This window comes from Hirundo rustica, chromosome 2, assembly GCF_015227805.2.
Source record: "Hirundo rustica isolate bHirRus1 chromosome 2, bHirRus1.pri.v3, whole genome shotgun sequence".
NCBI lineage: Eukaryota > Metazoa > Chordata > Aves > Passeriformes > Hirundinidae > Hirundo > Hirundo rustica.
Genome location: NC_053451.1, coordinates 15893979 through 16182336, shown reverse-complemented (window position 1 = coordinate 16182336; position 288358 = coordinate 15893979). Strand labels below are relative to the sequence as shown.

The 288358-nt window shown below is 43.0% G+C and overlaps 2 protein-coding genes across 5 annotated transcripts in view; one reads left to right on the top strand and one right to left on the bottom strand.

Annotated features, from left to right (window-relative positions):
• Nucleotides 1–6361, top strand: part of WNT11 (Wnt family member 11) — a 26300-nt gene extending 19939 nt beyond the window's left edge. For all 3 annotated transcript variants that reach the window (XM_058419343.1, XM_040055665.2, XM_040055664.2), the window contains one exon: nt 5606–6361. In XM_058419343.1, the coding sequence (XP_058275326.1) occupies nt 5606–5780 (175 nt within the window). In that variant the 3' untranslated portion in view covers nt 5781–6361. The remainder of the gene's footprint in view (nt 1–5605) is intronic.
• A 169638-nt stretch (nt 6362–175999) lies between these two features.
• Nucleotides 176000–285971, bottom strand: UVRAG (UV radiation resistance associated). 2 transcript variants are annotated; one of them, XM_058419428.1, is made up of 16 exons: nt 285774–285950; nt 268047–268164; nt 266590–266624; nt 264594–264755; nt 263709–263783; nt 258785–258870; nt 234981–235086; nt 232959–233085; nt 231962–232046; nt 231399–231486; nt 230774–230834; nt 230150–230191; nt 228593–228758; nt 209262–209340; nt 191475–191566; nt 176000–179624 (listed from the first exon to the last, which is right to left on the bottom strand). In XM_058419428.1, the coding sequence occupies exons 1-16, from the start codon at nt 285846–285848 to the stop codon at nt 178922–178924; spliced, it is 2100 nt and encodes a 699-aa protein (XP_058275411.1). In that variant the 5' UTR covers nt 285849–285950; the 3' UTR covers nt 176000–178921. The 2 variants fall into 2 exon arrangements, with proteins under 2 accessions (XP_058275411.1, XP_039912164.1); XM_040056230.2 differs by lacking the exon at nt 230150–230191 and having other exon boundaries at nt 285774–285971.
• Between the last annotated feature and the right edge of the window lie 2387 nt (nt 285972–288358).

Below are 288358 nucleotides of genomic sequence, written 5' to 3'. Positions count from 1 at the left end.
AATATAAGTCCTATGAGGAGTGGCTGAGAGTACTGGCATTGTTGAGTCTGGAGAAAATGATGTTCAGGGGAGACCTTATCACACTCGACAACTCCCTGAAAGGAGATCATAATCAGGCTGTGGTTGGTCTCTTCTCCCAGGAAACCAGCAACAGGAAAAAGGAAATAACTTCAACTTGTGCTGAGGGAGATTCAGGTTCGAGATTAAAAATATTTTCTTCAGTGATAGATGTGTTAAGCATTGAAACAGGCTCCCCAGGGAAGTCATCAGCCCTGGAAGTGTTTAAAAAATGAGTGAATGTGTCACTTCATGATACGGTTTAGTGGGCTTGGTGATACTGAGTCCAGGGTAGGACTTTATGACCTTGGAGGTTATTCCTGACCTTGAAGATTCTATTCTATGATCTCCAAGGTTCCCTCCCAACCCAACCCACTCTGTGATTCTTTGTTTATGTAGGCAATGAAATTTTTTAGCAGAAGCACTCATATGTAGCTGGGGAAGAGTAGTAGTTATGGGTAGACAAGAGCATTTGTTGTTTGTTTTTTGTTACAGCTTCTTTTGTTTTCTGTTAGTGATGGCACAGGATGAGTTTTGAGTAACTTATAATGTGTTCTCAATTTTTGGAACAGTTATCGGAGGTGCTACCCTTTATTTGATGGGATCCGACAAATTCTGAATAAGAAATAGCAAATAATGCTTTTGTGAGTGTCCCAGAAGAACTGGAGGAAACCTCCTCTAACTAAAGGTGTCCTTGTACATAGCAGGAGGGCAGGTGTACCAGATGGCCCTTCATGACGTTCGTTCCAACATCTTGATGTTCCTTCCAACCTGTTCTACGATTTTATGAAAGTCAGAAAAACATTAGCTTTCTGTTCCTCCCACCTTATTTGGGTGTTATTCCTTCTTTCCCAGGGCAACATGCTTGCATCTGGTGCCCATTTCAGTAATTAGGCCAGCTGTGGTTTTTTTTTTTTTTTTTTTTTTTTTTTTTTTTTTTTTGTTATCTTAGTTAATATGTGGGGAAAATTGAATTCTTTCTACTTTGAGAGACCTGAATTTGATCATAAAGTTTTCTGAACAGGTTTGTGATTAATAAATTTAATTGGGAAAAGAATAATTTCACACAGTAAAATTGCAATGGATAACAAAACTAGCTCCCTTAAACATATCTAGTCCCTCTGCAACCAAATGGCATTTGAGTTAGAGAAAATTGGGTCTGGGAATGATTTTCCATAGATCTTGATCTTTTCAGGAGTAATATTGAACTGACACCACTGGGATGTTACTGAAGACATTTCTCTACTCTGCTCTTAAAAGCAGTTTCCTTAAACAACCTCTTCCAGGGTTTTACTACCCTCAGTGTTAGGCTTTTTTAAATTGAAATTTAAACTAAACATAATCTAAAATAAAATTAATATTTTTTGTCCTCTTTCCTTGGCATATAAAGAAGATTTTTTTCTCTCTGCTTGTTGCAATAATCTTTTATAGAGGTTAAAAGATACCTCTTTTAACATACTTCTCTAAATCAGTTCCTTCATAGTTTTCTACTTTCTGAACTGCACCTCTGGCTCCCCTGGGAACATTTCCACATTTAGCTGGATCTTTCCCAAAGTCTGTTGCTTACTTTGCACCTTAATCCACTGTTACAAAATGTCCTCAACTCCTTCCCTAGCATTATCCCCAATTTTTTAAACTTACTCTCAACTCCTCATTACTAAATATAGAGGCTAGTTCCAGGATCTCTCTTGACATCTCACTGACATATGCTATTGATAATTCTTTCTCATACAGTTGTTTTAGTGTCAGTCTCCAGTCATTCTTTGTGCATGAGAATGCAATTTGAAAGTAGGTAAGATTCCTCCCTCGAAATCTTATATGGACCTTGATGTATTTTTAAGAATGTCCATTGTGTTATAATATATCCTGAGGGATTTGAGTTATTTTTCTCTTTCTTTCTTTTATATACTGCTGCATTACTTGACATTACTAGAGCAAGGGGCACCAAAGAAATAAAAAGGAATTTGATTTAAAAGAGAAAAAACATTACACCGTGGTACTGGGATTTGGGACTGCTGGAGTTCATGAAGGCTGATGGTTTCCCTCAGGTCAGAAAAGGCTGAGGGAATCACACAGCCAAGGGGATGAGGCGTCAAGGAAGGAACATCCCTTCTATCCATCCCTAAAGCAACAGCCCAGGTGCTAGCAGTGTATGAGAAAAAGGACTACAGAGAATGTTCAGATTCGTGTGTTACTCCTGTAACAGCATCTCCCTCATCTACTGGGAGATGCACTGGGCCAGGAAGGCAGTGGTTTGTGCCCCAGAATGACTTTTTCATGTTCTCATTTAAAAGTCCTTATCGATAGGATTGATGGAGTGAGGTTCCAGTGGGTAAGTCATCCCTGTCATCATATGTCATAATCATGGAATCAATTTGGATCCCAGGTGCCAGCTGTGCAACCAAAAAAGTTTGTATACTTCTATCTGCTGATGGGACAGAGTAAATAGGGATTCACAATGAAGTTGTGTGACATTGCTAAGTTGGACTTGATCAATCATAGAGGTTTTTTCCAACCAAAATAATTCTGTGATCTCCCCCTAGCTTTTAAAAGTAAAATCCCCACTCTCCATCTGAGGGAAGACTCTTAGACGTTCTGGGGCGTCCTTCACAACCTCTGCTGAGGAGCCACCCCCATGATGTATGGTATATTGCAGTGCTGCTGCAAATGAGGGCTGGAAAGGGGAGATTTTGGACAGCCATATGGAGCGGGATTTGTCCAGCCAGCACTGCTGACCTTCTCCCTTCATAAAGAAGAAAAAAGCACTGTGACAATGTGAAAGCCTGTTCTCGAGTCAGAACTTTGGCTGGGATTATGGCCAAAGCATAATTTCTCAGCAGTCTTCCAAGTGCTTCTAGAGGTTACAGTGTTGTGTTACGATGCAATCACCTGCCTTAGTGTTTTCTCTCCAAGGCTCAGGAGAAGGGCATTTCTCTGAGTTTCTGGAATGGTGCTGGACCAGGCCCAAAACAAATCAGATTGAACTTAACCCATCAGTGGGGAGCCTGGTGAGATCACAGATGTAGACTCTGAAACCCGATGTTCAGGGCAGCTTCTGAGGGTAAACTCTGGTCTTTGGAGTTCTTTGTCTTCCCCCACTGGCTGAGAAACTGCCTGCTTCATCTTGTTTAATGAAAAATTAATCTAATTCATATTCAGGCCTATGCTTTAAGACAGAAAACAAAATCACTGCCTAGTGGCATTGTCAGGAAAGTTTTCTAGCAGCCCATATATGTTTATGATGGGATCAAAACATTGTTTTGGCTATTCAACCCACCCATTCTGAACATCCCCATTTCCTGATATCAAACTGAGAAAAACTTGAGGATTTATTTAATAGGATTTTTCTTTTTTCCTTTCTTTGTTTCAGGCTGTGGGCAATGGGGAAGGTATATAGGAAGGCATATCTCCTACTAGATCCACTTTTTTTTTGTTTGTTTTGTTTTGTTGGGTGGGCTCTTTTTTTGCAAACCACAGAAGTGGATGGAGGGAAAGAGAGAATCCCAGGTCCCAATACAGCAGGTAGAAGAGTTTTGCTTCCTATTTGAATGGGGTAAATGTCACTGTTGTGTGCTTTGTATGTCTGGGGAGTGAATGTCCTCAGTGGTGAGCTGGAGTCAGAGTGGACCCCTATTCCTTTTCTTGGCCATTTTAGTGAGCTCCCAGCATGAAGTGACACAGATGAACTGTGCATCCCTTGCCACACTTCTGCAGATTCCCCATCCTCCCGAGGTGTACCTCCAGGAAACAACATTTCCATCCACTAGCAAAGCTGAGTAAGGTTGACAAATACCCTCCCCTCTTCTAATGTCAGCACACCTCTATTTGAACCTTTGCTCTGAATACTTAATGCATTTATTAATGCATTTATGAGGAGTCATTGGAGGTTTCTTGGGGAGGGGCCCCAGCTCCCAGGGGCACTAACAAGGCCTTTGGTTCAGCGTTAGGCAAACACATTCAGTGTGGCTGCACACTTCAGCTTTGGTAGAGGCTTTCAAGGGTGTGTAAATATTTACACGCACTCCTGAATGACAGTGAGTTGAGGGGGCCTTTAAACACTGAACCTGGAGAGGAATGCGAATCAGAATAACAAACGGGAGGCAGAAAAACTTAAAGAAGAGCAAGAACAAAATCTCAACGCTCCAGTAATCCCATAATTTTTCCTAAAGCATTACCACATGAACAATTCCTATAATTCTCAAGGATTTGTTTCCATCTGTTAACAGTTGCTTAGCTCAAGGCTCCGACTTATGCTCCTCTCTCCTCTTCCTGCCCCAAAGCAGCCTTAGAGTGTTTCCGTCCAAAACAGACACAAAATAGCCACACAGAATAAGATTTAGGAGAGATGTCAGCAATTACTCTACTCAGCAACCCACCTTTCTTACAGTAGTTTCAGAACTCCATCAAGTTCACAGCCCCATGGTGTTGGGTACATACCAAAAAAGTGCAAGCATCTGACCAAACATGAACACTTCCATCCTGGGCTGTCTTTACAGTCTGTGGAGAAATGCTGTCTCTAGGACATAGTTCATCTCATCCAAAATTCAGTGCCTGGTGCGTTTTCATGTCCAGTGAATATTGGACTATTTTAGGAAAAGGGAGAGATGGTTTTTGAGGACAGGTAATCATTGGTAATGGTAATCATTGGATCATTGAAAGAGATTCCTCAATTCAGGAGTTGCTTCTGAAAAGCTTGAGCCATTCACCGGCAAGCAGACAAAATGAGAGAACCCAACACAATAGTTGATTTATCCCACTGAGTCTGGATTTAATTAAAAGCAGAAGCAAAACAAGCAGCGAGAGTCTGTGTGATATTTGGTGACTTATCATCCTACCCTGTTCTCCTGCCACCCTTCCTGTTCCTGGGTCAGGACTCAGGGTGCTTTGGGGCCAACTGCCAAGCTGTTCATGCCATGTTGGGAGAGAATCAAAGGGAAAAAGGTGCATTGTCCAGCCCTGCTAGTATTGATGGTGATTTCCCTGATAGGATCAGTGGCTGCATAGTGGCTGTAACAGCCTGGTCAAGATTTTTCCCAGCCTGGAGATCCTTGGCATGGAACCTTTTCAAATACTCTCTGGCTGTAGGGTTCCTGCTTCACCCTTTTCAGGTTAGGTAGTGGTAGACAAATACCCGTGTTTGTTCTTTAGGGTGTCATCTTCTTCTAGCCCCTTTCAGACAGTTTTGGAGCTTGCCTGGGAACACAGATTGTTTGGAATGATTAGTTCTTGTTGTGGAGGTATCCCAACAGCTTTGCTTGTCTGCTCATGTGGGAGCAGCCTGGCCGAGCTGACAGCCTGGATGCTGCCAGGTTGGGAGAGTCACAACAGGAGTTTAATGTTATTTTGGGTGTCATAGCAGGTCCTGTGTTATCAGCCCAGGGCTTCCCCTGCCACCCTTGCAGGTGTAGGGGGCTGTTGGCTGGGTGCTCGCTGTGCTGGCTTCACCCAGTGCCTTGCAGCGCTGTCAGGTCCAGCAACACCACACGACAGTGGTTTGGGAATCCCTGCAGGAATTTTTCACTTGCTCACAGCATTTTCCTTCTTCCAGACAATGCAACAAGACTTCCAATGGGAGTGACAGCTGCGACTTGATGTGCTGTGGCAGAGGCTACAACCCCTACATGGACAAAGTGGTGGAGCGTTGCCACTGCAAATATCACTGGTGCTGCTACGTAACCTGTAAAAAGTGCGAGAGGACTGTCGAGAGATATGTGTGCAAATGAAAACTCTCCTCTGCCCATCTGGGAGCTGAGACAGCAGTGGCACCCCAGCACTATTCAGAGAAAACATTTTCTTGACTCAACATCATTTATCTTGTAAAGACACAGACTTGAGATGTTAGGAGGAAAAACAACAATCATACCAGTAAAAAATAAGAACGAAAAAAACCTCCCAAAAAGCAACAAACCCACAAATGTTTCCCCCCAACCAATAAAATGCTCTCTGAGAAGACAAAACCTCATTGGGGTTGGTATCTTCTTCCAAAATGTTTCCTATGGTTGCCAATGATGTCCATCCATCCAGTGCCTTAGTATTCTGAGAAATAAATATCGAAACTTTCCCTGGGGGGAAAAAGAGGAACATTTGTTTGACAGTAACTAAGGCTCATACCTGCCTATGCCTTCTAGCACAGGTAATGAGTCTCCATTAGGATCATCCCAGAAGGGAAAATGCTACAAGTTTTCAGCAATAACTGCCTTTGTTGCCAAAGACTTAATTTTTAGCAGGGAACCATCCACTCTGATGATAAAAGTGGAAAGACTTCAGGTCAATTCCCTGAAATGATCAACTAATTTTAATCTTTCTTTTACACAGGTCTGCGACTTTGAACTTATTGCTGAAGGCAAATATGTCCTTGATTTGTCCAGGCTGGACAAAAATCAGCCATGAAAAAAATCTCCTGGAATCCTGGAGGCAGGGAGAGTAGGGTAGGCTGAGATGGACTTTATGGGTTCGCAAGACAGTAGCAGAGCCATTAGGATAAAATGACAAAGTGAAGTCCAAGTCCACTGGGAAAGTAAAGAAAAAAAGCAAGCTCCTGCTCTCTCTTTGCCCTTTTGGTGTGATACTCTTAGTCACTGACATTCTTCCACATTGACCCATCAAGTTCTTGGGGTAATATGGCACTGGCTTTTTCCCCCACAAAATTATTGGTCCAACCTCAGGAAACTGCAGAGAGTGGAGTGGTCTCAGCTGTAAGCAGCACAGCCATGGAAGTCAGCAGCTATTCCCAGCAAGAAGGAATGGGAACACGTCAGTCCTTCACGTGGCCCTGCCCTGACACAGCAGAGAACCATTATCTGTGGCTGTACATATTTTCTTCTATATGCAGATATACAGAAGTATTTATATCTTATGCTTTCATCTACTTTACTTCCTACATAAATATATCCTTATATTATAAACAAGCATTTACAATAGTATGAAATAAATGCTGAAGTTACTGGCGCAACAGCAAAATCTTAGGTCATTGTTTCACTCTTCTACTTGTAAAGCAACTCTGATTTTCCTCCCAAGGATGGGAAAAGAGCATGGTTTGAGGCACTCACTGGTGTAGGAAAGACAAGTTTCTTTATTTCCTGCCTCCCCAGCCTCTTCATTTTGAGCAGAATTAGCCAAGGTACAGTCAAGACAATGAAACAGAACACTTGGAGAAAGGAACAGTCACCATTGCTGCTTTGGTTTTCTTTATCAGCGATCGCCCTCACTGGTAAAATTTCCTAGTGCCCCCGAGGAGCTTAATAACAGACATGACTCATACCTCTCATGTCATGAGTGGTTGGCTTCTGGCTCCTAGAGGGGAACTGCTGTGCAGGGGAGGTTTTAACACAGCCCAGGCTCCCTTATTTGCCTGTTTGTTTGTTTGTTTGTTTGTTTGTTTTGTTTTTTGTTTTGTTTGTTTGTCTGCTGGTTTGTTTGTTTGGTGTTTTTGTTTTGTTGGGTTTTGGTTTTTTGTGGGTTTTGTGGATTTTTTCCCCTGTGTGTGGTTTTTTTTGTTTTGTTTTATTTTTTTTTGTTTGGGGGTTTTGAGGGGGATTTTTTTTTTTTTTTTTTTTTTTTTTTTTTTTTTTTTTTACTGGCCATCCAACCCTGTGCACAGATTATCAAAAGTGATGCTGGAGAAGAATGCTGATCCAGGAACAGGAGACAGCAGAGATTCTGATATCTTTCAGGTCATTCTTGGGCACCCCAACCCCATGCAAAATGCTGTAGACAGCCAAAATTCACTCCTATGCAAATGCAGATGGACTTTGTCACTTTCCTAGGGGGAAATATGTCAGTAACACTGCAGTCTTTCTCCAAATCCTCTTTTTTTCCCCACTCAGCCACTCCCCAAGGGGCAATTGCTTCTGTCATGTCTGTGAGCAACCCTGGGGAGTTGGAGGAGAAAAAGCATCATGTGCTATAAGAACAAAATTAGAGGTATTTTGTTCTCTTCAGCTACTTTGCTTTGTTGTAATGGGTTTGGTCTCCTTGCCTCCTTCCCTCCCCCAGTCATGAGCAGGCAAAAAAAGACCTCTCATAGTTTGTCACTGGTTTGTGTTATTGTCACCCCATAAAAGCTGATGGACTAAAATGTTTCTGCAGCGCAGCGTGATGAGTGGTGGGTGTCTTTAGGCTGACATGCAGACAGGCTGGTGGCACAAATCCCACTGCTCTCCAATGCCAGATTTTGGCTTCATTGGATAAGTAAAGAAACGGTCTACTCTCGTTCTTTTAAGGAATTTTATTTTTATTTCTGTTTTCTGATGAAGCCAACAAGGCATGGATGTTCTGACTGAAGAAAATTCGAGCATTTCTATGCCATTCTGTAATGACTCTTTTTCTTGCTCCCTTGCTGATGTCATGAGTCTTTCTGCTTGGTGAAAAAATAGTAAAAAGGAAGAAATGATCTATACATACACTGTTTTCAGCTGCATTTCACTCCTCCCATGTCAGGCCTGTGACCCTTGACTGGCTTTCTCCTGTCAGAAGAAATCATCCCCTGGAATTAAAAGAAGTGAGTAAACTAATTAGGCACCTGCAGGTCCATCAGCTGGGAAATGAACCCACAGCAGAACTTGAGCCACAGTGGTAACTCACACTTTGTCATCTCATGCCACAGATGTCCATTACTGAAATGGCTGAATTCTTTGGAGTTTTGCAGTTTGGGGCATCCGTGTTCAAAATCCCTGTTGGCTTCTCTAGATAATCCATCATGGGCCTCATCTGAACTTCGCTTCTTTGAGAAAAGAGTCTGTGTGGCCCCAGCCCATGTCTTAGGCTGTTAGTGTATGAAATAACAGTGTTACACTGCTTTTGCCGTAAGATTTCAGGGCTCTTTTCTTCTCTGGAGCAGCTGCACACTGTATTAGGAGTGTGCCCAGGGTGATGTGCCTTCCTAAGGTGAGCCATGCACAGGACAAGGGCTGATAAACTGCAGCCTCCCTTGTTGCACAGGCTTGCTTTGTCCAGCAAACTCGGGTCATCTCATCAGTTTGATGGCTTTAAGCTGCAATAAGGTAGGTTTAGATTAGATGTTGGGAAGAAATTTCTCCCTGTGAGGGTGATGAGGCCCTGGCACAGACTGGCCGGAGAAGCTGTGGCGGCCCCATCCCTGGAAGTGTCCAAGCTCAGGTTGGGTGGGGCTTGGAGCAACGTGGTCTACTGGAAAGTGTCCCTGCCCGTGGCAGGGGGGTGGAACAAGATGAGCTTCTAAGGTCCCTTCCACCCCAAACCATCCTGTGATTCTATGATCTCCCTCTGGATGCTCTGGCATTTCCAAATTTTTTCAGAAAATGTCTTTCTATGAGCAGTAGACAGTGCTTTCAGCTTTCCTTTCCTTTTAATAAGAACAAGGAATAAAGAGAGTACCTATACACAGGGCCGTACTGGTGGAACTACTCATAGTGCATCTTTCTCCTTGCAACCTGTCTCTGATGCTTCACTCCTTGCATCAGCGGCAAAGCACAGAGAGGCCAGAAGAGAAACGTGTCACATCTCTCAATTTTAATTACTGCTACAACAGGGATCCAAAACAGAATGTCCAAGTTATTTTTGCAGTCTAGAGGAAGGTGTCCCTGCCCATGGCAGGGGGTTGGAACCGGATGATCTTCAATGTCCATTCCAACCCAAATCATTCTATGATTTTATAATTTTTTGTGCATGTGCTGTGTGAAAGATATGTGAGAGAACATTTGTCACAAAGCAGCTTTGCAAGGAAGATACATCCCCCTTCCCCTTCTCAGGCCTTCAGCAAACAGTTTTCAAGTCTTTGCTCTGAAACACTGAGATCCTTCAACTGCTGCAGAAAATGACTTTAATTACTGTGAATGTCTTTGTTGGGTGTTCTGTATTTCTCTTCTTTTAACATCTTACCACATTGCAACAGCTGATAAAATTTGGCCCAGCTCCATGTTGTACTACTGTTGATTTACACTAGCTGGCAAAATACATTTGATTTATTCCCACAAAAACTATTATTTCACAGCTTTACTCTTATACCCCTGATGGAAACAGCCAAAGTATCCTGATGAGTATTATGCTGGGTGCCTGGTAGTATTTATTAATTTAAAAAAAAAAAAAAAAAAAATCTGTGATTTAATAAAACAGTTTGGACTTAATGCTATTTTCAAATCTAATGTTTTAGAACCTGTATACATCTGGCTGGCTTTGTATTTTTTGATTAGTTCCCCCATCCTTACCTCTTCCAGTTTTAGGTTTCTCCCTATGGTAGGAAAATACCATTCATTATAAAAAACTCCCATCTGATTATGTATTTTATTCTACAAAAGTAGAAAGTATCTTATTTATACTAAAGCAGGCAGTCCATGATATTTCACATGCAGCTAGAAAAGCCCTTGGTGAGGGGAAGGGGAGTGAGAGAAGAAGAAAAGAATCTGAATACAATTAGCAGTGTCTCTGCCAGGAAAGTGATAAAGGAGTCCCTGAGGGACCATCCCTCTTCCTGCTAGAAAACAGATCCCTGTAATCAACCATTATCATCCTCCAAGTGAGATAGACTTGTGCTGCCCAGCTCTGGGCTGCCTACTTTGGCGAAGGTGCTGGGAGGAGGCTCTGAAGGTACTTGGGAATATGGGGAACAAGAGGAAAATCCAGGCCTGGGATCGGTTGTTGTTAGACCTCCACCCTGTGACAAAGGATTTGCCTTTCCCTGCATCAGACAGGGAGTTGTGAAACACCATTGTTTTGCTCCCAAGAGCAGATAGGCGCTGTTACAGGCATGACTTTCTCCTCTGCAAGGGAGATGGAAAACAAGATTTGGGAGAAGGGGAGAAAGAACAGGAAACTTAAAATCCACCTGGGATTAATGACTTTAACATGTACAACATGTTTTGTTTTCCTCTCAGGAGCAGTTTCATCAGTCAGACAGAGTTTGATTAAATATCTCAGCAGACCTATGGTTTATTCATCTAAAGCACAAATTACCCCCTGTTCATGGAAGCAGCATTAGCTGTGTTTTCTAATTGTGAAAGCAACAATAATAATAAAAATAGTAACAATAGAATATATTGTGGATTGTTTTCACTTCCTCTTTTGTTAAGGATAGGTGGACAGTATTTTGTCTATATTGTAAATTAAATGAGTTTTAAATTTTAAAGATCCTTTATGGGCTGTGTGGAAAGTTTTCTCTTTTTTTTTTTTTTTTTTTCTTTTAAGTGGAATTTTTCAAGGTATTTACCAGCACCACATTGGTTTGAAATTTCTTTTAAGGCAGAAGAGGGTATCATGTAACTGCACAACTGCAGGAGCTGGGTTATAAAGGGACGTGCTGCCAGGACTACAGAGCTTAGGAGAAAGCCCTCCAGATCCATAACATTGTGCCAGGACTCTTGTGCTGCTGTCGGTGTAAGGAAAAGCTTCAGACCTAAAAATTTTCATTGGTTGACTTACTCTATTAAGTCTACCCACTCACATGACACAGCAACATCTCGAACAGGGATGGCTCACACACTTATGGCTAAAGGTGTGAATAAGTGTTCTCTTGAATTAGGGCCAAAGCACTGAAAAACTTGGATGATCAAATCTTATAACTGTCAGCTATCAATAGATCTCTATAAGTAGTAACTGCTGACAAATGGGCTTTTAAAAATAGAGACCCATGTTTCTTTCAGATTTTCTAATTTCCTCAGTCTGGGATAAGGCCTGGAGTGCTTCTCAGTGGTGATGAATGATGAACAGTAGTGAAGGTGGAAGTATAAAAATTAATCCAGGTAAAGTTGGATAATCACAATCCTGTGTTTGTCTGAAGCTCTAGGGTGTATGACAGCATAATTTCAACATCCTTGAGGATTGGCTGCCTTCTCAAAATTCATGCTGTGTTTCAGAGGATTTAAGATCCATTATTCTAAGAGGCATCCTTCCCTCTCCATTGTTTCTCAGCCTAAAAATCAAGTTTTAAATTATCCTAAAATAGTTTGAAATTTAAGATAAGATTCTGTAATCTGTGTCATTACGAAAACCATTAATAACAGCAACTGTGTCGTCATCAAAGAAAACCAGCTGGTAGGCATATTTGAAATCATGGAATGGTTTGGGTTGAAAGGGACCTTAAAGCTCATCCCATTCCAAACCCCTGCTATGGGCAGTAACACCTTCCACTAGAACAGGTTGCTTCTAGCCCATCCAACATGGCCTTTAACACTTCCAGGGGTGGGGCAGCCAAAGCTTCTCTGTGCTGTCCTTTGCCAGTGCCAGTCAAATACCCCCAGGCCAGTGAGGTCCATGGTCCACAGGGGGATCCCAAGCATTCTCTGCTGCCTGCAGACACTGAAAACACACCCCACCTGCAGCTACTTTCCACTCAAGATGCAATTAATTTTACAAAGTGCTGCACATGTTGACCAGGGTCAGGCTTGGGCAGGAAAACTGTTTTCTTTTCTAAACTTCTGCTCTGCCCAGGGCTGCTCTCCTCATATGGCTCAGACAGATTAAAGCCTCACCTCAGTGCTCACCTCTGCAGGTGTTTCCTTCCTTGCTGCCAGCAGCATGTGAGCTGTGGGGGGGTGGGGTGTGAGCTGGAAGTACCTTTGCTTTTGGGGGAAGTGGGAGACGACAGCAATCAACTCCCTGTGCATCCACACTTGAGAAGGAGCTCTTTGGTATGACATAAAATTGTTGAGATGACACCTGCAAAGAATGGCCTGATTTAGGACGGCAATACCTCCCTAGCTCACCCTGACTCCCACACACAGCTTTTCCTTCCCTGGATAGAAGACTCCTCTCAGGAGTTTGCAGTGAAGTATCTGATGCCATTTGAGACACTTCAGAGTAACCTTGCCCTCATGAGAATTCTCTGCCCACCAGGGCTGGAACTAGAACATCCAAGGGACACCCATGGGCATTGCAAGTAGTACTGATGTTTAGGTAATTCAATTGCACCCCTGCACCTGGTGATGCAAGGACTTGGGGACAGTTTCTTCCTTTCACAGCACTGGTCCCAAAGGCTCTTCCTGGTCTACCATGGAACAACAAACTGGATGACACTCAAAAATTAGCTGTGCAAAGCCATCAGGCTCATTCTGCTTCATACGTGCCATTGGCACTCATGGTCTGGACCTGATCTCCAACTCACCAAGAGGGGCTTCTGAGTCAAACAGGACCTTAGCATAGAGTCACAAGTTGTTGAATGAACTGCTCCAGCAGGAATTCATTGGGCAGGTTTTGGAGCAAGCTGATCTCAGCTCTCTTCAATGAAGATGTTTTCAGAGTGTAGAAATCTGGAATGCCTCCAAAGAGGGGATTGGGATAAGATGGATTACGTCTATTGTGAATTAGTGTGACCCTTTTCATGCAGGTATCCATTGGGCGGATGTTGGAAGTCAGGTGGGGCTTATCCTTAGCCTCATGCTTGTCATAAGGGGCCCTTCTGTTTTGATGTTTGGTTTTCTTATAAACCAAGCTAATTAGTTATTACGTGTAGCTGGACTATTAGCATCAAAGAATGAGCCTATATAACTCCCATGCCCAAAATTATTACAGCTGGTATCTATTATGTTACACGAATTGCTCAAAGACACTTCCAAATGAAACAATGAAACTTAATTAATAAAATCAAACATTATAAACATGTGAATTTAGCTGGTTAGACTTACTTTTTCCTTTTCTCTCCATTAGAGGGAACATTTTCATTTTGGGATTTCTAATTGTGAAAGCAACAATAATAATAAAAATAGTAACAATAGAATATATTCCAAGGAAACTAAAAAAATTACTTTTCATGGAGTTTGTAAAGAAAATCAAACATTCAAGCACACTGTCCACAGTTGCAATCAAATGTCAGACTTAAGGCCCCTGAACTTCACTCATATTGAAAATTGCACTGGTACAAACTAACTTTTTTTCCCCCAACCATTAAGAAGGATAGTTCAGATAATAAAGCATAAACAAAGAAACTTCAAAGAACAAAATGAATGCCATACAGTGACTGTGTTTTACATGAACACTGAATTGCTGGCAGAGGATTTCTCCTTGCAAAATATTTTCCATTACTCTACACCATCTGGTTAATAGCCTAAGTGCCCAAGCTTACCTTCAGGAGATTTAGATAAACTGAGAGATCTTCCTGCATTAGAAAGACACTGACCATTCTTTCAACATCATGCTTTTTCTCCTCAAAATGATCTTAGCCAGTGTAATGAGACTGATCTTCTTTCCTTTCGGTATCTTGCTGGTGTTTCTGAACATTTTGGTCAGTGGTGTGTGTACTGGATGAAATACACGAGAATAAAGGAATCATAAAGAATCATTATATACTCCAAAGGCAACCCTCCCCCCAACAGCTGTCAGGGGCTGATATACTCCAAAGTGCCTTTCAGACACCTAAATTCAGTCGTGAGAACTGCATCCCATGATTTATATTTTGGCTTGGTTTAATTCAGAACACGTGTTCTTTCCCAGTTTTATAAAACTAATACAGATGTATAAATAGGCTAGATATAAAGAAATTTGGTATGGGAATTCACCAACATTTTTATTAAATAATACTCACACCCTCTTTTAGCACAACCAAATATTACTCCACAGATCTTGAATCCCATCCATTTTCTCCTTCTGCATCATATCCCACATATTTTCAGGACCTCTCAGGCAGAGAGGCACCTACAGTGACAATCGTCTCATCTTGGAGACCCCACACGAGAGCTAACCCAGCACTGTCTCCATGAGGGATGGGTGTAAGGAAGGGATGAACCAGCTGTGCTTCCTCTGCCATTCTACATTTTAGCCCAGGCTGGAGTAGGAACATATGACTTATGTTTTAGCTGCTTTGCCTCTGAGATCTTGCCAACCTCACCCAGTTCTGGGTGATAATTGAACCCGGGACTGGTTCTGCTGTGTTTTATGTTAAGGGATTTTGCTCTGTTCTGGCTGAGGGTAGGTAATGGAGTTATGTTAGAAATACAGTGGAGGTGGGTATATATTTATCATCACCCTGTAACTATGACTGACACAAAAAAGATTAAAGCAATAAAGCCCAAAATAGAACATCTTGGAGTTTTCAGGGTTTTTTTAAGGCCCAAGTTTTCAACTAGGATTTGCCTTGACAGGATAAAGTACATTTTCAAGCTCAGCTTCTTAATGGGCTACATCTGCTTAATGTAATTTTGCATCTGAACTGTGTGTCTTGTCAGAGACAGGCACAGTCAGAGCTCCATTCAGCAGTACTCACTTCCCCTGGAATCAGATAAACTCAGCCCAATAAATTAGTTTTACTTCTCTCAGTATCACCCTGTTATCATTGTGAGTTATTTAGTCTGGGCTTCCCAAATTTTCCCATTCTTTCACAATGAAAGGAACCGAACTCTCAAAATATACAAATGAGTTTCTCTCAGTTTTTCTTTCCCTCTTTCTTTATTTTCTTCCCTTTTCTTTTTTTTCCCTTTGCATTCTCTGTCTTCCCATCAAATGGCTATATAAAGTAATTCACAGTTATACTTCTATAAAGTCTAGCTTTCTGCTCAAAGAGAAGCTATTTAATTAGGCAGTTGTGACCTGCCTCTCAGTGTAAATCAGAAGCAATGATTTACACCAGCTGAACATAGGAATTCTGGTACTTGGTAGCAGATTTTGAGGGCTTGTCTTGTAAAGTGCATTGGACTGTGTATTATATTAGCTACAATAACAATTTGTAAAAATACAGCTGTATTTTATGCCCTGATTCTTTTTTCTTTTCCCCTGCCCTTTATATTCCCACACTGTTTGCATGATTTAAAAAGTGAGAAGATGGATCTGTCTTTGCAGAACAGACGGGAGCTGGGTGATAATGGCCTGAGATCCCTCCTACATCATGGCCAAGCTGAGGTGCTGAATATCCCAAACAAGGCATTGACAGCTGGAAGGCCCACTGGAGCCCACAGTGCTTTACAGGGATCTAAGGAGCCTCCTGAGGCATCTGGAACTGTGATGGATGCAGACTACAGGATGGATACTCAGGTGGTAAGAAGGTGGAAATAGGTGTCCAACCAGCACAAGAAAGGATGGAAAGGACAGTACAGTATGAAGGAAAATAGGATGTGGCATTTGGGGTATTTGATTTTCTCACAAAACTGATGGAATGGTCCATGGGACAAATGAATTCAAGGAGTGAGAATCAATATATGTACCTGTGATTAGGAGCATCTGAGAACCCATGAGAACTTTCTGCTCCTCTCATACAGTAAGCTTAGGCTTGGCAGAGAGTTAGGGGAGGAATGAACTCTTGGTATGGCAATATCCTAAATCTTCCAGCAAACTTGGTCAGAGTTTGCCTCTCAAAGCCGGGAGCTGTAGGAGAGGTGGCAAGTTCTAGTAATGTAGCAGAACTGCATTTTGAATCCTAATTTGCTAGGGATATGAGTATTTTTTAACATTCCCCTTCCATCTTCCTGAATGTGGAATGTTTGTCCAACCTCCATCCATTCAGATGCTGCCTTTTCTCTATGTCCAGTTGCAGCAAACTTTGGAAAGTGAGTTGAGGTTTCAGGAACATCCAAGGTGGACAATATCCTATCTGTCTAGATATGCTAGCTCTGTCATTGAGTTAGTTCGTCCCGGATTCTCTTCAGAAACTGGCATCAGGGACAACTTTAATCCTTGTGTGAAATAGCCCAGATCTTCTCTGATTAAGGTAGCACACTGCCAGAGAAGTTCCACATTAGTCTACTAAATGATCAATTCTATTTGGGATACTTAGAAGAAAAAAACCCAAAGTAATTGTAATCTCTGAGGAGCTAGGTGAATTAACTTCATTATTTGAATTAATTTAGTGATAATAATCCCAAACTCTTGAACCTGATAAACTCAGAAATTTCTGGCTAAGTCACCTTTGAAACCTACTAAATGTATGGGCATAGAAAGTCAAAGAAACACATTTCTCTGAAACACCAATTAATTTTCCTGCTGTCCTTTGAGCTTGGTTACAACCAGGACTTCAAAAGAGTGTGCTTGAGAGTGAAAAATCACAATATCCTTTAAATATGGTGTCCTAGTTACAGCTGAACTTTCTGTTTGGACTTTGACCAAGCTGCTGGGCTTAAATCCCAGCTCTGGAGCTACCAGATGGACCACATTACTCTCACTTGCAGAAACCCCATCAGACAAAACTGTTTCTAGTAAAACAGGTGTGGTCATGGAAGGTGTAAGGTAATAACGGGACACTGTGTTCCTGTCACGAGTGCCATGTTCACTTGGGTACCCACTCCAGCTTCTGTCGTACTTGTTTTTAAAACTCCCTGGATCAGAGAAAGAGAGAAAGGTCTACTGGAGGCACAGCCCTGTGAGCAGATGTAGCAAGGGCAGATGGGCATGCCTAAATGAGGACCACTGGCATCTCAGCATCACAGCAGCCTGAAGTGTTTCACAGGGGAATGTCTCAGTCCAGTCAACAGGCGCTGCCAAAAAGAGTGACGCATGTTGGAAATCACATTTGTTTTTTAAACATTTTTGCATCTTTGGCTGCCTTTGACTAGTAAATAAACCAGGCTGGATCCTGTTCACTGGCTGCCCATGGCAAGTGGTACAGCAGAACCTGTAACCAGATGGGTTTTACCACCTAAACAGATTACTTAACCCCTGCTGACTTTTGTCAGTCATCCTTGGCCTTTGCTAGTATGGCCATGCCTGGATGTTGTCTGGGACTCACGAATGCTCAGCCATGATGGGGAGTAAGCTAAGATTTCAGCAGTCTGTGTGGTCATGGAACAGAGCTGGGGACATTGCTCTGGCTCTAGCTGACTTTTTAATACAGACATAGCTTAGAAGCTTAAAGCATTTTGTAACCCTTTGGTTTCCCTTTCCTGAAACTGTACATTCTCCCCTTGGGCTTCTGCCAACTTCTTATATCCCAATAGGTGCTGGCTAAAGACCTAACTACTTTGTGTGTCCTGAACCTGTCTCTCAACAGCTTTATGTGTTGTTCCTCAGTCCTCCTTCTACAAGAGAAGGTTCTTGTACTGAAACAGATCCTTCTTCATCCCTCCTAGATGTCCTTCCCAGACATCCTCTCATTTTCACGTAGCTATTACCCTTAAAATCCTCAAGGATGCGTAACAGAGGCAGAAAAGGGATATCTTGGTATAGCTGTCACCTGAAGTCAAGCAACACACAGGTTGCAGGTCTTTCCTTTTATCCCTCCTCAGGGGACATCTGCACCTCTATTGTGCTTGTTCCTCCTTTATGAAATCCCTTTATATGCTGTTCAGAGAGAGGAGAACTCAATGAGGACCAGGGATTGATCACAAAATGCTTCAGAAGTGGTTGGTTTCCTTGCCTCAGCAGCTCAGCTAGCTTTGGGAGCTGTGGTTTCAAGAAGAAACTTCTGAGTGTTTCACAGTATAAGGATTACCTGGGCCACAGAGGTCTGTGCTTCAGGGGGAGGTCTTAGCCCCACCCCTGAGTGCCTGGAGAAGTTCAGGTTTCACAAGAAGTCTTCAGGGGAAGTAGAGACCTATCTGTCTTGAGAAACTAAGCTGGAGGCTGGTGAATCAGTCTGCAAGACCTTCATGGCACCACAAAACCTCACCAGTTTCTAGCACCCATTCCTGCTGCATGGATAGGTGAGTGAGGAGTTGGGCTCCTCAAGCGTCTGGGGAAATGAAAATACAACTGGCTTTTCTGGCTTCACGTCAAAACAGAAAATAGATGGGATCTTTGCACAGTGGGTTTTTTTTCCCTCACTGGGCAAGCAGATGTTGTAACCATTTCTAGAGTGGGTTGGAGAGATGGAAATTTCCTCCCAAATTTGCCCTAAACCAGGACAGCCCTCTTCTCTAAGATCTGGCCAAGCTCCACACAGGAGAAGGAATATTAAAAGTTACAGACATCTTCTTAGCCTAGTTCACAGCCTGCAGACTATCTGGCCTGCAAAGAGGGTACAAGAGAGTATGTGTGGGGGCACTGACACCACTTCATCACTGCTTTGCAGCCCTGGGAAAGGATCTGCAGAGGGAATCAAGAGGGTCAGTTGGCTCAAGGCAGAGTTACTTGCACAGCCTCTGTGGCGTTTTGCTGAGCACATGTAGCTGACTGTGACCTAGTTGTAGAAATGAGTGGGAAGTCTGGGTCCTTTGTCTGCACAAAAAGGTAGGTAGTAAGTTTAAGGGTGGTCTGGAGGGCAGAGGATTGGAAACGGTGGAGAAAACTAAGTGGAACAATCAAGGAAAAGAAAGGAATAAAGTCACTGGTTGCTTCTCAAGGCTGTATTTTAAAATGCCATATGATTGGTTTTAAAGCCAGAAAGGTTTCAGGTCCAGTGGGTTTCCAGTAATGATGGTAAAATAAGGAGGAGCATTGAAAGGAACTCGTAAACTTTGTACTTCTTTCCCAGTTTTTAAATTTTCATGACAAGGACTTTTGTCTTTCCTGGCTTAAAATCAAACTTGGGAGTGAAAACTCGTCTATCTTCACCAAAAGAAAAGAAAGATTTCCTTTACTCAGAAAGATTTCCAATACTAGATTTGTGACATTGGAGACTTTTATTAAGAAAGAAACATTTCTATGTTTTTAACGGTGTGACACATGGTATGTTTCTTGGGGTGGTGTCCTGATGTAGAGCAAATTTGGGAGGAAACCTCTGAATGGGGTTCCTCTGGAAAGCAAACCCAAACACCAACTGGTCTGGGAAAAGAACTTCCTCAGAGAAAAGTGGAAAAAACTATTTATTTAACAAACGAAGTGCCCACAAGCATAAAGAATGAATAATATGAAACAATAAAATCTTTCACTTTTCTGAAGTGAGATGGCAAATTTAGAAAGTCCTTTCTGTGGGTTGTAGCTCGGCTCTCTCAGTCTCTTATCAGTTCCTCAGGTGCTGGTAAATGCTGAGGTCCAGGTCCCAGTGGGCTGCAGATGTGAGCTTCCAGTGCTCTTCTGGGTTTTTTCAGTCCAGAGAAGGTTTAAACAGTCCTAAGAAAAAGAAAAAGAAAAAGGAAAAAAAAGAAAATCCAGGGATCTTCTCTGCTTCCGTTAGCCAAGGCTAATTAAAAGCAAAGGAGATCTCTGTCTCACTGCTGGTCTGTACTTCAGACAAATCACAGTCCTGGAGTGGAATGCAGAGAAGTGAACAGTTTCTCCAAAACTGCCTGCTTCTTCTTCTCCCTGCTTCACTCTCAGAACCAGTCTTAAAGGTACAGAACTCAATATACAGCACAAACAGAACAGACGATTATGATACAAGCATCATAAATCACCCTAGGACAGATGGTCTTGTGCAGGGTCAGGAGTTGGACTTCAATCATCCTAATGGATCCCTTCCAGCCCAGGATATTCTATGATTGTATGTTTTGCAAAAATTCATATTGTCTTCACTGATCTATATTATATATCTTACCTCATGTGTGCGAACATCCTTTTCACAGGGAAAGTCCCCAAAGTGACATGTTTTGAGCCTCAGGAACAGACTGAGACATTTACAAGGAAAATATGACCCTGCAACCTTGACTATTTGAAAAACAGCATTGCAAAATGCATGAACATCTTCCAGCTGAGCTGTGCTAAATCAGCTGGAGCAGTTGGGTCAGTCACACTGCAGGGGTTGTTCTGGGTCTGCTCTCTTCCAGCCACGGCTGCTGCCAGAGCAGTCCACAAAGGAGTGTATTGGTGAGGTTCTGGAGTCACCATTAGGCCATATCAATGTATTGGATCATGGGCAATCCATTGCAGCTTTTTTACCACACTACAGAGTGAAGGCAACTAGAAAACAAGAAGAGGAATTAGCGGGCATCTCATCTCATGAATAAGAGGGCAAGTTTAGATTAGACAATGAGAAGAAATTCTTCTCTGTGAGGGTGGTGAGGCCCTGGCATAAGTTGCCCAGAGAAGCTGTGGCTGCTCCATGTCTGGTGGTGTTCAAGGACAAGCTGGACAGGGCTTGGAGCAATCTGGTCTAGTAGAAGGTGTTCCTGCCCATGGCAGGGGTGTTGGAAGGTGATCTTTAAGGTTCCTTCTAACTCAAACCATTCTGTGATTTTGTGATAACTGGAGAGCATCAAGTCCTTATTAGCACTAAAACAAACACCAGAACAGTGTCTTGACCTAAATCATTCATTTAATAAGTCACAGACTGCCCTGGTGTTTCTTCCTTTCTAGAGAAGAAAATATGACTTCATCATGCTAGCAAGTACCAGAGAAGGAATTGTGCACTGGGGTCCCAGGGGCATTCAATGAATTCAAAATGTGCAGAGCCAGACTCAGGGACAGAATTGCTGGAATAAGGAAAATTGCATAACTCTAGCCTGGTAGCTTGATCCAACTCCTGGAGACTCACATGCAAACAAAGTGGAGCACCACCACTTGTGAAGAGGGAAACAGAGGGAATTCCCTGAAACAGAGGGAATCAGCTCTTATGTGCTTAGTATGGAGTGGTTTGCAAGGGATTGGGTGAATCCAACTGTTGTGTTGTGCTCTGTATTATTTGTTTTCATATTGTGTTTTATGTTACTTATTTTCATTATAATGGTTTGTTCTGCACTCCCCTGTTCTCCTGCAAAATGTTCTGAGGTTTATCCCTGCCTCCCTTCCCTGTCAATCCTCCCATATTCCTCCCAGTCCCCTCCTACGGGCCCTGCCTATCATTCGATTGTTCCTCCCGGCTTCTAGAGAGTTCAGGTAAGGACATCGAGTGATAGGGCAGGAGCCGAGGAGGTTCCTCCCTTTATGTTCTCATTGGTTTCTTTAAATGCCCCTCCAACCCTGTTCCACTCCCACCTTGTCCCTCACTGGAAGTTGGTTTGTCTCCTCCCTTAGTCCCTCCCCTGTATTTAATCCCGGAGCTCAGCTGGAGAGATTCCCTGAGGTTGAGATGTCCCTTGAGTGGGACTGAATAAACACCTTGGACTTTTCCCTCCAGCTGAGTCTGACTCCTCCCTCTGTCTTCGGCAAGGTATCTCCCGTGATAAGGGGAAAAACCTCTTTTGCCGACCCTCTGGTTCCCAAAATCCAGAGGAGTGTTCCCCATCTGATCGCAGTGTCAGAGCTAGCTTGGGTGGACAGAGCAGCTGCTCCGGGAAGGACACAGTGACACCCAGCTTAATTTCCAAGTGTCGTCTGATGAAATCTGAATTGAAGCCATTAGGATAACACAGACTTTTCCAGGTGTGACAGTAAATGTCTGCAGGCATACATTTTAACAGTCTGCAGGACTGGGAAGACATTTTATGATCTAGCTGGATGAAACTGTTTTATATCTGAGCAAAAAAAAATTAATGGCGAAGAGCTGCCTAACAAGCCTTTTTCTGAGTGATAGCTAGCCAGGCCAATGTGTATTTGATCATAAAACATCTGGAACATTTGGGATGTATTAGCTGACTTTTGCATAGCATAGGAAGGAAGATGCTGAGAAATAATTGGTATGTTATGCTGTTGTTTAAAACTGTTGAGTTCTATGGTACAAAATTTGAGTTTCTTCAACAACGTGACCTTTGTCAGTGGTGTGGATAGGATTTACCTGAAAGGCACAGATTATTGATGTGACTTTTTTTATGATATTTCATGTGTATTTCCCTTTTATCCTCTGCCTTCAAGACAATATTTTTGCTTTCCTATCTGCCTGAGGATCGTTCAGATATAAAAGGAATGAGAAGCAAACACCTCCAAGAATGTGGGTCCACTTTGTGGACAGGAGATCTGTGGCAGGAGATCAGTGAATGTTTTCTCATTGTCTGAGAAGTTCTGAGTCTAATGCTCCTATGTGAAATCACAATTTTAAATTATAGTCTTGTTTAGTAATGGTATGGTCTGTGTGAATGGCCTGTGGAAAGGGCTATCAGAAGTGATGATATGTCGCAGTGAGGGTGGCTGCGACAAACCTTTTAGGTTCCCGATATTCAGGGCAAACGTGGCGCTGAAGAGGGAGCGGGTGAAATGGTGTGTCCGAAAAAGAAAACTCACTTCAATAGGAAAATAAAATAGGGACAGTGCCCAGAAACCGCACTCTCTAAGGACGAAACACCAAAGACCAGAAATGAGGGAAGAGTGGCTTGGGGGTAGAAGTTTCTCAAAACATGACCAAATATGGAACAGAGGTAACCAATAGGGGAGCAAAACGTGGGTTCATTAACATAATAACAGTAAAGTCACCTGGGAGGAGACCTCTGTCTCACCTTAAGTTAAACAAATGCCTCCCAGGGCTTGAAGCCGAGGTCTGGCTTGCCAGGGGCGAGATCTGGCTGGCGCTGTGTCTCTGCCAGGTTGATGCCCACAATGATCTTCTCTTCTGGAGTGTCCTTGTACTTGAACATGAGCATTGCTGCTGTGCTTGTGTTTGATGAAGGAGAGCTAGGCAATCGCTAAGTTTCAGATCAAATTTTATAACACAATCTGAAGTCCTTAGCAGCCCCATAAGAAGGTCCTTGCTGCTTCTAAGTCATAGAGGAGTTGGCTTAAATATCCCTGAACTCATTCCTGGCATTTAGAGAGTATCTTTACTGCTAAGTAAGAGAGATTCCAGGGTATAGGCTCAAGTCTTGCAGCACCAGCTGTCCAAGTGGCTTTGCTGTTAGCTCATTCCCAAGCCCTGAGAAGAGCCGAGGTGTTTGGACACAAGGTACACTGTGACCCTAGGCCTCAGGGCCAGTGAATCACCCCCCATCAGCTTCATTTAGCAGAGTAGGTGTTGCGGATGAGACCATACCAATTTCAGCTCCCACTTGGCCTGCACAGTCCTTTGATACTGTCCCGGCAAGCTCTGCATCTGCAAATATCCCCACAAGTCCTTATGCCACATCTCAGAGCTCATAACACGTATCCTCAATTTCTTGTTATAAAAACACAGCTCTGGCAGGCTGCAGCACAGACCACTTACTAGTTCAGACACTTTGAACCAAACCTCCCTCCACTCCTCCTTCAATAATTACTATGAACTAGGGCCATGAGGCATCACACAGGATTTGGAGGAGGCCAAATGCCATATGCTGTAGACCAGGCAGTCTGCTGGCAACCCTGAGATAAGCGTGATGATAAAAACTAGGCTGTGCAACTCGACTTCAAGGCAAATGGAAGCAGAACCCTTTTTGCTTTAGCACTACAGAAGAAAATATTGTGGACTTAGGGGAACCATGTCCTTAGAAGGCAAGAAAGACTTTTGCCAGTAAAGACACTGGAAATAGCTTGTGAGATGTATATTCATCCAGCTTCCCAGTTCCCTTTTATGTGATGAAAATTGTGACTCCAAGAAATCTTCCTTTAGTTATATAATAGGGTTATCAAATGCAGAGTAAACCATGGCAGCCAAATGTGCGGTCATTCACAGCAATCCAGCTTACTGTGCAGAAGTGCCCAGCTTCTGCTTGCCTTGTGTGGAGAGTATTCATTGGGATAGTTCCTAGACCTCAGGCAACATCTGGCAATGTCATATAGGCTCCCGTAATTGAATGGTGACTTTGAGCCCCAGCATCAAACTATTCACAAACTGCGAGTTTCGCCTCCACAAAGGGGCAGTAGATGTGGACTGCTCTTCAAGAAAGAAAACCCAGCTTGTCTTTAAACCAGAATGCATGAGTTTCACATTCTAGGTGTATCCTGACATTGCTGCAGGTCTTATAGCAAACCTCTGGGCCCCATGCAGCATTAGCACAGATTAGCTATTCTATATGTGAATGGACCTTCTGCCATAGTGCTTGTTATCTAATCAGTTCAACAGCCTGGATGTGGTCTACAGGAAGATGAGTGACTTGACTATGAAGGAAGACGCAGGTAGGAGCCTCAGACTGTGGACTGGTATAAAAACATGGACACACTTTGGGCTCTGTTCGTTTAATGAGAAAACGACTGAAAACTCACAACTGGAAAATCAGTCCAGGCTGTGACTTGATGAATTTGCATCTTTTGCACAATGTTCTTGCCTGGAAGAGCCAGCCTGTGCAGGTGTGAAAGCCAACAACTCATCTCCCAGTCAGTCTGTTTCATGAGGCTTTTCTTTTCAAGATTACAAGGATACTGCTGTCCTATTTCTGCAAGTGTTGGTGCAAGACTCCTAAAACTTGGATGGCCCACCTCAGAGAAGACAGCTGTGCCCTTATTCTATCTTCAGGCATCCTTGTGAGAAGTGTCTCTGGAGATCCCTGGTCAGGTGGGGCAAACACAGCTGCTTCCCAGCTGAGATCATCTGCAAGGGTAAGAGCGGTGTAACTCAGTCAAACAGTATGAAAGGGTTTACATGTCTTCAGAAATAATATGAAAGAGGAAAAGCCTCTCTTGCCTGAAGGGGCCTGAAGAAAGCAGTTCCTTCAGCACCCATCTCCCTGCTGACAAGGAGATTGTACAGGGTAACTCTGGCTTTTACAAAATGGACATATGACTCCTGACTGACTCTAGGTAATGAGGGGATGGCAGGTTTTCACCGCTAACAGACCAGATTGGATTTGAACTAGCATCCAAAACATATGCCAGCAGGCTTACAAGCCCCTGAATGTCTGCTTTCCTCCCGTGCTCTCCTCTCGGAGGCCATGTGTTATTACTATAATAAACATTGAAGCTCATGCTCTATCTGCCAGGTATGTTGCACTTCAGAAATGCCACATGTATTCCCAGTCTTTAGGAATTTCCCCAAATCCTACCTGTTCAAAACAGATCCCACAGCTGTTTCCCCTACAGAAATCCAGCTGCATCTTCTATTGTGCCTTTACAGTGATTATCAGATTTTCCTCCGTTTTAGCAAAGCTGCAGCTAATACAGACTTGACCTCAGAAGCACAAGGAGAAAGGTGCAAATAACAGGGCACAGTGTTTCTTTAGGCTATTATTCCACCAAGGCCAACCAGGCCACTGAAATGGAAATCCCTGCACAAATTAAGGAAATTCAGATATTTCTTTCATATTAGGAGGCATTGTTTCCAAAGGAAACAATGGACTTGTTTCCAAAGACATGACTACATTCTAGCATCAAAATAACTTTATTATGCTAATATTGACCAGCATTGAAGGAAACAGCAATAAAAAGCTGTCAAAAGTGACAAAAGCTTTTGAGTTTAAGCTGCAACATTTGAAGCCAAATTTTGAATGCACAGAATCTTGTTGTTGTCCAGGGCTTAGTCACACAACAATCCAGATAATGATCTCACTCGCAGACCAAAAGTAATAAAGGCCTACCTGGCAGGAGCATGAAGAGGAATGTTATGCATTATGGACTGGTCCCAGGAATTACAGAGCTGGGTGGAAGAAGCTTCCAGTGAAGCTGATGGAAAAGTCCAAAGGGGGCCCAGGAATGATGGGACAGGAACTCAGTAATGATATACAAGTTGTAAGGTTTGAGGCAAAAGTCAGGGGTCACACAAATGAGGGTTTAAGTTACACATCAGTGAAGGAGAGCCAAGAAGTCTAAATATTGACAACTTATGTGCAGAGGGGCTGAAGAAGACGTGAGCATATGGCACAGCCCCGCAGGCTGTGTAGGTGTGAGCTGGGGAAACATCTTGTGCTTAAACTGACTTAATCTGCCTCCACAGGAGAACGGTATTAAATCTTCACAAGCCAGGGAGAGACACTAAAAAATCATCTCTACTCAGAGCCTTGTCCTTACAAAAGTAATGATCAAATATGACTAAATTAGACCCTGTACACACAGTTAAGTCCTACGCAACTATTGTCAGAAAAAAAAAATGTTTGAAAAAGTATTTTAAAAACCAAATAATGACTCTTGCTTTTGCAATACCATCCTGGCTACTGACACAAGCAAGTCTAGGGTACAGTTCTATTGTATTCAAATGCAAAAGTACCAAACCTACATTTCAGCCTCTGGAACTCCTGCTGAAGCTGAAGGAGCTTTTAGCCTTAAGATAAGAGCTATTTTAACAAATTTTCTTTTCTTTTCTTTTCTTTTCTCTTCTTTTCTTTTCTTTTCTTTTCTTTTCTTTTCTTTTCTTTTCTTTTCTTTTCTTTCCTTTTCTTTCCTTTTCTTTTCTTTTTTCTTTTCTTTTTCTCTTCTCTTCTCTTCTCTTCTCTTCTCTTCTCTTCTCTTCTCTTCTCTTCTCTTCTCTTCTCTTCTCTTCTCTTCTCTTCTCTTCTCGTTCTGCTTATCTCCCTCTGTTAAACATGTACTTTGTTATGGCTCTGTAGGATATCCTCATTTATTTATAAAGACATCTCTTCCTTTTTCCTTCAAGTTCCACTCATCATATATATTATACAGCATGGACAGTGTGAAAATCGTTTATATCATATCCCTGAGCTGGCATGTAAGTGAGAAGCCAAGGAGAGGTATTGCTTCTCAGCACTGGAATATAGACAAACGTTCTCCACATTCATGTAATATCTCATCTTCACCATTGGTCTGTGATGAATAAACTGCCCTCTTGCAGTTGCCCTCTCCTTCCATTGACTGTAGAGCAAGTGTAGTTGGTGCTGCACCATATGCTAGTTTGTCATGACAATAAGCAAATTGTTCCAAGAATTCACAGAGGGCATGAGTTTTCCATGACTTCTGTACTCTCTGGGCATGCAAGGGTCCCATTTTGGTCAACACAAGATATTTCTCTTTTGGTTTTGACATCTGGGAGTGGTATCTTTACAAAATGTTAAATGGAGCCTTTGGGAGTGTCACAGACCCTTCAAAGTTCATGGAGTCTGGCTCCAAAACTTGTGTTGTGGCTTAATGTCACTCAGCAAGCTAGCACCACACAGCCAGTAGGACAGGAGAATGAATTGGAAAGGTGAAAGTGAGGAAACTGTTGGATTGAGTTAATATCCCTTCTAACCCTGCCCTCTGTTAGTGGGAAGCCATTCCCCTTTGTCCTGTCACTCCGGGCGTTTATCTGAAGTCCCTCTCCAGCTCACTTCGAGCCCTTCTAGGCACTGGAAGAGGCTCTCAGGTGTCCCTGGAGTTGCCTTGCCTTGCTCTGCCTTCCCTCTCCTTCCCTCTCCTTCCCTCTCCTCTACCCTCTACCCTCCCTCAGCCTGTCTCCACATGAGAGTTTTTTCACCCCTCTGGTAATTTTTGTGGCCCTTCTGCTCCTGCCATTTCCTTCTTCTTCCCCCAGCTTTATATGCTGAGGATGATGCCATATAGTCCAGGATATCTCTTGGGTCAGCTGGTGTCATCTGCCCAGGCTGTGTCCCCTCCCAGCTCCCCATGCACCCCCAGTTTTCTCACTGGTGGACTGGGGAGAAGAAAAGGCCTTGATTCTGTCTAAGCTCTTCTTAGCAATAATGAAAACATCCCTGTGCTATCAGGACTGTTTGCAGGACAAATCCAAAGCATAGCTGTGCTACTGTGATGAGAATTAACTCAACCCCAGCCAAACTCAGCACATTATGACCCAGGTGTCCCTGCCCAAAAAATCTGAATCAAGAGTTCACCCCTGGAAAAACCTTATCTTTGACTGTGCAGTCACTCTGTATTCAATTTGCATATTAAAGAAAGCTTTGTTCTGTCTGGACTGATGCACAAGTGAGATCTATGACTTGCAGCACTGATTATCTCACGATTCAGGAAAATGTGGTGAAAAGTTGAACAAGTGCAGTAAAAACAAACAAACAAAAAATACATGTTGGTCCTTCTTTTGCGACTTCCAATATTTCTCAGTGCTGCACCGTCCAAGCTGGCGAGTGGAGACCACATGACAACCCACTTCCTCACAGCTCTCCCTCCCTCATTTTGTTTATTGAGGTGTAGAGAGCTGATGTGGCTCTGAGAATTCTGTCTAACCCATTGTGGTCTCAGATAGGCAAAATATTTAACTTTACACTTGATGGGAGGCAGACACTGAACCAAACCCACTGGATGAAACCTTGTCCAAATGGTCTGTAATGACAGCAGGCAGGCACCAAATCAGCAAGCATATCCCTAGGACAATGCAGTTTGGAGGGCAAAAGGCTGTAGTGTGATTATTGCTTCTTCCTGTGTACCAGGCACAAAGTGGTCTAGGGAGATTTAGCAGTAAGAATAGTGCACACAAACACACACACAAGATCCAGTGAAATCTAGACTTGTTAAAGCTTTTTCCTTGCTGTGTCTGTCTGGAAGAGCCTGAGTTTTAAAATGCCAGTGCCTTTTCTTGTCACTCTCAGCTTTAATTTATTATTTTTTAAAATCAATAAATATCCTTCCAGTCCTCCATCTGGAGGATTCCATCTTCATCCCACCACTGCAAAGCTGATCAGAGCCACCTATGCAATGCCATTTGATCCAGAACATATTTAAGTCTTGGCCCATTCTCAGCCTCATAAATTCCTGACATGATTCAGGAGGCGTTTCTGTTGGAAAGAGCTCTCTGCTCCGCTGTCATATTTATAGAGATTGCTGCTGCCTCTGATCTGAGGCCAAACATTAGGAGTAATTACAGCAGGAAGCAGGACATGTTGTTTGCCTGGATTGTTTTAATTTTAAGAGTGTAGAAGTAACCCCACGTACTGATGTTAAAAGAAAAACTAAAAAATTGCAATAAAATAAAATGTAGGAATTTTCTACTTTAATTTTTAATTTAATTATTGCTTTTGTTAGAGGCAATTAAGGAATCATTATGCTTGCTGCTGAGGACAGGGAGGTGAATTAAATATTGAAGACTTATTAATTCAGGACTCCTATCCCTGCAGATTAGACCAGAGGTTCCCACTTTTTATTTTCTGCTTGTTGAAACAAAGCCAGGAAATGCATATGGCTCTGCATACACATATGTGTTTCTACGTCTGTATGACAGGAGAGAAGGGAGTGAAGAGCTGCAGGCTGGCCCCCCAGAAAACTTGCCCACATTGCAGCTTCAGTCCTATCAGCACAGCCGCATCGCTGCACTGACCAGGATTAAAGTTGCATATGGACAAGGTGCTGATGCTGGGCAGTTTGGATGGAGACACCCTTTCAGCCAGATGATGACTTGTGCTCAGGATATGAAGTCCTTGGCTACATGGCTCAGAGATGAACAGCTTTCACTGCAGGACATGGGTGCCAGGAGCTTTCAGACACACTGTCTTTAAACTGGGGGAGCAGTGTTTGGAAGTGAGAGACACATATACTGGAAGCCTGAGCTGAAGCCCGCTGAAATTGATGATAAGACATGTTTCACTAGGCTTTGGACAACACTGGAGGTTCATCTGAGAGGGAAGATCGTTAAAAGGACAGCAGAAGCATCCCCACTACAAGGATGCCAGGCAATAGGTGAGGTAGAACCATGGGGCTCCTGGTGCTCAGAAACCCAGTTGCAAACATCTCCCACCCCTGTCTGACCACTGACAAAACTGCCAGGTTATCTGGAATGCCACTGAAGCACAGAGTGAGGAGATGAATTGAGACCCAAAGGGGGGCTACAAGAGAGTTGGAGAGGGACTTTTTACAAGGACACGTAGTGACACGACAAGGGGGCAAACTGATAGAGGGCAGGGTTAGATAGGATATTGGGAAGAAATTCTTCCCTATCACGGTGGTGAGCCCCTGGCACAGGTTACCCAGAGAAGCTGTGGATGCCCCACCCCTGGAAATGTTCAAGGCCAGGTTGGATAGGGCTTGGAGCAACCAGGTCTAGTGGAAGATGTCGCTGGCAGGGGGGGCTGGAAGGTGATTTTTAAGGTCTCTTCCAACCCGTATCATTCAATGATTCTATGACCCCACAGCAGAGAAGCAATAGGCTTGTTTTCTCTCACTGTATTTTCTGGGTAGCATTAGTCTGATACAGCAGGGATTTAACCTTGCCTCAGTCTTACTGCCTTCAGAAGAGAGTACTTGACAACTTGATTAAGTACCCACTGTTCTGGGTAAGTAAAATACTTAAGAGTCTTCCTTAGGTACATGTTGAAATATATTCATGAGTAGAAATCCTGAATTTGTACTATTGACTCCTGAGAAAGAAAACTGACTTTGAGTTCATTGCTGGGTAAGAGCTTTGGGAAAAAAAGGACATCTTTTCTGCCAAACTCTGGGCTGTGCTGGTTCAAACCTACCCCATTTTCCTAATTATGGAACTCTTAATCGAGCATGATATGGGGTAAGAGCTGTCGTAAGTTCGGAGGAGAAAACTGCTTCCACACTTCCAGCAAGAGCGGCAATCATATTAGCCCAACACAAGGGGATAATAAGGGGCTTTACTCATTAAAGAAAAAAAAGAAAAAAGAGCAAGAGCCAACAGCTAGGAAATGAAGCCAAAAATCCAATGGTTACAAGCAAGTGAGCCTTGTAAATTGAAGGGGGAGGTTGACAGCCTAGGGCGATTGTTGGGGTTTAGGTTTGTTCCTTTTTTTTTTCCTTATAGAATTTTTCCCCATGAGTTGTTAGGCGACTAAGTACTGCTGCTTAGATGGTGCTTGACCAACACAAAGGAGGTGGCTGAAAGTCATGAGGGGGGAAATCATGCAAGTCTTGGGGCAGGAAAAGGACAGAGCTGGGGGCAGCTTGGCTCTTCTTGCTCTGGGCATCAGAGAGAGGACGGCCAGGCTGTTGCTTGCTGCGGGAGAAGTCCACTGTCAACAGAAAGTCCGGTCCTGGGAAATCTACCATCATCTGCTCGTGTGCCCAGGAATTCTGAGCTCCTTCGCCTGCCCTGATGCAGCTGGGCCAGCCCCGTCCGGCCGTTGCAGCTTCTTCAGCACTGCTTTTTTTTTGCTATGCTGTAGCCCTGAACCCCTCTGCCTGCCAGGACATTCCCCGCTGCCTGCTGGGGACCCTCACCGTTCCATCCACCAGCCCCGGAGTTTCCATCATTCCAGCTTGGTGCTCTCAGGGTCCCAAGGGATCAGACTGCCCCGGGCTTTGTGAAACAAAGCCCCTCAAGGTTCCTGCTTCTGTTTATTATTATTGCTGTAGTTGTTGTTTGTTTGCCTTGTTATATTTACTAGTAAAGAACTGTTATTCCTTTCCCCATAGTTCTGGCTGAAAGCCCCTTTAATTTTTAAATTATAATAATTTGGAGGGAGGGGATTTTAATTCTCCACTCCTAGAGAGGCCCTGCCCCTCCCTAGCAGATACCTGTCTTTCAAACCAAGACAGCGATCTATCAAGGAATGGTTAAAGTGTTGGCCAATCATTAGGGGTGCCTTCAAGAAAAGGTACTTTAAGCAAATCCACATTACTGGATGTAATGTAATGTCCAGTTCTGAGGTGAAAGTATCTGTTCTGTGGTGGGCTTGAGTTCAAATTAGGAGTTCCATAGTTTCTGCCAATCTTAACATCTCTGAATAAAGAAATCCCAGAAGCAGTCATGCACTTCTTAAGCTGATAGATAAAATGGAAATCAAGTCATATCACATTGTTTCTGGGATTGTCGGAGATATTGTGCATTTGTATTTTGCCTCCATGAAATAGTTCAGACACAGTTTTGGAAAATATTCCAGTGGTGGAAGAGATCTGGAACCAGCTATGCTGTATGTCTGGCTTGAGAGGAGGTGAAAGCAACTGGCCCATCTGGCTGCTGATGTGAAGGTACCTTTGGGATTCTCCATTACATTTCTTACAGCAGCACCCAGTATACATTCATAGAATCTCCCTGAACTGAAAGGAACCCACAAGGATCATTGAAGTAAAATCCTGACTCTGCAAGGGTAACCCAAAAGTCACACTGTGACCACCATTTCCTCAGATGCTGAGTCTACTGCCTCAATAAAAAATGCCAGCAATAGAAGGAGGATGGTAAATTAATGTCTTTTAAGGTCCTGGAACAAAACAAGGGCAACATGAAATAGTTTTTGTTATATTCCTGCTTGATCATTCTTGCCATGAGTTTCTACCTCTCCTCAGAGATAGGAAAGAAAGGATAACCCAGTGCAGCCTTTCCTACACTTTTATTTAGGGAAAAACTCATAGGTATGCAGTAAGAAGTGCAGATTAAGGGGTGGAAAAAGGTTGCATTCATTCTGGTTTTCATCCGGGGAGCTGAGACAGTAGAAGCTATAAAGGCAAGCTACAGCAAAAGTGGGAATTAAGCAATTATTTTGAGGCTAACCATATCTCTGTGATTCCAGTAGCACCTTCCCATGGAACTGGCCACCTCAACCCAAAGCTGTCACTGGCAGCGACGTCACCCTGGAGTCTTTGCCACAGTTAAGTCACAATAACCTCCCACTGAGAAAAGAAGTAGCCCTGAAAAAGTTAACAAACTCAGAATTGCCTTGAAAAATTTAAGTTACTCCTGACATGCTCAATGTCCCTCAAATCTGATGCTGCTAAAAATATTCCTTTTGTTTGAAAAAACTTAAGGATAATGGGAAAATGGAATTGTAGAAAGGAAGAATGGGACAGGTGCCAGAAGGTCTGATTGCAATCTAATCCAGATAATGCCCAAGTCCAGGATCACCTTCCCAGGGGGTGATACCCAGGACACAGTGCCAGGAGAATGTCAGTGCTGAAAATCCCGCGCTTGCCTGCACCATCAGGGAAAGGGATTCTGCTAATATTTACTCTGCCAGAAAGGCTATTCCAATTAGTGGATATCAGATCAAGGCTTGAATGATTCCAAAACATGTAGAGGTTTGGACAAGGCTTACCCAAGTCACACAAGGGTCATCACTTACTTAAAATTATTAGTATGTGACAAGCATGTACATTTCCAGGCACTTAAACGAGAAACTGTTAAATTTACACTAACAGTTGTGGAATGGATCCCACTTAGCATGAATTTCTGTGTCCCCAAAGAGCTGAGCCTGAGTTGATCTCACCACTTCTTGTCCTCTGGGAACTTGCTTATTCATAAATAAAAGCCCCACAATTGTTAACCCGAAATGAGGGAAGGAGACTTTGTCACAGAGGACAGGGAGCCCTTGTCACTCAGCTGTGTCAATGCTGGCTTCAGTCAGACCCCTGTCCTAATATGATTACAGTTAATTCTTTCACCAGCAGCTGTGGACCAGCCAGGACTTCTTTGGAAATGAAGGGAGAGGAGCCACAGAGCCCAACATGAACATTCAAGCAAAGAGAGTCATCAGCAGATGCAGCAATGCTGGCATCACATTTGTTCTGGGAAGGATGCTCCTCCTTCGTACTTTTTCCACACTCCAGTTATTTCTTTTCCTTCAAGTAAGGGCAAGAAAACCTTTCAGATCAAGGAAATGACCAAAAAAGAGACCAAGAGCAGGGTAGAACTTAGGTCTCAACCTTAAGTACAGACATGTGTTTAATCTCTGTCCCAGCTCCAGAAACAGCCAGAATGTCATCAGCCATTACCCATTGTCCTGTCCCTCCAGGCCCTTGTCCAAAGTCCCTCTCTGTCATTGTAGGACACGAAAGAAAGATGAAAAATTCCAAATATTTCAGAAGGCAAATATTATAGAAAAGGCTTTATTGTTTAATTCTTACTAGCTTTAATAAGGTGTTCTGATACAGACAACCTGATTGGTGAATAGGAACGACACCTCTCTAATCTTATTGGTTAAACTAGAGAAACAGCAACACACCACCTGGAGAGAGATTGTTTGGGGAAAGGATGGTTGTTTGCCAAGATTGTTTTGAGAAGAAGCTTTCTTGAGAATTTTTCCCTTGGGAAAAGTTAGCAGCTGCTAGCAGGCTAAAGTCTGTTCAGAGCCAGAAAATATCCGGCCCAGACCTCTCCAGCTCTCCTGGAGCCCCTTTAGGCACTTGCTGGGGCTCTAAGGCTCTCCAGAGCCTTCTTTTCTCCAGGTTGAGCACCCCTAGCTCTCCTAGCCTGTCTCCAGAGCAGAAAGGCTCCAGCTCTCTGGCCATTTTTTTGGCCCCCTTTGAATTCACTCCAGCAGATCCACGTCTGAGATACTCACTCAAGATGCTGAATACTGTGTGACATCAGCTCCTGATTTTACTATTATTGTCCCAGGAAAAGAATGAAGATGAAGCACTTTGGCCAGCCAAGGTCACCCTTGAAGTGACTGACAAAGTGAGACGTTGAGCCCAAATCTTTGAAACACCAAGCTGGTCTTCACACCATCCTAGATGCAGAAGGAGAGCACTGGGGAGATGGAAACAACCCTGTTTTAGTGGTGACGTTGTGTCCAGACTACAGACAATTACAGTGTGTGCTGAACTTGCTTTCCAGTGACTGCCTTTCAGGCAGCTCCTAGCCATGGTATTTAAAAATGGAAGTTTTAAACAGGCTTACACAAAATGGCTGTTATGAAATATGCTTTTTATGTCTGAGATGGGAAGAAAACCATCCAAAGGTGATAGCAGAAACTGTTCAAACAGAACTAGAGCAGAGTGCAGCTCCATAGGCAGCCATGCAACCTCCCTGCTTCATATCAGCTGGGAATATGGACACACAGACCTCTGCACATGCCCACCACCAACTTCTCCCAGCTAGGAGCTCCTAGAGATATTGTCTTAAACATTACAGGAGCAGAAATGGACAACAAAGGAGTAACTTAATTTTTGCCCAAGTCAGCATTGTGTGTAAGTCAATGTTGGGTATTCTGTGCATTTCTCATGTCCTCTTGGAGGACCTCTGGCTTTGGAAAACATGAAATTGATGGGCGAAAGCTCATCAGTTATATAAAAACCAGAACGGAATTGAACTTTATACCAGATAATGTTTCAGAATATTTCACTCAATGGAGTTGCATGAAGTAAGTATTGAAATGTTACATCTTTGTTGTTCAAGATGATTTGGGGACTACTGGATGCACAGGACTGGCAGGCACAGTCCCTTATACTTGGCAAGCATGAGCAATGCCTAAAAAGCATCACAGGAAGCCCTGCTTTCTGAAGTCCAGCTGGACAAAAACAACAAGGCAAGGAGGATGACTGAGGAACACAGGTTTGCCTGAAATAAGTAAATTAAGAGCAGGCAGGAAACAGTTTAATTCCTTCCTCACTGAAGCCAAAACAGGTCTTGCAACTATCTGCTGTATGACCAGTGGTGCTGCCCTTTGGCATATATTGCCTGTCTGAAATAAGGTTATTTTCAGGAGACTGGTTTTAAGTTCAAGATGTCTGCATTATGCGGACTTAATTGAATGGAATGAGTAGAGCCAAACTAGAGAGACTGATTGAAGGTGCATCAGGTTTCAGAGGTTGAAACTTCCACTTTGTACCCTCTGAAAATCAAAGCATCTTAAATGAGCCTGAAAAATCATCATTCATGGGTTTGCAGACCTTTGCTTCTTCACTTTCCTGGTAGAGTATACACAGTTTTATAGAGGAGGATTTTCTGAACACAATGTTTATTAATGGAGCCAAATCCTAGCTGTGCCATCCTCACATCAAGTAACAGCAGAGCTCCTTCAGGTCCCCTCACCACACAGAGTTTTAATGTTTGTGAAAATGAGACATCCTGAAGGGAAACTTTCATCTAAATTTCCCAACAGATGGGACCCAAATGTGTTTCATGTTCCATTACCACTAAACACACACAGCCAGGTTGATGGATTTAATATCCTTTCTGGTCCATCAATCTAACAGATTGGAAGGGAAAGGGATTTTTTTCAATGCCACGCAACTTTCAGTGCCTTGAAGATGATCACTTTCCTGTGCTCCCCATCCTCCAACTGAATAAGAAAATGATGTTTAGATCTAAAGACCATGACTGACAGTCAGGCAGATAGATGTGTATACAAAAACCAGACAGAGAGTTGGATTATTTTTCTACATCAGTCTCCAAAAACCTGTACTTGGAACAAGGAACTTCAGGGAAGAAATCTGTCAAATCTCCTTAATCTTAAAATGCAAGCAATAAATTACTCCCAGCCTGTACATTTTCCCTCTTCTTTTGTACCGTAACCCTCTTCCCTTACCCTCCAGCAAATCTGATATACCAGATGTCAGAGTTCAAGCACAAACAGGGAATTTCAATAGTCAGACCTAATCCTTTCTTTTTCCATTGGCGCCCTTCCCTGTTTGACCACTTCTGACAAATAGAGGTCCCTCCATTCCCAAACTGCTTGAAGCATGCTATCGTGTTACATTTCCCTGGGCAGATGCTACCTTTGGTAAAGTCCCCTTCTCCGTGTGGTTTTGGGTTTTGTATTGTTTTGTTTTTATCAAGAGGAAATTTGAAAATACAAATAGGTGATAGTAATAAATCTCATCCATCACATTTCACCATCCTCCCTTTAGTATGTTTTTCTATGTTATGCATTGTTTATAGCAACAGCTTTTGGAGGAAGATCGGCCAAACACTTAATACTTTTCAAGTATTACATGACTAAATGTCAAGTTCAGAGAGGTTTCTCTGTCTCTACCTAGTCTGTAGTTTAGCTATCGAATGTATGCATAATGTAGGGCCCGTGGATTGCTCACGTAAAAGTAAGAAAAGAGAGGTAAGGTCTAGCAGTGGACCAGAGATTTCACCCTTTGATGCAAAGACCTTGACTATTTTCATGAATTTCTTAAAGTGAGCTGGGACTGACTTTTGCTTTTAGAGCAGGAAACTCTCCAGAATGTGCTTCTTGTGGGGGTATTTTGCATATATTTTCCACTGCTAGCTCATGGCCCATCTTTCCTTCTCTGCCCCTCTGGTCAAGTCTCAGCAGGTCTGTAATGTCTTATATCTGCATCTGAAACTTGTATGTGCAACATGCAAATAAACTTGAGGCTTCAAAGAAGTGTTTTCTTATATGCCTTTTACAGGTCAGTATATAAAAGTCTGTTACACATTCATGTTTTGTCTCAAGAAAATAGTCTGGACCTGGAAAAGATCCCAAAAAGATATTCTACAAGTTCTCTGGCTTGTGAGAAAGGTAAACTCTGGGTTTTGGCTCTCTTCCTTCCCATCTTGTACTTTCTTTCACTCTCTTTGGTTCCTTCAAGCTGTGCAAGTGTTTGGACTCTGATGCTTGGATTGGAGAGTCATGCTGCCCTTCAATAAGACTACTTCTCCCCTAGAGAATGACTCACCATGTGCTGCCTTTTGTGACAGCTGCAGCTGATCTGAAGCTGCGCAGATAGAATTTTCCATAACTGAATCCAACTCGTCTAGCCTAGCTCATTAAAGACTAGAAGTAAACAAGTTCCCAAGTACGACAATGACAGGCTGGATTCAAACTCAAAGAGGTGACCCCAGCCAATCCCATTCAATCCTGAATGCAGACATCTAATTGGCCAGTGAGCTGGACGGTGCTGAAACCTCGACCAATCAGGTGTTCAAGCACTGGAAACTTTAACCCCCTATAAAAAGGGGGCATCCATCAATAAATGTTGGCTGCTGTCGCATGCTCTTGGCGTGTGCAGTTGTGTGCCTGTCTCCAAAACTGCTACCAAATGTAACAGTCTTTGCCTCCTTCAGCACAAACGTAGCAAATAAAACCGCTGGTTCAGCTTTGCTGTTTGGTCATGCTTGGAGGGATAGGCTGGCACAGGATTTATCTTCTTGGGTAAGTCATGCAAAGTTACTTCAAGTCAAACAAGGTGCCTGCTGAAATGCTCCTTTGCTTTCTTGTGTTTCATCTGACAGTTCACCTACCGCTTCATGGTCTGAACACCTGTCTGTAGCGTTGAGGTAGTTTGTGTGGCTTGTGATGAAAATGTCCTTTCCTGGTTGTCTTGGTTTAGAAAGACAGTTGTCTGCCAGGGAAAGCTAGAGCCTCCCTTGGAATGGAGAATGCAAACCCCCTTCCCTCCAAATTATTATAATTTTGAAATTAGGGGCTTTCAGGCAAAGATGTGGGAATAGGAGTAACAGTTCTTTACTAGGAATATTTAAAAAAATAAAATACAAAACAGTTCTTTACTAGGAATATTTAAAAAAATAAAATACAAATATAGTAATACAGAAAAAAAACCCAAGCAAGCAAACAAAAATCCTGGAAAAACCCTGACAGAGTCAGGGATATGACCTGGCGCCCTGTTGGTCAGGGTGTTGGAAGAAGTCCAAATAAGTCCCCCTGGAGTAACAGATGTGGTTCTGTGGAGTAGAGATGGTCCTGTAGAAAGTCCAGTGTGATGAGATGGGTCCAGTCTTCCTCCGGGCATTCAGTGGAAAAACCGGATAATTGGTAGTCTTCAGTCCCAGTTTTTATGTAGCTAGGAACAGCTGGCTCCTCCCCCATTGTGTGGAGCATCTCACCATGGGATGATGGAATGTGTCATGCCATTGGTGGGCCCTAATGGCCCATTATCAGAAGATGTCCCCCTGGAGGATGGAGGGGTGGTGAAAGAGATAAGAAACACTGCCCCACCTGGTTTTAATGGCTGGGCCATTATCAGAGGCATCCGCCCCCCTCCCCCCTGGAATCACAAGAGATAAGGAAAGAACATCTCCCCAATAGCTTTCAACAGATGAAATAGAATATGCATTTTTTGGTTACATAACCCAAGACACTGGTTCCTTCAAAAATCTCCTGGGGATGCTGTATATTTTGGTTGTCTCTGTTGCCTGTCCAGCATTTCCTGGCCTGTATAGCAACATCTGCTCACCAGACCTCAAATATCCTTGATTACATTTGGCCAGCATGAGACACCTCTTAGCTTTCTGGTGTGTTCTTGAGAGTACATCTGATCCCAAATATCTGGGTGCTTGGATTCAGCTGCATTTCCGTCTTAGCCCTCTGTCCCACAGAATTCTGGGGATACAGATTCTAATTTCTGTATTTCCAGCTAGTAGCATCTAGCATCTCTCTGTCGGGTTGGGGTGATTTTTTTTCCCCCCCCATGGCTTTTGTGGCATTCTGTTGGTATCTGGTAAATTTTCTCTCTGTTCTTCACTTTCACATAGGTGGGAATTCACTTTTCCTACTCTCACAGCTCTTGGCAGAGTTCTCATGGAAGCATAAGGGCTCACAGTTAAGAGATTCGGAGAGCTGGGGATGGCTGTGAAGAATTGTTCCCCTTTTTATCCAGGAATTCACTAAAAGAGCTTTGTCTCCTGTCTCCTTCACTCCTCAGCCCCATTATCGTCCTGCCTTGACTTCTGTTGTATCATTCCACTTAGGACTCCTCCTCCAGCCAGTCAGTGACCATTTCCACCTCCTCTGATCTACCTCGACTTCTCCTTTAGTCTCTCAATTTAGGTTTGTGGATTTTAGATTTCATTTTACACAAGATGAAGTAGCTAACTTAAATCAAGAGTGCCCTTGACCCAACAAAGACAACATCAGAGGGCATTTCAGCCCACTCCTTCTGAAAGCAGCTCTTTCTTTCCATGAACCACAATAGACTCTCCAGGGATGTGCTCCTATGTATAAGCTTTGCTTCTGTGCTGAGCATCACACAGGACAAGCCCAAGCTTCATTGTGTGTCAGACAGCCTGACCCTTGATGCAGTGGGCAGAGTAATTTCTTTCAGTGTCTCTGGGGCACCATCCTCAGCTTCTTCACCTGTTTTTCATAATTCAGAATCTCTCCTCTTTACAAATATTACCTGCTGGGGAGCAATACTAAAATCTGACCCAACTGGAGGAAAACCTGATTGTTGGTATGTAACCTGAGCCTTTTTTTTTCAGACTTCTACATCTTTCATTCCTATTTAAAATATTGTGTCATTTGGCAGTGGTTTGACCCATTGTTTCTCCAGATTTTTGACCTGGGTTGCAAATATTTTATGCACAACACTTTCTGTGTGCTGACAGTGATTTTGGAGTACAATAAACTTTTGTTTGGGTCCTCTAGTGAGTCGTGGATGAGTCCAGATGAGGGCTGAGCATGTGACAGCCATTGCCTACTAGGGGTAGTATTGCAGCAGTTTGTATTGAGCTGTATTTTTTAACCATTGCAATGCCAGGGCAAAGAACATCAAGGGGCTTGTTGGGGGCCAGGGCTATAATTCAGTGCCAGGGATATGATCTCTCTCTCCTTTTCCCAATTTGAATTTTCTAGATCTGCTCTTAGGAACACAGTCATAATTTGAGTAGAGAAGCAGCAAGCCCAAACACTGATACAATCTTATTCTATTCCTCCTACCTCAAATACAGGCCCATCTCATGAAATACTTCCCCCAGGCAGTGCTGTCTGCATATCAGATGTTGATGACCTCACAGGGAAAAACACACATCAGTACCCCTCCAGAAGTGATTATTTTCTTGCCTGGCCTTCCTACATCCTGATATCACTACTCCCCTGTGCACAGCAGGGACTGTAGTGTCTCTTGAGGGTTAAGAGTGTGTTGGAGAGGCTGGAAATAATCCACAAGAGATTTTCCAGGGAAGAGATCTAGACTCTGGCTGCAAAGTCAGTCTATAGATCAGCTTGTAGCTCTTCAGAGGTGATGAGGAAATGCAATTGCAACCCTCTGTCTAGCCCTCTACGAGGAAGTAGAGGCCATGAGATTGAGTAGGTCACTGAACTGGACCCAGAAAACTCAACTTACTGCTTGATGTAAGGCAGTAACCAAATATGAGAGCAAGAAAACCTCTTCCTCCCCACCTCCTCCCCCGCCCCCCTCACTTATAGTATCTTTTCCATTTAGAGATTATCTCTCACTATGTGTGTGCAGTGCATGAGGAGTCCATGTTCTCTACTTCCAAATGATGCTTAAGTACAAAGGAAATAGGAGAAATCTTTACCCAGTGCCTGGGACTGTGTGCGCCTCATCGTCTTCAAAGCTCTGATCAACAGCTTGAATTGGGCTTGAATCCCTTTCTCCTTTGCAGTGTTTCTTTCTCTGGGATCATACTTCATTAGTTTTTTTTCCCAAGTGTCTCGTTACGAAATTCGTTAGTGAACCACTAAGGATAGCCGAACATGTTTGGTTTTATGCAGGGCCTTAAGAAGGGATCTTGGGGCAAATTCACTGCAAACAGCCTCAGCTTGCTTGAAAATGAGGAAGCCTGACCAATCCTTCCTCCTGTCTCAATAGAAGAACACTCAAGACAGATTACCTCCCTGAACTCAGGAGATAACTGGGGAGACATGGAAAGACATCAAATGCTCCACAGCTGAGAACTTGGTGCAGCAACCTGACTCCATCTGGACTCAGCACACATCCAGCAAGATAAATAAATTATGCTTGCCACACAGCTGTCACACACCTCAGCACTATTGGGGCTACAAAACATGCACTGAAGAATACTGGGAATGAGAAACCTCTCCCTTTGGTATACGTGAAAATGTTGGAAAATGCATTGCAGAAACTATTGATGTGACCATCTCTCACAACAGCTTTCCCTCTTGTGAGGTGCTGTTGTGGCTTCACTCCAACCAGCAGCGAAGCGCCAGGCAGCCACTCACTCACTCCTCCATCAGCAGGATCAGGTAGAGAACTGAAAGGGTAGAGAACTTACGGGTTGAAATAAAGACTGTTCATTAGGGAAAGCAAAGACCACGCACACAAGCAAAGTAAAGAATTAAGTCACAACTTCCACTTGCTGGGCAGGCAGGTGCTCAGCAATCTCCAGGAGAGCAGGGCCCCATCACACATAACAGTTGGGAAGATAAACACAATCACTCCAAATGTTCCCCCCCACCCCGCTTCTTCTTCTTCACTCCACTTTATATTCTGAGCATGATGCCATGTGGTCTGGAATACCATTTTGGCCAGTTTGGGTCACCTGTTCCAGCTGTGTCTCCTCCCACCCTCCCACACATCCTCAACCTCCTCTCCAGTGTTGCACCAAAAAGCAGAAAAGGTCTTGGCTCTGTGTAAGCTCTGCTCAGCAATAATAAAAAATATGTCTATATTATCATCTCTGCGTTCGGCACAAATGCAAAGCACAGATCCATATCAGCTACTGGGAAAATTAACTCTACTCCAGCTGAAATCAGCAGAGATGGTAACAGGAGGAATAGACTTAATTTTGAATAGAGCTCTGTCTTCCACCTTTACCGTGGTTTGGGCTCTGCTCCGTGTGCTGCTTCTGTGGAGTCATTAACTGCTGTTAATGACAGAGTGCAGAGAAGGCTTCAGGGAGACCTTATTGGAGCCTTTAAGTACTTAAAGGGGGCATATAACAAAGATGGGAGCAGACTCTTTAGTAGGCCCTGTTGTGACAAGAGAAGGTGTTGTGGTTTTAAAGTAAAAGAGTGGAGGTTCAGACTAGATATAAGGAGGAAATTTGTTACAATGAGAGTGGTAAAATACTGGCACAAGGTTGTCCAGAGTGGTAGTAGATGCCCCATTCCCAGAAAGAGACCAGACTGGATGGGGTTCTGATCTAGTCTGATCTAGTGGAAGGTGCCCTGCCATGGCAGGGTTTTTGGACTAGATGACCTTTAAAGGTCCCTTCCAACCCAAGCGGTTCTATGATTTTAAGACCAGCGCCAGACCAGCATCAATATCCATCCAAGGCTCTGAAGGAAGTGTCTACCTAAACTATGCAATCCCCTACAAGAACCGGCCTCCAAAATAGTAATTTGATGGTTTGATAATGCTGTGTCTGGTTACTTAGGATATTTTGCAAATTCTGCGTGAGTCACGGTTGAACACAGCCAAAGTTGTTTCCCTGGACAGATTTAAAGGCACGACACACTGTACACTAAAAAGTTTAACTCAAGACCATACATAGAACACACACTTCATGCTTGTATGTGTGTTATTTCCTCCAGAAACCTAGGCTGCTAATCAGCCCAGCAAGGGAACAGCCCTCCTTGATTTTGCTGACCAATGGTAACAAGAGTAGTACAGTTTGCCTTTATGAATCCTTGTCATTTACCTCTTAACACCCTCCTCTGCTCTAAGGTCCTGGATATGCAAGATGTGGTTTGCATATGGGTCTAAATTCAAACCCCTCCAAGCTGTGTGAGATTTCAGATTGCACCTATCTTGAACATGAATCCTTTTCAATAAACCAGAAATCTCCAGTTGCACACTAACAAACACACCAGTAAGCTCTTTTGGAGGAACCTCTATGCCCCTCCTAAATTGTCACCTCACTGGTCTCCATTTTGCCATCTGTTAATCCCATTAGATCATTGCTTTGTATCTTGCTCATGCCCTTCACTTGGCACAGCCCACTGCTGCTTTTCAATAAAGGTAGAAACACAGAGGATGTGCACTAATTATGTTTCCAACCCATCCCATCCTTGGGGCCCCATGCAAACCATGCTATCAACCTGCCAGTCTCTGATGATGGAGCCCACATGGGAGCCTTAAATAATGGATTACATGGAGAACATGTATTTTTAAATGTGTTTAAGATGTCTGGCAGGTTCTCAGGAAACAAGAGAAGAATAATAAAGTCAAATTAAGGGGAGAGAAATGTACCCCAAATCTATGATAGCTTTTCAGAAAGAGAACAAGAAAAGTTTTCTGTTATGTACTTCTTCAGTCATCCCAACACTGGAGGTGAATGGTGAAAGCATTCTTAAAGCAGAATTCCCACAGATAAAGGCAAGGAGACAAACATGATAAGCTTTGCACATGGTTTAAATTATCATTGGTAATAAAACCATTCATCATCAACCCCCATGCTGAAGATCGGGATAGCTATTGCTCCTGAGGCTTCAGTGACTGAAAGAATGGAACATTGGCTGCGCTCTTGCTCTCTTATTTTCTCTGGCCTCCATGGCTCTGGCTCAAGGTCTTGCTGCAGAAGGACAGGACAGCTGCTCTGAGCTCGGTATCCAAACATGATAGCCTAGGACTCAAAGGTACTCATCATCGCTGCTGTGTCTTTCTACTCAATGAAATAGGGCCTCCTCTAGCATGAGGACTGAATTAGGTCTCTGCAGCAAAGACTAATCACTCAGCATCACAGCCGAGAGAGAGATGGATATGTCTTATATGTGACTTCCCTGAGGTCTGGTGGTGATGGCAAGTCCCAAACAGATCTCAAAAGGTTGAGGTTTCCTCAGCTGACCATGAAAGTTCTGCTTTATGTGGTGTCTTTGTGTTATCACGTGCAACATGAAGGTTGCAGTTTCTGGGAAGCAGAGTGAGATTACCTCTGGAGATGGACACAAACAGCTTCTGCTCACCCTGCATGGTCTCTCAGAAGCTCAGAAAACAGGGCAGAGTCTGGGTTGTCCATTGCTTAAGATCATAACTGAAAAACTAGCCATTAAAACCTTCCCAGCAGTGTCCACCTCCTTTTCTCCCTGACATTCCCTCTATCACTTCTCTTCCAAACGAATTGTCTCCACCCATAAATCCACGTATTCACTTCTCCTTTCCAGCTTGGTGAATTTGTACTTCATGTCGGTTTGCCCAAAGCAAAATCCTTCTGGTTCAACATGGAGCACATGCAGGGCTCTCCCCAGTCATCAACCCAAAGACGGACTGGGAGGATCACTGTCAATTCTGTCAAGGCTGGGGACGGAATTAAATGCTTGCCCTACTTGGGCTGGCTGGAACCATTTCAGTTTTCTTGCTTCAACACAGAGCTTTCTTTAGGTAGTATGGAACTGTTTGAATAGTATCAATAGCAGGTTGCTGTGCTGTACTCCTTTCTGCAGCCAGCAATGCTCTTTGGGTATCCTTTTACCTCCTTGTCCACAGAAGAAGAATACATCCTATGCCATGTCATAGAAAGAAAAGTGAAAAATATAGTATCTGGTTGCACCATGTGAGGGTTTGGGTGCTGTATAGCAAAAGCATTTAGTAAAACTGCCTAAAAAGAGGTGCAGTCCTACAGGTATCACTAGCTTTAAGCCATTTTTGTACACACTGACTTTTGTATTACAGAGTATTTTATTGCAGATGAGGACACCATACATCTCAAATGCTTTTCACACAGGTTTGGAGGGTTTTTTTTTGTTTTGTATTTTACAAATAGCTTCATTTACTTTTTTCTTTGCATCTCTTTTACACTGCTGCATCTTTGCAATTGAATATTGTTTAAATCAGCGATGATCACAAACTCTTCTGCTTCTGGGAGAGCCACAGCCATTTGGAGGTCAAGGCTGTGCCCATTTGTCCCAGCTTAGAGCTTGGCCTAAGGCCATTACAAAGCTGTGATGCTGGGACGAGTGAGGCTTGTGGTCAACCAGGGGTTTACTCTGATGTGCAGCTCAGATATAGTAGAGGTGAGCTCAGACCCACAGCAACATCTGGAGTTCTGCAGGTGTATGGTCACTGTGAACCTGGAAGGAGAGGCATATAGACAGCCAGACACCAGGAGCACCACATCATGAAGTGCAAGCTTCCCCTTGCAATGTTATATTAACAGCTCTGGCTTCAAGTGGATGCAACAGTGCATGGACCACATCACATCGCTGGAGAAAGAGGACAGGAGGAGAGTGGAGTCTGATGTGGTGTCCTCTGTCAGCACAATCCTTCTTTACCCATATCTGCCTGCTGATTTGTTCTGTCCTTATCATTCCAGCACTGCAGCAGGTAGGGAAATTAACAATAAAACAATGGTCATAAAGAGCCACAGAGTTGCAGTGCGGTGGTTGGTCTCTGCCCAGCTTGTTAGTTTCACTATAAAACCCCTCACTGCTCCGCTGCAGACAGCATGTCCCAGATGTAGAGATGTCAATGCAGAGCTTTTGTTTCAGTGCTTTATTTGGTATTGAAATGAGTAAGAAATAAGGTGCCTAAACAAGAAGTCAGGCACAGAAGCACCTTTGTGGCCATGCAAGTCTGGGCAATAAATACCTGGAATGCCCCATCCCCTGTTGAGAGTCTCCTCACACTTCAGCTCTCTGAGCCCTTGGTAATGCTGCTATCTGCAACAGCAGGGTCTGGGTACCAGGACAAAGAGCACTTCACATAAATCTGCTGCTTAAAAAAATAGAGATTATGCGGCCCATCTTTATGGTTTTTGGATTTGTTGTTATTTAACACATTGTCAATCCTGTAACAAACTCTACACAGCACAGTAAAATTTCCAGTGAATTTTATCTAGCAAGTGAAAAGCAAGCGGTGCGGGGATAGCTGCTTGTTGTCTGTAGCAGTGAGGTTTTTTGATGGTTTATCTTTAGCTGATGATTCCTACTCTGCTGTCAGAAGGGTGAACTGAAGCTCCATTGGGCTTGTTTGGATGTCAAAAAGTTACAAAAGGTGTTGCAATAGGGAGAGTTTTTTCCTTGAACAATTACGACTGAAGTGATGACATCAGCTCCCAGGGAGGACTGCTACTGCCTTAGCAGTGTTATTTTTTTGAGCAGATATAAAGCTGAGGTCTTGTTCTTTGAGATTTTACAAAGACAGTATCCCTGTTATTTTCTGACTTTCAGTGCCCCAAATGCTCTGGCAAAACTCCAGCTCCAGTAGGTACAGTGGACATGAACAGATAACCTAAAACAGCTGCGACAGATAAAAGATGCTCCTAGTCTCAGCTTTTCCTTTGCACCTGTCCTTCTCACCGTACATATTTGTAATCCGTGACAGTGCAATGCCAAACCTCTGTGCAGGAATGTGCAGGAATGATCTTGCCCCGGAAACCCTCCTGCTTCATGAAGGGTATTTCACTGCAGCCATATAACTCTTGCACCTGTAGTTTTGCAATAGCTTAGGTCCAAAATCCCTCCACTAACCAGAAGAGATTATCCCTGCATTTGTCCTGGTGGTTTCTCTGAGCCTACACTGAAAGCAGAGAACCCAGGGACACTTCCCTCTCATTACTCATCTTCCTCAAAAGCTTCAAAACACAATTCCTGAAAAAAAAGTTTCAAGCTTAAATTTTCATTAAGGAATTTAAGCTCCCCTGTGGCCATCCAGATGCATTCCTGAGATTTAATTATTCTCCTCTTACTTACCTTCCTTTTGTACCACGTGTGATTTGCCAGAGGGTAAGGCAATGGCAGCTTATCGCTGTATGCTACCTCTCAACATTCTCTACTCGGGCCTTAGGAAAGAGCTCCCCTCCGATGGCCAGCCATGATCTTACTTGTCCTGTGTGGGTATGGCTGCCAATCCTCCAACAGAGCACAGACATGCCAGGGGTTGTTGCAATTGAGAGACATTCTGCTCCAAAGCCCCTTTTTATTGTTGTGATGATTAAATTAAAAACTACTGAAATTTATGGGTTTGGAGTCTGGCAGGTCAGCCTGCTCCTCAACTTTAGCCCACTCTGCTGTGATAAGTTTTTGTTGTTGTTGTTTAAAAATGAGGGCTTGGTTACAGGAGAAAGAGTGCCGATATGGGTATAACTGAACTATTTACTCCTGGCAGACTGTTAATGGTGGGTCGTTTGCAACAGCCACCCAGTGTGCACCCAAACCCTGCAAGGCAGTGTTTCCTCATCTTCAGAATGATGCAGCTGTGATACCAACAGTCACACCCATTCTGAAAGGGGTCGTCCCTGCTAACGGGCCGTCATGAACTCACAGCTTCAAGGACTCCATAAATATTCCATTACTCATGGAGTTACATCGTTCCACGGTGTAAATCCCTGCCCTGGAGGAGGCACCACCTGAACCTAGCCACATATAATCTCGAGGTTTGGGGACTTGGGACACCCTCACAACCAGACATCAATATGGGAACCTGAATTTCCACGGGACCATTGCTTTCAACAAGACCACAACCACCATTTCAACAGCACGGCAACCATTGCTTAATCGGATTGCGACCATCGTCCCTGACCAACAGCTTAAGACGGTGTTTCGGTACTACCACCTTTATTGTAATTTTCCTATTAAATTGTAACTCCAACTTGAAATCTCTCACAAGGTATTTGTGTGGGGTTAACTTCTCCTGCTGGTTTACCTTCAAACCAGCACACATTTGCAGAAGGAAAAAGAAAAAAAAGAACTAAGCAAACTAATTCTCAGCTTGTAGAATGACAGGTCTGAAAGTGTTTCCCTTAGAGTCAGAAGCAAAAATCCTATAAACTCCAGAGGAGAAGACTATCTCTGAAGAAATTGATATTTTGGAGGAAAAAAAACAAACCAGAAAACAAACTCTACAGAATTTAGATCATCCTCTTAAGCCCTAACTCCCTGCTTTAAAAGGATCTCTCCTCTTGTTCTAGCTTCATTTTTGATGCACCCAAGATGATGCCAGACCTGGAGGGGTGTTTCTTTACACCCTCACCACCCTATGTGACCTTCTCCTCCCAGCCTCCACAGGGAGTTTGCATCCAGTGTATTAAGCCATGTGTCTCCGAGGAAGAGGTTCTCAGTTTTGACAGAGATGCAGCAGTTTTGGAAGGACTGGTAAGAAGGTAAAGGTTCCCACCAGTGTGACAATACTACTGCTGTTCAATTAATAAGGAATTAGAGTTCAAATATTGCCATGTGCAGCCTTTGCTGTGGCATAAATCATTATTAAGCAAGTTTTAATTACTTAGGGTAAAGGTTTTTGAGCTCCAGTTTTCATTTCACTGATCAGCATCCTATTAAACAGGAACCTCAGGGAAATGGAGGACAATGGACGACAGAGCAAGACAGCACTAGCAGATTCTTGCGGATCTATCAGTAAACATCTAGTTGGCACCTGGAAAGTCTTGGAAGACTCTCCCAATGCATGTTGTCATTAAAAAAACAAACAAACAAACAAAACCAAATGCCTGAAATCTGCGGAGTTCAGAATATCTGGAAAGATATTTTGGGTAGTGTCAGAGACAGGGACAGAACATGGGATCTCCAGAAATCCTCTGTCTCTTTGGAAAAATTGCTTGTAAGGAGCCACTTTGGATGAAGGTTTGCACTTCATTGGGGATGAATCCCACAACAGTGGCCCAACCTCTTTTCCCTCCAACACCGCACTGACTTCCACAGCCCTGCTCTTTCTTGCAGTTATTAAGCCAAGTGAGGTATTTCAGCAAAAACTGCTGTCTTGTTTGACACTGGCACAACGCCAGGCACCCATGAAAGTCACTCACTCACCCTCCGCTGCCACAGATGGGCAGAAGAGAGAAAGAAAAATTGATGAAGGCTTCATGAGTTGAGACAAGGACCAGGAAACAACACTCCAAGGAAAAAACAGGCTCAACTTAGAAGGACAAAGTGAATTTATTACTAACAAAATCAGAGGAGGATAATGAGAAGTAAAATAAGCCTTAAAACACCTTTTCTTCCCCCAACCTCTCCCTCCTTCCCACTAGCACCATGGGGAGACAGAGCATGGGGGTTTTGGTCAGTTATCAGCTGAGTTCTTATTCCATTGCTCCAGGAGAGGAGTCCTTCCCCTGTGAGATTGTGCAGTACCTCTCATGGGAGACAGCTCTTTGTGAACTTCTCCAGTGTGGTTCTAACCTCACAAGCAGCAGTCCTTCCAAAACCGCTGCAACCCAAGCTCCCCCCATGGGCAAAGAGTCCTCCCAAAACTAATGCGGCATGGGTCCAGCCTGGAAGCAGGGGCCCCCTCTCTCCACAGGGTCTCCCCCTGGATCTCCCCCTGGACCACAGCCTCCTCCAGGCATCCACCTGTTCCAGCATGGACACCTCCCCACAGGCTGTGGGTGGATCCCTCCATCCCCCAAGGATCCCCATGGCCTTCAGGGGCACAGTTGCTTCACCACGGTGATCACCATGGCCTGCAGAGGAATCTTGGCTCTGGCACCCGGAGCATCTCCTTTCCCTCCTTCCCCACTGACCTTGGTGTCTCCATGTTGTTTCCCCTCACATATTCTCACCTCTTCCTCTTTTCTGACTAGAAGAAAAAACTGCATGTGCTCCCCTTTGTTTTGATTTTCTTCTTAAGTATGTTATCACAGAGGTATTACCAACATCTCTAATTGGCCCAGGCTTGGCCAGCAGCATGTCCATCTTCAGAGCCATCAGGGATCGGCTCTGCCAGACATGGTGGAAGCTTCTAGCAGCTTCTCACAGAAGCCACCTCTGTGGCCTCCCCTGCTACCAAAAACCAGGCCGTGCCAAATCAATAGAACTGCTCATCAGAAATGCAACATAAAGTGGAAGTAACCCCTGACACTAATTTAAAATTAGACTCGATGAGCCTTCAATCAAGATGTTCCCTCAGCCCCCTTTAAAATCCAACAAATGAAATACATTTGGTCGCTATTACCAGTGATTATGATAAGCTATGTTAAAATATGAGGTGGGGGAATTTATCTTTATTTCCTGTGATAACATTGATGAAAAATATGCTGGTCCATCTTGATTTTCAATCACTCGAATGAACTTTGTCATGAATTTATTTGGCTTCATGTGCCTAACTGCTCTGGGGAGGGAGTGAGGGCAGGGAGCAAGTAGAGGACAGGTTTGGCAATTTAATCTGATGCAGATAAGTTTATTAGCTGTCCTCAGATCTGTTCCTAACTGAACATGATGAACAAGCCTGTGTGTTGGATATTTCATCATACTCCTTTGGGGAGAAGGCACAGGCTCCATCATGGTGTAACCGTCAGCAAACAGTTTACAACAGTTTTCATTACACTTAAGCCTTCTAATAATTTTCTGCTGGAGTCTGGGGGCTGGGTGGGTCCTTCTGCCCACAGGGACTTCTCTGCAGAGCGAAAGTAAAAACTTGGACAAAAAACAAGGTCAAAGCTAACATGCCTCCCTGCTTCCCGCTTTCCAGTAGGTGAGATTCAAGTATTATCTACCAGATTTCTTGTGCCTAAAGCAGTATTAAGAGGGTTTCAGTTCTGGCAAGATGAGGTGGAAGAGGTTTCTTCAGAGTTTTTTTTTTTTGTACTAAGTTTTTACTATGTTTTTTGTAGCACAAACTGGTCACTGAACTGCAGTGCTGCTGTTAGATGCACTATAGGGAACCCAGGAAAGACCTGATGGAGATTTACTTATGAAAAAATACAAAGCAATTTTCTGGGAATAGAATTAAAGCAGGGGTAGCAAGTTCACACTGCTGTATTGCCCATGGAATCAGTAGCTTTGCTATTGACTGCTATGGGCCTCGACTGCAAAAAGATAACTATATATGTGCATGTACATCTGATTCAGAATTGCTCTTTTTAAGCATCCAGGGGTGAGCAGTTTTTCATCTGGTGCAAAATTTGTGCTGCAATCCTGAGAGCATTCTTGAGTTTCACCAGCCAAGAATCTGAGAGCTGAGGGGATTTTGTGGCTGAAAAACCCAGAACCATGGGAAGAATATTACACCTCTGAGCAATTAGCACTCACTGACCTGTCCGGAAAAACATATTTTTCCTAAAAACTCCTGTTGTCTTGTATTGTAAAGAGCTGAACTGAAATGAAGATGATTCCCCTGGAGCAACACCACAACTCATTAGAAGAGATCAGTTCAGCCTTTTTCCCCCTCGCTTTCTGTTTCAGACACTTAACTGAAGTGTGTTGCAAACTGTAAATCTGTGTGCTGGGTTTGGCTGAGATAGAGATAATTTTCTTCATAGTGGCAGGCATATGACTACATTTTGGATTTGTGCTGGAAACAGTGCTGGTAACACAAGGATGCTTTCATTATTGCTGAGCAGGACTTGGAGCCAAGGTCCTTCCTGCTCTTCACCCCACCAGCAATGGGGTTGGGGGTGCACAAGGAGCTGGGATGGGACATGGCTGGGACCGCTGACCCCAGCTGACCTAAGATTATACGGCATCATCCTCAGCATATAAAGATGAGGGGAGAAGGAGGAATGGAGAAGCCTTCAGAGTGATGGCATCACTGACACACATGATGGAGCCCTACTGTCCTGGGGATGCCTGAACACCCACCTGCCCATGGAAAGTGGTGAATGAACTCCTGGTTTTGCTTTACTTATTAAACTGTCTCTCTCCCAAGACACAAGTTTTGTCTCTGTGACCCTCTGTATTCTCTCATGTCATCGGCGGGGAGTGAATGAGGGTCTGTGTGGGACTGGGTTGTCAGCTGGGGCTAAACCACAACAATAACCCAATTCCTTGCCTTTGCCTGAGTATTCTTCTGCTGCTCACACACTTCTCCTGCTGATCACACACTCAATTCTTCTTTTGGTGGTTTTTCCCTTTAAAAGAAAAAAAACCCCAAACCACGACCAGTTGTCAGAGACTATGACTCATGAAGTACAGTTCAATTTAACAGATGTTTGTTCATTTATGACAAACTCCAGGTTAGGGGAAAGCTTGATGGGTTCTTGCACAAAAGCAACTATATTACCTTGATGCAAAACCCTGCCTCATCTTGGGAAGAGGAAACATTAGAAATAACAACAGGTGAGAGCAGACAAGAATGTCTCATTTTGCAAAATGTGCCCAAATTTATTCAATATTTATGACCACCTCTCTCAGCAGAAAGGAAGCTTCAGGAATGATTTCTCTTACTTGTTCTCTTGCTTCATACATTTATACAAGGTTTTTGTGCTCCTACCATTGGATGTTTGCCCTGTTTGTGCTGTGTAGGAATATTTCTTCTCTGAGGTATGCTTCATCCTATATCTTTGCAGATGCCTCTGCACATGGAAAACAGAAGAAATAACAGGTCAGAAGAAATTCCATGGTCAGACCTAAAAGTACCACAAGAAGGAATTCACTCCATCAAGCAAAGAGGCATTGATGCAGGAAGAGATGGACTTGAAGTCACCCTGAAGCTGAGCACCTAAACTGTGCAGCCTTTGGGAATGATGTTTTTAGTAGCACCTGAAGGGACACTACAAGGAGTAATGGTTTTAAACTAAAAGAAGGTAGATTTAGACTAGATACCAGGACAAAGGTTGTTTTATAATGAGCATGGTGGCACATTGACACGAGTTGCCCAGAGAGGTGATAGATGCCCCATGCCTGGAAAGCTTTCTACCTCAACTGCTCTTCCTGTACCTCTTGAATGTAGGGACAGCAGGATGGGGACTGGGGGAACAAAGCCCCCCACACTGTAAGTTCAGGTTCATGACCACCCATGAAACTTGAATGTGCACAAATCAACAAGATGCCTCACAGAGTCTTGAGGGAACTGTTTGATTTAGTTGCTGAGCCACTTTGCATGATATTGGACACATCATGGCTGTGGGGTGAAGTCCCAGGTGATTGGAAAAGGGGAAGCATAGTACCAATCCTTAAAAAGGCCAGAAAGGGGGACCCTGGGAGCTATCACCCTGTCATTCTCACCTCTGTGCCTGGGAAGATTACAGAATAGATCCTCTGAGAAGCTGTGCTAAGGCACATGGAAGACAGGGAGGTGATTCAACTGCTACCACAGTTTCACCAAAGCAAAGTCCTGCCTGATCAACCCAATGGCCTTCTGTGATGGGGTGACTACATCAGTGGACAAGGGAAGAGTTACAGCTACAGAAGAGTTACAGACTACATTACAGATGTAATTTGTTTGGACTTTGGTAAAGCCTTTGACATGATCCCCCACAACATCCTTCTCTCCAAACTGGAGTAAAGGATTCAACAAGTGGACTGTGAGATGGGTAAGGAATCAGTTGGATGGTCATACCCAGACCACAGCAGTCAATGCCTCAGTCCTGATGGACATCAGTGACCAGTAATGTCCCTCAGGGGTCTGTACTGGGACCAGTGGCACCTAATGTCCTCATTAATGACACAGACAAAGGGATTGAGTGCAGTCTCAGCAAATTTACTGATGACATCAAACCGGGTGGTGCAGGTGACACTCCTGGAGGATGGGGCCATCCAGAGGGACCTGAACAGGCTTGAGAACTTGGACCACGGGAATCTCATGAGGCTTAACAAGACCAAGTGGAAGGTGCTGCACATCAGGTAGGGCAACCCCTGGCATCAATCCAAGGGGTTATGAACAGATCCAGAGCAAGGATCTGTCCTGGGAAAAGGACTTTGGGATGCTTTGGGATGGGTAAGAGGCCAGACATGCCCCAGCCACATGCACTTGAAAAGCAATGTGGGCAGAAGGGGAGGGAGGGGACTCTGGCCCTTCTGTCCTGCTCAGGTAATACCCACCTGTAGACCCACATCCATCTCTGAGGTCCCATGGTAGGAAGCACACGTAAGTGTTGGATTCATCCAAAGGAGGCCCTCAAATTGGTTAGAGGGTTGCAGCACCTCTCCTATGAGGAAAGGCTAAGAGACTTTGATTGCTTAGCTTAGAAAAGAGAAGGCTTTGGCGTGACTTAATTGCTGCCTTCCAGTACCTGAAGAGAACTATGTTGGTTTTGCTTGGCCTGGTTTTGGGGAGTTTGGAGGGGAGTCCATGGAGGTGGCTTCTGTGAGAAGCTGCTAGAAGCTTCCACCATGTCTGGCAGAGCCAATCCCTGATGGCTCTGAAGATGGACATCCTGCTGGCCAAGCCTGAGCCAACTGGAGATGATTGGTAATGCTTCTGTGATAACATATTTAAGACGAAAATTAGAACAAAGGGGAGCACATGCAGTTTTTTCTTCTAGTCAGAAAAGAGGAAGAGGTGAGAAGATGTGAGGGGAAACAACATGGAGACACCAAGGTCAGTGGGGAAGGAGGGAGAGGAGATGCTCTGGGTGCCAGAGCCAAGATTCCTCTGCAGGCCATGGTGATCACCGTGGTGAAGCAGCTGTGCCCCTGCAGGCCATGGGGTTCCACGGGGGATGCAGGGATCCACACCCACAGCCTGTGGGGAGGTGTCCATGCTGGAGCAGGTGGATGCCTGGAGGGGCTCTGATCCAGGGGGAGACCCTGTGGAGAGAGGGGGGCCCTGCTTCCAGGCTGGACCCATGCCACATTAGTTTTGGGAGGGCTCTTTGCCCATGGGGGGAACTTCTGATGCAGCGGTTTTGGAAGGACTGCTGCTTGTGAGGTTAGAACCACACTGAAGAAGTTCACAAAGAGCTGTTTCCTATGAGAGGTACTGCACAATCTCACAGGGGAAGGACTCCTCTCCTGGAGCAATGGAATAAGAACTCAGCTGATCAACTGACCAAAACCCCCATGCTCTGTCTCCCCATGGTGCTAGTGGGAAGGAGGGAGGGGTTGGGGGAAGAAAAGGTGTTTTAAGGGCTTATTTTACTTCTCATTATCCTCCTCTGATTTTGTTAGTAATAAATTCACTTTGTCCTTCTAAGTTGAGCCTGTTTTGTCCTTGGAGTGTTGTTTCCTGGTCCTTGTCTCAACTCATGAAGCCTTCATCAATTTTTCTTTCTGTCTTCTGCCCATCTGTGGCAGTGGAGGGTGAGTGAGTGACTTTCATGGGTGCCTGGCGTTGTGCCAGTGTCAAAACACAACAGGAACTTACAGGAAAGACAGGGTAAAACTATTTACAAGAGCCTGATTGTCAGAACAAGGGGGAATGGGTTCAAATTGAAAGAATAGATTTAGACTAGATATTAGAAAAAAATCTTTAGTGTAAAGGTAGTGAGGTCCTGGCACAGGTTGCCCAGGGAAATTGTGGATACCCCATTGCTGGAGGTGTTCAAGGCCAGAATGAATGGGGCTTGGAGCAACCCGGTTATCCCTGCCCACGAATGGGGGTGTTCCATCCTGCTGTAAAAGGGGAGGCAGGGAGGATTCTTTTTGATAACTTTCTCTGACGAAAATAAAGCTCAAGTGCGACAATGCTACATCTGAGGACTGTTTATTGATAAAGAAAGGTAAATATTCCTTCTAAAGGGGGAGAGAAAAGGGAGCAAAGAGGGGAAAAGAGACAGAGAGAGAAATAGAAAGCTAGGAGAGACCTTTACTGCGTACCCTGGGCACCCTGTTAGCACCAGCTCAGCAGGTGGATGCTGCGCTCCTGCGATGTGATGGCAGCTGCAAGCTGCCATGGGTCTGCGTGGCTCCCATGGTGGGCTGGGCATGATTTCCAAACAGCAGTAGGCTGCGTGTCTCTCCCAGTGCCAAGGAAAGGGTGCTGTGGCTACATGTGCACTCATGGGGCAGTGGCAGGCGGCCACAGCTGCGCTGTCAGGGAAACAGTGGAGCACTGGGTGCCATGGTGTCAAGCTGCCTCGGAGAAGCAGTGAAACAGGGCAGGCAGAGAGATGTGGACAGGGAAGCAGGACTGCAGGGAGGAAAAGGTGAAGGCAGGCCAAGCTGACCCTCCAGATGAGCCCCCACTCCCTCCAAGAAACCCAAAGAAAAATGGCCAGGGGTTGTGGCGAAGTTAATTGGTTAATTGCTTTTATGTGCTAAGGCTCCTCCCATCGCCTGGTTTCCCAGGCATTTTTTCCTGGGCATCCAAGGATATGTCCCAACCACTAAGAAGGTGGGATGGGGAGAGGGGGTCACTTGCAGAACGATCATGGACACTTTCTTTCCCCTGATTGGCAGCCAGGCAAAGTGTCGCCAGGGTCAGGGCTCCCAGCACGTGTACAGCCCCTATAATAATTTCTCACCTCACGTATAACACATGTTGAGGCATAAATAAAAAGCAAATTGGTTTCTCTCAGGCAGGTGTGACTAGATGGCCCTTAAATGCCCCTACCAATCCAAAGTATTCTGTGATCTATGATTCTCATGTTGTAGATGAGTAATGGGATGATTTGCTCTCACAAATCAAAGATGAATATTGCGTGTGTGTTAAGAGAAGCTTTACTGATGTATAATTATGTTATTGTGGTTTGTTGTTTAGAATTTCTCTGTTCTCTCCATAGACCCCTTCTCCCTATCTCTATTGTTGCCACTGGATAGCCTGGGCTGTTCAAGACATGTGCAGGGAAAGTGTGTACATGAGCCCCTTGCATGGGGCAGTTGGGAATGGGGACGGGCTGTTGCTGTGGGGGCGCAGCATGACAGCACCTGACCTCCAATCAAGTTGAAAGAAAGTAGTCTCCACCAATAGATGGCAAAGAAGAGTTGAATGGCAGATTTTGGGAGGGGCCAGGGTTGGCTGATGCAACACCAGGAGCAGCTGTTTTGTAGACGAGCACATGACAGCTGGTCATGCACTCCAAATGACGCTGTCCTTCCTTTTTCAGTCCTTTGTTGTATTTGTTAAGGTTTAATAAATCTTGACTTTTTTAAAAGTGAGGGTCATTTTTCACGCTCGTGAGAGGGAAGATGTGTGCTAATATCTTTACTGTCACCGAGACACACAAAGCAGTCACAGGCAGACGAGATTTTGCAAGGCAGAGGTCCTTCCGAACCAGCTCCCAGCTAAGAGAGCGGAGAGAAGAGAGCCCCTTTGTTTATTTCTTACTTTTTATACATTTGTGGGTCTAGCAGAAGATTGGCTTTTTGGGGTTTCCACCCCTCAGCCTCAGTGGCCAGACCAATTGTCAGTTACAATTGTTTTCTGGTTAGAAATATGCAAACAAAGGACAGAGAATGAAAACCAAAGGATTTTTTTATGTTACATCTGTGGGAAAGGTAGAAAACTGCTCTTAATATTGTACAGTAACTAAAAAGATCTGACTCCATTTAAGAAAATCAAAAGGCTCAGAAAAAACAGGGTAACACTTTACAAACATTTCCATGGGTGCGAGTATGGGTGTTAGTGTCTTTGAAATGGGTTTTACAAACTTTAAGCTGCAGGTTTGTTGCAGAGCCCAGACAGCTTGACTCCTGAAGCTGACAAGGGGATCTGCACAAGCTTGAGTTTCTGAACTTTGTGGAAGGCGGTTTGGGAAGTCTGTACCTTCTTAGTACCTCAGCCAATGGGGAAAGGAAGAGGGTAACGTGCAGCCAGGAGTTTAGGATAAAAGGAGGCTGTGCCCTCTGAAACCTCAAGAGAGAAACCCCCTTGGGCGTGTGCCCAGTAGACACTCTCCCTTTATTCGAATAAAGTTGCAGGACTCCTCTGTTTTCTTTATGGACGCTGGCTTTTCATGGCGTGATTCTCTGTACACTCGTGGAGAAGGACAGCCTTCCCAACTGCAGCGTGACATGCCTGCCTCCGCGCCACAAGTTCTCTTCAAGTCAAATTAACGGCAATGGATACTGAGCCTGGCAGGCATCAGCCGGTTTCTGTGGCATTGTGCGTGTGCAGTTGAGACGCTTTCAGCCCTTTCTGCACTGATAGAGGAATTTTGATGGCAATGAATGGTCCCACAGTGAGGACAAATGCACCCACTGTAGATTAGCAGTGAGAGGATAAAAAAGCAGTGTCCTACTCAGTATCAAGAGCACTTCTCTTGTTAGGGTTAAATGTCTAGCTCAGACAGAAAGGGCCTGCAAACAGTCAGGCTCCTCTGTGAGGGATTTAGCAGGTTTAGTTTCCAGGTAGATCCCAGTGTCTCTCTATGGGGGCTTGAGTGCCCAGGGAGGAGAAGCAGAGTCTGGGGGAATAACGGAGAGCATCACTGCACAGCAATCTTGCAACAGCCTCTCTGATGATATTATCTTCTTCTGTGATGGTTAACCCACAGCAGATTAATTAACCTGCTGCATGTTTACTTATGCTGCTTTTTAACTTTTCCTCATTGAATAGACACAGGCACATTTGCTGCTCCTCTAACTAAACCCCATCAAACTCAGAGCACAGATTTTCCCATTACTCTTTAAATTGCAATTTTCTTTTTGTTTTTTCCCCTACTTATCAGTATTTATAAGTGGTTGCATGTGTCCATAGTGTTTATAAAAGGTTGCATGTGTCCCAAGTGCTTATCAGCAAAAATGACTTCCTGGAGTCTTAACTGCAGGGATGTGATCCATGTACACATGAACTGAGATCTAGATCAGGATGTCATGGGCTCAGAAGACACCACTTCTGGAGACACCAATTTGGCACCTGCTTTGTAGCTCAGTGGCCAGAGCTGAAACCCTGATGCAGGTAGGACAATGGCAAGATTATTTCTCCTCCCCATGACCAAATTCCCAGTGCTGGAGAGCTAGAAAAGTCCCTCTCTGCACCCATAAGCCATGCTTGGGATTGTGCTTCAGGGCAGGCAGGACTTGAGTGCCCCAACTTGCAGTGCATGGAAGACAGAGGTGGAGGAAATCCCTCAGTGCTTCTCCTTGACACAGTTTATGCACCACAGCTCTGTGCAGTGAAGAACAGACAATCTGAGAGGTGTCGCCAAGCCCCAACAATCAGCCTGGATTTTAAGAGCCAGTGTCAAGTGTCAAGTAATGCAATTTCTGTAAAACAAGAGTATTGCAGAGCTCATGCCCACATGAAGCACTGCGTTGTTAATTAAAATAAAGGGACTGATGCTTTGGCAACTCCTGCTGCTGAGCTTTGGCCTGCCAGGACCACAGGTCCCCTTCTGAAATTAACTGTTTTCAAACCAACTTTAACCCAGCCTGTCCCACTGCAGGACTTCATAGCTCTCTTGTCCAACCATGGGCTGGGTTGCACATTTTAGGCACAATTCTGGCTTCCACTCAGGCTGGATAAGGTTTCAGTGCAAAGAAGGACCCAAAATCACTTATTCTATGTTTTCTCTGTGTTCAGTGAATTATAAGAACCAGCAAGCATCTTTGTGTCCTCATCAGGTTTCAGTGGAGATTGCTATAACTGGAAACAGAGACCAGATAAGTCAAGAAGGGTGATAAGACATGTTTATCTTCTCACAAGAAGCATGAAGAACTCTTTGTGTGGCTTATCTATAGATGTGTTGAGTCCTAAATCAAGACTAAATACCTTTCTAAAAATATTTATTAAACAGATGAGTGCTATGATCCCTAGTAAGCATCTGATTTTGGAATATCTAGATGTAGCTAGAGGAAAAGAAATATGAATTCTAAAAGGACTAAATTCCTTTTTTGTGGTATCTATGGTTGAGGATCTTTTGGTAAAAACCACAAACTCTCTATTGTTTAGGGTTTTCATTTAGTGGGAATTTGAGGATGAGACACACATTTGTACATCTTGCTTTCTCCAAGTAGTTTTTCTTTTTCATCCTTGCAGTTTAATGAACTCCAGAGCAAGGACCTGTAACCAGGCTGCCAACATAACACCAAAGCACGTTGCACTGCTAATTGCTTGGAGGGACTGGGATAGATACAGGCATCTCCTCCAGGAGGCACAGTCCACAAGAACTACAGAGATGCACAGGCAGGTGTTCCTCCCAAAGCCAGGGGATGAAGGTTGCACAAGGGTCTGGCTGCAGCCCAGAAACTGCTGCATGGAAAGTATGTATTGGCCAGACTGGATTTTGCTTTAGAAGATTATAGGAGAGTTTGAGACTGGCTCTGAAACAGCCAGTGCAGCCAGGACATGCAACAGACAGGTCAGTGCAATTCCATTACTATGATATGAGCACCTGAAAACTTTAAGCCTGGTAATGGAAGTACTGAGCAAACTTCCAGAATTAAATAACTCAGGGTTTTTTGCTGCAGATAGCAGGGGCTTGTCACACAAGTACACACCCACCACAGAAACTATGGCACCTGTTTTTGAGACCAGACGCTGAGAGGACAGTGGGTAGACAGATGAAAAAACTCATGGCACGCTGCAAGATTACAAGTGCAAATCAGTGTGCCCTTTCTTCATACTTATAAACAGGCCCTCTTTCTGCTCACTGAAGTCACCCCCTTCCCTTTAGCAATTAGCTGTTTGATGGGTCTGCTCAGTGTTTTGTACAGGTAGAGAATGCATCCTGCTTTTAAAAGCCCCTTTCAAACTAGGACATGTGAAAAAGGGGATAGAAAAGCAGTTGCATAGAAGTGGAGCTGCCCCTAGGTCATCTGAGATAATGAAGAATCCCTTTATTTTTCTATCCCTACACTTGAGGTTTTGGGCATTTAATTACTTTTGGCTGGTGGTGTCCTGTGGCCCTCTCCACTTATCTATCTCCAAGACCTGCAGGTGTCCACAGTGGTTAGTCACCCCCTAGAAGAGCTCTTCTGCCTTCAATGGACACAAACAGCACAGCCAAGCCCTCAAACAAAAATCTCAGCCTCACTTCAAGGCAACACGGAGACCAAAGAGAAAGCTGAGGGAGCTCTTGAAGACTTTTCTAGGGTTATCTGAATTATTTGATTTGGCATCATTGAGGATGGAGGTGCCAGGTCTCCCAAAGGTCAAACATCTGCCTGATACACTGATGCAATTTGCTGTTGGAAAAAGTTTTAATATTGAGTCACCTGTAAAATTGCACACTGAAGTAGCATAACATCTAAGCCAGCATCAAAACCAGAAAATGCTCTGGCCATGGCACAGCCTCATTTTCTAAAGCAGTGAATGCACCTACATCTTCCAGTGTAAAGTCCTCCAAAATCCTGGGGAGACTTTTCAGGTGAGCGTGGTACTTGAAGCAGACAGTCCTTTTGATGTCTCTTATATTGACAGCTCTGAGCTTCAGTAACAAGCAGTCACAATGATGGCTTGTGTGGTGCTGCCAGCGGCGGGGCCAGGTGCTCAAGCCATCTCCAGAGGAACAGGGATGTGTTTGTATGGTCACTGATCCCAGAAAGCACTGGGCAAGCTGGTTCATCTCTCCTTGGGTCACTGCACAGGGGGATGAATGGTGGATTCCTCTGACATAAAAGAGAAAGGAGGGGAAGCTGAGGGAGATGACCCTTGCAAGTCTGCTTCACAATGCAGATGAGATGAGGAGAGGTTCCCTGTTACTTGGACTCATCCAGAGCACTTCCTCCATGAGCAGGAGCCATAGGAATAGTTGCCTGCAGCTGGGAGTCTGAGATATTGACACAATGCAAGGGGCAGGTCTAGAGTCCCCACAAGCAGATAAGAGAGATACAAAGAGCTGATGGGACAGAGAGGCACCAAGAGAGATGTACACAGGCAAATTAGGAATATGTAAAAATTTCCTAAGTTATCTGGCCATACCCCAAGATGCAACTGGAGCACCTAGCAGACCATAATGAGCCACCTTCATAAACATGAGGAGAGCTCAGCCCCTCCATGATGGACATCAGTTGAGATCTCTCAATCTCTGCCTCATCACTAACTTATTCCAAAAATACTCCCAACAGACAGATTCCCCCAGCCCAACTTGCCCAGCCCTAGGGCGAGTTGTGAAAGACAAGAAGCCACCACAGGCAACAGAAACATGATTACTTTTCAGTTCACAGACCTATGACGTAACATCACACTGATATAACCACTCACTGAGGAGGGTTCAGCTGGATGACTTCCCCATGTGAGCAATTTACACATTACAGCCCTGACCCCACGGCTGCCTTAGAAACTTACTTGACTGCAGTTAATTCTTTACTAGTCATTAATGCTGTTACTTGTCTTTCCTGTAGCATATGAACTGACTGACCTTTCATGGGATATGGAGATTTTAGTATGAAAGTCTGCTTAATATTAGCACATTTTTCAAGCCCTCCACAGGCCTTGACATGATTATTTTGAACAAATGACACACAGCTATTTGAAAAGAAGATAAATGGTTTCTTGGCTGCACAAACCAGAGAGGAAATATCTCATTTGGGGTGATGGAGGGGAGCAAAAGTAAAGAAAAGGCTGCTTGGGAAAGGCAATCTGGGAAATTAGCTGACACCTTAATTAGACATTTCTGTCGCCCATGTCCTAATTGTAGCAGCAGGGGAGCTGTGTGGAAGTCTGGGGTCTGGCTGAGTCAGCTCATAGAATCATAAAATCATAGAATGGTTTGGGTGGGAAAGAACCTTAAAAAGCATCTTGTTCCAACCCTGTGCCATGGTCAGGCACACCTTCCACTAGACTGGGTTGCTCAGAAGTCCATCCAGCCTGCTGTTGAACACTTCCAGGGAGTCATAGGAAGAATTACTTCCCTATATCCAATTTAAACTTATCCTCCTCGATCTTAATGCCATTCCCACTAGTCTCACCATCACATGATGTTGTGAGAAGTCTCTCTCCAGCCACCTGTAAGCCTCCTTTAGGCACTGGCAGGGGTTCTAACAGTCTCCCTGCAGCCTTCTTTCCTCCAGACTGAAAAGTTCCAACTCTCCCAGCCTGTCTTCATAGGAGAGGTGCTCCAGTTTTGTGATCACTTAATGACTCCTCTCTGCACTTGTTTCAAACAGGTTCACATTTTTCTTATGCTGGGGACCCCAAACTGCACACAGTGTTCCAGGTGGGGTGTCCAAAGAGCAGAGTCGGAGGGCAAATACACCTTCCTTGACCCACTGGTCACACCTCTTTTGATGCAGCTGAGGATGTGGTTTGCTTTCTGAGCTGCAAGTGTGCTTTGCTGAGTCATATTGAGCTTTTCATACACAAACACTCCCAAGTCTTCCTCCACAGGGCTATTGTTTATCCATTCTCTGTTCAGCCTACACTTGTGCTTGGGATCGCCCCAGCCAATGTGCAGGACCTTTCACTTGGCCTTTTTGAGCATCATGAGGTTCTCACAGGCTTACCTCTCCAGCCTGTCAAAGCCCCTCTGGAAGGCATCCCTTCCTTCCAACGTGCCAGCCACACCATGCGTCATCACTATTGATTTCTTCAGTAGCGTCAATGAGTATTCAGCTAATGCTTATGGATTTAAACTCGGCTTATTGCCATTACATTCCATGTGAAAACATCTTTTTTTTTTTTTTTTTTTTTTTGGTGAGTCACTCAGGAACGAGGGGTGGGGCTTCCTCAGTTGCTGAGTGACTGATTATAAGAGCCCTCTAGGGATCGCGGACCTGGAGCACGGTGAACAGGAGCGGGCAAACAGGGGCGTGGCACATCTCTGGGGCGTGTCCACGGCAGTTTGCACAGCAGTTTGTGCAGACAGGGCTGCAAGTTCTCTTGTGTGTTGTCTGAGGTGTTTCTGTGTGTTGTCTGAGGTGTTTCTGCTGGCTGGTTGGTCTTGGGGTTTCTGTTAGCAATGGTTTCAACACGGTCGAAAACTGGTTGGTACAAGTGGATGTGACCAAGTGGAGCCCTCCAAAAGGGATGTGTCTGTACAGACCCATTCCTGCCCGGAGTGTTTGAGCTTCTCGGTTGTTTCAGGGGTGTTGTGGAGGAGGCGTGCCTGCGGTGTGAACAGGTGAAGGGTCTCCTTTCACTGGTGGCCGAACTTAGGAAGTTGAAAGATTAAGAAGTATCAGGGAAAGTGAAAGGGAAATAGACAGGGGGAGTTCAGCCCTTCCATCCTTCAGGGAGGCCCATCAAGATTCAGAGGACACTCATGCCTCCCCCTCCCAGGCAGCAGAATGGCACCTGGTAGATGAAGGGGAGTGGAAATGGGTCCCTGCTCGGGGAGGCAATAACCAAAACTCCTCCCGACCTCCATCCCCGAGCCAGGTGCCACTTCAGAATAGGTATGAGGCTCTGGATCTACAGAGCTAGCCAGATTATTTAGATGATTTAGAGGGAAATTCTTCGCCCAATGAGACTCCCAATTATGATTCATCTGTAAGATGAATTTCCACCTCTAACATCAAGAGGAAAAGAAGGGTAATCGTCGTAGGTGACTCCATTCTGAGAGGAACAGAAGGCCCCATAAGCTGCCTGGAATCATCCCACAGGGAAGTCTGCTGCCTCCCTGGGGCCTGGGTATGAAATATCACCAAGAGACTTCCTGGGCTGATTCAGCCCTCTGATTATTACCCACTGCTCATACTCCAGGCTGGCAGTGATGAGATGGAAAAGAGGAGTGTCAAGGCAATTAAAAGAGACTTTAGAGCACTGGGTCAAGTGGTTGATAAGACAGGGGCCCAGGTATTGTTCTGCTCAGTCCCTTTTGTGGCAGAGAAAAATGATGAAATAAATAGGAGAACTCACATCATTAACAAGTGGCTTAAGGGTTGGTGTTATCAACAAAATTTCAGATTCTTTCATCATGGGGCAACTTTTACAGCACCTGCTCTGCTGGAACCAGATGGGATACATCGCTCTGTTAAGGGTAGAAGGTTCTTAGCTCATGAACTGGCAGACCTCTTTGAGAAGGCTTTAAACTAGGTTTGAAGGGAGAAGGGGATGCAGCTGGGCTCTCTGGAAGAAGACCCAAGGGTGGAAAGCCTGAGTCAGGGGTGAAATCAGCAGCCCAGCATGTGCATGTATACCAATGCACACAGCTTGGGTAACAAACAGGAAGAGCTGGAGGCCATGGTGCAGCAGCAGAGCTGTGATGGAGTTGCCATCACGGAAATGTGGTGGGATGAGTCACATGGCTGGAGCACTGCACTGGATGGCTACAAGCTCTTCAGAAGAGACAGGAAAGGGAGAAGAGGTGGAGGGGTGGCCCTTTGTATTAAGAAGGCTTTTGGCACCATAGGTATTGAAACTAATGGAGATGGAGTTGAATGCCTATGGGTAAGAATTCAGGGGAAAGCCAACAAGGCTGACATCCTGCTGGGAGTCTGTTATCATCCACCCATCCAGGAGGAAGAGGTGGACAACTTATTCTATAAGCAGCTGGAGAATGTTTCAGGATCATCAGCCCTTGTTCTTGTAGGTGACTTCAACCTGCCAGACACCTGCTGGGAACTTAATACAGCAGGAAGGAGGCAGTCCAGGAAATTCTTAGAGTGCATGGAGGACAACTTTGTGCTGCAGGTGGTGGGTGAGCCCAGCAGGGGAAGGACTATGTTAGATCTACTGTTTGCAAATAGAGATGGGCTGGTGGGAGATGTGGTGGTTGGAGGCCGATTGGGGCAGAGTGATCATGAAATTACAGAGTTCTCGATATTTGGGGAAATCAGGAGGAGCACCAATAAGATGCTTACATTGGATTTCCGGGGGGCAGACTTTGGCCTATTTAGGAGACTTATTCAGAGAGTTCCTTGGGAAGCAGCCCTTAAAAACAAAGGAGTTCAGGAAAGCTGGTCATGCTTCAAAACAGAGATTTTTGAGGGCACGGGAACAGACTGTCCCTGTGTGCCAAAAGATGAGTCAATGAGGTAAATGTCCAGCCTGGATGGGCAAGGAGGTTTTGAAGGAACTTAGGAATAAAAGGAGGATGTATCAGCTTTGGAAGGAGGGTCAGGTCTCCCAGGAAGTATTTAAGAGGGCTGCTAGAGCATGTAAGGAAAAAATTAGGGAGGCCAAAGCTCGGTTTGAACTTAAAATGGCGATTTCTGTAAAGGATAATAAAAAATGTTTCTACAAATATATTAATGGTAAAAGGAAAGGTAAGGTCAACCTTTCTTCTCTGTTGGATGAGGGAGGGAACATAGTAACTGCAGATGAAGAGAAGGCAGAAGTGCTTAATGCTTTCTTTTCCTCAGTTTTCTGCAGGAAGACCACTTGCCTTCAAGAAAACTGTTCTCTTGGGTTGGTTGATGGTGCTAATAAACAGAATGGTCCCCCCATTATCCAAGAGGAGGCAGTCAGAGAACTGCTGAGATGCTTGGTTCTCATCTATGGGCCCAGATGGGATCCATCCCAGGGTGATGAGGGAGCTGGCAGATGAGCTTGTGAAGCCACTCTCCATCATTTACCAACAGTCCTGGCTCACTGGAGAGGTTCCAGATGACTGGAAACTGGCCAGTGTGACACCCATTCACAAAAAGGGTGGGAGGGAGGATCCCAGTAATTATAGACCACTCAGCCTGACCTCAGTACCTGGCAAGATAATGGAACAGTTTATACTGAGTGTCATCACACAGAATTTGCAGGATGGCCAGGGTATCAGACACAGCCAGCAGGGGTTTAGGAGGGGTAGGTCATGTTTGACCAACCTGATCTCCTTTTATGACCAGGTGACCTGCCTGGTGGATGCAGGAAGGGCTGTGGATGTTGTCTATTTGGATTTCAGCAAGGCCTTTGACACTGTCTCCCACAGCATACTCCTGGATAAGCTGGCAGCCCGTGGCTTGGACAGGAGCACTCTTTGCTGGGTTAGGAACTGGCTGGATGGCCAGACCCAGAGAATGGCACTGCATCCAGCTGGGGCCAGGCACCAGTGGTGTCCCTCAGGGATCTGTGCTGGGGCCAGTTTGGTTCAATATTTTTATTGATGACATGGATGAGGGCATTGAGTCTTTGATTAGTAAATTTCAGATGACACTAAGCTGGGAGCGTGTGTCGATCTGTTGGAATGTAGGATGGCTCTGCAGAGAGACCTGGAGCTGTTGGACAGATGGGCAGAGTCTAACAAGATGAAGTTTAATAAGTCCAAGTGCTGACTCCTGCACTTTGGCCACAATAACCCCCTGCAGCGTTATAGGCTGGGGACAGTGTGACTGGACAGTGCCCAGGAGGAAAGGGACCTGGGGTACTGGTGCCAGCAGCTGAACATGAGCCAGCAGTGTGCCCAGGTGGCCAAGAGGGCCAATGGCATCCTGGCCTGGATCAGGAATGGTGTGGCCAGAGGAGCAGGGAGGTCATTCTTCCCCTGTACTTGGCCCTGGTGAGGCCACACCTTGAGTGCTGTGTCCAGTTCTGGGCCCCTCAGTTTAGGAAGGACACAGAGACACTTGAGCGTGTCCAGAGGAGGCAACGAGGCTGGTGAGGGGCTTGGAGCACAAACCCTGTGAGGAACGACTGAGGGAGCTGGGGCTGTTTAGTCTGGAGAAGAGGAGACTCAGAGGTGACCTTATCACTCTCTACAACTCCTGAAGGGTGGCTGTAGACAGCTGGGGGTTGGTCGCTTTCTCCAGGCAGCAACTGACAGAACGAGAGGACACAGTCTCAGGCTTCATCAAGGGAAATATAGCTTGGACATTAGGAAAAAGTTTTTCACAGAAAGAATGAACAGGTACTGAACAGTCTGCTTGGGGAGGTGGTGGAGTCACCATCCCTGGATGTGATTATAAAAAGACTGGATGTGGCACTCGATGCCATGATCTAGCTGAGGTGTTAGGGCATGGGTTGGACTTGTTGATCTTGAAGGTCTCTTCCAACCTACACATTCTGTGATTCTGTGATTCAGTAACAAGGAAAATACACTTCTCTCGTTGCTCCTAATCATCCTTACAATTCCAATGTAGCATACAAAAGCCTACAACAAAGAAAATATATCTCTTACTACATGGTAAGCGAACGCTGAAGGTACAAAGAAAGCAGGGACAAGTTACCAAAGCAGATGCCAACAATCTGAAGCTCTCATGGCTTATCAAAACTACAGCAAGTTGATTAACCTCCATCAGAGCCCTTCTGCACCTCCTGTAAGAGGGGGACAAAGAAACAAATTGCAGGTAGTGCTCCAAAATCAAAGCTCTGACATAAAACTGGGTGTCTGACTTCCACACAAACAGACCTAAAAGACAAAATTCATCCCACCTAACACAGGTATCTATGTGAAACAGGCCTCCATGTGAGCTAGTCACCCAAGGCTGTCTTTATAGTCAGTGAAGGGAAACAGAGCATGGTTCTGACCTAACAGAAATGTCTAAATGATGCTGAAATGAATTTCACCTCAGAAGTGCCTGTTTTCCCCTCCTGACTCCAATTCCTGGGGAGTGTGGGGACTGTGGCTCAGATGGAGATGTCTCCAGGCACAGGGCTGGAAAGCCAAGTAAGACGGATTTCACCATGATAAATTCCCCCTGAGTGACACTGAAGGTGCTTGCCACTGAAGCTCACCGTATCTTAGATCTAATATTTTAGGAGTTAAAGTGCATTCTTTGCACTGAAAGGAAATAACATTGAGCAGAGTGGGAACAGCACACAAAAAACCAAACTCAGAGGCAAAGGAAGAAAACTTCTATCCTAGAGCTTAGAAACAGAAAAGACTTTGTGTTAACCAAGTCTGATCTTCTGGGGACAGTGGCTGGAGAAATACCAGTATATTAAACCTGGAACAGACAATGAATTGGAGGGAAAGAGATGCCTCAGTGAAATATTCTGGTCATGCAATGCCTTGTGATTATTCACTAACTCGGTGCATGTTAGAAGAATAAAACTCTTCCCACTTGCTGCTTCCCCTTTGGACATTTTTAATCAGCTAATTTCTCCCAAGGCTACCCAGGCAGGCCAGAGTTCAATCCAAATTCCCATTAGAAAGAGGAAAGACCTGTCTGATCACTGAGTTTATCCAGCTGCATAGTTTGCAGTGAATAATGACTACTGGGGCTTTAGCAAACTGTGGGGGAAATGGGGTAAGGGAGGGAAGTGACAGCTATGAATTATCACAGGCTTGCTGGGGTATAGGAGACTTCCTACTGACGTGTATTTTCTGTAAATGTTTACGCAAATATCGACATGATTATGGTGTCTTTCTGCTAGATTTCCCTGGTATGTTTTTCTCTTCATGTGACAAACCCATAGGAAGAGATTTTGGTTTTTTGGGGGACAGGACCAGGACAGGTGCAACCCTTTTTAGGATAATTGCGCTGTAACTGGGAAAGAATCAGCTTTGTTTCTCCTTTGCATGCAGCATGGGAGCTCTTGGCCAGTCATCCCAACCAAGACCCTCTGGAAGAGTCTGTCTTCCCAGAAACTCCAGAAGAATCCTTGGGCAGCTGCCTCAAACAACCCAGTGGAACAGAATGAATCCCATAAAAGAAGTTTTGGTTCGCATGAAAGGTGTTTCGCAGGGCTGCACAGTGAACTTTTGCTGAAGTTGTGCAACTACCACCTGATCCTTCCTCTGTGTTGTCCTGCAGGATCAGGATGATAGAGTCCTTCATAGGTCTTCAAGGTCTTGAGGCCACATTTCAGTGAAGAAGATGAGCTGTTACAAGCTGTCACCACCATGGGCAGAAGGAACATCTGCAACTTCAGAGCTTATATTTGTGGCCTCATTAAATCAGCCTATGTGGAACTGTAGAAAAGAATGTGGAAATTGAAAATAATGACATTGAAGGCACTGGAAACTGGTCAGCATAAAACTGATGGTGACCAGACTGCATTCCCCTTGGGAGCTGAAAAATGGGAAACAAGCAAGACAAACAGCAGGAATATTCCCCTTCAAACTTTTTTTTTTTTTTTTTTTTTTTTTTCTGTGCTATACTTGATAGTCTAGGAAGTGTCAATTTTAAAAAAACATTCTTGTCATGACATTGGCCCTATTAAAAGTTTCAAAATGAGGCTAAATTAAAGTCTCAGAATTGCAAATACAAGAGCACTCCAGGTGCAAAGAGGAGCTGGCAAAGCTGAGTACAGAAACAAAGTCAATCACATCAGAAAAAATGCATCTGGTAGATGACAACAGGATTCTAAAATCAAATAATAGGTTTATGTCATTTTTTCTGTCATGTTGCAATTAAAGAATGAGGTATTGTGTGCAGGGTGGGTGTTTTGTCCCTTTTAATAATCTGTGAGTACGCATGGCTGGTTCTCATATGTCATATATTCCGTATTGCAGGGCACAGCTAAAGCTGCTTAGTGTAAACCAGTGATCCTGGCTTGTTGCTTGCAGTTAATCCCCTGGTGTCCTTTGGTTCTCAGGGTACCTGTGTGGTCTGTTCACATATCGTTTCAAAGAAAAATAACACAACATTAAGGGGACAGACCTGGGGCCTGTCTCTGCTGACCTTGCTTTGCCCTTGTTCCAACTAAGCTATGTATTAGGATCAATGCAAATTTAATTGTTATCTTTTTGAGCTTTTTTTTTTTTTTTTTTTTTTTTTTTTTTTTTTTTTTTTGGTAAGATTCTGAAGTAAGAACAAAATTAAATAATTTGGGTTCATCAATTACACGTCAAATGGGTTTTGTTTGTTTGTTAATTGATTGGTTTACTAGTCTTTTCCTGCAAAAGAAAATATTAAAGGAACAGAAGAACATGTAAAAGGAAGAAATTTCTATTGGATTTGAATGGGGCTGGAAGAGTGGCTGATATTTCAAGCAAAGATAGAAAAAGAAAATCATCCTTGAAGACCAAGCCCAACTTTCAGGGAATTTATTGGATTTCCCCTCTAAACAGAAGGATTGACTTCAATGACATTCCTTCAGCCCTGATTTCTATCAGCACAATCATTTACGAAGTGCATTTGACAGAGGGTATTTTGAAGGGAAACTTGCCCCTCCACCCTCACCTCCCTCTATTGCGTTACACTCCAAGAAAGTAGGGACATAAAAAAGACCCCAGGATGAATTCTCCAAGAGCAGCTTAATGTAGCTGTGGAGGAAAGACTCAGCTATGGGAGAGCAAGTATTTGGGGAGACTGCACCTTTAGTGACTAAAATAAGAGAAAAAAAAAAAAAAAAAAAAAGAGGAAACTTGGAAGAATTCTTCTGGGAGCCTTTCAGTTTTCACCAGTCAGCCTCTTCTGCCCATTCTAATTCCTGGAGGACAAGTCTGTTTCTGATGGAAGCAGGCTCAAGGCCATACATATCCATGCCAAACTTGATTCCACCTCTTACTCTTGTCATTTGGAGCAACAGGAAATTGTTAGCAAACCAATCTCTAAAATTGTTGTCAATTTTTATCTATTATCAACTATTGCAAGCTGTCAATAGTTTTGGAGAGTGTAGAGGTCTGATAGCTGAAGTTTGAGGACAAGCCTGAGCAAGACAATGTGAGCTGCAGATAACCTGCTGGCACCCCTCTCTTGTTGCATCTCTTCAATCAAACGCCTCTGGCCATCGTGTGTAAGATGTGACACCCATTGCAGCAATCCTGTTACTTTATGTCCCATTGGCAGATCCTGAATTTGCAGATAAGGCAAAGGAAAGTCTGAAGTCAAGTGGGATATGATCAGCATTCAATAAATTAATCAGCTTTTGTTACTGGCAGAAGTTGGTGAACCCTTCCCCTCACACAGAGATATTGTGGGTCTCAGTTTCCCTGCAGGAGCTTCTAGATGGAAAATACACCTTCCACTCCCTAGAAATTGGTTACTGACTAACAGCTCCATCTGAAATGAAGATTTTCAGCCCTTGTTTTTAACCCAGGTCTCTCTCATCACCCTGCAAAAACAAGCTGGTAAACTGCAGTGGCCATGAGCACTGAGATATCCTCTGCTCTGCAAATAATACAGATGTTTCCCATTTGCATCTTAAGCTGGTCCAGAAAGCTAATTCTCTGAAGTACAGGACTGGTCCTAGTGAGCCTCATCTTCTTCACTATGCCATACCTCCCCTGCAGAGTTGCATGGGGAGAACGCTGCCTGGCAGAATACATTGTCTTTGGCCAGAAGAACTCCAGAACTAACCATTTCCAACTCACAAAGATCTCATGGAATCCCTGTTTGGGATGGTGAGAGAAAAGAGATTTTCCTCCCTTTGTAACTTAGAATGACCATTTCAGGTTTAGACCAGAGAATAGTACCACAGCTTTTTAAAGATCTGCCTTGAAAGCATTCAGGCAAAGCACAGATTTTGAGAAGGCTGGAGGCACCATGGAATCATAGTATAGTTTGGGTGGGAAGGGACATCAAGGAACAGCCTCCTACCGTGGGCAGGGACACCTTCCACTAGACCAGGCTGGTCCAAGCCCTGTCCAGCCTGGTCTTGAACACTTCCAGGGATGGGGCAGCCACAGGTTCTTTGGCCAATCTATGCCAGGGCCTCACCATCCTCACAGGGAAAAATTTCTTCTCAATATAAAATCTAACCCTGCCCTCCCCATTTGTTTTGTCCTCTTTGCAATGAAATATCAGGAACTGAGTTCCAAAGAGCATTTCTAAGATTTTTTTTTTAGTTTTCTTTAGCTGTGTGAAGCCATTCCCCCATGTCCTCTTCCTCCAGACCTTGGAAAAAGTCCCTCTCCATTTCTCTTGGAGCCCCTTTGGAGCCCTTGGAGGCACTAGAAGGGGCTCTAAGGTCTCCCCAGAGCCTTCTCTTCTCCAGGATGAGCACCCCCAGCTCTCAGCCTGTCTCCAGAGCAGAGGTGCTCTGGACCTCTGATCAATTCAGTTGCCTCCTCTCGACTTGCTCCAACAGAAGCTTAAGTCTTTCTTATGTTGGCATTACAAACATAAGAAGGACCCAGGTAATGGGTTGCCATCAAATTTCAGCTAAGAATCTCCTGGTATAACAGCAGCTACTGCCAAGGGACCATAATGTAGCTGGGTAAGATAATAAGGTGGTCAGATGGGTTACTTTTGAGATGGTGTATCTGGTGCACTTCATTAAGTGTTATCCTGATCTCTGCTTTGGTCTGCACAGAAACCTGATGGCATGAATATGCCTGCAGAAATCGAGGTGTGAGGTCACATGTGTCTTCCAGATGTTTTGCTTTATGAAAAGAAACCTTGCAGTGGTGTGAGATGTTTATGAAGTGATATCTATACCTGAGAGACATGAAGAGAGAAAGAAAGCTGAAGTTCAAGTACACTGCTAAGTAGCCTTAAAAAACTTGCCAAATGCATATTAAAGACATCAAGTCATTGATACAACACTCCAAATTTTCATCGTATTTACTACATGAGTTTCTAAAGTTCAGCACTACCATCCTTCTGACATGGTTAATTTTTTTTCACGGTGGTTGTGTCACTGTTGCCGTAGCGGTGTAAAGGAGATCAGAAAATGCAGTAGCCAAACTGCTGGAGGATCACTACAAGCAAAAAGCAGGAAAGAAAAGAGGAGAGGGTGGAAATAAATGTTTTGTGCCTGCAGTCAGGAAACTGGCTTCCTTCTAAGAGAAAACAGGGACAGGAGGCATGGATACAGATCTACAGGGAAAAGGAAGGGAGAGGAACATCAGAGCATCACCAAGATAAAAAAGCTACTAACTGTGAGATTAGATAATACTGTCTGGGGAAATTCAGTTATGATCAGCATCTGCTTTGTACTGAGTTTCACTTTCACCAGTATCTTCACTGGAGATGGATAGAAAAGTTGTAGAATGTGTGTGGAATTCAGTGCTCCAGTCTGATGGGTGTCAGCCAGGTGGGTGAGGCCAGATGCAGGGCTCAGATTTACAAGCCATTCCTGTTGCCTTGCAAAGGATGGACAGTTGGGAGGAAGGTGGGAATGTGCTGTTTTGGCAGGAGAGTAGATTCAGGATGCTCTGATCTGTACATAATTGTGCGGGGAGTCAGGAACTCCTACTAGCTCTGACAGTTCCTTGTTCAGCCATGGATGTGTCAATAGAACAAAAATGTTCAAAGATGGAAGCTTAAGATGTAGGGTCCCACAATGACGTACACAGAACTTCAAAGGAGCTAAATAACCAGACAGTTTCATTTGTTTTGGCCTCTGCAATGAAATAGTAGAAACCAAGTGCCTGAGAGCATCCCCAAGAATTTGTTTAGTTTTGTCTACCTTTTGTGCCTCAGTTTAGTCCAAGTAAAAGAGGATTCTGTTTGCCTTTCCCATAGGATCACAGTGAGGAACTACATGTATGATCTTCAGAAAGGGACAAGTGACATCCTTTACTTGGATTTATGGAGAAAAGGGAAATTTCTAGTTCAGGTAGTGTGGCGGGATGTTCCCCTCTGCCACAGAAGAGCTTATCTGTTCTATCAGCTGGTGCGGTAAGTCAGGGCATCCTTCCCCTCACACGAATTTGCTGATTGGTGAGATCGCGCAGGCCAGACATCTGTCTGGTAGTGAGTTATCTTTGGCGCCATGGAGGTGGCGTTTCCAGCTGACAATAAACATCTTTCCTTGAGAGCAGACTGAAGGGAGATGAGCCTTGAATTTCTGACTGACAGGCACTTCACTTTACAAAGTGAAAGTTAGACAAACTTTCACAAAGCAGAAATCTGCACATTCACTAGAAATGTGTAGGGATCTGTCATCAAGGTTTGGGATGCTGGGCTTTGAGTTACTCTCTTGGGAGGTGCGTGAAAGGACTCCATGCGTACTCCATCATCAGTTTGGTGGTAAATTACATTGACTCCTAATCTATACTGTTTCTTTGCTAGCTATAATGTAGGTACCTTTATGTTGTGCACTGTTTTATGTAATCTACTTGTAGTTCTTTGTTTTAACCTGTGTAGTAATTAACTCTGTTTAAGGCCTTTTGTTTGTTAATCTCCTGTCTATTCAATAGATCCAATCAGCCATTTTTAAGAACTTGTGAGCCAGGGTGGTTTAGACGCGGGTTGCCTGAATTTAAGATGCTGCCAAAAATCTGAACCTGAGACGGGGCTTCGCTAACACTTTCACTCGATCCATAACAGGCAGTGATGAGTTAAACCTCATGGCTGCAAAGAGAAGCAGCCTGGTCTCGAGTGATGCAACTTGTGGTGAGAAAGAGCTTCCTTAGGGGTGGCCCGTGTGGCACAGTGGCAGCGGAGGTGTTGAATTACCGCAGCACCCATTTGTGGCTTAAAACACATTATCTGAGTTACCACACTTGTCTTTACAGCTTGGACAGGTGAAAAGTGACGTGGGCACTTCAGAAAGATAACCAGGTTTGCTATTGTAAACTCAGGGTGAAGTTTAGTAGAGGGGGACCAATAACGAGACAGGCATGGCCACTATCAGCTGACAATATGATCTGTGGCCCATTTGGACAATTCACCTGATGACAGAGCCTGTGGAATTCATCAAACCAGAAAAGCTTCTTCAAACACAAGGTGATTTTCTCCTGGTTGGGCAGAAAACAGTGATATACGGGCCACAAAATAACAAAGTTTTAAGGAAGATGAGGTCTAAAGCTGAGTCAAAAATGAAATGACTGTGCTATACCTCTTAAAAAGCCACATCAAACTCTTCAATCTGGACACAATAGGCTTCTGGAAGTGTTTAACAATTTTTAAGGCTAACCTATGGCTTTTGCTCTATTAAGAGACTTTTCCAACATTTGAAGAACCAGCACTTTTACTGTCTGTCAGCTTGAGTGTTTCATCTGCCTTTGACCATAGGGAAAAAAAATGAGGGCATAGCAAGACAGTAGCTGTGTTCTATCTACTGGGGCTGCTGAGCTCCAGCTAGCGTGACAAAATGCTGTAGGAGGTTTCTCCCTTGCTAATGTCTGGCTTTTCTTACTGAGCAGTGTAGAAGAATGGTTTTTTTTCTCTGACTTTTGCCCCTCCATTAAGTAATTTTCAAACACTTCAGTGGGTAAAACATGACAAATAATCACTCTGGCCCCAGAATCAGCCACCAGGTTAGGGATTAATGAGAAATCCCCTTGCAGATGGATGGCTGAGGAATAACCCAGTTAACAAAAGTTCACTCTTCAGTTTGAGGACTGAGTTGTTTGGTGTTTGATTACGTTAAAATCTTTCTCTGCTTGCTTGTAAATCTTTATGGGATTGTATTTGATGGAAAGGTGCAAGGTGATGCCCACAAAAATGCATTCACCGTATGTGCAACAGAAGCTTTAGCTGACAGAGGTGCCCCCTGAGCAGAACTGTCTTAAAACGATGCAAGAATGAAGACTATTGAAGTGAAAGTCATCACTGCCTCTGGTCTGCTCTGTCCCAACAGCAAATTGTTCCCCAAAGCTTTCCCTTGACGTGAAGGAGCTCTTCCCACATTAGAAGGCGTAGTTGCCTGAAGTGGGAGAGAGGCTCTGCCATGTCCTCTTTGGTCCCACGGTGTGTAACATGGACTGTTGTGATGAGGGCCTGATTGCCTTCTCCCTCTCCCTTCCCCTCTTGAGGACAAGTTCCCTTCTGCCTTGTGTCCCTGTATTGTGGAATTCCTTGGTAAGTCCATGTCCAGCATGTGAGACAAAAATGTCTCAGGCTGTAGGTCAGGAGACATGATGGGCCCAGATCTCCCTCTTGGCCGCAGGTGGGGATATCCTCTAGGCAGCACACCACTGTCACCATTCCTCATGTCACCTGCATCTGCAGTGCTCTGTACAAGAGCTGGATGCCTCTTGGCTCTGCTTTTCTGTGATTTCAGCCTCAATCAAATGGCACAGTGTTGAGCATTTGGATACCTTTGGGGGAAGGGAGAACAGGAACTTGTCTGAATGTCTGCTGTTACTTTCATTCCCCAGAGAAAGCTCTGGGTTATCATGGGGAGAAGATCAAATCTTGTTCAGCTCACAAGAGGAAGAATTTGCCAGCCTTTTCTCTTACTCTTCCCTTACTTCCTCTTCCTCCTTCCTGTCTGATGACAGATACTTGTCATCATCACAAAGACACTGCCTTGGTCTGGCAGCCCCTCTCAGGGAAATCCTTGTGGGTCTGGGAAAAATGGGGCTGAAGGAGGTGAAGTAGTAGAGGAAAAGGGTCAAAGAGGCTTGAGTGGAAGTGGTTTGGGTCAGAAAAGCACTGAAGCATCCTGCATATTTATGTGAACATTCCTGCCTTGAGGAATGAGTATGAGGCTTCTGGAGTACACCAGCTGCATGGCTCACTTGGACTGGCCTTTTGTAAGTTTTTGGATAAACAGGCAAAGGCACAAGAGCAACCTCGGCTTGTCCAAACCAGCCTGGCACACTGCTCACCCTGCTGCCAGTGGATTCCAAACACCACAGGATGGGGCAGATGTGACTACATCCTTATCAATGAGACTTGATGGGCTCAGTCCTGGTAAAAAGGGGGCACGGGATAGGTGCAAGCAAATCCAACTCTGCAACCTTATATAGAGACATCTCTGTGTCCAACAAGGAGATGGTCAGCAGATGGAATAGTGGGCTAGGGGCTGAATTTGGGTGAGAAACACTGATGCAAGGCTCCTCATTTTTGAGAACTGTAATGGTGAAAATCCTATCACAAGGAATGGGGCAGTTTTAATTTCTTTCTTTCCTTCTTTTTTGTTTTTGGAGATCCATTTGGACTGCACGCTCATCTGACCTCACTCCCATACAGGGACTGTATGTATCACACCCCAGTTACACCTGGCTCAAAATAGGTCACAAGAATTTGGGCCATAGAAAACATTTAGCAGAGGACTTCTAGCAGCCTTCCAGTACATAAAAGAGCTCTAAGAGAGACAGAGAGGAACTTTGGTCATTCAGGGACCAGACAAGAGGAAATGGCTTCTCACTGACAGAGGGCAAGGTTGGATGGGATAATGGAAAGAAATTCTTGACTGTGAGAGTGGTCAGGCCCTGGCACAGGTTGCCCAGAGAAACTGTGGCTGCCCCATTCCTGGAAGTGTTAAAGGCCAGGTTGGATAGGATTTGGAGCAACCTTGTCTGGTGGAAGGTGTCCCTGCCCATGGCATGGGAGTGGAACAGGAACCATTATTCTGTGATTCAAGGCTCTGGTCCTTCCCTGGTCTAAGGTGTGCTCAAAGAATAGGTATATGTACATTTCTGTCTTGAATTGATGCATTATGTCTTTTGGTAGACATGAGTGGGGAGCACAGCTGATGTACCTTCCTTCTTGTTTCCTTTGCAACACTTCCCTCTCTTTCCAATCCAAGGTGCTCTTTGCAATCACATCCACCCAGGTCAGGAAATGTCAACCAGCAAGATGACAGCAGATGAAATCATGCATCCTGTCAGTCTAGCCTAAACCTACAAGCATCAGCTATGATGAAGCCACTCCAGGCCATTGTGGAAATTTACTTATAAAATGAGAAGAAGGGATGAAATCACCCTCTTAGTCTTCAGGTTTCCCAAATACATAGCAAGAGGAGAGATGGGATTTTGAGATGTGTGTCTGTGTGTTAGGTGGCATTTTGAAAATAATTTTTCCCCTTACTGTAACTGTGGATGAGCCTCCCAAGCCTTTGCCCTGGAGGGATGTCCCTTGAATGGAATGTGATAAGCTCATCTCAACCCCTCCCTTGGAGAGAGGACCTGGACGAGGCAGTCCTCTCTCAGGTCAGAACAAGGCACCCATAATGCTTTGATATACCTTTCCAAACCCATTGCTTCTTCCCTTTTGGTACCACCCTTGCTTTCCCCCATAAATACCCCAGAGTTTACCCTGCTTGGGAGGGAGCTGCGGTCCTTGGCCACCCCATCACAGGATAATAAAAGCTACCCTGTGGAAGTGCTACACAGCGCTGCTGTCTCTCTGTCCCTGAGTCAGCCTGGGATAACCTCACAAGGCAGAGCTGAAATCACTGCTAAGAGCTGAAACCACTGCTAAGAGCTGAAACCACTGCTAGGAGCTGAATCTCTTGCAGCCACTGGCTGTGCCTTGCCAAGGCTGCCCAGTGGCTGGAGACTGCCCAAGACCCCTGGAAAGCTGTCTCTAGAAAGACTTCCCTCTCTGGGAAGATTGCAGCTATCTGGGTCAGGCTACAGACTCTTATGGCCATTCATATGTAATAATTTAAAAAGCCAGAAGAAAGATTTCAAAAAGAAAAATGAGCAAACCAAGCCCCAAAACAACTAAACTCACTGGTTTCAAGGTGGGTTAACAACGTGAAAAGCTCATGCCAGAACACGTGTTATTAGCAATAAAAAAGTTCTTTATTTGTCTGTCTGGGGAATTTCTTTCACACTCACTTAAAAAAAAAAAAAAAATCTTTATTTGTTTCCCTTCTATCACACACACAACCAGATCAGTTAAATAAAACAGAGTTTTATATTCACTCCAGGCAGGGATACTTGCCAAAATCTGTGCCTCCTTTTTCTCCCCCCACTCATTTTCTTACATACAGACCAGTGATGAAAATACAAAAAATCTGAAGCCTATGAGGTGACAGATGAACAAGATGTAGAGTAAAATTATCCAAATGGTGCTGCGAAGGAATGGCTTTTACTGGCAAAAGGGAACATATTTCTGCAAAGGTTAGAGGAATTTTTCTGTTTCTGTTGGATTTTTCCAAGTCTGGAAATTTTAATTTCATGAGGAGACTATGATCCTGCATTTTAGATGTTCCAGACAATTCTTTCCCTTGATTTGTTGATTTGTTTGTTTAGCTTTTTATCAACAGTGAGGATTTGTGGTTCAGCTTTTTTTATGTGCAGGAATCTCCTTTGTGTGAATGTGATTGCCCGACATGTGATGGACATTGACACGACTCAGAGCAGAGTGAGGAGAATGTTGGCCGCAAATTGTACCTGGAGCTTGGCTTCCAAGGAGGACCAACTGGATTTAGTCCCATTCCCCACCACCCTCTGGGCCCAACCATCCAGCCAGCTTTTACTCAGCAAACAGTGTACCTATCAAAGCCATGAGCAGACAATTTCTCCAGGAGAATGCTGTAGGAGACAATGCTTTACTAGAGTCTGTGTAGACAACACTCACAGCCTTTCCCTCATCTACCAAGCAGGTCTTGTGGCCAAGATAGCCATCAGGTTGGTTAAACAAGACCTGCCTTTCACAAACCCATGCTGGCTGAGCCTGTTTCCCTGGTTGTTCATGTGCACTCAGGTGATGGCACTCAAGGTGATTTGATCAATCACCTCCTGGCACAAAAGTCAGGCTGACAGTCCTGCAGCTCCCTGGAGAAAGACGGGCTAGTTTACATGTATATTTATCAATGTATATGTCGCAGTGACCTCTGCGCCGGGCAGGCGCTGGCCACAGGCTAGCTCAGATCCACACACTGCGGCTAACGCGCTTGGGTCGGGGTTGCAGGCTGGGCAACCAACCTCCTCCCTGTGGGGTCTTGGTTCCCCCACACCAGCCACAGGACCAGATGGAGCTGCAACCATGGCGGCGGCGAAGGAGTCGGCTCTCTCAGGCAGGGTTGAAAGGTGGCTTGTTAAGGGGAGTCCGACAGGGAGCTCCGCCTCAGACGACAGCTGGCCGAGGAGAGCCCTGAACAAAGCTTTGCACCAACTTATAAACAGGGGAGGATCAAGGGGTGGCCGCAATGGGTCAGCCAATAAGGGAAGACGTGGGTGTAACAGGGGGTGTCAACTCTTAAACAACGATCCAATAGCAAGACGGGGGTGGGGGATTTCCCAGGCACCCGCCTATCACTCGACGCCATCCCTGGATCTTTCCAGAAACCAGGGAAGGGCCCCGAAGTGACAGACAGGGCGCCCAAGAGGAGGGAGAGGGGATTGACAGGGGTAGGTGGAGGAGTGGGATGATTGACAGAAAATGATCACTTACATAACAAACTCTTAGGGGGAGAAACCATTACATAAAACGGGGGTACAATGGAACAAACCATTACATACAACTGCTTACAAAAATTCTACAGAAATTGCTTAAAGATATAACAAAACAACCTTTTGCACCACCACATGTATATATCTCTACTGTGTATATGTGCACATGCTGGATGTGGGTACATGAAATTGCAACAGTCTCACTCTATCAGGCTATCAGGTTCAGCAGCTCTTACCCTCATCTGATGTTGCAATGCTATGGCTAACCCAAGACTTAAAACAGGTGAGTTGCAAGAGCAAAGTACCATGATGGATGAGATATCTGCCAAATATTCTTACTTTTGTGTAAACAAGAGTTAGGGGCCAATCAAAGAAAAGGCACCTAAACCAGTGCATCCCACCCTGGATCTGATATTGTGCTTTATAACATCTGTGGAACTGGCATTGAGTCACTGGAAGACATTGAGTTCAACAGGCTTCAGATCAACCCAGGACTGCAAGATGTCCTCGTGGATGTGTCGTAAGAGGGGCTTCTGGCCAATGCAGCAGTAGGAACAACACAGATAGTTTCACAGAATCACAGAATTAACTAGATTTGAAAAGACCTTTGAGATCATCAAGTCTAACCTATGACCTAACACCACCTCATCAACTAAACCACGGCACTAAATGCCATATCCAATCTTTTTTTAAACACCTCCAGGGATGATGAGTCCCGTACTCCTGTTAGCAGCTTATTCCATTGCCCAGTCAGTCTCTTTGTGAAGAATTTTTTTTCCTAATGTCCAGCCTAAACCTCCCCATTGTGCAGCTTGAGACTGTCCTCTTGTCCTGTCATTGGTGGCCTGTGAGACTGGCCCCCATGTGTCTCCTTTCAGGGAATTGTAGAGACTGATAAGGGCTTCCCTGAGCCTCCTTTTCTTCAGTCTGAGCTCCCTCAGGTTCCTCAGCTGCTCCTCATAGTGCTTGTGTTCTAGATCCCTCACCAGCCTTGTTGCTCTCCTCTGGATGCATCTGAGCACCTCAATGCCCTTCCTAAACTGAGGGTTTAGGACACAGTACTCAAGGTGGGGTCTAAGGAGTGCTTGAGTACAGGGGAAGAATCCCCCTGCTCCTGCTGGCCACAGTATTCCTGATCCAGGCCAGGATGCCATTGGCCTTCTTGGCCACCAGAGCACACTGCTGGCTCATGTTCAGCCTGCCATCGATCAGCACCCCAAGGTCCCTTTCTGCCTGACCACCGTCCAGACCCTGTCCCCAGCCTGTAGTGCTGCAGGGGGTTGATGTGACCAAAGTGCTGGACTCAGCACTTGATCTTGTTAAACCTCATACTGTTGGATTCAGCTGATCTATGCAGTCTGTTCAGGTCCCTCTGCAGAGTCCTCCTACCCTCCGTCAGATCCACACTCATCCCCATCTTGGTGTCATCTGCGAATTTGCTAATGGTGGACTCAATCCCCTCCTCCAGATCATCAATAAAGATGTTAAACGGGACTGGCCCCAGTGCTGACCCCTGGGGACACCACTGGTGACTGGCCCCAGCTGGATGCAGCACCGTTCACCACCACTCTCTGGGCCTGGACATCCAGCCAGTTCCTAACCCAGCACAGAGTGCTCCTGTCCAAGCCACGGGGAATGCTGTCAACGGCTTTGTTGAAGTCCAGGTAGACAACATCCAGAGCCTTCCCCTTATCCACCATGTGGGTCAGCTGGTCATAAAAGGAGATCAGGTGGTCAGACAGGACCTGTCCCTCCTAATTTGATGATGGCTGGGTCTGATCCCTTGACCATCCTGTGTGATACCTGTTCCATAATCTTGTTGGGCACCGAGATCAGGCTGACAAGCCTGCAGTTTTACCAGATCCTCCTTCTGGCCCTTCTTGTGGACAGGCATCCAGCTTCCAGTTATCTGGGGCATCCCAGTCAGCCAGGACTGATGATGTGATGGAGAGGGGCTTTCTGAGCTAATCTGCTAGCTCCCTCATCATCCTGTGATGGATCTCACATGGTCCCATAGACCTGTGAGTATCTAGGTGGTTCACCTGGTCTCTGACTGCTTCTTCCTGAATAACAGCGGGGCTGTTCTGCTCCCTGTACCCATCTACCAGCTCAGCAGGCTAGTTGTCCTGAGGATAACCTGTCTTAATATTGAAAGCTGAGGCAAAGAAGGAGTTAAGTACCTCTGCCTTCTCCTTCTCTTTAGTTACTATATTCCCCCTACATCCAATAAAGAATGGAGGTTGTTCTTGCCCCCTCCTTTTGCCATTTATGTATTTATATTTTTTTATTATTATTATTATCCTTCACAGAGTAGGCCAGATTAGGTTCTAATTGGGCTTTTGCCTCTCTCTTTTTTTTCCCTACATGACATAGCAACATCCTTAACAATTCCTGAGTTACCTGCTCCACTTTCCAAAGGTACACCCTCTTTCTGTTCCTTCAGAATCTCCTTGCCCATCCAGGCCAGTTGTCTTCCCTGCCAGCTCATCTTTCAGCAGATAAAGACAGTCTACTCCTATGTCTTCAAGATTTCTTTATTAAAATATATCCATCCTTCCTGGACACCTTTATTTTAAGGGGTGTTTCCCAAGATACTCTCTGAGTCAGTCTTTTGAATAGACCAACGTCTGCCCTCCAGAAGTCCAGAGTTGAAGTTCTGTTGATGCCTCTCCTTGCTTCACTGAATATTGAGAACTCTATTATTTCATGGTCACAGGCATGCCAGCTCTTGTCATAGCACATGGGGCTGACATATCCACAGCAGAAAAGTCAGCTCATGTTGCAGCAAACTCAGCTTTACTAAAGTGGACAGGACATGCTGAAGCTTAAATTAACAGGTGCCAAGTACTTGGACTAAAGAAAGGAATGATCACAGTTCCAAAATTGATGCTTTGAGGCCTATTTCTAGTCTCCTTTTGAGACTGTAGTCACAAAAGAAAATTACACTAAGATGGCAGGAAGTATAAAAAGAGACTGGAAGTTGAATGACTTTAGTCAAAACTCAGGGGAGAGCAAAAGGGGGATTGCTGATTGCAAGCAAGGGTTTGGAGGAGAAGCATTTGAGCATTGTGCCACTTGGGTAACACCCAAGCTCTGTCCCAAAGCTGTAGGTAAGAGAAAAATGAAAGATCTGAGGACAGACCATCTCAGACAAAGAAGATCACAACGCTGCTGTATTTGCAAGGCATGGGAGGAATGAAATGTTGGAAGAGGCAACACTAAACTTCTTGACCTCTGCTCAGCTGAGTCAGAGGGAATGTAAAACACTCAGAGGAATTGTGATTGTGATCTTAGAATGCACAGAGACTTTTACTGCAGAAAACTGGAAAAAAGTTGGAAGAGCGTGCAGTTTAAATTCATCTTTGTTAAGGCCCAGTGGAATTACAGGGCAGCACAGGCCAGCGTGGGGCCTGAAAGGAAGGTAAAGATTAGCAAAGGAAGAATAATTTTGAGGTCTCTGAAAAGAAGCAGAAGCAATTTCAAAGGACAATTCAATAAACAAATAAAGAGGTTCACCAGAGAAAGCACAGAAATACACAAAGAAGAAAATAATACTGTGCTACACAGACCGCAAAGGAAAACCCATTGTTTAAGAATATTTTAAGACTAGTGAAGGCAGATGAATAGTACCTCTCAATGTAGAGGAAACCTAAGCTGGCTTTGGGGATCTCCTTGCAAATCTCTGAGATTGCAAAGGAAAGACTGAGGAATGATACTCCTAGAGAGTCATGTGCTGGTGATACCCCAGAAAGTTTGTTTTTCAGGATCTTAAATTTGGAAAGCCCCATGTACAGGCTTTTGTACAGGCAGTTAGATATCAGCAGGTGATTTTTGGTGATGCCCCAAAATCTTTGGGTATCTCTCAGCATGTGAGGTTTGGACCCTAATTCCTGAAGTTGTGGCACTCCAGTGTTTCTTTTCACAAAGCCCTTCCAGGCCAAGAGGACACCCATTTATTTATACCAACACAATTCCTCAAACATGTCCTCATTTCAAAGCTTATTTGTCAGGAAGGGACTGCCTAGGCCATAGTGAGACACTTCTGGACCTGTGGGGCTTGTGATCCCAGATATATTTGGTTTGGGACATATTTTGATTGTCTGAAGAACTCCAGTGGTTTCAACAGAAGTAGAATGAGCCCTTGTGGTACTTTCTTTCAAATCTGTCATTTGTCAAGAAAATTAGAAAATGAGGAGAAAGAGGACTGAAGAATAGTAAGAAAGGAGAAATTATTTCCTTCAAAAAGGTATTAATCAGGTATTCACTTTTGAGAGGTATTCACTGCTCTGGGATGTGACTCAAAGGGGAAAAGAAAGGCTGCTTATCTCTGGTTCAGCTTTGCTCCTTTCTGTCTGAGAAAGGGGAAAGCTGCTGGAGAGCAAGAATGGAGAGATGACTTTAAGCTTTGAAGATTTTTTTATCTTGAACATTAAATTTTTAGGATCATAACTAGAATTAGTGTTAGGTAGTTGAGCAGATTGATGATTTAAATCTTACACTACAAAGTAATTTCCTCATAAACTGGTTTTGATTTTTTTCCAGCACTATGGAGTATTTCTCCAAGCCTCAAGAGTCGAACTTCTCCCAGCAGATTTTTTTGCTGTGTATTATTTGGGTTTATATTGTATTTCATTTTTATATTGGGTTTTGTAATGGTTTCTTCTGTACTCCCCTGTTCCCCTGGAATATATATCATCCCGATGTTTGTCCCTGCCCCTTTTCCCTGCCCATTCTCCCACACTGCTCCCTTCCTGGAATGTAATCCAACCCTGTTCCACTCCCACCTTATCCCTGATTGGGTAGTGGCTTGTCCCCAGGTTTAGCTCCTTCCCCTGGATATAAGCCAGAAAAGCACATGGAAATCTCTCTTGGCTGGGGGACAGGGACCGGGCTCCTGACCCAGGCAGGGGCAGGGCCACAGGAGAAAGAGTGAATAAAGCCCTGATTTCTCCCTGGATCAAGTGCAGACCTTCCTTTGCCATCGACAGGGACCTGCTCTCTCTAAGGGAAAAGGTTCACAGCTGCTTCTGGGATCTTTGGGGCCCTGAGGAAAAATCCTTCCAACTGTGGTTTGTCTCTCAAGCTAGCCGAGGCAAAAATGGAGCCGGGGCTCTGAGACCAGCCACAAGATTTCATTCACATGGTAGGCAAACCCACAACAGATAAAAATAATCCCAATGCAGATGCATTGTCCTTTTTGGACCTGGATAATTCAGGTGATGCTGATACCTGACTTCTAGAGGTGGTTCAAGTTAGTGGAGAATTTAATGCTTGTGATGCTGGAAAAGTAAGAGAAAAGGGAAATATCTTACAACAAGAAATTTAAATACTCATTCTGTTTAGCCATCAAGTGACAAAATTACTTGATTAGTATATAAAGTATCTTGTAGAACAGAATACAAATTACCAGGGGCTCTCATGCAAGAAAGAGCAAACCTAATGTAAATAGATGTCTCATAATGAAGGCACAATAAATTCAGGTTATAAAAGCATGGAAGTGTGGAAGTGTGTACAGTTACTGCTGGGAACAGAAACAAAAGGAAGTGGAGGATACCTCTTGAGGCTTTGAAAATGGGCAGGTTTCTTTATTCAGGAAGAGCTGCAGCCAAACACAGATTACTCAGTTTAATATACAGGTAACTGGGTAACATTAAGCGGCCTGCAAGATTAGCTAACAATCACTCCTGGAGTTACACCATGATCTAAAACTCTATTAATCTGAAACTGGTCTGTCTTCAGTCTTTTTTGCACGATTCTGGTTGCAGATACTAGTCCAAAGCATGTGGGTTTCATTACGATTGCTGAAAGGGTGTCCAGAACCAGAGATAAGCGGCTTCAAACTGCATCATACAACAGAAAGGGGTTTTTTTCCCCGCCAAATCCACAAAGCACAGTACTCAGTCTGGGAAATTATTTTACCTGTTCTTGGCAAATCTTTTATGTGTGAATGTAATGATGTTTGACAGTGTTTCTGAAGCACAGGATAAACAAAGGGAGAGATGTCCTGAAATTCCATCCTGCATTTAAGGAGAAAACATGCCTTGGTTTCTGGGGAAAAGAGCCTTAAATGCGAAGCAAGGAGTGATTTACAAGATTTTCTGCCAATAAAAGTGTCTTCTGGAGTGTCATCAATGAAATTTACTGTGGGAATCACTTATCACTCAAACAGAAATGGATGTTCAAGCAGTCAAAATGCCAGAGGTGCAAAATCACAGTCTGTACTTGGTTGATGTTCTGTAGAAACCAGAAGACAAATGAAAGGCAAGATGTGTCTTGTCCCAGAAACACCTCCTGAATCTTGTGTTGATTTCATATCTTAGGGTGGGATCACGATTTTTTGGATTGCTGTGCTGTATAGTACTGGCAGGTGATGACACAAGCACCTTGAAATACAGGAGGAAGGAGAAGTGGAAGGAAAATACATGCTGTCCTTGGATACAAAACATAGACTTTTGATTCAAATCTCAGAAAGCTGTAAGATGTTGGTCCTTAATGTACAGGAATTATACAGCAGTTAGTTCTTGATGTTAAGAGAATATATAATTTGTAAAGATGGTGTGGACTAGGAGTGGAGAAAGAGGGGCATTTTTGCAAATGTTAAGAAATGTGGAGATCCTCAGTGCTTTGGATTTCACTGCTTCCTGTCACTTCAGAGACACAGATGAAATAACAATGCTTGGCTGTATGTGATATTTTGCTTGACAAAAACAGAGGCAAAGGGCTGCAAACTTAATTTTTCCTGCTTTGCTTGAAGGAGAGGGAAGAAAATGGGGGACGTGATTCCAAGATGGGTTATTCAACACCTTATGAAAACAAAGTTGCCAGAAGGTCTTCTGATATACATATGCAGAATCATCTCAAGGTTTTGGAAATCCGAGACCTGCAGGATAAAATTCAGTCTCCACCTCCGTCTATTGTCATGATGTTGCTTTAATATTTTAATGAACACTCAAAGGACACCAAATACAGATGGACTGAGGAAGACTTAGTCTTAGTAATTTTCCTCAAAATCCAGCCAGCTGACCCCATCCTTTGAAGTGAAAGGAAGCGCTTTTACTCTGTCAGGCTAGCAACAGGAAAACAAGGTAGCAAAATAGAATAGCTCCATCTATCCTTTGGCAGAATCAGTAGTTTAAGCCACTTGGAAAGCTACTTTGATATGGCCTTTTCCACTCAGAATTTTCCATTTAGGGAGGCTTCAACCTCAACCATTTCCAATAGAGCATTACAGATCTATTTGAAAGGGCTTTGTAGATATTTTTTTAGTTAAAGCTTCATAAAATATCTGGGGCTTCTGAGGTAGTCATTTTTGGTCATTAAAACTATTGAGCACCCCTAACCTCAAGAGAAAGCAAGAGGAAAACACTGTTCAGAACTTTGCAAAACCCCACATTTAAAGTAATATTCCTGTGTTGGAGCTATAAATACACACACACACACACACATACATGCACATGTTCCTATCCCGAGGCCCTGCAAGATAGTCTTTCCCCTGCTGGGAAACTCCTGTAGGTGTTGAACAGTTTTGGCAGAGCCTGGGTTAATTTAGCTGGGTCAGTAGATAGCTGGCTCTCAACCAGAAAATACAAAATGGATGCAAATGGTAATTTCTGTAGCCAAAGCAATTTTCAGATGAGGTGAAGAAAAAGGAGTGAATACCAGAGTGAGGTATAGCCTTGGCTGAAATGGAGTATAAGGTCACATAACTTACACTTAACTTAAAACTCACCTTCCTTTGCCAGTGATTTCCCGTGATCTTTTCAAGACACCCCTCTTATACTGGAAGCTTTTAAAGGGGTTTCTTAACACACAGAACTTTCTGCTTCCCTTTCATCCTAAAAAGCCAGCCACTGTTCCAGTGAAATTTCTTAACTAATTAGCGTTCAGCTCTGTGAATGAAAGTCGACCAGGGGCTGGGGATCAGGTCCACCACTCTGCAGTGGTCACAGTGGTTTCGGTTTTGTGCCATCTGCTTTCCTAGCTTAAGAGCTTGCGTTTTGACATACTGCTTCAATACATTTATGACACCTTTGCTGGAGGGCCAAAGGCCGCATTCCATCCATCTATCTTGCATGCAATTATCATTCCCTTGTCTTCAATGCATTATAGAAACCCTCCTTCCTTCCTTCCTTCTCTTTTTTTCTGTCTTCACCCGTCCACCCACCTGCCCCCATCACCCCCCCCTCCCCCACCAAGATATTGTGGGTTATTACCTCAATCCTTTTCAGCTGAGAAAGGTTTGAGGTAATGACCTGAAACTTCCTGGAAAAGATCCCAAAAAGCCCCAGATGAAAACCACATGCAACATATTAGGGATCCTCATGGCATAAAGAAACATTACTTCAAGTAACAAGAAGTACTGATCAGCTACTTACGTACCAGCTGGTAAGAGGCATGTATGATCAGCCATGAATATGAACCAGGTGGGTGAATTAGCTGATTGGCTAAGTTATGGCAAGAAAGGTGAAGAAATTATAGTCTTTTAGGAAACTGTTTCATTAATCACTGTTCCTGATGCTGTGTTAGGGATCTGACTCTTCGCAGTAGCAAAAACCTGGAAGAGATCCACAGAATCTGCATGATGCCAAATGCTATTGGGTTATGAACCCATGGAGCCCCACTGATGTTTGCTTGATGATGTAGTATCAAGGCGAAAAACCTGGAGAACTTTTTATTGTTACCACAGGGAGAAAAGAGTTCTCTTTTTCTCTATGCCCAGTTAAAATAATGTCCTTTTTTTATCAGTAACATGAAAATGCATCACCTCCCCCTCCAGCCTTCACCAATCCTACAGTTCTACAGAGACAAGCAAACAAGAGGGGATAAAACAGTCATTTTGGCCCACCTCCAGGAAGATATTTCAGCTTTTATTTTCCACTGAAGTTGAATGCACTTATGGAAGTGAAGGTGAGTTAATATTGACTCGCTCTGGGCCTTTCATGTCGCAGAGCAACATCATCATCTAAGTTTCACCATGCAGTAACATGGGAACATGACTTGTGCTTTTTTGGAGTATTGTTTTATTAAATCCAGATGATGCAATTCAGCCCAGAGCCCAGTGCTATTCATTCTTGCAAACTAAGGACAATATCCTGCCACAGAAAGGTGCAAAGTATCAAGAGTACTGAGCATTTTAACAGGCTGCCCAGGTGTCATGGTTTGACACTGGCCAAACGCCAGGCACTCACGAAAGTCATTTACTTACCCTCTCCTGCTACAGTTGGGTAAAAGAGAGGGAAAAGAATTAACAAAGGGCTTGTGAGTTGGTACAAGGATTAGGAGAAAAACACTCTAAGGGCAAAACAGGTTTAAATTTAAAGGTATAAAGTAAATTTATTATTAACAGAGTCAGAGGAGGATAATGAGAAGTAAAAGATGCCCTTAAAACACCGTTTTTTCCCCCTAGCCCCTCCCTCCTTCCCACTGACAGCACAGGGAGACAGGGAATGGGAGTTCTGGCCAGTTAGCCGCTCGAGATAATTTTCTGTTCGCTCAGGTAGAGGAGTCTTTTCTCTGCTATGCTGTGGGGTCTCTCCCATGGGCAAACAGTCTTCCCAAAACTGTTGTGGCATGGGTCACTCGTCCACCAGGGGTGGAGGTGAGGGGTGGAGTGTATTGGCTTGGCATGGCCTGGTTTTTGGCAGCGGGGGGTCACAAAGATGGCTCCTGTGACAAGCTGCTGGAAGCTTCCCACCACGTCTGGCAGAGACAGTGGCTGATGGCCAAAACTGGGCCAATGAGGGAGGCTGGTAATGCCTCTGTGATGACATATTTAAGAAGAAAATCAAAACAAAGTAAGGGGGTTTGCATCAAGTCAGAGAAGAGGAGGAGGAGAGACTATGTGAGGGAAACAGCATGGAGACACCAAGGTCAGTGGGGAAGGAGGGGGGAGGAGGTGCTCCAGGTGCCAGAGCCAAGATTCCTCTGCAGGCCATGGTGATCACCATGATGAAACAGGTTGTCCCCCTGCAGCCCATGGCTCCATGTGGGATGCAGAGATCCACCCGCAGCCTGTGGAGGAAGTGCCCATGCTGGAACAGGTGGATGCCTGGAGGGGCTCTGATGCAGGGGGAGACCCAGTGGAGAAGAGAGAGGGCCCTTGCTTCCAGGCTGGAGCAGCCTGTCTTTGGAGGACTGCACTCTGTGGGAAGAGAGCCGTGTCATAGCAGTTTTGGGAGGAATGTCTGCCCATGGGAGGGACTCACATTTGCAGCAGATGCAGTATGGCTGCTGCTTGTGGGAGTGGACCCATGCCAGGTAAGGTCACGGAGAACTGTCTCCCGTGGGAGGGACCACATAGCCTTACAGGGGAAGGACTCCACTTCCGGAGCAATGGAATAAAATCTTGTGATGAACTGAACAAAATCCCCATGCCCTGTCTCCCTGTGCTGTCGGTGGAAAGGAGGGAGGGGCTGTGGGGAAGAAGGCGTTTTAAAGGCTTATTTTACTTCTCATGATCCTCCTCTGATTCTGTTAGTAAAGAATTTCACTTTGCAACTAAAGCTGAGCCTATTTTGCCTTTGAAGTGTTTTCCCCTGGTCCTTACCTAACTCATGAAGTCTTCATTAACTTTTTTGCTTTTCCCTCCTTTGCCCAGCTGTGTCAGCAGAGGATGAGCAAGTAACTCTTGTGGGTACCTGGCATTGTGCCAGTGCCAAACCACAACAGAGGAGCAATCTTCAAAGGATAGACTACTCCAGTTTGGAAGCAAGGGCCCTCTTTATCTCTGGAAGCAGGGCCCTTTCTCTCTCTTTCTCTCTCTTTTTGGGATTCCCACTAGACCACAGCTTTCTCTAGCATCCACCTGCTCTGGCACGAGCACTTTCCCCATGGGCTGCAGGTGGATCTCTGCATCCCCTGTGGACTTCATGCATTATAAGGGGCCAGTTTGTTTTACCACTGTCCTCACCATGGCTTGCAGAGGAATATCAGCTCTGATGTCTGAAGCACCTCCTCCCCCCACTTTTTTCCCACTGACCTCGGTGCCACCCTGTTGTTTTTCTTCACTTCTTTCTCTGACTAGAAGAAAAACTGCTGCTTGTCAGTACCACTGTCAACAAGTTCCACTAATTCAAAGATTTCTGCAAGATCCCGCAGCCCCAAAAAGTTTATCTTGTCTGCGTTTCACATTGGGAATCGCTTCCGCTGCCCGCCATGCAGCCCCACCTCCACTGCATGGGCAGTGGCGGCTGCCGTGGTGCTGGCGCTATTTATCACCTCTCTTCATGTGGGGTGCTAGGAAGGGGAAGCTGCCACCATCTGTGCAGCTGCTCGGGCATTTGATGACTCCTCGACTCCTCCCGGACTGGGCTGTTGCTATCTTTTATACTAATTGCAATGTGTTCTTTATTTATCATTATTTGCCAATACCTATCACTTATAGTAAACAGGTCATCTCTGCTTTGACCCAATCTCTTTAAACTACTTTCTGCCACTGTCACTGCAGAAAATGGAGTGAGGGAAGAAGAAAGAAGAAGCAGGAGACAACGCCCCAAATTCTCCATCTTGCCCCCATTCACTTCAATACTAAAAACCCAAACCTACTGTTTCCTCACCCTGTGATAAGCTAAATTACTATCTTTCACACTCTTGTGGCTTGCAATCCTTCCCGCAGTGCAGGAAGCCTTTCCCATGGACTGGGATCAAAGCCAATGTCCCTCTGGGCTCTGTTCCAGGGTCCCAGACCCCCCTGTCCAGGTCTCTGACCCTCCAGGGCAGCCAAAGGAATGCCCTGGACTCCAACACCTCTCCTATGGTCTTCCCCCACTCCCAAAAAATCAGGCCCTGCCCAACCAACACACCACGGCTGTGGTGGAGTCCCTATCCCTAGAGGGATTTAGTAGACATGTGGATGTGGCACTCGGGGAGATAGGTTATTGGTGGGCTTGGAGGTGCTGGAAGACCACTCATTGATCTTAGAGGGCTTTTCCAACCTAAATTGTTCTAAGAGATCTGAAGGAGTAACAGCAGCTTGGGTGCTCCAATACAGTTTTACCCGTCACACCCAAGTAGAGACATAACCTATTGCAAGCAACACTATTCCAGAGCCCAAGCCAAGGCAGAAGAAGGAGCTATCAGCAGAACAGCCTGTCCAGGAGCATTGCAATAGCATGCTTATGGTGGGGGAAGGAACCCCCATATTTAGTTTCTCTTCCCCTTTTTCCTTTCCAATTAAACCCCACTGGATATTTTAAATGCAAAATAATGACTCCTGAAAAATTAAGTCCAGACAGCTGGTAACTCTTGTAATTTCACTGTGCAAGTCATAATGTCTGTGTTTTTTCTTAAAGCCCCAGTTCTGGGAGCTGAGTATGTAGGCTTTCATTTCCCCTCCCCTTGGGGGGGAGAGGAAAAAAAAAAAAAAGAAAAAAAGAAAAAAAAAGAAAAAAAAAGTTTATTTTTGCTCTCATAGATGTTGAAAAAGCTAGAATATATGTCCCAAGTGTGCCTAAATGTACCAAACCCAAAGAGTCAGAGAAAAAGAATCCAGAGTACATTAATCTCCATGATTTCTAAGCCAGCCTTAGAATTTATGATCCTGTTGCTTCAGATACATAATTTTGGCATGGTTGACAGAGATTAAATGGAATAGAAGAAACAGCTGAGAGGAAGAAAAGGAAAAGGTGGCTTGTTTGACCTGGTTCTCCATGCTGGGGTGCACTGGACAATTATTTACAGTAATTCTTCTGTGCCTCAGTACATTCTCCAAAATTGCCTTGCCTGTCACTTTTGCAAAAGTATAAATGCCAGGCTAGAACTGGAAAGAGTTTGATAACATATTCAGAAAATCTTTGAATAATATTCCACTTCTATTTTATTAGACCTGTGATTTCCATCTCTTTTTTGTTCCTTTTTTTCCCTTCTGTGCAGTAGAGATTTTGTAACAAGCCTTTGACCCGGGCATGGCCTTTTTGCACATTAAGGAGCACAAAAGGAGTAGAGAATAAAAGGCAGCCTCATTTTTTGTTTTCATAGGTTTTCTAAGAGAAAAGGTTTGCCATCTGGGTGGAAATCTGACAAAACAACACAGGAGGGGTAGGACCCATCAGCCAAGCTGAACAGCTGCAGGGAAGCTACGTGAAAACTGAATCACTCTACTGGAATAATTTATTATAGCTGTTTTGCATGGATAGTAAAAATAAATTCAGCTCTTTTATCTCCTCTTGCAGCGTGAGGACCCATGCCAGACATTTGCAAAGCACTTTTCCTAGTCAGAGTTTCACCTGGAGTGTTGTGCAAGAGTCAGCTAGGAAGGAAAACGACCCAAAGTACCACTTTGAATCTGTAATATGGCACCTCAGGGCTTCACAGTCCATTCCTTCAGCATGTCCTGCTTGTGAAACTTCTGTTTATCATCCCATGTGAGTCCCAGTTTGGTAATTCCCAACTTGAGGCATTTTTGGCTGCTCCTTGATTTGTGGTAGTTGGGTCACTGGCTTGCTGTACTGCCATCTGGGTCTGGGACAGGGGACATCTCAGACCATGTCACCTTCTCCCTACCAGGGAATGTAGCCCATAGGGCTAGGAGGACTTTAATCACTTGGGTCCTTCTGAATCTGAATGCCTTTAGGTTCCCATCTAGGCCCCAGACCTCCTCCACCTGAAAATACCCTGCCAGACCATGACCTCCTTGTCTTTGGTTCTCAAGGACGCAGTAGTTCCTGCCTTCTCTCTTGGCTAGATACATGCTCAGATAATTATGCTGGCTTTGCTATTCATCAGTGTTAATTTATATCTCTAGGACTAAATCCTGGCAATTAACAGTGAAAGTTCTTCAACTGAATTGACTGAAGAAATAAATAGAAAAATACAGAGAAATAGTGGCTGCTGGGAAACCACTTCCAGTTTGACAGAGTAGTTCTCAAGCACTGATGAGGCCACACTTTGAATCTTGTCTTCACTTTTGGGTCCCTCACAACAAGAAAGACACTGCGTGCTGGAGGGTGTCCAAGGAAGGGAATGGAGCTGTGGAAGGGTGTTGTGGAGCACAAATCTGATGAGGAGTAGCTGGGAGCTCTCAGCCTGGGGAAGAGGACACTCAAGGGGAACCTTCTCACTCTCTAGAACTCCCTGACAGGAGGATGCAGCCAGGTGGGTATTGGTCTGTTCTCCCAGGTAACAAGTGTTTCAAAAAGAAGAAATGGGTTCCAGTTGTGCCAGAAGACATTTGAATTGAATATTAGGAAATATTTCTTCACTGAAAGGGTTGTCACAGCCCTGGCACAGTCTGCCCAGAGCGGTGGATTCCCCATCCCTGGCAAGACTTAAAAGCAGTGTAGATGTGGCACCTGAGGATATGGGTTCATGGTGGCCTTGGCAGTGCTGGCAGAATGTCTGGACCCAATGATCTTAGAGGGCTTTTCCAAACTAAAATATTCTGATTCTATGAGAAAAATTCATTTAACTTTCAAAACGAAACAAAATTAGTCCAAAATTTTTCACAGTCCAAGATATGCTGGTAGAAAGGGATTTCTGGAGTTCTCTCATCCATACAAACATAAAACCAACATAATCTATTGCCTGTTTTATTTGTCACTACAGAAAATTGTTAGGCTTCACCCATCCATCTAGCTATTCCTTTGGAAGCTGGAAGCTGCTTTTAAATCTTCCCCTTAAAGAAGCACAATTCCCTTAGGCTCATCTTGTAGGTCTTGCAAGTGCCTGACCACCTTGATAGCTTCACAGAGCTTAGTGGTTTTTAATCTCATCTGGAAGGATGGTGGGCCAAGAAAGGGGCAATGCAAGGAAACCAGGAAGAGCCTTCCCTCAGAGGAGTGCTAGTCCAGCTTTGGGGCCTCAAGGAATTTGCATCTCTCTGAATATATGGTGGTAAGTGCAAGAGGAGATTTACTGGGTAGACTGAGAAAAATCCATCATCTTTTCCCTCTTAACACTGCTCCAGCTATCACACATACAATGCTATATGATCAGGAGCCACACTGCTGACCTTTTTTATATTACAGCTCCCCAAAGCCCTGAAACACTTGAGTCCAAACTTGGAGGTCTCTCAGGCTGTTCTTTGGCAATGGAGCATAACACACACCATGCAGTTTGTTCTACCTTTCCATTACAAACCTCTTGTAAGTTGCAAGTGACTTAGCCACACTTCAGCAGTTCAACTTGACATTGCCTATGCCTTGGGATGACTTTGTGGTGTGAAATTTTCACAAAACCTTGGCCCATGAACCTTAAGTGTCTGGTTCTTTGGTTATTTTTTTAATTCACATGGTCAGATTCTCGGCTGATATCTGCAGTTCACAACCGCTATGTGCCCAGCCAGCTGCTGCTGCTATGTAGGCAAATTGCAAACTCTGCAAAAGAATTACCTTTTCATGATACTGCTAATTCTCATACAGTCATAAGCCCTTTTTTTCCTTTCTGAGTTAAGTTTTGCCTGGCCATGGGTGCAGGAAGCTCGGGTTCTTGTAGTGTGATGTAAAGCCTGAGAGCCAAGAAGCATGATTGTACCAGTGTCTGACCCAGGTCTGACAGAAATAGTGCCAAGATATGGCTGACTCTTGGAGGTTTCTGCCTGATGCTCCATAGATGTTTCAGTGGTGGTGAGGTATTTCATCTAAATGACTTCTTCACAAGGGCACCTTTATTTTTAGTGCTTTGATTTGCAAATTTCATTTATACTGTCTTCCTTTTTCTGCATAAATTTGGTAACATCTTTACCTAGACCTAGTTTCTCAGTTGAGGTGCCATGAATTCCCTCGCCCATTGGAAGGAAAGATCTGACAACAGATCCCAATTGCATGATCACAGAATCACAGAATCACAGAATGTGTAGGTTGGAAGAGACTTTCAAGATCACTGAGTGCAACCCATGCCCTAACATCTCAACGAGATCATGGCATCGAGTGCCACATCCCGTCTTTTTTTAAACACATCCAGTGATTGTGACTCTACCACCTCCCCAAGCAGACTGTTCAGTACCTGTTCATTCTTTCTGTGAAAAACTTTTTCCTAATGTCTAACCTATATTTCCCTTGATGCAGCCTGAGACTGTGTCCTCTCGTTCTGTCCGTTGCTGCCTGGGGAAAGAGACCAACCCCCAGCTGTCTGCAACCACCCTTCAGGAAGTTGTAGAGAGTGATAAGGTCACCTCTGAGTCTCCTTTTCTCCAGGCTAAATGCCCCCAGCTCCCTCAGTCGTTCCTCATATGGCTTGTGTTCCAAGTCTCTCACCAGCCTTGTTGCCTCCTCAGGACACACTCGAGCATCTCAACATCCTTCCTAAACTGAGTGGCCCAGAACTGGACACAGCACTCGAGGTGTGGCCTCACCAGTGCCGAGTGCACGGGAAGAATGACCTCCCTACTCCTGCTGGTCACATCATTCCTGATCCAGGCCAGGATGCCATTGGCCCTCTTGGCCACCTGGGCACACTGCTGGCTCATGCTGAGCTGCTGTCACCAGTACCCCCAGGTCCCTTTCCTCCTGGGCACTGTCCAGATACATCGTCCCCAGCCTATAACGCTGCAGGGGGTTATTGTGGCCAAAGTGCAGGAGTCAGCACTTGGACTTATTAAACCGCATCTTGTTCGACTCTGCCCATCTGTCCAACAGCTCCAGGTCTCTCTGCAGAGCCATCCTACATTCCAACAGATCGACACACGCTCCCAGCTTAGTGTCATCTGAAATTTACTAATCAAAGATTCAATACCCACATCCATATCATCAATAAAAATACTGAACAAAACTGGCCCCAGCACAGACCCCTGAGGGACAACACTGGTGACTGGCTGAATTGCTCCAGAATTCTGGGTTGTGAAAGCTGCAGGAGCCCCTGGTAGATGAAAATCTTTCCAAACCACCTGAGGACAAGGCACAGTGATGTTTGGGTATTATTTCTTCTAGTCTCTTCAGGATTATTATACCCAAAAATAAAAGGCTCAGTATGATCAGATTTTCCACCAACTTTATTTCTCATGGTATGACAACACAGTCTATCTGGAAACTGTTGTCTCGTGCCTGGTGATAAGTCACTTTGTGGAGGCACACCACAACCCCCGGGGTCCGGGAGTCCTAAGCGGTCGCTGCTGGTCAGTGTGAAAAGGAGCGAAGTGGGCTTCACACGCAGTCTGAGATTCCTTTATTAACATCACACAACTCAAATACAGTGCAGAGGTGAAGACAGGGAACAAAGGCTGGACCTTGGGTTTTAAGGGACAGAATCAAGGTGGAGTTTGGGGGTCAAGGGACCAATAGGGAGAGGACCAGGGAGGGACACAAGGGGAAGTTTACAAAACATAAACCCAATGGAAAGGCCAATGTGATGAGATTTATATAAGCAGACCAACGGAGCCTCAAGGAATAGGGGATTCCCCAAGGGGCAGTTTAGACAGGGGCTGGCACCAGGAAGGATTGGCAGGGAACATTCCGAAATAGGGGTAGGTATCAGAGAAGAGAGACAAGCCAGGCTAAACTACCACCCCGGGGGGAGAAATGGAATAAACCATAGGGTATTAAACCACAAAATTACACACAGCAACAGGAAACTTTGCATCTCTCATTTCCTGGGTCACCTTTAATTTTATTTTGTATTCACCACATGGAGACACAAGTGAGAATCTGTGATGTTCATTTACTGGAATTTGGACAACACAGAAAGACTTGATGCATCTACCTCACCTTGAGAAGACTGCCTTCATATTTGGCTGCCCCAGCAGTGGAACAAGACCAGTGCTAAGTGAACACACTATTGCCAGAACATATGACTGCTGACAAGCCCATAGGACTGAAGGTTTCAGAGGCCTGGGCCTGAACCAAGACACTGTGCTGACAGTGTACATTTCTGGCTAGAGAGATGGAGAGGCAGTAAATGGGTATCATGGTATAAGACACCATCTCTAAAAGGTCACTGAAATAATGTTCCATCCCTAGGAACATTATTTCTGCTTCATATTTTAGGTAGCAAGTCCCTACTTCAGGAGCTTTTTAGAAGCAGGTAGCTTATTATGCATTCCTGCAATCTCAGTGGTCAGACTGATAGACTTCCCATGCTGGGGAAAGACTGGGGAGTGCAGAAATCTCGTTTACACTCACCTGGCACATTCGCTGTTTGCAGCTCTTTCTGCACTCTCCAGTCTGCAGTGTTGGGCTTTCAAAAAAGAGTACCCAACAAGGATTTGGGAGAGTGGTGGTGTGCACTGGAGAAGGGAAGATAGGGAAGCATGAAGTAAAGGCCCTGAATCTGAAAGGCAGTAATAGGGCTAAGGAGGGGACAGAAGAGAACTGGAGGTAAAACGATCAGATAGGTCTCTGAAAAGGCCTTTCAGGAGGGAAAACTTCAAAATAAAATGAAGAGATCTGCTTCTAAACAGTGATTGAGGAATGTCTCAACCCAAAGAGCTGGTCATGGGACAGATGCTTCCTAGAAGCATCCCATTTCCACATACTGCAGGGTTTATGACTCTACACTGAACAATCCAATAGCTACAGACGTTTGGCTCCGACAGATGTAGGAAATAAACTAGGTACAATTTCCCTGAGCACAACTGGCACAACGTGTTTTATGTCCATATAGCTGAACTTGCTTACCTTCTATTTCAGGTAGCTTGGCGCTGTGTCCCAACTTGCTGGGCCAGTCTACCCTGAGCCTGAAACTTACTGGCTTGACAGTCATGGTCAGGCTTTCTTCAATCTCCTTGCAAACCTGCTAATTAATTAGATTGCCATGGAGCTCAAAATGTTTTCTCCCTCAAGGACACGGCCCTTCTGGAATGCAGCTGAACTCTTCAGGGATTCATGGTAGATTACAGCACGTGAGATACTGGCCAAGACAGCTTTTGCAAAGGGTCCCTGAAAACACCATTACTCTGGCTGCCTCCCCATTGACCTATAGCACTTTCCTCACTGCCACAGGGCAGACAGCAGCTCCCATAAGCCAGGAAGATGGGTCACTCACCAACTTTTGCACTGTGCATTGAACATCTGGTTGCAGAGAGGGGAATGAATAGGCTAGAGGACTGATGTGAACCAAATTGTTTGCACTCTGAAAAATTCCTCTGCAAGCTTCCAATGTCAACTTTTTGCTTATCTTTCACACATAGCCTCTCAGGGTACCTTCTGGAAAATCAGAAGTATGGGTTTGCATTATCAGAGAAAAAGGATTTGTCATGCTCATCATGCTCTACTTTCATCCAAGCAGGTAAGTTTGGGCTTGATTAAGAAAACACTCATCCCTGTTGTCAGAGCAAGGAAAGGCACACTAACAAAGCAAATGGAGCAAGAAGGGGCATAAAGGAAGAGACTGTGAAAGAGACCCTGCTTCCCACAGGGTATCAGGAAGGAGTGTGTTGGAGGGAGAAGAAACTGGAGTTTGGCTCAAGAACTGTGTTCAAAGCTCGAGCACATTCTGGCTTTTGTGCTTCATCCACTGTGGCCAAGGGCTGACCCAGTGTTTGCATCTTCCCTGTTCTCATTTTCCTAGACTCTGAATTATTGCAGAGCACAGCCTGGCCAGAGGCTGTTATTGAATGCTGATCCCTCTCTGAAGGTGAGATTTGGGGTTTTATTGGTTTTTTTTGTTTGTTTGTTTGGTTTTTTTGGGTTTTTTGTTTGTTTGTTTGTTTTGTTTTGTTTTGTTTTGTTTTGTTTTCCTTAGCCCTCTTCCTCAACAGTAAGTGAAGAAAAAAAGTCCTAGAGCATCGGGAGGGAACCCCAGGTAAGCCACTCAGTCTCCCTCTCATTCATTAAGAAGATGGGCCATAATTTCTGCACAAGACCCACTGCAAAGCAACCACATTTTCCTGCCCATAATGTTTCTTTTACATATTCAAATGATAAATTTGAGAACTGATACATTGTGAGGTTTTTTTTAAAAAATTAAAATTTACTTAATCCCTGGCTACGTGATATTCAACATTAAGAAACAGCTCCAACTAGGAAAGGTGGGGTGTCTCTTTCTTGAACTAGCCATTATTGGCAAGAAATAGCAGGACCTCTGGAATGACCACTGTGCAAATGGGCTTTCAAAATTGACTGCCCAGCATCCTTTTAACTAAGGAAAAAAGGCAAGCAATTCCAGGGAAAAAAATCTATCAGGGGCTGCTGAGATTATCCACAACATATCTGTGTCACCTGTGGAGGATAAGAGGCAGAGCCCATCCATAGAGTTAAGGCCACTACAGTCTGATCTTTAATGTCCAGAGGCCTTAATGGTGGGCTTAAGGGCCACAGTGCTCAAGATCTCAGTGCTCCAGTAGTTGCACTGCATGGCCAAAGCACCTTTTTCTGCCTTCCAGTGCTGAGGAAATGCTAAGGGTCTACAAATTCAGATTCCAGCATGGGAAAAGAATAAAAGCCCCAGTATTATATATTACAGAGTCCATTTTGGAATTGCTAATGATGAGACAGGAGGAAAGGGAAATGCTATAATTCAGTGTGTGAAAGAAGACTACGCAGGACCTCTTGAGACATCTGATCAAAATGTTGCTGTCACAGGTACTCTGCCATATGTTCCCATTCACGCCTTTAATGCCACGAACAGACTTTCCCAGAACTGCAAGGACTTTAGTCTTCATACTATTTGAGAAACTCAGATTTGGTGCCTAAAACTTAAAAAAAGAAAAAAACATTAAGTTTTAACTACAAGTCATTGTCGACAAAACTGTCAGTAATTCTTAACATCATGCTATATAAAACAAGTTAATTTTCTTTTTAGTATAAGAATTCTGTTTCCTTCCTTTGTGTTCATTGCCCTTCTCTAAGCTGAAACCAAAGACTTCTACAATTATTACTGTCAAACCCAAAAAAACTAAAAAAAAAAAAAAACTAAAAAAAAACTAAAAAAAAAAAAAAAAAAAATCAAATCTGTCATGCAGAACATCTTCACCTACCATGTCTTTCAATAGCTTATTAAATATTTCATGTACAAACACTCACACACACATACACACACACTTGCACAGGAATGCCTATTGTTAACTTTGTTTTATGAATTCCCCTCAATGCCAAAGAATGAGTAAAGGAAGCTGACAAATTCTTTTGCATCATGAGGTCAAGGAGATGTAATCCTAGAAATGTCGATGTTGAAAGTCAAAAAGATCTGTCAAGTCAACTGAGGAGGTTCCTGGAGATGCTGTCTAATAACTTAAATTCATGCTCCATTATATATGCTGAGGTACTTCAACCCTCGGACTGTGGCCGCTGATTTTCTTTGGTAATTCAGCTAGGGAAGAGGGCAGTAGTCAAGCCATGCCAGTAGTACAGTCGTTTTCAGGGAGAAATGCAAGTATATAATGAAATTTAGTAAAAAACTTGAAGAGATTGTGTGGAATTCGTCTCACCTGTGTTTGGGTGTCTACAGTGTAGAAGGCACCATCCCATCTGGATGCCCTGACCTCTAATTTCAGTCAAAGGAGAGAATCGGACACATGTAGCACAGAGACCATTTAGTCTGTTTGAAATATCTACTTGAGATAAGATGAATCGTATCCTCCAAATCCCTGCTTCTCTCCATTGACTTGCAACATGAACATATAGGGTGGGATTTAAAAAATGTATCTTATGTTTACAAAGTGCACGCTTTACTGACAGAAATCTAAGTTCCATTCAGGGCAGTGGTGCAAAATCCATATAACCAATGGTGTTTTAGGGGGCAACTCAGCCAAGTTACAGATTTTTATTATCATTTTTCTTTTTTACCTTACTTAATTTAGTATTGCTCTTTATTCCCAGTACTGGCTCGATCTCAATTTACTGTCATAAAAGTTTGAATTCAAGAAGAATGAAGAATTCAAGTTGAATTCTTCAACTGAAGGAAGAGTATGCTGGAAACATTTGCATTTATCTGAAATTAATCCCATTGTTAAAGCCAGGTAGGATGAATTCCCACAAGAAGATGGTTATTTTTCCCTTAGGACACATTAACATTTAGTACATTTTATACCATGTTTTAATCAGGGGAGGGGAGGGGAGCAGCCCAAACATTTGCTGCATATAAGCAGAAAAAGTTGCTTTGTTTTATACCCTGCAAGGGCTGTTGAAGTTTAGAGAAGACAGACAGAAAACGTAAGTGAATCATCACGTAGATCATATTTATATTGTCTAGTGCTCAGGTTGGTTTGTTTGGCATTAGCAACAACTCATGGCTTCCTTTCCTATAATGCTGGTTTGTTTTTAAATAAATGGCTGAGATGAGAAATAACATAAGAAAGAACAACTTCTCCCTTCTCTGTGGTGACAGTGTTTGAAGAAGTGCATGGGACAACTTAAAGAAAATGTGGAAAAGTACACAGAAGAAGACAGGGGGCTTCAGCGACTTTGAGGAGACTGGACCCAAATATGTTTGTAGTCATTTGTGGCACATCACATGAGGATGGTTCTTCTCACTTGTCAGTCAAAGCTAAACCTTTGGTGATAGCAGAAGTTCCTCAGCTGCAAATATAAGCCTGACAAGGGGGCTACATGCACTTACAGCTACAAGTAAGGAGCCAGGTGAAGAAAAAGGCAGGGTCTCCTGTATCACAGACCTCATGCTGCAGGAATACACTAAAAGGCATTAGCCACCAAAGTGTAGCAGAGCAGAGATGGCTGAACATCAGGACACAAAACAGTCATCATTCACAGTCTGATAATATGGATATGATGGCCTTAGCAGTTACCTGCAGATCCTCCCTTTGTATTCCTGGCACTGGGTTTGGCTGCAGAATGCAAAAACCTGTTGGGAGCTGTGCTGTTACAGAGCTTTCACCAAGAGACTGCTGGAACCAGAGTGTTGAGGCTCTAATTACACAGAGGTGAGCGGCTAAGTCCCAGCATCTTGGTTAGTATTTAAGGTAAGTCATGCAACATCTTTGGAGGGACATTTTGAGCCCATTCTAAAAAACCAGGCTCATCATGTTTACAAATTTGAAGTAACTCCTGAAAAACTCAAAACATGCTGGACTTCCAGCCTCAGAAGGTGAAATGCCCACGGAGTGTGAAAGGAAAACCCTTGGCACCCTTTCAAGGTGTCTTAGGCTGCTCTGAAAGGCCTAATCTTGAAAATGTTCTGTCTTCAGATATGTTTGCACTAACATAAAAGATGGGAATGGGAAAACATCAGGTTTTGCCTCCTGTACATCCTACTGTACTGAGACAGGACCAAGTCTTCCTCATGCCCAACTACTGATAAATTAATATCAATGACCTGGGAATTGCAACCTTTCTCTGAGGGTGATAAGGAGTGATTTTCCATGCGTTATTGGAGGAGATGGAGGTACATGGAAATTAAGAGATCTTTCTGAGAGATGTTCACCTTGACAATGATGGGGATTCCGCGTCCCAGCATTCAGTGTCACTCTCTTCCTCTCTCAAGTCAGGCTTCAGCATGTTTTTCCTACTTTTCGTAATTTGCCCAACAGAAACTGTGGAATCAGATTGTCTCGTATAGCAAGACCTGGTCCATCACCATCTTTCTCAGAGACATGGGAAACAAATGCAACTACCATCAACCTCAAAAGCTGAATCAATCCCCATTGCTTCTGCTCCATTACACAGATGTCAAACCAGCTGTGGCAGGAACAGAAAATGGGCTTTACATTATGTCCATCTGTTAGGTGTAGAAATAGCACATTTGGGATCTTTTTCTCTTTTCAGTGCTGCCAGTCAAATAAAACGACAGGTCCCTAAAACAGTTATGAATAACCATTACTAGGACAAGACTTTGAAAATGTTCCTTGTTTATACATTTGCTACAGGGTTTAAATCCTGGTACAGCTTAGAAAAATCCACCATTTTCATTAAGCTTTCAACTCAGCTTGGGCAAGGGCTCCATAGCACAGGATAATAAATAAATGTCATGCCACATGTATACACATTTTCTTCCAAGGCTGTTTTCAATTTCTCTTTTCAGGCATGTTTTGCGCTGATGGTTCCCTGTATTAGAACAGCTTCAGCACATCTTTGAAAGCTTTCCCAAACAGAAAGCTCTTGTGTACCTTCCCACATTTTTCATGGAAATCACAGTCTGGAGAAACAAGGGGTTTGAAAGCAATGCCAGAAGGGCCCTGGAGAGCCTGAATTTAGCAGCATCGGCTGGATCTGTTATTTCTGCTACCACTTCACTTCCCATATCACAAATTAAATCTAATGTTGTATTCAGGACTGCTACATGGATTTCACTAGCAGGACTGGGCTCTCTCAAAGAGAGGGTAGTTACAGCAGCTGAACACGTGGTGGAACTGCTCACCTCACCCATTATGTCCTTGCTGGTAGGACAGCTCTCAGACACACTGCATGACCTTCAAAAGCTTCCTACACAGGCTGCTGCCAGCAGATGTCCTCTAGCTGGGGTTTGGTCTTTGGTCTAGGGCAGAAAGCACCTTAACAAAGAACCGTAACTCAGAATGGTTTGAGTCGGAAGGGACTTTTAAAGACTATCTATGGCGAAGTCTCCTCCAATGAGTAGGGATATCTTCAACCAGATCAGGTCTGAGTGTTGCCTATGCCCTTGCCTCAGCAGAGTCTGAGACTTCTCAATATCTTGCAGCAGATTAGTCCTAAAACAACAAATTCAAAGCCCTTGAAAATAGTTCCCTGCTGTTATAGAGGATATGTAGCCAATTTAATATAAAGTAATTTTATTTTGCCATTTAAAAGCAATCTGGGACAGCCACAATAAAAGAAACAACTTTGATCTCAGGTTATCAAAGTTGGGTGAACGCAGGGACGGCCACAAATGAACCAATCCCTCCCCGTTCACGATCTCCTAGGTTCAGAGAGCAGGTTTTATACAGTTTTTCTTCCTTGAGGCAATTCTATTGTTAGTTTGTGTCTGCTGTGCATACTCTCTTTCTCCTGCTGCTTGGTTTTGAATGCCTTTCCCGGCAAAATCGAGGACCTGAATTGGGTTCTGAGAACTTGGCATTGGGATGCTGATACGCAACATCTCCGGGTTTCCCACTTCTAGATTTCTATGTGTTGTTCATCGGAGAAGGCAGTGGACCCTCCCTTGATGGATGAGACATCTCCTGTCCGGCCAGTCCTTTTCTGCTGTAAATTTGGACTTCGCCCTGCAATTGTCTGGAATCCTTGCAGTTGCAAATTAGTTTCGGCAGCCAGAAATGTCTCCACAGTTTTTGGAAACCCCAGCTTGTAACACAGTTTTTGTGTTATAACATATAACACACTTGAAACATCAATTTATTTCAAAACATATATCACACCTGCCACGGTCCATGTCAGAGAGAAGTGGAACTCAGAGATGATGCAAGACCAAAGAATAAGAGACATCGAGCATACCATTGATGCTGATGATTTTTGGATATATATAGCCTGTGCAAGCAGAGACAGCCATACCGATGCCTTGCAGACAGCTCATGCTGCCAGGCATGGTGGCTACCCCAAAGTGGCAGGCTTGGTATTTCTTCTGTGTCTTAGAGGAGTCACCTGAGAGAAGTTTAATTGTCAAGTTGGTTTTGTCTTCTCATCTCTGGAGATGGTCTTTCCCTTAGAACAATACACTGCTATTGCTTTCCCCCTTTTGAAAATTCTATCATAGCAATAAAGCACAACAGAGAGAATTTTATCGGACCATCAATGCATAGCATGGGTGGGTGTCTTAGGGATGGTTTATTATTCCATATCATTTTGGGTGGAGTTGTTCTGTTTTGTCTTGTTTCCGGAGTGGCCGCTTCCCACACCCCCGCCCCCATCCTCTTTGGCTCCAGGAGTATCGAGATGAATGGGAGCCAGGCCGGGGGTTCCAGGGAGAACCGGGGGCGGGCTGAGGGGCAGCCTCAGTGGCGGGCTGTTCAGCTGACTACGCGGATGGCATGTCTGACTAAGGATACTGCTGCTTTCTGTGGGTTTATCTGTTTTTTGCTTCGGCACTGTGACTGGGCTTGCCGGCTTGCTTTTTCTGCTGCTCTGCTGCTGGGAAGCCTAAAGCCGGTACGTGCCACATTAGCACCCTCGTTTCCTGCCGGGTGCACAGCCTGGGCCCAGGGAACCAGCACACGCCGCCGAGAAATCCTGGGGAACGTCTCCCTGCTGCGTTCGGGAGCCAGGCTGCCGCTGCCCAGCCCCCGCCGTGCCTCTCTCACTGCTCCGGGTTTTTCTTTTGTGCTACGCTGCAGCCCTTCACCCCCTGCCTGCTGGCAGGTTCCAGCTACAGCTGCGGCGTTTCTGCTGCCTCCTGCTTGCTGCCCCGGGTGATCCCGCCCTGCCATTCCCGCTTGCTGCTCCCCGGGTTCCCGCTACAGCTCCCTTCGCTACCCTGAGGGGGCAGCGGGTCGGCTGCCCCTGCGGGTCTGTAAAGGAAACCCCGTCTCCATCCCTCGGCCGAGCCCGTCCGCCATTGCCCACGTGTGTCACAGCGCCCCCTGCAGCCCAGGGGGAGTCACCGCAGCCGCCCGGCCCGGCAGAAGCGCCGGCAGCCAAGGGAAGGGGGTTACCGGGTTTCTTCGGGGGGACGGGGGGCAGCGAGGTCCCACAGTTTCAGCGTCTAGCATTTATTCGATCTTTTTTTTTCCTTAATAAACGGGATTTTTCACTTTCACCCGCTGGTATTCATTTGTCTCATTGGCAAAAAGGAATTACTGGAGCCCTTCTCTTTAGAGGAAGCACTAATTTCAGAGCGTTTTCTCCTAAATTTGCCTCCAAACTGAGACAATGGGTGAAGGCAGAGGCCACAATGCAGTACGCTCTCTTGGACAGCCTCTTGTCTATATATAGACATATACTAACTGATTCAAAGCCCCTAAAGATATTCTTTTGGAGGATCAATGTTCATTAGGTAGCATCAAAAGCAACGGCAAACTGTGGGAAATGTAGCAAACGGGAGCTGCCATTTCAAAGTCACTGAGACAATGTTCATGTTTCATGCTAAATGTTTTCCTACATATTGCTGCAGTCAGTTAAGGAAAAAAACAAACAAACAAACAAACAAACCAACAACAAAAAAAAAAAACCCCAAAACAACCAAACAAAAAGAGATAGAGAGAAATGGGGGGGGGAAATCACCTAGCAGACAGAAACAGAATGCACAAAGAATTAAAAATAATGTTCTTTCCCCCCACTGGAGATCTGCTGATGCTCTGATGGCCCTGCCTTGCTCTTTCCCACTCGCTGAATTATGTGTGAGAAAGCACAAAGAAAACTAGATATTGGGGATTAAAAAGCACTGGCCACTCTTTGTCAGAATGCAGAGCAATTTTGGGTACCTTGAAGTTTCATGTGACCATTCTGAGGCTTCTTGAAATTGTTTGAATCTCCATTAACTCCTTCACTTTGCCACGTATCAGGCTGAGCACTCAGAGATCCTACAGATACTGGCTCCATTTCACTTTCTTTCAAGCTCTCTCTCTCTCTCTCTCTCTCTCTCTCTTTTTTTTTTCTTTTTTTTCTTTTTTTTTTTTTTTTTAAAAATTTTTTAAAATAGATACCACAGCAGGGTGGTTTGGTCATTATCTTCAGATGTATCCTTTTTTCAGCATTGCCTACTTTATAGCTTCTTGTAGCTATTTTCATGGCATCTGGTACTGATCTTGAGCAGAGACACAACAGATTTGCTGGAGCATAGCTCTGTTGTGGGGTGGTCTAGTATTAGAGATCTTCTACTTAAGTGTCCTTCGGTGCTGATGCTGTTCCTGAAAACACCCAGGTCTTCCTAGTTCCTAGCTCAGGAAGTTTCACAAGGAAAGGAAGGAATAATTAAAAAAAACCAAAACCAAACCAAACCAACCAAACAAAAACACCAAACAAACAACAACAACAACAACAAAAACAGGGGGGAGTTTCTTCCTTGGTGGGTTTGGGATAGCTGGGAACCACCTCTACTTGCTTCTGTGCATGACCTTCAGGATAACCACAAATCTCCCATTTGTAGAAGCCATCACATATAAAATGAATGACAGTTACAATTTTTTCACACTCCATCTTCACGCCTATTTTCCCCTCAGATTTTAGACCCCAGGCACACCTATATAAGCAATATAAACATTTTCAGGCATTCCTCAGTTTGGGGAAATAGAAACTAGGGGAAAATAATTTATGCATTAATAGTATATACAGTCTCTCTACATTTGTAGCTGACCTGTGGAGGTCCATGGTCACAGATAGGTACTTCAAGACTATCTATGTCATTTTTAGGTAGGGGAATAAAACAATCTACTCTCAGTTTGCTAATGTAAGTGTATGAAAACAGTCAGATGACTTGTACTCTGGAATTGCCTCTTTGTCTCTATGAACAGTGAAGGGGGATTTCTCTGAGTACTTCAGACTGTAAACTATCCTCTACACAGTGAAACTTCAGTGTCACTAATGCTACCTGCAGTCCCTGCCCAAGTTCTTCCTGAGATGCACTGCAATTCCAACAGAAGGTCAAGTAACAGGAAACACACTGTGAGTAAGAGCCCCCTTTGTAAAGCAAGGCTGGTAATGCTTTCCTTCTTCACTCCCCTGCCTCCCATATCTAGACATGCTAGAGATTCCCTTTCTTTTTTTTTTCAGGATGTAGTTCTTAAAACACCATGACTTCAACCCTCATTGAGGTTGCCAGCTGTTTTTCTAAGACCACTCCTTTGCACAAACAGTAATGGTGGAAGACACATCTTGTAATTCCTGTTGACTCTTGGCCTGACTTTATTCACGTTCAAATCACAAAGGTGGTTTGAACTAACAGTGACTAGAAACTGATTTTAGTGTCTTTCAAGCTCAGGATGTTCAACGAGAAGCATTTAGGAATTAACTGTTTCTGTTAAGGAAGATGTGATCTTGTTACCAAAACCAATACTACCAATATAGTATTAAGAAGCAGGCATTATTTATTCGGCTTGATGCACAAGAGGATAGCTCCTCCCAAAAGCTGTGCATGCTGAGTACAGGAAAGTTTCTGTTTATATACAAATTTTTCATATATATTCATTGATTGTCCCAGACTAAACATACATGCAATAATAATTTCCCCCAAATCATTAACATATTTCCCCTCCTCTTTATGTTCTTCTGTCCTGGGGGTCTCACTGGTGGTCCCTGGTGGTCATGCACTTCAGTTTTCCAGGTGACCTGGCTAAGTTGGCAGGACATTGAGGCTGGTGAACTTCCAATTCTCCTTATGCAATGGGAACTGTGTAGTTTCCACAAGCCAGTAGTTTTGGAGAACAAGCATTGTTAGCTCACCAGGTGTAGGCCGTTTATCATCTGGTAATAATCTCATAAAGTTGGAAAGAAGTGGAACAGTTTGGGCTATATTCATGTCATCATAAAGGGACGCTGATAGCACAGCACTACACAACTGGTTTTATTGAAACATCATGGCAGCAGTGCCATAGTATCAATACCTTCCTTTTAAAGAATATTGCAAAGAACATGTAAGTGTGGAAGAGACTTCTGCAGAAGGATTTTGCTGAATAGGTTTGCTGCCCACCTGTGTTAAGACACACATTGCTTCAGTCCTGAGAGAGTGTGCACTTGAGTATCATCAGAAGGATGCAGCAGCATGGAATGGAAGGTGAGATGCTGCTACCACCCCCGAAAAATATCTTCTCAGGAAGATGTCGGGTGGGCACACAAACAGTCTCTTAATCCACACACACACACACATCACAGATAAGTCAGTGAAGGAATGACAGGAAGGGTCTCCTGCATAGAGTTCCAGTGGGGTTTATTTCAGCCTCATGCCAAAGGAGTCCAGTGACAAAAGACAAGAAATCAATGCAGTGTCCAGGGTTATGTATGGGGTCAGGGGCCAATGGTCTGAGGGCACAGGGGTGGTATGAGGGCAGGGCAAAGAGCAAGGAGCATGAGGGCGGACCATCAGTGATACTACAACCAATGGGGAAACAGGGAAAGGAGAAACCTCTAGAACTAGGGACATTTATGAACAACAGGTGGGCAAGACCAACGGGCCAATGGGAAAACCAAAACTGAGGTAGATTAACATAGTGCTGCAGAGCACCCTGGGGGAAACCTTTTTGCTCACCCTAAGCTATGAGGCATTCTCAAAGCCTATGGTAGATTCCTCTGGGGCACTGTCCTAGAAGTTCCCCTTATAGACTCAAGGGCTTCCACAGGAGGAAAGTCAAGTCAGAGTTATAAAAAAGAAGGCTGGAAGGATGAGCAGAGGTGATCAAGATCTTTGTTCTGCCTCAAGGAAGGATCAATTTTTCCTAAGCCATTTCTGACAGTTGTTTGTTTTATCACTTTTTAAAGACGACAATTGGTTCCAAAATGACAGCTTCCCAGGTAATCAGTGCCAGTGCTTAACTGGATTTACTGTTAGAAATTGCCTCTCAAGCTTAACAGAGCTCTCCCAGGGCTCCACTTACAACCATGACTTCATGCCTGGTTCCCTGGAGATAGGGAGAAGAGCCTATTCCCTTTGTATTTATGGTCCATTTTATACAGTCAGACTGCTGATGGCAACCCTGGATGATCCCCTCTTGCTGCATATTTGATGTTCACTCTGTCGATTCACCTCAGCTATTGTGAGGAGCTCCCATACATTCCTGTGGGGTTTATGCTCACTTACGGAATGGTTAAACTCAGTTCTTTCACTGTCTTACTTCTGGCCAGCCTAAAACAGCCCTATCCCCACAGTAGCCCCAGTGGGTTTTGCGATTCCTGATCCTTGAAAATTTATTCTCACTTCTGAACTGACTCCCCATAAAAACTGTCATTGCCAGCTGCAACCACCACATGAACTTTAGATTGAAAGATCAAACTTTATCATTTCCTTTGTGATTCCTGTCCAACACTTCTGCCCATGATCCCATGCTGCTGCTCTGGCTCTTAGCAACGTCCACTGAGGAACTGAATGGCCCAATGAGTTTTGTAGCCTCATCCATGTAAGATATTTGTATCTTGCAAACGCCTGTTATCTTCCGGGTAGGTTACTAAACCTGCTCAAAGTCTGCTCCGTTTGGGAACTCGGCTAAGCTGAGGTGGTCCAAAGACCCGAGGGTTTGCCGAATAACTGGTGGGCACATCAAGCAAGCGTAGATAATCTCAGTGTGCTCTCTTTCTCTTTCTACCTTCAAGGCTGCCTGAAGTGGCCATAATTTGACCCTCATAAGTCAGTATATTTTAGCTATCATTTTATCTCTTGTTCTGTCTCCCTGAACACTTCTGAATTCCTTAGACAAAATTCCAGCTTGTTTGTCCACAGCCACATCTCCTTCTACAATGGAAGACTGAGTTAGCAAAACTGTGAAGAATCTCATTACATTTTATGCTGGAAAAAGCAGCTGAGCCTTGCTAGCAGGTCCCAAAGACAGTAATATATGATCTGGGTTGAAGCCAACAGCTGCTCCTGCTCCTCCTCTCTGCAAGGGTTCTCAGATGGAGACATTTCCAACAAATTATAAATTACTTGTTGTAGCTGTCATCTTTCAGAGCAGCCATAGAGTATTGTCTCACAGAAACTGTAATTCCTTTTTTCCTCCACTCCTATCAAGAGTTGGTAGCCTTCTGGTGTCAGCCCACACTGCCGGGCAGGAGGCTTTCCTCCAGCACCCAGGCTGCTTATTTACTTCAAAAGCCAGCAGGGAGTGGGAAGCACAGCAGAGACCTCATTCCTGCAATTTATTTGCCTTGCAGCCTGGTTGCTGCACTCAGTTTTCCCTGTCAGAGGTACAGGCAGCCCCCTCAAATACCTCATCTCACAACTGGGCATATAAAATGGTTCCAGAAGAGAAAACAAGAATATGTTGTACTCTGGGGAGGTCGCCATCATCTCCTGGGTGATGTAGATTTTAGCCTGCATCTCTTTAGCTGGACTTAAAGGCCTGTCCCATCTGCACTCCAACTCATCAATGGATAATGGGGCAATCTGAGAACAAAGGCCAATGATTCTATAAAGTGCTGTGAATGGGAAAATCACATGTTCCTGGTATGAGAAAAGTCATGAGACCTCAAAGTAAACCTGGGACAAAAAGACACCACTCAGACAATCCTCAGTTTCTGAGGCTCCCCCAGTAAGGTTCCATTTAATTGCAACTCAATGCATGGAGGTGAAACTACTAGTCACTCTGGTCCTGAAAGAAGACATAATACATTGAGGGGCTTCTGGAGTAAATACTGATTTCTTCCTTCCTGAAAAGTCTCAGGGAACTTTTTTTGGGCATGGAGACATATTCACATGTGGTTTGGGATCTAACAAAGGCCAAAAACCATTCCCAATGAGGAGTTCACATAAAGTTACTCAGATTTAGAGGCGTGTGTGGCTTGTCTCTCTCATGCAGCTCCCAGCTCCTTTCTTGCTGCGACTAGCTCGAGAAACAAACCGCAGTTAGAAGGAGTTTCCTCAGGGTCCCAAAAGCCAGGAGGCAGCCGAGAACCTTTCCCTTAGCACGAGAGAGCAAGACCCCACTGACAGCAAAGGAAGGAGGTCTGCACTTGATCTGAGAGTAAAACCGGGGCTTTATTCAGCCTTTCTTCTGTGTTGCTGCCCTAGACCTAGCCTGGGTCACCGAGCCCCGAGTCCAGACCCCAGATCAAGATGCCCGACTACATGTGGCTTCGGCTTATATCCAGGGAAGGAACTCTGGGAGGGGACAAACCAAAAACCAATCAGGGATAAGGTGGGAGTGGAACAGGGTTGGATTACATTCAAGGAAGGGGACTGGGAAGAATGTGTGAGATGGGCTGGGGGAAGGGCAGGGACAAACTTCGGGATATTACATTTTCCAGGGGAACAGGGGGGTACAGACCAAACCATTATAAAACTTAATATTAAAATGAAATACAATATGAAACCAAATAACATACAGCAACAGGTGTGGATGCAAGCTCTTCCATACAAGATGACCTCAGAGTCACAATCTTGTGCACATTGAATTTATTAGCATAGACACAAACACTGAGTTAAGTGCTTGCTATTTCAGGTGACATGTCATACAATTCTTCTCAGAAACAGATAGAGCTCAAGTGCCCAAGTTTTCCATGAAACAAGTGGTTAACTGGTAAGGACATCTGTAAGTTTCTCAACAGACCTTTCAGTCTTTTTGCCAGAAATAAATTAGTGTAAGTTATTTCAAGAAACAAAACAAAACAAAAAGGAAGACTTATAGAAGGAAAATACCGCAAAATCCTGATTCAGATCTTCTTACTTTTGACTCTTCTATTTAGCTTAGTATCAGCACACAAGTTTATGCTCTTCATCTTTGCTTTGAATGCATTATAGTAAAACTAGTGTATTCCTTCTCATTTGTATTAATGCATCTGTCTAGTAGTGAGTAGGGGATTAAGAATACCACCAAGGCCCTAAAACATTGCTCTTCTGACACTGACCTTCTTGCCATTTTGCTCTGGTTAGTGGTCTCTCTCCCAAAGAACACGAACCACATCAATGGCTGGGATTTTCTAGCTTATCCCTACCTTTTCATAGGACTATTGATCAAATCCCAGCAATCCCAGCATGATATAAATGTCCCAGACTTGACTAAATGCTTGACACCATGCTTGACAAGGCACAGGCACATAATAAAGTGACAGCCTTTACCCTTAAGGGGTTTTACAAAGCAGCATTGAAGTTAACAGAGAGTACATGGAAGAGACTAACTGCATAACACCTTTGTTACTTGTGTTGTCAGTTCATTGCAAGTCTTCTGAGGACATCTGCCATGGGAGATGGTGTGAGTGTTCATGCGTGAGGATGCATGCCAACTGTTTTATAACTATATGCTCGGAGGTGAGATTCATGTCTTCCAAGCTCACCTGGACACTTGAGCCTCACCAGGCTTCTGCTGTCACTCAGTCTCTTTCTCTCCACTCATCTTCCCTGCCAAAATCTGGGCACTTCATGGTTGCCAAGCATGTGATAAAATATCTGCCTGCCAGAAATGCATGTGCATGGAATCTACTGCTGCCGCAGCTTCTCCATGGAAGGTGGCATACTTCAGAGCTTGGAAGGGGTTCCCAGCTCCTCGCTGCCCTTCAACTGTTAACTACTTCCTCTGCACCCAAATTTTGCACTGCCTTCCATGGCCATAGCACTTTCTCACCACTTTCAGATTCCTGTTTAACCTCAGACAGGGCCCCCTTCTCCACACCCCATAAAAAGCACTTCTGGAGCTCCTCTATCTGTGTCCCTTTCCCTTGCTCATTTTCATGGCTCCACAGAAGTCTCCATGCACTGCAGTGAAAAAACACATTGAGCTACAGTAATACAAGGGATTAGGGAAACTCACAATTACTAAGAAATCATTTCAGGACACTGAGAACCAGAGGGAGGCACTGGGAAGATGGCACTGCTCAAATCTAATCAAATCAAAGCTTTTATTCAAGAAGTCCAGTTTCTCCAAGCCTTTTTTTCTCATGGTTATATTTTCTTTTCCTACTCTTGCTATCTGTCAAGGTAACAATCTTGGTCAAGATAACAAGCATGTAGGTCTCAGCCTACATGCCTTGTGTTTAACACCATGACATTCTGACCTTGTAGGCTTCATTGCAGCAAAAATAATGTCACTCTTGTCAGACAGAAGCATCTTTACAGAAATCCCCTTGGTATGGACTTCTCCTCACATCTCTACCAGAATGTAGAGATGAGTCAGAGTATTGGGATACAATAGCACAAGGCAAATGAGCGGAGCGACAAATACTCCTTCTCCTCTAGGAAAATGAAGGTGTTCAGCAGCAGTTAGTGTGTCTGTTTTGTGACAAATTTAGGAGGAGACACTCTGCAATAAGTAATTTCCTCTAAAGGGTTTCAGCAATTCCCCTCCACCAACAGAAGAGGAATATTAATAGAGGAAGATGAAAAAAAGCCAAAGCAAGCAGTTTATTAACAACAGAATGCTCACAGAACTCACCTCCTGCCCCACACACACAGAGGAACAAAGACCCAAAAATGCCTGGAGAATGGGGCAAATGCTGAAGAGATACCTCTTCCTGGCATGTGGCGTGAGATGGCACCAGCTTTCATGCTGAGGAAAGTGGAGCTATCATAGAAGTGTCCCAGCAGGATGCAAAAAAACTTTGCTGCTCTCTGGAATCGACCTCCTCTCCACAGAAGACAAAGCAGCTGGACTGGAGCCTTTTTGTGTGCTTTCTCACCCTGGCTCAGCTTCCTGAGGTTTGGGGGTGGAATGGGGCTGCCCCACTCCTCTGGCCATGGACCAGCAGCTGTTCAGTTCACCCTGAGGCGGGTGAAAGATTGCTGCTGCAGCTTCTCCAAGGCCAGGGAAGCAAAAAGCTTTTTGCCTGGGACAACAAAACCAAGCTAGCTAAGCAAAACCAAACTGCACAGCACAATGGGACACCTGGGTAGGGAGGCCTTGGAAAAGCCTGACAATGAGCCCAAAGCTCCCCGTCCCCAGCCCCACACACACCCAGTCCCGGGCCTTAAGGATACAGCAACCATTTTTGGGCATAAAGCAGAGGATCATGGAATAGACTGTCATCATAAATCACTCCAAGACAGTCAAGAGGAAATTCCCTTTCCTTTCAGTGGCCAAGAGTCCTGGACAGGAGGAGTGAAGTTGCAATTCCTGAGCACGACTCACCTGCTGCATGCCAAATCCTGCTCAGTATCCCTCCACAGCACTAGCATAATCACACCCTCCCCTGAAGTTTTGGGGCTTGGCCTTTTTTCACTGGTTCCAAGTCAAAAAGTGCTGAAAACCAGTTCCTGCAATGGTTTTTAAGGAGCAGGAGTGAGATACGTTTTGCAGTAGGACATCTTAGACCAATTCATAATCGTCCACCCACCCTGCTGGGCCCTGGCAGCAAGTGGAGGCCTCAGATCCATTTTCTCTCTAGAAGTGATCAAATGGTGAAATTGGGAACAGCGTAAATTTTTCTGGATGGGATTACAGCCCAGCCAGAACAAGTGACACTGGGAGATCCTCCTTTTCATCCCTCTCTGGGTTAGGTTTATTCTAATTCTTCTCCTGCTGTGCCCAGCATCCAAAGTTCATGAGAGGCACAGTAGGGAAGATTTGGGAGGAGTACACAGTGTGCTTATAGCCCAAAAGCCTGCAGTAAACCGGTGGTGTGTAGGACTCACCCTCTGCAGCAGCCGTCCTTACACAGAAACAAATTTATGTCAAATTATATGTTTAGATCCTGAACTCTAAATAAAGTTTAAAGGTGAGGTGACACCAAAAAACATTCAAAACACTACAGCAGAATAATTCTGCTAAGACAGATGAACAGGCGCACACACTGCTTCTGTCTCATGGTATCTCATTTGTGTTGGGTTGTCCTGGGTGCCAGGCAAGAGGATATCAGGTACTGGTCCTCTGTGGCTGCCCTTAGAGAGTTACTGGGTGGAAAGGAATGACTTCCTGGGCTGGGTTTAGGGCTCCTGAGTCTACAGTTTGGATTTCCTTGGCAGAAAAAACTACTTTGTATAGGTCCCTTCCTCTTGAAAGCTGAAGACTATGTGTCTGGGCCTTAATAAGTTTTCTTGGTGTTGTGCAGGCTACAGTAAGGGCTGGGCTAAAGGTTAGTGACCGAAACGTAGAAAAACAACGCATCAGCTGAGACACAACTTTCAAGAAGAAAAGGGGTCTTTTCTTCCAGAGAGGGCATCCTCCAGAAAAAATGCCACTGATGCCTGCAGTCCATGGCATGTTTCAGGGGGAAGAGGGGCACTCTATGAGGTTACACATGGAGTAGCATCCCAAGCACTCACCAGCTCTGGAGAGGAGCCATGGGGATGCTGAGCTTCTCGAGGAGCTCCTTCTGTGCCCTCACAGAGGCGCAACTGTTCTGCAGTGGATGTTGTCTGTGCATGTTTTTTCCTCATGCCAGAGGTAGGGAATGCCTTAGGCACACAGGACTAGGATAGAGCTCCTAAACCCCATCTACTGCTATCTTAGCAAGCACATGTTGTATTCCACAAAAGAATTTTAGCCTTCCCAAATAGAAACTAACTTTATTACCCCCTCAGTCCTCCTGTAGAACAACCCTGGCTCTGTTCTCCCTGTGACTGCATGGAACTTTTCACCTTCTGTGCTGGCTTGAAGGCAAAACCAGCAAGAGACTCCAAGTCAGAAAAACAATTTAATAGGAGAAAAAAAAAAAAAAAGGTAAAATAAAATAAAATAAATGCAATAGTACAAAAGATCACTGACAGAGTCAGAATACAATCTGATACCCTGTGGTGGTAGTAGCAGTCCAGATGAAGTGGTCTTGTTGAAGCTGTGATCCCATAGAAAGGTCTGGTAGCTCTTGTCCTCTGGGAATCCAGTGGGTAAGGCTGCCTGTACTGTCCCAAATCCCAGATTATATCCAGGTGGGAATGCTTGGCTCCTCCCCCTGGGCGGAGCATCTCACAGTGGGCTGATATTCTATGAGTCTTGCAATGAGTCCTTGATTGCCCATTTGTTGCTATATTATGTGAGCTTTTGTGAGATGTTTACAGCCCTGTAACTGAATTTCCCACAGCCTGTACTGTAAACATCATGTTTCCACATTCCTTTCTGATGAGAGTCAACTGATGGACTTCTAGCCTGGCCAGTGGGATGGAGATGTAGGAATGTTTTTCACCACTCCCTGGTCATTCTTCAAAACCTATAAATAATAAACTTCTTCTTTAGCCTTCACCTCATGGAGTCAGATCTGTGAGCATTTATTCGTGTCCTCTAGTGACACCCATTAAACAGAGATAGCTCCTGTAGGGAGTTATCTATGAGTCATGCAGCAGGGCATTGATGGGCCATTAACAGAAGATAGTCTGGAGGCAGGGGGCAAGGGAAACACTGCCCAACCTAGTTTCAACAGCTCATGTAGATGGTGATAGAATACATACTTTGGGCACATCTTACATTGTAACGTAGGACACCTTCTTTTACTGCTTCACTGGCTTAGGTGAAAGGCTCAACATGTCAGCCAAGCACTGGAGTTGTCATGGCTTCTTGTAAGCACTTCATAGCACTTCAAGTCAAGGAGTGACTTCCACAAAGGCTTAAGATCCAAGACAGCGTTTTCCAGCACTGCCTTGTTGCTTCCAATTACCCTGACATATGGCTTACACAGAAAAGCAGATCCATGTCTCCATCCAGAGACTCACCAGAAACTTTTCCCCCGACACCCTTGTCTGTCGTCCTCCTCACAGATCTGAGTTACATCTTCCTCATTTGCCTGCTTTGCTGAGCATCTGGAAACTCATGTGTAAGGAAGAAATATGCATGTACACTGTTCAGATGGTAAGGACAGGCAACATGTGGGATATCGCATGAATCACAGCAGTGGCTTGCCTAGAGAAAGGGGGTTTCCTGGAAATGGCAGTGGATGTTGTATATCTGGAGAGGTTTTTCTCCTTTTTTTTTCAGATGCCTCCATGCCTGTTATAATGGGATCCATTAATTCATCCTCAGCATGGATTGTGTGTCTGTTCTCTTTAGAGAACCATCCCAGGGTTGGGTTAATAATCCAGCACAGGGGAATACTGAACTTTTCCTCCTCTTTGTTTTTCCACAGGTGATTTCAGGGCAGCCAGTGTACTTCTGATGCCTTGTGTTTTACCTTTCATATTTTCCAGACTCTGTACTACATTAGTATATAACTCTCAACTTCATATAAAATGTTAGCAAATTCTTCTCACAGTTTAGTTTGACAAAACAATCCTTTTCTAGCCTGAGAACCAAGGACATATATTTTTAACTTCATGAACAAACATAAAAGATAGATCTGGAAATGAAAGGTTAGTAGTGGATTACATTCTGGAGTATTTTGATGAGATGGTGGTACTTAATGTGATTCTTCCTGATTCTGAGCCACAGAGGCTCATCAGAAGAGGGCATCACTGCAGAAACTTGCTGAGAGGAGGTCAGAAATTCATTATAATATATTTTATTTAAGTGGAAAACAAGAAAACATACAGGAAAGATCCAATTTTGGTTAAAGGCCCTACACAATCTGAAGGACTACAAGATTATTGAATGCATTTATCTTTGGGAAGGACTGAAGATCTGACTTCAAGGACTACATGTTGATGTAAATGATACAGGTGCTACTGTGGGTGTCATCTTTTTAATTTAGTGGGTTTAGCTCCAAACCTGAAATTTGGTGCACCTGACAACAAGAGAAAGGGAGAAATTGGAATTTTACAGTCCACTGACTGTATTTGCCTTTTCCATGGTAAAGGATGTCAATCCAAAGGCATCTAGAGGTTGCTGGTATCTGAAGGGAGACTCTGACAGAGATTTTCAATTGCTGAAGCTCCTTTCTGCCAATTTCAAAGGCTGCTTCTCTGGAGGACTTAACAAATATCTGTTCTCTGCTCCTCCTTCTCAACTGAAGAGACGACAGGCTGGGCCAGCTCATTTGGGACAAGATGGGACCCATGTTCCCTGTCTGGAGAGCAGAGCATCACCAGTTCCCAGTCTGAATGCATGCTGAAATTCATGCCCAAACTGCTTCTTTAAAACATTTAATCTTGACTGTAAGACCAGCTGTGGATGAGTCTGTTACTGGTTGCTCAGTATGTTTCTCATGAGTTGATTTTCTAGAAACATTAAATAACTATCTCATTAACTGTTAAACCCTACATGATTTTATCTCAAGTTGGATGCCAGGTCTTAAGCAGGTGGGAGAAGCCATGAGCCTGTTGTGTGTCCCTTAAACTACATAACCCAGGAAAGAGTGTGAATAACTTGCTCTATCATCTCTGCATGTCAAAACCTCCCCAACCTTCCTTCTTCACCCTCCATTGACATAACAGATGTTTGTGGACACCTTCCCAGTTTCACGAGGTCAGTTCTCGGTAGGCTGGAGTCCCCCGAAAATATAAACTAATATCATCTGTGGTGGAGTTGAGCAGTGGAAAGGTATATGTCCTGTTATGGATTCATGTTTACATTACTACTGGGAGCAGACTAGGTGGAGTTTCATATTTTTGGAGTTTTTTAGTTTGCTTGCACATGCCATAGTTTTGTAACCCAGCACAAATACTGGAATTCCTTTTGAAAAGGAGTGGCTTAGAAGGGTCCCAAACCTTCTCTGCTCTCTCTGGATTTTACAAGCCAACAGCTATCTATTTTTCACCCCAACATTTCTTCCACGACTGGGATCTCTCTTTCTTGTCCTTCTCTCCAGGTAATCTCTGATAGGTGTGTAGTCCGATCTCATGCTGACATGACAAAGGTGAATACAGAATCACAAAATGGTTTGGGTTAGAAGGGGCCCTTAAAGATCATTCAGTTCCACCCCCTTGCCATGGGAAGGACACCAATTAGACCAGGTTGTTCCAAGCCCCATCCTACCTGGGAATGGGGCAACCATAGCTTCTCTGGTCATCTTGTGCCAGGGCCTCACCATTCTCACAGGGAAGAATTTTCTCCAATATCCAATCTAACCCTGCCCTCAGTTTGAAGCCATTCCTCCTTGTCCTGTAATTCTATGTTGTTTTCACAAGTCCCTCTCCAGCTCTTTTGGAGCCCCTTTATGCAGTGGAGGGGAGGAGGTCTAAGGTCTTCCCTGGAGCTGCCTTTTCTTGAGGCTAAACACCCCCAGCTCTCTCAGAGCAGAGGGGCTCCAGTTCTTGAAGCATCTCCATGGTTCATTTAGCTGTGGGATCTATGGAGGTATTGTCATGGTGGAAGGCATGGATAAAACTGAGGAAAAACTCACAACTAACGATTGTTTCTCCTGTAAGCAGTGGGAAAAAAATCTGAGGTTTTGAAGGGAAATAATTAGTGCTGGATCCAACCCAAGTAATTTATTTAAAATCCCACGTATCTTAGAGGCCTTCATCTGGAAAATGTGAAGCTTTTTTTTTTTATTTCTTTCTGTTGTTTTAGCCAGACTGAAGCCTACAAGACAAAGATTTGAGACAATAATAACTGTGGCTGATTTCTGCTTGGATTTGTTTCATCCCTGTCTCTTGATGCTAACTAGGAAAACGAAAAATAATTATTAACACTTGAAGTTCTCCATGCTAAGTGCAAAGTGCCATTGTTTCCCTTGCATTCCCAGTGCTGATTCTGCAGGGCCCCAACCCAACAAAGCAATCAAATACATGTGTAACACTGACAGCCTGATTAGCAGCTTTGGCTCCAAGGAGTTCAAGGCTGGTATTTCATCCAAGAAACGGTGCTGGGCCATTAGCCGACAAACTATATGGACATCTTGAACAGGTACTTGCCTTGGTTTTGAGTACAACCATTTGTGACTTGATCATTTGTGTGGGATTTTGTGTTTTCCAGCCCTGAAGCTTTAGATGAGCTTCCAAAATAGTTTCAAGGACAATATAGGTTGAGGCAGAAAGAATTGTGGTGTTTTCTGGAAAGTTTTTTCTCTTTGCCTATGTCCATATAGGTAAATCAAAAAGCATCTGGGAGTCTTTCCAGACATCACAGCTCTCTTCTCCAGATGGTTTAATTTTTAGGATGCTCTTAGCACCATTCAGGCCTAAACAATCAGACTGTTTGTGCACACCTCCCAGGCACAGCTCAGAAGGCAGCACAAGTCAACAACGCCAAACAGGCAGTTTGGAAGAGACCACTTAGTTTTGGATAGCAAGAAGGGACAACAATGTGGACACAACCCTCTCTTGCTATTTGGCCTCAGGAGATAAGCACTGGGCACTGGACACATTTAATTTACTGATATAGACCCATTGACTAAACCTCTCTCTTAACCTTTCTATTACCCAGTGGTAATGTATCATGTGGCAGAAATGTTTATAAACCTTCATCCATCTGGAAATTATTATCTCAAAATGAAGTTTATTTGAAGAAATTATATTAAATGATTACATGTTATTTTTGCCTTGGCTAGAAAGCAAACTGTTGTACCATTGCTGAGAGCCTCTCTTTGGTCCAGATTTGTTTTAATTTTTTATCTAGACTTTCAGGGTATGGCAGCTAATTTGGCTGCTCTGCTACAGTTGTCTGGTGATTGGACATAAGTTATTAGGAGTTTGACTGTTTATTTAGGTTTATTTGTTACTGTTTCTCTCCTCCATCTTCTGTTAGGTCCTGTGTATTACCCGTCTAAATTGTCTCTTCATTTACTTTTTGCAGCAAAGATTTGGAACACATATTAAAGTCCAGAAAAAGAACAAGACAGCTAAAAAATACCACAGATAAGTTGCCAAAATAATGTCACTTGTGTTGTGTACTTGGAAAAAGCTGGACTATACAGTTCTGAGGCTGATTCTTCTCCCAGTGATAATTAAGTGAGGAAAAAAAACCCAGGGAGACCTAAGGCAAAGCAATGACCTTCAGCAAATGCATAGATTTGCAGACAAGAGGTCAACTTCTACAATGGTGCAGTCTTACTGAAGATCTCTGTGATACCGATTGATAATTCAAGCTTAAACAAGAACTTTCATTTTGAAGGGAAAAATAACAATTGGGTTTAAATATATTAACTAGTGGGGAGTCTGATAATTTCCAGCATTTGTGTTCAGTTCTGGCTTCTTGCCTTACATTCACTGCCTCTTCAGCATGCCTGTTCCAACCCATCTGCACCACCAAATCCTTGTGCGGGAACCTCTTTTCCCCTGATCTTGACAAACGCCATCCCATTCATCCTGAGTGTATCTTTGATCAAGTCTCTTCCCCACCCAAACAGGTCTCCTCAGACTCCCCCATCTGTGCCACATCCAGTGAGCTGCTTCTGCTTGCTTTCATCGGGCCTTCCCTAATGCCAGGTTTTGTATCTGCTGCCCATTTCAGGTTTCTCAGGTGCTCTCTCTTGGCCAGAGCCTGGATTCATCAAGGCAAATGAAGTTCGGGAGAGAGTGCTACTCAATCTGGGGCGGGTGGGTCCTTCCATACACCTCAGGAAGATAAAAGGGAGAGCTTTTGGGGCCCCTTAAGTGATTTTGAGGTCCAAGGCATGAAAAAGTTGTGAAGTGATTGACCTACCAGTAGTTAGAAGTAGTTTTAAATGATAATATACTTGGTTTTTGTATACCATTTTTCTCCACTACTTCTCTGGTCAGTATGGTTGCTTTGTAGCAGAGCTTTTTGTTCCTCAAATTCTGGAAGACCCAGAAATATTTCTTTTTTCCCTTTGTGTTACAAATTTCCCCCTGGAATGGTGTCACAGACCAGATCCACTGGTGTGTTTCCCTCTGTCCCCTGGGCATGGGGCTCTGCTATATTTGCATCATGACAGACACAGCAGACAACTTCTGCCATATGAAGCAAACGAGAAACATTTCCTTTTATATACCATGGCCACACTTCCACGTGCTCCACAGTGATTACTTAACTCTTTAGTTAAATGCCTTTAACAAGCAGGATAAATGTCAGGCAGCTACTACATTTTATATACTTTCAAAGTTTCCAAGGCTGTCTTTACCAGCTTAATTTTTCTCTGTATTTTTGTGCTAATGACATATGTGCTGGTTTTGCATTTATTGACATTTGCTGAGGAAAGGAAGACACCTATGGAAAGTGGTTTTTCTAAGAAAAGCTGTGATTAACCAATCCAATGACTAAGTTTGAACATTGATACCTGGTTAAACCACTAGAAAGTCGACACATCTCTGGCAATACATGTTAAAATCTGAGAAATCCCGGGACAAATTCTCTTTTCTTCCAGACACGGAGGAGGTGACAGGGGCCAGCGGGGCTGACCCCACTCCCCGGTGTGGCCCCTGGTCGGACCCTGCTGCTGCAGCAGTCCCAGCTGGATTGGGCCCAGCGGCTCCCGGGCAGGGGGACGGGAGGAGAGCATGTTCTGTTCCCGGCTGGATTGGGCCTGAGTGGGTGCTAACATCCTGCAGTTAAAGCCAAGGCCCCGGGGAGGCCTGTCTGAGCTGGGCCCTTCCCCCAGCCATGCCAGAAATCACGCAGCTGAGACCAAAGGCAGCTCTGCGGCTGGGGCTGTGGCCCCGCAGCAGCCAGAACCCCAAGATCCTGGTCTAGCCCCGGCATGGCCTGATTTTACTGCCTTTGGCCACTGCCCCAAAGAACCATCATGACCTCTGCAGACCTGGGAGAATGTTAACTCTTTCCTTGACAGATGAAACTTGCAAAACATTCTCTGAGTGAGAGAAAAAAAAAAAAGAGTCAAAGCATGTAGAGAGACAATATGAAGACATCAAAGTCAGTAAAGGAAGAGTTACATGTTACGTGGAAGAGAAGATGCCTTGGTTTTTGGCTGAAATTCTTTTGTAAGCCATGGTAATATACTGTAATATACTAGAATAACCCTTTAAATCATGGAAAAATATGCATTGGGGAGATGAGTGTATTCAAATTGCAGATTTAAGCAGAGGCATTTGTGGTGGACTAAGTAAATACTGAAGTAGCTTTGGTCTTATGAGAAGCTTTAACAGAGAGAGAGAGAGATGAAGATGAGGATGAAGATCTGCCCCTAGAAAGAGAAAATATCTCTGTTCCTAGAGATGAAGAAAAACCTTTGCTTTTGGAGCTGTTCATCTTTAAAATGGTACCCCATGAGCCCAGGACCCATGTGCAGCTGTGGGAGGCTGTGTAATATGGGAGGGACTTCACAAATGCAAATTTCTAGGTGGCTGTTTTTGTGACAGTTAAAAGGCCACAATAGAACTTTACTTTCTTGTCTTATGGGAAGTTCCATGGCAGACTAAAAGAAATTTCTCTCTCTAAAAGAACTGATGAATGACTATTTTATAAGTGGTAAACTGACCTAGAGTTCCAAGGGATTTTTTTTACACATTGTCTGTGAGAAAGAAAATAAGCTGTTAGGGGAGAGGAGAAGTGCTTCAAAGGTTTTATTCTGATTCTTATTAATTTTTTTTCTCTCTTGTAGTTTTGTTAATAAACCTGTCTTTATACCCTTTTAAGTTTTGAGCCTGTTTTGCTTTTTCTCCTAATCCTATCTCACAGCAGCAAAAGAGTAAATAATTCTAGTAGACACTCAAACCACTACATATCATTCAGGAAACAGAAATAGGCGAACTTGAAACCACTGCACATATTTAGAAAGGAATTCCATAATCTGGCAGGTTTAGAACCATTTATTAATTACATCCTGCTCTTTGTTTAATAATGAGATTGGGTCCTCATTTTCCCCCATTACAACTGTGGAGGGTTTTTGTTCTCCTTTAGCCCAAGCACTCATAACATTAGCTCATAAACATTTCCTTTCTTATGCCCAGAGATTTTCAGTAAAAGTTTAGTTGTCCAGTGGTTCATCTCAATTACAGAACTGATTCATTGTGCTCGCTACAGCTGTCAGCAAATCAGGAAGGGATAACATGCTTCCTGGGCCCAAGCCCAGGACAACTTGAGAGACAAAGAAAAAAAAAGTCAAGACTGGATTCCTCCAGTATATTTGTATAACTTCTGGCACAATGTAGGCCAGAGTTGCCCTAAAGTTTCCTGGTGTTACCTCAATAATAATAAATAATAGTTATCATTAGCAATCAGCAATTATTATTAATAGCATAGAGAAATGAGAAATAATAACAAATAATATTAATTATTTAATGATGTGTAGGAGATGATGTTTGAAAAAGATGGGGAATTATTTCCACAAAAACCCATTGTAAATGCTTTCATTTTCCAAGAGTTCAAATTCCCCATTTTCCACATGGCACTGCAAATGCTTCTAAGGAAAACCCCAGCAGTACTTGAGAAACAAGTTCTCTGATTTTAGATAGATAGATAGATAGATAGATAGATAGATAGATAGATAGATAGATAGATAAGAAATTGTTAGTGGAGATACTAGAATAAGGTCAGCATTGTTGGGATGATGGGCACTGAAGGAGCTCTTGTGTGAATGATGCAGATGAAAAGGGCCAGTATTGCCCTGGATCAGGAGTTTCTTTGGTGGTCAGTAACCCCAAAAGAGCAAACCACTCTGCCCAGAAGCCTTCGGGAGAGGAAAACAGCCACAAACTGACAATGAAGCCATTCCTTAAGACATCAGCAACTCATTCAAACATAGCATAGAGTCACAGAATGCTTTCAGTTGGAACGGACCTTTAAAGGTCATCTATTCCAACCCCTCCTTTCCACTAGATCAGGTTGCTCTAAGCTTGATCCTACCTAGCCTTGAGCACTTCCAGGCATGGGGAAGCCCCAGTTTCTCTGGGCAACCCATGCCACAGCCTCAACATCCTCACAGACAAGAATTTCATTCCAATATCCAATCCAACCTTGCCCTCTGCCAGTGGGAAACCATTTCCCTTTGTCCTGTCCCTCCAGCCCCTTGTCCAAAGTCCCTCTCTGTTGCTGTGTGTTATTTGGTTTCGTATTGTATTTCATTTTAATATTGAGTTTTATAATGGTTTGTTCTGTACCCCCCCTGTTCTCCTGGAAAATGTAACATCCCGAAGTTTGTCCCTGCCCTTCCCCCAGCCCTTGTAATCCAACCCTGTTCCACTCCCACCTTATCCCTGATTGGATATTGGCTTGTCCCCACATTTAGCCCCTTCCCTGGATATAAGTCCCAGACCATGAGTCTGGGTTTCCTCTTGGTTTGGGCAGTGAGAGAGTGCCCCTGATCCAGGCTGGAGCAAGACCACAGAAGAAAGACTGAATAAAGCCCTGGTTTCACTCTTGGATCAAGTGCAGACCCTTCCTTTGCCATCGGTGGGGACTCACTCTCTCTGCTAAGGGAAGGGTTCTTGGCCACCTCCTGGCTTTTGGGACCCTGAGGAAAAATCCTTCCAACTGCGGTTTGTCTCTTGAGCTAGCCGGGGTGAGAACGGAGTGGGAGCTCCGTGAAAGAGACAAGCCATACCTCTCCAGATCTTAGAGCCCCTTTAGGCTCTAAGGTCTCCCTGGAGCCTTCTCCTCTCCAGGTGAACAACCTCAGCTCTCCCAGCCTGTTTCCAGAACAGAGGGGCTCCAGCTCTTGAAGCATGTCCATGGACTCTAATGGACTTGCTCCAAAATTCTACGTCCTTCTTATTTTTGGAGCCCCAGAGCTGGACACTTATGCCCTATGTTAGTTGATAGGGGGCAACAACGTCCCTTAGCTTACAATTCCACATGCTCCAAAGTGCTTTGCTGATGTCAAAGATGTTGTATCTTCATGTGGTGTGAAATCACATATGCCCTGACTTGGGCTCATCAGTGGGGTGGGATGGAGCTGTACTGTTTGCAGAAGGGTACAAAGCCTAAGCTTGATGCAACTCTCCATCCTCATCACCAACAGGGGGACAATTTGGAAGTCAGAGCCAGAGCTCATGGTGCATCATCTGCCTTAAGGCTGGCCCTGAACCTTTTCAAGAAGAGCTGAGTAAATGTAATCTTGTAGGATATTGAGATGTTGTCAGAGAGGTAGCCTAGAGTTTTGGGGTCACAGAGTAAGATCTCTCTCCATTATAGATAACAGGTGATTCTGTTGTCTGCCTTTGCCCATTTTCCATCTTGGTCCTTTCTGTCCCTCTGGCCTTCTCCACATCTTGATCATTGTGCTTCAGACCCAGAGAGCAAGCTCCTACACCCGGTTCCTCCACCAACAGATTCAACTGGCCCAAGAAAGCTCCTTGTGCAGCCCAAAACAAGCCCTCAGTGGATCACAGGAATTTGGAGACTGTCCTACACATCAGAGGAAACAGCACTTCTGCCTGTTTTGCTGGTTTTTTTTTTTTTTTCCTCCCTAGGCTGCAAAATTCCTCCTTCTTTGATTTATTGCACTTTTGCACTTATGAGCACCTGAAATGTTTTTGTCCTATTAATTTCAACTTGGAAGTTTCAGTGTTTCCCAGAAGAAAAATAAATCACTCAGGATGGGAAGACATGCCTCACAAGCTCCCTCCCTTGTCTGTGTCCTCCCTCTCTTGTCTTCGACTTTCTTTTCCCTCCTACTGTTCCCCCTATTCCAAGAGGGAAGAGGGATGATAAATGTGCCACACAAGGTATGAACTTCATAAACCAGGAGCAAGGTAATGCTGTCTGTCCAAACATTGCTTTGCTGAGCACCTAAATAAGGCTGTCTGCATTTAGCACATTTCCTGTTGCCAGAGATGAAGACTGTGGTCCCAGAAAGAGGACAATTGGAGGGACCGAATCTTTGCAGGGATCTGTGTGCACTTCTGAAATACTTGTCCCCAGAAGTTTGAAACAGTCAGTATTCAGCTGAAATTGTGTTTCCTTTAAGGTCTCCCCAAATGTGACTTCCAACCCAATGGTCTCAAGACACTCACGATGCAATATAACTTCTCTCACTCTCCCAGGTTTCCTCCTAGCTTGTAATCATCCTTCTTGCAAGGAAAGAACCTACAGCAGCACCCACTGGACTTCCTGAACAGATGACATACCCCAGATCAAACCTTTTCCTTTTTTGTTAGACATTGCAAGACAGTAATGAAATGTATGCAGTCTTGATTTTTATGGTCAACCTCATGCGGTCTACCCCAGTCTTCCAAGAACATCAACTGTCGGGTTGGATAGGGCTTGAAGCAACCTGGTTCCCTGCCCATGGCAAGGGGTTAAGATAAGATGAGATTTAAGGTCCCTCTTAACCCAAACTATGCTATGATTCTATGATTGCTGAAATCCTGCTGTGTAACTTAAACTACTGGTATCTTCTGCCAGGATAACTTGTGCTCTGTGCTGGGACCATTACTCCTATGTTTTAGGCTAATCAATAAAGACTCAACAATTAGGGTTTTATAATACACTCACCACGTGGACAAGTCATTCAGATTTCTTTCAGTGATGAGCACATTATGGACAAATTAGATATGCTTGGCACTAAAGGAAGTGCTTCAGAATCTATGAAGTGTTTGTTTAATGAGGATCTGTTATAAAAAATTGAATTTGTTTAAAAGGTAGCCTCAGTCCTGAGATTCAAATCTGGGTTAAGGTTTTCCACAATTTTTTTCTCCTCCATTCAGTACAGGAAATACAGTGAGGAAACATCTTGTGAATTCACTTTACCATTTCTTATATAAACTTCCCCACAAGAATTTAAATTTACATGTTCATTCAGTCTGTCATCTACCTGCCCCCCCAGATTTCTCCACTTGTTGATTTTTCAAACAGTTTGGACAGGAAACTGAAGGTCTCTAAAGATATAATATTCGTATTTTAACATCAAAATAATGATTCAGAGAAAGGAATGATTTCAAGCTAAACAATTTCTTCTTAATTTCTATCCTATTAGCTGATTTCTACAGGGCAGGTGATGTACATAGAAAATTGTAGTAGATAAATTGCACAAAAATCCCAAGGGAATTTTAAAGGGGAAACAGAAGAAAAATGGACAATCTTAAATCAGTTTAAGAAGCCATCAGCTTTGAGACAGAAATCCATCAAAATCAGACTCTGCTTCCTGTTGTTCTTTGTTCTCATTTTTGTCTGGATTTGAGTCCATTCAAACCCTGCTGGAAAGGCAATTGCCTCTGGTATTTGCAGTCTGTCTAGAAATATCTGAATAAAAAGCATCAGAAATTCTTCAAGGACACTCTTTCAAATGGTTTCCAGTTATGTTTTGCACAGTGCAGTATCTAGGTACAGTGTGTGCATCACAACCAGGAGTCAAACCATTCAAAACGGTACGTGGCACAGCACAGAGGCCAGAGCAACCAGTGCCTAACTGGTGGTGACTTGAACATCACCACCTGTCCTGATGGTAATAATAATAATAATAATAATAAAAAAAAAAAAAAAAAGAAGTAAAAATGGACATTTTCTTCTAGACTGGAGTTTTGAATTTCCCAGAGATGTCAAGAGTATATGTAGCATACAATTTGCATACAATTTCTCTCAGTATAGACTGGCTGTACCTTGAATGCATTACATTACCAAGTTTCTCCCCCTTAAAAGTAATTTAAAGGGCCAACTTGAAAGTAATGAAAGTAAATGGGACCAGAAAGATAAATCACTTCAATTATAAAATTGCTAAGAATCCAAGTCTCCTCACTATATTGTCTTCTGCCCTTGCAAATTTACAGGGTGGCATTCAAGAGCATCAAAAAGAAGTCTTGTCCAATTCTAGAAGTGCAGCTCATCAGAACTTTCTTTTAATCCTGTCTTGATCAAATTCCACCAGACTGTGTGGGTTTCCTGAGGGAAAAGCAGCCTAGATAAGGAGAAAAGCAGGCAAGTGTGTTTTATGAAACAAGACAAGCATAAGTGCTCTACCTCCAGTGCCGTGAAGTTGCACGGAGGACATTCAGCTCCAGAGGGATGTGGGGGGTGTGGTAGTTGAATGTCAAATGTGGTGCTAGAATCACAATACTTGCACACCACATTGTTAAGGGGACCTACTTGAGAAAGCACAGTATATAACATGATTATTTAATAGCTCTGTTGTGCCTTTCATTCAGATATCTCCCAACACTGTACAAACATTTGCTGCAAACCCCAGGCAAAGCCACACTATCTTTGCAATGTGACAGATAAGAAAATAGAGGATACATTATTTACAGGAGGCTGTGACAGGGGCCAGAGTAACTGCCAAGAGTCTTTCCATTTATTTACCTTTGCCACTTGGGAATGGTGGAAAAAAGTGAAAATGGAGGTCTGAGTCTGGGGTTAGCCAGTGCTCAAGTCAAAGGGCAGTCCAGGCAATGTTTCCTTTTGTTTCTTCATCAGGGCTAATTCAAGTGACAATACAGGTAATAAATTGAAGATATTAGGACAAGAAGCAAAGAAATCATAATGGAAATGTAGTCAGATCAATGCATGGTACATTTATAAATAAAGACGGTAGGCTGTTACCCTGGTTTTTCTGAGTTTCTTTATTAGCCTTTTGATTTTCATAAATGGAGTCAGATCTTTTAGTTACTGTAGAACATTAGAGCAGTTTTTCTACCTTTCCCACAGAAGTAATATAAACAAATCCTTTGTTTTTCATTCTCTGTTTTTTGTTTGCATATTTCTAACCTGAAAACAATTGTAACTGACAATTCGTCTGGCCACTGAGGCTGAGGGGTGGAAACCCCAAAAAAGCCAATCTTCTGCTAGACCCACAAATGTATAAAAAGTAAAAGAATAAACAAAGGGGCTCTCTTCTCTCTGCTCTTTCAGCAGGGAGCTGGATCAGAAGAACCTCTGCGAAAATCTCTTGTCTGCGTGTGATTTCTTTGTGTGTCTCGGTGACAGTAGGCATCACCCCAAACCAAACCAATGTTCTCCTATGTTGGAAGCTGGAGACCAAGAAGAAAGGTCTACAGCAACAGCTTGCACTAGATGCCTACAAGCAGGTAGATGAACCCTTGATGTTGAACTACGTGTCTCAAGTCTGCTAGAAAGCAAAGTGGCTGGTCTGAAGCATAGATCATCTGACCCGGTGGCTTTCCCTCTGTTCGGATGACAGGGTGAGCCTGGTCCTTCCTGTGGAGCGCAGCAGTCATTTAGATGCTGAACTCACATGACAACAAATACATTAAAGACACCTAAATTTGGGCAGGAAAGTCCTACCTATTGCAGAAAAGACAGGACTCAGATTAGAGAGCATCTGTCTTTTAGACCTGTTCATAGCTCCCTCCCGCATTGGAGTAGAGAGTGGAAATAACATCAGATGCAGAGAAAACCATGAAAGTTGTGCATGGGGAAGGTTTAGCATGAAGTGCCTTCATGAAGATGTCACCAAATGCATGGGGGTCCCTGTGCATCCATTATGGCAGAGGACAGTCAAATAGACCATGGAACTTGAAGATCTGTTTACCTGGAGCAGGACCCTGCAGCCCAGCAGAAGGGTTTAAGCTGGGCAGATGGCACTGCAGAAGGGCAATAGTCTTTCATATAAATTTTGTTGCATTTTCAGGGTCATTTGGGTATCTTAGGTACTCCAGGCATGCTCTAGGCACTAAAGCTTGCATTTAACCAGTTGGATTAAATAAACTGGGTTAAACAAAACCTGTAGGAATGGTTGACTACATGGATTCCCATCAAGAACAAAGGCAGAACAAACATCATAGAGGCACCCAAGTTTACATGTCTAAATCACACCCTGCCTCTCAAACCTATATATTTATGAGTCCTTTGTGCTGGTAGGGACCAAATGTCCACACATAGGACACTGAACTGAGCAGTAGGTCAGTACCAATTCATGACAATAAGACCTTTATTAAACAGTTGTGAGCTATGAAGCTGTTTTCCACAGAGATTGGTGCGAGCTAACAGAAATTCTTTCCAATTCCAAGGATGAGGCGTCTCCATGGGGGACAGCCCATGCCTTGGTCCAGTAGCAATGGCAACCTCTGAGTGAGCAAAGACCTATGAGCACCAATCCATTTGCATCAAAGCCACGATAGTCCTCCCTTTCCAAGCTCTGACTATAATGAAACAGACTGTTAACTTGAAGTCAGGCTTTCATTAATAAAGGAGGAATTCCTGTTGTTATGTTTTCTGACCTAGAGCTGGCACCACGTAACCTCCACTCTCTCTGAGCAATTCAAAAGTGTTGATGTTAGTGTAATGTAAGACACTGAGGATATCACAAATATTGAGATGGGGTTGTCATATTGCAGTTCACATGGGGTGATATATGGACTAAACAAACTGACCTGCTGGGATGCATCCCCAAAAGATGAGTCTGTCCCTCAAAGACTAGTCTGCACATGCCAGGGGTTTTTCTTCAAAGTGGTTCCTTCAGGGGACTGTGAGGAAGGAGAGATGGAGATGCAAGAGGAACAGACGATCCTCTCCACAGGATGCAATGACCCATTACTACTCACTCTAAATCAAGCTATATCAGATGGCTAATGGGCATCTCTGGCTGAAGAAGCTCTGCCCATAGGAGGAATAGAAGGAGTAGGGGGCATAAGTTGGTTTGTGTACAGTATGATATTTACTTGAGAGTGAAAAATTTAAATCTTCCCCCACAGGCTTTTACTAAATATGGAATTTCAGGGCCTATTCTGGTTCCCCTGCACCCACTTCTTCTTGGGCAAACACTGCCCAGTGAAGGTGGCTCTGTTTCTATAAAGAGAAGTTGAAGAGTGCAGACAAGCCCTACTGACAAATTTACACTCATTTCAGACAAAAGAGACATTGTAATTCCAGCATCTCATAAAAACAAAGATACCTGTTTTAATGATATTCCTGTCCAACTGTGTGGGAGCTTTATGGGGAAGTCTCCCACCAAGAAATAACCAAAACTCCCCCAAGCACTGGACATCTGCTCTTCCAAGGCTAGCTATAAACCTATAGCTTTGTCCAACTCCTTTTCATGTTTATTGAAATTAAAGAAGGAGGAAAGGTCCAAAAGACCATCCGGTTGTTTCCTTTCTCCTCTCAGGGACGTTTCCTGTCTCTGGCATTTATTTCTATTCTCTAGGACCAGACTTTTTATTTTGCCTCTCAAAGATCACATTCAGCCTGCCGGATACCAGACTGGACCCTTCTGTGTAGTTCCAAAGCAGCCATCTTGGGAAGCTACTATGAAGTTCTCATAATGCTGAAATATGGTCCTGCTAGGCCTCCTGTCTCCTGGACAACAGTGTGGGATCAAGGAGAGCACCAAGCTGCAGCAGGACCCAACAGCTCCACCACTGCCTCTGCTTTGTCCTCCTAGAAATGACCCCTCTCCTTGCATCTCAGGGTACCATGGCATCCTTGGGTAGCAGCTGAAGCCCTGCTGGAAGACTCACAGTGCCACTGTGTACCATTTCCATCTGGGGTGAACCATCAAGCTTCTTTCTTGGATCCCAGGACAACTGTGATTGCATTTCAGTAGGTATTCTAAGTAGGACCAGGCTGCTGGTGCTGTAAAGATGCACAAAAGGATGTAGTCTATGCTCAGGCGTTGCTCTGTCTCCATTACTTTGACCTGCAAAATTACCTCCCCAAAGAGTGCTCTAAAATCAGAGCATTTGTGCAGCAGGCTTTTTCCATGACCATGTTTTCTGCAGAGGCAGGAGGCATGCAGGATATGAGAACTTTCAGAAACTAGCAAAGTCCTGGTGATGTCTTGAAAAGGCTGACTTGGAACAGAGACCAGAAGGAGCTAAGAGAATAAAGAAGGTATTTATTAAAAGGCCTTAAAAGGATACACCTAGGGCAGAACAAGACCCTGGTCAGGGCTACACACAAGATGGACCCAAAATAGTCAGAAAAAATGGATGACTGGTCATGAGGTCTCACACTTTTATAAGTTTTGTTCCATTTGCATATTGGGTTTAATTGTCCAATTACAGCTCCAGATTATGAAGTTGTAATCCTTCTTGTTTTCTCTCTTCAGTCCACTGTTGTTTATGCTTTTGGGCCTGAAAACTTGTAACGGTTGTCCTTGGTCTCCAGCAGGAAAAGGATTTGTCTTCTCTACTTACTCTGTGAAGAGAGCTTACTAACACTTGAATATGATGCTCAGAGCTACACACCTAGGCTGCACAGAATGTCAAAAACATGAAAGCTAAAACTTAAGGCATCACTGGTCTCTCAAGTAACCTTGTCTTGTGGCACATTGCATTGGTGTTCTGGTACTATCATGCTATAGAATTACCAGGATGGAGTTTTGAGGGTTAAAAAGTAAAAAAAAAATCTTCTGTATGCACATTTGTCAAGTTATCTGTGAAAGCAGGGGACTGAAATTATACCCCTTTTCAGATATCAGTCTCCTGACCAAATTTTCTCTGCGTCCCTCTACCACTGTGGGAACACACTCACACATCTCTTCTGAAAGCACTGGCTGCCATTGAAGAGACTTCACTTTGAGCCTTCCAGGGCTATGTCTAATGTGTCTTGCCCTGTGGGAAAGGGGAAGACTAACCCACAAAAATTCTTGCTGGGAAGTAAGTTCTCCAGTGTCGTGGTTTAACAGATTGCTGGGATTTTAGCTGGGGGAGAGTCCATGGGCTGCGGGGGTGGTTCCCTGGCGGACTACACTGGGGACCGGGCGGAGCCAGTCAGCTGGTTTTGAAGAGCCAATCAGATTTCTAGTGTTGAAGATTGACATGGCTGGATCGAAATATCTCAGTGGCACATGGGATGTTGAGTTTTGGTACTCAACATCTGGGTAGGGGGATGAAGCTGACCCAGCCTGAGAAGGAGACAGGTGACGGAGAGCTCTGGGAAGACGGGGACAACTGAAGGCACAGAAACTGGAGCAGGTGGCTGGTTTCTAACCTTGCCTGTTGCCATTGGCAAGTGTCCACTAAGCTTATTGGCAGACCAGTTCCCTGAAACTTTTCCCATTCATGGGACAGGTCACAGACCAAGCACCCTGACTTCCTCTGGTGTTTAAACTGGTCAAATCAAACATCCATAAAACCATCTCACCATCATGATACAACCAGTATTACTTGGGGATACACAGAGATACTACACTTCTATATGTGACACTCTGTATTTTTCCCGGACTTTCACAGCAGAGATTAGAGGCATCTCCTACCCACATATTTTTGAATTTTTTTTTTTTTTTTTTTTTTAGTAAGAATCACCACCCTGAAGCCAGCGCAAAATAAATTGCAGAAAATCAGTGCTGGAGGCTTTAAATTCTTCTTCAGAAATAGGATCTCACATAAGAAAAATATAAGTACAAAAGTCCACTACTGAGAAGTACTGAGGGCTGCAATTTTTCTTTGCTGCCAGAGTCTGATGAAGGTGGGAGTGATTTGTTGCTTCCTAAGAAGATGAAGTTTGTGCAGTCGATCTTAAAGCATAAGGCAAAGAGCATATATCAGTCTAACGATCTGTCTGCTTTTCCTTTAATATTTCTTGAGCCCTTCTACAAATTTCTAGCAAATTTGACCTAAAATCAGCAGTCTCAGAAATACCTGAGTTTCAACATCTTTTCTGAAGGAGGGAGGGGGAAAGAGGAAAACAATATAAATGTGTCCACTAAGGAAAGGCCAGTATATGGTTCCTGTCCTTATTAGATGCTAGAAGATCTACACAAGAGAAGCTGTTAACATCCTAAACATTGCAAAATCTTCAGCAGGGTTCGTAGGTAGCAGGCAGTGTAGAGCCCAAAATGGGAGACAGCAATCCTTTTAGATAACAGTTCATTGCTACTTGTTGATACAAATTTACCTATAAGGAAGAAGTTTTTTACAATGAGGATGGTCAGGCCCTGGCACAGGCTGCCCAGAGAAGCTGTGGCTGCCCCATCCCTGGAAGTGTTCAAGGTCAGGTTGAACAGGGCTTGGAGAAACCCACTCTAGTGGAAAGGTGTCCCTGCCCATGGCAGCAGTTTGACTAAATGATGGTTCTAACCCAAACCATTCTCTGATTCTATGATTTCAACGAAGTACATCAATCCTTGCAGAGAGATTAAGTCCCTAATGCTGATTGACACAGATCGAGCAAATCCTAAGTGTCTTCTTGGTTGATATTGGAGATTTATCATATCTTCTCTCACTCTTCTGCTTCCCCTTTACAAGCCAGGGCTATTTTAATCTCATTCCGCCAGCACCTCCCTCTCCAGGAGACCTAAACTCCTCCTATACCCCACTCGTCTGCCAACCCCAGCTTTATTGCAGGAGTGTGGCAGGACAGTGCCGCAGTGAATTTGCACTTGTACTTTCTCCTGTTATGATGGCCTGGCTTATTTCTCCTGCTGGAGAGTTCATTTGAACTTTTACATTTCCAGCCAATTCTTTGTGGCTGAGAAAAGTCATGTGTCCTGCTTTCTTTTTCCCCTTGGAGCACACCAAGCTTTTTGGGTCCTGCTCCAGAAACAGTGTCCAAGTCATGCCTCACAGAGGGACAGGAAAGATTTGTGTCATGTGTGTCGAAAAGGGTGTTACAATCTGGTTTTTAAAATCATTAAAAATGCCTCTGCCTGCATTAAAGTGGAAACTAGACCATATGCCGAAGTCAATAAAATGTATTTTATTTGATAGTAAATAGGAGAGAGAGAGAGAGAGAAACAGAAAAGCTGAGGGAGGGGGGGGAAGAAACAGAAAGAGCGTGACAGAGACAGAATAAAGAACATATCACCACTCCATGCATCCCAATGATGTTCTGTTGATGCTCTCCAGCTGGTCCTCTCGGTGGTGAAGATCTCCCAAGAATCATGGAATCCAATGGATTAATATATGCTCAGGCCAGGTGGGAAGTCCCAGGTACCTCTCCCTCAGGGGGGAGCTGGGAGGGGCCAGTCTCTTGCAGCAGACTCTGGATCTGTTGCATCACGTACAGTGCTCTGGTGCAAGGCCTCAGGAATGACTCTGGGGAGCACTTTGGGGGGTCTTTGATGGATTATGACACCCTCTCAGCTGCCTCACACGTGAATGTCCCATGGATGTGGCCTATGGTGATGAGGATTTCACAGCTGGACTGGTTTGTGTAAGGGAGGATGGATGTTCACTGCCTCTTAACTAGAGGTTACACCACATACATGAAACGTCTTTCTCCTCCTGCAGTTGTGGGGAAGTCTGTGTAAACCTGGCTTCTGTGAACTTGTGGTCTCCTCCACCCCAAACCCAGCCAGGGATGATTCTCTGCTGCATTTGGCTTGTGGATGCATTCCTTTCCCTTGGCCTTGTTTGTTTCTCCCTAGACCTGAGATGATTGAACCATACTATCCACTTTATCTTATCTAGACACCTTAACTCACAGTGCAAAGTTCCAGTCAGGCATCTTCAAGGAGGGGTGGGCTTCTGTGGTTGTAGCTTCTTTATACAGTTTTCACTTTCATGGGCAAAACTCCTTCCTAACAATGAAGGCATAAACCATTTCAGTCCCTGACAAAGGGGGAATTCTCAAACCCCATGAGATTTTTTGCTTACTCTCTCCTGGTTTTCAATATTTTTAACTCTTTCTTTTGCTCTTGAAATACACTAGCTGCTGATCCACGAGGCAAACATCTCCATACTACACTGTTGAGAGGCTGGTAGTATCTGGGTTATTCAAATGGATCATTTTACCCAGGAGGGTAAAATGGGAAAGAAGCTGATTTTTTTTTTTTTTTTTTTTTTTTTTTTTTTTTTTTTTTTTTTTTTGGTAGGATGTTGACTCTTTGTTGCAAATACAAATATCAAATATGTGAAAAATCAAACAAAAGAAGTGGTTTCTTCAATCATAGAATCATTAAGGTTGGAAAAGTCCTCCAAGGTTATTTAGTTCTGTCTATCCCTAGGTCTGCACATGTGCCTCAAAAGCCATGTTTCTCTGTCTTCCCTTGGTCTATATCTCTAAAACAACTCCATTAGCTGGAGAAATGAGAAAGGTGAGATAGGAACAGTTTGAAAAAATCAAGCAGAAATGCTGAAGTGAGCACATGCAGATAGAGTTGAATCATCTTGCTGTACAGTTTTGCTTGTGGGGAGGAATATCAAGGTTTTCTAAAAGCCAAGTGCATAATATATTGCCAGTAGAATGGTATCCTCTACTGGGAAGAAAGCAGCAGAAACCTTACTGGCTTGCTGGGTATTTCATTGTTTCAACTGCCATGCTGCATTTCACTGTTCCTAAGACATGAGAGATGTACTTATCCATTTCACTGAGCTGAAGAATGGCCATTTATGTAAGCAAAGCCTTTTCCTGTGCCTGTCATTGCCTCAGAGCTGCTGTTCATTCTCTTAACCTTAGGCTTTTTGTAGGCTGTGTTATAGATAGGTAATGTGATGGCTGGCTCTCACAGTTAAGGGATGAATATTACGTGCATGTTAAGAGAAGTTTTACTGATGTATAGTCATGCTGTTGTGTTCAGTTGTTCGGATGTCCTCTGCTCTCCCCACAGTCCCCTTTCCCCCATTTTGTATGGTTGCCAAGGGACAGCCTTGGTAGTCAGACCCTTGGAAGGATGGGATGTACCTGTGCCCATTGCAGGAGGCGTTTGGCGGAGGGCAGGCTTGTCACTAGGAGGCACAGCATGGCAACACCTGACCTCCAATCAAGTTGCAAGAAAGTAATCTCCACCAATGGGCAGCGAAGAAGAGTTGATTGGCAGAATTTGGGAGGGGCCAGTGTTACCTGATGCGACCTCAGGGGTATAAAAGGCAGAGCAGCCATTTTGTAGGCGAGCACATGATGGTTTAGTTCCATGCTCCCAGTGCTGTAATTTTTCCTTATTCAGTCCTTTGTTGGGTTTTGTTGAAGTTTAATAAACCTCTGATTTTTTTTTTAAATGGGTGTCATTTCTCACAGACTACAAATCTCCATCCTTCCAACAGAGATGTATTTTTCCTTCACATTCTGCAGTGTCTGAGAGTAAATCCAAGCCCTAATTAATGCATGCTAGCCAGCACAAGCAATGGAAAGAGACCATGGATCCTGGCCTGGCATGGGACTGGAAGTGACTAATCCCATCAGCTTCAGTAGTGATATCAGCACATGTAAAAGATGGTGATAGCATACAGCCACTGCTCAGTCCCCAACAGGGATCATGTGGAAAAGACTCCATGGGATGCACAATACAATGCCAGTGTAAGTATTTTCTGTGATGCTCTACTGAGCTCCTGTCTGGCTGAATCAGCTGATATAGCTCAGGGATTCAGTAGTGCTAGGGGTTAGGCATTTGTTTGTTTGTTTGTTGGGGGTTTTTTGTTTGTTTGTTTGTTCGTTTTGTTTTGTTTTGTTTTTTCCTTTGCTTTGTCTCACAGAATTTTCTTCACATTTGTTGCCCAGGAGATGCTGAACGTATGGTATTTAACAGACTAAACACATGGCTGGGTATCTTGGAATCCATTGAAATGGTTCTAGGGGGAAGGGAGAGATGTAGTGTGGTTTCAGCAGTGTCTTAGCTGGGGGCAAGGAAGTCTTTGCTCAGCTCGGAGGGCAGAGGGCTGTGGTTTTGGTGCTGGACTCCTGCTGCCAAGAGGACTCACTGCTACTGCTGAGTTTTCCTTCACTCTTTCTCCTTACTGTGGGTGAGCCTCCGCAAGAGCGGCTGTTGGACCGGAACCTTTCAACACCCAACGTTGTTGGGAAGAGAGACCTTCACCATCTCTATGGGTGCTACAGGGAAAACCTGGGCTCTCACCTCCTCCCTCTCTCTGGAGGAAGCACCTCTCAGCTGCTTACAGGAGCCCTGGCTGCTGCTGCTGCCCAGCCGTTTCCAGGACATCACACATGACGCACTCGGGACATATGAAAGCCGGGAGAAAACAGAACCACCACCCACCCTCCACCGTCTCTCTCCTCCAGGAGCCACCATTACCCCCTGAGGCGGCTCAGGACTGCTTCAGTTCATGTGCCATTGCAATCCCTCACAAGAGAGCAAATAGCACTCCCTTCAGCCATGGAGGAGTCATGCAGTCGTTGCCTTGCCAGGGCTAAAAGTTTCCCCTGCTGGTTGTGATCATATCTACACCAAAGGGGAAATTGTTTGATGGGTGAGGGTGAGAAAAAGGCTATTATTGGGCTTTCCAGATTTTTGTTGCTGTTACTGTTTATATATATATATATATTTTAGTAAAGAACTGTTAATTCCTTTTCCCCTGTCTTTGCATGAACGTCCTGTGATTTCAAAGTTATAATAATTTGTGAGAGGGTCATCTTTTGCATTCCAGAAAGGTTCCTGCCTTCCTTGGCAGACATCTGTCTTTTAAACCAGAAGTAGGAAAACACGTAGGATACTCATTGCCAGGGCTAGTTGAGGGATGCATCCTTTCCAGAGACCATGGGGACAAACCAATACTTATTTCTGCTTTCAGCATGGGCAGGGAAGATCATAGATTTCCCCCTTCATTACCCCTTCCCACCCTCTTGCCTGACTTCTATTTTAGGATGAAAACCATAAGGCTGTTATGACCCCTAGGCCTACTGGAGTGGCCAGTCTCTATGCCTCATGCTGGTCATGGAAAACATCCTTTTCATGATCCCCACTCTCTTTAAGCTGTAACATGTAACAGGAGTCTCTGTTGGGAAATGCCAATTTATCAGTCTAAGTGAGCTGGAAATTCCTTTTTGTCAGGATCTGTTCACTCTCGAACGTGTAGCACAGCCCAAGAAATGAACAATGAACATGATATCTCTTTTATGTCTGTGCCTTGGTTCAAGACAATATACAAGAACACTCTGGAATGAGTTATCTCCCTTTATAGGTTCAGCCAAACCCTTTCCACCAATAAGGATCAAATATGAGTAGATGTAAGTGAAAAAAATCACAGTTTACTAACAAACAGAACAGCCACAGGCAAAAAATAGCAGTAAATAACTGCTAGTTACCAAACTACTAAATCTCATGAACTCCACAGGAACAAGGAGCGAGCCAAAATGACGGAAATGCCCTTCCCCAAGATGGTGACACACCAGAGGGCTTGGAGGACAAAGGGAAGACAATGTCACACCTTCCCTTCCAAAACTATGCCCTCCAGATGACCCCATATACCCAGGAACTAAGAGACAAGATAGTGACAACTCCTGTCAGGAAGGGAGGAGCCTACAGAGTCGTTCTGGAGGCAGATGAAAACCTGCTGGCTCATGTGGCGCTCTACACCACTGCCGCTGCTTCCTCCTGCCATTCCCTGGCTCTGCAAATGCTCCTGCTGTGCTCTGCACCAGGCTGTGGTGTGAGAGGGGGAAAGGACCAGTCTGTCTGCACCAGCACAGGGTGGCCTGATCACAGGAACTCTCTGGCTTTTTTCCATGCTGCCAGCAGAGTTTGCAAATTCACTTTGAAAGAGTTTCTGAATACAAAATGCAGTCAGTCATGACTGGCTGCAGTTGGAAACACAAAGCGACAACCTTCGAGGCAGAACTCCTGCCTTCAGCAAAAGCTGCCATGAAAGAGAGATTCTGCTTCCATCGTTTCCAGTCTTTGGATGGGCACTGCTGGCAGGCCACCAGCAACTCAGACCAGGGCAGGGCCACTCCGCCACTGTCATTGTGATCCTTGACTGCAGATAGGCAGCTGCAGAAATTTCCCTTAAGGCAGCTCAAAAGCACTAACTGCAGTGTCTTCAAGATGAGGAAAGAAAACAAAACCAAGCACAAACAAACAAACAAACAAACAAACAAACTAAAAGGGAAAAGCCTCTGCTTAAACAAAGACCAAATATCCAGCAAAGCAAAAATGATGCAAAAGGGGGGCTCTTATCTGTTCCAGCCAACTTTAAAAGCACCTGAGATAGCACCCTGCCCTTCCCAGCTTCCCAGCAGCAGGGTCTTAGAGTGATAGTAACAAGTTTTAGGCACAGATAGATATAGAACACAATAACCAGATGGCTCTGAAGATGGCCATGCTGCTGGCCAAGCCTAGGCCAGTTAGAGATGATTGGTAATGCCTCTGTGATAACATATTTAAGAAGAAAATCAAAACAAAGGGAGGCACAGGTATTTTTCCTAGTCAGAGAAGAAGAGAAGGTGAGAACATGTGAGGGAAATGACATGGAGACACCAAGGTCAGTGAAGAAGGAGGGGAGGAGGTATGCCCAGTGCCAGAGCCAAGATTCCTCTGCAGGCCATGGTGATCACCGTGGTGAAGCAGCTGTGCCCCTGCAGGCCATGGGGTTCCACGAGGGATGCAGGGATCCACCCACAGCCTGTGGGGGAGGTGTCCATGTCAGAGAAGGTGGATGCCTGGAGGAGGCTGTGATCCAGGGGGAGACCCGGTGGAGAGAGGGGGCCCCTGCTTCCAGGCTGGAACAGCCTGTCCTTGGAGAACTGCACCCTGTGGAAGAGTGACCCATGCCTCAGCTGTTTCAGGAGGAATGTCTGCCCGTGGCAGGAACTCATATTGCCACAGTTTTGGGAGGACTGCTCCTCCTGAGATTGGAACCACGTTGGAGAAGTTCACGGAGCACTGTCTCCCATGGGAGGGGCTCCATGGCATAGCACAGGAAGAACTCCTCTCTGAGCAGAGGAGGAAAACCTCAGCTGACGAACTGACCAAAACCCCCATGCTCTGTCTCCCTGCACTGGCAGCAGGAAGGAGGGACGGCCTGGGGGGAAAAAAAAAGGGTATTTTTAAAGGCTTATTTTACTTCTCATTATCCTCCTCTGTTTTTGTTTGTAATAAATTTAACATCACTTTGTATTTCAAAGTCGAGCCTGTTTTGCCCTTGGAGTGTTTTTTCCTCATCCTTATCTCAGCTCATGAACCCTTTATTACTTTTTTTTCACTCCTCTGCCCAGCTGTGGCAGGGGAGAGTGAGTGAGTGACTTTGAGAGTGAGGGGGTGCCAGGCATTTGGACAGTGTTAAACCACAACACATCCTTAATTGTTTTTTGAAGAGATAAAGAGACAGACACAGGCATGTGCAGAACATGATCATGTAAATTGTGCTTTCTTAGTAGGCTCTCTTATGGAGCCAAGTAGAAAACAAGCCAGATGACTTCAATTCAAAATTCACTTAGAAAAGAAACTCTTGTGAAGATGATCATGGTGGTAAGGACTGAGTGAGTGCAAGGAGAAATAGGCTGTGAGGGTAGCTGCAACTCAGGTAAATTAAAATAAGCAGTGATGCAAGTATAGATTACATCAGTCACAAGGATTGCAGAGTCTCAGCCAAAGCATTTTCACACTGCAACCAAAATTTGGCTTTAGATAAGTGAAACTGTTACTGGTCATTCAGGTTAAATCACCCTGGATATGTCCATCCTGCACCACTGGGACACAGAAAGCACAGCAGAGCTGGAATGATAATAGGCCATAGAATAGGGAAGGGATTGTAAAAGAGAGGGGAAACCATGGCATTTTCTTTTTGTCAAGACCTCCATGTTGTCCCTGAGACCAGTGCTGTTTGATTCCCACCTCCCAAGCTCAGATGGGGAGTGAGGGTTTAGTCAAAACACAGGAATTGGCCTAACAGGTGTCAGGGAGATGGTGATAGACTCCATAACAAGTATCTGAGGAGCTTTTGTTGCTCCTTTTTGGATGCTTGACATGGACCAAAGGGAGTGTGTCTATCAGGGGCTGTTATTTTTAAATGACTCATGGTTTCAGGCAGGAGGGTTGTTGTAGTCTGGTTTCTACTCTGCAGCTACAAACACTTAATTCCCATCAGGTCCACCTGGAACAAAGGAAAATCCAAACTGTGAGAGCTCACTATTGGCTTCATGTTCCCAAGAGCCAAGTTCTCACTTAACCACCTGCTGCAAGACTTTTAGCTCCTGACCCCAGAAGTCATGTTTTCTTCCCTGAGCCTACCACTTCCAGTTCCCAGTTGAGGCTGAGGCAAGCCAACCCCACTATCCTATGGGTGCTTTGAAGAAAAATTTGGAGTGGGTCAACATGAAGAACTCAAGGTGACACTGTCTGTCTTCTTTAGGTGTGGCCTGAGTAGAAACCAAACACAAATCACAACCCCAAACCAAATGGATTTCCAAAGAATGGTGACAAATGATACCTGCTCTATTTGCCATGGCTGGACACTTTTACATTAACTCTCACATTCCTGGCTGTAGCATGGAATCTGCCAGAATACAGTTTGGTCAGTGAGATTCAATATCCATCTCAACGGAGGAATTTCTCCTGCAAGGACAGGGCTGTGTTTAGTGTGTTCCTCGTTACATTACAGGGCAGACAAGGGTATGTGTATAGGTGGAGGTAGTGGTCTACAAGTTCTATACAGAAGGAAATAATAACAAAGAAAACCTTTGGGCTAAAGGATGCAAAGAAAATTTCTTAAGAGGGAACAGTTTTTAAGGTACGATAATGGAAAAGTGAAAAATCTTTCAATACAGATGAAGGAGACACCTGTTTCCCAACTTCTTTAGCAAAGATTGTTTAAATTAGCATTTTGGAAACTGAACAGTGTTTGCTGCAGGTGAGTCATTTCTTTGCAAACACTTAATCCGCTGGAAGCTGCAGGATACAGCCCAGGCTGCTGACTTGAAGCTCATTAGAAACTTTAATTTTCCCTGCTCTGCATCATTCCAGTAGATGTGGAAAAATGCAGACTCTGAGACTATGCATAGCTCTGAAATTACAGCTATTCATCAGGTCAAATTTGTTCTTGAGGGAATCCCAACCAGTCAAGGAATTCTGCAGCGGTACAACTTTACTTCGATTCATTTTGTCACAACCTCTGCTGGACTGTGGTTTTCATTTTGTTTTCAGGAAAAGTACAGCAATTCCAAGCAATAAGACAAATCTTTGATTCTGAGAAGGCATCTCATGTTTAGGGAATAAATCAACTGTGCTATGTAAGCCATTTAACAGATGCAATCACTGTCTTCTGTCTGAGGCTGGGCAAAAAAGAAGGGGGGGGGGGGGGGGGTGTGGAGAAAAAAATAAAAAGTCTCCTTAACTAAATTTTGCCACTTTAGTCCAGAAAGGAGAATGATAGACATGAATTAGATTGGTCCTAAGATAAAGACCTTTTTTTAAAAAAAAATTTTATCCACTCTTTTTTTCATCTTCACTCAACCATAGATATCACAGAATCACAGAACGGAAGATTGGTAGGGTTTGGAAGGAACCTCTGGAGATCATCTAGTCCAATCCCTCTGATAAATCAGGCTCACCTGGACAAGGTCATGTCCCTAAAGGTTTTGAATATCTTCAGAGCAAACTCCACACCCTCTTTGGACAGCCTGTACCAGTGCCCTGTCACTCACATAGTGAGGAAATTTTTCCTCACATTCAGATGGAACGTCCTGCACTTCAGTTTGAGCCTGTTGCCCCATGACCTGTCTCAGGGCACCACTGGAGAGAGTCTGACCCCATCCTTTTGACACCAGCCCTTAAAATATTCATAAAAATTGGTAAGACCTCTCTCAGTCATCTCTTCTTCAGGCATGTTGTGAGACATAACATTTTAAATGCCATAAAAACTGTGAAAAAAGGCAGTCAGATGTGGGCAAGCTGAGGACGAGGACACAGGAGAACAAGAATAAGAGACTGAAGAAAATACTGCTTAAGAAGAAAGACTAGTGGAGTAATGTCTCCTCAGCCTAGAGGAAAGAAGCCCATGGAGGGAATGTGACGGCTGTCAGCCTCAGCTGCAGCAAAGCAAACTTAGGTTGGCTCCAAAGGAAACCTACTAAACTGATAGAAGTGAAACACTGAAAAAGCCTGGACTCATTTCTGTTCTGGATTTTTCTGTTAGCATGGTCCTTGGTGTAAACATTAGGACTAAGGGGTATCATGAGCTTTCTTCTGTCCTAAAGATGCCCAAATGAAATTCCACAGGCTCTGCTATAAAACTTCCATAAAAAAGGAGTCTCTGTACGTCTACCACCCAGACTCACACCACAAGGGAAAGCAGAGTAACAGTTCGTCTTGTCTTCAAAACCAGTGCTGGGGGACAGATCTGTTCATCTACACACATCCTACCTCTAAGCCCCAGGATTTACAAGCACTGGTTATGGTGAAAAAGGCTGAGTTCAACAGGCTGAAGTTGGAGGTGAGGAGCCAAATTCAGTAATGTCAAGTATAGTCTTTCTGCAAGAAACTTACATGAGATTTTGTCCTTGATGAGGACATTCCAGAAAGATCAGCAAAAAAGAAAAGAGAAAAGAACAAAAATTGTTTTGTTTCATTTGCTGCCAAATTTTCAGCATTTCACAGTTTTGGAATGCATTAAAACTTCCTCAGCTAGATGAAGGATACAGGTGAGCCCTTGCCTGAGCTGGGTCAAGGTGCATCAGGATAGGATGCCTGCTTGCAACAAACATCATGGAACAAAAGAAACATAGGTCACACATGTAATTTGTGTTTAGAAAGCATCTCTGCTTCCAAGCACCATGTTCATGGCTGCAGCCTCTCTCCATCACAGCAAAATTATATATTACATTGATTCAAATATATACCCTCTGAAGAAGACACTACCTCATGGTGTACCAGGGGAGGTTTAGCTTGGAAATTAGGAAAAATTTCTTCTCTCAAAGGGTTGTTCAGCCCTGGCATAAGCTGTCCAGGGCAGGGGTGGAGTCACCATTCCTGAAGGGGTTTTAAAAGCCATGTAGATAGGGCACTTTGGGAAATTGTTTAAGTGGTGGTCTTGGCAGTGCTGAGTTAATGGTGATCTTGGAGGGCTTTTCCAACCTAGATGATTCCATGATTCTATGATTCTTAACCTCCCATGGAAAAGCCATGCACATTAGGAGGAAACTTATGAATCAAAACACACCATGAACCAGGAAGAAGACTTCCCAAGCCACTTGTTCTCCAATACAGGGGGGAGAAAGCCACTTCGAACTTGCAGCAGGCTGGGATAAGAAGCAAAGGCATTCAAAGGCAGGGAGGGCTGCCAGGGGACATGAGAAGCAGGAGCATTTATATCATCTCCAAATGTTAGACAACCTCTCTCTGTCCTCCTGCCGTAAACCTTTGGCATTTAAGCATTCTCTTCCCAGACAGGACCCTTCACAGGAGAGCTGGTCCTCTCTAGCAGGTCATTGCTCTGAGGGGCAGAGCTGTTCACAGCGATCAGCTCTTGCTCAAGAGTCAGTAAGTGCACAGCTGAGGAGGAGAACTTAGAAGAAAACATTTCAGTAGTGCTTCTGTTTTGTGGGAATTTTGCAATTTGCATTTGTTGCCCCTTTTCCTTGTATGAAATAAAACGTGTTGCAATGACTCTTGCAACAGGAGACAGGGAGTGACATGTGGGTCTCTGGCACCTTTCTGCTGAATTCTTTCTGTGAAAGAGCCTGACCCTTCCTGGGGAGGAGGTTCATGCCAATGGTGCACATGATAGGAGGGGAACATCTGCACCAAGATGGCCTCCTTGCATGCAAGAGCCACCCGCAAAGTGTCTTCTCACATCATCTTCCCCGAGCACTGGCTCCCAAAGTCCATTTGGTGTCATGGCTCCTTGCAAGCATCTTTTTATTATACAAGATTTGTCCCCACCACTCATTTTACAAACAAAACCTTCTCATTTCCTGTCATAAAAATCAAGTCACAGAATACTTGCAACAGGACGATCTGATAACAGAAGGGTTACAAATGCTCCCAAAGCCAGTCTTTAAACCCAGGCAAAATTCAGGAGTAGTAATAATAAAATATCCATCACTTGCAGGCAGTGGATGAAAGATGGTCAGTGCTGTGGTTATCATTTTGCCAGACTAAGCCTCTTCATCTGCATGAAGTGATCATGGGTGCAAACCAAGGGGAGAAGCTGGGGACAGCTGTGATACCAAGGCATCTCCAACCATATCAGGCATTTTTTTTTTGGACCTCAAACAAATGAAGAAACTCAACAGTTTCTAATTTAGACAGGAATTTTCCTAAAAACAATGCCAAAAGAATTTCCCCCTGATATCTAGTGGCTGCTGAAAACAGAGAGAGATAATGTGGCAGGAGAAAACAAGCTGTGATATAACCAGAAAGATTAATTGCAAGTGCAATAATAGCCAGGCCTTCTGATGAAATATTTTAAAGTATATTGCCCTCAAGAGAGTATATCTTTTTACTGATTTATTTTAACTTTCACATTGCACAGATATGTTATAGATGTCTTCAGAGATGCCTTGGTGTTATTTGCCCCCTGACAGCAAATAATAAACTCTTTCTCAGCTATATAGTATTTCCAAGGAAACCTTTGACGTGACTAGAAAAATATCAAGGACAATTAAGTCACATGGCACTCACTGCCCTGTGGGAACAGACTTGGGGTCTGCTCCAGGACTCAGATAGCATGAGAAACCCTGGTTCAAATCGAGTAGCAACAGCCTTAGAGGTAGTAATTATTAAAGATCTCCTGGTTAAAGATCCTCTGGGGTCTCTCTATTATTTTAATAATTGTTCAAGTTAACTTTACTGCTTCCAGAGGAGCCTGGTACAACAAAGGCAGAAGAGCTCACTTCAGAGGAATGCATTCAAGACATGTCTTCGATTATGTAACCTAAAAATGTGTATTCTATTTCATCTGTTGAAAGCTGTTTTTTGGGAGATGTTTTTTCCTTCTCTTGTAACTCCAGGGGGGAGGGGGGCAGATGCCTTCTGATAATGGCCCAGCCATTAAAACCAGGTGGGGCAGTGTTTCTTATCTCTTTCACCACCCCTCCATCCTCCAGGGGGACATCTTCTGATAATGGGCCATTAGGGCCCACCAATGACATGACACATTCCATCATCCCATGGTGAGAAGCTCCACACAGTGGGGGAGGAGCCAGCTGTTCCTAGCTGGATAAAAACTGGGACTGAAGGACACAAGGTATCCAGTTTTTCCACTGGATTCCTGGAGGAAGACTGGACCCATCTCATCACCACTGAACTTTCTACAGGACCATCTCTACTCCAGAAAACCACATCTGTTACTCCAGGAGGATTTATTTGGACTGCTTCCAACACCCTTACCAACAGGGTGCCAGGCTGTATCCCTGACTCTGTCAAGGTTTTTCCAGGATTTTTGTTTGCTTCCTTGCTTGTTTTTTGTACTACTACCTTTGTATTTTCTTTTTCTTTCTTCTTTTTTTTTTTTTTTTTTTTTTTTTTTCTAAATATTCCTAGTAAAGAACAGTTACTCCTGTTCCCATATCTCTGCCTGAAAGCCCCTAATTGCAAAATTATAATAATTTGGAGGGAAGTGGGTTTACATTCTCCATTCCAAGGGAGGCTCTTGCTTTCCTTGGCAGACAACTGTCTTTCAAAACCAAGACAAGATCTCAGCTGTGCATAATTTTGTTCAGCAGGGAGAAAGAGGGTGTTGGTCACACATCTTTGGGAGTCCAGGTAAACTTGATGTCTCTCTTGTAGGCCCGATTTTCAGTCTCACTGGATGGAGGGATATCATGGACAGAGGTTCCTGGGAGGTGGATGCCAGCATGGGGCTACTGGTTAAAACATGGTTAAGAGGATTCAGGCAATTTGGGGGGATTTCCAGCCATCTAATTTGCCAGCCTGGATGGCTTGCTTTGCCCCTGTCCTTGGTTCCTACTCTGTCACCCGCAGTAATTAGTATGGCAGCCTTTTCCCCTCAGTATGGTTGTATCAGCTGTGCTGTGTGTCACAGAGTCTGCCTGAGTCCTCACTCCTTGTCACACTCAAGAGAGAAGCCACTTAGAACACGTGAAGTGGGAGAGGTGACCAGATCCTGCTAACAGCACATTAACTGACCCACAGCATCCACTGGCATCAGAGGAAAGAGGCTGACTTCCCTTGGGCCCCAGAGCTGTGGCATACACGAGAGGGTGTTGGTAGAATGCCCAGCATGGCTCCCCAGCTGATGGTTTCCATCACAGCTTTGTTACAGATAGAGAATCCATCCATCCTCACTCCACCAGTATTTCCAGGGTGCTGGTATCAGTGCTCCTGCCACTCTGGGTCCCACCACACCTCTGAAGGTTTCTCCACAAAGAGAAGAAGTTCTTTACCAGAATAGCTGGGGGGAGGGGCCATTTGGGTTTGCTCCCCAGAGGGACCCCATTCAGGGGTTTTCTCCCATGTTTGTCCTAAACTAGGACAGATAACCATCAAAGCACCTTAACATTAGGGTCTCACCCCCTCTGACCCTGACTCCATAGCTGATTTCTCCTGTTACTCTTTGCATGATGGCACAGGAGTTCCACACTAGCCCTTTCTGCCATGGGATTGTGCAGTAAATCTTGGCAGACAGTTGGCTTTCAGCCAGTTGAAGCCTGGTTCCGAACATTCACCTTCTCCATTGAGCCCCTCAGGGGACCCAAACCCCACGTGGAGGAAGAAATTAATTTCTAAAAATCCTAGCAAACAAGAATCACACCAGGACTTCTGAATGCACCAGAACAACCCATGCTACATCATGAAGACCTCAGCTGTCAGAGCAGCAGCTTGCATTGAGGTCTCACCTAAATTCATGGTGATTGGACCATGAATCTTATCACAAGCAAGTTTGGATAAAATGGACCAAACTGAAGTCCTGGTGGCCCAGAGGAACTGTGTGCCCACAGGGGAGGCAATAGCATCTTTAGTCATGTGTTTTTCTTCTTATCCATAATGTCTCTGCAGCTTCTGGGCACAAGTCTGTTCGCTCTATGTTCACATGTAGTAGATAGCTATGGGTGAAGATAAAACTTCTGAGAAAATCATAAAGATGGCCTTGTGACTCTAGGTTTAGACTATTTTGAAAAACGTTGAGCACTTGGAGCTTTTCATGCCCCAAAGAGAATGACACATCTACTGTGGGTATTGCACAGCAGACACTAGGCCCCTTTACCAGCACCACAAACATGAAGGGCAGCTTGCACAGACCTCTGATGCCTTTTTTTTCCCCCCCCTCCCTCTTTCCCTTGTGAAACCACTCTGGTTGGAGAGCTGTTGTCAGGTCATTTTCAAAAGTTCACAACACTCTGCAAATTGTTCCTGCTGGAGGTTATGCAATATCAGTGCCATTACTCACAAAACCCATCCAAGAATATTACGTTAGACATAGGTCAGATCTCTTCACCCACACCAATATTCCATGGGGGAGGAAAAAAAAAAAAAAAGGAAAAATAAATTGTTCGCTACAAGCTGGAGATGACAATGACAAATTTACCCTTAATTATGTATATTTTTATGGAGAAAGGTTATCTATGCATTCATCATCACATACTAGGACAGGAAAGAGCCTGTGACTATTTAGATACAAGTATCTTGCATGTGTAGTTAAAGAGAAAAAATGCTCCTAGAGAGGCTGTCTCTACTTCCCCCCTCCTTTCCCCGTAGATGCCAATCACAAACACTGCACAGATATGTTGAAGCTGTTCACCTGACCTATTTTAATCATCTGTATTAGGAAATAATGAGTAGGAGTGTCTGTTTCTCTCCAGAAACAAATAAAGGGAATCTCAAGCAATTAGTCCAGATGTAAAAAACTCCATCACATCACATCAATCCCATTCATACATCTTGTCTTCTCCATCTCTAAAGCAGAGATAATAATCATGCCTTTGTCACAAAAGCAGTTGAAGATCCTTGAGGGAGAAGGTAGTTGTGCTATAGGGATGTTACTAATGAGCAAAGCACAATAAAGCTAACAAAAAGGTCAGTAATGAGTTCATAGAAATAGCAACTTGCAGTGGAATTGCAAAAAGCCAAGGTTGCCCTCAATATGTAAAATCAAAGACTCAAAGATTTGGGTTGGAAGGGACCTTTAAGGGTCCCCTAGTCCGACCCCCTTACAATGAGCAGGGACACCTTCAACTAGATCATGTTTATAGTCTCCCCATAGCTCAAACGGAATCCTTCAAAAAGCATACCTTTTTCTTTCACAAATTTTCAAATGATGCATTAAAAAAGAAAGGTTTTTTTTCCTAAGAATCACCCACTTGATTTTCCACAAAAGTTGTGTGACCACACTCAATGCAATTACCATATTTTTCATCATTTTGGCAAGTTGAAGGCAATGAATACCACAACCTATACAAAAATTAGAGTATTTCTCTTTTTTAATTCCATTTTGACAATTTTTTTTCCCCCTTTATGTTCTCCCTTGCACCTCTGCTTGACCTCCTCAGCATCAATAAAATCCCTGTTGGGGGTTAGGTTTGTTCCTTTTATTTTCCCTATAGAATTTTTCCCCATAAGTTGCTAAGAGACTAAGTACTGCTGCTTAGATGGTGCTTGACCAACACAAAGCAGGTGGCTGAAAATCAGGAGGGGGAAGATCACAGAGTTTTGGGGCAGGAAAAGGACAGGGCTGGGGAGCTGGGGGCTCTTCTTGCTCTGGGCATCGGAGAGGACGGCCAGGCTGCTGCTTGCTGCGGGAGAAGTCCACTGTCAACAGAAAAGTCCAGTCCTGGTAAAATCTATGTAATAAAAACTACTGGCCAAATTCAGTAAATCAAAATTTAGAATTTTATTTTGAGACTCGAACACAGTCTCCGATAGCCACAATTAAAAGGGACAGCGTCGAATCCCGGGATTTCGGCACTGGGTGAACACGGTAACCGACTCTGTCAGCCTGTCACCCCCTCTGTTCACAAACTGGGTCCAACGCTGCTGGTTTTTTATACAGTCCTCCGCTGAGAGTGGACCGAGACCGTAAGACTCTTGCATCGGGGTGGCTTCATTAGGTATTCATGTTCATGTCTGGGGTCTGTTGAATGGGTTCTCGAAGAAGAACAATGTCCTGATTGCCGTGTCTGGAGAAGGTTTGGAAATGTTAACACTGGACCGGAACAGATAAGATATCGATCTGATGTAATCATTTGATCCTCAGGGCACCCATCTCCTTTTTCAGTCTTTTTGTGTTTTTCCAAAACGTTTCCCAGCAGGAATTCCTCGTGTCCCCCCCATGCGGCTTTTCGTCTCAGTTAACCCTATAAACACCGTTTTAGGTTTACTGATATTACACCAAACTTACAGTAGATCAATTTTACATGGTGTATTATTACACTCAGCAGTGAATCAATTACATATCATATTGCTTAACACGAATTAACTTTAGGACATATACCACATCTACCACCATCTGCTCATGTGCCCAGGAATTCTGAGCTCCTCCACCTGCCCTGCTGGAGCTGGGTCAGCCCTGTCCAGCCTTTGCAGCTTCTCCAACACTGCGCTTTCTCGTCATGCTGTAGCCCTGCCCCACCTTGCCTGCTGGGACATCCCCCCTGCCTGCTGGGGACACCCCGCTCTTCCAGCCACCAGCCCAGGAGTTTCAACTGTTCCAGCTTGATGTTCTCAGAGTCCCAAGAGATCAGACTGCCCCAGGCTTTGTGAAACAAAGCCCCTCAAGGTTCCTGGTTCTGTTTATTATTAATGCTGTGGTTGTTGTTGTTTGTTTGCCTTGTTATACTCACTAGTAAAGAACTGTTATTCCCTTCCCCATAGCTCTGTCTGAAAAGCCCCTTTAATTTTCTAAATTATAATAACTTGGAGAAGTGGATTGAAATTCCCCATTCCTTGAGAGGCCCTGCCCCTCCCTAGCAGATACCTGTCTTTCAAACCAAGACAATCCCTCACAGTGGAAGAGTAGCAGAGCCACCCCCCGTGTGATTCTTTCTCCTGGGGCTCTTACACAGAGGACACTGCTTCAGCCCATCCTGTCTAGCCCATGGCAAGCTGTTGGTGCCTTGAGTCCACACCAAACCAAGACTGCCTGCTCCTGGGCTTGAAGCATAAGCACAGGGCTATGGAAGGTGGCCGAGGCTAGAAAAGCTGGGACCTGAGGCCTTGAACAGGTGGAAAAAGATCCAGCCCTTGGCAAGCTATCAGGTTTGGCTGCTAAGGATGGAAGGCATAAGAAGGAGCCAGGGTTTCCACATGTCCCCGCATGTGCCTCAACCTCCGAGTTGGAGCCAGGACATCTGAAAATACATGCCTGTAAGTGCATGTACCCTGGAACAGGATGAGACATCCCTTCCTATGCCCTCCCCTGAAGGACTCACCAATGAGCAGGGCATAGGCAGCCTTCGTGGAACACTGATGATTGGGATGCTCCTGAAGACACCATGAGACCCCACAAAACTCATGATAATTACGACAGACTCAATCATTAGGGCAGGGAAACACCAGTGCTTAGACATCTGTCTGCTTTGTGTCCACACTTTCCATCAGTTCCTACACAATTTTTGTGTGTCAAAGTCTCTGCAAGGGGGTCTGCAAATCTGTGGCCTTGGATAGAGTCAAGTTTTGCCACCTCTCTGGGTCAAAATCACGCCCCAGGTCTTCAGAGGAGTTTCTAAATTTTCACAGTCTTCTGCACCATTAATTTCCTCTCAATAAGTTTTTCTCTCTCCACTGTTTAGTCCTTTCTGCCTTTAATACATTTCCAGGCTCTGCAGCCTCATAAAACTTGATGGGGGAACATTTGTGAGTGGTTGCTGTGGGCAGGAAATTATTGTTATTTTTCACTTCTTCAGCCCAAGAAGGTGTTTATTGGGCTTGTCATCAGAGTGCATTTGCATGTTGGCCCTTCCAGCACCGTCCCCAGAGAGGTGTCAGTGCCAGCAGCCAATGCAGAAAAGAATCCAAGCTCTTTATTTTGACTGGCCTGGGAAGGAAATCTGGGCATTTCAGCATCACAACTTCTCCAGATGACCCCTCATCAGCATATCAGTAGTGAAGGCTGCAGAAAAACTCCCTGGCATCCACCAAAGGTTAGCAGCAACCCAAATGCTTCTGTTTATGGACATAACACACCCTGCCCCACTGCAGCTGATTGAGTGTGAGCACCCACCTCCCAGGAATACCTCCATGCTTTGACACCTCTCTGATGGTGCCCCCGAGAAGGACTCCTGGAGACACTTCTGTATGGGATGATTTAACAGCGAGGAGCTTTGTGGCAGAGCACATATACAAGTGCAGGACTTGCAAGTGTCCACCAGGCTTTGTCTTTTTCCTTCATTTTGATTATGAGCTGGCTGGAAAAGAATCTAGGTGTGCCCAGGTGGGCAAGAAGGCCAAGAGCACCTGGCCTGTACCAGCAATGGTGTGGCAGCAGGACCAGGGCAGTGACCTGTTCCAGGCACTGCTGAGGTACCTCCAGTCCTGGGGGACAGTTCTGGGCCCCCTCCCAACAAGAAGGACACCGAGGGGCTGGAGCATGTGCAGGGAAGGGAACGGATCTGGGGAAGAGGCCACAGCACCAAGAGTGGCTGAGGGAGCTGGTGTGGCTCAGACTAGAGAAAAAGAGGCTCATTCTCCACAGCTCCTTGGCCAGGAGGGTGTAGCCAGGTGAAGGTCAGGCTCTTCTCTCAGGGAACAAGGGCCAGCACAAGAGAAAAGAGCCTCCAGTTGTGCCAGGAGAGGTTTAGGTTGGATATTGGGAAAATTCCTTCCCTGAAAAAGTTGTCCAGCCCTGGCAACACTGCCGAGGGCAGTGGTAGAGTCCTCAGCCCCAGATGTGGCACTTGGGGACATAGATTAATGGTGGTCTTGGTAGTTCGTTGGGGATTAGTTTGACTCAGTGATCTTAGAGTGCTTTTACAACTTCAGCATTTCCATGATTCACCATTTAAGAGGAATAATAAAAGGCAAAGACCAACATGTTGGGTGAAAAGCTTCCTCCTCCACTTGCTGAGTGCATAATTTTGTGGGTCTTGTGGGCGGAAAGACGGGGGTTGCATGTTGTTGCACCTTGCAGGGGTCACTCTGGCTAGCTCCAGACTCCATGCAATGGCAGGCGTGGGGAATGGCATTCCCTTGGCAAAACCTCAGGAGATGCTGAACCTTAGTCTCGGTTTTTAGTTCCGAGATTCAGGTGGTTTTAGAGTCTTTTTGCCTTCTGCAAAGCCCTGAGCCAGACGCAACAAAGAGACGGAGTCTTCAGGTTCTGATCTTTCAAGGTTGCACACTTTGTTTATTGTTTCTTATCCTACAAATTTCTCAGTGCCCAACAAAGATCTGTGCAGCTGCTCGGGCATCTGGTGACTCCCCGACTCCTCCCGAGCGGGGCTGCCTCTATCTTTTATACTAATTGCAATGTGTTCTTTATTTATCATTATTTGCCAATACCTATCACTTATACTAAAAAGGTCATCCCTACTTTGACCCAATCTCTTTAAACTACTTTGTGCCACTGTCACTGCAGAAAATGGAGTGAGGGAAGAAGAAAGAAGAAGCAGGAGACAACGCCCCAAATCCTCCATCTTGCTCCCTTTCACTTCCATACTAAAATCCCAAACCTACTGTTTCCTCACCCTGTGATAAGCTAAACTACAATCTTTCACACTCTTGTGGCTTGCAATCCTTCCCGCAGTGCAGGAAGCCTTTCCCATGGACTGGGATCAAAGCCAATGTCCCTCTGGGCTCTGTTCCAGGGTCCCAGACCCCCCTGTCCAGGTCTCTGACCCTCCAGGGCAGCCAAAGGAATGCCCTGGACTCCAACACCTTAGGAGCTGAGGCTGCAAGCTCCTGCTTCCCTTGGTGCTGACTGGGACAGAGGTAAAGGACAAGAGGAGGCTTTTCTCCCGGGATAAATCCAGCAGGTTTATTGCAGGAGGGAATCCAAGGGCAAAGCACCCCTAACACAGGAGTGCAGGGGACTATAAACCAAGGGCGGGGGGGGGGGGGGTGGTGGTAGTGGTGGATACTAACCAACAACCAATGGAGTACAACCATGGGAGGAGTAAGGGGAGGAGAATACAGTTTGGGGACCAATAGATTCACAGGGTAGGAGGGATTGTATTCCTGAGTCCAATAGAGCCTCGAAGGAGGATTGATAAGCAGGGGACATTCTGGATAGAGGGGCAGGGATTACAATGATGGATGGGGATGATATGGGAGTGATGGGCAGGGCCTGGATGACAGGCAGGGAAGGTGCTGGAAAGGAAGGACGGGTATGTACTTATAAGGAGGCATAGGGGAGGATACAACTTCAGGGGTAAACCATCAGCATAGGGACGTGGGGGAAACAGAATGAACCAATTAACAAAATTCAACAGTCGCAAGATGCAGTTCTCAGGAAAAGCTACAGGCTGTGTTGAACACTTGGGAAAAGGTCTGTTCTCTTTGGCTGTACAGTAGTTCCTCATGGGACATACCTTTGTATTTTATTCAGGAAAGTCTTCAAACTTCTGCCTGATGAACTGCACCCCTTCTCTGTGGCAGAAAGAGTTTGCAATGGACAGTTATTCACACAGGATGATGGGGGTAGAACCTTATCCTTCCTTGCCTGAAGAGCTGTGATCTAAGGTTTAGATGCCCATCCTGCATGGGATTATTCAATCCAAGATGTAAGAACTCACATGTGCCTCGGCTGAACTTGGTCAAGTTCCCGTCAGCCCATTTCTCAGGCTTGCTCAGAGCCCTCTTCTGAGTAGCAACCTTGATTTCCAGTCCATTGGCCTAAGTCTACTGCCATCCACAAGATTTCTGGGAGCAAACTTCATCCAGGTGATCAAGGAAGACATTCACTAATGCCAGAATTCATCACTGGGGAATACCACTAGGTACTGGCTGCCAGGTGGACTTTGCACCACTTACCATAGCAATCTCGGGTGTCTGCACCAGAACCAGTTACTTGTGACACATCGTTGTGGTAAGGACCAGAATCACAGAATAATTGAGGTTGGACAGACCTCTGGTGGTTGTGGTCCAACCTCTGCTCACAGCAAGATCACAGCTCTCTCAGATCAGGCTGCTCAACCCTACCTTTATTCTGCAAGTTCAGCTCAGTCTTACTCTGACAACAAAATGCTGCAGCTCTCCCTGCTTTAATTTAGAGAGAGCAAACTGTGATCTCCATAGCAAAGTGCGGTAGATCACCCCACACCTCCCAGCCCAGAGCTATGAAGGCAGGGAAAGACAAAGCAGGTGCTCTGTAGCTAAATCTACTGTTCAGTCAGATTGTTCCAGTGTTCCTGGGTTGTGCAGTAATGTTACCCTCTTTAATTCCTAAATTCTTCCCATGTGCATATACACAGCTGTAACAAGAGCAAAGGCTCCAGGTGCTCCATGTATGATCTTAATGGTCTAATTATCTCTGCAGCCTGACAGATTGATATTCCAGGAGACATGAGGATTTCTGATATTTAAACAGAAAACAGGAGAATTATCCCAGGGCTGTTTCAGTGCCTGAATTCAAGGGCAGCCTCCAAACACTGAGCCAGGGCAAAAACTCTCATTCCTCGAGAAACTTGAAAAGGATTTTATAAAGGAACTGAAATACAGAGAACATCTTTCTCCTCATTAATTTACTGATTCATCATTTCCTCAGTCACCTCATCTTCTTTCACATTAAGACTTCAAACTCTTTGGGGCAGAGGTTACTTTTACTCTGTTCATCTATGCTGAAGTCTCAAAAAACCCCAAAACTGAATATAACTTTTCCATTTGAAGAAAGACCTCCTAGAATCACAGAATGATTTGGTAGAAGGGACCTTAGAGCTCATCTTGTTCCAATATCCCTGCCATAGTGTTGGAATTTAGGGATTTTCCTTTTTTTTTCTTTCTCTCAAGGAATTTTCTCCTATTTGTTACTTAAGAGATGGTAGTGAGGATACTTACGAGAGACAAGAGAACTGGCCAGGATGGGGTAAGGGGTGCAGCTGGCTGGAAAGTGCAGAGACACTGCGAGATTTTGGCTGGAGGGTGAGGGGCTGGGCTCAGCTCCTCGCTCTCTCTCACTCTTGGAACCTGGACCCAAGGGAATCAGTTTTCCACTGCAGTGGAAAATTTGATGGCACCATGGAAGTCAGCCCTTTACTGCTTCTCCTACTGTGGCTGAACCTTTGCTCATAAGAGCGGCTGTTGAACTGGGATCTTTTCAATACCTGGGAAGGAGCCTCACCATCTACTCAGGCGCTTCAGGGGAAAACCCAAGACCCCGACCCCTACCAGAGGGAGAGTCTCCCAGCTGCTTGTGGCAGCTGCTACACTTTAACCCTACACCCCACGTCCACCCAGATACCTTGTGGGTTTTGGCACCACTCTGGAGTCTTTGCTGCACTTTGTTTTCCACTCCAGGTGTGCCTGCCTCTACTGTTCAGGCCTGCTGCTCTGAAGTTTCCTGCTGCAGTCCATTTCGCCATCTGGAGCGGCCCTGAGACCAGCTGCCTTCCGTAAGTTTGCAGAGGGAGCCCCTTCCCTCTCCTTCCCACCACCTGAGGAGCCGGAGACCGTGTGGGGAGGGGCTGCTGAGCTCGCACCACAGCGCCCCCTGCAGCCGCGGAGGAACCACTGCAACTGCCCTGCCCTGCCCGGCCGGGAGCCAACAGCGCCCCTGCCGGCTGTGACCGTAACTGCACCAAAGGGAAAAGTGCCTGACAACCGAGAGAAAGCTGTTACTGGATTTCTGGTTTTGTTCGTTGTTGCTGCTGTTGTTGTTTGGTTTTGTGTTACTCCTTTCCCCATATTTTTTGCCTGAAAGCCCCATAATTTCAAAGTTATAATAATTTGGAGGGAAGGGGTCACATTTTCCATTCCAAGGGAGGTTTCCATCTTCCTTGGCAGACATCTGTCTTTCAAACCAAGACATATGGGCAGGAAAACCTTCCACTAAATCAGGTTGCTCGGAGCCCCATTGAGGAGCACTCCTTCAGCCATGTCTGTGTGCAGAAAAGCAGAGGAACCAGAGGACGGTATCGCCTAGGTTAGTTGAGTGGCTGTGGCTCAGCTCAGTCATCTCTGTTCAGGAAGTCCCCTCTTCTTGAGGCTCTGACCTCAGAGGGATTCAAGCACCAGGAGGTGCCCGTACAAACTTCTGGAAATTCCCAGCAAGTCATTGCAAATCTCCCATGTTTCACCATTGAGGAACATGCTGCACACTGTAAATATGACACAGTATTATATTGGAACCTTAATGCACATTTGAAAAGAACAGAATCCAGTTCATCATAGCATGAGGGCTAAAGCTGTCAAAGGTATCACAGAAACCAGCATTAGAATGGGTGTCTGTTCCTATGGCAATTATTTGTTGTATCCGATTATTGAAAACCTCACCAAAGGAGCTTTTTAATATGTCTAAATTCTGTTTGTAGTCCCTTTGGGCTTGCTCTGCAAGCCCCATCCCACTCCCCGTCCCCCCTGCGCTGCAGGCTGCAGGGAGCAGGAACGGGACCCGTGGCAACCACTGGTCTCAGGGAGTTCCAGCAGCGGTGCTGGTCCAGGCGCAGCAGCAGCTGTTTGAAACCCCCATTATGGTGGGTTTTGGTGCAGCCCTGGTTGGTTTAGCCTGTGTTGGGCTTCAACCGCATATAGTGGTTGCTATGCAACATAACTCAGCACCTACTCCAGGGAAGCGTTCAGCACTGGGCGGCCCTGCTCCGCTATGCAGCTCCCCACAGCTGCCCATGGCCGGCGGGGCTCCCCAGCCCTTCGGGCGCTGGCTGTTGTGGCATCCTTCAGGCTTCTCGAGGCCTGGCTCTGTTATGATGCAGTGCTCCGTGGTTACAGGTTTCAGCAACTTTTTGCTGGCATTTCCAGGTTTTAGCACGTGCAGTTCTGCACCGCCACTTCCAGTGTTGCACACCACTTGGCTCCTGGCTTTCGCCGGCATGCCGAAGCTGCAAGTGGGCGTGCCAGGCAGTGGCTGGGCTGTTCAATCAGCACGTTAATGGCGGTACAGGGCGTGGAGGCCAAAGATGGCTCCTGCAAGCCCTGGGCATTCTGAGGAATTCTAAAGCTTCTAAAGCCTGTTTGGCAGGCCTCCAGGGCTTTATAACGTCCATAGCGGCTTCCAGAGACTGTGGCTCATACTTTACCCAGTGAAGTATGGAGTAAAAAGAGGGTCCATACCTTAACTGGAGTTTCTTCCAGTGAAACCCAGTCTCCCATTTTCTTGGAGCTGTTTTTCTATTTTAGGGGTATTTACAAAAGGAGTCCGGACTTTGATTAGCTCTTCACGCCTTGGTCATCTCTCCCCACCATTTTTGGCAGCTTTTTTTTGCTGTAGACAGGTTCTCCACACCTGCCCTCTGTCTCTCCAGCTCTACATGTGGATGCTGCTGTCATTGCTTCAGGAATTCACCACTTGTTACGCTGGGGTTGCAGCTTGGAGACAGGCACACAACAGAACTCACCAAAGGTGATGCAACAAACAGCTCAGGTTTATTGTTGTCACTTTATATACGGGGTTTAAAATTCCTGTGCTTACATATGTGATTGATTGAGGTTTCAACACTGCCCAGCTCACTGGCCAGTAATACATCTGCATCTAGGGTTGAAAAGGATTGGCTTGGTCCCTTGTTTGAGTTCAAATCCAGTCCATCATTGTTTCACCTGGGGAATTGTTTACTTCTAGGCTGGTTGAGTTTGGGGGCTTTTTTGTGGCCAAATTTATCTGTGCAGCTTCAGACTGACTGCAGCTGTTACAGAAAAATGCAACCTGGTCTGGCTAAGGATGCAGCTCTGTAGGAATCGGTCCACATGTGCTGCTCCTCAAAAGTTCCTTCTATTGATAGGAAAAATAAAGATTTTACAGCAAGACTTACCTATTCCAAGGGATGCCTTCACCCCAAGAATGGGACTCTATGCTCAGTTCTCTTCTTTGAATCTAACTGGAGCTCAAAACAGTCAATTGAACTGCACTGCAAATATCTCTGCTCTTTCCCTCACCCCACCTCAGGAGATGGCTGCTGGGATACTTGTTTCACACAGCTCATGGCAAAAGGTGGATCTGTTGCTCAACATCCTAAGCACTGCTAGAAGAGAGCTCTTGGAGCAAACCCCCAAGCCCTAGACTCTGTCCACGCAGCCACTACTCTGCCTGGTGGGGGTTGCAATTCCCATCTGCTCAGGAGAGAAGCTCACAAGGACAGAAGATCACTGTGCATGACTTCAGTGACTTTGCAGCTAATAATTTTCAGATGCTAAACTGTCCTTAAAAAGCACCACTTCTATCTGTTTTTCCAGCTCGCTTCCATGCTGCTGAGAATGGGAGACAAGCCCCACTCCCATGCCCTCCCTCATTTGGGAACCAGCCCTGAGAGCAGCTCAGCACCCAGGACCCATGATGCTTTATAGACTCCTTGGTACCAACCAGGCCATGCCCTGAGAAAAGCTCAGTGCTGGCTCCTCATTAATCCAGACAGGCACATTTTTGACTCTTGTGCTGGACTTTCCCTGGCAGGAAAGGAGATGGGGGCAGCCAGGAAAGAAAAGTTTCAAAGTATTAACCCCAAAGTATCTTCAGCCTCAAAAAAAAGTGTCAAAGAAAGAAGCACATGGTTGACCTGAACTATTTATAAATTGGGACTCACTGGAAACATGATGGAACTGAACCAAATTCCTGTTTCTAACCCATCCCTCTCCCCACCACCTGTCACCTGAGCTGTGTGTCATCAGCCAGCATCCTTGGCACTGACTTCTGATCAGGATCTAAGCTATTGCTGAATGCACAAACTGCACCCCTCAGATGAAAAGTAGGTCCTGGATTACAAAAGCTACCTTAAAGGAGGTCCTCAGAGATGTGGAGGTGTTAGCATATGGTGGACACAAGGAGAAAGCTTGGCTGATCCTGTTCTTCCCTGCAAAGGTCTCCAAGTATTTTGTCAGGGAGCGTCATGGGGTGGACACTTACCCTTATGCTTTCACCTCTACAGCCAAACGGTAGACAGCCAGTGAAAGCAATGTGCTGATTGTATGGGAGGGATGCTCCAGCTCCCTGGAACTAGAAACTCTGGAAGGTTGGAGCTAACCTCAACAGCTGGATTTCTACCTAGGCTGAGATGTGCAGGAGAGGGAGGAACTCAGCACTCAGATCATTGTCACCCTTTGGCACACCAGATCCCCCAGTTCAGCTCAACCTCTCCTCAGAGATGAGCAGCACCTCCTTGGGCAGCAAGTGCCACCCAGGAGGAATCTTCAGAGCCCCACCTTGAATGAGGACAGAGGGTTCCAATCAATTTCTGCTCCAGAAAAGCGATAGTTGTGACAGCGACTGGATGTCATACCAAGCCATGGGGACCAGCAGTCCCGTGCTCCCTTCCTGGCAGTGGCAGCCTCTTTCTCTCACTTAGCTGGAGAAGGAGGGAGGACACAGAGGCAGAGAAAATGAACAATTCGGGAATGTATGAGTCCTAGAAATGTGAAATTTTAAGACCTAGATTTATTCTGAGTTGCCAGAAGGGGTCTGGATCGGCAAGGTCTGTGACTTCAGGTTGAGCAGGTTTCTATCCTTTCTTTCAGGGCATTTTCAAACTTTGCAGGACTTTCTCACCTATAGAGATTCATTCCTTGCCAACCCCCACAGCAGTCTCTGCTCTCCAAATCCTAGGGAAAGTCTAGATGTGGCCACCAGGAAGACCCCCATCCCCATCTAGGTGAGCAGACAGCCCCTGGAGGAAGGAAGCTCAGCTCAGATGCTGCTTTTAAACACTCCTGCCACAAAAACATGAGCGTGTAGGAAAAGAAATTGTGTCATTTGTCACAACAAAAAGCTACCAAGAGCAGCAGGCAGGAGCATGCAGCAAGGAATTGTTTCCAGGTCTGGTGGTTAAGAACTCATGGCTGATCCTCCATGCAGGTCCCATGCTGCAGAAGGGTATGTTATCAGATTATCACTGATCCTGCAAGTGATAATCCTACTTTTATCACATATTCTTTTCACAGGAACAATACAAGATGCTACATTTCCAGTAACAACCAAATTACTTAGGTTTAAGATGTGTAAAATTAAAAAACCACAGAGAGGGGAAAGAACAGGAACCTTTTCCCAAGTTTTTTTATTGATTATTAAGGATACATGTGACTTGGATGAACAAAAAAAAAGGAGCTGGAAAGGAGCTCAGGAGCCTGAGGAGATCACCCTCAGCTGCTGAGAGAGGATGGGACATCTCTCAGGGTGTCTACAACCTGGAGTCTGCTGGGCTGGAGAACAGCTTTTTGGAAAGGACCTGGGACAATGAAAACAAACCATGTTGTGGGTGGTGGTGGCAGGAGTGGAGCCAGCAGGACCAGGGAAGTGATTCCTTCTCTCCATTTGACCCCTGTCACACAGGGCAGGGGGACCAGTTTTGGCTCCCCAATGCCAGGTAAATGGTGAGAGAATACAGCAAAGCCACCAAGCTGGTTGGAACTGAGCTTAGGGCACACGGAGAGTCTCAGGCAAAGATGGACTTTATTACTGCCTGCAACTCTGGGATGGTGTAGAGATGAGAGAAGGACAAGCTCTCATGGGAGATGCTCAGTGGCAGGAAAAGAGTTAACAACCAAAATTAGAAGAGAAGAAAATCCAATTAGGAAACCGTTTCCCCATGAAGGTAGTCAAACAGTGGAACAGGAGTCTGGGTTAGGGAATCTCCACCTTTGGAGATACTTGAAAATCTCTTGACAGAAAAACCTGGGCAACCTCAGATCAGACTTCAAAACTGGTCCTTCCAGTCTTGTTTACTCTGATTCTATCATCATAAATTATTCCCTGGCCCTGGCACAGGTTGAAGCTGTGGCTGCTCCATCCCTGGAAGTGTTCCAAGGCCAGATTGGACAGGCCTTGAAACAACCTGATCTAGTGGAAGATGTCCCTGCCTATGGGACTTTAAGGTCCCTTCCAACCCACACCATTCTATGATTCCATGTCTTTGTTCTCCTGCTCCCTAGTAGCAGGGATTACAGTCTCTTTGGATCCTCTTCTCTAATATTCCCTACCCTACAGTTCTGAATTTTTTCCTGAAATACCCCAACTGCACCTTTTCTGTGTGGCCGTGCTTTTCTTCTCATCACATGGTGGTGGATGAGTAGAAATGAGACCTTTCCTGTTCTCTTTGGATCTTGTTAGTGCTTTGCAGAAGATGCATCTCTTTTTTAATAGCAGTACCTCTGACTCTGGCATCACCTGTGCTGGGGAACATCTCAGCTCCCCTCCCACCACTCAACCCCACACAGAACCACTTCACATTTGATGTTTGGGTCACAGCAATGAATGTTTTTCCTTCATCTTATTAGAAAACCAGCTTCAAATTCCAGCTGAGATCCATTGGGTGAAGAGAGCTGCCTCTGTTTTTATATGGTATCAGCTCCATCAAGGGGAGAAGGTGGAAGCAGAAGAGCTGTTGTCGATGTGCCAGATGGGCACGGACCAGTCCCAGGCCAAACTCACACCTCATCATAACAGCTTAAAAACCAGCAGGTCAAGAGGTCAAGTAGTAACCCCACCATGTTATAACCCTCATATAGACATGGAAGGATTGAAGATGTGTCCCACTCCTGGAGGTAATTGGGATATCTGAAGTCTTAGCTGCTTGTGGCATTTATCAGGGTGATCACACAGTGATTGGGTTAAGATGCTGTGCAGATTATTCTTGTGCTGATTAGAAAGAGGGACAAGAAGAAAGAGTTTAAGTTGCAAAAACACACTCAAGAAATGTGCTTAGCCATAGAACTGTGGATTCATCTGCTGCAATTTACTGAGCTCTCCTTGAGAGCAGCACCAAAATCCTATTCAGAAGCTATGCAGGGCAGGTACCTCCACCTCCAATCCCAGGCAGGAAAAGGTAGGATAGGTCCAGGAAGGGCGGGGCACCACTGGAGTGGGCTAAAACTACAGTTCCACTTTGGCTCCAAAAACATTTTGGTGTAACTTGCTAACTTGAATTTTATCTGTAAACATTTTCAGCCTGATACCACTGGGAATCCTGATTTTTCTGAGACTTACCAACAGGAAATCCCTTAGCTGGAGGGTTTAGCTGTAATGAATTTATTGTATATTCAAGCACTGAACATCAATTTGGATTGCAATGACAAAAATAAGCATTGAGAGAATGCAGCTGGACCCTGGGGTCACCTGTCAGGAACTCCAGAATGAAATTGGCCAGATACAGACCAGCACAGCCTTCATTTATATTTTTCCCTGTGCAAATATAACAGCCTGTCACGATCCGCTCGTACAAGTGGGGGTCGTGATGGTTCATTTACTGATCTCAGAGTGCAAAACACAACACAGAGGGGATTTCAGCATTAAAACAAATGCACCTTTTATTGATTGACCATAGCAAACCCGATAGAGGGATTAAAAGTGAGAGAAAGAGATAGAGAAAGAGAGAGAGCAAAGGGGGATATAGCTACCAAATGTGGAGACAAAGTCCTCGTGGTCCGATTGATGGGTCCGCCTGTCACGTCAGGGAGAGTCTCTAAAAATCTCTGGTTAACTCAAGGGTTTTTATTACAGTCCTCAATCATGGGGGGAACAGATAAATCTATTGAAGCCACCGAGGGGGAACAGGTAGTCCATGTTCTCAACAGTAAGTGAGAGCCATTGTCTTCTTCGTCCAACGACCACGTCTGCAACCAAACATCTCGCTTTGGTTAAGTCAGCCCCCACCCCCCGCCTCCCGTATTAGGGTTGTAGGGGCCTCATGCCTCAGTCCTTGAAAGGAGCTTCGTATAGGGGTCTCAGTCTCAGTCCTTGGGAGGGGGCTTCGATCTCCATCTGTCACGGTGGTTGTGAAACAGATGAGGGATTTTCCGTGGGGGACCACCACTGTTACCCCAGAAAGCCCCCTTGGCCAAGAGGTGGGGAAATTCATAGGCTATTGTCGTGAAGCCGGGAGCGTGAAGCAGGTACAAACGTCAGGTACAGAGCTGCCATTACACTGCTCAAAGCCCGTGTACCGTGCCGTGGTGACACAGGAAAATGCACCTGTGGATGATTGGCAAGCATCCACCTCGAGCAGGCCAGAACTCTAGTGGGGTCCTCGGGGCCCTTATGACGATCGTGAGGCAAATGAGGGGAACTTCAGACAGACTCTTACACAGCCAAGGCTGAACAAACCTACTATGTCTTGGAGATGAGCCCCCTCATCCTCTCCCCAGCAGCTTTCCAGCTTTGCACGGGATTTCCTTGGCTGGGGAGCCTTCATTAGAGGCTGCCCAAAGAGCTGTGAAGTGTTCAGTTGTGTTGGGAGGCTAAATCCCTCTATTAGTACACATCTAAATCATAGCCACTTGTGTCATTCTGGGAGCCTAAAGTCCCAGGTGCAATCATGATTCCCATCCTCCCAGACACAGGTGAAGACAGGATCCCACCCCGTGTGCTAAAGGCACACAGGAATTAATCCAGAGCATGAGATGCCAGAGGAGAGGTGCACAGGGGCAAGAGGGATAACACATCTTCCTTTCCAGGCATGTTGACACGATGCTGCCCCTGTTCAAGGGCTGTTGACAGCTTGTGCCTGGGATTTCATTCAAACTCCTGCATCAGCCTGGATTCATATGGAAACAGGGGGGCTGTACTGGAAAACTGGAGCATTTCTTATGCTCCATCCTAAGCACTCGGAAGTGAGAGTTGATTTTCTTCTGCCCCCCATTACTTACTGCACCCACACAGCAGCAGCCATGGGGTACGCAGTGCAGGAAGCACAGGCTCATATCCACAGAGGGGTAACACCATCACACAGAGGTGGGAAAAGGTATCCCACCAAGGGGATGCTCAGAGGAAGCTGAAATCCCAGGTACAAGCCATATGCCAGAGTTTAAAATAATTTCAAGCTATATGGGAATAATCCAATGTAAATCATAGGATATACTTACCTGTAAGGGGCCCACAAGGATCATCAAATCAAACCAAGGGATCAGGAGTGTTGTCTAAATACACACCATCTCTAAATAAATGGTTTTGTAAAAGTTTCTATTTGGTTTGGTGCTAATGTTGAAGTTTCTATTCAGTAGGTACTAATATTATTCCTCGTGATGTTCTCCCTAATTAATGTCACATTCCCTGAGGTTTCCTTCTAAATTCTTCTTACAGAGACTCTACAACATTTTATAGTTAGCTTGATGGAGAAAATACTTGGAGAAAAGGAAGGTGAAGTTTGGTTCCTCCAACCAAAGATTGTGGGACTGAAGTCTTAAAAAATATATATAAAATAAATATAAATCTTTATTCATAACTCTACTCCGTAATTCTCTAACCTGTTTATGGTGAATCTGGGGATAAGATCAGACTTTTATTTGGGGTATGCAGTGCAGGAAGCACAGGCTCATATCCACAGAGTGGTAACACCATCACACAGAGGTGGGAAATGGTATCCCACCAAGGGATGCTCAGAGGAGGCTGGGGCTGAAGCATTGAACTTCCTCTGCCTTGCATGTGCCCACACGCAATCATCAGGCAGACCATGGCCATGCACCCCCGTGAATTACCAAAGTCTGGGATGGCATTTGCAGGGCACTTGAAGCCTCTTTTCTTCCCTGCAAACAGTCAGCAGCATGAGGCGTTGGTGTCTCAGACTGAAAGACAGGTATCTGCTAGGGAGGGGCAGGGCCTCTCTAGGAGTGGAGAATTCAAATCCCCTCCCTCCAAATTATTATAATTTAGAAAATTAAAGGGCCTTTCAGGCAGAGCTATGGGGAAAGGAATAACAGGTAAATATAGTAAATACTATATTTTAGTAAATATATTTACTAGTAAATATAACAAAGCAAACAAACAACAGCTACAGCGTTAATAATAAACAGAAGCAGGAACCTCAAGGAGCTTTGTTTCACAAAGCCCAGGGCCGTCTGATCTCTTGGGACTCCAAGAGCACCAAGCTGGAACAGTGGAAAACTCCCAGGCTGGTGGCTGGAATGGCAGGGTGTCCCCGACAGGCAGGGGTGATGTCCCGGCAGACAGGGGAGTTCAGGGCTACAGCACAGCAAAAAAAAAAGCAGTGCTGAAGAAGCCCCGATGGGTAGACAAGGCTGGCCCAGCTCCATCAGGGCAGGCAAAGGAGCTCAGAATTCCTGGGCACACAAGCAGATGATGGTAGATTTCCCAGGACCGAACTTCCTGTTGACAGTGAACTTCTCCCACAGCAAGCAGCAGCCTGGCCGTCCTCTCTCCGATGCCCAGAGCAAGAAGAGCCCCCAGCTCCCCAGCCCTGTCCTTTTCCTGCCCCAAAACTCTGTGATCTTCCCCCTCCTGACTTTCAGCCACCTCCTTTGTGTTGGTCAAGCACCATCTAAGCACTCAGTCTCTTAGCAACTTATGGGGAATTTTTATTTTTTTTTTTTCAAAAAGGAACAAGCCTAATCCCCAAGAGCTGGTCATCTCCATCCTTTGTCCACTCCTCCTTATGGCTTCCAATCACTGGGAGCAGCTTAGGCTGGAAGCATTTGCCCTAGTCAAATAATTAAGAATCACCCTTGGAGACTTCATGGTCTTCCTCCTCTCCTCTGTTGCACTGACTGCTTGTGTGATTTGGATTCCAGAGCCTCTAATTTGCTCTACTTTCACTAACTACTCTAGTGCCAAAATTAAAATGAGGGATATTAAGTCAAACTAAAGTCACACCCGTTTCACAGTGGTTTTGTCAGGGAAGAAGGTAGTTCACAGAATTGTTTAGGTCAGAAAAGATCACTAACGTGATGGACTCCAACCATTCTTGCACCACTGCAAACCCCACCACTTAACCTTGTTCCCAAATGTCATATCCACACAGCTTTCTGGGGCTGGACAGGCTTGTAATGAAAATGATGAAATGATGAAAATCTTCTCAATTGTTTTGGTAGGTAGAGAAGGATCAATGGTGTATGTTTTGCTTGTTTATCTTATGCTGAAAATCACAGCTGAGGCACAGGTTCAAGTGCATGAGAGTGCATGAAAAATGTTCCTCTACTCCACTGTTCCCCAGCTTGACAAACTCTGCTCAAGACAGCAACGCTTTTCATTAAGGCTGGAAGCTTTGCTGCACAGAGCGAACCCACACACTCCAGCGCCTGATATCTGGCGAACATCAGGGAGGATTAAAGCTTCCCTCTTTGGCCCTTTAAGTTCCCAACAAAGCTGACAGCATCTTGGAATTCTCACTCAGGACAAATCCTATCCAAATTTAGCAAGCCTGCTCCATGCACAATAGGGTAGCCAAACTGCTTTTTGTTGTCACGCTGCACGTTACTTGACAAAGTTATCACAATATAAACACACAGCCAAGCCAGCCAGGGCCCTCCACTTACTTTAGCAAGAGAACATTTCCTGCTGGCTCAGGGGAAAAGGTTATTATAAAGGCACACTTTGAGGCAAAGGTAAAGAGTGCTGCCGCAGGTTGTGGACCTGCACTTGCCTTGTATCAGTGTTCAAAGTCCGGGAAAGGTGATCTGTGAAAGGAGGGATCCATCTGGTAGATGAGGACTATGAAATACAAAGGTGAGATGTTAAAATGAAATGAGGTAGATGGTAAAAATGTGCAGCAGGAATGTGGTTGAATGTGCTTAAACTCACCAGGGAATTAAATAAGATGCTGCACTTTCAAGAGTTTTTAGCACCCAAGTCAATACTCTGAACAGACATAGAATCAGAATCATTAAGGTTGGAAAAGCTATCCATGATCATCAAGTCCAACTGTTCCCCCAGTTCTGCCAAGGCCATCACTAAAAAAAAAGTTTCCCTGATAACCAGTTTAAATCTTCTGTGGCACATCTTGAGCCTGTTTTCTCTTGTCCTGTCACTTGTTCCCTGAGAGAAGAGAGCAACACCCATACAGGACAAAGGGAGATGTGACAGACATCAATAGGTGGAGAAGCCATACAGAATCCATAGGGCATTTGTCTTTCAAAGACATCTGAGAAATATGTGCAGTTATCAATCTCTTTCTGAAACAAATAATTTTTTTTGTGGTTACAAATGTAACAGAGAAAGAGAAAATAGGGAATGTTTTTAGAGAATTCCAGGTAACTTTCAGCCTGCCAAAAGGGATGTAAAGAAGGTGTTCCTGGACTGCACCATATGGTTGCTTTTGTCCTTCTCTTGCACAGGAACTGAAGGTGTCCTGCTTGAGCACACACCACCACCTGTGCTGGAGGAGGAACAGCCCATCAGCAAGGAAGAGCAGTGTTCCTGCTCTTCAACCAACCATTGTGGAGCCAGCAAGTCCTGTTCCTGATCACCAGGACAAGAGCATTTGTGCATTGCCCCCGCTGCCCGTACAACCAGTGTGGCTTTACCTTTATTTGCCTTCAGAAAGGAGCTTTCTAATTCGGTCACAGTGGCTGGAACATGCATCTCACCACACACGCTCCTCTGACACAATGCCTATCTCATGGCAATCACAGCCAAGTCACAAGGAGGAACTCAAAGCTCCTCTGCTAAGCTCAGCTTTAACACTCAACACTAGACCCTCATCTGTAGTGAACAGGGAAAAGAAAAAACAGTTCTGTCACCAGCATTTTGATTTTGAGGTGAAGAAACAGGAACCTGATGCTGTGCAGGTGTTGCAAGACAGTAGGGAAGGTCTCTGCCTTCTGCCAAGGACTGAGGACTTCTACCCAGAGAAGCTGTGGCTGCCTCATGCCTGGAAGTATTTAAGGCCAGACAGGACAGCTCAAAGCTCCCTGGTCTAGTGGAAGGTGTCTCTGCCTATGGCTGGGGGCTGGAACTGGTGGTCTTTAAAGTCCCTTCCAATCTAAACTATTCTGTAATTCCAATGTGCTTCTGGAGCAGAGTACAACCAGCAATTCCCATGGCAGAAGCTCTGACTTATTCAGGCCCAGAGATCTTCTAACACCAGGCATATTTGATTTCAGATCTCTCTGGGTCAGGAGTAAAGCTGTGGCCAGAAGCACAATGGCTCATGAACAGGGAACCCTCAGCATCTCCCAGACGAAGCATCAAGACACAGGAGAACTTCCTGGAAAGCAATTTAGACAATGGTGAACTCAGTTTATTGACACTCTTTTCAGCATTAGTTTCAACATCTATGAAAGAAAGGAGAAAGTCTGTGAGATCACCCCAAAACTGAGATGTTATCAAAACCTCCAGCAGATGCCATATCTCACCTAAAGGAATTGTTTTCTCTTACTCCCGCAAAGAGCACAGCTGAACCCACAGAAGGGTTCTCTTTCTGCTGTGCACTCATATATCCAATTAAACTCTTGAGGATGTATTGGGTCACAGTGAAATGTGACCATCATTGCAAATTTGCAGGGAGAAGATTAATACTGGAAAATTATTTCCAAACCCAGGACCCATATTTTGTGCAGAGCTAACCAGGTCAGATGAAACTACAGAAAACAACCCTAAACTCTGTCAAGAATTTCAGACCAACAACTGAAACCAAACTCCTGAAAGAAAACCAGAAAAGCAAGGGCTGAAAAAGAAGAGACAGATTTCTGAAGCAGAGCTCCACCAAGGAAGGACAAAGAAGTCTGTGAACGTCTTCCTTTGGAGACACCCTGTAAGGGAAAGGAGATTTTCTTCCCCAAAAATGCCTTTCTTGTAGCACATGCAGATCTCAGACAAAAACAGATGCACTTAGCATTGGCAGTATTGGCAGTATTAACAGCAATCAGCTGGCCAGCTAGATAGTTCCTTCCCAAAAGGAGAAGTTCAGAGAGACTCAAAAGTAGAACAGTCACTGTGGTGGCGGCCTACAGCTGGTCTGTAGGCCTCACAGTTATAAATAATTCTAACTTTATGACTGAAATACGGTTGATTATATAATTACCTTGATTATGTAACCTGACCAGGCCATTGGGGGTTCAGGCTGCTATGGCTGGTTGGCCAGGTAGCAACTGGCTCGGGCAATGGGGATTGACTGCATACGCCTTCTAATCTACATAAGGAAAAGAGGTCCTAATAAAGTGGCTGCATGATCTTTGTGTGTGTTTGTCGCTTCCCTGCCTCAGACACATCATTGTGACGTGTCACCAAGAGACAGTGCTGGGATTCAGATTTGGGTAGGGATAAGTAACCCAACCATCCCTCGTGATGTCACCATCTTGCCGCCTTCTGTATGAAGCACGAAGAGCGAAACATCTCCCCAAGAGCAGGAGTTCCCCTGCCTGCCCTGTCCACGAGGTGCAATCTCACACCCTTGTGCCTGGCAGAAGCACAATGGCTGGGCTGGCAGCTTTTCTACATGTACCAACTCCGCATGTTCAAGGTTTACAGCTTTTCGTGGAGTTTAACTGACTGAACTACCTTATTGCTGTATTTTAAACACATTTTTCATGAAACTTTGAGACAGGTAGGAGTGTTCTATGTTTGTACATCTGTTTTATATAAACATAAGTATGCTATGGCAGTTCAGGAGTTGCTGATAGGTTCTCATCCATGGTTTCACTTAACACTTGAGATGAGACCATACAACCTGATTTGCAAACTCCTTTTTAACAGATATAAGAAACACACTATGTAAGGCCAGATGGACTCACGGAAGTCCAGGCTCAGCTCACAGTTCAAGCACCATCACCAAAAGATACTCTGAGAGTTGGAGCAGAGAAAAAAACCAAGAGAAATAGTATTTTTCAGCCTGGAGAAGGCTTCAGGAAGACCTTAGAGTCCCTGCCAGTGCCTAAAGGGGCTTCAAAAGAGCTGGAGAGGAACTTTGAACAAGGGCCTAGAATAACAGGATCAGGGCAGATGGCTTCCAACTGCCAGAGATTGTTAGATGGAGTATTGGGGAAAAAATCCTTCCCTGGGAGGGTGGTAAGGCCCTGGCACAGGTTGCTTAGGAGAGCTGTGGCTTCCCCATCTCTGGAAGTGTTCAAGACCAGGCTGGATGGAGCTCTGAGCGACTAGATCTAGTGAGAAGTGTCCTGCCCATGGCAGGAGGTGTGAACTGGATGATGCTTGGATGAATCTTCCAAGCCTATGCTATGATTCTATTAAAAGGAACCTAGTAAAGCAAGACTGAAGAGTCCTGCAGATTAAATGTTGAGCCAGTCAATGCAATACATTCACCACTAAACTGAACAGCAGCAGAGCTGACATCTCAGTTATTTAGGGCAAAAAAGCTCTCATACTATTTAATGAAAAATTGTAAACCAATGTTGCATTTTACCATACACAAAATAAAGTGATATTAAAATAATGAGCAATTAAAAGATTTGATTAGGCAATGTTTTTCCCCCTGGAAAATATTTTTTCACCTGGGGTTAAGAACAGCTTGCCTGCAGACTGGAGGTGCTCACATCTGCCCAGAGACACCGGCTATGCCAGTTCATTTCAGAGCAGACAGAGCACATGCAAACTCTTCCACCTGAAAAAGGCCAGACAGCAAGGGGACATACACTCTCTGGCCATTTGAAAGGCGATAGAATCAGGCACAGAAGAGCCCAAGGTTTATCTAGATTAAGTCCAGTAGCACCTCCATGTTATTCTTTCCACTCCTTATTCTTTGCTTTCATGCCACTATATTTCAGTAATGCTGTTCAACATTGTGAAATAGCTTAAAGTAAAATTTCTCTCCTGTATCTTCCCATTTCAGCTCCTGGACTAAACAGATCATGCCTTGGGTTTTTACTCTCTGCTAGCTGACAGACTGGGCAGTAGAAGAAAAAAAAACCCAAACCCAAAAACTTCTAATGATGCCTGGAGGGGTGTTGTAGGGATACGCAAAGCAATCACACGGAGACAAGAGATTTTCGCAGGGCAGAGGGTTCCTCTGAGCGAGCTCAAGGCTGAGCCAAGCCCGAGAGCCGAGAACCTGCTTATTTCTTACTTTTTATACATTTGTGGGTCTGGCTGTGGATTAGTTTCTAGAGTTTTCACCTCCCAGCCCAATGGCCAAGCTAGCTGTCAGTTACAATTGTTTTCAGGTTAGAAATATGCAAACAAAGGACAGAAAATGAAAAACAAAAGATTTGTGTATGTTACATATGTGGGAAAAAAATAGAAACTGCTCCTAATATTGTGCAGTAGTTAAAAGTCTGACTCCATTTTATGAACAATTAAAAGGCTTTAAAAAACTCAGAAAAACCAGGGTGACAGAGGGGAAGTCCCTGTAGCTCTTCACATTTCAGTGCTTCCCACCAGAGACTCGTGAGTCGTGGACAGAGTCCTGCCAAGACTCGTGCAGCAGACTCCTGTTAACGGTGCACATCAGCATTTTGGGCAGACATATATTGATTATTAGCTGGGATCACAGAAGGTGCTGGACGAGTAGCAATGCTTCCCTGATGAAGGAACGCAGTATTTCCACTATCCATAAATGTCTACAAATCCAGCTTAATCCCAGCCCCAACACAGGCAGCAGCTATCTTTCTAGCTGCATGCCACCTTTTGGGGAGAAGCACAAAAAAGAACTGAAGAACCAGTTCTGCAGAAACAGGATTTTGGAGCCTTCAAGGCAAGTCAGTTCTTCAGGCAAATCTTCTTTCTCAACCATTCACATTTGAAGCAATATTGATTTGATGAACAATAAGCCAAGGAGTTTTGGGGCTGGGAAGGCCACTGGGGTTTAAACCAGGCTCATAAAGAAAACAAACACAAAGGAGCCATTGAAGAAGACACACAAGTTGAGAGATACAAATCAGTTTTATTTTATAAAGACAGATGAGCTTTCCTGCAATTGCCAACATAGCTTTAATGTGTCATTTACTATGGGATATTCTGGTCTCGCTTATTTGAAATACCTGGTCAAGCAAGGATAAACCAATGCTGTTGTGCTTGCTATAAAAATATAGTGGGATCTGATCTTCCAAAACTAATATGCTCAAAAATCTTAAGGATTTCTAATGAGGGATTAGATCGAGATTGCAATTAAATGCTTTCTCCATTTGAAGACAGTTGCAGACTTTTAAGTGCCACGGTTGTGCAGGAACTGAAAGCCTCTTGAAAATTGAAAGCACACAATGATCCATTATCTCATCCTCAAACCTCCTGTTCGTTTGTCTTCTACTACACTAATTCCAAAGTAAGCTACAGGGGGTGAAAAAAAAATAAACACCAAAAGGAGAAAGCTATGACATGGCTGCAGTCTATACAACCCCCTTCCTCACAGCCTCAAGAAGCTAGTCAATGCTTCATCAGCCCTGTGATGCTGTCCCACCTCACACCACCTGCTACATGGAAAGTGGTAGAAATGGGAGAGAAACACAGGGATAATTTAAGGCTAACTAAAGATACATCCATAGGAAGCCCATCTGAGCAGCTTTGTGCAACAGATGCAAAAATCAACCATAGTGTTTGACACATTAAAAATTACAGGGTTAAACAGGAACAGCAACACAACATTGGGGACAACTAGACTTCATTTGGTTTGTACAACCTAAGAAATAAACAACTAATGAAAAAAAAAGAAGTCCCACTGTTCTTGTACAAACCTAATTTCACATGTTGCTCAATTGCGCAGAGACACTCCATGTTTACCTACGAAACACAGTGACTTCACAACTACTCTTTGGGTTGCTTTGGAAAGTCACCATCACACTCAAGCTAATGCTTTTCTGTTATATAGGAACATGAGTGTGTGTACAAACAGGCCTGTGCTGCCTCGAGCATGCCAGATCCCCATACCACAGGGTGCAAAACTGACCTAAAGTTACTGAATTTCACCTGAAATTATACTGGTATCAGAAGATGGTAAAAAGCTCAGGACAGAATACCTTATCACTACGAAGTGCTGTTCTTTCAGGTATTTATTTCTCCTCTCTAGGCAAAGCAAGAGCTTCCTACCTATTCCTTCCCAAACATGACAGCAGTGCTTGGAGCTGCTGCAGCACATCCTTTGGGGAAGTTTTCATGAAGTTGGAACAGAAGAGCTATTTTGGGGGAGAAGATACTCATGCACGTCTCCAACTTTGCACCTGAAACCATGTTCAGTGTCTCAAAATCAAGGTCTCTGAGTGCTCCCATCTAGCACATCATCCTAGGATGGACCAAAGGCAACAAATCGCTGCAGAGAGGCTCGATCCAACCACGCAACTGCAGACACAACCATTAAAAGCTAACCGAAGAAATGTGAATATAGTTTTAATACCATCATTAAGGCGTTACCTGGAAAACTGCATATTCTAGAACAGTGCTATTATGTATACCGGTTGTCACAAACACATCTTGTTTTGAAACAGAAAGCTGAGATTATACATATCCATATTTTTAAAAAGTTAATTTTAGCTAGCTTTACGGTGAAGTTAGGAAAAGACTAGGTTGTGGGTTCAAAAGAAAACATAAACCAGGGAGAGAAAAAAAAGCCAGGCATGATGAATTATTTTTATTCTGCTATATATTTTTATATTTCAGAGCTCACAACTGAGCCCAGATTCTTGGGTATACAATATAGAAAGCAAGAGCAATGAAATCCAAACTGAAGCACATACCAGGAATCACAAAGCAGGCTGCAAATTGCTTTCCCATTAGTGCAGCTGAACACACGTTGCAGTGGTAACCTAACCAACAGCAAACTGCACCTCCAGCAAACCACTGGAAGTTTCTTCTCCCAAAGTATAGATGTTTTTTAAAAAAAATTAATTCAGATGAATAATGTTAGGTGCCTTCTTTTTACAGAGTGGAGCAATTCCACACATTCACCTAATTCCAAATTGCTTCATTCCCAGTCTGGGTTTTTTGGAAGGTATCTGAAGTGTCCCACTGCACACCTTTGAGAGTAGCAGCCGAACCCCATGTAGGTACTGGGTTCATTAAGTCTCTGCTAATGAGATCTGTGCCCAGCCTAAGTGGAGAATGGTCAGGCTGAGATTATTACACAGAACCTTAGAGGTGATTTAGTCCTCAAGGTTTCCACTGGTAGGAAGAGCATGTATGGAGGAAAAGAGGAGTAGAAAACCCCCCAAATGTAATTTCTAATTAAGGTACAAGGAAACTGCAAAAATCACACAGGTGCTCATTCTCTGGCAAGTTCACACCGCCAACTGAAGACTCCTCAGTGCAAACTAGAACTTCAAATGCTACAGAGCACAGCCAAAGTAAAGCAGTCCAATTGTAACAAATTCGTGGTATTTCTCTAATACTGACTACATTGCTCAAGCAAACACAGGAGTACATGGGAGAATGTAAAGACATCTTATCATAAAAGTATTTTAAATTAAAGGATTTTTTCTTCTGAAAAGATTAAAATAAATTTAACTCTAAATAATAATTAAGAACTTAACAAACATTCATAGAAGGAGCTGATCAGCACTAGAAATTGTTTTCAGGAAAACCTTTATAAAGAGATTTCAATGCCCAAGGAAAAAAATACCACAAAACCTCCAAGAGATTATAAATACCAGACATAAAAGGACTTAAAGCAGAATGAAAATTTACCTGGGCTGTGAATACACCGTGATCCTGTGTTATTTGCTCAAGTCCATTTGTCTACCACCATAGGAACAGCTTCAGCTTTTTTATTTTCATAATTAATATAAAGAGTAAGTGCAATTTTATTTCTATTCCAGATCACCGATTTCACCTCAATGTCTATCAAATCTCTGTCCAAGCTCACTTGTCTGAACTTTTACGAGGTCTGCGGAAGCTGGACATGTTCTCATTCAGTGCACAGATCCTTCGAGAGAACTCCTCAAACTCCCCTAGGACTTGTTCATCACATTCAACCGCTACAGCATGTTCCACCGGGATGGAGTTAAAGTCTTCCAGCTGATCTCCTGTGCTGAACCCCGTCGCTTCCATACCCATGATCTCCTCTGCCTGCTCCACTGTGCAGCAAAGCACGGGGTTGAGTGCAGCCTGAAACTCACAGGGCTGCTCATTGCTCATGGTGCCAGAGCACTCACTAGACAGAAGTGCCCCATTTATTGCACTAGAAGGTCCTAGGAAAGATTCCTGCCCATCTTGGGTTTTGTTTGGGCTTCCATTTTCTCCATTTAAACTACTGCACAAGTCCTGGCCTTTCTTGCTATTTCTTTTGGAGGAGTCCACAGAAGTGTCCAAAGAAGAACTTATGGGTCCGGCTTTTTTATCCAGCTCTCCAACACAGCCTGTGACAGCAACAGGTTGAGTTAAAGCAGAGTTATAACTAGGAGGAGGAGTTTTGTACTGTAGTCTCTCATTTCCTGTGCTGGCTCGTTTTCGGAGTCCTTTATCTGGAGAAGGAAGCCCACTGGAAAATCCAATATCGAATCTGCCAAAGCTAGAGCTCTGTCTCTTTGGAACAGGAATTGCACTGGATGTATGGTGTCGATCGCTATAAAAGAAGGAAAGAATAGATCACACCCATCAGGCATGCTCATGAGCAATACAGACATTTAACCAAAGGCTGAAGCAATTGTTTTACCACAACTCCAGGCTCCATTTGGCCAACAACTTCTATCCCAAAGTATTAAAACCCCAAACATGCTTAGTGCCATATGAACCACAGAAGACACCCCAGAGTACAGCTGTACTGAAAAACAGTGAGGTCGTGTAGGAACACATACAGAGTTCCATGGTTTGGCAAGTTAGTAATCCAAGAAATCATCACATTATGCTAATTTCTACTGTTAAAACCATTCAAACTCTTCAAAAGTGAGTAATAATGGCCGAATCCTCTATGAGCAAAGAATCCAACAGTGGACCTCGCTGACAGCTGCACAAAGGAGAGAAACCACACCAATTTCACTATTTGCAGAGGGTTATTCTTGCCAGATATTCTTCTTTTCTGTGCCAGTCATTCCAAAACTTTTTGGACAAATGCCAACCTCTATTTCTTAAGGAACATGAACCAATCAAGCCTAATTTAAAAGTCTGACTTGACTGTTTAATAGAGTTCTACAAGCTACTTTCACTGTCTCAAGCTCTATAAATTGGAAAATCCACTTTGCGTCATCTCAGGTGTTATGAGAATTTTCCTTCATCAGCTCAATCCTTACCCAAATACAATCACCACCCTGTATGCAAATAGTATGCTGTACATTACCATAAACAGCTGGTTCATTTTCCTTCCAAATTATAAAAAAAATAGTAAACACCAGCTATTATTGATCTGCTGAATATGCAACTAAGATTCAACTACTGTCAGTATGAAACTCCTTCATGAACTCCATTTAAAAGAAACTCCTTCTGCTCAAGGCCTAATACATTTTGGGTTTTGTCTGGCACAGGAAAATCTTGAAACAGCAGTTATGAGTAGTCCCTAGCACAGATCCTTTTCCACATTACTTTTCTTGTTTTGCTCCACTTTATAAATAGAATAAAATAGATTGCAACAAGTCCCTCTGTGAAGAATGTGTCCCCGTGGGAGGGCAGTGAGTAGTACTGCTGTTGAGTTTCCTCTCCCATATTACCTCCTCCCAGGCTGCCCCTAAATGAAGCCTGTAGGGCTTCTGTCTCTCCACAAAACCCTCAAATCACCTTAAGGAGAAGCTGTTTTTCAGAATACACAGTTGCAGACAGTCAAGAAGACAGGTAATGGCCATGCATTAAAGGCAGCAGCAAAAACATCAACTTTCCTCTTAGATTTCAACAGCTGTTTCAGACCTTTTGAATGCAAACTCCACAAAGCCTTTACAGCTCTGTCTTTCAACCACCCCCTACACCATCAATGACTTATTTTCAGAATGATGTAATATGTCAAACACTAGAATCTGTGGCAGGAGACTTGTGAACTGTATTCAGGCAATTTGCCCTGCATATATATTAGGGATGGTCTGTTTTGTCCTCCCTTTCCTCAGTTTAGTGCTTTCTGCCTTCATTCAGAAAAATAAATGAATACTCTATTACTTATTTGAGGAGATTCTGTTTATCTTATAGTTAAATGACAAGTTCTAGGAATTTACCCAAATTCCAAGATGTCTGAACATTCACAAAGAAGACAGATATTCAAGACACTTCACTGGGTCAAAGGACACATCATCCCATTTTTATGACAACTAATTGCCCAGGACAAGTGATAGCTGAATATACAGAGCACTACTCAAATTACAGGATATTGTGCAAAGGAGTAGGTGGTGCTTTTCAGCGCGAGAGATCTAAGGTTTTGCTGCCTTTCCCATTCTAGATACACCCACGTTGCAGAGCTGAATTCTCCCTCTCTTATTTGGGTAGGACAGTGATTTGCATGTTACCAAAGAGATGTGACAAGATGCATGTCCCATCCCGAGCCACAGAAAGAAGGACAGGCAGTGACTCCATGCAACAGAACTGGACTTCCTTCTCCCCTCTTCTTTATAGAACTGAACCCAAAGCACAGGTTGGGACTACTCTTTCTGCTAAGAGCAGCTTAAGTCTAATTTTAAGCCTGGAGGAGTACAAAAAGGAGTCTCCAGGCAAGAGAGTTTTGAGTTTTTTGCAGCTCTAGAATGAGTTGTATATAGTTTGTTTTTAAGTCTGGACCTATCTGACAAATCAACTGTCCATTATCATTTAAAACAATAAGTGAGTATGCAAAGAAGATGGTGTGGACACCATTCTCACAGGAGCTTCTTTCCAAACTCAAGGGCCACTTACTGTAGATGTGTGGATGTGGCACTTGGGGACATGGGTCAGTGGTGACCTGGGCCTGGGGAATGGTTGGTCTTGATGATCTTAGAGGTCTTGTCCAACTTTAATGATTCTATGATTGTCATCCTTTTCCAAAAGAAATGGGCAATTCCAAAAATCTATTGTCAGAGCTATAAACCCTGCAACAATAATGATAAAAATCATTCTGCTTGGTTTCTATCGAGATGTCAGGCAATGGAAATATATTCCTGCTGAATTGGAACTGAGGGGGGCTGCAATCCAGAGAAACAATTCCCACATTTGAAATAATAATTTAAAAAATTAAAAATTGAAAACCAAAAACCTAAAAAAAAATTAAAAACCCCCACCAACCAAACCAATCATTTAAAAAAAAAAAAAAAAAAAAAAAAAGAAGAATCCCAAGACTAGGTATAATACAAGATTTACTGGAAGGATAACTTTTTTTCCCTTATGTGCAATGGATGATAGATGCAGAGATGTGTCATGTTACTCTTCTGTCAACAGTTTGTGTTCAGGTTCACCAAGAGACTTCCACAGCAACAGCAAGATCAGTCTCTATGGCACCTACAGATGTTATGGTACAGGACACTTGTATCCTTCCCAAAGTAAAAGAGGAGTTTGATGTCAAAGCATCAGACCTGTAACATCTTGTACAGCAGTGAGGGCTTCCTATCTCCCCTTCTAGGCAAAATGACTAGAAGGTTTGTAGGAAATTCTGCCACTTCTCTGGGTTTTATTCAATCATCCACAGGTTAAAATAGGTATTTAGGAGATTAAAATATAATTCAGGAAGACTTGCAAGCCGTACCTTGTGGATTTAAGTACGTATGTGTGTCAAAATAGTGACAAGACTATCTACTCTTTACACAATTTTTGAGTGATAAAAACTCTTGCCTGGAACATAAGCAGTCAGAATTGAGCGCAGACAAATTACAAACACAGTGGCCTGAACAGCCTACAGATGGGTTGGAGTAGACCCTCCTGTTGTATACATCACTTTGCAGCAAAAGACCTCACAAGAATAGGTGCCATCTCAGATGAGAAGGTGTACTGGTTTTGCACTGACATTTGGTGAGGAGGAAAGAAGCCACCCACAGAAATAATTTTTCTAACAGAAGCTGTTAGCAGTTTCCTCCATGCCTGACGAAACCAATTAGTGGCTAGTTTGAATATTGACAACCTGTTAAACCAATTAAAGAGCTGAATACGCCCCTGTGAGATTCGCATTTGTATTGAATTACGTAACCTAAAAATGAGTATTCTATTTCATCTGTTGAAAGCTGTTTTTTGGGAGATGTTTTATCCTTCTATTGTAACTCCACAAGGGAGGGGGGCAGATGCATTCTGATCATGGCCCAGCCATTAAATCCAGGTGGGGCAGTGTTTCTTATCTCTTTCACCACCCCTCCATCCTCCAGGGGAACATCTTCTGGTAATGGGCCATTAGGGCCCACCAATGACATGACACATTCCATCATCCCACTGTGAGATGCTCCACACAGTGGGGGAGGAGCCAGCTGTTCCCAGCTAGACAAAAACTGGGACTGAAGAACACAAGGTATCCTGTTTTTCCACTGCGTGCCCAGAGGAAGACTGGACCCATCTCGTCACGACCGGACTTTCTACAGGACCATCTCTACTCCACAGAACCACATCTGTCACTCCAGGAGGATTTATCTGGACTGCTTCCAACACCCTGACCAACAGGGGGCCAGGCTGTATCCCTGACTCTGTCAGGGTTTTTTTCCAGGATTTTTGTTTGTTACCTTGCTTATTTTTTCGTACTACTACATTTTTATTTTCCTTTTTTTTTACTATTCCTAGTAAAGAACTGTTACTCCTATTCCCATATCTTTGCCTGAAAGCCCCTAATTGCAAAGTTATAATAATTTGGAGGGAAGGGGGTTTACATTCTCTGTTCCAAGGGAGGCTCTAGCTTTCCTTGGCAGACAACTGTCTTTCAAAACCAAGACAACATTTTAAGACAAACAAGCCCAGGAAAAATCTCTTTTTCTTCCGGCCTGGGAACAGGTAACAGGCTGGCCTGGCCCCCTCTTTGCGGCTGGGCTGGGCAGTCCCTGCCAAGGGGCTGGGCCCCTTCCTGGGGAGCCTGCCAGGCACCATTCTGGCCAGGCTGGTTTCCCCCCATCCATCGCAGTCAGGCTGGCCCATGGCTGGAATTAAACACAGTACAGGCCTGAGACCAGCCTTGCGGCCAAATTGTCTGCTGCCGTTCTGTCCTGGCCCCCTGAGATCCTGGCACAGCACCAACTCAGCTTGAATCTATCACCGTGACTGCTTCAGCCACTGCCCAGCCAGAGACCATCATGACCTGTTGCAGACCCTGGGTGAGATGTTAACTCTTTTACTGCACAGATGAAACTTGCAAAATACCGATCCTCTCTCAAGTGAGAGAAAAGGACAGAGTGAAGACACGTAGAGAAACAACATGAAGATAAATACAGGGATAACATCCCAAATCTGAGAATGGAGGAATGAAGTAAATAGTATGGTCTATCTGCTTATCCAATACTACCTAATGCATCTAGATAGAAGTGAATAAGTATGAAGGGCTTTGGAGTTCAGCCATTCAAGAGTTAATTGCCTCGGCTCCTTCCACAGTCACTGGAGAAGGAAAATGAGAAGGGTAGTAATCCCCTATTTGAGAGTCAGTTATGATGAGTGGGAAAATCATCTTCCCTGGATGCCTCCTGTTGATCACAGGGGACAACCTAGGCAACAAGCTCAAGGCTGAGTGACAAGTGTCTACAAGGCAAACATGAGAAGACAAATAGCTCTCTATAGATTTTTAAGTAGACCAATGGTCATAGTCTTGCAGGCATGTAAAACAAATCCATAATGGGTCTGGGTACAGTGGGTTTAACTGTTATGTCTTTTCCTGTGCCATCACCTTCCTCCAGGTGAGAATGGAAGTAATATTGAAGTTTTAGTTCAAAAGTAATGCTTAGACAGAGGCACAGAGCTCAGAAATAAAAGGTTGCTAATAATACCTATGAAAACAAGCAGCTAACAGAGGGTGTCTGTCATAGACAGGTAGAAGAATTATAAAAGAAAGGCCTCATAAAATCAGACTTGCTCTATTAAATTATTAGCTAGCCTGTAATCTCTTCTAAGTGTAGTTATGCAATTTGCAAGTTCCCATGTAAAAACAATCTTGGTATAAGAACTTGTTAGCACAACAACCTATTCTTGGGTTTAAAAGAAATGCACCTGCAATAACAAGGGATTTGTCCCATGAGAATCAGTAAAGAAAATATGTAAACTATCCAAGAATAGAGAGATTTGATGGACAAGTAAAATACCTTTTACTAACCAATAGAGTAATTGGCAAGAAAGCTATTAACCAATTAAAGTCACACACAAGGTCTGTAAAACTGTGTAAAATGAGTTGTGTGAATAAAGAATTGGCTTTTCCTGCATGAAGAAAATGGAGCCTTGGCTGACTTACTACAACAGGTGTCTAGTCCATTTGTGTTTTCCTTGAGGCTGTACTGTTACCAGAATTCACAGCATTCGTATCAAGGTAAAGTCCAGAGAAAGAATCCCAGAAGGGTCTGGGTTGAAAGCAACTTTCAAGACCATCTAGTTCCAATCCCCCTGCCACGGACAGAGACACCTTCCGCTAGACCAGGTCGCTCCAAGCCCCATCCAACCAGCCTTGAACACTTCCAGGGATGGGACAGCCACTGCTTCTCTGGGCAGCCTGTGCCAGACTTCCCCACCCTCACAGGGAAGAACTGCTTCCTAATTTCTAAGCTAAACCCACCCTCCATCAGTTTAAAGACATTGTCCCTTGTCCTTTGAGCTTCACAGCTCATTAAATTAATAAAAAATACATAAAAGTATATGAAAAAGAAAGTAATGTTAGAAAACTATCATCCAGTTACTCAGAAACTTTAGAGACTGTCAGGTATTGTCCCCAGTGAGAAGGGTTTGGCTTGCAGGAGCACAGCCCTTTAGTCTAAGGCACAGCTTTGAGATAATTTACTCAGGTTGGGCTGATCCAACTTCCAGCAACAACCCCTTGGTTGGTCTCCTGAGATAGCAGACAGGTGTGGACATCTGTCCAAAAAGAATGGCCTGTGACTTGTGGAGTATAAAAACTGATTTGATTAACTGTCATCAGGCCCTGATGACTTTTAGTCATCAGGCTGGATGACACTAGAACTGGTTATGCACATAGATATGTACAGTTCCTGCCAGAAAGCAGGATCTAAATATAAAAAAACCCCAAACAACAACAACAACAAAACAACGAGAAGCCTCAGGTCACCTGCAGGAGAAGGGAATACATGTGACCTTGCCCCTGATAAGTAACAGCTGTGTTAATTACACAACTCAGCCTCGCCCCTGATGAGTCGCAGCTATAACCAATAAAGGTAAGTGTGATAAAAGGGAGTGGGGTAGCTGGTGAGGGAGAATTATTAAGAAACAGGATTCTGGGGAAAGAGAATCACTGCTGTGAGGTCAGTCTGGGTTTGCAGTTACAGCCTGCAGCCATAGTCTAGCTAGGTAAAAGCCTGCATTCAGAGTCTGTAAACTAATATATGCATAGTTTAGCAGGAAATAACCAACAGTCAGAGGCTGCAAGGGAAGCCTACAGTAGGAGCTTGCTGCAGCCAGAGTCAGTAAATAGTTGGGAGTCAGGATGGCTAATCTCCAAAAAGGAATAAACCAGGACCCTTTTCATGCTGTGATAAACAAGAAGTCTGTGTCTCGGCTGATTTCTACCCTCTAATGAGAGGGTTGATGCAACAGTCACCAATTTCCATGGTTGAATTGCATCCAAATCTCAAAAGCCTATTCTAACAGTCTTACTTCAGCTGCAAGTTTTTCTGGCAGCAAAATGACAAAATATTAATTTTTGTTAGTTAACCAATAGTCAGTTTAAACATTCTTAGCCCTAAGGCAGAAGACACAAACTCCCCACTGTAAACACATGAGAAAAAGTGACTGAAGTAAGACACAAACATTTCTGAAATTATTTTCTTAGTAAACACATTCTGGTTGCAGTTTTGATAAAAGCTTTCTTTGGTCAAATTTACCTGTGATTATTTAATCTGTCTGCAAGTGGCTTAGAGAAACTGTAAAGCAATGTAAGGGACAAAATACAATTTACAGGCTCAGATACGTATCTTTTCCTCCCCAAGAAATGTTTCCTGTGAGGAATATTACTGGATCACAGCTGGTCAAAATACTAAATTTTGATTGCCTGGCCAAAATCCACAGCTACAGCTCTTTGCAATGAGAATACTTTAAAAAATCTGCAAAAACCTAAACACCATTTGACCTTTTTGAGTTGCAAACTATGACTTCATGGCAGTATGAATACTAAATGAAGGTGTTCTAGTTGGTTTATAGTCATCTGAAATGCTTGAAGCTCCATGAGCAGGTCAGAGCTGACGTCATGTCAACTGTGCTAAAAAGCAATAATAGTTTCTCACCTTCTTAGAGATCACTAGTTAAATAATATACAATAGCAACAGGAAGGCTGCCAGTATGAAGTTAAGATGAAACCGCATATTTTGGCAGCTAAGAAATTCTGCAACATATGTTTAAAAAATGCAATCTTCATAAATCAAGCCACCAGAGTTTTCATAACTAAGAAGTTTAGGGGTCCTCTTGATTCTAGCAGTATATTAATCAAGACATAGCCTCAAAACATAAATTTAAGCCTTGGCACTCTAGTATTTTTGAGGAAAGCCTTTAAATGCAGCTCAAAAGGACATCTCCCTGCCTACAGAAAAGCCATTCCAAAGGAGTGTCTTGTATTTGCCAGCATTAGATAAGTCTACTGTCTATTCACTAAGAAAAAAGTCTTCTTGCTGGACTGCTCTGGTTTGCAGCATGTTCTTTGCTTTCTGTTAATCACAAATACTATCCCTCGTAAGTTACACAGAAAAAAAAAAAAAAGCTGAAGTATAGGAAAGAAAATGAGTCAGTCTCTTGATTTAACGCAACCATGATCTAAAGAGCCTAAACTTGTGAAAGGTAAATCTGAACATGCAAGAAGAAATAAAACTATGTTTAAAATGTACAGGCTACATGAAAGTGGGGATTTGAAGGGGACTTACGAAAAACAAGGAGAGCAACTTTTTAAAGAGGCAGAGAGGGACAGGACAAGGGGGAATGGTTTTAAACTAAAAGAGGGGAGATTTAGATTAGAGATTAGGAAGAAGTTCTTGGCTGTGAGGTGGTGAGGCCCTTGCACAGAGAAGCTGCCCCATCCCCAGAAGTGTTCAAAGCCAGGTCAGACGGGACTTGGAGCAACCTGGTCTAGTGGAAGGTGTCCCTGCCCATGGCTGGGGAGTGGAACAACATGACCTTTAAGGTCCCTTCCAATCCAAACCTTTCTATGATTCAGTCTCAAATGCTGGAATAAACTGCCTGCTCACAAGAAAAAGAATTTAAGACAAAATCTGCATAGGGCCTCTTGCATCCACAAAAGCCAGCCTAAAAAACTGAGCTACTTTTCTGGAAGCCAGTGAAACTCCAGAACTAAAAAAATGGAAACAGAGACAAGTATTCCCAAAATTAAAATTCTAAAAAGTAAAGATTTTTGGGACAAAAGTAAATACAGCAGGATATTGGTACCAGGAGAGGTATGAAGATGGAAGCAGAGCTTGTAGACATGCAAGCTTGCTGCAATAAATCACGCAAACTGGGATGTGAAAACATGTATAACTGAGTGTAGTACCTGAGAAATCAAAACAACACAAATCTCACCAGGCACAGGGAAACAGCCACTAAACCTTGATGCACAGACACTGGACCCTGCAGACCTTCCAAAGGGCCAAAGCCTAGCCAAGAGCTCCAGGCAAAACAGGGGAACTCATAGAAGACTGAAGGAGAGATTTCAGAGCCCACTTTGCTCTGATAGATGTATGAAATAGATGAGCTCCTCTACAAAACCCATGGAGGATTTTTTGGGGTTGTTTTTAATCTAAAATGGTAATGATTATGGTGGCGACAGAACTTAAATCAGAAAAAAACAGCTACAGTGCTCAGAAAGGAAACTGAAGACCAGCAAGAGGACCAAACAAATCAGGCAGTGCAAGTGAATATGTGGACAAGAAAACCTCATCTCCCTGCTCTTACCCTGCAAACAAAGAATAACCTAGAAATATTTTACTGACTTCAGTCAGTGTCAGAAGACATCAGATGATTCACAGTAACCTGAAAACAAAAAATTAATCCAAACATTAGTTTTAACAGCTAGTGGCTTTCCTCTTTGTTTCAATGTTCGTTATCAGGTATTACCCACAGGGCAGTGGACATCTGTATTCTGCTTATTTATGAAAGTCTAGCCAGTTTTCCCCTCAAAATAGACTCCTTGTAAAGCCTTATTTCCATTTATATTATTAGGAAGCATTAAGAAGCATTGTTTGGAATCATCAGTTTAATGAAAAATAAGTTAAAAATTAACAACTATTCATACAAGTTCTGGAGGGGAGAAGGAAATGAGGCATAGACATCCATGGGGAGAAGAAGGGAATGTGATACTCCCAAAGAGCTATGCTTAGTATTTCCACATGGAAATATTATTCAGCCAAAAAAAAAGTGCTTTGTTTTGTTAATGATTGTGCATCACCTACAGAAAACAGGATTGTATGGTGGAAAAACCTCCAAGGCATAACTAAAGTTTCCAGATCAGTTCTTCAGAGACAACATGTGCCAGATGGGAAGAACAGGTATGCACACTGAAAAATATTCCCATTTCAAATGTTCCAGTGTCAACCCACTTCTGCTTTTCAAGACTGTAGGAGACATCCACGACCTGCACCCCTCCCACTCTACGGATGAACAGAGAAAAGTGCTACAGATGTCACAGTCCGGCCTTTCATTTTCAGATTTTCTGAGAGGACCACATGTCATCTGAGGATTTTTACACTACCATGATGGATACTACACAAAAAGTCAGTGATATTTTCCCAATGAAGAAGGCTTTTCTTTATGTGTCTTGCTAGAGGGAAAAACAAAAGCAGGGATAATCTTTTCAGCTGTGCCTGAAACTACTTACAGAACAAAACTGCACAAGGGGCCAAGCTTCCTCTTCTCAGGACCTATTTACTTCCTCTGTTGGCTGAGCTGAATTTCCACCAAGCAACACTTTTTACAGTGTTGCTCAAAGAGGAAACTTTCTACTCCTATATTTGTTTTCTTTAGCCAAGACTCCAAACAGCGACCTGGAGGTGGGGGTGTTCAGTTTGGAAGGCGAGAGGGCTCCAGATACACCTTAAAGTCCCTGCTAGGGTCTAAAGAGGCTCCAAGTGAGATGGAGAGGGACTTTGACAAGGGCCTGGAGGGACAGGACAAGAGGGAATGGCTTCCTACTCTCAGAGGGAAGAGTTAGATGAAATACTGGGAAAAAAATCTTCCCTGGGAGGGTGGTGAGGCCCCGGCACAGGTTGCCCAGAGCAGCTGGGGCTGCCTCATCCCTGGATGTGTTCGAGGCTGGGTTGGATGAAGGTTGGAGCAACCTGATCTAGTGGGAGGTGTCCCTGCCCATGGCAGGGGGTAGGGATTGGATGATCTTTAAGGTCTTTCCAGCCCAAACCATTCTGACTCCCTGCGACCTGTTATAGTAGGATTCACATATGTACTTTTTGACACCAAAATTAATTTTAAAAAAAGGAAAATGTAGGGAGAAGAAACTGCTTTGCTCATGAGAATTAAGAATGCAGGAAAACAAACTATTCTATGATTCTATGATGAGAATGCAGGACAAAATTGCTTAAAGCAAGAGACTGCATGAGTGCATACATTTCAAAGAGCATAAATTAAAAACATGTGAATATAAACCATGTATCACCTGTTGAAATACACTGGATAGTAAACTGTGCTTCACATTTAGTAAAGTTCACCTCTGTTTAAGGAGAACTGATTAAGCCTCCTGCTCAAACAACTCCTGCATGATAAACCTAAACTAACTATAGCCTTAAAACATAGAAACCTGTATGATTTGATTTTCTGCAGACAGTGGAAGATGAGTCTGAATCCTCCAGAGTGAATCTGAACAGAAGTACAGAGGATTTCCCTGGAAGATATTATAACCTTCAGTTATTTATTAATATAGTTTCTCACTTAGCAACAATGCTGAACATGCAACACGTATTTTCATTAGCAGCAATTATGCTACAGAGAGGTTGTGCTGTCATTCATATTTCTATGCAGCTCACTTGAATCACAGTCAGGGACTGCCCAGGCTATGACCTATTCTGCTTAAGCAGTTTGCTACAGAAGGTACACCTGCTACCAAACATTAAATACAGTCTTAAGACCACAATTAATTCACCTCCCTCTAGTGAAGAACATTGTTTTTTCAAACAGGATTCCCTTGCTATATCAGCCTCTGAGAAGGGTTGTGGGCCCATCATGTGAAAGAACTTGTAAGAGCATAAGAAAACAGTAGAATGCTGTGGACAGTTACATGGTCTGCGTTTTGGGGAGGTCATAATCTCACCAAGCATGCTCAGCTTGTGAAGAGGAGCTGCTTGTTTGAGACAAATCCTTACCTTCAATTTTTTTGTAGCACTCACCTCTTTCTTTTAAATTGCAAAAAATAAATACTTACCACCTAACCATTAGCCCAAGCTCCATGAAGTTTTTCAGGTTAGGAAGAGTTTGCCTTAGATCTGGAGTACTCAGCCCATGCTGGTATCTAAGCTACAAAAACAGAAAAAAAATCCTAAAATTAGCACATCTTTCCAAATCCCAAAGACTGTATCATGGTCAGTTAAGTTCCTAGGTTTTTAGAAAATTTAGGATGATTATCTAGCAGTTCCAAGATATTTATTCCCCTTAAGAAAACGTTCCATTTAATACTTGTATTAGGAAATTTGCCCAAGAACAGGGACAAAATAATCAGTCAACCTGACCCTTAAACCTCCTTACACTTTCTCCATTTACTATCTGCAACAGGAGAACAGGCTCACAGCTTAATAAAAACACAGCCATTAAGGGAAGAGACCAAACTCCATCACAATGTTCTATATTCGTGAATTCCAAATATTTACTTGTGTGTACTTGTCAGTCTGAGCGTATCAGTGTATACTGGGATCAGTAATGGAATTATTATAGTAACATCAATGAGTAAAAATACATGTTGTCACACAACTGATCAGTATCTGTGCTCATTACACAGTTTATATCAGCATTTAAATTCCTGTTATTAGTATCATAATTAAATCCAGCACTCAAATCAGATACTACTTAGCAAAAGGAAAGGCTTTAAACACTGACATATTTTAACCTGAATATTGACTCCTACAAGTTGTTCTTATATCGTCCACATGACATAACTGTCACTGCTGAAAATTATAAACTCTGTGTTTAACAAGTCAGCAAATTAAAAATACCTCTGAAGAAAACAGCACAGGGAAGGGAAAAAGTTTGTCTTTCAAGTTTGAATCTCAAAATTTCAGGGAAACTGCAGAGAAATGTATCCCTTGTGCGGTTAAAATATGAAAAAAAACCCCAAAACCCAACACCTTATATTCCAGTATCTCTGGCTACTGGAATGATGTGCTACCAATTTAATAAGCAGATCTCAGTATATGTTAACACACTCTAGAAGTCTCTGCTGGACTCTAATACAGGCACACACACTAACTGCACAAATTTGGTGCTGATAGAGCTACTTGCTGAAACATGGGACAGTCCCACTCAAAGTTAAATTTCTTTTGTTTAGAATCCCATACCTCTTTCCATAATTCCTAACAGTAAGATGCAGGAAAGTATCTTATGTTTCAAAAATTTTTGACTTCTCCCAAACAATCAGTTTTTCAGAGAAAAAGACTCCTGAAATTTGGAATGATTTTTATGCTTGTCTGAGTTTCAGAAAGAAAAATTACTTTGGAAGAAAATCACTCAATACTGCATTGTACAATAGCTGGCCATTTATTACAGTTTATTATTTCCATATTGACAAAGCCAATCATATAGTGGCTGGGGTTCATATTTTCTGCTACATGACAGAACCTGGCTTAAGACAACCATACAATATAAATTACAAAACCATCACCACATTATCCTGATGGGATTATAGTGGATTTGGTTAACTGGAGATCTAGCCTGGAGCAAAAGAAATAAAGAAAAAACCCACCAACCTCAAAACATTTACATTTGTTCCTCCTCCAACAATGAAAAGTTCATGGAATACCCCTGTTAATGTAAGTCGTTCTCACATTTTAAGGTTTCAGAGTATGAAAATAAGGTGGATTAAAGGATCTCTCCAACAGCCAAGATCAGAAGAATGCATGGGAGACACCCCAGTATCCAAACATGAGCAAAACCACTGCTTCTACTAAGACATTTTCGTATTTCCAACAGCAGAGATGCGTATTAAGTGAAGTTAGGATGCAAGTTTCATGAAACCTCTAGAAAAAGTTATTATTTAACTTCATAAACTGCATACTATTTTGGCTTTGTAATAGATTAAAAGCAAAGCAACACTGCCTTGTGTCTGCATCAATACAAGCTGCTGCTAATATATTTACAAACCCAGAAACTGCTGAAAAACTCATTTGCCTTCTAGGGACAGAAATAAACATACAAAAACCAGCGGATGAATTGGGTTTTAGTTTGAATCCAAAATTATCACTCCATTAATGCAGCAAAGGTTAACTCCTGCTTCACATAATTCCGTAGTAGTCTCACATATCCTGACAAAGAAATCTCTGCTTTGCTGCATGATGCAGGCCACTACAGGTATATCACCAAAACCATGTGAACATGGAGGTGGAGGGAACTTAAAACCAACGTTTTTTACTTGAAAAATCAGAACTCCTCTTCCTCCTCTCCTTAACCTCTGACAATGTAAAAAAAAAAAAAAAAAAAAAAAAAAAAAAAAAAAAAAAAAAAAAAAAAAAAAAAAAAAAAAAAAAAAAAAAAAAAAAAGTAAGGATCGGGTTTTTTTCCCCAATCCATAAAGCACTTCTCAAACACTTTCCCTTAAATTTCATTTTTTTAACATCCAACACCACACGTGTAGGGCTAGTTACTCCACCTCATCCAATAAATAGTAAGGCACTGAACAACAGTCATAAGGACTGAATCCAGAAGACACCATGGAGATATGCCAAGAGTTGCTGGAGCACTGCTGCTCTGAAGACAGGCTGGGAGAGCTAGAGGTGTTCAGCCTGGAGAAAAGAAAGCTTTAGGGAGACCTCAGAGACCCTTCCAGTGCCTAAAGAGGCTCCAAGAGCTGGAGAGGGATTTTGGACAAGGGCCTGAAATGACAGGACGAGGGGGAGTAGCTTCAAACTAACAGGACAGGGCTAGATGGACTATTGGGAAGAAGTTCTTGGCTGTGAGAGTGGTGAGGCCTTGGGGCTGCCCCAGGCTTGAACGGATAGGGCCCCAAGACCAGGCTGGATGGGGCTTAGAGCAACGTGATCTAGAGGAGGTTTCCCTGCCCATGGCTGATGGGTGGGATTGGATGACCTTTAGGGTCTGTTCCAGTCCAAACCATTCTATGACTCCCTGTGACCTGTTACTGTAGGATTCACACACGTACTTTTAAACATCAAAATCAATCTTGAGAAAAATGTAGGGAAAAGCTGCTTCGCTCATGAGAATTGAGAGGGCAGGAAAACGAGCAGACAGAGGCAACCATGTGCTGTCTTAAATCTAAGAAACAGTTCAAATTTTAACTGTTGCTTGTAAAAGTCACCTATCTCCACAATAATTTTCCAATGCAATAATTTTCAAAAGTAGCATTTTATTTAGGATTTTTAGAGATTAGATTGTTTCTTCAGGATATTACAGACCCAGCCATCCAAAGAAAACAAGCCTGTTTTAACTGGAGTGAAGAGATGTCCAAGATTTGTGTTCACACACAAGACCATGTATTCCCCACAGGACTTTGAGTAAATCATTAACGATGTTCCAGTGATAAAATATTAACTCTGATTTCCATACCAATATTTAGCTCCTGTGCACAGTTTTCTTTTCCAAAGTGCCACTCTCATATTAGTTACTAGGAACACTTACTCCACAGAAACAAGATATAGGAGATGAGATGCATCATATTTTATGAACAGTTCAAGGCAGAAGAACTTAAAGAATTATCTGTATGGAGAAATCAGAATAAATAGGATAATATATTTACTTTAAGGCCAACTTCTCTACAGAAGACCAGCTAATCATACCAGTGGGTATTTTCTATTATACTTATATATTCCAACATCACAGAAAACCATAAATGTTAAAATAAGCCACATTTAAAACACTGGTTCTTGGAGAAAAAAAGTAGATTTATTCTTAAAAAAGTTGTATTAGCTTTCTAAGAAAGTGTTTAGAGACCAAATTTACTTAAAAGACTAATACTAACAAAGCCACAGCATTAGCTGTAGGTGAGGCACCACAAACTAAAGTTAAATTGTAATAAAATAGGCTATAAAATATATTCTATACTCTTTAAGATGAAAAGAAAAAAAAATTCAGCTGCTTCAGTTTCTACCTGCATTTCTTCTCTGCAATGGTCTGAACTTATACTGGAAGGTATCTGTCCTCAGCAGTGAACCAGCTCCAATCTGAGCATCTCTATTCTGCTGCCGACCAAACAGCTTCCAAGGATTTATTTAATCAACTGAACTGTTAGATTTAAAAAATCATGACCTAAAGTCATGTTAGACAACAGAAAAGCTTACTGCCTTCCTAAAGGTAATTCCACAGCAAAATGTTCATTCATCAAATCTACCAGTAGAGATGAATCATTTGTTAACTAACTAAAATACAAACCTGCAAAAGTTCAGTTACTTTCCTATAAAGTCCATAAGAAGTACTAGGACTACTGAAGCTGACTTAAAAGAAACTATTTAGTTATCTTTCTATTTCTGAGTAATTGCAGGTTGCACCCAAGATCAAAATTAGGGGGTTTGCCACTCTGGGCCTGTTCTTAATAAAAATACTGATATCCTGCATTTATGTACAAAGAACAACCATCCATTTCCTATCCTAATTCTTGCAGCAGAATTTAATAACTAATGGTATACAAGCATGTACATTTACTTCCAGCCAGAAACCACAGAGTACCTGGACTCAAATATCTTTTTTTGGGGGGGAGGAATGCAGAATGACTTCAATTCTAAACTCATCTGTTCATCATTTCTCATGTTGTTTCCCCAGCCATATTCATGTCGTTCTAAGCCATGTGGAAACAGTCCAACAGCTAGAATATGTTATTAAAGTTCAAAATAGCAGTGACTTTAGTACATATTGTGCATAACATTCAAGTCTAAACCAAAATCTGCTCTGTTGTGGACTTCCCCACTGCAGGCAACTGGTTCTTGATGTTGTAGCAGCACCTGTACTTACACAATAGGTGGACTCAACCCACTATTACACTATGCAAAGGTCTTGCAATATTAAGGCAGCCAAAAGCAATTTTGAATTATTTTCAGCTATATGAGGAGTTTCTCTTGATAGCATCAAGAATTTCAAAAGAACATCTGCTCCACAAATGTGAAAACCTACAGAGAAAAATAGAAGCAAAAGTACTGTTTCAATCAAATTTGCAGAGCTGGTCACAAGCCAAGCATTTGCATAAGGTTTTCAGAGAATGTCAAACACTGAGACAGAAATATTAAGTTTTAGAAGTTTTAATAAAATGACATAGTTAATTGTTTTACAAGATCCTGGGTGACTTTTCAGAGTATGACAGAGCACTGGCAGGGATTCAGATGACTAACCACTGCAATAATGAAAACGGGAAGTGTTGTTATAATGCCTGTTGCTATATAAACAACTATGGGGGGGATCAGTGAAATAATGCCTGCTCCTATATAAACAGTTGTGTGTGTTTATACCTCTTGAGGGCAATTATAAAATTTTAGATTACTGAACTCTTCACATGTTGCTTGCCTTTGTTTTACTGAATCTGGCTAGTTGCTCTAGCTCTGAACACCTATGTGGGTTTACTGAAAAACCCTTAAGTTACATTAGTAAAACGTTGTATCAATAGCTCTTTAGATAATTTAGATAATAATAGATAATTTAGATAATAATAGATAATTTAGATAATAATAGATAGTCTTTAGTACCTCCAAACTAAGCATTTAGAATAATTTTCATTCTTCATACTTAAAAAGACTATCAGTAAGCATTAATTAGTTTGGAAGTAAACATAACAAAAAATTTTTTTTTTTAAATTTTATTTTAAAACCTTTTTTAAGATTCTTGGGGAATAGGAGCTAAAAAAAGAAAAATAATCACTATGCTTATAACAAGTCTTGAAGGCTTGAAGTCCTCAATCTTACTTCCAGAAGGAGCAAATAGAGGACTGCCGCAGCAGTGACAGCCCTCATCCAAGCAAGAGGAAGTGCTGAAATGCAACAGCTATTTCAATAGATATTATGACTTATCTTCATATGCCTGCATCCGTCTCTCAGAGTTACACCTGAAAAGCAGATGTTTACTTTGCAACTCATTCAAGAGTATTAAACTATCAAGAAAGCAAGTTTCATCCACATCCTTGAAGACCCATATCCTTAATTAATCCATTGAACATACGCTTTCAAGTTCCTCAAGCCGACCCAGCATGCCTAAAGCCTTCACTAAAACAATCTTAAAAGACTCCCACCACAATTTTGATTTAACAATAGCAAATAAGGCACACAAACAACAATCAAAGCAGGAAGAGGAGATAACTGCATTTTATTTCATACACTTTTAACTTCAAAGTGAACTTTGAAGGTTACTTACGAACAGTTATTTTTAAAGCATGCTTGGTCTGAATCTTAACCTGATTTGTCCCACATTTACAAGGGAGATGCTGATACCAATAAGAAAATTTCCTATTATCACAAAATCCTAGAATGGTTTGGGTTAGAAAGACCTTTTAAGCTCATCATTAAGGTAGATACCTTCCACTAGACCAGACTTCTCTAAGACCTGTTCAGCCTGGCCTTGAACACTTCCAAGGCATGGGGCAGACACAGCTTCTGTGGGCAACCTGTGCCAGGGCCTCACCAATCTCACAGACATCTCTGCCCAATATCCCATCTAACCCTGCCCTCTGGCAGTGGGAAGCCATTCCCCCTTGTCCTGTCCTTCCAGTTCCTCTCCTGGTCTCTTGGAGCCCCTTTAGGCACTGAAGGGGCTTTAAGGTCCCCCTGGAGCATTCTCTTCTCCAGGCTGAACCCCTGGCTCTCCTAGGCTGTCTCTAGAGCAAAGGGGCCCCAGCCCTCAGAGTATCTCCATGACCCCCACTGGACTCACTTGAACAGGCCCATGTCCTCCTGATGTTGAGGGCCCCGCACTCTCTTACTTTGACCTGTAAGAGTGATAACCAACACTGGAGATGCTACATAGTCCCTGAACCAAGACAGTCACTAGTACAGTTCAGAAATGTTGATCTCTACATTAGAGCAAAACGTCCTCAGAGCTCTGGCTGATTCAGTTCTCACAAAATGCATCAAATCGAGATGTAAACTTTTTCTCACCACTGGTTCTTCCTGCCCCAAGAACAGCCTGTCTCCTTTCCTCTGCTCTCAGCTTGGAGAATTTTAATTCACTTCCATCTGGAAGGCAGGGGAAATTCATGCATGAAACCTACATACAGGAATGACTCAGAAGTGATCAGGGAAACGATATTCTCATCTGATAACAGACCTAATTCCCTTCTACCTTCTTTGATTTCTCCTAGAATTAAATATATTAAGCTGCTTCTTCCTCTTGCACTCACCAAAACACAAAGTCTGATCTTTATTCAAAGACAGCAGCAGCCTCAATTCTAAATGCACAGCAACTTGTACTATTCTGCCAAGCCATTGATTAAGCATTTTTCTTCTAATTTTTAAAACTGCAGCAATATTTAATACTGGATTTTGGTTTCACAGCAATAAGTGTTTATTGGAGCTAAGAAAGAAAATAAGGAAATAGGAGTAATGTGTTTGAGTACATGTAGAACACACTGTGGAACTAAACATTTAGATGAGCCAAAAAGCTGCATTTCCTCAAGAACTCTCTCACTGATATTTATGAAACCCTTTTTGAGAGTAAACACAACACCCTTCCAGAGAGGTCTCAAACATTAGCCTTCACAGTTTTAGTCTGGTGTCCCAGTGAGGGGAACCACTATCAAAGACAGGCTGAGAGAAATAGCCAATCATGTAAGTAAAGTATTTCTGTAAAACTTAGCGGTTACTGGGCTTGTTTCAAAAACCAACATATACGGGCCCCCATGCCTCATATGCCACAACTGTGTCATAAAAGAACATTAAAAAAGGCAATTTAGAAGATAGAGCAGTTACTAGCCTCCAGAAAGCTTCCCCCACTCCCAGTGAAGCACTCAAATAACTAAACCCATGTTTACTGCAGTCTTGCTGCATTTATAGCTTCATAGGATGAAACTATAGAGCACATAACCTTTACAGGTTCAGGTCAGAGCTTCTTAAAAGGGTTGAGTATCACTAATTGATGTTTACTGGATTATAGGATATGGGCACACTTACTTCCTATGACTTCATTCATCCTGAGCTTTTGTATCAAAAATCATTACATCAGCCGCAGAAAAAGAGGTCAGATGTGCAAAAGTCAAAAGGAGAAAGGTAAGTAACTTTCTGTGCCTCCATCTTAAACGTGATATTTTCCCTGTGTGTTCAACTCCCCAAATGTGATTCTGCATACTCGAAGTTTGCTTTTTACCTATATATCAACCTATGAATACCAGAAGGGCAATATTCTCAGGGAATACACAGGTATGTACAAAGAACTCTCCCATCTTGTCCTGGATGGAAATCAGAGAAAATACATGGTTAGGGTTATAGTGCTACACGCTCCTCCACTTATCCGTTACTTTCACATTTTAATAAATCCACTCCAAAACCAGGCAATTTTCCCATATGGCATCAGTCCAGCTCTACCCTGTACCTTAAGATGTTGCAGGAAAGGAATCCACAGAATTATTTCAGTGGGCAAACAATGAGCTCCATTGAATGTTGTAAACACAAAATCTTTCAGCTATTTGCTCTTTTATGTTGCGTTGGGAAAGCCCTTGTTTTAAAATAGGTGAAACTGAGCTTCTGGCTGTTCATTCAACCAGGTTTGTGAACCCCGCCCTTCTAGGTGAAAAGGCTTGTGCGTCAAGAAAGCTTTACTCAAAGAGCAAGTGATTCAGCCCATGACACTGAGCTTACACAGAATGAGAAATTGCAGATTCTCTGCTCCTGGCCACATCTTGCACTTCAGTTGAACGGCTTTCCAGGTATCTATTACGTTACTGTCAGTGAACAAAGGAAACTGACTTGTAAAATAAGATTAGATTGTGAATCAAATGGGAAGCCCTCTCACTTGAGGAGTACAGAATGAAGAGTTTAACCTGTGAAAGACTTGTTTCCTATCAGGGTTAACACCAGCATTCAGTGAACTCCACTTAGCACTAGGACACACCAACATGGGAAATGGTTTCCCATATGATGGACGGTATTTCAAATTTTAAAGTGGAGGTCAGAGAGCATTAAACCAAGAACAGTTCAGCACTGGTCTTCCTGAAAATGTCAACTTATAGATGCTAAATGGAAGAAGACCTTGTTGTTTTTTTTTTTCCTAATTACACAATATTAACTTCACAAATATTCCCATGAACTACACACAAGGCCAGCAAAGGGAGATGCAATAACCCCTTCAGTATTTCCTGTCTCTTGAAAAACAAAATACTTTAAAGTTCTGGATTTCCAAACATTCTAGACTGTCCAAAAAGTGAGTGAGCCCATACATATTAGACTTTTTTATTCCATTTGTTGGAGAACAACTTGCTCTAAACTTCAATCACACTATATAAAAAACCTGAAAGGCATTTATGGATGATAAAGTAGCTGACATACCAAAAGCTTTCAAAATAGGTTTTGTGCTTTGATGTGCCAAGTCTTACGCATAGAAGTATGAGACAAATCCTGACCCAAGGAGTACAAAACATACATATTAAACTACAACAGAAGAACAAAGAATGTGGGGGGAGAAGTGAAAATAATGGAAGATCAGAAAAAAAAAAAACCTAAACCCCACAAGTCACAACTTGTCGCTAGCATATAAAAGATAAGAAGAATTTGTATGCATTAAAGCAATTAGATGCATCTTACCATAATTTCTTTTACCCATTAGGAAAGGGGCCACATGGCAGAAAGAGAGAAGGCTCCAAAGGAAGAAACACGCTTACAAAGCAGGACTTGGAATTCCACAGATGTGAACACTTTATATTTGAATATCCAGCTTTGCCTCCAGTGCACACACCCTACTTGTTAAGAAAAACTATACACTGCAGCTTTTTCCTACACTGATACGTTGTGCCAGAGCTTGGTAACAGACTTCCCAATCTCTTTCAATTTTGTAACATAGAACTTATATACACTACAAAGCAGCTGAAGCTGGCAGACAACATGTGTTTATGTCAGATTAACTATATCAGGAATCCATTGGCTTTTGATTACTCGATTTTGGTTCTATTTTAAAAACATACTCCTTTTTTGAGGAAACTCTGCAGTCTGAAGAGCTAATGCACAGAGATGATGACAGCTACACAGTACAAAAGCAATGTAACACACAGAATATGCCTGCAAGGCTGGTACCCCAAAATTATTTTGGAGGACTGACTCCAAGCGCAGCTGGTGATGCCATCTCTCCTATTCACAGAAACACAGAATAATTTGGGTTAGAAAGGACTCTTAAGCTCATCCAGTTCTAACTCCCCTGCCATGGGCCTAGATACCTTCCACTATACCACACTGCTCCAAGATCTGTTCAGCCTGGCCTTGAACACATCCAGGGATGGGGCAGACACAGCTTCTGCGGGCAACCTGTGCCAGACCCTCACAGACAAGAATTTCTGCCCAATATCCCTTCTAACCCTGCCCTCTGGCAGTGGGAAGCCATTCTCCCTTGTCCTGTCACTCCAGGCTCTTCTCTGAAGTCCCTCTTCAGCTGTCTTGGAGCCCCTTTAGGCACTGGAAGGGGCTCTGAGGCCTTCCTAAAACTGTCTCTTCTCCAGCCTGAAAAACCCAAGCTCTCCCAGCCTGTCGATACATGAGAAGTGCCTCATCCCTCCAGTCACCCAACCACACTGGTCATCTCACCACAGCTGCAGGAGCCTCCACCACTGCCTGGGCTTAGGCTGCAGGTGCTGGGATTTTTATGGGTTGAACAGCCAAGATCTGCTCCTTCCAGAGCAAGTTAATATTGGCCTTTGCCTATGAACAAGGATAGGCAGGCTTTCAGCTGAATGAAAGCTGGGACTTGAGTTACAGCTAATCCAGTCTCATTTCAACCTATTTTGTCTTGGCATGGGCGATAGGAAAGGAAAAAAAGAAAGCCTTTCCAAAAAGTTTGCAAAAAACATATATGAATTCCCCAATTCTAAATGATCTGGATAAGTATCAGCTCGCTGTTACTCTAGGAAAGTTTCAGGAATGAAACCTCTCCAAAGAGCTTTTGCCTCTACACAGCTGGAGAAGGTACTTGGCGATTTTTCAGGTGCAGTCCCTTCCTCTTAACATTAAAATGAAAGCTTGGCACTTCACAAGACAAGGACTAGACTCTGGCTTCAACCTGTGCTCTTTCAAGAACATTTTTCTGTATGTAGCTGAATTGGCCTTGGATTCAGACGGTGCATTCTTTCTGAATTGTATGTTTTATGATCTTAGTTTAGAGGCCTCATAAAAGATGTAGTGTGCAAGTCACAGTATCCTACATTCAAAGGGCCGTAACCACTGCATATACACCACTACCCACAGAACTTTTAAAGACATTTCTGCTCCTTAGTGTTTATTGCCAAAACAAATTTCTAGGCCTAACATTTCTGCTGTTCAGCTTCTCATGGAAAAGTTTATTAGTTTCTATAACAGAGTTGATTTTCTCTCATGTTTGATAGTCTAACAGAGGCAGAAACTGAACCTCTTGCCTCATTTCATGTTCAAAAGCTGAGTTTCAGTTCAGTGTCTTACATATGGCAGTAGTACATAAGCATTCAACGTTAATATCATGCAGGTATTAGGAAGACGGCACTTTAACTACACCCACAATATAACAAGTATTTTGCTTTTCTTCTATGGTTCTGTGAACATTACTTACTTTGTGCATTAGACAAGCAACTCACCCACAAAGCAGCATTCCCAAGAAAGCAGCACTTGGCTGCTCAGCTTCTCAAGCAGATTACACAAAGCACTTAAACAACACCTGCCACCATGTGGACACAGTGGCCGTGGACACACAAGAGGAGGGCTAGACATCAGTTACTTCCCTGGATCTGTACTCTATTGATGAGAAAAAGAACCTTGGGAGAGCTGACAAGAGAGTGATTTTTTTTTTTTTTTTTTTTTTTTCCATATCAAATAGCAAAGCTCATGTGTTGCTAATGACTGTCAGATGAAAGCAGAACTGTTCTTTGGCCAGGGCTGAGCAAGTCATGCCAATGCAAATAGAGATATCAGTCTAACACAACTCAATAGCAGTCTGACAAAACAAATGAAGATAAGAAAAGAAGCCTTCCCTGTTAAATGATCCCAAGCATGGCATTCAGGCTGAACAGAAAAAAAAAAACCTTAGCTCATAGAATGTAACAAATTCCACAGGTTTCACTAAACCTGGAAGTGATGCCCGGAAGGTGATGCTCTGTCTGACACCATATGCAGAGACCCCACTAACAAACACCAGTGATGAACTTTTTACATGGGCAGACAGGGATAGGAAAAGTGGAAGAGATTTAAACTAAAAGAGGGCAGATTTAGATTAGGCAGAAGAAAGAAATTCTTTACTCAGAAGGTGGTGAGGCCCCAGCACGTATTGCCCAGAGAAGCTGGGGCTGCCCCATTCCTGGAAGTGTTTAAGGCCAAGTTGGAACGGGCTTGGAACAACCTGGTCTAGGGCTGGTGTAAGGAAGGTGTTGGTCGAAGGAACAAGATGGTCTTCAAGTTACCTTCCAACACAAACTGTTGTATGACTCTATGAAGTGAGGTAAGACTAGACACATTCACTCCTTGGGTTGGCTGTAGGAAAACAAAGAGTTGTAAAATGGTCCAAATTATTTGGCACCTGGTTTTGCAAGTCTACTTTTCAAGAGCCAGTAATTTAGACAAGGACAGAACGTCACCATTCCTGAGACCATGTCCAATAAAGCTAGATGGAGATAGTGACCAAGGTCACAGCAAAAGAATAAAAGTGGTCTCGCAACAGTCATACAGTTGCCCTCTGGTTCTGTGGTAAAGGTGAGATAAGACTTAGAACAAGAAATCCAGAAGATGAAGAGGCAAATTAATTTGATGTCCTCAGTGGCTGACTGAAATAGTAAATAATTTGACACTTACAGAGTAAATGGCTGCCCCATGCAAGAAAATAGCTGCAGTAAATTCCCTTCTTACTGGTACCTAAAGAAACCAGCTTTACAGCTCTATTGAAATTATGTCCTCTACAAGCAATCTTGGAACTGGACAAGGAATAATGTTTGTCAAGTATCACGCAACAGACAACCTCTCAAACACCTAAAGAAAATGTAACTTTGATGAACAAGATGGACATGCTCTCCTCAATGACTACACATCATAAATGCATGCATTAGACATAATGACCAATACAGGACAAAAATAATTTAATATAGAATCACAGAATTGTTAGGGTTGGAAGGGGCCTTCAAGCCCATCTCCTTCCAACCCCTTGCCATGGGCAAGGACACCACTAGACCAGGCTGCTCCAAGCCCCATCCAACCTGGCCTTGGACACCTCCAGGGATGATGCAGCCACAGCTTCTCTGAGCAACCTGTGCCAGGGCCTCACCACCCTCATCTTTCTGGGTATACAATTTTGGGTGAGTTGTTCTCCCACAGTAACATTGTGTGCTCACTAGGGACTCACTCACCTCAAGGATGATGGTCACTAAACTAAGATCAACTCATCATATCTAATGAAGAACCTACACTAAAGTCAGGCCAAAGCCATTAAGGCTCTGGGAACAAAGGAAAGGGGCAGCAAAGCAGCCAGCAAAGCAGCAATAAAGATGCTTTCTTTCTACAGGCCTGTGACTCAAAACTCAAAGCCACTGCACTCTCAATATCCCGTACATCAAAGTTAAAAAAAATATTAATTAATTGAGATGAAAAAACCTAGAGCAGCAAGACCACTGCTCAAGTACTTGTGAGAGCTCAGTTCCACAAGGGTCCATGCCTGTGCCCCAGCAGAACTGGGTGCCACCCACGCTGTATGTTCAGAACACAGAGAACTCAGAGATGTCATTTTGGCTCCGTTCTGTGTTCACTTATCAGCCACAAAAAATCTCACCACGCTTCAGGGATTTCCTACCATAACAAGAGGTTTTCATGGTGTAATCTCAATTACTCTGCTGTGAATACCAGCATAAGAGTTCGCTTCTTTTTCTTACTAAAGCCTCAGCTTCCGCAAATACTCCATACACATTCCTAACTTAGGAGCTATAGAGTTTATGGGGCTAGTACTTGCTGAATGCTCTCTCACTGTCTAATGCTTTGGAGAGCTGTGCAATTCACTCCCATTTTAGCAACTCTATTGTACTTCACCTTTGACAATGATAGTGAATTTTTTGGTAGGTATTATTAGACATAAGTGACTAATTTCTCTTTGAAAAAAATCCCACATTTCTATGCTAGTGAGAGTCAAACAGCTAAAATCTTAACTGGTAATTTACAGCCTTAGATAATGTCCTCCGACTCAAAAAGCTCCACTCTGAACTTTGTGAGGGATTCAATTTTACAAACAGAAAATATGGGTATTGAAACAATTTGTGCTCACATACAGATGGAAGTTATTACAAACTCTCAGAATTAACATACATTGTTTCAACTTTGGAATGTAACAGCAAAGCAAGTTTCTCTAAAAAATACTCTACCAAGCCAGCACTAAGCTGCTTCTAATTCCAGCTGAATTCTCCTGAATGCAAGATGTGGTTTCCAGTGTTATTATCCTGCTGTTTCACTGAACAGTACCGCTTTATCTCTAGAAGAGTTTTTATGTCAGTAATTTTATTTAGTATCAACCCCATCTCACTTCTTCCACACTCACATTTTTCTGTGCTGCCAGAATTCCAGGTAATTGTAAAAGGAAAAAAAAAAAAAAAAAAAAATATATATATATATATACACACACACACATATATGTATATAAATATATAAAAATCTGTAAAACCATGGAAGCTTATACAAATAATTTCAAAATGTTTCTTTAAGTTGACAGAGTTTTTCCGGGCTCTTTGTCTCAGTGTTCAAAACTGGCATGAATGATTCAAGTGAGTTGACAGAGACCCAGGCTCTTGTTTCTAGGCTCCACTGAAGTCACCATTTCCCAGGCACACCCAACCTTCCCACAGCACACAGAAGGAATTAAGCAACTGATTTACATTTATTCCTGATGAAGAGGACTGGTTCTCTGAATTAAGGCAAACACCTCTGGGTGATGGTCTGGAGATAAGAGAGAGGCAGCTGCTCATTCTCTGTCCAAACCTAATTTTTCACACTTTCACAAGAACTAAGCGTATCTGGATACTTCTTTGAAGGCTGCCATAAGGTCTGCTAAAAGCTATGTAAATACAACAGTTTCAGCATCCCAAGGAACACACAAAGGATTCAGACAATCTTGGATTTTTAGATGCATTTCTGCACATTATCTACCTGCTCTGCTTTCACAATGGAATTTCCCCTTGGCAGAACTATAAAAAGCAGCAATATTTGACCAAGAACATCAAAACAAAGGTGACTACAACAGTTTATGTGGACATCAGTAACACTTGCATGATTAAATAAGTAGTTGAAGCACCCCCAGAAATTTCTATTTACTTTTATTATGTTTTTATATCCAACAGCATACAATCTCAAGCATTAACAATGTGAACCACTAGTGCTGTACTAACCACTTTGAAGTTTGGCCTCTTACTAGCTTGCACCAGCACCAATGACCCCAAGAAGACCTGGAAACTCTTTTTATACCAATAAATACTTAAAGCCTTCATTTACTTTTATAAGTTTAAACACGCACCAGTGATTTCAGAAATCAACTGCAAGGAACTGGAAGGCAACATGGGTGAGTGACCATATGTTCAACCATTCAGAATCCTTCAGAAACCGGACAAGAAAATCAGAATGACAGGTTTCAGTGGGCGCAAGAGAGGTAACAACTCAGAGGTGACAAGTCAAAGAGATAACCAGGAAAATAAGTGAAGTGACAGTTCCTACAAAAAATACTACAGGCGCAAGTGTCAAGTAACCCAAATTATATGAACAAGAAAGACAACCACCCTGGGCTCAATGAAGAATTCAGCATTTCAATGGAAAAAAAAAAACCAACAGAGCTTCTTGCTTGCATCACATAACTGAATGGCAAACTCCAGAATAAGGTAAAAACCAGGAAGGGCTGAAAGGCAAAGCAAGCAGCATCATGACTCACAAGTTACAGAATTAACTAGTGTAAGCAGAATGAACTAGAAAGCAGAGATTAAGGAAAGCATTGATTTGATAGTAATGAAGAGATCTATCAAAGCATTTCAGGGAAAGACTAATCCCTTTTTCTCACAAATCTTCCCTCTGGAGGTCAAGTGTGAACAGCTGGCTGCCATTACTAATACCACCAACAAGGAGGTACAGTCTAAGATACATTAACAGCCTGGCTAAGTGAATTTCCAAGATTAGGACTTGATTAACTTTGTCTTAAGATATTTTAGCCTTTAAGTAATTTCAGAGGTTATTGTCCAAAATACACTAAGCATGGGCAAGTCTGGAAAATGGTAAATGCAGTCCAAGCTTCAAAAACAAAAACACAGAAAGACTCAGAAGCCTAACTTCAGTTTGGGGTAAGGAATGGCAAAAAAGTGATGGAAGAGAAAACTGGAAAAACAAACTAGACTAGTAGAAACTAAGCATAAAAAGGTCAGATTTTCAAGAATAAAACTGTAAGCCTAATTAAATTTCAAACAGGTTCGAAACAGAAATGTCCTATTTCTGTTGGAATTTAAAACTCTTGGCATTTTCTCGTATAATATGCTCACAAGCATGCTGGGGAAATGGGATATTGATGAACTATGAGTGAATACAGAGAAAGTACTCTTTGGGTATAATAAAGAATGGTTCATGGCTACAACTGAAGTGCTAGCAAAATGGGATTCCACCTGGAGTAACAGAACCCCAGTTTTATCCAATATTTTAATTAGGTAATCTGGATAGGGCATAGGCTCAGATGTAGCCAGCACAAAGCTGAGATGAGTTCTCAATTTCTGGTGTTATGTCCCCAAAGCAGAAATATGAGTAAGAACAAAGAACGTTCATCTTTAAGAATACATTCAAGGTACAGCATGTAAAATGTGAATTAAACAAGTCATCTGCACAAATTCAGAATGGACTGTTTCAGTGCTATGCAGAAGATACCTGGGGCTGTTGGTTGCACAAAATCATAAGGTTTACTCTGCTAAGCTTTTAAGAATACAAACCTATTAGAACCCAATGTACTGGAAATAAAAGGACAAGACTTGGGAAGCATTTCTCCCATCCTACTCAATGAAAGTGACAGTAGCTCCCTGTATCCAGCTTTGAGCATTGCATTTCAAGAAAAATGGATTCAGATGGAGAATTTGAGACAAGAGAAGTGTTGAAAAGTGCCTATTCAATGCATAAAAGTTTGCAAAGAGGAAGAAACTTAAATGGATCAGATTGTTATAGTATATAAACAGAGGCAAGACAGATTTGGACTCAGTGTCAGAAATTAGATGCTTTTAGTGGCCAAGACTTAATATCACATGCTTTTCTTCACAGAACATTACCAGGGATGTCACAAGAGCAGCTGGCCCTGCCCTAGGACCATGTACCAGTTGAAACAGCCAGGCCTCTTTCAGAGCAGCTTTCTGAAAAGTCTCTGAACTCCATACCAAATGTGTTAGTTGCAGGTATTACTGGCATCTCACATACAAGTCTGCAAAGTCTCTTGCATTTTTCAGAGTAAAGGATGGGTTATACATTAAGACAAGGAAGTAAGGTTGATTAGAGAACTTTTTAAGTAAGTCACACATTTGCAATACTCATATTTTCCACGTATTGTATTTTCTTACAAGTTTTCAAAACAGTGTGAAGTCTATAGAATCATGGAATGTACTATTTGAAAAGGAGAAGATTCATTATTACCTGGCAAGTCCTCTAAGTACCACAGAAGAAAATCTCAAGTACAAGCTGTAAGGTACGTGAAAATTATGTTTTCAAGGACATTTTTCTTAGTTGACAGGTTTTCACCACAGAGTAGCATCACAAGACAGCACATGCATGCTCACAACATATTGACACCAAGCAGAGAATAGATATTAATAGTAATAGTAGTAGTAATAGTAGTAGTAATAACAATAATAATAAATCTCAAGTGTACCAACCTGTGCTATATTTTTGTTGAGAAGATAAACTCCATATTCAAACTGAAGCTTCTCCCCTCCTTTTGCATATAAAGGAAATCTGATGGGAAAAAAAAAAAGGGGGGGGGGGGAGTGGAAGGTATTTAAGGTGAAATTATTCAGATGCTTATGTAAACTTAAAAAAGCCCCAGATTCCTTTTCTGAGAAGGTAGAGATTTAAAAAGCTTCTCTTGCTGACTTCTCCCAGGAACCCCTCCATAGGGTGTATTTAGGAACCCGCTGCAACTCCAGTCAATTAGCATTTAAAAACTGATGTCAAAACTCAACTATGGAATTCAATTTTTTAAAGTATTTCAGGTTTTTAAAAGACACTTTACGATTTTCTCAGAGCTGCAACATCCTTCTCACCAATCAAAGTGTAATTTCAGAAGCACACAGCACAATTCCAGATCCCATGTTATCCCTCTGCATTCAGCTAATTACACTTGGTTAGCTATTTCCAAACAGAAATAATCTTTTAAAAAAGGTGTTCCCTTCTGATCATTATCCCGTGATTGACAGAGCACAAAGCCCTTTATACAGAGAAGAAATCTCCAGGCTCACTTACCAGAACAACATTCAGAATAGAAGTGATTCCTTTCAACAAACTTCACACATGTACCAAAGGCTTGAGTCACAGCATCATAGGTCCCTATAACCCTTGCAAGCATTTTACTACTGAACTTAATTTTTTCAACATAATAAATATTGCTCACCCTTTTAAATACCCAGATGTAGCAAATAGATTATAAGAACATAGCATGGCACTGCTGCATGAGACAAGAGAACTAAAACATTAGTCCCTTAAATATTGAAACTTTGACAGTTTCTGCATTAAAGAATATAATTTTATTTATCTACTTAAAATATATCTGCTTAAGTGAAGCAGTTCTCAAACAGCTTTAACAGCTGTTTTGTACATTGTACTTCTAAGGATTGTCTTTTGACTCCTCTGCGCCAGAGGTTATGAGGTCATCACAGTCAATTCAGCAATCTTAGTACAAACTAAAATTTATTTTTATGGCAACTACAGCATGAATCAAGATTTTGCCTTTTCACAAACCATGTCCTGCAGCTCCCAATCAAGATGCTGAATTAATTATCCACATAAGCCCCACACTACAGCAGAAACCAAAGTCTCTCTCAAATATAAGATAACAAATACAGGAGATCAATATCTACTACAAACAAGACACATTCTGGAGAGGTGATTAGGCAAAGTGAATTTTATCATCCATCAGCCCTACAGTAGAGTACATTTGTAATTTATATAGAGTCATTAAAGCTAAAGGTTAACAGGTCATGATCACAGCAGATCAAATATTGAGATGTCAGCTTCAGGTTTTATGCTACTTTCACACTTGCTAGGTCTCTTTAAGTTGAGGAGCATAAAAATCTCTGTGAATAGTATATATTTAGCTTACCTTGCTTAATAGATCTATAAATCAAACTAGTTCCCCATGCAAGAAAATGATACTTCTCCAAATGAACACATGCTACAGAAATTCCACAATACATTATTCTAAGTGTAAAATACAAAGTAAGAGGAATTAATTTCAATATCTCCAACTACACTACCCAAACAGAGCAAGATTTAGACTTGAAGGGTAAGTTTACAATTAACAGTCTAAAACGAACTCTTTTTTTTTTTTTTTACAATAAAAGCACCATTAGGAACACAAACCATGTTTCCCTAGAAGGCAGCATTTCATGAAGTCACTGGTAATGGGAACCATGTATTCTATTATTAGACACAGAGCTCTTTGATCTATGCAGTACAGAAAGGGGGTAAATTGGCTTATGGTGCTCAATGACATCTCCCACACAGAGATTATTTTAAAAGGGAAAATCAGGTTTTTCTGCTTATCAGGTTGATCCTGCTTCTTTGACAATATTCACATTTCTATCTTCTAACTTCCACTAATTGATCTTGAAAGGCTTAAAACCACATACATCCTTAGGTCAGCCTTCACAACATAATCACTTCAATGAATGTCTTGAAAACTGTCCATGGATGTCTCTGCATATACACATTTATGACTCAAGAGAAAAATATTACCAAGTTTTATGCCTTTCTCTTTGTGTTTTATCCTGCTTGCCCATAAAGCCTGGCCACAAGCAATAAACTCAAGGGAGAGGAGCCCAAACATTTTATATAGTGCTTCAGTGAGTATAATTGAACCCAACTTGAACTGCTGCCTCCCATCTTGTATGCTCCACAGAAAAGCATTGACTGTAAGCTTAATCCCTCCCTTTGGCATGCTGCAAAAAGCTGAGTCTGCTGTGTAAGGATTTAGTTACATTAAATACTTTTGAAAAACATTATTTTAGTGTTTTTATAATCACAAAATGCATAATAAAATTCAAAATGGCATCCGCCTACCTATTCTACTCCAAAGTGCACCTTTCTTCTTTCCATTCTTGCTGATATATTTGGGGAAAAAATCACTATAAGCTCCTTTAAAGCAGAACACAGATACTTTGAGATTAAAAAAAACCTGAAGGTGTGATATGTTTAGTGGAAAGAATCAAAACCCACAAGCTACAGGTACCCTTTCTATCATCAACAGAAAATACTATCTGAGATAAGTTATCAAGTGTTGGAAATCTGTTCTCAGTCCAGAACAGAGCTCAGAATTTGAGCTCTGGTCCTCCTCAGAGTAGTACTTAGACACTTCAGGAAACCATGCATCTGCCATGTGAACAGTCAGGAGTTAGGAACAAAACAGATTCTGCTCAGTGAGAGTCAACATGTGCCTTTGTAAAAATATGCTGGCATTTACATACAGCTACGGAATATGACATTTCAAGATCACGTAGACTTCTCAGAATACAGTACTAACACACCCTGAGTTTACAGTAGATTATCTATTTCTGTATATAAAGAGACAGGCAATACAGCAATAGTAGTTTTACTAGTGACGTGTAAAGAAGATCCTAGTTTAGAGAACATTAACCTGATGCAAGAAAAAACCCACCATGTTTAGTAACTTGTAACAGGTTTACCCCATTTGGAGCTGCTTCTGTTCCTGGTGTTTCCACTGCTTTCAAAACATATCAGCAGTGGTAAGAGCCTATACCAGGGAAAAGCACAAGAACTAGGAGTGATTAAGGAAATAATCAGCCAGCAGGCATGCGTAAAGATGGCTTTAGGATCTATGAGAATTGTGCCAAAGACGCTGAAATTAAACAAGTCCCACTCTGAATTCAGAAGGTGGAGAATTCTGGGTAAGAGTGATCCAAACTGCACACCAGACTGATTTGAACCAGATGGTCAATATGTGCTTTGAAGGGCTAAGATAACACCAAGAAGATTCTTGATCTTAAAAAGCTTGCATTTGTTTTGGGAATCTCTTGTTTTGCCTATTTAATCCTATAGGACTGTGACAAACCCTATGTTTTTACCTTTTTTTTTTTTTGAGTCATGTTCTGTTTTGTAGGGACACAACTCAGATGAGCAGTATTACCCAGCTGCATCATAATGCATATCTACAATGAACCACAAAACACATGCAGGACATTTTTAGGCACACAGCTCATATCCCTTTCCATGGCATGTCACTTTGGATGAAACTCGTGTTTTTCTATGGTGATGCCACAATGACTGAACGGTTTCTCCCCTAGTGAACCAACACTATTATGTTGAAGATCCAAGCATTCCCAGCCCCACATGATGAGGTTTTGATTGTCATTTCTCACAGATGACAAAAAAAAAAAAAAATCTAAATAAAATAAACCCAAAATAATAGAAGCAGGTAAAAGACATTTAATCATCTCTGAAAAACTTCATTTTAGCAGAGCTTTAGAATAGAGATGACAGTTCATCTGCCCTAACCTTACCTCTCCCATCCTCACCCACTTGATCTCTCTCCCACCTCTCCTGCATGGAGGGTTTCCAAGAATAAACCCCACCTCTCTACCTGCAATCTTAATTTCAGCAAGTCATTATCCACTGCTTTATTTCGCTCCATTCCTTATTAATTCCTGCCACACTTCCTAAGCAGATATCAGTTACTGGATAAAGAACTCTTCAGCTTAAAACTTGCTTTTCTGTCAAAAAAGATAGAAGTATCTAGCACGTAATATTCAAACATTTAAACCTATGGAGGATCTGCTGATACACAATAAGTGAGGAAACAAGTGTGAACAGGTCAAGGCTCAATAGAGTTGTAAAAAAGAAAAAGCGAGATAGAGGTTACATGCTGGGTTCAAAGTTACCCTGATGGGGAAAAGTAACATCAAGTCAGACTTTTAAATAAAAAACAGGACTGAAAGTCTACCTGTAATCCACACTGAAACTACAAAACCAGCACATTACCATCAACAATGGAATTAAGTTTTGAGTTCAAGGACATCACAACAATTCACAACTGCTAAGCTGTTAAACAGTTAGTTTGAATATTTGCATGAAAAATATCATTTTGGTAGGTATCAAGCTTAAAGGTACCCAACTACACCATCAACATGACTCTCAGGGAGCTGTTTCTCTGTTTAGTCTAATTAGACATTATTCTAACATGGTATTTAATCAGGTAGAACACTGTAGACATAAGAAACACACGTAACTCTAGGAAACTTAAAAGCAAAGTATAATCTCATTACAGTAAATCACATAAAGGTTACAAAGACTAGACAGGGTAGTAAATCATCCACTCTGGTTCAAAAGTCTTTCTACTAAAAAAGATAAACCCAATATATGTTTCTAGTTAATATGAAAAACCAATAGTGGCTGGTTGTCAGCATTTCCACTCCAATTGACTCATGCAGACGCAAACAGCTGAACAGAAATCTCATGTCAAACCAAGGCAAATTCCAATTTTCATTTCAAGAAGGATTCCTGAATATATACAAATACATTTGTGGTCTGGTGGCAGTACAGGAGCAGGAGACAGGATTTCAGATGAACACTTTTACCAGTTGTACTTGTCTAGGGGCTTGAAGGCATTTCTGCTGGAAGTCAGCTCCGTAATTCTATGGGGTCCCTGCAGGAATCTAAACAAGACGCTGCAGCCCACCCCATGAGAGCAAAAGCCAATGCTCCGTGTTGCTGATCATCCAGATACAAGGAGACAATCTTCTAATCATAAAGGCAAAGCCACAAGGAAGCCTAATGTATCACCTCTAAGGCAAGTTCAAACCATCCTATACACTCAGCTATCGTAACACTTTCCTCTAAATAAACTTCATCCTTCCTAGGGGTAGGAAGGTTGTTTAAGTTACCTTCCATTGTTAACTTAAGTCTTTTCCATGATTCAAGATGTAACATAGAAGACTGTGCTCATGTGCTGCTGAAAGTAAAACCAAGAAATTTCAAGGGCAGATTTCATTTTCATATTTCCAGTTTGAGGTGTGATGCCAGCAGTTCATATCTATAATCTATTCTGGTGTGGCTTTTTTTCCTTATAAGGAGCATTATTGACTTCTTAACAAAAGAAAGGGTTGCAACCCATCTGTAGTGGATTATGTAACCTAAACATGTGTATTCTATTTCATCTGTTGAAAGCTGTTTTTTGGGAGATCTGTTATCCTTCTCTGATCCTTCCAGGGGGGAGGGGGGCAGATGCCTTCTGGTAATGGCCCAGCCATTAAAACCAGGTGGGGCAGTGTTTCTTACCTCTTTCACCACCCCTCCAACCTCCAGGGGGACATCTTCTGATAATGGGCCATTAGGGCCCACCAGTGACACAACACATTCCATCATCCCATGGTGAGATGCTCCACACAGTGGGGGAGGAGCCAGCTGTTCCCAGCTAGACAAAAACTGGGACTGAAGGACACAAGGTATCATGTTTTTTTCCCCTGGATTCCCAGAGGAAGACTGGACCCATCTCATCACCACTGGACTTTCTACAGGACCATCTCTACTCCACAGAACCACATCGGTTACTCCAGGAGGACTTATTTGGACTGCTTCCAACACCCTGACCAATAGGGTGCCAGGTCATATCCCTGACTCTGTCAGGGTTTTTCCAGGATTTTTGTTTGCTTCCTTGCTTGTATTTTTTTTTTTTTTTTTTACTACTACATTTGTATTTTCCTTTTTTTAAATATTCCTAGTAAAGAACTGTTACTCCTATTCCCATATCTTTGCCCGAGAGCCCCTAATTGCAACATTATAATAATTTGGAGGGAAGGGGGTTTACATTCTCCATTCCAAGGGAGGCTTTAGCTTTCCTTAGCAGACAATTGTCTTTCAAAACCAAGACGCCATCTCTTACTGATTTTTAAAACCCCTGTCTTTGGTAAGAGCACAGGCAATAATTTGCTAATATAGTGTCTTCCAAAACTGCTCACTAATACTGACGTATTTAAAACCCAGAAAACTGACTACAAAAAAAAGAAATCTTTTTCAAGTTGCCCACAGATATTGATTCTGGAAAACCAGAGGCCTGTTTCAAAGTTAAAACTATGATTAGACTACTTGTGGTGTTTTAAGCATTAGACCATTCTTACAACTCAAATAAATTGTGCTAAGTATTTTAATCTAACCAGTAAAAACTTCACTGTCCTGCTTTGTCCAACTGACCCTCAGCAAGTACTCATCATCCATCAGGATCTCATTTAATTCCATATCTTTAGCTCATCTTTAGCACTTTAGTGCTTGATGAACACTCAAATAAATCACTACAGGATTCTTGGCCCAGGCAGATGGTAAATGTTAGGAAAAGTTGAAAGAACCCTTATTCCACACATTTATTTCAGACCTCAAGTATCTCTTATGAATTCAAGTCCAAATACATTTACTGTTGCGTCTTCTGATTTATGAACTCTGCATCCAGAAATATCACATATGTACCAATATACTGATGGTCCACTTTTATTGTCTATAACCACCTGCCTTTAACACAAACTATTTTTAAAGCTAATGAAATTGCTTCATTTTTAACTACTTTCACCTGCTTCTACTTTGGTAATACACCATATGTTTTAGATCTTTTATTCTCTCTTCTGTTCAGACTTCTGGCATATCCCAAATTATATTAAAGTCTCAAAGTTTAATATGTATTTCAGAAAGCTCTTAAGGGAAGAAGTCAGTAAAATAATGGGTTTTACACATCACATCCAACTCTCCTGCACAGGCTGAAGTGTGGCACAACTTAAATATCACATTATATCCCCTTTGGCAAATCTAAGTAAAATTCCAAATCTAGTTTGTGTATTGGATTATGTAACCTAAAAATGTGTATTCTGTTTCATCTGCTGAAAGCTGATTTTTGGGAGATGTTTTATCCTTCTTACTCCATGGGGGAGGGGGCCGGATGCCTTCTGATAATGGCCCAGCCATTCAAACCAGGTGGGGCAGTGTTTCTTATCTCTTTCACCACCCCTCCATCCTCCAGGGGACATCATCTGATAATGGGCCATTAGGGCCCACCAATGGCATGACACATTCCATCATCCCATGGTGAGATGCTCCACACAGTGGGGGAGGAGCCAGCTGTTCCTAGCTAGATAAGAACTGGGACTGAAGGACACAAGGTATCCGGTTTTTCCACTGGATTCCCAGAGGAAGACTGGACCCATCTCATCAACACTGGATTTTCTACAGGACCATCTCTACTCCACAGAACCACATCTGTTACTCCGGGAGGACTTATTTGGACTGCTTCCAACACCCTGACCAACAGGGCGCCAGGTTGTATCCCTGACTCTGTCAGGGTTTTTCCAGGATTTTTGTTTGCTTCCTTGCTTGTTTTTTTTTTTTTTTTTACTACTACATTTGTATTTTCCTTTTTTTAAATATTCCTAGTAAAGAACTGTTACTCCTATTCCCATATCTTTGCCTGAAAGCCCCTAATTGCAAAACTATAATAATATGGAGGGAAGGGTGTTTATACTCTCCATTCCAAGGGAGGCTTTAGCTTTCCTTGGCAGACAACTGTCTTTCAAAAGCACGACAGTTTGGAATCATGTTACATAGCCTTAACTTTCCAAGTGATTCAGAACTTTAAGGACCAGTAATTGCATCTTTATAAGCTACATTAGAACACTTATGCTTTAAGAACACTTAATTATCACAAAATGGTTTGTGTTGGAAGGGACATAAAATCTATCTTATTCCAACCTCCTACTATGGGCAGGGACACCTCCCACTTGACCGGGTTGCTCCAAACCCTGTCCCACCTGTCCCTGCATATTTCCAGGGATGGGGCAGCCACTGTTTCTCTGGGTGACCTCTGCCAAGGCCTTTCCACCCTCACAGGGAAGGATTTCTTCCCAATATTCCAACTAACCCTGCCATCTCACAGTGGGAAGCTATCCTTCCTTGTCCTGTGACTCCATGCCCTTGCCCAAAATCCCTCTGTAGCTCTCTTGGAGCCCCTTTATGCACTGGAAAGAGCTCTCAGGTCTCCTTGGAGCCTTCTGTTCTTGAGGCTGCCTCCAGAGCAAAGGGACTCCAGCCCTTGTAGCACCTCTGTGGCCTCCTCTGGATTCACTCCAGCAGCTCCACATCCTTCTGATGTTGGACCCCAGAGCTGGAGGCAGCTCTGCAGGTTGAGTCTCACCAGAGCAGGGAAGAGGAGCAGAATTCCCCCCTCCACTGCTATCCATGCCGTGGGATCAGCCCAGCATACGGGGGCTTCTGGGTGCCAGCGCACATGGCCAGGGTATGCCCAGCTTCTCATCCAGCCATCTTCCCGTCCTTCTCCTCCTCCTCAGAGCTGCTCTCAATCAATTCTCTATCCGGCCTGAACTTGTGCTTGGGATTACTACGATCCTAGCGCAGCACCTTGCACTTGGCCTGGTTGAACTTCATGAGGCTGGCACAGGCCCACACCTTCAGCCTGCCCAGGTTCCTCCGCATGCCATCCCTTCCCGCTAGCACCACACAACCTGGTGTCATTGGCGAACTCCATCTCACTGTCCATGTCATTGTCTTTAAAGTTAAACAGTGCCGGTCACAATTCCAAATCACAAGAAGACCAATCATCACTGCTGTCCATTTGGACATCAAGACATTACCCAGGAGTTAACTGCAGATTGGAATCTTAGTCCAAAGACTAAATGAGGCTGACACCACCGCATTTTCACATCACCTTATTTACATTATCTTTGATACTTCCTGCCCAACTGTGTCAAACTTGTCAGAGAACAAACTCAACCTGGCTTTTTCTTTCACTTCTCATTTTCAAGGGCAGTAAGCAAAATGACTGCAGAGAGGTGGCTGCAGAGCAGACTTGGCAGAATGCAGCTGAAACCCAGTTATTCACTATCATACAGATAAAGAACTGATGTAATTTCTGTGACCGTAAGTCACTCATGTCATACCAGTCATCTATCAGATCTGGAGGAACAACTGTGTCTCACACACTACCAAAAATGGGTCAGTTATGAAAAACTGAGTTTCAAGCTTTAGGTAGGACACAATACAAGGATAGGACTAAATAGCACAATCCAGATAAGATAATGGCCTGAAAAAGTCACAAGTTCTTGTTTGATATGTCTGAAGTATGAGGTGTGTACAAGAAAAGGTTTAAATATTTACCGAAGTTTGAGTAATTTCAACCTCACCCTCTTTTGGGGTCTGCAAGCGGGACAGGCAGGGGAGGAAAGAACTAGTGTTTTCCGTCCAAGCTAACCATATCCTGTTTGCTCACTGTAATGGAATGTTGTATCCAGAGGAAGAAGCTGGTGTTATTTAAAAGTCCTGGGGCTTCTCTGAACCAGAAGAAATTAAACCCTGAAAGCCTTTTAAGTGAGAAGGACCACCACTGTCCAGACAGCTCACTTGAAATCACAATTTTCCAGGACACTTCAAATCAAATACTAGGACAAATAAGCTGCTTCAGAGCCACAAGCACAAAAATATCCAGCATTCCTATCATCTTAGCACTCCACCTGAAGATCAAGGTGCAAGAAGCTTTAGCTGCACAGCTTTAAAACCTGTTTACTTCTCAGATAAGCTGCACCAGAGCTCTGTCACCTTCACAGCAGAGACTGCATAGATATTCTGCAGAAGACCCAAAATTAAATGAAAAGACAGAAAAAAAGGCTACAAGCATGCATTTTGCTTGTAACTACAGATAAGACATAAATATGAATTACAAATCACAAGCAAATTCAGACTGGATTACTATGGTTTTGAGTTCCTAATTAACAGAAAAAGCTACACTTGTAAAACAAATTTGATGACAAAAATACACAATGCCATGAGGAAAAAGCCTATCCCCATTCAAGCTTTATACAATATATAAATAATTAGTCTACTGGAAAAAGAAAACATTAGTTTAACTTTATGAAATATATTTTCAAAATGCTTTTCTGAACAGTTCAGATGATGATAATCAAAAGCAGAAGCATCTTTCTGTGGTAAGTGTAACTGCTGTGACCTTGGTCTTGGGGAACGCACAAAAACTTCAGTATGTACAGACTGCAGAGAGAAAATAAAAGCAAAGATCCAGACTATGGAAGTCAGGCAGTTCCTGACAAAACAGTCACCACTTTGTACAAGAGGGTATAATTCGAGTGCTTCGGCAAATAATTTCAAACACCTCAAAATCATAGCAAAGAATCCATGGAGCCAGTAACACTGATAGTTTTTTGTAAATTGGGCATTTCCTTGACATATTTCAGCTTGGATTCAAGGCTTGCCCCATACAAGTCATGATGGATGTGACAACACATTGACCATCTGTAAGGACAGAGTAGACAACCTCATTATCAGAACTTTAAATCTCTCTGCCACTGACGGATCATTTTTTAACTAGAAGACACTTTATACAGGTCAAGCCCCTGCTTATTTAAAAAAATGAAGCAATATTTTGGAAAAAAAAAATCTCAGCAGGAGTATAGTGTTCCAATGTGTCTTGGTTTGAAAGGTGGGTGTCTGCTAGGGGGGGCAGAAGCTTTGCTTGGAATGGAGAATGTAAACCCCCCTCTCTCTGAATTATTATAATTTTGAATTGAAGGGGTTCTCAAGCAAAGAAGATATGAGAAGTAACAGTTTTTTGCTAGTATGTATAACGAGGCAAACAAATAACTATAACTACAGCACTGGTAACAAACAGAACCAGGAACCTAATGAGAGCCTTCCCGGCCACAGGCACTTTCCCCTTTGGTGTTAGCTGCGGTCACAGCTGGCACAGGGACTGCTGGCAGGCTCCCGGCAGGCAGGGCAGGTGAGATGATCTCCCCACGGCTGCCAGGGGCGCTTTGGCATGGGCTTGGGGAGCACGTGGCAATGGCGGCTTTGTCTGAGACAGGGAGGGATGGAAGAGAGGCATCGCTCCACAAACCCCTTGAGCTGTTGATCCTGCTGCCCTGATAGGACTTTTGGAAGCAGCAGGCTGGAACAGCAGGGATGAGCAGAAACCCTAGAGTGGTGGAGATGTATCAGAAACTCTGCAGCGATAGCTGGGACTACAGGACGTCCCAGCAGGGCAGGGGGTGCGGGGCCTAGCAGCAGAATTAAGTCAGATCCCGGCTGGGTTATACCAGTGGTAGAAAAACTTCTTTCCACAAGTAGCAGCTCGACCGTCCTCCTCCAAAAGCCGAGAGTGAGTGAGAATGCCCAACTGCCTCAGATCCCATCCTTTACCTACCTCTCTTCTCATCGTATCTCTGTCTTTCTGAGAGAAACTCCCAAAAAACAGAGGAGTGCCACCAGACACCCTCCTTCTCTGAGGCCTGGCCCCCTCCACCTTGCAAGCACCCAGCCATCTGTGCATCTTAGCAACTCAACGGAAAAAGATTCACCAGTAAAAATGAAAGGAAAAGGAAAGAAAAGGAAAGAAAACCCAACCCCCAACACAATGGAAGTAAATTAAGACTAGTATGTCTTCACAGAAACATTTCTCAGCGAGTCTCAAATGTCTGGGGTCTGTGGTCTCATCTACTGCAGTAAACAAAATCTGCTTTCTCAGACTGGCCAGGAGCATGTAAAAACAACTAGTTCCCAGAAATAGTGTTATAAGTTTCTAAATTTATTAAACAACACCTGATCTATTTCTTTATCTATATACAGCAATGTCTGCTGACTCAATGAAGGCAAAAGCATTGTTTTGCTAATCAGGAATCAAATAAGCCATGACTGCAGCTAAATAGCCTCAAGAATTGTAGACTGTAAAAATACAGTTCAAGATAAGTTCATGGCAAAAAGCATTCTTTGCGCAATACAGCTGAAACCTTAACATACACTCAACCTACCCCAAAGAATCAACTTTTCTTTTATTTCTCGAGCAATCATCTTCCTCCATCTAAGTTTGCCAAGATTTCTTCCCAAAGCCGCCATTTCATTACCTCAGCTGAAGTACCAAATATGATTAAAGACTTTTCAATTGTTTTGGAAAACCTTAACGTCAGTGAAAAGTTATCCTTCATGTTCTTCATGTGTTCTGATATTTCAGACTGCTTTGTTTGCAAGTGACTTATCTGTTATCAAGCACAGAGCAATAACAACTTTAGTGGTGTTGTACTAAGTCTACTGCAGCTGAAATTCTGATTTTCCTATTCTTTCAAACTGGAGTAAGGCCACAATAAGGAGGAACATTTGCAGATTATGCTCATTCAACAAGTGGATCACAAATGCTCCAAAATTATCCATAGGCCAGTTCAGCAACACTTATCTCCACTTATTTGGAAATCCAGCTTGCCACACTTAAAAGAAATGAAAGATAATACATCGAGAAAGATAATTTGGAAGCATTTTTGGAGCAGAATTGGCAAGGAATCCCGTATGTTTCTTTTACTCAGAGGCCTGAAAAGAAATTTTTTACATCAGAACTTCTACTGTCAGTAACTCACTTTTCATGATTTAACACTGTGTGAACCACACACAACATTCCAGTTTTCCTGAGCAATGCAAATGAGTAGGTCTAAAATACAACACCAATGTATCAAAATAATTGCTTATGTGCAGATTCAAAATACGTTCTACCTGATTTACTTAATCTTCTTCACTTCTCTGAAATTTGCTTCCCTACACTAATGAAAACCACCCCAAACTGGAGTAATCCAGTCTGCTGGGGTTTGAGTTCAAGATTCAGTCAACAAACCGTGAAGATCCATCAACATTCCCCACACGCAAAGGTGCTGCAGACCTTGTACATCAACTTTAGTTGTATTAAGATAGCCTTACCCAATGATTTGCATCCTTAAGGAATACAGAACCACTCTGAAGACCCAAGAAGGGCACCCGTGGTTCATGCTTGATACACTCTTCAGTTGCAACAAGTCTGCACCAGCCAGGTGGAGGGTGACTTGTTTTTTTTTAAGTTATACATTTGCCCCTCCCACAAGGGCTACAGCAATGAAATTAAACTGGCTTTTAAAGTATCAGCATCTAGACAAATCAAACATCAAGACAAAAATTGACTAATCACTGCAATCTTCTGGCATGCTTGAGGTTCTCAATAATGACCAAGCTGAGCTGCAGAAAAAGACAAATTTGAGGTGTAATTCCACATCTGAGAAATGGTTTCCAGGAAATTACTTCAGGAACAAAACTATCCCTTTTAGCTGTATTATTACTTAGCTGTATTTCGATTCTGTTTTCTATGAGGACCCAGTATTACAATAGACAGATGTTTCCTATTTTAATGACAACAAAAGGTATTTAGACAGGACAAGTAACCCATGGCAGCATCCTTAATTTCCCTCCCCCTTACACCATTTCATACAGCTTTTGGTTCCTGAAGTACATCAGTCATAAAAGAACTGCAAAGATGTCAGATACCTCAATGTACATGCCCAAGACTTACATGGTAGCTGTCTGAATCCTTTGGCCTTTGCTGTCTATGTTTGTCAGGCAGAGTGAAAGAAAAAAAAATAGTCTTTCTATAAATTACAAAATGCCAAGGATACCTTTACAGTTCTTTACTGTTAGATAAACTAATGCCAAATATTCCTGCATAAAAATGGAGCAGACTAGATCAGGTTTCTCCCATTACTGTCTGTGTCCTGTTTGTCTATCTTTAAAATTTTTATATACTTTTGGCCTTTATAATAGTGAATACCAACAATTCTGCAATGTCTTAAGTGTTCCAGCAGCTATGCTTGCAAATGACAATGTTCTTGCTACCTTTTAAATATAAAACCTTTTTAGGCATTGATGCCATTTTCCACCCCTTCATTTTTTCCCCAGCCTGAAGTACGACACTGAGGTGGTCACTTTCTTACTACTGCTCTGACAAATCCTCCCTTAACATGTTTTGGTGGGAAGAAGGTGTAGCATCCATAGGATTGTGTGTACTATTTGATTTCTCTGCATGATTATTACAGACAAATCATGTTAGTAAAACTGTTTCTTGAAATGGTTTCCAGATCCAAGTTACCTAGCAGGGAAGTAAGAGTTCCTGAAAATCTTTAAGAGACATAGTAGGAGCGATAGTGCAAAAACTCAAGATAAATAATTTGTCTGAATGTGCACTTCACTTGTCTGGACATACAAAGCATACCAGAAAGGTGATTAAACTTTTAAAAACCCTATTTTTCTTCTCAGAGGAATATATGTATTTCCAAGCTCTTTATACTCAAAAATACTATGACATGAGCAGCAACACCAGCACAGGGAATGTCACAATGTCTGTCTCACTCCAGCCAAAATAATCCTTATTTTGCCCTAAACTGGCAGTCATTCTTTATTAAAAATCTGGGAGCAGAATAACAGAAGCATTAAATACAGGGCTTGAGAGAGACAGTATCAGAACATATCAGAAATAGTTTCATCTCAGCATTCTCACTCTGTTGTTGATGTTGTGATGAAGTGTTCGGTTTCAGCTCCACCAGAACACTGCCAAAGAATTTAGGTAATTTATTCTGTAAGCAAGCTTGTCCATCACTGGAGAGAAGAACATGTTGCTGTCTATGTAGCTTTGATTTGGGAGTTACATGTAGAGGTGGTTTCCCCGGGGAAGAAGAAAACCTGGAAAAATGCTTTGGGAAACCCCATTCAAAATGCAATAAGCAAGAAGCTTACTCACATGTTCCCTCAGTTCAAGCATGCAAATCATTACTAGAAGGTTCCTCGTTCTTTGTATTATCATAGGTTAATTTTTGGTGCGGGAATTTTAATCTTCTTACTCGTTCTCCCCTATTGGACCCTTCCCTCAGATCCCACCTTAACTCCTCACCTACACCAGGGTGTATAAATATTTCTGTCAGACCCTGACCCCGCCTTTTGCCCCTTGTTACTGCCTTGGTCCAGTTCACACACAGTGGATGCCTTATTGTTTGTTGTTTCCATATTATTAAAATTCCTTTTCGGACAACTGGATTGAGGGTGCCTCTAACAAGTCACCATCAGGGCTGAATCCCGACGAAACTCAAAAGGGTCCAAAAGTCTGAGCTCGGACACCCAGGAGTTTCAGTTACATATTCATAGAAATACAGAATCATTAAGGTTCTTAGATCTTTTAAGAACATCCCAAACCCAACCATTCACCCAGCACTGCCAAGGCCACCACTAACCCATGTTTCAAGTGACACATCCACATGGCTTTTAAATCCCTCCAAGGATGTTGACTCTACCACTGGACCAGGGCTGGACATTTTCAGGGAAGAAATGTTTGCTAATATCCAACCTAAAACTTCCCTGGCACAATTTGAGACTGCTTCCTCTCATCCTGTCACTTGTTACCTGGGAACAGAAACCCCCCAGCTGGCTCCACCCTCCTGGGGAAAGTGAAAAGGTCCCCCCTGAGCCTCCTCTTCTCCAGCCTGGGCTGCACCAACTGCTGTAGTCTCTCCTGGTCTGCCAGACCCTTTCCCAACTCCGTCACCTTCTGACGCTCCAGCTCCTCAATGTCTGTCTTGCTGAGTGAGGCCCAGGACCGGAGGTGCCTCACCAGTCCCCAGCACAGAGGGACAGTCACTGCCCTGGGCCTGATGCCACACCATTACAGGCCAGGTGCCATTGGCCTCTTGATCATCTGGGCACACCTGGGATCATGTTCAGCCACTGTCAATCCGCTCCCCCAGGGCTGTTCCCAGCTTTCAGTCACTTTTCCCCAAGCCTGCAGCATTCCATGGGGTTGTGGTGACCCAAGGGTAGGATACAACCCTTTGGCCTTGCTGAACCTCATACAACTGGCCTTGCTGCATCAATGCAGCCTGCCCACATCCTTCTGCAGAGTTTTCCTGCCCCCTCCAGCAGGTCAACACTCCTGCCAAACACAGAGTCCTCTGCAAACTGACTCAAAGTACGCTCATTACTTTGAAATCTTTCAGACTCCAGAACTTCTGAGAATTCTTTCTTCCTACATATTGCATGCACTGTGGGGATGCTGAAAGGGACGACTGAAGAAGTGAGTTAATGAGAAATTTTGTAAAAATTGGATTCTTGCCTTAGCATGGTAATTCAAAAAGTCATAAAAGTAGTCATCATAGGAGAAAACTCAGAGGATTTTGGCAGTACCAAAATTAGGTTTTGGAACACAAAAGAGGAACAGTTATTGAGCAGATTACAAACAATAATATCCCTACAATTACAAGGCTGACCATATACCATATACTGTATGCTACTGCAGTCACTCTATACTACATTCCACGTTCAGTACTGTGGCCAGGCAAGTGCTAAATTCTCACCACAGCCTCCTACTTCATAGTCATAATGTAAAAGTTATTGTAGCAGAAAAAATTGTAAATTCTCAAGGTCGTCATAGAAGTGACCTGGACCATGCCAGTAAACCAATCTGAAGCATTTCCCAGATGTTACTTACATTCTGAAAGCTCTCAAAATATTTAACCTGCTCGAAAGAATGGCTTAGAAAAGTTGTTAAAGAAACTTGAAAGTATAGTAACACCTTTATACAGTATAACTTTAAGAAAAAACACCTGTACTTATGAATTTGCTCTTGAGCAAAAACCTCAGCTATTTCCCCCAATGAACAATTTCTAGAAACTCCTAATAACGATCTCAGAGAAAGCCTGTGTCTTGGTTTACAGGACAAGTGCCTGAAAACATGAACCCCTTCCCTCCAGATTACTGTAACTTAGAAGTTATGGGGCTTTCAGGAAAAGATATGGGAAAAGGAATAAAGGGCTTTACTAGTGTGTATATATGTATAATAAGACAAACAATAACAATGGCAGCAACAATAAACAAAACCCAGAAACATAACCACAGCCTTCTCTTTGCTGTTAAGCACTTTTCCCTCTAGTGCAGTTACGGTCACATCTTTTGTCTATCTTAAGTATCTGTTATTCCCATCTCTTAGACAACAAATGGGAGAAACATTTCCTGAGGAAAAAAAAAAAAGGAAAAATCCTAACCTCCAACACCCTGCAATAAAAAAAAAAACCCTAAAGCCAGGCATGTAGGTAGAAGCCAGTCAATAATGAGGATGCTATGTGTTATAGTAAAGATCAAATATAGGGATTACATCACTGCAATTACTCAACGATTTATGTTGGAGTTTGAAAAGCTGCTGAAGACAGGTAACTGAAATGAAAAAATTTAATAATGCATGTTAACTGCTGTTCTCAACACAAGGGAGAAACGTGACCTATTAGTTTAGAAAGAAAACTGCAATTTTAGACATTTGACTTAAGATCTAGGAATTGGTAGGACTGTTTCTCCAATAGCTGGGAAGATAAGATATCCAGCAGGAGCTAATTCTGAAAAAAAATTTGCACAACACAGTTAAATAGCCCAACAGGGATTAATTTACTTAGTTAAACTCTGTCCTTTTCACAAATCTGTTGTGAAATCAAGTATAAAACAAGAGTTTGGAAGGCTGTAGCATGAAGGATTAAACCTTCCAATCTGTACGAGAGAACAGGAAACTGAATTAGTCTTTACACGCCCATACACAGGGAGTTCTACTACTCAGAAATTTGTTTTCAAGATAAAAATGTTCTAGTTTGCAACCCTTCTCAAAGTGATGTAGAGGAAAGAGTATGATCATCTGCTTCAAGAACTACACTGAAGCAAAACAAGCCAATGTTCTATTAAGATACCCAGGAACCGTGTTCAGACAAGTTATTAAAATGGTATCAAAATTACTTTGCAAGACATAATTATATATTTGTGTTTTATGGTGTCAAAACAGGAAGACCTCAGCAAGTTTAAATCCTAAGGCAAATTACCTTGCTTGTCCTGCCAAAAGTCATGAACCTTCAAAGAGAAATCACACACTTTCCAGCACCCCAATCCTGTCAACTAGGCACAATAAAACCTTTCCATCTTTATTTGGGTTATGAGGAATTAGTGTTAAAATGTTGGAATACTTTGCATATTTCCAAAGAGAAGAATTTGGCTTTTCACAGCTTCCTGTCAATCGAGTCAGCTACTTTCCACAAGTTCATTCCTCCCCACCGTCATATCCTTTGCTCCTTTTTCAAACATTTGTGGAAAAATGAATTTATTGATGCTGCAAGCCTGACTGCAGCCATCCATACACACACAGAATGTTGCAGAATCCCTGAGTTGTAAGGGACTTCAAGCTCATCTCATTTCAACCCCTTGCCAGGGTGGGGACACCTTCAGCTAGACCAGGCTGATGCAAGCCCCATTCAACCTGGCCTTGAACACTTCTAGGGATGGGTAGTCCATAAACTCTCTGGGCAAAATTTAGCAATGCCCAGAATCTGAACAGAGCAGTTGGCCTCCCACCACTGGTCAGTGCTGCATTCCTGGCAGCTCAGTGGCTTCAGGCTACAAAGGGAACCTTAACCAGTAATTGCCACTAATTCCATGTTAGAGCACACAGGTGCAAAAACAGTGGGAAAATAAGCAAAGTTCCAAAACACAGGAGAAGACATTCAGAGAGTGAATTTAAAGACAGCAAGATGGTTTCCTAGAAGGAAAACAATAAGAGTGTAGCTACAAGTTCAAAGACAATGATTACAGAAGAAATTAAAAGCTCTACATTGAATATTCAGTTGATTTATAGTAAGTGGCAGGTTACCATGCTTTTTCAATTGATTAGAAAACTCAGCGTTAAAAGAAAGCTGTTTGTTTTCTCCCATTTATCAACCACTATTCTGGCACTGTCAGCAGCTCCCCAGTAAAACTACACTTGCTACTGGCTATGGGAATAAACTGCAGATAGCAAAACATAAAAGGCAAGTTTTCTAAATAGAAACCAAAACTCATGAAACACTAAGAAATGCTATTTAAGTTTTTCTAGCATTACTGGATGCCAAATCAAAGCCATATATGTGCCAATAGACCCAGAATAACAAAGCTGAGTTACTCTATTGTGTCCCAAAATTCCAACAAGAGAAACTGAACTGAACTGAACGAAAGCAGTAACAAGTAACTTCAAATTCCATTATCACCTCAGACTACCCAAAACTGTTTAAGATAGGGTTTTTTGGTTTTGATTTGTTGTTTTGAAGAAAGTAGATCAGTGTATTTACAATATACTCACTCTCGCTCTTTCTCCGTCAGCTTGTCATTTATATTATCTTTGATTGTAGACCGGGAGCCCTTGTGAATTATCGGATACCTGAGTGGCACTTGTAAGAAGAAGGATATCATGGAAACTAGGTGAGCAGTATAGCCCAGGGCAACAGCGATGCTTCCATCATCTTTTGCTGTCAATGACAAAAAGATTCCACTATTAATTGTATCCATTGAACCTTAGTATTCATCTTTATTGCTCAGAGAACAACAATTAATGTAGCTCTCAGAAGTCAGAACTCAAGGACAGAAGGAAGCCTGGAGTCATTCTGCTCCACACTTTAAAAGTGTTTGCACTTCACTGTGTTGTGTTTGCCTCTTGTAATGAGGCACAGAAAACTGATGATATTTGTTCTCCTGCAAATTTTACTTTCAAAGCTACACTGCCAGGATGGGGGAGGGTAAATAAGAGATGGGAAAATGAAACTAAATTCCCAAGACAAAACTCAAGTATTAAGCTTTCTGTGTTTCTCTAAAAGGAGTTGATACGTGTGAGAGGGATCAGGGGAAAGCTGCATTCCTCCTCAACTTTATTCATGAGTGAGATCAATTGGAGAGACACTGACCCCAAGCTATGAACTCCATTCTCTGCCAATAGCTAGAAAAACTTAGATTAATGCATTGTTTTAAAGTATTATTTTCAATTTGACATTTCAACCTTAAAGCTTCACCTGCCAGGAATAAACATAGATCTTGTAATTGAAACTACATCTTCTAGCCATATAAAGGCTTTTCCCTTCCCTTTTCTTTATTTTTAATTCTTTTTAAGGGATACAGACAGCACAACAGTCATCCCTTCTGATGCATGCATGAAACCAGCTAAATAGAGGACCTTCAAGAAAGCTTATAATGATATTCAACAACCATACTGAGCTCTATCAGAGCTCATAATATATGTATTTAAGTTACACCCCTGTCAAAAAGGATTTTGTTAAGAAGGTTCATTTGCAGCAAAGCTGTCTTTTTAAGGATTTTTTTTTTGATCCTTCAGATGCCTAATTTTTTAAGAGATAGGATCTACTGAGTTTGAGATAATATCCAGACCAGACAGCAGGGTTTGAAATTTAACTGCCTATTTCACAAAATTGAATGCTTAGTACTTCTTCCTCACAATACAATACTTCTAGAAACTTAGATAAAGTATTAGTAATTCTTTTGCAGTGAATTAATACCAGGAAACTAAAAATGGGCCAGAAGATGGCACACCACTGATTCCTCAAGAGTTAGCAAACTGAGTTCATTACCACATTTAGTGCAATCAGGGAAACAAAGCAACAGACTGATTTTTGTCCTACTGACAAATTAATTTGTTTTAAAGATTATTCCTCCAATATTCTAGCATCCAATATACATATTATTAGTACAAGTTAATTACTATGAGGTGGCTTAAAAGAGTTAGACAATTGATGGAGGTTTTTGCTCAAGAAACTAGAGTGAACAAGTACTGGGAGTAAGAAATCTTCAAGGGTATTTTAATGAATTTCCAGTTCACGTCAAACATTTGTAGATGAATGCATGCAGTTACCTGTACAACTGTTATACAGGCAGGCATATGATATATTTGCTTCTGCAATAGGATGAGGGTTGACAGTTAAAGTAGAAGGTCACTTGTAAAGAACTCCATACTGTCAGAGAGGTTCAAAGTCCTTTTTTTGCAAGGTGTTTATTTGGCAAGTTCACTGGCAAATACAGCAAACCAAATGGGGATTTATGCCTGTTGCCCCACCAAGATTTATGGACTAAAAGTACTCCCAATGGAATTTTAGGTCAGACACAAATATTTTCCAGAATCACTGAGTTTGGAAGGCACCTCTGGGAATGGCACAGTCCTCCATCCCCAGCTCAGAGAAGGCTGTCCCCAGGACTGTGTCCAGCTGGGTTCTGAGCATTCCCAGGGATGGAGACTTCGCTGCCTCTCTAGGTAACCTGTTCCAGTCTTAGAACACAGAGGGGCTTTACTAAGAGTCAAAAGAAACCTCCTTTGCTTTAGCTAGAAAGTACCAAGAAATAATTTGCAATTTGCAATCTTCTGGTCTAAATCTTTCTGGTCAAAAATTTGGACCCCAAGCTGTTGCTACTATTTTTCTTAATTTTACAAAGTTTAGAAGCAGTGTTAACTGTAACAACTACTTTAGGAATAGGCAGCTACCTTGAAAGTCTTCAGAATTAGGAAGCTTGACTCCACAAACAAAGTAATCCTTTTGGTTATTCTGTAAATTTAAAATCAAGAGTGGAAAGTGAGCATGGAACAATAACATCCAGAACACCAAAACCTGCATAAAACATGACAACAAAGCTAACAAAGAATACAATAAAAATAAACCTAAATATTCAACTATACTTAAAATGAGTGACAGAGTATTTTAATCCACATCTCACATAGTTCAGAAAATAAATGCAGCTTTTTCAAGAGTGAAGGGCTTTATATTAATTCATCACATAAAAGATTTTGAAGCTCAACAGTTTAACTTATGTTTCTGTGCACTCAGCTAGCCCACCGTCAGGGTTACTTTATGTAACTGCACACAAAATGGAAAAGAGCCATTAAATTATAGCTATTCTATTTTCATAGAGGACACTGTGTAAAAGGTGCTGGCATAAGTTCCCTCCTGGTAAAGTTTGTAATCTAAAAACCAAATGTAAGAAAAAGCTGAAATAAACAGAATGAGCAAAGAGCAGATTCTGTCACAAATAAAACGTAATATTTGTTTGCAGTGTAATAAATAGGAAGTCCATTTCACATCAAGCAGATTGTCAGGATGTTGAAAACATACCAAATCAATAGGGTAGATGTAGGATAGCTCCGACAACAACTGCTTGCATCGAATAGTCTGCTGGGCATTTGTCTTCAAAAACTGTTCTCTTTGGGGAAAGAGATTCCAAAACCATTACTTTCTTCAAAAGCTCTAAATAAAGGTATTGAGCTGTCATATCCCTTCTGCAGCTTTCCAATTATCACCTCCTATCCTCCAAAAAGTTAGGTAAATCCACCCCCCAAAAATATAGCATACAAAGCTAATTTTTGTTTTCAGGCATACCATACATTATAGACATATTTTGACTGCAAGAATCAAGTATTACAAAGCTGTGTTACACTAAAACACACCTAGAAGTCCTATCAGAGTCTACACATGCAACCAACCATCTGTTCTCTTCTCTTCTAGACTTGCCACTGGTAATTATCACTTTAGATATCTACAAATTGTAGCAGGGATGTCTTAACAGAAGTTTTAGAGCAACATGAGGAAGAATTTGGTACCAGAAGTCCCATTTTCAATGGCCTGCTCTCAAGCTTATCTTTTCTTTCCAGTTACAGAATAAACACAGGTCCTTTTACCTCTTAGCAGTGCATTCCTTTCTTAATTCATACAGAGATTCATTATGCTCTTCAAGTTTCTGGTATTCAGTTCCAAATGCATTTTCTAAGCAACATGAAGAATCAGGAAAAAAAAATAGTACAAAGTATATTCTTAGTTATCCAAAGTTTTAAAAGTAGATACTGACAAAATGTTGCCAATAATCCTCCACTTACTCTTACCCTCCCATTCTCCATATTATGCTCCCAAACTAGAGAATGTCAGCACAGGAGGAACCCCTGTCTCCAGGCACTACACACCATTCACCAGCCAAATACAACCCATCAGATTTCATCCTCCTTTAATACCTATTCCTCTCACAACCACGCAGTACAGTAATCCAGTTATGGAGCCTCAATACTTGCATAGCCAGAATAAAGTACATGGTAAAAACCATCCTTTTTAGTAGTGACTAATTACTTTAGACTAAGCTAAATATTGAAAACAAAACATTCTGCAACAAGAACGAACTTGTGTATAGTTTGGTCTTGGTGAGCTCCAAAGTGGCAGTGATATAGCATTTCACTATAGGAAAAGTGCCCAGTAAAGATGATACCAAGATGACTAAGCATTTAATCCATCACTTACATATCAAAAGGATTAAGAAGGATTTTTGTCTTCTAATACTTAAAACTGAATCCAATCACAGGTACAGCAACTTGCCGCATGACATTATGAAGCCCCTTTATCATGGCAATGTTTACTGTACTATACTGCAGTTCTTCTGATGCTCTCATTAAATGTCAATTAAACGCAGATTTAAGTTTGCTTTGGAGAGGTGCCATAGTAAGAAATTATTTAGAGACAAGATACCAGAAACTGCTGTCTAAAACTCAGTATAACATAGAGAGTGAAGAAATTACACCTGGCTGCAAATTTCAGATAAAGAAAAAGCACATTACAGCCAGACAATGAAAACAGAAAAGAAACCAGCACTTTCATTCTGGTCATAAACTATGCTAAGGTTCCTACACTTACCTCTGTCAAGCAAAGTACTCTTTCGCTTATGCAACAAGGCTACTTCTTGACCAAGGGCCTTCTTCTGTCGCTCCAGTTCATTACGTAGCACCAGGATCTTCAACTGTAAACATTCAATCTCCTTTTTCTATGGGAAGAAATACAGCTTAAAAAAACCAAAAACAAACAACAAAAAACAAACAAACAAAAACACCAAAACAAAACAAACCAAACCAAAAAAACCCCACCCGTTTTTCTGCACAGAAGCAGTTTCATGAAAAGGTGATAGGAGGAAAGGAAAAAACAGGACAAGACTAGTGCCTGCCTAAGAACTGAGTTCATAGATTACCACAGGAAACAGATTCCCAAAAACTGACATCATTTTGCTGCTTTGGAAGGGTAGCAATACAGCTGTATGCCACAGTGCTTGCTCCTCCTGCAGGATGCATCTCCTCTCTTGAGCCCAGACCAAACCTGCCCCACCAGGACATAAAAACTGAGAGCACAGCAATAGCAGCAGGATAAGCATTCATTCCCTGGCAAAGGGCTCACCAGCAAGAGGGAAGGTGAGCAATAAGAAGTCTATACAAAGTGGAGGCAGGAGCTGGAAAAAGGCTGGAGATGTTCAAGATGCACTATTAAATTCAATTCCCTGCTTCAGGACAATGAGAATAAGAGGATACAAAGAAAAAGCTGAGAGAGTGTTCAGCCTGGAGAAAAGAAGAGGCTCCAGGGAGATCTTAGAGCCAAAGAGGGAGTTTGGACAAGGGTCTGAAATGACAGGACAAGGGGAAACGGCTTCCCACTGCCATAGAGCAGGATTAGATGGGATACTGGAAAGAAAATTCTTGGCTGTGGGGGTCAGGAGGCCCTGGCACAGGTTACCCACAGAGACTGTGGCTGCCCCATGCCTGGAAGTGTTCAAGGCCAGGCTGAACAGTGCTTGGAGCAGCCTAGTCTAATGGAAGGCATGCCTGCCTATGGCAGGGGGTTGGAACTTGATGAGCCTTAAGGTCCTTTCCTACCAAAAACATACTAGGATTGTATGACATAGTTTTGCTCTCAGATATTTAAAAATTAAAAGCCTTTGCAAGGAGGGATGAGCATATCCACAACTGAAAAGGTTACGGTTAAACAGTCAAGATATCAAAAAAAGGCAAAAAAGTTCTGGGTTGGAATGACTCACAAGAGATTTTATATTGCCCCTTATGGAAGGTGACATCTTCACCTCTTCATCTACAATATAACCCCTGTGATTACAGCAGGTAAACAAGCTCCCATTTTCCCTCTTTCGTCAAATCCTTGAACCAGTTTGACACTTTTGGAATTTAGCTGAGTACTCTCAACTCAGAGTCTGCTTTACAGCAATAAATTAACTTCATGCTGCAAATGTGCCCTTTACAAGGCACCACATACCAGTAAGTACCAACATAATGAAGTCACCACAAACCACTCCTTAGTTCAACTCATCTTTGAACCAAGATCAGCTTTCCTGGGCAGAAAGCAGAAACTAATGCTAACAGACTTCTCTGGGGAGGGGAGGAGAGCAGGCAAAACACTGTCAAAAGCCATTGTAAGATCCAGTACAATTTCTGTTTAAAATGAATATGTTACTTGAGTGACAGCATTTGCATGAATTCTGCTCATCCAAAGGGAGTCAGGGTGCAAGGAGATACAGTCAGTAGGCTCACCTCACTCTAAATCCACCACAGGTTCCTGTCAAGTTTCATATAAATCATTAGAAGTTTATTTTTCCTGAAAGACCTCTTTTGTGCACTGTGCAATGTTTATGCTTTAATAGCATGATTGTACAAAATAAAGGTAAAAATAGGATAACCAATTTATCAATCCATCTAAGTAACTCACACAACTCAAACTGATGGTATTACACAGCTCTCAGATGAGTTCCTATTTAAAATTACAGGTGTAAATAAAGATTTCAGATTCAAGTGTTAAGGAAAAAAAAAAACAAGCTTACAGTCAAGATACCAGTCAGATGCTTCATCAAGCCCATAAAATAAGGTTTTAATAGATCAGACATACCAGTTCATTCCTTGTAGATGTACATCTCAGCTTTTCTTCAATCTCCCTTCCTATTTTCTGAACAGTTACCTGAGTCTGTTTAATTGCACACTGAGCTCTGTGGAGCCTGCAAGGAGAAAGTTACAACTGTGATAAATGTTCCTCACATGTGCAAACACCTCAAAACCAGCAGCAGGAAAGAAAACTCAGACTATCAGCTTCCATTCGAAAATATCAAATGAGGAAGCACAAGGAAGGCAGGGTTGGCTGGGATATTGGGCAGAAATTCTTGTCTGTGAAAATGGTGAGGCCCTAGCACAGGTTGCCCAGAGAAGCTGTGGCTGCCTCATCCTTGGAAGGGTTCAAGGCCCGGTTAGATAGGGATTGGAGCAACCTGGCCTCGTGCAAGGTGCCCCTGCCCATGGTAGGGGGCTGGAACTGGATGAGCTTTAAGGTCCTACAACAGCAAACCATTCTGTAATAACTTGCATAGTTTATGAAGAAAACCACCAAGTCTTTAAATTCAATCAAGGATAAAATCTGCTCTTCAATTTTTCAATTCAACAGATGCTGACCAGGCTGCAGGTGAGAGAGCAGGTAATTACGAGTACCTCATTTAAGTTAAACCACCATTAACATGAAGACAGATGCACACAAGCATTGTTACCATGGGCCAGCTTTAGAAAAAATGAAAGCATCCTTTAGCTAACACACAGCTACCCAGCCAGGAACATGAAACATTCTTCAGTATCTCCTATTATGCTATGGGCCCTTCTGTAGCAAAACCACAGGTTTCTTAATTGAATCACATTTGAAAATTTCAAAAGATTGTGATGCATCACTGATTGTTAGCCGTGGCTCCAGCGTGAAGAGAGAAAACCAATTATTTGCCATATTTATTGGAAAATTATCAGGAAGAGGAAAAAAGATAGCAAAATCAGGCCTAACAGAGACATTAACATCTTTCTTAAAATTAATACAGAGTAGAAATTATTGTATTTATTAGAAAAAGAGAGTAGTTGTACATGGAAACAAACCGCGCTAGTAATATTAATAAACAAGGTCTTGTGATTTCCGACTTTTACTGTGACAGCCACAGCTGGTCTGTAAGCTGCACAGATAATTTGGCCTATCAGAGACCAACTCAGCCAGCCTGGTTTGTTAGAGAATTGAAGTAAAAGTATGTTATAGGTTGGATTCACACTCAAGCAGGGGACCCCAGCCAATCCCTTTGAACCATGAATGCACCAGTGAGCTGGGCAGAATTAAGACCCTTAACCAAACACATTTGTAAGCATGGGAAATTTGAAGCCCCTCTAAAAGGAGACTCCAACAATAAGCTTCAGCTGTTGCTGCATGAACTCGGTGTGTTCTCGTCCTGGCAACCAATTGTCACATTCCTGTCTTCCACATCAGCGACAGTTGGTGACGCCGACATGATAGAACAAGCTGCCATGGGTAGAACAGGGAGAGAGAGGGGCAGCAGGGAATAGCTGCCTGCAGCATAGAGAGCTGCGAAGAGTAGCGTGGAGAGCTGGGGAATCCTGGTGGGGCAGCGTGGAGAGCCATGTGGGTCCGGACCCCTTTAAAACACCACCAGGAACATGGGAGTGTGGGCTTTGGTACCAGAAGTCCCTACCCTCCAGGTGTGGATTTTTATTTTAAGGAATAGAGGGATAAAGGATGATAAACAGGCTTTACTAACCTTGATAAAGGGGTATGAGAGCCATGGACTGGATGTGTCCGAAGGGGTCACCCTGGACTTAAAAACATGGGAAGGGGCTGGCAGATAGATACTTACAGCAGCTGCTGTTACCAATGACACCGTCATCAATGTTATTAAGTCCTGGAGGCTCATCCTGGACTTGCTAAGACAGTTAGAGAATGAGCAGCATGCAAGGATGGCAGAGGGGATGCTGCAGGCACTGCCCACCAAGGCACGTGGCGAGAACAGGGCACTGGGTGGGGCAGCAGGAAGTGTGGGTGCGGCTCCAGGCGTGTGGGCGAGAAGGATGGGTGGAGCAGCCACATTGCACCATGAAACCACGCAGAGCCATGAAGTTTCCCCGGGAGGGGAAAACCTGCCTGAAGAACATCCTGCGGCTGCCATCAACCATGCCACTGCCCCAGGGGGGGGTGATTAAATGCCAGCAGAGCAACCTGCTGCTGCAGCTGCTGTGGTGCTGTTTCAAGCAGCAGAGACACCCCACACTGCCATGCTATGTTGAATGAGTGTCCTTCAGCTCCCCTGTGCCCTGCTGCACCAGCCAAGACGCCTGAAGCTGTGACTGCCTGTTCTGCTGCTCAGTGCCGTGCTACTAGCTGCTCTGAAGCAGTGCCTGCCACTGAGCCACGCTATGTGACAGCACCAGACTATGCTGACTCTGCCACTGCTCTGCAGGGGTGCATGGCTCCCGCAGAGACAGAGTCCCTCGCAGCTGTCCCAACTGCGCGTGTGTGACCATTTCACCTATACACACTGGAGACACACGCACCCCTTGCCATTGCAGATGCGCTTGGACCACCTCCTCCCGGAGCTGACTGGCCCAGCTTCGAGACCGCGCCTTTGACCCAGCATCCATGGGGCACGCCCAGCCGTCGCCCTCAGTCGTGAGAGGGCTGGCCTAGGAAACGCATCGTCGGGGTACCAGGATATCAACTAGACGTGATTCCCAGAAGCAGCAGTGGATTGGGAGATCCAAAGGTCACCACCGCCGCCACAAGCTCACTACTGCTGCTGAAGCTACCCCTGGAATATATACCGGCTTGGGACTCAAAGGATACCAACGGAGAAAGCAGAGCCGTTGTCCCTCTGCGGAACCCCAAGACAGCGTCATCGCTGGGGTGCTGACAGCCCTGCCCAATTCCCTGAGCATCTGGCAGCAGGTAAAGCAAGTGGCTATCACGAGTAGGGACTATGAAGGGGCAGAAAAAATTGATGTGCCCATGCTGGGGGGCTGGGAGTCTGAGAATGGGAGAGTTGCAGTACATCCCATACTAAGAGGCAATGGAAGTACACCTGATAAATACTTGAGAAAAACCAATTCAGTCATAGAGAGCAGGGGCGCCATAGAACCGGGCATGCCATCTCCTACAATGATTCCTGCCACCTGGGATATTCTAATTGTGGAGCTAAAAGATTTGCTTTCATGGTGCCTTCTATTAATAACACTGCAGCGTTATCAATGGAAAGTTCTGCCACAAGGTATGAAAAGCTTTACAATTTGTCAATAGTACATTGCTCAGGCATTATCATCAGTCACAGAACAATTTCCAGGGGCATACTGTTATCATTACATGGATGACATCTTAAGAGCAATACCAACTAAAAAAGACCTCTCACAGATTCGGCCAAGCCTGATGCAAGCATTAAAAACATTTTGGGCTGCAAGTGTAGCACCAGAAAAAGTACAGCAGCAACGACCCAGGAAATACCCTGGACTCAAGATTATGGATCAGACCATAATCTTGCTGCATTCAATTCAATTCAATTCTCAACGAAAATTCAAAACTTAAAGGATGCACAAAAACTTTTTGGTAGCATAAACTGGCTCAGACCCTATCTAGTGTTGACCACCCCACAATTAGCACCCTTATTTCACCTCCTAAAGGGTTATTCTGATCTAAATTCTCCTAGGAAATTAACACCAGAGACAAAAGCCACTCTCAAAATAGTAGAGCAGGTATCAAAAACAGATAAGTCCACTGGATACGCCCAGAAATGTGTATTATTGTGTTTATTTTCATCGTTGATTTTCATCCTACTGCTATTCTTGGACAACGTGACACTCAGTGGTCTGACCCTTTGCATGTTTTGGAGTGGGTCTTCCTACCCCACCAACCTAAAAAACAGCACCTTACCATTTTTGAGTTAATTGCCCAGTTAATAACCAAATGCCAACAAAGAGGTTTACAACTGAGTGCAAAAAGATCCTTCCAAAATTGTTATACCTGTGACACAAGAACAATTTGAATGGTGCTATGCCAACAGCACGGTGCTAGAAAGAGCCTTGCAAAATTTCTCAGGGCAAATTGGTTAACATATACAAAGTCATATTATTGCAAATGTGTAAAACCACTGCAGTATCACTAAAACCTCTGAATAATCGCACACCCTTAAAAGACATTATTGTATTTACTGATGGGTCTGGGAAAACAGGAAAAACCATGGAAAGAAAAAAGCAAATGGCAAATATTATTTGGAAGGTTATGAGAGTGGACCACCTCATTTGATGGAGCTATGTGCTGTAGCTATGGCTTTTCAGCATTTTCCCCATATTCCTTTAAATATTGCCACTGATACTGCCTATGTTGCGGACATCACACAAAGATTAGACCGAACCCTGTTAAATTGACAATGCACAATTATTTGGCCTACTAAAAACTTTGTAGCATACCATCCAGGCCAGAACTTGCCCTTACTACATCCTGCACATTAGAAGTCATACAAATCTCCCAGGTTTCATTGCAGAGGGCAACGCACAAGAAGTTCACCAAGATGGCCCTGCCTGGACAGCAGCACAGCCAGACATGTTTGCACAAGCAAAAACATCACATGCCTTCTTCCGTCAAGGTATTCAAGCCCTACAGAAGCAATTTCTGCTGTCAAACACAGAGCCTCGTAATATAGTCAATACCTGTGCTGACTGCCAGGGCCACACTGCACAACTGCACAGGAGTTAATCCCTGTGGCTTAAAAGCTTTGTAATTGTAGCAAACAGATGTCACACATATTCTCTAATTCAGACGTCTAAAATATGTACATGTGTCAATTGATACTTTTTCCTCAGCTATACTGGCATCAGTTCGCACAGGAGAGAAAGGTCGAGATGCCGTTGCACATTGGCAATCAGCCTTTGCTGCTTTGGGTAGCCCCCGTAACATCAAAACAGATAATGGCCCTGTATATATATCACAAAAAATGAGACAATTCCTACAGCCCTGGGGTGTGTCACTTAGCAACAGGATTCCTCACTTAACAACAGGACAGGCCATAGTAGAACATGCACATGGCACCTTAAAACGCATCCTAGATAAACAGAAAGGGGGAATGTGTGGTGAAACTCCACAGAGAGTGGAAAAAGTTGTTTATACGTCGAATTACTTAACAGTACCAGAATCCAGTAATTTAAATCACTTTTTATCACTGCAGTTATCTAGTGATGTCCAATCGCCTAAACCTAAAGTAATGGTAAAAGATATCATTAATAAGTGGCAAGATGCATGGAATGTATTTACGTGGGGATGTGGGTACGTTTGTGTTTCCATGGACACTGGAACACAATGGGTACCTGCCAGGTGTGTCCGTCCTGCCCTGTGTTCTGCTTGGGACCAGAGACAACACCTTCCTCATGATGCTCCAGCAGACATTGTGGAGCAGTGATTTAAACAACTTGTGCAACTGCAACATGGAGATGTGGCACTTTTTAAGGTGACAAGTTTATTTATGGATTTTATCTATTTAAGAACATGAAGATTTTATTATTTTAAATTTGAGGACTTGAGGATTTTATCTGTTTAAGGCTATGAATCACAAACCCGAACAAAGACTGTTTGCCCTGTTGGCTGGTTTCCCCAGGGTTCCAAAGTTGAAGTGTTTCCTGTTTATAGAGTTAAGTTTTAAGTTTGAAACTTCCAAGTAATAACCATGCTGAATGCCAATCTGAAAATTTCTACTATTGGTAATCCCATTTGACAGCTCCAGGGTATGAATGTTACATATTCAATGATATATGGGATACATCACTGCCTGGGAGAGGCTAGGCTTGTCAAATTAGGGAGAATCGTCTGTGTCATCATGCTGTCTTGTCATCCTATCTGCAAAGGACCCTTGCAGAGGGATGAGAGAGAACACCTGGCATTTTTTTTAAAACAGAAAGGGGGAACTGTGACAGCTACAGCTGGTCTGTAAGCCGCACAGATAATTTCATCTAACAGACACCAACTCAGCCTGCCTAGAGAATAGAAGTAAGCAAGTCCTCGGGTATATTATGTTGGATTCAAACTCAAACAGGGGACCCCAACCAATCTCTTTGAACCATGAATGCATCCATATCATTGGCCAGTGAGCTGGGCAGAGTTAAGACCCTTAACCAATCACATTTATAAGCACATGAAATCTGAAGCCCCTATAAAAGGGGATACCCAACAATAAACTTCATCAGTTGCTGCATGAATTTGGTGTGTTCTTGTTGCATTCCTGTCTCCAGCATCAGTGACATTTTCCATGTTACAGTTATAAATGAATACACTTAAGTCATCAGATGCCTTTAGTTCCTTAACACTGTTGCTTCTCCTAAACACCAGTAAGAGTATAATTTAAAACAAAAAAATCTAAGTAATTTCTTTGGTTTCTCTTGAGTTTCTCAAACTGCTCATAGCACCAGCAGTCACAGAGCTGGTTGAGGCAACTGTAACACATCCCACATAAAGAAACACTGCTATGGTGGCTGCTGAGGGGGTGCAAGGGCTAAGACTACTGAGACAAACATTTCTGCATCACCCAAGGGCTTGGTCTAACACACCTAATGAAGAACTGAGACCTCCTGGAAACCCAGATCCTACTGGGAACTACTTCTTACACCTCCCACCTTTGTGAATGCATCCTGAGGCTGTTGGCTACAGAACATGTGGTTATACCGGTCAAAGTCAAGGTTTGGTGACCATCCTGAACACTACTCAGAGCTTTGCTGTCATATCATCCAGCAGGATCTAAGTTTTGTACTTCCACACTTTCCAACTTGTCTTTTTCCAAAAGTCTGGAATGTTTTCCTTCTACATAAATGAAAGCCTTACTCAAGCTAAAACTTTTAGGTAAAGAGTAATAACTGAGTTACATTTTCCCTCTTTATGTAGTCTAACACTGGAAGACCATTCTCAATTTAGTCCATTAGGTTATCATGAGAGAAGTCTTACAAGTTTTCACAACATTCCATTTAGGAAACCTCCTGGAAAGTGTTCTACTCATTGAAAGAGTATTTATGTAATGGAGGAATTGTAAGAAAGGTCATTTGCCATGTGAGTTCCTCACAGTGATTTGATCAGTACTCATTAACAACCTACAAATTACATAGTTACTAAGTTCTCCTATCCATGCCCAAAGGATAAGGAACAAACATCTACAGAGACTGACTTTTCAAAACAATATATATAGTGGAATACTTGTTCAATTGGGTGAATCAGTATCTAAATATATATTTCTGACATATAAAAATATCTATACAAAAGAATTCAGCGATAAAATCTGGTTTTAATAAGAAATTGATATCTTTTTAAGCCAAGCACAATCCACCCATTCTTTGCATTCTTTGCAAAGTTAAACTTTGCTGCCTTGATGCCAAATAGGGCCATTTACACTGCAAGACAGAAAAATTACTGATATTGGTTGAGTCAATCCAAGTACATCCACTGTTGTTCTAAGAACTTTAAAATAGTAACATGACTATATCCAAAGTTAAATTTTCCAAGATTAAAATTTTAGGGACTTGCTTGCTGTCACAAAAGCAGCAACCATCAACAGAATTTTTTTTTTTCTCAGCCAAAAAAAAAAGCCCCCATGTGGAAATCTTTGGTCATCCAACAAGGGGAATACAAACTAAGCTGTAAGAACGCCAGCATGGAAATTTTGTCTATCACTTCTGCACAAGCAGACTTTGGTGGAAGCAATTATGATTGCAACAATGGAGATCAGCAAGCTGAAGTCATAAATCTGGATTAAAACTATACAGAATAAACAGAGAGAAACTTCAACCCCAACTGACCACATCTTGTTTTCATTTCTAGGCTAAATGCAAGTCCAATGCTACAGCTTAGTCAGCACAAGCTGCACTTTGAGCACAATCCTGCTTGGTTTAGTAACTGTCAAAAATAAGCCAACTGATGACATCACCTACATGCCATCAACCAATGTGGGATTCTTCCTACATTGCCCAAGACTTCACTTTTTAATGTATTTTATTAAAATTAGCACTTCCATAGCACTTTAAAAGCTAATTGAGGGTTTGAAGAGGCCACTGTCCTGCTACCAAATTTCCTCCAGCAATTAGGAAAGCAGAGCCAGTCATGGCAGAAACTCCAGCCTTTTAAAAGGGCTAGTTTAGCCAAGAGTGTTGTCATCCAGTGTCTGCAGCAGCTCAGAGCCACAGTCAGCCAGAAGCAGAGCAACTGGAACGTGAAGTTTGACAGATTTACTGCTGTTGCTTGGGGCCCTGAGAGCTGCTGTGCAATTGTCCAACATCAGGCCAGTTCCATGCTGCTGCCTGGGAAAGAACTGGAAAGCAAAGCAGACATTAAAATTCCTGAGCATCCTGATTGGAGGGGGAGATCCAGAAGGCTGCTGTTCTACTTCTGTTCCCATAGCACCTGCTTCTGAGATGGAGGAGATTAAGAAGACACTAAACAGTTTTCCTTTGACAGTTTGGAAAACAGTTGGACACATTAAAAGTGCAGTCCATGTATTGTAAGCTAAGACTAGAAAAAGCTGCATCCCTACTTGGTCTACAAAGGACCAGCATATAGAATTTCAATGTCTCTACAGTACACTTTTTAGATCCTAAGTTCCTGAAATATTCCTGTTTGGGTTATTTCCTCAAGGCTTTTCAAGCCTTACATCAAATTGCTTTCCTGAACCACTGCCTCTTCTCTCCCCCCCCCGAAAAGCCCACAGTGCACTTTCTACCTTGGCCATAAAATGTGAAACCATTCTAGCATACAGTACTCCACCAATCAATTCAGTCTGGGTACCAGCTTGGATGGGGACAGGGGGCAAAAATGCTTACCAAGTTTTGGACTTCTTCATCATTTCAGGATTTCTTTGACATAATGTCCTTGTCTTGTATGCAAGATCAATCAGTTTTCCTTACTTCCCAGGACTAAACAGTCCAGTGGTCCAACATACAACTTTACAACTTCAGAATGCGGTGTAACAACACATTCACTCTCTTTAAGACTGCAGTAAGTCTGAAGGTTCAGCTGGAGCACTTTCCTTTACGGCACACGGCAGTATCCTAGTCTCTCTTGGTCATGCATTAGTCCAGTGATTTACTGCTTTGTACAGCAAGTTCATTTCTGGCTACAGTCTCTAAAAAATTGAAAGTTGGGGTGTAGTGAGAGTGGTGCCTATTAAGTGTCTCGGTTTGAAAGACAGGAATCTGTCAAGGAAGGTGGAACTTCCCTTGGAATGGAAAAACTACCTCCTTCCTTCCAAATTATTATAATCTGAAAAATTAAGGGACTTTCAGGCAAAGATATGGGAAAAAGAATAACAGTTCTTTACTAGTATGTATATGTACAAGGCAAACAAACAACAACGACAGCAACAACAAACAAAACCAGCAACCTAGTAAAAACAGCCTTCTCCCGGTTGTCAAGCACTTTTCCCTTTGGTGTAGTTACAGTCACAGCTGGCAGGGGCATTGCTGGCTCCTAGCCAGGCAGGGCAAGTGTAATGATTCCCCCGCAGCCGCAGGGGGCGATGTGGTAGGAGGGCAGGTGCATCCACCTCCCATGGCAATGGCGGGCAGGCTGGATGACAAAAACAGGCCATAGCACGAACCTTGGAGCAGCAGCTGCGGTGGCAGAGGCAGGCACACCCCCCCGGGTGGCAAACAAAATGTAACAAAATGTGGAGAAAACTCCACAGCCTTAGCAGGAGCTGCAGAGGTCCGGAGGACCCAGGATGCTAGGTTAGAGCGTAAGGAAAAAGCCTGAGGCTGGGCAGAATGAAGTGGGGCTGGGCCCCAGCATGCAGCCAGGGAGAAAAGCCCTCCAGGAATGGAGAGGGGTCAGGCTCCCAGATTTTCCCCTGAAGCATCCAAATAGATGGTGAGGCTCCTTTCCAGTCAGATTGGGTGTTAATAAGGTCCCAGTTCAACAGCTGCTCTAATGAGCAAAGGCTCACCCACGGTAAAAGGTACAGTGAGAGGACAAAAGCTCATTAGTGGCAGCAAATCCTCTGGGCAGTGACTGCAGACTGGGTGCCCCTCCTCTGATCTGGAGAGCACAAGAGAAGCAGAGCCTAGCCCCTCATCCAAAGCCAAAATCTGGCAGTATCTCCAGCTTTCCCAAGAGAATGTCCCTCAGCTATGATAGTGCAGCCAGCTGCACAACTCCCCCTCCCCTTTGGCTACATCTTTTGTCTCTTTTATGTACTGGTCATTATTGTTTCTTAGCAACAGATGGGACAAAATACCAAGAGAGAAAGAAACAAAAGGAAAAATCCTAACCCCCAATATTAAAATAACACATGCTTGTATTTGCATTAATGAAAGAGTCTCAGCTTTATCAGACAGTTGACACGATTTTGCAGTACTATCATCCACTCTTAATACCTATTTTCTATCAGACCCATCCAGATTTTTCATGTACAGATCTTTAAACTATAAATACCTCAATTAATTATAGTAGCCACATACTACAGCTCCTTCTCACAAGAGAAATAAATGCCTCTGATCACATTTGCCAGAACCACCTTGGTTTACAGCAAGATTAAATTTAAACTGAGAATTACTACATGGGATTTAGAAAACAGAATGGAACACTTCCAGCAATAAGTGACATGAAGGGTTGTGGAAGTAAAGTACCAAAATCTATTATTAAAGAAAAAAATAATTAAGGACTTTCCTATCAAGTTCAGAAACTAGAATGCACACTACTTTATATCAATCCTCAAATTTAGATTCTGCAGAGTTCCAGCCAGTGTGGAATATGGGCTTATATTTGTTAAAGTTATTAACACCTATGCACACCAGAAGGCCCTGTGGGAAAGGCACAGTTGCAGGCTGCATGGTTGGAAGTTGGTTGTGGGGTGAGAGGCAGTTATGAGTGAGGAGAGAGCCAGCTGAGTGACAGCTGAAAGTGAGATTGTGATTGGCTGGAGGAACACACGGACAGCATATGAACGGAAAACTGACTGAGTGATAGGACACGCGGATAGCAGCACTACAGCTGAGCCATCCAATGGGCGACCTTCTTCTGTTAAATTCTCAGTTTGGTTTCAGTTATGCCCATTGGTGATTAGAGACATGAAAAGGGGTGATTTCTGCAATAAAGCCATCTTCTTCTGATGCATGAGGGGGTCCGTGTTACTTTGCTCCCCATTGCTACAAGCCATCTGTAAGATTTTTTCATAACCCTTTAAACCATTATTTGCTACATCTGCTTTCCCAAAATAAAAAAATCCTAATTTATAATCATATACTCCCTTTCCAATTTCTTCAGAAACCTATACCTACAATTTGTCAAAAGCAGATGTAGGGCAAGAAAAGACAGTAGGGAGTGAGAAAATAATAAATTGCAAGTCTGACTTAGTCATTTGTGGCATTAAACCCCTAAAAGAGCCAATGCTGTAAGAAACTCACATAAGACAGTACTGTTACAACACAGATAACTTTCCATCCTTCTTTAAAACAATTCTGAATCCTACACATGTAAATTACTTACATGTAAGCCTTATGCTTACATTGGAGAGTCTATATTTAAGTCTTCCACATTTAAGACTCAAATTAAGCCTTAAAATAATCAAGTCCATGTGGATTTGTGGACTGCACAGTGAGCGCTTTGAGGTATTTGGAAAAAGAGAAGGAAAAACCATGTCTATCAAATGGGCAGCAGTGCAGGTTCCAGCCTCCAGACTGAGGAATATTTAAGGAAGCTAGCTGTCTTGGTTTTGAAAGACAGTTGTCTGCTAAGGAAAGCTAGAACCTCCCTTGGAATGGAGAATGTAAATATTTTTCTCTTTAAATTATTATAATTTTACAATTAGGGGGTTTCAGGCAAAGGTCTGGGAATAGGAGTAACAGTTCTTTACTAGGAATATGTATTTAAAAAGAAAATACAAATGTAGTAGTACAAAAAAATAAGTAAGGAAACAAACAAAAACCTTGGAAAAAACCCTGACAGAGTTAGGAACACGACCTGGCACCTCTAGTGATCAGGGTGTTGGAAGCAGTCCAAATAAATCCTCCTGGAGTAACAGATGTGGTTCTGTGGAGTAGAGATGGTCCTGTAGAAAGTCCGGTGGTGATGAGATGGGTCCAGTCTTCCTCCAGGAATCCAGTGGAAAAACTGGATACCTTGTGTCCTTCAGTCTTAGTTTTTATTTAACTAGGAACAGCTGGCTCCTCCCCCATTGTGTGGAGCATCTCACAATGGGATGATGGAATGTGTCATGTCATTGGTGGGCCCTAATGGCCCATTATCAGATGATGTCCCCTGGAGGATGGAGGGGTGGTGAAAGAGATAAGAAACACTGCCCCACCTGGATTTAATAGCTGGGTCATTATCAGAAGGCATCTGCCCCCCCTCCCCCCCTGGAGTTACAAGAGAAGGATAAAACATCTCCCAAGAAACAGTTTTCAACAGATGAAATAAAATACACATTTTTAGGTTACATAATCTAATACACTAGCTAGGTTATAGATCACCTTCAGTATTCACAGAGCACGAATGGAAGAGGAGAGCCTTAACGTGAAACTCAATTTTTTTGAGAAATGAAGCAAAAAAAGGTGAGATGTCTCTAGTTCTCTTATTCCAATTCACAGATTTAACTCCAGTTAAATGGATGGATTTATGGGTTGATTTTTTTTTTAATTCAAGAAATACTGTGCCAAATTACAAATGAAGCTTCTTTTTGTTCTTTCTCAGTTTGTGATTATAGAAAGCTTGCTGCCACGGCACACAGAATCATGTTCAAGACACTGTATTTAGTCAAAAAGGTGAATTAGATGCAAAACAAATTTCTAAAGTGCATAAACATGTCAAGATGACTCCTGCCAGGTGGGCAGTAACACTAGTAGAATTCAACAGCCTTCTCCTAACAAAACTTCATAGAAGTTTCATTTCTCACTCTGAGACAGTGAGCAAGCCTAAGACTAGGATTCACTGAACAACTGAAAATAAGATGCACAAATTCAGACTGAATGTGTTCCAGGCTCCACCCAAAAAGAGACCAGTTGCTCTCCCCTTAATTGTGTTCCTCCACTCAAAGCCACACAACTGATAAAGTGCTTGTGACAGCAGAGCACAGGCATATGCAGCAGAGGAAGAAGGTGGAACAGTAGCCAATACTCAGGTGACTCACGTTTCAAAGCTGCATACTGCTGCACTTTCTTCCTGGAAGCCACCTCGAAATTCAAATCTGAGTTTTCTTCCAAGAGAAGCAGAATTCTGCAGCTACAGTAGTGGAAACTTCCACCTAAGGGGGATGGTCACAACGTTCTCAGGAGTGTTCTGCAGCTTCTTGAAAATCCATGCCTTCCCTATCCTGTCCTGCTTTAATGAGTAAATTTATTAAGAGTACTTTCCCCACAATGAGATCTTTAATCCATTTTATTTGTTCTCAGTCAAAATTCTGCCTTAACTTTCACCGGTGTGGTTGGATAGCTCTGAGGATTTTACTTACATGATGGCACCCACCAAAATCTTTGCCCAGGCTGAGAGAGAAAGCAACTCAGCACTATCCTCATGGCCCTATCCAGAACAAAGGTGTAACAAAACTAAACAATCCTGATGTTCGCAAAATCCTCCTTCTTAAAAATTTTCATGTATCTGTCAGTAAATTACTTAGATTCTCCTTTGGTGACACTCGGCTATTTAGATTAAAGATAAGGAAGACATCTTCTACAATGAGGATGGTGAAACACTGGCACAGGTTGTTCAAGGTTGTAGTAGGTGCCCCATCCCTGGAAGTGTTCAAGGCCAAGTTGGATGGGGCTTGGAGCAACCTGGTCTGCCATTGCAGGCAGAGGGAACTGGATAGTCTTTAAAGGTCCCTCTGAACTCAAACTATTCTACAATTTCACAACATGCTGGTTTTCATCCATTTCATAGAGCCAGAAAAAAGAGCAAGACTGGGTTCTGACTTCTCAGTATTGCTTCATTGATACCATCTTTTACACACTGTCACAAATACAGAGGCAGAATAAAGCTACTTTTTAAAGCCCTGCACAGTTTTGTGTAATTCCTCTCAAAAGTGCTTTAAAACCAAATCTGATCAAGAGCTAGCAATATACATATGCTAATAATGTGCCACAGCAGGAGCAGCTTATTGCATATGGCATATTAGGAAAACTGAAGATCAGAGCAGACTACTAAGCCAGCAGTTAAAAAACAAGTATTGCTCTTATGCTTCATGGACTGTTTCAACTTGCAATGACCCATTCCACTCTGTGCTACAGATTTTGGCAAAAGGCAGGCTTTTAAGTTTAGTGTTCTGATGATTGAACAGCCCCAGCCCCCATACAGCTCAGCACTATAGAGGTAAAATGCCTGGGAAGAGATTTGTCTGAAAGTCTGATGCCACCAATAAAAATCCCTAAGGAATCTCTCAAATAGAAAAAAAAAAAAAAAAATCAGATCCCAATTTTCATTTCCATCGCTACTTCTCAAGAAGCCACCACAGCACGATTCCAACCCACAAAGTTTTCAGGCCAAGGATGACACTTGTTAAACTGTTCATCCATTTCAGTACTGCTTAATTAAGCATACAAAGGCAGTCTAGAGATCTGTTTCCAGCTTCTATTAATTCATCCTGGCCTTAGGCCGCCTGGATTTGCCTGTCCAAAGCCAAGGGAGGGATGCCTGCCTGGTCTTGGCTGCCAATTGGGTAAAAAGTGCCAGGTCTTCCAAGAGCAAATCTTTTCTGTTTAAAAACATCAAATCTGGCCATCACAACCTGCACTGCACCTCCCCCCCCCCCCCCCCCCCCCCCCCCCCCGATGCTTATCACTAGCAAAGGGATCTTTTAGCAGAGGAACTTTGTGATTTAAGAGCTGGTAAGAGGAATCCTACAACCTGTTTCACACTTAAGATTATGTATTCCCACATCTACTGGGAGAGGATGATGGTGGGAGCAGTAGCAACATTAAAGTCCGAAAATCTGCAATGTGATTGCCAAGAAACTCTCAGAAAAAGCCACAGCAAGGCACTGCAAGAGTATCAGGTTATTTATCAGTGATCACCTTTCCTGACCCATTCACATTCTACAAAAAGATAGCGACTGTTCCACTGCATGAACATCCATAACTGTAACATTTAGAGAGGTTTTGGTCACAACAGAAGAGCTGGGACCCTTCTCTGAGTAAAGGACAGCAAAGGGAAAAGCTAGAAACAGGACTTAATTGCCAGTGCATATTTTAAAATTTAACTATATCTTTTCTGCCTGTCCTTTTCTCTTTGCAGCTACCAGCATGCCACACAGGGTAGCAAAAGGCAACTCATTTCCATGTAGTCCCACCTACTGTCTAGCTCCATTGGGTTCACTTCTTTCCTGGAGAGGAAGATAGAAATAGAGGAACTTCAGGGAAGTTCAAAAGGCAGTACAGCTTTGCATGGCTCACATCTGGATTTATCAGAGGCTGTGCAACTCTCTGAAATCAGACAGTGAATGATGAGAGCATGTCTTCTTCCTGCTTTTCCTCCTTTTCACCCCACTAAACAACTGGAAGCCTAAAGTTTGGAACTGCTACTTAAATCCACTATACAATAGGAAAGTCTGGCCAAGCTCCTGTCAGACAGGACACTGACACTGTGTGTCAAGACAGATTGGTCTACGGAAGACAAGTCAATGTACCTGAGATCCACCTTAGCACTGAGCAGATAAGCCCACAAGCTCTTGAGTTGCTCTACTATTCCCTACTCAGAGCTTATGAAAAACAGTTTCCCTTTCAGCATTCACTTTCATTATTTCCATGTGTTAAAAATAGCTGCATAAAGGCAGTTAGTACATTTGGCATATGCAATCCCAGTGACTCTGTAGTCTCAGAGAAGCTATGCTCAGGAGCAACTAATAAGTTTTTCACTGCCACATCAGCCTACATTGACCATATATTTTGTCTTCATTTCTACTTTCAAAGATCAAGTTCTGTTTGTTCAATAAAACTATCAATAAAGATGGAAGATTTTAAACAAATTTAAAAACATCTTTCCTAAAATAAGCAGAGCTAACCAAAAGCTGATTTTACATCATGTCAACATGTTTTAGCCTTGGTCACTATGTGAGAAATTAAGCTATGATTTGTGTTAGATAAAAATATGTATAATGATGGGATTGTGACATAGGATCAATACAAAAATAAATTTTGAGAAACTGTCAGGTGAAACTAAAAGAAGGATAACTGAACAAAACATTGTGGTTACTAAGCAAAATGGTTAAGCAAAGATGTAACTGTATAAAACTGCAAGCAAGGCAAAACTGCCATGAAAAGGAGCCAGAGGTCAGCGAAGAGTGAAGGATAAAGACTCCAACTCCCTCCCAGTGACCACCAGAAACAGTGAAAAATAGAAACTAGACGCCACAATGAAGAATGGAAACTAAACATCACAACAAAGATTAGAAGTTAGACCTCATAACGGAGAATAGAAAGTGGGAGGGGGTTACTAACATGAACCTGTACATGAACATGTATAAAATACCTGCAAAATTAACATTTGGTGCACGTGTTGGTAGAGTGCAGGCTCCCCACGTACCCCAGCGCTGGCTTGCCCACTTTTTGTCAAACACAAAATTAATACATTGCTTAATTTGAAAATAGAACAACAGAGTACGTCTCCTCATTTATAACAACTAGAAGGTGATTTTATGAATATCGCAGTTTCAGATGACAGACAAACACTACCGGCATTTGTATTCTTAAACAATCTCTTCAGTGATGAGATATGTGCTCGTCCTTAAATGAACAATTATATTACAGATGGCAAACCCTGAAGCAAAGCCTGTCACTGGCCCCATGAGAAATTAATACCCAGTATTAAATATTACTCAAATCAAATTCTGCCAGATTAGACTAATAATATTAAGCAGCTGCCTGGAGCTAGTCTTTTTACCCATCTCAGCACTCAAATTATGCCAGTATCAGAGTCTGTTCTTGGTTTTAGTTTTGTTGTAAAAGAACATGTTTTTTTAAGTAAAAACACAAGCAAAATGTTTTCAATTTTCAACTAACTGGCTGGCTAAATACTACAAACATAACATGCCATCTGCTGAAGGAACAGTTAAGCTATAGAGGCAGCAGTTCTGAATGGAGTAATAAAAACTACAGGAGGCAAAACTTCAAAGGGGCAGATTTTCACTAGTTCTTAGAGCACTTCTTGTCTCCAGGCAGAATATGGGAGGATTTCAGGCATTCACAAACTTAGAGGCACAAGCCAATTGTTCTATTAAGTGTCAAATCAACACAAAAAGCTGTTGCAGAATACATTATATTAATTTTTGTATTTAGAAATTGAAATAAAAATTTAATTATATAGTATTTTAAGCACTTTCTTTAGTGGTATCTTCCAAACACTACTAAATGTCTATTTTTGAAAGCTTTAAGAAAAGAAAGGCTAGAAAACCAGAGAATACTGAATATAAACCTCTTCCCATTAGTGCTGCAAACATGCTCAGAAATTGATTGAGACATGTCCAAAACATGACCTCAGATGAATTTGGCCCAACTCGAGTGCTGTGTGAAAGATATTACTGTATAACCTATTACTAACAGCAACATAATGTTTACAAAGACTTTAAATTATCTCTTCTGCAAATATGACAAGGGACAAAAACCTCAAAATTTGAGTTTTCCAGCTGATGTGGTGAATTTTTGTTAGTTAGCCCTTTTAAAACAAATGGCTGGGAGAACATTTGTCACTTCCATATGGCACAAACAACTTACAAGCAGCACCTTGTTTACCTGAGGATCTTGTTCCTGTCCCAGAAGAAGAAGGGTCATGAGCTGCAGCGGTTCTGAAACGTTCTTTGTGTAAAGAGGAGTTGCCTGAACATTTAACGTTTTCCTCCTGCTTAATTAACTTGTAAACCCACGTAATTCAGCATCTGAACACAAGCACTATTTTTAATACAACGCACACAAAAATTTTTATTGTTCACACACTCTGTCATTCCCAATCAATTTTATTAATCAACATAATTTGAGCCAAGCATATACTTTTCATTAAAGTCTATTCACAAGCTACATAAATTTTAGCTACTCACTTCTGAGGAAAAAAAAATACATCACTTCTTCCCTCAAAAGCAGTTTTGAAACACAGATCAACCACAGAAGTTCTCACTGTGCAGTCAAGAGTTAGGGAATGAGCTAGAAGCAGTTCTCTCCATTTTGGCTATCACTTTGCCACATCTGGCAGCACAGTACCACCACAACTGGGACTCAGATGCCACTGTCACCAGGATTTGCTTCCTTTTGTAAAAGTTGAAATAAAGCCAGTACAAGCTGTTCTTCATATTCATGTTTATTGTGAAAACATTAGGAAACCACATGTGCAGCTTGTGAGTTTTTACTACAGACAAATATCTTTATCATGAGAAACTCTTCAAAATATGGGATTTATGTGACCAGATGCAAATCTTTATGGTGTGGACACCTCCGTATTCTCTTTACAGCCAATGGACAGAAGAAGGAGGAAAGCAACTCATTTCCTCCCAAAATACATCCTGTCTAATGAATCTAATGGACTGCTGCTGCAACCCCCTCACGGACCCTGCCGACACTCCTTTGCAGCATGCCCACCGCCCAGAACAGCCAGAGCCTAATGAAGTTGTGTGGACGCACAAGAAAGACTCGCTGTACTTTTCCAGCTTGGTGCCATCCACCTTTTCCTTGTGTGTCCTGACACCCGATAGATAACATAATTTGTTTAATTATGTTATTTTAAGCCTGAATTTTGTTAAATTAGAAAGCTAAGGTTTTTATAGATATTAACCTTAGCTTAATTTTTATACAGTATTTTGCTTTAAAAAGAAAAGGGATCAACTTTAAGTTTACAGTATTAATTTCAAGTTCTCATAAGATATCTTTACCTTGTAAGTTTCAGAATGCATTCATTAGTTTTGTTATGACTGAAATTTTCCTAATGAAAGTCTGCTTTATTAAATGTGAAATCATCCTGCAGTATTTGGCTATGCACAAAAATAACCCCTAAAAATTTTAGTGCTTAATTCTGCTAACTAGTTTTAATATTTACCCACTTAAAATTACATTAAAGGTTTTAATACTGATGATATATTTGCAAAAATTAGTAACATATGACAAAAATTGGAATCTAAATCTAAATGTAACCTTGTCTCTTAAAGTGTTTATTTTTACTAAGCTTTAAATTCCATGCCTGGCACAAACAAGGATCCAGCCATAAGATATTATTTGATGTCACTTGTGTGTTTTCCCTTAATTATTCTTAAGTTGTTTACGCTAGGGAGCTTTTCCAGTAAATATCAATAAAAGTTTGTTTTTAAGATATATTAGGGAAACCCTCCCTACCAGGACCTTGTCTCTGGCCAAGCCATGATCCTGGCTGGCAGGGAAAAATGCCATCAAACCCAGGTGTTTCTGTCTTAAGCATTTAGGCATTTATAAGCAGTTATAAGTATTTAAGTTTAGTAATGCTTATTACTTTGATTAAACGTATTGTCTTTCTGTTCATAATAGGGTAAGTGCATATTATGCTAAACAGCCTTCTGGATTTAACATTATAGTATTTTCATGTTACACTCGTTAAAACCAAAAACAAGTGAGTACTGACAACCTATTTAGCTACCACAACAAACAGAAATTATTTGCCTTAAGATGAAAGCATCTAATTAGTCAAATGAACATACCATAACCCGCAAAATTTTTATCAGTGAGGCAAAGTAATACGGAGTAAAATTTTGCTAATCTCAGCAGCACAACCTATTTACAAAATTGTAAGCTGCCATCACCAATTCATGACAACCAGACATGCTAACACAGGTAAAGCATGCCTTTGAAAAACAGAGAGGAGAGATGTATGGAGAAACCTCACAGACTGGGGTGGCCAAAGCCTTGTGCAGTTTAACAATATTGCAAAACTCTCAAAGCCCTGTCATCTTAAATCATTTTTTGTCATAACAGTCCTCTAGTGACATCCAGTTACCCAAACCTAAGGTATTGGTACAGGACTTTGGCTCTTGGGGGCACAGATATGCATATATTTCCACAGACACTAGCATTTGATAGGTAACAACCATCTGCAACAGCTAGACAGAAATGGAGACCTTTAGAATGACAACTCAGCTGTGACTTCACCTAGACCTCAAGAGTTGGACACTTTGAGGACATTTACTAGCAGAAGGAAATATTACCCCTGACAGTTTTAAGTGTTACTACTAATAGTTTTTAAGTTTGTTTGTTTGTAATGTTCAAGTTGCAATTTGTAAGTTTTAAGCAATTAGCCTGCAGCAGGCCACCCAGTTACATTGCACCTTAGATAACTCCTGAACATGATAGCAAAAAATTTGATAGGACACACCAAGAGCTAGAAAGATTGTGTTTATCGGTTTAGTGACACCATAAATATTTCTCACCCCTACAAACGATTAAGTAATAAAGGGGGCAAGTATAAAGGTATAATAAGTCTGGTTTAATTTTTCATTAGTTTAAAAAGCCTTTTTACAAATGATAAGTTTTACTTTTCTGTTCTAAACAATGAAGTATCTTTCTTTTATGCCTCATATGTTAAACTACAGTTTTGTTAATAGAGAAGGTGAAATTTAATCAGAATGAAAAAGCAAGTGAAGGAAAAGTGTGTGTAAGGTATTTGACGATAAGATGAGGAGTGATAATAGAGAAAGGAAGAGAAAGAAGGGAAAGAGAAGAAGAGATAGTGAAAGACTGAAGAAGAAAACAAGTGGTTTACTAAGAATAAAAGGTATTGGGTTAAGAGCAAAGAAATGAAAGAAAAGGTTTCAATTAAGTGTTACATTAATTGTTACATCAAACTTACTTTCTTACCTATATCTTTTACCCCTTACATATGTCAAAATTAATTCCTTGCATGTGTCCTGTTTACATTTACCCATGTAACATCTCATGCGAGTCTTGAAACAATCTAACCTGTAACGAAGAGTTCTGTATTACAGAGAAAAAGCAGCAAAGATAAACGAAGCAACAGCCCAAGCTAAATTAATGCCAAGCCACAGTCACCAAATATGCTGTCTTCTAGCCTAAAGACTCCAAGAAAATGTTCCTTAAAAATTAAAGTACAAGAAAGACTTGAAAAAAATCAAAATGGACAACAAAGACTAGTTTAATGAACTTTTTAAGGGCTAGAACCTATCCTCATATATACTTTCCATAGCTAAAACTAGAATCTTAATGTGCTTAGTAGTTATAATAATTGCTTCCTCTTGTATGTTTAAACTCATGTACAAAACCTTAGAAAAAACAATTTTTCTTTAGAAAAACAAGAGGAGGGAAATGTAGAAGTGGTTTCCCCAGGGAAGAAGAAAACCCTGGAAAAATGCCTCGGGAAACTCTGTTCAAAATGTAATAAGCAAGAAGCTTACTCACATGCTCCCTCAGTTCAAGTATGCAAATGTTACTAGAAGGTTCCTCGTTCTCTGTATTATCATAGGTTAATTTTTGGTGCAGGAATTTTAATATTCTTAATTGTTCTCTCCTATTGGACCCTTCCCTCCGACCCCACCTTAACTCCCCACCCACAGTGGGGTGCATAAGTACCCCGTCTGACTCATCAAGTCGCCAGGCGCTGAGTCCTGAGGAAACTCAAAGGGGTCAGAATGTCCAGGCTTGGACCCCTTGGGAGTTTTCACATAACTCAAATATTGCCCATCTCTCTCTTCTGTTCAAAGAGGAACACACTCATACGAACTATCTTTGGGAAGAGTTTACTGTCTGGTTATTTATTCAAGCACGGACTCCTGGAGGAGGTGGCAAAATAAACTGCTTGATAGGAAAAAAAGGACACCTGACAAAAAGTGACCCGAGATTATTTTATAAGAAACATCATCACCAGACTTTTCAGCTTATTATCAAAGGTAAGTGGCAGTATAGAAAACACACTTGTAAAAAAGCAGAGTTAATTTGTGAGGGAATAGAAAGTATTCTAAATGACACAGAGGACTCTGCCTTAGTTCCTGACCAACTTTTCTAATTACAATGAAATCAGACAAAAATGACACCCAGGTAGAGTCACAAATTGCAGCTTCTAACTTATGCTGGAACTAAATAATGCAATGTAAACCACTTGATATGGTATGCAGAATCCACTAAAATACAATCAGCAGCAGGCCTGGTAAATACTGTTCTTTTTGAGACAAAATGAAAAAGAAGGATGTCTCAGCTCAGAGACAGAGCTTAACAGAAACTAAACCCAACAGCATGCCCAGGCACTGTGAGAGACCGAGCCCAGATTCTCACATCCCCAAAACAGCAAGAAGCTCTGGTAAGCAGGGTTCAAAACAGCACAGGTAAGCACTCAACAAGGTGAACTTTATCACAGTGGAGATTTAATTTCTTGTCAGCTTGAGGAAAAACAGTCAGGCATGTTCAGAAGAAGGATTACAGATCAATTACACAGGGGTCCAGCTAATCAAGTTCATTATCACAGTAAATTTTTTTTCTGGAATGTGCCTCATGCTACATAGATGTGCACACTAAATGTGAAAAACCCTTGTGAATGAAGTAATCGGGGTACACTGCACGTTTTCCTTTTTCTGTTTAACAAAGATTTAATGTTAGATAGTACAAGTTCTCTTCTAATGGACTGTGCCAGAATGCAATCAAAACGTCCTAACACACCCCCTGGTTGTTTCCCACTAAAAGCACAGAAAACAAACATTTAGAAAGCAGCCTTCAGTTTAAATATGATTTACAGAATCAAGAAACAAAACATTCAAATTTTAAGAGAGTTTAAATAAGGACATCTGAATAGGCAACCTAAGCTGACTTTTCCTCTCTTCAGACAGGCAACACTGACACCTACTGCCAACACTGTCAAATGGATTTAACTTGCACAACTGATTTAAAAAGTCAAATGTATTTTTACATATTTTTACATTTTTGAAAGCATATTAAGCCTTTCCTATTCAAGCATTTCCTTCATAGCATATCTACTGCCTTTACTGCACAATTGAAGTTATAAACCTATCTTGTAAAATGCCATGTAAATAGAGATTCCTCAAAACAAACTTATTGACAGTGGTGGACCACAATTACACTTTTTCATAACTAATATTTTTGAACTATTATAATTAAAGCAGATCTGAAAAAGGACATCTTGTTTAACTTAATACTAGCACTTAAGGGTTTTTTTTATCACCACAGACATTTAAGTAGCCACCCAAAAGCAAAAAAACACTATATCTTTCTTAGACCACATCCGTGTTGAAGTAACTGGGTCCTGACTGTGATCTTATGTATATAAAAAAAAATTTTGCTGTTGAGAATAGAGTAAAGGCTTTCCACAGAACTTTCCAACACAGAAGCTCCATGATTTTGACATCCACAAGGCATGTGTGTTGCTAGAGGATACGAAGAGAAATTAATACTCACACAATCTTTTGACTCCAAGAAGGCTGAAGAAAAAGCCTTTATTGTTTACCAAGACCTCGCTTATATAGATTCTGGACAATGACCAGGGATTGGAGAACAAGGTTACCACTTCTCCATCCCACTGGCCAGGCTAGAAGTCAATCAGATGACTTTCATCAGAAAGGAATGTAGAAAACAACAATCGTTTATGGTACAGACGTGAGAATTCAGTTACAGAACTGTAAGCATCTCACAAAACTTACAGAATATGGAAACACATGTCCATGGGCCAACTCCACAGTCGGTCCTAGTTTAGAGCACTCAAGCATCCACAATTCAGCAGCCCAGCGACCACCTCTGACCATACACACACCACAGCCCAGCTCCTCTCTACATGAATATATTGGCACAACTTTGATACCACCTTTGCACATTCCACACCAGAATGTTGGGGTCTTTTTAATATATTGAAAAATTCCTCCCACACAAAAACACTACAGAAGTTACAACAGCTACACGAAATATTATCAAAAACCTTACCTAAGCAAAGAGAAGACATCATAAGAGTTACGAACACAGTTCTGATCCACCTGGAGAAGACTGTTCTTCAGGGTACCTGAGTGATCCTTGAGGAAAAAGAAGGAATATTATTTTAAAAATTTTAAAAAATCCATCTTGACTAAGAGCACGCACTTTTAGTAGAAAAAAATGATCTTGCACTTGATGTATTTTAAATCCATCTTTACACATGTTTTATCTATGGCAGGTAGAAACAATTTAAGGTGGCAATAACACCACTTACCTATAAGGCATAAAAGACCTATTAGTTTATCTGTGTTCTAGACACATTGTGTGTTTTCTTGAACTTTGTAATCCATTAACTGTCTGAATTTTATGCACAGAAACCGAAAAGTGCAATTGACAGCACTGCCATTTTTCAGCTCCAGACCTGAGAGCCCACTCAGTCATGTGCCAGAGAATTACATGAACACGAGATAAAGCTTTATCCTTTATCCATGCTGTAACACATTAAAAGATCAAAGTAATCTTAGTTGTGAGTGATGTGAATAAGTTTCTGGAAGTTATAAAGTAAGAATAAGATAAGGTTGTTCTTTTAAGAGACCAAGGTATCTGTTCCGCACAAAAGGTATCAAAACAGTAACAGACAAACAGCAATTCCTCATGCTGCAAATGTCAAATGTTGAGCTTTTCCGTATCAGGCACAGTCACACAAATTCCTAGAAAAGTCGCAAACTCTTTTGCGAAGCTGCTTTACATGATAAAGTAAATTTTAAGCAGGTCAAGCCACCCGGCAGCACTGCCAGAAAGATTATAGACTGCAGGAAAAAAGGCACTTACTTTAATGTATAAAGCAGCCCTATCTGGTACCTGTGATCAGCCAGCTTTCCAATAGATAGAGATGGATTCTGAGTACTATAATCCCTGCCTAAAGATTCTTTCCTGCCCCAACAGGAGACTGTCTCCCTATAGAAAAAGTTGAAATTCAGAGTTAAACATCAACATCTCCTGACACAACTGTGTTAACCATAGGCCACACAACAGACATTCCTTTCCATAAAAAATATGGTTCCACCTAAATAATCCTGAGATATACACACTATGTAGCACATCACATTGCTACAGAGGCACCATCCCAGCAGCTCTCTCAGCTCCTCATTTCTGTACCCAAGACACTGGATGCTAAATGCTGAAATCCAGACATCTCTCCATTAAAAACATACCAAAACAAAAGCATTTTAATGTCTTAAAGAACTAGGATGGTGGAAAACTGAAAATGCACAAGGTACCAGCATCACCATGCCCTGTCCATGGAAGTGTTCAAGGCCATGTTGAATGGGGCTTGGAGCAGCCTGATGTAGTGGAAGGTGTCCCTGCCCATGGCAGGGGGGTAGAACTGGATAAGCTCTAAGGTTCCTTCCAACCCAAACCATTCTAGGATTTTACAGCATGAAATTGATGGTGTTTCAACAAACGCTGCCTTCAGAAAGCACAGTGCAACATTTCTCAGAAACCAAGAGGACTGACCTAGAATAACTGGTTTCAGCAGTGAAAGAATTTGCAGCAGCAACCTATTTCAGCCTTTTCTTTTTCCCCTCTACTACAGTGTTGAAAGGAATTTTCCAAACAATCAGGCACCAAGTGGTGTATGCAAACTGTTCTACCCTGTGGAAATTCGCAGAACATGTAATGTAAGGGTTTCAGACTTAGCTATTAGGAAGTTTACCCTCTGAAAGAGGAGTGTGTCTTTCTCTTTACTATATATAGGCACATGTACATGTGAACACACAAAAAGGCTTTGCTTGTGCAAAATAGCAGGATCTAACCACTAAAAATACTTAAAGAATATGTGTATGTGGGGAATACTCTAGCTACATTGATGGAGATGACAGACTGAAAAAAGAGAGAGATGCAGCTTTCCCAAGATGAGGGTCTTTCCTTCTTGGTGGTTGAAAATGAAGCTATAATTCAGCATCCCTGAAAAATATAACATGTTTCTCTTCCCCAAGCCTCTGACAGCTTTTGAGCCATGGAGAGTTCCATTGACTAGTTCTGCTTTTACTTCTTTAAAGAGAAATCAGGAAGCTAGTCATTAATTAGAAGCTACACTTGCTTCCCTCAATGCACTTTCTGAAAAGGTATCCCTGCAAGAACAAGAGTGAGTTCTATCAGTTGGAAGCAGCAAGCATAAAACAGTTGAAATGCAATCTGTAAGTCAGGATGGCATTGAGGAAACTAGAGGATGAGAAGCCTGGCTTTAGGAAAGCTAGAATAGCACCCAGAACTGTTTATGTTGAACCTGGGTAAATACTGGTTTTACACACATGCATGAAGCCTCAGACAAAACCAAACAGATTCAAAAAGCTGCTCAAGGATCAGGAATATTTTAAATCCAGGTTAACAGCTTCAAAATAAATCCCTGAAGCACACATCTATCTTCTCTAAACATTGATCCAGTTCAAGCAACTCCAAATAAAGGTTCAGTGTATGATTAGTAGAGAGGGTGAAACAGAGAGGAACAAGTGCTTCAGTGGTCCAGTGTCAGAAAGGAAACAGGAAAATACATTGGACATGGTTCTGATGAAAGTAGCAGAATTCTGCTGAAATCTTCCACCAAAATTACTGCTGCAAAATAATAATTAACTTGTTGGAGTTCAGAAGATGGAGGTACAATTATGTAAAAGTCAAATGTGATCAAGTATATTGGCAGCACACTTTTGTATTTACACTGAGAAGAAAAGCCATAAACAGTAGAAGAGTTACAGTCAGATATCTATAATTAAGAAAGAGTACCCTTCAGTGTTCAGAAGGCATCCACAAAGGTCTTTGAAACACAACCTTTTTCCTTGCCATGAGCTAAGTACCCATGGCAGTAAAAAACCTGCAACTTGAGTAAGAACACGGCTCAAAAAAACCTGTTTTTTGAGCATCTCTGCAACAACCAAGTTGCTGCTGTGTTGCCATATTATGTGAGCTTTCGTGAGATGTTTACAGCTCTGACTGAATTTGCCCACAGCCTTCTGATGTAAACATCTTGTTTTCCACATTCCTGTCTGATGACAGTCAACTGATGGACTTCTAGCCTGACCAGTGGGATGGAGTGGTGGTAGCCTTGTTCTCTAATCCCTGGTCATTCTTCAAAACCTATAAAAGTGAGGTCTTTGTAAACAATAAAGTTCTTTCTTCTTCAGCCTTCATCTTGTGGAGTCAAATCTGTGAGCATTTACTCATGTCCACTAGTGACACTGCTGGACAGAAGGGGAAGAAAGGTAAAGCTCCTAATACCTATATATTGCCAAGGATACAGAAGTTTTATGGCACCTCTAAAAAAAAAGTGAAGAATCAATGACAATAACAATAAAGAGACTCTGGCTATGGTTCTTTTATTCAAGTAAGACAATTTCTATACTACAATTGCCTGGGATACTTAGAATTCATCCACCAGTAATGCTACAAGAGTTTCCTACTTTGCTCTCCTACATGACAGACTACAACTGTATTTGCAACCAAGATAGAGAATGAGGAACCTGAAGGGTGAGAGACCCCACCGGCAGTGCTGCCTCCAGCTCTGCGATCTCCAGCATCAGAAGGACATGGAGCTACTGGAGTGCATCCAGAGGAGGCCACAAATGGCTCTGAGGGCTGGAGCCCCTCCGGCTCTGGAGACAGACTGGGAGAGCTGTGGGTGCTCAGCCTGGAGAAGAGAAGGCTCAGGGAGACCTCAGACCCCCTGCCAGTACCTAAAGGAGCTGCAAGAGCTGGAGATGGGCTTTAGACACAGGCCTGGAACAACAGAATGATCCTAGTGGATCCTTTCCAACTCAGAATATTCTGTGACTCTGTGACAAGGGGGATTGACTTCACACTGACAGAGGACAGGGCTAGATCAGATATTTCAAAGAAGTTCCTCCCTGTGAGGGTGTTGAGGTCCTGACACAAGTTCCCCATAGAAGCGTGGCTGCCCCATACATGGAAATGTTCTAGGCTGGGTTGGATGATGCTTGGAGCAACCACATCTAGTGGAAGGTGTCCCTGCCTATGGCAGTAGGCTGGAACAAGGTGGTCTTCAAGACCCCTTGCAACCCAAATGATTCTATGATATGATTCTACAACCAAAACCAAGAAGTACCTTTAAACATTATGATCTAGGGAACAAGTCCTGACAAAAATCAGAAAAAAGAAGATAGTGTTCCTATCCTTTAACTCAGGCCCAGGCTGCCAGTACTGAAATCTTGAAAATCTACAATTGCATCCTGCTTCAGGAAAACTGAATGCAGAAACTGCAGCTGTGTGTCAAGGAGTCATTTCCTCTCCAATCAGGGACTCCTTAACACAACCTATGTGTACCACACTACTGCCACCAACAATTTGAGATGAAAAAAACTGTCAGATGCACTATTTACAACAGGTAAGTTTAAACCTTTCCATCATCAATGAGGTAATAATCAGAGACAATACTGGCTGGACAGGCACAAATACCACAGTGTATCCTTGAGGAAAAAACCCATGGGGTAAAACAGCTGCAGCATGAGCAAATAAATAATTTCCCATTAAAGACCTACAAACTCTAGACTTCAGACTGATAACCAAAACTTTGTGGTTTTATATTTGTCATGAAAATGAGTCTTAACAACAACATCACTTTCAATATGTCCTGTGCTTGAATGAAATGTCTGCCTCAAAGAATACAGTCAAAGCTTACTTTCAGTAACCAGAGGGTTTTTGGACCATAAATGCTACATTTTAAGTCTTTTCAAAACATGACAGATATCCATGCAACCAAGACAAGATATTAGTTCGTATCTGTCGTGTCAAAAAACTATTCCTTCTCAAAACAAAGCATTTTAATGTTCTGAGCATCCAAATGTGAAAAATGAATCTCATGGGCTGAATTTCAGTTTGTTACCAGTACCAATAAGCCAGAACAAATACAAAACACCCTTACCTTCTGTTCAAATGAAGCTCCATAATAACCATCATTAAGACCAAAAATAATCTCATTTGGGTTTCTCGCATGGATCTGCAGGGAAGGAAGAAAACAAATCAGTTTACAGCCAGCTTACTGCAGATTTTCACACCAAATGAGTGCAAATTGTTCCAAGAGCTTTTCATCACCTGTAATTCTAGAAGTACATAAAACCTCACAGAAAACTGAATTTAACCATGGAAAACCTGTTTGCTTCACAGCTTTAGCAACAGTCACTATGTTCAGCTATTCTACTTTGAAATCAGAAACACTAGACAGAGCATCTTTTCTATTATTGCAATTCCAGGTGACAAAAATAAATAAGATAGCTGGAAAATAAACAGAGGTAAGACTCAAGAGTTTGGTCTGGAGAACAGAAGGCTCCAGGGAGACCTTACAGCCCCTGCCAGTGGCCCAAGGAGCTCCAAGAGAGCTGGAGAGGGACTCTGGACAAGGGGGAATAACTTCTCATTGGCAGAGAGCAGTGTTATATAGGATATTGAGAAAAATTTCTTGGCTGTGAGGGTGGTGAGGTCCTGGCACAGGTTGCCCACGAAAGCTGTGACTGCCCCATGCCTGGAAGTGGGCCACAATGGGTGGGCCTTGGAGCAACCTGGTCTAGTGGAAGGTGTCTCCATCCTGGGTAGGGGGATGGAATGGATAATATTTAAGGCCTCTTCCAACCCCAACCACTATATGATTTTATGATTTCAAGCTCTGATGTAAACTAACATGAATCTATAATCAAACTTTAAAATACAATCTTCAAACACGCTTATTTCCTTTCTCAATATTCTCTATATTAATTCATCCAGATGTTTTGTTTTCTGAAGAAAAAAGTTGAAAAAAATGTTTTCATATTACCTGCTGGCCCAAGTACTTTAACCCATCTAGATTGACTTTCCATTCAATCAAAAGCTGAAAGTGTTCCTTCTTGCCACCCCAGATCCTCACAACAAAACAAGAGACAGAGGTATCAAGACGATCAGGCATTATTCCAAAGTCAAGACTCCTCCATGTTGGATTCTAAGTATTCAAAGAAGGAAAAACACAGTTTAAACAAGCTGAAACTAGTCCATAAGTTGACAATTCAGAAAGTAGCAAAGCCCACCTCAAAGATTTTAAAAAATCTTAAGAATGAGGAACAACAGCCATTTCAAGTTCTGCTGCTTTCTTACTCTGTTTGCTTGAGAGAATTTCTCAATTAATCAATTAGTTAATGTACATGCTGTACTTCAGAAACTGTGAATAGGTTTTGCTTCCTTCCATTACAAGACATCAAAGAATTTACTTCAGAAATTACTAATTCGGTTTAACCAAAACAGAAACTTTCAATATGCAAGTAACATTTCTTTCACAGTTATAATTCAGCTTCTGAAACCAGAGTATAGTTTGTATTACTAAAGTTAAATATTGGGACATATTCCACAATAATTAAATTTGCAGAACTTGCTGACATATTTGTTCACACTCTTCTCCTCCTTGACTGAAGCTCAATCCTCAGATGCTGTCACTAAAAGCTCATCTTTACTCCACAAGAGCAGACTTACCCCTGGAGCTTTTCAGAAGCAGCACACATTAAGCTAAATTCCACCAGAACTCAGATTTGCAAAGACAATGTGTTGCAAGAATTTCCATTCATCTCTAACAGCATCCAAAGAACTGACCCAAGCTCTTACAAAACCAAGTCAATCCAACATTGGATTGCCAAGAGACAACAGGGTGTCCAAAAGCAGAAATTGGAAAGTGCTTTTGTTTTTATTTATTTCTTTCTCTCCTCTGCTCTTCCTCCTTTGAATACAGAAACAGTAGCTCCTCCAAAATAAAAGGTAGGAACCTACCATCCCATGAAAGAACTTGCCTTCCCTTCTAGTGCTTAAACAGCTTGGAAAAGGCCTAGCATCCCTGAACTGGGATGAGTAAATTTGAAATAGGATGCCTCTGAGAAGAAGGGAGAGGCAAAGTTACCCACTAAGTACTACAGAAGAAATGCATTAATCAAGTCCTCCTAACAAGAAGGAATATTCCATAACTATTCAGGCACAAGAATACCATTAAAATTCCCACAGGACATCCTATACATAGGATGTCCTAAAGACATCTTTTGTTTAGATTTTTTGTAATTCCATCTCTTATATCCCGTGGTTAGTTTCCCTTTTTGTTTTTCGTTTTCCTGATTTAGAATAGACAGAACTAAAATTCCTAACAACTTAAGAAACTGGAGAATTTAGCAACCTTGAGTACAGACAGCTTTTCCTTCATTCAGGAGAGTTTCAAAGCTTTACTCAGGGTGCTATAAATGGAGCAGTTCTACCTTGTTTATGCAGGCATTAAAAAGTTTTCAGCATGTTTTCAAATTCCCTTAGCCAACATTTACAACACCCTACTCCTATCCTACTATTACCCTTCCTCATTTGTAATAAACTGTTCACTTCTGGCCCCTTCATTAAACTGTTCACTTCTGGCCCCTTCATTCATCTAAACTGAAAAATTTAGAAAATCTATCATGTTTTCAAACTTCAGTTTCTTACAGCCATTAGCTCTTCAAAGAATGTATATAGATATCTGGTAGGTACACGTTCCTTGCTGCTTTCCTACACAACATGAAGCTGTTAATAGAAACCACTATTTCTACTACTCAGTAGCTTCCTATTCTAACCTTCATGAAAAGAATCTGAAAAAGAAAAGAACACAATCCTCCTAACAGAACTGAACAGTGGAAAGAACATTAAACATAACATTAAAGACTTATGGTATTACACATGACATTATACAGTTATGGTATTCAGCACAAAAATCAATATACTGCATTAAATACTTTAATGCAGAAAAACTTCATTTTCAAAATTGTGTAACTTACCAGAGAATTCTTGATCACCTCACTCTTATAAAATTCTAAAGAAAAATAAGTAAAAAAAGCACCTTTAGATTAGCATAAACACTGATAAAAATCTTAGTATTTGAAACAGAAAATAATAAAATAAGTAACAATCAAGAAAGACAAATGTTAGTGGGTCCAGTTTATTAGTAACCCATTCATGAGACAGCCTTTGAAATGCAGTAATGCTGTTGACTAAAATTATTCCTTCACACTTACTTATTACAAATCATTATTTAAATTTAGTATTTCATCTTTATACCCATGATAATCCTCGAAGTGTACGAGGTTTTGATTTCTGAGGAAAGAACATGGCACGGTACTTAACAGTATTTGGATGACATTTGCAAAAATGACTGGTTTGCCACACACATCTTCCTGGAACACAGCAGTCTGGATAAATTAATTACAGCACTTTCCTGAGGAGCCATGGTGACCTGGTGCTCAGAGAGGGAACAGCCAAGTTACCCGACAGAGGTGACCACAACCCTGTATTTAAATGGGAAAAAGCAACTGGGCGCATGAACCCTGGCTGTCCCAGTCAAAGCAAGAGGCTTAAAAGACTTTAGACAGACAGCCCTAGGAGGCAGGAATACAGATTTTGTACAGTATCCTAGCCCACTGGAGACCAAGGATAAAGCTTTGATGAAGTACAAAACAGTCCCTAACACTGAACACTGCAGAAACAGTCATCAGTGACAAGTTTAACCAACCACCACAAAAAATTCCAGGCAGCAAACTTAAGTTTTGTATTCTTATCCTTCTAAAACATCAACCTTGGTAAAAAAAGCAAGGCAAGATGCCAGACCCGTCACTGTGCCAGGTGAAAATAAAAATTAAGAGAAAATCAAAATTCAACTCCAATCACACCAAAAGGAGCATGAAAACATATTTTTAATAACATCTCTCTATAATGAAGAACAATGTACCACAGTGGGAAAGAAAAACAAGAAAGAGAGATCTAATGCTCAAACACAGTTATCTAAACTAGAAGAGATGCCTGGATGCTTCACATCATTGGCTGAGAATTCTGTTTTTTGAAAACCTTGATAACAATATGTACTGATGTATGCTCTGTAAAACAACTGGTATGCACAGAGTGGGACACTCTTCCCAAAAAAGACAATTAGAGTGCCAAAAGGCTTAACTTTTATGTGCCCTTGAAAGTTCCCAATTTCTTACATCATCACTCCGTGAAGAGCAATGACAAAAATAGGCTGATTTAAGAGCATACAAAACCTGTCATCTGTTTTGCCTCCTTGGCTGCTAACACTGAAAGCTTTCACGAAATTGAGGAAACTAAAGAGCTCTTTTCCAATGTTAGCAAAGGTGGTGTAACTAATGTCAGCAAGCTGTCAAGGCAAAAAAAAGAAAGAGAATTCATATAATAAGAATTCCAAGATTAGCTAGCAAAAATGTTGTTAGCAAGCCTGGTTTACCTTTGTAGATCTTGGTGTTATCACACAAGTGAAGAGTGAAGTATGTATCCAAGAGGTGATAACCATTCTTATTAATAATGTTACGTGCAGCAATATTCCGAAGATGACGAAGCCGGCGCTAAAAATAAGGGAGGAAAAAAAAAAAAAAAAAAAAAATCAAAGAACTTTCTTAGATTGAAGATTAATTTTTCAAAGCATTTCAATGATTCCCAAAGCACTGCTGGGAAAGAAAAATCCCACCTAACACTCAACTTTCTCTGTCAAACAGCAAGTGTAAACAGCCAGGATTAAGGAAAGCCATAGAACAAGCAATAATCACCTATAAGCTTGGATTAAGCAAGAGAAGCTATTCTTATTCATGTCCTGTATGCAATTTTTTTCCCATATGACTAAATCACCCCAACTCTCTGAGCAGTTTCAAGCAAATGTATGACACTATCAGCTTCAAACACAGCAGCAGCATCACCCAGATGTTCTGCACCATCGCACTGGAAACACTTCCAGCTAAAGCTATTTTCAACAAGCCTTAATGGACAAAGATTTCAAACAAACCACCACCTAACTCAGGGCCATAAGGTACTGGCTGAACAAAGCTTACTGATTTCACGGTAATCCTGGAAACTGCTCTAACAACCTTAAATAAAAATAAAATACGTCAGGAAGATATATCAAGATTTTCAGGGAAAATTAAGGACACAGTGAAATTTGAGATTTTCACTGTCAGATACCATCTGCTGTGAAAAGAGAATCCTTTTCCCTTGGGATGAATACAGTAGGATATGTCACTAAAATATTTAGTTTAAGTGATTTCATTGAACTCCAACATTATCTTGGTTTACTAAAATACTGCACCTTGAATGAAAATCATCATATGAAATCAATCTCTCTCTGCCACCTGTCTGTAACCAACAGCTTTAATACTGTGGCTAAGGTCTTAGCTTCAAGGCACACCACACCCATAATCTTTGACAAATATTTTACATTATTAATTTCTTATAAAATTTAAATAGTTAGCAAAGCAATTTTGCAGGTCTGTCACACTTAAATCATTGCTTAGCTGTTGTTTCTATTGCAGCTTCAAAGACCCGTGCTTAAAACAGCCACCCATGAATGTAACACTCGGCTAACTGCCACTTCAAATACATAAAGTTCTCACCAAATCCTTCAGTGTTGTATTTTCCCAATCAATCTCTCAACTCACCAGTGTCTCAGCCACTTACCATGGGTATGTTGACAAATGGCTCCACATACTTCGTGGATTACCACAATCCACCAACAAGCCTCAGACAACTGGTTTACTGCATACTTTTAACTCAGAGTTCGTCTTATACAATTTTTTCCCAAAAGCGTCTTGATTTATAAAGCTGAATCCACCTTAAAAGCTGATTCACCAAAAACACATTTTAAAAGCTTTTGAAACCAAAAGACAATTTTCCTGTTTGTAGCTTGTCTTAAAAGATTTTTAACAAGAGTCGAAAGACCATCATCTGTTTTAGAATCATAGTATGACACTTAATATTACTTAACACCACTCCAGTGATATATTAGTTTTCCTTCATGGAAAGGTGTCATGGGGTGGCACAGTTTAGTTTTTAGTTAGGGAGGAATGTGGAGTGTTACCTTGTCAGGACCTTGGAAGGACAGAGACCTTCCAGAAACTAGGTTGGGATAGTAGCATCTGCTTTGACCACAGAGAATGCTGAATGCAACTTTGGGAAGTACCCATATAAATCCTAATTTTCTTCAGGTCAGGCCTTTTCCTCCTGGTCAGCTGAACAGGTAACATCAAGTGGGGCCTGCTGCTCCCCACCCTCCTTCCCCCCTGGGGGTGGAGCTGGCCCGAGGCCTAGTGGGGCTCCATCAGCTACCAGCGGGGGAGGAGAGGCTGCAGCTTAACATCAACTACTTTTTAAACCTTCCCTGGAGCCCCCAGAGCAGGGAGAGATCTCTGCCGGGCCCCTGATAACAGCTATGAGCCCGGTTGGGCCGAGGCCACCCTGATTTGTCACCGAGGGGGGGGCAGAGCCCTGCACCCCCTGCTCCTCCAGACAGGAAAAGAGTGGAGGGAGGAAAGAGTGGTCAATCTGAGGGGCGGGGGGAAGACTGCTGCCTGGGGCAGAAATCACTTGGCCACTGCAGGCCTGGGCAGATTTAACCCCTTCCTGGCAACATGACGCTTCCAAGGCCTAACCCTTCTCTGAGAGAGAAAAGAAAGAGACAGAGTGGATGTAGAAAAGACACTGCGTGAAGTTAGTGGAGCAAGAGTGAAAGAACTGATAAAGATTATCAGAAGAGTGATTGAGGATGTGGACATTTTTTAACCAAACTTCTCTGGGGTAAACTATGGAGAAATGGACTGTTTCTTGTAACATCTTAATGTTGTTTGGGAAATGATAGTTCTAATCAAAATTGGGGATTGATATGATTGAGATTTAAGTGACAATCTCAAAGCCCCTCGCTCCTGGGGTAAAAGGAGGTCTCAGCCTTTGAGACGAAGACAATTTTAGAGAGAAAGTGATTTGAAGCCCTCAGCTCCTGAGGTAAAAGGAGGTCTCTATTTCTTTTGATTGAGATAGACACAATTTTGGAGATAGAAGAGAATCCTTGTTTTGCACTAGAGGAAGCATTCTTAAACAGTACCCCAGATACACTGAGAGGCCCGTGAGTAGCCAGGGGAAAGGCTGCTACTGGGTGGAACAGCACAATCTGCAAAAATTCCAGGCAGCTGCAGATTCGTGACATTGGAAGCCACCAGACTGTTTTTGTCTAGTGGCAAACGTCCCCACAGGACTCTAAAGACACTCCTCTCCCAGAGTGATGAAAGATTATGTTTAAATGGTGAAACTGACTGAAAATCACAGGTTGTGTCCCTCTGTGTTGTTTGTAAGAAAGTTAACAGTTTGTTAAGGGAAAGGAAGAGTGTTTTGAAGTTCCATTTTTTTTTTCCTTCAACTTTTCCAGTCTTTTAATGTGTGTTTATAAAACTATTTGTTTATTTTTAAGCTTAAGCCTGCTTTGCTTCTCCTGATCTTCTCCCACAAAGAGAATAAACACTAAGACCACTACACTAAATTTGACAAACAGAATTTGGCAAACATGAAACCACTACAAAAGGCATGAGAAATATTAAATTTCTGTTCATGTGACAGCCTAAAAATCACTGATGGATTCATTCCATTCAAAGTCTATTTATGACTTAGACTAAAAACAGAGCCTGAGGCAGGATGCTCAGGTACCTCTAGTATATACTTGAACTACAAAATTAAAAACAAAAAATCCCAACCAACATAAAACATCCTGTGAGACTACATGATCTTATTTTCTTAGAAACTGGTATCAAAAATATCAACAGAAATATCAAGCCTCCCTTAAAAGAAGCCATATGGACCTTTAACATCTTTTCACATCTAACCTCAAAGCTGAGTAGCTTCGCTGGCTGTTTCTATGTGCAACTGAAACACTCCTTAAGAAACAGCTTTGAACATGCATTTTGCTACCTATAAAAATGATTCAAGAATTTTATGTGCCATCTCTCTTTTAATTAACACTAGTAGCACAGAAATCAATCAACTACCATGCTCATTGCCTTAATTTTGTTTTGGTTTTTTTTTTCCCCTTTCTTCCCTTACAAAGAACAGCCCACACTGCACCCTAACAAGACAACTTTCTCCAGGTCTCTTTAGGATTGCAAACTAATTTGTGTGCCTGCTTTAAGTAGTGTGTCTAGCTCTTGCTAACACAGCTCTAGCACCATTGATCAGCTCTCAAGCAGAGTCAAACAAGTTTCTTACCATTCACAGTACACAATGAGGTCAACAAAATTCTGGGGGAAAAAAAAAAAAAAAAAAAAAAAGCTGTCCAGAGTCCTAACCTACACTGCACCTCCGAAGAAGATGTGAATCCTTATCTCCATGGCTTGTGACTTCCTTGCATCCTTCCGGCTTTGGGGGTTAAAGTCTCACTTCTCCTAAACCAGTTGAAAGAGGACCATTAAATCTGGAGCTATGAGACCACAACACAGTTCAGAACTCAATGTGCAACAGGTAAGGAACGTCTGTTTGAATCTCCAGCTTAGCCAGCACTTTCCTCCTATCCATTTAGCCTGGCTGATGGCGAACAAATTTCCAAATACATAGACAATTTTACCATTCACATTCTTTACTGTGAGGTCATGATGACAGAATTGAACCCTGATAATAAATCTCCCCGTTTGCCCACTATGTTCGCTGATATTATACTGAATTATTCAAATTTCCTCAGAACTCTACAGAGGCAACATTCAGATTTCATTAACCTCTCCTGATCAAAGATAATTAGCTTCAACCAGGAGACTATCAGCTACAAAGACATACCCAAAGACAACTGAAACAGGCTCCAGAATTCCCCATCAAGTGCTCTGTTTTGTGACAAAGTAAATATTATTTTGAGGGAAGTTTTAAATCTCTAGTGTTACCTCCTATGCATTTCATATCATTTTGTGCTGGAAACACTGTAATACACAAAACAAAAACCCCACTGTGTTGCAGCTCAGCTAGCATTGGCATCAGCCAAAGACTGCCAGCCCCCAGCGCTGCATCACCCTTTCTTATTCCTTCCACCATAAATAAGCACTTGTGCTGCTGCTCACAGAATCGTATCTGGGAACCAACCTGGACAGAAACTAACCACCTCTCCCTTTTCCTGGGTTAGTTTCACCAGCTCAGTTCCTCAATATAGTTCACCATGTGGCTGGACAAGCAGCTGAGCAGACAGCACAGCAGCAGGAGGCCGAAGGCAGAGACCTGCTAGAATGAAACCACCAGCTAGAAGTGTACATGGAGCAGCAGAGCCTGGCACTGCCATGAGCCAAGGGGAAAGCAGTACACAATGAGGTACCAGAGCATTTCAAACTGCAAAAGCAACTCTTTTTAGAGAATAAATCAGTACACTCTATGTTGAATACAGCTGCTGCAAATAATACACAATTCTTTCATTTCCTCTTCCTTCTAGGTGAAGTGCTAAAAAGAGTCCCTTCTCTTTAGTGACAAGTTTCAGCTGTTTTTCTATAAATGTGTCAAGAAATCTTCATCATGAGGGTGCATTCCCCCAGGATAAGATGCTCTGCAGCCAGAACAGTCATTCCAAAAAGCCCATCTTAAAAATCAAAATACACGGGCTAAAACACAATCCAAATGTCTTGGCAGCCTCATGAGTCACTTAACTTCAAAAAGGCCAGCATGAGTGCAAGATGATAGTGGAGGACCTGCTTTCATTAAAAAAAAAAAAAGCAAAATATGCAATGAGTATAAATAATTTTCACCGCTATCACCTCAAAGAGTTTACAGGTTACCAGCAATACAGGACTGAAGACCTCAGACATCTACAGCAAGTATCTTAATGAGATATCCTAAAGCAAAAAAAAGGTTGATTTTATAGAACTAATGCCGTAGAGAAGGTTATTTACCTTTCCAAGAGCTCTCAATTCAGCACACGCAGCCTTAACAGTGGCCTATCTGGATCAGTGCTTAGCATGGTAGTACAGCAGGTCTAACAGCTCATTCTGGGAGGTTTATGACACACGTAATTTTGGTTACAGTTGTCCTAGACCTTGGCAATTCCCAAGAAAGCCAATGGAGCAGTGAAATTAAATTGCAGGCCTGGTTATCTTTTGCTTTAATTGTCATTCTAAGTTGCATTTGATTAAAAGCAACTGCTGTATACCCAACTACACGTTGACTCACATGAAAGAAATTAGTGTGTCCTTCTGTTGAAGATAAATGACTACAAACCAGGAGAAGAGATCCACTAATTTTCTATTAGGAGAAATCCTGAGTAGCTTGTATTTTAAAAACACTACTGCATGTAAAGATAGCACAGATTATAAGCAGAGAGATATCCCAAAGATACATAGAAAGTCTGATCAAAAAAGCTGTAGGAGAGATCTGAAGAGCAGAACCTATCATCAGGTTTCATCCCTCATACCTACCGAAGTAGAAAAGTAGCTTCCCAGAATTCTACAACAGCATCTTAACAGACCTCCTGTGGAGTGCAGCAAGACCATCCCCGCTTAGTGATTATCAGCTTCACTCAAAACTCAGAAAAAGAGAGGCACTCCATTTTCATGATTCTGAGGAACTATTTGAAGTTGTGCAATATATCTAGTGTTCCCATTCAGTGACTTTCTGGGAACCCCCTGAAGATTTACTGCAGGCCATAAACAAATCAGAGTGCTCCAGAATCAAGTATTTTCATCATAAACCTTATAAAGATGGTTTTTTTAATCAGATGATTCTAGACAGTCTACCAAGTCTTTTGAGGTCTAAAGGACTGAAACTGTCTGGTCCCTTGATGCCTTAGTTCCCTCAACACTAAGATACCATAATCTTTCACTGCCTCTCCCTAGAATGCCGCCTTCAGCATCCTGATGCATGTTCCCGTCCTGCACAATGTGTTTTATGCAGTTGTATGGTGAGTGTCAGAAAATTGAACCAAGGTAGAGCTGCCAAAACCACAAATCACAAAGGGTAATCTGGACTTTTGGGATGATGGGGGCGGGGGGTCTCCGGGGCCCAAAGAGAACCTTTCAAAAAACTAAAGGATGAGCACCAGCTTGCCCAGCGTGCTGATATAAATGGGGCAAGTCCGAGGAGGGGAAAGAAAAAGCTAGAAAATGCAAATGTTAAATTAACTAATCCTGCTATAACCGGCTCTACTTTTCAGCCGAAGTCACTGGAGGTGATGATAAAGGATCCAGCAACCCGGGAAACAAAAAGTCCTCATGATCTGGTCACCTGGGGTCGTGGGTATGCCTGTGTATCCACTTCCTCAGGTCTCAAGTGGGTGCCAGCCGAGTGGGTGAAACCTTTCATCCCTAAAAGGGCAAAGCCACCTGCAGAGGCCCCACAAGCGGCCAGTGCTGCCTGGAGGAGAAGAAAGTGCCGAACCCTCTCCTTCTAATAATCCTTTTCCCTTAACAGTGTTTTTCTGAGCAGTTTATTTGCACTAGATGTCATTTTCTTCTTCTTCAGCTTCAAAGGTACTCAAGATCTGAACCCTGAGCATCTCCCCGGACTGAGCCTTCCTCCTTGTCAATTTAATAAGAAAGGGGGAGATGTTGTAGTGCATTAATTGGGTTTATATTGTATTTAATTTTTATATTGGGTTTTATAATGTTTCTTCTGTATCACCCTGTTCCCCTGGAAAATGTATCACGAGGTTTGTCCCTGCTTGGCCCCGCCCATCCTCCCACACTGGAATGTAACCCAACTCTGTTCCACTCCCACCTTGTCCTTGATTGAGTAGTGGCTTGTACCTGCCCCTAGGCCTTGCCCCCTGGATAAAGGCCCTTAGGATCACGTGGGGCTCTCTCTTGCACCAGGACGAGGATAGGGACTGGGACTGGACTCAGCTCCAGACTCCGTGGGGACAGGACCCCAGAATAAAGCCGTGATTCCCACCCTCCCCCCACCCCGGACTAAGAGCAGACTCTTTCCTTTTGCCATCGAGGGGTGCCTGCTCTCTCTAAAGGAAAAAGTTTGCAGCCTTTGGGTAGCTTTTAGGACCCTGAAGGAAAATTCCTTCAGGCATGGGCTCTCTCTCAAGCTAGCCGAGGCTAAAATGGAGCACGGGCTCTGAGGGAGAGAGAGAGTGGCTTCAAGGTAACTTACTGGGTAAGTAAAGGTAAAATCTGGATAAGTTTTCCCAGTTCAGCTCCCTACAGCTACAGATATGCCCACCACAAAAGAGGACAGAGCAGGCAGACTTCAACTCCTAAGTTTCTTTATGGCTTAAGCTGATCCAGATGCCACTCTCTGCTCTCCTCCAGGCCTGAGAAACAGAAGTGATAAAGCTATTTACTGTTTTTTGTCTAATAATCTGATATAATTAATAAAAATACTGCAGAGATGATGCAGCAGGGACGTAAAGAAATTGAATAAGTCAAGTGAGAGAGAAGTGCACTGTTGTTAACACAAGGTCTGGACTCTTCATGGCAGAAGAACAGGACTACCTACAACAGCTTCAAGTATTCATGGAATTTCACAATTATTTGTTCAAGGTCATATAACAGGTAGCAAAATCAAGCATGGAGAGTTCTGATTCCTCTTCCATCTTAACCACTTCATCATTCCTTTACAAGAATCTGATGACCCCAGGAAAAACCAAAAATAACATCAGTATATCCAAGCTGGATGAGAACACAGCCAAACTCCATTTTCTATTTCTGGTACTCAGCTGTGGAGTCCTGTTTTGAGGAGGCTGAAATCTGATCTCCCTCCTTGACCTAAACCCTAAGACTCCTCCCCTAGAATAACTGATGAAACCCACAAGCCTGCTTCTAGTCACTCTCTTTGTCTTCACCCCTCTTCAGTCTCACCTCTCCCTGGCCTGGCGTAGGGAGGAATAAATGGATTCTCATGCTTAACAACAAAGACTTGTCTCATCTGTTTCCTTGCCGGTGGTTGTAACCTCCCTGGACAGGACGCAACACTCAGCCATCACAGTGACTCTAGCTCTGGCTCCAAATATCAGTTGTGAAGCTCAGGTCACTAAGATGGGCAACACCAAATCCTTCTAATCATATGGAGCCTACCATGTTATTAGCAGCTGAGATGATCTAATGTCTCACAGCTGGGAAAAGGGGGAGGTCTGTCTTCTCTTTGTCTCACATTTGCCTTCTCCCAGTAGCTTCCCTCTTCAGCAGTGGCTCTTTTAGCCAAGCTGCTCATGAATCTACTCTCAGCAGACCCTTTGACATATTTAATAAATTTGCAAAGCTGTCAAGTATCTGAACTTAAGCAAGGCAGGCAGTTTGGTTTCTTCCAGCAAGAGCCATCCAAGATGCCATCAAACAGCCCCCTCTGTGAATGGAGGTTTGGCTGAAAACTTCCAGTCGTTGCTAACTGACAGTGGGCCCACTGCACCCATGGCCATAAGCAAGTTTCAGAAATTCTATCAGGCAGATTTTTAAAGAACTTCATAAATAGGAATGGATTTTCCAGAATGAAGTCTAAATTCAATTGCCCAGGAAGAAAGTTTTATACCTCTGTGACTGAATTTGAAAACGGCTGCCCCACCCACCCATTCCTGATGGCTTTCCATACAGCCCATGTAACCAGAAACTTACCTTTGCCTGAAACGTAAATGCAATGGTAAAACCAGCATTAAGAAAGTTGGGAAATCATCTTGTACAAGTAAAGTAGAAGTTTACATAAATTACTTAGCCCAAATTCACCAAAATTATATCACCACTTTGGGCTCTCTGAGAGGCCTGATGAGCGGAAAAGCAATTACTGTACTTCCAGAAAAAAGAACTTTCAACACTGGCTAAAATTTCAGCACCAGCACCAGGTCTCCTTCCTTAGCCTTTAATGGAGTACCTTACTTATCAAACAGTTTTGCATTAAGACACACGAAGACAGTCTTCATCTCTGGGCACCATCTCTGTTTTCAGACTGGTGCCCTCCTCACAATTCTGTCAAATAAATTCAGGGAATTCTTTTCAGATCAGGATCAGCTCTGACCTCTATATAAGATGGGACACACTCTGTTTTTACCTGGTTTTCACATGAATTTCATAGCTTGGTTCCTTGCTTTATGACCAACAGAAGCTCTGGAAGAATTTAAGCAAAATCCTTCCAACTATTTTAGCATTAAGGCAGGAGGCAAAGATTAGTTAGCAACACAAAAGTTACTACAGCAAATCTAATGTTTTTGAACTGAACGGACTTGAGCTTGCAATGCCAGCTATTTAGATGCCTGGATATTTGTCAGAATTAAGTCATATTAAAACAGAGGGCCCTGTGTGCTTCCTAGCTGCTCATAGCAGACAGGCTGAGGTGGGTCTTTTACTTAAAAAGCATAAAACCTTCAGCCCTAAAACAAAATAAAAGTTACCAAAAACATGATCTATATTTAGCCAACATGAACATTATTTATTATCACAGCACTGCTCTACACCTCCATATTACACCTTCCAACTTCCTCAGGTTTTCACTATTTGCTTTCACCTCTCTGTGCCAGTTTGAATATTAAGAAGCAATCACATGATCCAATCTCTTGGAAGTCAAATGGTAGACAAGAATTCATACTTAATGTCATGTAAGTTTCAAGCTGCCTCATTTTCCAATTTAGGGTTTTGTTGTTGTTGTTGTGTGGGTTTTTTGTTGTTTTTTGTTTGTTTGTTTGTTTGGGGTTTTTTTGTTTGTTTGTTTTTGTTGGGTTTTTTTTGTTTGGTTTTTTTTTTTTGTTTGTTTGTTTGTTTTGTTTTTTAAGGAGCCTATCTCACAGAAGGTTTGGGTCAACTCTGCTGCAAAAACAAAGATTTTAATATTCAAGAAATGTACATTGGAAGTTTAGGCACTACTCAGATGTTGGTTACTTAAAACCACAGGAAGGGCAGGAAAATGGTTGTACTCCAATTTGCACACTTGCTGGGAAGATTTAAGAGGTTTGCAATTTAACAGCTTTCCACAGTTCAGAGTCAAGAGAGTGAAATGGGCTTTCAGATCTACTTCTGATGCAAAGCAGAAGCATTTGATATGCAATTTTGTGGAACATACCATAAGATATTTTTATGAATTCTATTTTAATGTCTTCTAGCACACACTTGAAGACAGCAAGACCCTCAAAGCTATGTAGCCATAATTAGTTCATATACAGCCATAATTAGTTCAATTAATAACTTGAGGCTCTCTTTATAACCTTTATATGCCTGCTTCTGTCCCAGTTTCCTATCTCCATTTCCTCATGTCAACTCATCAACAGCCATCCAGGAACTCCTTTCCCTTTTTAAGATTAAGTTTTTTAAAGGCACTTGCAAGAAAGTGGCTATTTCTACTAGCAATCAGAACTGAGGACAACACTAGTTGAAAGATGCACTGCAGGAACACAACTGCATGCTCTTTTTCCTGTGAAGGTGCAACACACATACCTCACATTCCCAAAGATCTTTTGCAAGGAACCAGATACATTGAACCTACACAGAGTGATTTGCCCAGACTAAATGACCACAAGAAAAGTCAAAGCCTAAATGGCCACAAGAAAAATCAAAGCTATTTCATCAACACGGGCTCAAAGTTTTCTAAGATACACAATTGTGAATTTTAGTTTACAGTTTTTTAAATCAAAGTGCCTCCTTTCCTTTACACTTCTGGGCAGCTGAAAGGCTTTTGAAAGTTTCCGTTAAGAAGGAGAACAACTATGAAGCTTTCACGTGAACACATCAAGGGTCAATATTGGTTTCTAATCATCCATACCCCATGCCATGGTGACTCCTGCTTCTGTACTGCGCTCAGAGCTTCACCAGGAACAGTCAGGAAATGGAAGATGTTCAAAAGATATAAAGTCTGCCCTAATTCACACAAGGAGAAAGTGAAACAGGAAGAACAAGGAATGTCTCAATACTTGACATGGCCTATGCAGAAGTATAATTATTTTCCAGCTATCTGAATGCAAAACAGCCCTTTGCAAGATCAGTATGGAGTTAAAGAATGCAACGTCTGAAACCAACAAAATATGTTAGTCTGTGGCATGATCTGCTTCTTTAATACTAATTAAATCAACAGTAGCATCAGAAAATAATTAAAACATAAATATACTATAACTGAAAAAAAGCTTAAGACTATGTATTACTCTTGAAAGAATGCTGTGTTCTTTGGTCTATCCTCCCCTGTACCCTCTCCTACTACCTAACCCTCTACACTCCTTCTTCACTAAGTAATTGCATTTACACTGAAGATCAACTCAGAACTCAACTTCTACCCCCATGAAACTGTTCGGCTGGCACAAGAAATCTTCTCTTTGTACCCCATAATCACATGTAGAAAATCTACACCACTTACTTTAGTTCTTTCATTCATTTTGGACTCTAAGATTAAAAATTATGTAAGCTCATGATGTTCACACAACTCACTAATGTTCTGCACCTTTATCCTTTTTTTCTACATTCAGAATTTGTGCTAATTTCTGCAGAAAGATTGTAAAAGCCTGTTATTTAAAACATATTGTAGGGGCAGATACAGAAGACATTCAGTCTTGGGACACAAACAGGATAGCCGGTTAGGTGTGTCAAAACAAGACTCAATACACAGAATTAACTTAAACATAAAGTTAGCAGTAAGTGGTCAAAAGCCAAATCATAAGCCTATGCAGGGCCCTGGGCAAATGAAGTTCTTTCTGTGTATTTTTCAACAGCTGTGTTTGGTTATAGTCACTATAACATCAAGAGGGACAGATCCAGCAAGCTGGCAAACACCACAGCTCCAAAGACTAAGAACTGTCAGCACACTAAAAAAATTGCTCTAAACTACAGTTAAGAAAATCTTAAAAATATTGCTGACTGGCCAAAGCTCTTGCTAGTTATTTATATAAGATGCAAATAATAGGAAAACAGACAGTCTTATGTTTAACCAAAGCCTTTTAGAAGAACTAACTAGAAATAACACCTTTCATTAGTGATGTTTTTCTCTGAGTTTGTCTAAGAATTTAGTCTCAAGATGAAAGACTGAAACTGTAGCTGTTTCTTTGACACAGCACAGGAATTAACCCACCAGACAGAAAAGAGAACATCACGATGCAAATCCCACCTCATTAACAACATACTGCAGCAGTTGAGAGAAGTCCCTTAATTCTCTTAACATGACCTTGAGGAAAGGAGCACTAGTCCACATTAGCTGTGGGAATAACCTGGGAATATGAAGATAATACTGAGAAGGAAGCACCCAAAAATTAAACAGGGCCTTACAGAACCAAGGGTATCAACAAAATCAAAGCAATGGCAATTTTGACCTTAAAGAAGCCTTAAGGATGCTCTAGGTTGCACAAGCAAACACCATATGATGATTAATAACCTGAAGCATATTAATGTTTATCTTGTTGCTGGATGATAAATCGAGGGTAAGTAAGTCAGTTTCCCTTCACAAATGAGACTTTGGTCTTTAGCGAGCAAGTTGCTCAATTAAGACCATTCCATAACCCACCACAAACATCCCAAACAAAGCAGGAAAACCAATTTAGTACCGTTTCTGGACATAACAGTCCCTCTCTAACTTATCAACAGATCATTTGGTCTGCAAAACACACCTGCATTCCTTATGGAATACAGGTAGTACACTGCAGATAGCAAAACTGTAGCCCCAGGTTAACAGCCAGCCTTTTGGGCTAAAATTACAATTATTAAAATAACTTTAACAACTGTTCCTCCTTAATTTGTCTCTAACAAATGCTAAACATTGATACAGCTGAGTACGGATACAACTAAGATCAGCAAGTCACAACTCACACTGTGGGGTTTCCCTGGAGCAGCAGTTCCCTCCCACTCAGCATTTAAAAGACAGTGTGTGTCAAAGAGAAGTGAAAGCAGTATTCCAATACAACACTTTCCATCCACTATTCTGATTCCCACCCGCCCCCCTCCCCCCCCCTCCCCCCCCCAATATTTCCTAGGAAAGAAGAAGTAAAATATTTAAGAATCAGTCTTTTTTTTTTCCATATAACGCAGGAGAGTATGTAACAAGAGTAATATAAAACTACGGTTTAAAAAGATACTATTTTCTCACTGTTTAGTTGAAAGTCTCATTCATGGGCAGCTCTGGGCCCATACAGTAGCTTTCTTCACTTCTCCTACACAGATCCCTCAAACACTTTTGCCAGTGCACTTTCTGCCATGTTGCTCAAAATGCTGTGTATGAGTAATACACATCTTTAAAGAAACAAAGTTAAATCTGGCAGAAGACACAAAAAAAGGGATTCTCCATGTATGCTACCCACAAAAAGAAAGTCAAAGAAGGTGTTGCCACCTGATAAATAATCCTGGAGAACTGGTAACAACTGATGAGAAGGCTGAGGTACTCAACAACTCAGTCTTCAATGACAACCTCTCTTCCTTGCACCTCTTGAATGTAGGGACAGCAGGAACAAAGCCCTTCACACTGTAAGTTCAGGTTCACGACCACCTGAGGAACTTGAATGTGCACAAATCAACAAGATGCTTCACAGAGTCTTGAGAGAACTGTCTGATTTAGTTGCTGAGCCACTCTGCATGATATTGGAGACATCATGGCTGTGGGGTGAAGTCCCAGGTGATTGGAAAAGGGGAAGCATAGTACCAATCCTTAAAAAGGCCAGAAAGGGGGACCCTGGGAGCTATCACCCTGTCATTCTCACCTCTGTGCCTGGGAAGATTACAGAATAGATCCTCTGAGAAGCTGTGCTAAGGCACATGGAAGACAGGGAGGTGATTCAACAGTTACCACAGTTTCACCAAAGCAAAGTCCTGCCTGATCAACCCAATGGCCTTCTGTGATGGGGTGACTACATCAGTGGACAAGGGAAGAGTTACAGATGTAATTTATCTGGACTACTGTAAAGCCTTTGACATGGTCCCCCACAACATCCTTCTCTCCAAACTGGAGAGATGGATTTGACAACTGAACTGTTAGATGGATAAAGAATTGGTTGGACAGTCAAATCCTGAGGGTAGAGATGCTTCCAGAGTCAAGCTAGTATGGAAGCCACAGGAGCCATGTATGCTGAGCACTGCTCTTGGACTCCTGAAAGTATGTAAAACTCCAACTGGACCTTTAGGAATCCCAGCCTTAGTGTTAATGGAGGCTACAGAGTGTCCTTGAGGAGTTCCACTAACTGGTTGCTCTGTTTTGCTCTACTCTAAACATACACTTCTGACGCCTGTAGCTGAAACCTCATTGCTACTCCTCTCCACAGAAACTTTCACTGTCAAGAGATGTTTGTGAACTGAAAGATACAAAAAATATTGGGTCACCCGGTCTGTCACTACTCATGGCTGTGCACAGTGGCACAATTTACCCCTTCCCTCTTTACCACCACATTCATACTCAGCAGATCCGTCTCCCTCCCTCACATACACCCTCCCAGGCACTGGTTCTGGAGTCCATGACTATGTGCTTTCCTGTCACTAGACAACCACACGTGAAATCTGTTTTGGCCAGCAATTAGCACAGTAGCATTCAACAGATCATTTGACTGTGGCATGACTGCCTCTCTACATTCAGATCGCATTTTTCTGTCCAATCCTTTCCACTGAGGATATATAAGAGTCTGAAAGGTTTGGGTCATCCAACCCCTCCATTGCTTTGAACTGCTTATAATGACAGGACTGAACTGTCTGTTTTGAGCATTCAGAAATCCTTAAGTTATCATGACACTGCCGGTTTTATTACATCAAGTAACTGGAAAGAGATATTACTAAAGAATCTCTGCTCCTGAAGTGCAATTATTTCACATTTTCAGTCCTGCTGTGCTCACTCTTACAGCAAAAGAGAACAACATCCTGACACAATTACTGAGGGAATTTTATGTTTAATCACATGCATTTCTTTACAGTCATATACTCTCTTTCTGTTTCTTAAAATACAGACTACAACAGCAAAAGGCATTCTCTGCCCCAGTCATCCTGCCATGCAAACAAGTTAAAGAAGAGGTCAGTCAGTTTTGACATAAGTGTGATCACAGTAGCAAAAGGTTTTGGACTTAACTTCTCGCTCCTGCAAAAGTGTCAGAAGCAGGAATGTTGTTTTCTAATCAATGTGAATGTTACTGGAACAATTAGAGCTAGACTAAACCCAAATTACACCATCAGTACTTCTACCCCTAAAGAGTCACTTCAGTCATTAAAAGCACTCACCTTGAATTCACAGTTGAGAATTTGTCTGTAGAGAGATTTATAGCCATAACTCAGACCATCCTGCTCTCAATCCTTATAGCCAAAAAAATGTAGCACTGAATGTCCTAGAGAAAGCTGCCTACTGAAACAAATCAAGTTGACTTCTGTGCTGGCACACAGCAAACAATTACCCTGCCTTACATAGCACCATATAGCTTGGATCAGCCAGACTGTGGCATTATAGAGGTGGTACAATAGACTAGGAATGACTTTTCTTTTTCATAATTCTGCAATAAAGTTGCTCCGGTGTGCTTCAAGGTATCTTGCAGTTCAGCAACAGATTTTGAGCTCAGATAATACAGAGAAAGAGGGTGATTTGCTATCAGTGCATTCAGCTGAGACTCTCAATTTGATTCCAAGTACAAACAGAGTACACAGATCCCTCAGCACACGATCCCTGTGTTGAGTGCACAGCAAAACAACACCTCAGTTTTTGCCACAGTCTTACACTTGCTACAATTAATATACAAGCATCCTCAATAAATATTTACTCAACTGGAACATCCTATAATTGATGACTCAAATTTTGTTCCTAGGAACTCCTATAAAAGTTTCTGCTCCTAGGAGAAAAACGCTGTGTTTTGGTCTCACTTTCACAAACAAAGTCCAATGACTAATATCTCAGGCTTCTTCCTGCAGCATTCACTTGGTCCTTGCACAAGCCTGAGAAAGAATAAAACCAAAAACTCAGCAAGGAGTAGGCCATTCTTGATCCCGTGGACAATCCACTATTTCCTGTTCATACAGAGCAGCATTCACATTTATGTTTATTAACATAGAGCAGACCCACATTTCAGAACAAGTACTTCCTTACAAATTAGGGGCAGGTGGCCAACAGCCACCTCCATTCCCTGCCTTTGCCCCTAAGTGGATGTCTCCTAGAACATGTTTAACAAAAGAGCAGTTATAGATCCACTTCAAGTTAACACATGTTGATTTTTTCTACAGGTACTCTTTATATTCCCACCTGGTAACATGTAGCTCAAGTAACACAGATCGCTTGTCTACCTCGTAATAACATCAACTGCACTGAGTCAATGAGCCAAAACAACACTCAAATCTTACAGTATTTCTAAAGAAAAGCAAAATTTTGCTAATTACTCACACCTTCACCACTACTGCTCCAGCTCCTGTACAATCAAAGTCATCACTTGCAAGAGGGAAAAGGGGCACAGAGCTGGTTTGACAGAGATTGCTAAATGCTTAGGCAGAACCTAGTGTTCCTCGCTTAAAATTCATGCTCTCCAAAATTAAAATGTATGGCAAATGCTCAGTAAACCAAAAGCCAACTATCAGCAAACAGGAAAAAGCAAGTTAGGTGAAAGAAGGATGCAGTGGGGAAGAGAATATTCCACCACTTTTGAAAATACACCTCATGTTATATCCACATTTGCACCCCACCTCGCCAAGAGAAGGGGAGGACACCCCAGCTGCTCCGGCCTCACGAGGTGCCCAAGTTTAACATCGATTTTCAGGGTGTTATTCCTGCGGTAACTCCCACCTTTAGTCTGCTCCAGATTCTCTGTAGGCGCAGAAGTAGTTTCCTGGGAGAGGAAATACCACCTGACTCCCCTGGGAGAGAGGCACGGACCCCTAGCCCCGTGCATCCTCTTGCCTTCCTACCAGCCTAAGAGAAAGATGTTCAAACTCCCCCCTGCCTCAGGGACACCCCTTCCATCAGCTTGGGGACTCTACCTCAGCTACCCTCAGACCTCGGGGAAGCCCCCCTGATACCTCATGGACTAGCTGTCCGCCACTTTACCTCAGAGCACCCCACACCCCAGGGAGCACCCCTATTCAGCCGAGAGAGCAACCCCTGTACGCCTCAGGGAGCACCCCTCAGTTCAGGAAACATCTCCCTTCACCCCAGAACAACCCATACCTCAGTGAGCACGCCTCTATGTGCACCTCAGGGCATCCCACACCTAAAAGAGCACACCCCCCTCATCTCAAAACACCCCACACTTCAGGGGACACCCCCGATTCACCTCAGGACATCCTCCTCCGCCTCAGCCCCCTCCGAGACCCGCCCCGAGGCCGCGCCGTACCTGCTGCGAAGGAAGTTCCACATGAAGGGCGCGGGCGGCGGAGCCGGGCGGTAGTGCGGCGGGACCAGCAGCCATCCTGACGTAGGGTCCCCGCTGCACTCCCCCAAGGCCGCCGGGCGCGCAGGGGTTAATGGTGGCAGCAACGCCGAGTCGGCGGCCCGCTACGGAGCCATATTACCGCAGTGCCGGGGGGTGGGCGAAGCACCGCCTCCCGCACGCCCATTGGTCTTCGAGCCGCAGGGGCGGGAGCCCGCCCGCCTTCTCGAGATACGACTGGTTTGATCTGACGCCAATCAACGCCCCTCCCCTCTGACCCTGTCAAACCGCTGGAACGCGCGCCGGCGTCGATTAGAGCGCCCGCTTCCGGAAGGCGGGACGGCGCCCAATCACCGGCGTTGATTGGAGAAGATGGAATTTGATTGACAGCAGGCCCTCCGTCACGTGTGCGGGAGCTGTTGTCATCACGTGGTGGGACGGAAAATAGTTCAGCGGAGGGGACGGGGAGGGGCGGTCGCCATGGCAGCGGAGGGGCTGCGAGGCTGGGCCCGGAGCTCAGGATCGGCAGTGGCGTCATCCTCTCCACCTCCTTCAAGTCACTCCAACCTGCCCCACGTCATATCCACCTGCCCCATGTGACATCTGCTCCACAGCGGGCCAGCCTGTCCCGTATCACGTCCATCTCTGTCATGTCAATATAAAAAAAGACTGTAGGCTATTGTAGAGGGTCTAAAGGAGAGCCATGAGGACGGCGAAGGGTCTGAAGAGCCTTATAAGGAGCAACTGAGCTCACTTTTGTTCAACCTGGAGAAGAGACTGAACAATGAGAGTAGACCTCATTGAGGTCTTCAGTATCCTCGGGAGGAGAAGCAGAGGGCATGTACCAATCTCTTAACTCTTGTGACCAGTGACATGACCTGAAGGAATGGCCTGAAGCTGAGTTGGGGAAGGTGGATATTAGAAAAAGGTTCTTCATCCAGAGGGTGGTTGAGCACTGGAACAGGCTCCCCAGGAAAGTAGTCACAGCACCAAGTCTGACAGAGCTCAAGAACCATTTGGACAATGCGCTCAGGCACATGGTGGAATTGTTGTAGTGTCCTGCACATGGCCAGGAATTGGACTTGATGATCCTGATGAGTACCTTCCAACTCAGCTTGTTTCATGATTCTATGAACCTTCCCCATATCACATCCACTTGCCTCACAGCACACCAACCTTCTCCACAGCACATCCACCTGCCTCATGTCACCCGAACCTGCCTCATATCATCTCAACCTGCCCAACAACAGACCAGTCTGCCCCACATTGTGCCAAGCAACCCAGGATCAGACAAACCCATCCCACGTCACATGGACCCATGCCATTCTATGCCAAGTCATCCCACATCAGGCCAACTCACATCACCAACCGTGATGCCTACACACACCAAAGCCCAATGCAACCATCCCCTCAGCACCCACCTCTATCCCATCTCACCCAGGCAACATCCATCCTGAGCAGAGGGGGGACCATTTCCACCTGGAACAGCACCATCCACATGTACCGTGTAGCTCTTGGAGCACCAGTCCTGTCTCTGTGCCCCACCAGGGCCAAACAACCCAACAGCATTCTGCAGCACCTGCCTGGAGTGGGTGGTCATAGTTGAGATACTCATCCCCAAAGCACTGCCAGGGACTATCAGAAACTGAGCCAAAATACCTGTCCCCACACTGCTGGGAGCACCAGTCCTACCATCCCTGCAGCGGAACTGGGAATGCCTGTCCCTAGTGCATGCCACTGGGAATGCCTGTTCCCACTGGATTGGACAGCTCTGAGAGGGTTGAGTGTGCTGTGCAGTGCTGGAAAACCCCAATCTCTGCTCCTCCAGTCCTCCTGTCGTCAGCACCATACATCTCCCACACCATGGAGACCATTCTGCTGGAAGACCAGTAAGCCTTCATTCACAGTATTCCTGGGTTTGTAATGTCCATGCTGTGGTGAGGTGTTATAACAATGGTGTCTTCAGCGATTATTTTGGTCTAGGGTACTCAAAAGTGAACTTGTTAAAAACAGGAAGTAAAATGAAAACTGGAACAGAAAATCAAGTTTTCTGGGGTTCGATGGCCGTCCTTGTGGCATGAAGTCATCCTCTTCCATCCTGCTCCTTCCTTTGCAGCTGCTTACCATGGTCTTTTCTCCAAAATGCTTCCTAGTTGAAATGGGAATGCTAAACTCTTCTCCTGGGCTATTCCCTGGTTTATTTCATAGTAACACATCTATATGGACTTCCCCCCCTGCCCCCCTCCCCCATTTGTTTGATTCTACATGTAGGCATCAAATAAATTCAATACCTCAAGCTTATGTTTTGGACATCGTTGAGTCTGGCATTGTGTGTGAGTTCTGAATGCTGCTGTCTCTGATCAAGAAAATTAATTTAAAACAGTGGCCTTTTTTGGAAGATTTTCTGGGAACAAGTGTGTCTTCATTTTTTCCTTCTGATTAAAAAAAAAAAACCAAAAACAAAACAAAGCAAAACAAAACAAAACAAAAAAACACCACAAACCCCCCCCCCCCCACCACCTGTCTGTTTCAGTATTTTCTATAGCCAG

What these genes read in the sequence shown, in the direction of transcription:
- UVRAG (XM_058419428.1), bottom strand. Translation starts at nt 285,848, where the DNA reads ATGGCTGCTGGTCCCGCCGCACTACCGCCCGGCTCCGCCGCCCGCGCC. An exon ending in TAAAGTACTTGGGCCAGCAG is followed by an intron (nt 263,784 to 264,593) that starts GTAATATGAAAA and finishes CCTTCCCTGCAG; the next exon opens with ATCCATGCGAGAAACCCAAA. An exon ending in CTTGGGCTAATGGTTAGGTG is followed by an intron (nt 179,625 to 191,474) that starts GTAAGTATTTAT and finishes CTTCTTTTATAG; the next exon opens with CGATCGACACCATACATCCA.